The sequence below is a fragment of the Echiichthys vipera genome (assembly GCF_963691815.1).
Source record: "Echiichthys vipera genome assembly, chromosome: 8".
Lineage (NCBI taxonomy): Eukaryota > Metazoa > Chordata > Actinopteri > Perciformes > Trachinidae > Echiichthys > Echiichthys vipera.
In genome coordinates, this window is record NC_139833.1 from 4,643,499 (window position 1) to 4,931,856 (window position 288,358).

The 288,358-nt window shown below is 41.6% G+C and overlaps 7 protein-coding genes across 10 annotated transcripts; 4 read left to right on the plus strand and 3 right to left on the minus strand.

Moving 5' to 3' along the window:
- Nucleotides 1–6,148: 6,148 nt before the first annotated feature.
- LOC310950096 (neurexophilin-1) lies at nucleotides 6,149–16,388 on the minus strand (the record flags this gene model as incomplete). Its single annotated transcript, XM_083917759.1, has 2 exons — nucleotides 6,149–6,952; nucleotides 16,293–16,388. The coding sequence occupies 2 exons, from the start codon at nucleotides 16,386–16,388 to the stop codon at nucleotides 6,149–6,151; spliced, it is 900 nt and encodes a 299-aa protein (XP_083773885.1).
- A 5,212-nt stretch (nucleotides 16,389–21,600) lies between these two features.
- Nucleotides 21,601–179,316, minus strand: thsd7ab (thrombospondin, type I, domain containing 7Ab; the record flags this gene model as incomplete). The annotated part of the gene is made up of 28 exons (XM_083918758.1): nucleotides 21,601–21,691; nucleotides 32,871–32,958; nucleotides 36,094–36,307; nucleotides 37,262–37,344; nucleotides 39,268–39,366; nucleotides 41,895–42,068; nucleotides 51,775–51,949; nucleotides 53,153–53,298; nucleotides 57,696–57,813; nucleotides 58,386–58,501; nucleotides 63,584–63,725; nucleotides 65,184–65,337; nucleotides 66,593–66,726; nucleotides 69,533–69,711; nucleotides 79,207–79,473; nucleotides 81,132–81,326; nucleotides 84,105–84,208; nucleotides 86,738–86,873; nucleotides 88,563–88,678; nucleotides 97,968–98,214; nucleotides 101,514–101,708; nucleotides 108,400–108,603; nucleotides 110,665–110,820; nucleotides 115,330–115,398; nucleotides 119,803–119,987; nucleotides 121,218–121,466; nucleotides 126,158–126,992; nucleotides 179,166–179,316. 28 exons carry the CDS (start codon nucleotides 179,314–179,316, stop codon nucleotides 21,601–21,603), a joined length of 5,022 nt encoding a protein of 1,673 aa, XP_083774884.1.
- A 31,505-nt stretch (nucleotides 179,317–210,821) lies between these two features.
- tmem106ba (transmembrane protein 106Ba) lies at nucleotides 210,822–218,229 on the plus strand. The gene is made up of 8 exons (XM_083917665.1): nucleotides 210,822–210,922; nucleotides 212,319–212,519; nucleotides 212,909–212,972; nucleotides 213,114–213,273; nucleotides 214,449–214,589; nucleotides 215,007–215,056; nucleotides 215,141–215,194; nucleotides 216,831–218,229. The coding sequence occupies exons 2-8, from the start codon at nucleotides 212,327–212,329 to the stop codon at nucleotides 216,949–216,951; spliced, it is 783 nt and encodes a 260-aa protein (XP_083773791.1). The 5' UTR covers nucleotides 210,822–210,922; nucleotides 212,319–212,326; the 3' UTR covers nucleotides 216,952–218,229.
- Nucleotides 218,230–222,816: 4,587 nt separating this feature from the next.
- On the plus strand, nucleotides 222,817–227,892 carry seraf (Schwann cell-specific EGF-like repeat autocrine factor). The gene is made up of 5 exons (XM_083919229.1): nucleotides 222,817–223,169; nucleotides 223,784–223,879; nucleotides 225,488–225,592; nucleotides 226,891–226,986; nucleotides 227,567–227,892. Exons 1-5 carry the CDS (start codon nucleotides 222,956–222,958, stop codon nucleotides 227,677–227,679), a joined length of 624 nt encoding a protein of 207 aa, XP_083775355.1. The 5' UTR covers nucleotides 222,817–222,955; the 3' UTR covers nucleotides 227,680–227,892.
- A 52-nt stretch (nucleotides 227,893–227,944) lies between these two features.
- vwde (von Willebrand factor D and EGF domains) lies at nucleotides 227,945–251,622 on the minus strand. 2 transcript variants are annotated; one of them, XM_083919016.1, is made up of 31 exons: nucleotides 251,527–251,622; nucleotides 248,057–248,247; nucleotides 246,621–246,852; nucleotides 245,325–245,399; nucleotides 244,241–244,470; nucleotides 243,914–244,003; nucleotides 242,961–243,102; nucleotides 242,643–242,857; nucleotides 242,249–242,322; nucleotides 241,748–242,021; nucleotides 241,429–241,625; nucleotides 240,387–241,273; nucleotides 239,899–240,035; nucleotides 239,469–239,633; nucleotides 238,699–238,803; nucleotides 237,574–237,688; nucleotides 236,727–236,977; nucleotides 235,132–235,351; nucleotides 234,815–234,952; nucleotides 234,342–234,554; nucleotides 233,742–234,143; nucleotides 232,550–232,645; nucleotides 232,307–232,402; nucleotides 232,113–232,208; nucleotides 230,905–231,000; nucleotides 230,518–230,613; nucleotides 229,606–229,701; nucleotides 229,420–229,515; nucleotides 228,949–229,044; nucleotides 228,677–228,774; nucleotides 228,487–228,602 (listed from the first exon to the last, which is right to left on the minus strand). In XM_083919016.1, exons 1-31 carry the CDS (start codon nucleotides 251,600–251,602, stop codon nucleotides 228,588–228,590), a joined length of 5,310 nt encoding a protein of 1,769 aa, XP_083775142.1. In that variant the 5' UTR covers nucleotides 251,603–251,622; the 3' UTR covers nucleotides 228,487–228,587. The 2 variants fall into 2 exon arrangements, with proteins under 2 accessions (XP_083775141.1, XP_083775142.1); XM_083919015.1 differs by having other exon boundaries at nucleotides 227,945–228,774.
- Nucleotides 251,623–260,690: 9,068 nt separating this feature from the next.
- On the plus strand, nucleotides 260,691–263,107 carry cUnh7orf78 (chromosome Un C7orf78 homolog; the record flags this gene model as incomplete). Its single annotated transcript, XM_083917760.1, has 4 exons — nucleotides 260,691–261,125; nucleotides 261,370–261,454; nucleotides 261,737–261,879; nucleotides 263,027–263,107. The coding sequence occupies 4 exons, from the start codon at nucleotides 260,691–260,693 to the stop codon at nucleotides 263,105–263,107; spliced, it is 744 nt and encodes a 247-aa protein (XP_083773886.1).
- Nucleotides 263,108–264,811: 1,704 nt separating this feature from the next.
- Nucleotides 264,812–268,711, plus strand: arl4aa (ADP-ribosylation factor-like 4aa). Of its 3 annotated transcripts, none has more exons than XM_083918890.1 (3): nucleotides 264,823–264,863; nucleotides 265,322–265,681; nucleotides 267,263–268,711. In XM_083918890.1, exon 3 carries the CDS (start codon nucleotides 267,365–267,367, stop codon nucleotides 267,965–267,967), a length of 603 nt encoding a protein of 200 aa, XP_083775016.1. In that variant the 5' UTR covers nucleotides 264,823–264,863; nucleotides 265,322–265,681; nucleotides 267,263–267,364; the 3' UTR covers nucleotides 267,968–268,711. The 3 variants fall into 3 exon arrangements, with proteins under 3 accessions (XP_083775018.1, XP_083775016.1, XP_083775017.1); XM_083918891.1 differs by having other exon boundaries at nucleotides 265,322–265,565; XM_083918892.1 differs by lacking the exon at nucleotides 265,322–265,681 and having other exon boundaries at nucleotides 264,812–264,863.
- Nucleotides 268,712–288,358: the final 19,647 nt, after the last annotated feature.

Sequence of the window (288,358 nt, forward strand, 5' to 3'; positions counted from 1 at the left end):
TGCCTGTTGTGGGGCATGCCCATTCATAACAGGCTGAGTGCTTGGTTCCTGCTGTTGCTGCTAGCTGCGTTGTCGTGAGCGTGCCCTGTTCGGAGTTATATCAAAAGGAAATGACACAAACACTTAGAGCAGCAAACTTTGATCGATTAGTTGTCAAATATTAAATTAATCGGCAACTATTTTGATATCCATTCCTTCTCTGATTGCACTGCAGCTTCTAAAATGTGAATATCTTCTGCTTTCTTTCCTCCCCTCTGACAATAAACTAATTATAATTGAGCTGTGCTTACTCCAGGTAGGGAATGAGTCCTTACCCCAAGTGAAGGAGTTCAAGTACCTCGGGATCATGTTCACGAGTGAGGGGACGATAAAGCGTGAGTTTGGCCGGAGAATCGGAGCAGCGGGGGCGGTGTTGCAGTCGCTCTACCGCACCGTTGTGACGAAAAGAGAGCTGAGGAAGGCAAAGCTCTCGATCTACCGGTCAATCTTGGTTCCTACCCTCACCTGTGGTCATGAAAGCTGGGTCAGGACCCAAAGAACGAGGTCGCGAGTACAAGCGGCCAAAATGTGGGGGGCACGAGTCTCCCTTAGAGAGAGGGGGAGAAGTTCAGCATCCGTGAGGAACTCGGAGTAGAGCCGCTGCTCCTTTGCGTTGACAGGAGCCAGTTGAGGTGGTTCAGGATCATCTAGTAAGGATGAACCCTGGGCGCCTCCCTAGGGAGGTGTTCCAGGCACGTCCAGCTGGGAGGAGGCCTCGGGGAAGACCCAGGACCAGGTGGAGAGATTATATCTCCACACTGGCCTGGGAACGCCTCAGGATCCCCCAGTTAGAGCTGGTTAATGTGGCCCGGGAAAGGGAAGTTTGGGGTCCCCTGCTAAAGCTGCTGCTCCCGCGCCCGACCTCGGATAAGAGGCTGAAGATGAGATGAGATGAGATGATGAACAAAACAAGACGTCATTTTGAGCTTTGGGAAACACTGATTGACATTTTTCACCACTAATCGATTCTTCAAGAAAATAATCAACAGACTAATCGACAATGAAAATGATCATTAGTCTCAGTGCTTCTACAGTTACACTGGATCAAAACAAATCAATGTCTTGGGTTTAATTGGTGGTTTTCTACGCATGAGTGCTGCTGGGTAAAGTTAGCCCAACACTGTGTCTCTGCAATAGTGACCCAACACTGATTATTTTTACTGCGTGAACGCACGAGACGGATTTAACAGAATGCTGCAGCTCAAACTTGTGTAGCCTTTACAGTTTCTTGCAGTGTTGGGATTCTGTGACATAAGCTGAGAATTTAAGCTTATTTTTCCGGTTACATACATTGTAATTTGCGTTTTCCTGATACTCCACATGCACGAGTGTCAAAAATCCTGGCGGCCCGTTGAAAAAGGGGTTTATCACCCGTATAAAAGATGTCTCTTGTCTTCATATAATGTGGCGAGGGCTGGAGATTTGTGCGTGTGGTTCTGAAAGCAGAAGAGACATCCAGCTGACAGATATTTGAAAGCGGCCTAATTTCTTCCAGATTCATGATGAGCCGAGCAGCGTTAGATCCTAGATGTGCAAACGGCAAAATGGGAGAATTAGACAGTCGCTGCTGTCAGCCATTATCCAGTGTGGTAAGAATTGACAGTGTTACGATGCTAACATCCATTAGAGTAATTAGCTGTGCCTCGCAGGTGCCCTGGATTTCAGTCTGAAACACCTTTTCATGAAGAAGCATCGAAATATTCTTAATTATCAAAGAGAAATCTGTATACCTAATGTAATGTAAGCAGCGGGACAGAATTAAATAGAGCGTAAACTTAATTTCATGTCACCACAATTCATTCCATTCATACGGGCTTAATAGTATTGTTCATTTTCCTGCATATTTAGGGGTGACGTGTTGGTACCTGGTTATGTCTGGGGGGCATTAAGTCTGACTAATGAAATGACTCTATCCTCTGTGGCGTTTTAATCTATTCACTGGGAAAGTAATTGACAAGCCCACAGTCTGTGCATTAGGATCGCTCCGCCACCAAAGGACAGCTGTCACTAAAGCAATTAAAATGACAAAGGTTAATTAATTCTCTCCCGTTTTTACCTGATATGAGACATTCACAATGAGTGAGTTTTTCATTTCCGGAGGAGTAATGGTGTTTTGAGGAGAGTAATTTATTTGTGATTTAAAAAGTGAAAAAGAAGGAAGTAAAACACCAGCCGTCGTCTGATAGAGCCTTTAATACGTCAATACCTCACACACAACTGTGCCCCAGGACAGCTTCAGCCCCAGATGTGAAATGAATTCTGCGGCAGGACATGTTCGGAAATGCTTGTTGTCTTTTTTTAAAGTGAGATCCGTATTATTTCCTCTGTCGCGGCGTGATTTGTTTACGAATGAGGCTCGTCAGGACGTTTTACATTTGAAACATTTCATTTGAACAAACATCTGCAAGTGGGGGGAAAAAACCCCAGCAAAGCTCTTATATTTAAAGCGCGGTTGGGGGTCAAGTGGAAGAAAACCAAGACGCAAATAATTACTATGCCAACCACCTCTGACAGCACGAGAGCAGAACCCAAGAACTTTCTAATCCACCTAAATGTCAAAGCAACGTTCGCAGCCCTCCCTGCGTGTGAATCTCCACAGGCTGCCAAAAGGCCAGTGGTTAGTCATCTGTTTACTCCTGCAGCTGCTGGGTGTCATTGGGACTCTGAAGGAGAAATCCCATGATTCTCTCTGCCATTTCTGACAGCTCCCGCCCAGACCACATTAATCAGGGATTGTGGGCGAGCTAGGGGATAGACGGCAGGCATGAATGGCTCCGGCCCAGGACAACTGAACCGAGGGAGAAGATCTGGGTCCAAAGATAACTTAGATGTCCAAACACTGCCGCGCTGTAATGCTTTCCGTTTCATTCATACGCACAGAGCTCGTTAAACGGACGGTTTTCTTTGAGAAAAACTGCTGGTTTTTCTTGTTGCCGGGTAAACTGGCGCTTTGAATTTAACATCATTCAAGAAATAGGAGTTAAATGAACCCAATCTCTCCAGCCCACTTGTGCAAATTGGTCCCCAAGAAAGATCGCTTTGAGTTGAATTCCCTGTGATTTAATCATACAACTCTACTTTCTACATCCCCTCTGTTTAATCATTTGATTGAGCTGTGCTGAAGGTACAATCTGTGATCTGAGAGTTAACAAAAGATTAGCCCATAGCGCTAAAAAGCCAGCACATAAAATTGGTACCTGCAGTCACTCCCGAAATGATTGGCAGATGTTTTAATAAAGGGACTTATACTCGACTCAACAACTAAATCTAAGCTATTTATAAGTCCAGATGCTAAAGATTGTTTAAAATCAGTGATGCAATTAAATACAGGAGTGAAACAGCTTGATGTCTGCAATGAACATCAGATTTGAAACGCACTAAACTCTTAAACCGACATTATTTGATTATTTTTGGCAACTTGGGGGCAGTGCAACAAGCCGTAAACACAGATTATCACCTCATAAACTTGATATAACGGGTAAGCTTCTCCTTTATTTACACTTCCAGCCAACATGGATAATCATTAGTATTCATCCGGTTGTGTTTCTGGCCACCTGGTGAATGGAAGTCAAACATTCATGCTCCTCTGCGCTCCACCGGCTCCTGAGGGAAATAATCTGCCTCTTTAGCTGCTAAATGCTCCGTAATGTTCAACAGCTAGTAGCTAACTTTGTCTGTCTGCTGTTTGGTGCCGGGCAGGTAGCGTCCAGTGAGTTTATCAAAGCTGCCTCCTGCCGCTGCTGGAAACGACGCTGATAAGAGCGGCGGGAATGAAAACAGGGAAGTCGTGTGCACTGAAAACCAAAACAATGAGCTGAAAGATGTTGAAACGCTCCGCACACTCATGCGGTGCTGATGTAAGGGCTCTTAACATCTTTCACAGTGGACAGGCGTCTGATTCATTGTAAGTTATATACACTAATACATCTGTGCGTTATTAACAGGGCCTTAAATGGAACAAAACATAGTATTTACGTTGCATTTGCCCTCAGACGACCTCCGTCAGGGAACAGATCCATCTCTCAGTGGCTCTCACACCCCAAACATTTCCTCGCGCCAGGCTGTTTACACTCGTAAGATTACGTGCATAATGAGGCTGCATTGTCTCGGCAGAGCGCTGCTTTAATTCTATGAAGCTGAACAAACTGTCCCTGGCACATTTGGGTAGGGGTGGAGTGATATCAAAGTCACTTTGCTGAGATGAAAGAACTGGCCTAAACAGCAATCGGAGACATTAGTCATTCCTTCTTCTCGGTGACAGAAACATGCTCTCAATTTACGAGTCAGGTGCTTCCAGTGATTTCTGCCAGCCTTGTTCCTCCACATCATAAATTCCTCTTTATGCTCACTCATCCCACAGGCAGACCCCTATTCTTTGGCCTGCCTTGTCAGAAAATACACCCCATGTTGGCTTATTGGATGTCGTCCAGGCTGCCATTAGCAGTTACTGTGTTGCGTATACCATCGCGTACACTGTGAAAGAGCACTGAATTTAAATAGACAGCCGCGATGACGCCCCTAGGTGCACATTTGTGCTTTTTTAACAGGTTTTCCATCGACATTTTAATTCATTCTTTCTGTGGTGTTGACTCCGCAGAGCTCCCACTTACACCGTGTTCATTTCCTCTAAATGCTTCACGTGGAGCCGCTCGCTCCCAATTTATATAATGAAGGTTTAATAGCCAATTGGAACATCCAATATCATTAACAGCCAGTGTTAGTCTCATCCAGATTTTTTTTTTCCGATAACCAGAGGTGCAAACGTTTGTTAGGTGCAGTGTGAGATTAGCACCTGCTGTGTAATATATGTCCCGTCTCCTCAGAAGCAACAAACCACATTTCACCACATCAGCTTTTAAACACACCATTTGTTCAGTTTCAGCCTTTGTTGGACAAACGTCCGCGTCTTCCGCTTGTTCTCAAATCTATTTTTTAAACACTTTGAAACACTTTTGACCTTGTTTTTTGTTATTTTTCTTATCATCCAGCACTTTTTATATATAAATAATTACTCCAGTGTGTACAGGTAGTTATTTTTGGGTACTGTGGCTCTGACACGTCTTACTACCGGCTGCTTGTCATGTCATGTTAGTGATGCAGGAGTTGAAATTCATTAAACAGGACTTGTTGTAAGAAACAAGAGCAACGTCTAAATGTCTAAATTGTAGATGCAGGACTGAGAAAACAGGAGCACAGTTTTGTTTTGATTTTACGGAGCAGTGAAATGATCGTCTGTATCTCCGTTGTCTTGTGTGTTTTCTGCAAGTTTTATTTCTTTATTGCAACATTTACTTGTTTGCACGTCTGAGCCGATTGGAGCCCTCCATTGTCGTCATGTACCGTGGCTTTAAAACTGCTTACACACAACACAGAATTGTACTTTTTCTTTTCTTTTTTTTTGTCTCCCATGACTTGATGAAGATTACTTCTGACAGCTGCAATAACATGAAAAATATTGATGGACGTTAGTCAGTTGTTTACCACATTCGGTTCATGCATGGACGTGGACGAGATTTCCAATAACAATATCAGAGGTATAGTCACTCTAACAATCACAGTGCAGAAAACAACACCACTCAAAATATGTTTGCTTTTCCCATTATTCCCTGTAATGCACACTGACAGATTCTTCTTATTTGCACTGACATTTACGTGTTTGCAATGATTACCAGAGACTGATTGGAAAAGACGGGAAGCATGATTGAGACGGAAACACACTATCGACATAAACAACTAAATTAGCGGGAGAAAACATTAATAAAATTGTTTTCTGGTCCTTGTGTGGAACCCACAATATTTACATAAATACAATCAGCATATTTTTACGGTTGGCTTGAGAGTTTCCTTTCAATATAAGCAGCTATGCATATAATATGAGTATTGCAAACCTATAAATGCTTCCCTAAATGCTCCCATAATGACCTCGGGGTGGGTCTGTTCATTGGAGCAATATCAGTCTTGCGTCAAGGATATGTTAGCCGTAATAACTCCTGTCAACATCTCAAGTTTGAAGTGTCTTGGCTCCATTTTCATTCGAATAATGTGACATCGCTCAGGACCCCGACTGCCTGTCTCTGCATCTTTTTTTTCCTCTCCTCTTTTGATGTGATCACCCCGTTGGGAGGTACGGGGTGTCGCTGTGGTAGTTGTAATCTGGACACACCTTCTGCACCAGCTTGTAGTCGGTGCTGTAGAAGGTGATGAAGATGCAGATGACCTTAAAGGGCTTCGAGCACAGCCAGGAAACGTGGCTCTGCGTCTGCTCCTGCGGACAGCTCTGCGAGGGGTCGTGGGCACACAGTGAGTTCCTGGTGCCCTTCTCCACCTTCTCGTACTCCACCCTACAGTTGAACAGCTTGTTGTCCTTGGTCTCCAGGGCCGTCTGCTGCTGCTGCTGCTGTTGCTGCTGCTGGTGGTGATGGTGGTGGTACGGCTGGTGGACCTGGAACTCCACGGCTTTGGTCGGTGGAACAAGTCCCACAGACACGTTGCCCTGACCTGTTGAGTTGTGACGGAAGTAGACGCTGAATGTCCCGTTACCGTGATCCACGATTTTACCGGTGATGAGAAGGTTGAGCTTCACCGTCTTGATGTTGGAGTGGAAGTCGCCCCAACCGAACATCTTCTTGAACTTGCCGGTTTTCACGATGGGCCTCCTTTTTGTCCTGGACCGGGGTTCGCGGGGGTTGGAGGTGTTGTAAAGCCAGTTCCACTGCTCCTGTTTAGAGAACGAGTCCGCCTCGTCATAGCTCAGATCCAGTGAGGTGAAGTTCTCTTTGCCATAGAGGGTCTGGGACAGCAGGCGGCTGATGGAGACGGCCTTGCTGCTTTCGGTCCAATAGGTCTTCACTTTGGTTTTTGAGCTTCCTCTCAAGTCTGAATTTCCTGAACTGGGTGAATCGGCACTGGACACCTGGAAGAACAAACAAACAAAATCACCATTTCTGAAACATTTCAACTGGTAACCATTCAAGAGAGCATATGAAACTGCGTCAAAATACATGTAGGGACCAACATTGGGCACAATATAAGACCGCCTCCCTAAGAAAACTACAGCGTCAGTCTTTCAGAAAATGCCCCAAAACAACTTACATTTATGTTCAAGTGTCAAAAAGCCTTTAGGAATCATGCCTTTTGATTGTTGGGAAGTTATTTAATGTTATTAACCAAGAGGTTATTAATTTAACCACAATGACAAAGCTGCCCTGATCTTAACAATAGTCATTTTAACTCAAATTAAAAGGTTTTCCAACCATATTCAAGTCATTTTTGTCCCTAAACCAAACTAAACCTTAACCATTGCATCATCAGATATAAAACGGCACATATTAATTTTAACCCAAACCACAATTTTCACACTTTTCCTAAATCTAAGCATCGTTTTGAGTCAGTTTTTAAGTAGAAAATGTCCAAATTCTCAGATTCTTTCTGCTTCTAAATGTGAATATTTTTCTACTTTCTTTCCTCCTCTGACGGTAAACTGAAAATCTTTGACTTTTAGACAAAACAAGACCTGTGAGGGCGTCATCTTGTTCTTTGGCAAACGCTGATCAACATTTTTCACCGTTTTCTGACAATTTCTAGACCCAAAAAGTAATCGATTAATCCAAAAAATGATACATATGAGACATATTAATCTATCATGAAAATAATCGTTAGGTGTAGCCCTACTAACCATGTAGTTTTCATGCCCGAACCTTAGTAATTATATTATATATTGATTACTCTAAAAATCACCCGTAGGTGTGAATGGTTGTCTGTCTCTGTTTGTCTCTATGTGTCCTGTGATAGACTGGCGTCCTGTCCAGGGTGGACCCTCGCCTCACGCCCAATGTCAGCTGGGATCAGCTCCAGCCCCCCCGCGACCCCGACCCCGGGATAAGCGGTTGAAGACAAATGAATGAATAAATGATATAAATATATATTATATATATAACTATGTGTTTAAAACTACGACCGTCGACCGTCCAAAAGTGTCGGTATGTGAGGAGTTGGGAAGGAGAACGGTTTACGGCGATTCAGGAACATTAAAAGTATCGGTGGTGGAACAATGTCAACATGTTTTTACGTAACATTATTCAAGATTCAAGAAGCTTTATTTATTTATCCCGAGGGAAATGATTGTGCAACAGTTTCAATACAAAGATGGGAAAGGATCAAAGTAACAATAAGCATGAAAACATAAATCAAATCAAAATAAAGCTAACGTAAAATAAATCAACAATAACTAAATGTGACAGAGTGAAACAGACATTGTGGTTAAACGTAGGTATATACGATATACAACAATACACAGTGTGCAGTTTAGCAGCATACTGGATTAAATAAGTACAAACTTAATAAGTGATAATGTAATTTAATCCAGGTTTTTGCAGCATTGTCGACGTGTGTGGCACTGACATTGGATGGACGCGTGCTGAGGGCTTTGTAGTTCAAATCTTTTGACACCTTTGTGGGAAATCATTCTAACAAACAGACGAATGGAAATCCAAATCCATTTGCAGCAGTAAGAAATACAAACCACCACCTCTCAAAAACAGTGTTAATGCTGTGACCAACTCCTACAGTGTGTGAAACGTCCTGCGTGTGTGTTTAATCAAGATAAAGGGTTTTCCTGCCATACATCGAGATGAATGAAGCGCTTCTCGGGTGCAGACGTGATGCAACGGCGGACTATTACCTGCTGAACGTGGCCTGCATGGATGATTGATGATTCATTCTGTATCTCTCCTCTAAAAAATCCCACAGAAGAGAGAGCGAAGACTCCCCGTGCACCCCGCTGACGCCCGTGACAGTGATGTCCAAACCCCAGTCGAGGAACGTGACAGCAGATCTATCTGGTCGAAGCGTTTACATTTTGTACCTTCAACCCGCGATCGATACTCTGAAAATAAGGTGTCCTCTCATTGAGAAAGTTCACCGCGTGACATTGTCGTTGTGTTGTAGGCCAGGGAGACTTTGTGCAGCTTTGTAAACTACCGCAGGAGTGGTGGTGTTTCTCTGAAGTACACCTTCATTTTATGCACTTGGCTTCAGAGTGGCAGAGTTTGAAAAGATGGCCTCCAGTTGTTTTTGAAGAGGCCTCAGTGATGGATGACCCGATGTGAACGAACCGTTAGTGGCATTGCGGAGACTTTGGCTTAGAAGCTGTAACCTCTCTCTCGCTCCCTCTTTGAAGAGAGCGGCACAACCTGAGCATTTTAAAACAAATAAATAAAAAGCAACATGGTACACAGCGCCAAATTGAAGACTTCCAAACGCAGAAAACGTTTTTGCCGAATCTTTGCAACTGGTTGGTTTGATAAAAAAAAAGCGAAAAGCTGCAGGACCTTCAGTGCAGAGTGATTGTCATGATGAGGTGGAGAGAAATATGAATTTCAGCACTTTCCCTGTGCAGTGGGGCAGTTAAACTGTATTAATGGACACCTCCTTTTGTCTTCCACTGCTGGAAACAAAAGTCTGTCATGTCGGCCTCACCGGTGATGTATGGCAAAAAGATAAAGTGAGTGTGAGGATGAGGGAGGCTTCCCGTTCAGGATTTATTGGCACCATTACAGTCAAACATAAAGCTCCTCCTTAGGATGTAAAAGTTCAGTGAAACAGTATCTTATAGACTATCAGCAGAGCTATAAACGCGGTTATGACATTATAGTCTTTACACTCCGCTTTAATATTCTATCAGTGTTATGGACACGATAGATTTCAGCTTGTATCAGCTGTTAATGTTCATTTTGGAAGAGAAAACGGCGCAAATAAAAGCATTTTTATGGGATTATACGGCTACTTTGAGATAACGGTCACTGACACCACATTGTGTGTTGAAGGTCAAACATTATTTGAGGTATAAACTAGAGACTTCTTCCCAAACACAAGTGCATGTGTTGGTTAAATGGATTTCTAACACTTGATCCCTTCTGAGTTTCAACGTGAATTCAGTTTCAGATGTTTGCAATTATTGTCTAAGTGACCTTTGATCCCTAATCCAAACGGTTTTATTCTTCCTGATTATTTCTATTGAGTCGTGAAAGGACTGTAGTCTCTAATGATCAAATGAAATATCATTTTGCTAGTGCAGTAATTACTGATGATTCTCCGTAACTGGGTCTCAGTCTCTATGGAGTCCTGAAACCAGATCAAGGGATATTAGGAAACTGCTCCGAGCTGGTTTAAGTGACTGTCAGGCTAATTAGTGAGTGTGTGTGAGTGTCTGTGTGAGTGTGTGTGTGTGTATACAACGTCTTTAAGTGGAGATGTTAAGAATATTCCCATACAATTCAAATCCGAGCAGGTTTGGGACTCAGACACTTCAAGTTTGATCATTTTGTCAACCAGGAAATTAGATTGCCTGTAAGGGTGTGTTTTGAAAAAAGCACCATCATCTTCTGTGACTTCACCTTATGAATAATTTTGTAAGGCGAGGAAGGAGGTGTCACTGGGAATGTTTTCGGAGGGGATTTCGTCACTATTTTTCTCCCGAGATTATCCGAAGTACGTGCCCGGTCCTCATCAGACCCCGAGTTCCTGTTGTTGTGATGAACTCGCTCTGTTGTCACTGCCGTTACGTATATGGTCCCCAAACTATGACATGCAATTAGCTTTCATCTAAAGCACCTGACAGTCTCTGGATTAGAGCACTCAGAGGCACATTCACAGAGACCCCACTTCACGGATTAGAGCCCAACCTGTAATCCAGCCCGGGGAGATTAGGCAGATCAGAGGCAGTCCTGACTAAAGCAACGTTTATATCCAGAACACCCTCGACTGACTGCACCAACACTCGGAGGGCCAAGATTTACCTCTCGCTGGCTTCAAATACATGCAAGCCTGCACAAAGAGAGAGAGAGACAGTGTGTGTGTGTGTGTGTGTGTGTGTGTGTGTCTTAGATCCATGAATGTGCCTGAAGGAGATGCCGCAGAGAGAGAAAAGAGGGAAAGTGCTGTTGGATAAAGGACAGGAGAAAAACAAGGCTGGCAGCGTAAAGGTCAACAGTCACACTTTGATAACTTTGGGTTTAACAGATATTAGTTTGTCAATATTGGGTTTTCATTAAATATCACATAAAGGACAAACTTTATCGTCCACGGCTGAAAGTGAGATTTATTTTGTATTTAATTGGTTTTGTTAAAGCGTGATGTAAGGCGTGAGGGGACGCTGCCTTTTTTCTCTGTGATAACAACTTAAATATTGATGGTTTTGAACTGTGGGTCGGACCAAACAAGTGGTTTTAGGACGTCGACTTGGACTTTCAGAGATGATTTTTGGCCGTTTTTTAGCACAAACCCCGGATTAGCGGATGAAGATGAGATGAGATAGCACAAACATCTGTTAATCTAGGGGATAATATGCAGATTAATCAATAATGAAAGTGATCTGTAGTGTCGACGTAAACACACCCTTCACTCAGGTGATCGACTCCCTCAGTCGACCAACCGCGGCGTCAAAACACTGGATCACTCTGTCTGAGACTCCACAGTGGTCGTTGCCTGGCAACATTTACAATAAAAGGACAGAACAGATAAAAGACGTTTGTAATCATCGTTTCAGGACCATAAACATAAACTTTATTATTATTATTATTATGAAGATGTAGAAAAAGTAAAGTTTTTAATCTGCTTCATCACAAAATATCTGTAAAATGTCATAAATTATCCCAAAAATTAAACTGCTGCATAGAAACAATACCAACAGATGTTTACATGAACCACTGTTTTCATATTCTGTACAATAGGAAAGTCCATCATCAGACTCTTAAAGGATCATTCTGGTGATATTTTGTGTTTTGCCACGAAAAGACTCCAACCAACAATGAATTGATCCACGAACTTATCTGTGTTTCCAAAGGCTGTGGCTTATTTTGGCCTAATCACACAAACGCCGTCCTGCCGCTGTAGACACTAGAGCACTAAATGTGTATTTATCCTCCACTGAAAGGAACGGAAGTCCTCAACAAATGCTCCGTTTCCTCCTGTTTGAGTAACGTTTTCGTCAGGCGCGGACAGGGAAGGGAATCTGGTCAAATAAAAACACATCGCGGATCCCTGAACATCTAAAACTGTGTCACCTGCTTTTGAAAATTGTCCGCAAAAATATAAAGTCTACACTTGGCTTAGTGTAAGGGGGCACTCACACTGTCTACCCGTACCGTGCCCCAGGCTTTAGGGTACTTGTCCCCCCCTCCCTCTCCCCCCGCTGGCCAGGCCCGTTTGTACTCACACTGCCTGGGCCTCGGCGAATGCTTCTTGCCTGTCTATACGTCATCTCTACAAAAGCCCACCTCTCTCAAACGGGCCTTGGATGCGGTGCGGTTGCACTCACACTGGTCAAACGAACTAGGCTTTACCCGTAAAACCTGTTTCGGCACGGTACGGAAGGACAGTGTGAGTGCGCCCTAAGAGTGGGTCATCCTCCTTTCGAGAGATTGGCAGTTCGATCCCCACCTCCCCCGGTCCACATGTCGAAGTGTCCTTGAGCACAGAACCCCGAATTGCTCCCCGTGCTGCGCATGGGGGTGTAAATGTGGTGTGAATTAATAGATTAGATGGTCTGTAGATGTCCACTGCCATCACTGTGAATGTGACAAACACTGTGAAAGTGCCTTGAGTAGTCAGAAGACTAGAAAGGCGCTTTATAAGTACAAGTCCATTTACCATTTACACAATTTGTGCACGTAGACGAAGAACATGTTGAAGCTAGAACGCTGGTGTGAAGGCCAGCCGATAGGATGATGTTAGGCTTCATACTGTAGCAAAGTGATGCAGTGCTACACGAACAAACACAGTTTTGGTTCCTTCACAGGAGGCTTTCCGTATTTGTTGTGACTCTTCTAACAGGATCATAACGAGCACGGCTCCGTTGGAAAACATGGCGGTTTTCACTCATGTTGCCTGTAAATCAAAATCTGATCAAAGCGCGGTAACACAGCCCTGGGGGAGCGGATCAGTGCACGTCGGGCTATAATATTAAATTAAGTTTAGTTTTGCACGTCCGTACAGTTATAGACATACAGGGGGAATCATGTGACACCAAGGGGACGAGATATGTAGGTTTTGTTTTGTCCGCAGTATCTTTTAAGCTCCTGTATTTCCCATAATTCAAACTAAAGTATCTTTAGACTCCTCCTGCCTCGTGAACGTCCTTTAAACTTCTGTCATACAGCTTGTAACACAGGCTTAAAATCAGTTGAGAGCAAAAAAAAATACACCAAGTTAAAGTCATATCGGTCGAATGCAGCACTGCAAAAAAAAAAAATCAATTTGCGATATATACAGTACAGTGTTTGCGTTTAAAGATATTCAATCCAATCTTATTTAGACGCTTTTCATTTCATGGCTCAGACTTATTCCGACTTCACACACACACACACACACACACACACACACACACACACACACACACACACACACACACACACACACACACACACACACACACACACACAAAGACACACAGACACACACACACACACACACAAATACAACACATTTGACTGTTGTCTGTTAATATTATTCCAAGGTTCGGTGTATGAGGCAGAATCCCTCACCCAGATAACACAAACAGCGCGGCTATGCAGCGGTCCTTTAGGAGGCGACTCTACAGATTGCCAGATGCAGCACATAGGCCGGCTGTTGGACAAACCTAAATGCTATCTACTCTTGGCGAGGCTGTGATAAGGCGCAGGCGTCCACTCTTTGAAACAGGAAGATAAACAACCCCGGCTTCCCTCGGGAGCTCGGAGGAGATTCTATGGGCTGGACCCCCCGAGCAGCCAGCAAATTCCACCTTTAATAGAACCGTCGCAGGGGCCGGGTGACTCTGCGGTGGGCTGTACACAAAACCTCGCAAGGAAGAATGAAAGTGTGTGTCAGTTTTCATTTACCTGAATGCTCGGGCGGCTGCCACTGCTGCGTGTGGAGGATTTGTGAGTGCGACAGTTTCTAGTTTAACGGAGGAGCGGGCTGATCGCAGATTGGGTGCTGCTACTTTACAATCTTGATTTGACGGTGTGTGTTCAGCTGCAATATTCAGAAATTTATAGTTGGTGTCCTTTTTAATGTTTTTTTGGTGCATGAATTACATGCTGCAAAAAGTTTTGGGGGGATTTATTTACTTCTTTTAAATGAAACGGTATTAAAGTGTTATGCAGAGAGGCTTAAAGCGTGAGGGGCTGTTCGGGGGGTGAGAGTTTGGCTCAAGGTTGTGCGGCTGTTGTGGGATCAAACCTGTGACCTTTCAGGGTATGAGATAGTCAGTCTAACGTCTCGCTCCGCCTCCCAGCAAAGGCATATTTTAATCTAATTTATGACCTTCAGATGCCATGAATCACAAGCGCTTCTCCAGTATTGGTTTAGGGAACATCAGCTGCGAGCTCCTCTGGACAGGGAGAGTGTTTTCCAGCTGTGCGCTCGGGATAAGATTGGCGTCATGGTCATTTCCAGTGAATTTATCCTGTCCTGCCCTGTGAGGTCCCCCTGTAGTTGAGCTGATGGATCAACTAAGGCCATTTGACACCCACTAAGAGTTTAGGTCTATACTCTTCCAGAGCTATCAAAGTGTTACCTGAGGGGGGTCAAGAGATGATGACAAATCACAGAGTGTGTCAAGACATCACAGGCAGCTGTGGATGCAGTCGAGTCCTATCACCGCAGCACCGCTTTGAGAGGCCAGGGCACAATTATTACCGTGACTTCTGAGGAGGATAAATATTATATACGGACAGACTGCGGGATATTAGAGCAGGGCAGCTTCAAGACGAAGACGAAGAAGACGAAGGAGAAGGAGGAGGAGGAGGTATGGAGGGGGGGTGGTGGGGGGGAGAAAAAAAACCTAGCCACCAGTTTCTGAACTTACCCAGAGGAGGAATGCATAATCATATTATTTCACACACGACTTGGTTCAAAGGCGGCCAAAATAAGTTTGTGAGGTTCCCATGGGTCTGTCAATCTGTTGAAGGAGCTGCGGGCGAAAGCTTAGGATGCACCAAGTACGAAACAATTATGATCATCCCATTAAAGCATAGCGAAGCAATTTGGCAGCCCAGGCTGGGCGACAGAAAAAAAAACAACCAACCCACTCCCATCAAGTGATGCTCGGAGATCAGCCCGCACTACCATGACGCCATCGAACCCATGATCACACGCTTAATGATTAACGTTTGTCTTTACATCGTGACGACAAGGGGAATCCATGTTAGTTAATGTTATTGCCCCGGAAATCGAAGAATATGTGTTTTTCCCTTCAAAGCAGGAAAAGGCTCCGTAAAGTCAAAAGGAAAGGGGGGAGAGGGGGAGGGGGAGGGGGAGGGGGGGAGGAAATGATTAGTGCGCTTAGTCAGCTGTGAAATTGAGTTTATGGTTTTCAAGACGGTGAATTCAATTCGATAATGGGTATTAAGTTGTAGAGAATAATTAATAGTAATTGACTTCTTTCCATCACTATGCAAATTAAACACAGATAACACCGCAGGAGCTTTTTAAGGCCAGTCAAGTTTGCGGGGATTAAGTTTATGGAGTGGCTCCTGTTCGCCTTTGATTGCTTTGTTGACAGATTTATCGGCGGGTGAGGGGTTACTGTCTTTCTGAGGATTAAAGGAATTGGGTTGTCACAAAGTGTCAGGGCATCGAGTTAGGAGCATTCTGGTGCGTTCGTCATAATGGGCTCGGGCTGTTCTCCGCCACGCTGTCAGACGCATTCTTAGTGAAGTGTGTCTGTAAATGGGAAGAGAGGAGGAGGAGAAGATGCAAAGGAGGGATTGAATGGATACTGCTGAGAGAGAAATATCCAGCGGGATTGTGCGTGCGGGGCGGATTTGTCAAGATGCAGATTTGGATTTTGGGGAGAAGCTTGTGTTCACACTGACGTTTGTTAATTCTGAACGGAGCGGGTTTAAAAAAAAAGCTGGTTTGTGGAGGTGAGATGTGTCAAAACAGGAGTCAAACGGAAGGAAAACAATTTAAAAACACGCCTTTAATCCACGACAACACAAGTTTAACACAGTCTGACATGAACACAACAGCATTTTGCTTTAAGTTTTGTAGATTTTTGCACATTATCAACCTGCATCTGACGTCTACAGCAGTAAATTCAGACTAAAATGTGTGTTTATGCACTGTGGTTGTCCTCGCACTGACCTAGAACTCACTCATCGAAACGTCTGTTCCTCGATGTTCTTGTCTGAACATGAATCAGAGAAATTTCAGAGATATAAAAGAAGAAAATCAAAAAGTGTCAAATCAAAAAAAGACATGAAACTCACCAGACAGACGCCTGACAGCAGCAGCAGCAGCAGCAGCAGAGCGGCAGCCCACAGACATGAGGTCTTCGCGCCTCTTCGTGGAGCGTCCCCCCTCATGTCAAACTGTCCTTGATCTTCTCAGCCGCGAGAAAACCTCCCTCTGACTGAGCCGGGATCAGCTGCACAACTTGTAGGAGAAACACAGAGTGAGGGTGAGGGAAAGGCGGTCCTGAGGCGAGAGAGCAGAGATGATGATGATCTCCTCAGGCTCATTCAGCGGGGTCACACGTCTGCCGTGAGAGACGCTTCCCGTGTCCACTTGTCGTGGTTCTTGTGATGCAGGGGGTTGGAGCCGTTGTGGCGAGAAGGGAGGTGTTTGTACATCTGAGTGTCAGCGTGAAGGGATGTTTTATAGAGAGCGCTTTGAGGTTCAGAGAGAGAGAGAGAGAGAGGGAGAGAGAGAGAGTGGGGGGAGGGATGGAGACACAGAGAGAGGAGAAAGGGGGGAGCAGAGAAGGAGGTTCACATTGTAGACTTTTCAGGAGCAACTTTTCTTCTAACGTCGTCGGGCGCTGACATCTAGTGGACGCCGGCTGCACTGGTTTCCTTTTTTCCCTGCGACGCTGTGAACATCAACACTGAACAGGAAGCTGCCGTGTGGATCTCATGTGGAGTCTTTCAGCAGCAGCTCGTTCTCCTGAGAGGAGGCAATATTTAGTCCTGTTTGTGTCAGACAGGTGTTTAAAAAGCACCGTTAGTATTTGTTTATTTAGTGGTCATGTTGCAGCTTCTTCTTCTCCTCTTTTATGGATTAAATATCGCTCAGAACGTGGAGAAGTTATTAACATTTTTATGCAAAATCACTTATAAAAGCTTATATATTCTGCTTTTATGTCAGACTTCATAAGTTCACACTGTTGCTGTTACAACGTCGTCATAAAATTGCGCCTGCAGCTTTAACCCTGTGGCTCAAATGTGCCGTGCAAAGGATTGTGGGTCAGAAAAGCATTCTGCAAAACCCCTCCATGTGAAGGACACTCTGGTATTTTCTGTTTACTGCAGACGATAAACTTTGTGTTAGGACATGTTAAATCTTTTTAGGGTTATGTTTATTAGGTTAATTATGGAAATCAGTATTTGTTTTTGTCACTCAAAAAGAAAATAAACAACTAAAACTAACTACTAAGAAATATGAAATAAACAGTTAAGTAAAATAAAGGCGAATAATTGTTATTAATAATTAACCGTGTCTATTACTTTGATGCATTTTGGATATTGTATAAACAAAGGATATATTTCAATTTAACTATTTAATACATCCTTGAAAAGTGCAGATTCATCTCATCTCATCTTCAGCCTCTTATCCGGGGTCGGGTCGCGGGGGCAGCAGCTTTAGCAGGGGACCCCAAACTTCCCTTTCCCGGGCCACATTAACCAGCTCTAACTGGGGGATCCTGAGGCGTTCCCAGGCCAGTGTGGAGATCTAATCTCTCCACCTGGTCCTGGGTCTTCCCTGATCATATCTAAATACATTTTTAAGTTGAAACTAAACTAAAATCTTTCCATGTACTCCCGGTAAATGCAAACTGATGAGCAAAGGGACAGAAGTGACTGAATGCTGATTACTGACAACGAGAGATTTGTGTCACATAGAAAATAAAGGTTTTTAGTTTAAATTCACACGATCAGCAAGTGCCCCCTCATTAGGAATCACTGCACTAGAGCACCAAATGTGTGTTAATCCGCAGTGAAAAATAGTCCCTAACAAATTTAGTCCTGTGAGTAAAAACGCCGAGCTGTTATAGTCAAACAAATCTAATCAAATTTGTATATTAAAATAATGATTATTAGCGTTATAATGTTATCCGATTTAAAGAAAAAATAAAAACTCTTTATCACTGTTCAAAACTATAATTAATATGAACTATCAAATTGTTGTTGTTCTGTTCATGGGTTGTTTTTAAACCTTTATTTAACCAGGAAAAAGTCTCATTTACAAGAGTGTCCTGGATGGTACCAGTGAAACGATTGATTGGTTGATAGGCAACTTATTAACAAAATTCAGTTTTTATATCCTTTTAAACAACATTTAAAATTAGCTCCCAACAGACGCCAAATGTGAGTAAAAAGCCATGTTGGCGAATGAAAGTGAATAACGTCAGTGGATGTAAAAGTCATAATTCTCTGATTCCAGCTCTTTAAATGTACTTTCCTGGTTCCTCTCTTCCTTTATGACGTAAACTGAATATTTGTCTTAACCAAACAGCTAATTGATTAAGATCAGCAAAACAATGAGCTGCAGTGTTTTTAATAACATTGTATCTGACGCAGTTTTATGAGCGGGTGAAAAATATTTTGGGATGTACATTTTTTCAGTTTAGCAGCCATTGGCAGGTAGACGATAAAGTTAATTTTGGACAGTGGTTTTAAAGTGAATATCATTGCACTGTTGGTCCAACAGAACAAGGGCATTCGAGGACCACACAAAGACAAATTGGCTCCATAGTGATTATCGAGTATCAAAGTTACCGTATTTTCCGCACTATAAGTTGCACCTAAGAACCTTCAAATTTCTCAAAAGCCGACAGTGCGCCTTATAATCCGGTGCTCCTTATATATGGACCAATATTGAGCCACAACAGGTCTCCAACTACGGTGAGCAGCCGCCGACTCTATTTTCCCCCGTAGAAGAAGTAACGCGCGGTACATGTTGAGATATACGACTGCGTGAATCATGCCGTTTCATTTCCATGTGTGTGTTTGTGTAAAGAGCCCAAAATGGCTCCTATTAAGAGACACGCTTACGACGCAGAGTTTACACTCAAGGCCATTAGTCACGCAGTAGAACACGGGAATAGAGCAGCAGCCAGAGAGTTGAACATGAACCAATCAATGGTGCGGAAGTGGAGCAACAAGACGACCTGCGCCAAGTAAAGAAGACTAAACAGAGTTTAGAGGGAACAGAGCGAGACGGCTGCAGCTGGAGGACAAAGTCGAACAGTGGGTTGTTGAACAGAGAGCAGCAAGTAGAAGAGTCCGTACAATCACTATTCAACTGAAGGCAACAGCGCTAGCACGCCAACTTAACATCAATGAATTTAGAGGCGGTCCTTAACGTAACCCCAGCCTCGACTGTAGCGTCTATTCTATGCGCCTTATAATGCGGTGCGCCTTATAAATGAAAAAAGTTTCAAAATAAGACATTCATTGAAGGTGCGCCTTATAATGTGGTGAGCCTTATAGTGCGGAAAATACAGTAATTTTGGTTTTAAAGTGAATATCATTGGACTGTCGGTCCAACAGAACAAGGCATTCGAGGAGCACACCGAGACAAATTGCCTCCTTAGTGATTCTCGAGTATCTGAAGATGAACTAAACATGTAAGCAAACACCAGCGTTATCCTTTAACGCCAGTTTAGAGCGTTTTTATCAGGAGGTTCTGCGCTCGTAAAGAAAATAACAAAAAAAAGACACGTCTCCAGAACGTCCTCAGTGCGTTTCCAGCTGTGTCCTGCTTTATTTTCAGTAATTCTTCCCACACATATAAACAACCTGTACAAAACGGCTGAGCCTCTCCTCTTTTTTCTCCCCGTAGTTTTTTTTCTTATTACACACAACTTGCATCATGACAACGACACTCAGCAATATCACACACCCACTTTGCAATATTCAAACTAAACATTTTCTGTGCCATACAAAATAAATGTACACATACTTTGATCTCGTTTTTTTTTTCTCCAAAAAAATAAAAAAATCGCTGTTATTTACAAATCCCACAACAAAGAAAGTAAACATTCTCCACACCGGTTTGCTCGTACGTTGAACTCAGCAGAAGCGTGTTCTCTTATTATTATTATTATTATTATTATTAACATGTTGTATAACTACTTTGTACAGATAGTTTTTTTAATATTTAACCTCATGTAGTGTGACCGATAGAGCACCGATGATACGAATCACTACATGAAAGACTTTTCCAAACTTTGCTCGGTGACCTCCAAAGAAAGCTAAGTCCTGTGTGGACGTGTTGTGTGTAATGAGCCCCGTTCACGCGTTACACCTGCTGCAGGACTGTTAGCGTGTCGCTACTGTCGGTAAGGCAGAAATGACATTTGCATGACATGACGTGGTTTAAATCGATTGTTTTCTTCTTCTTTAATCGCTCCGAAGTTTCAGCTTTGCCACAATTATCGCACTGTGGGTAAACAAAAGATGTGATAATTTGATTTTTTCATGATTAAAAAATAACTTTAAAGCCGGCGCCTCGCTAAAGGAAGTCGCCGGCTGATATCGTGGTTAATTGAATTGCATCTGGGCAGAACTAAAAGTGATAACACCAGACGAAAACCTACACACCACAAAAGGTACTTGACTACAACCAAAAATATCTGCGGTGAGAAATAAAACCTATACATATATTTACTGGAGAGTCACATCTGTTTGGTAGAATGTGACACATCTGAACGTCTTTTTCCTGTCGCCGTTATTTCCCGTTTGTAGCTGTTCCTCTGCGTTCTGGTTCTGTCTGTGGAAGAGGCAGTGTTTTATGGCAATAGAAGGTAGAAGTCACGTGTGCATATCATGCTGCACTAATATAGTGCAATGTAGAGCCTGAAACAGAGGAAAGGGTGGAGGCAGGCAGGCAGTAGTTTCCATGAACAACTGATTGCAGGCGACTCCTCCATCAGCATCGTGCGGATCTGTTTATCCCACAAACGCAGGCCTGTGTGCCTCTAAATCAAGCAAAGAAGAAGAAATGCCTCCCCTTTTGTTCAAGACTGTAAAAGAGATTTGAGTCCAAACCCAGCGGAGGATTGAGGAGAAAGGGATCCAAACCTTTTTATGGAGATTTGCCGCTCCCTCCTCCTCTCCCCCGCGGTGACTTTTGGCAACGTATGAACCGTCGGAGCATACTAAGCCTCCAGCTACTCAGCATTTTTAGGGACAAGCGGAAAAAAGCGCGGGGGAAGAGTTGGAGCTTGTGCTGCCGTGTTCAGAGACGCACTGAGAGCTGGGTCTGTCTCCTGCACCCAGACTCTCCTGCATCTGAAACCTTTCTGAAGAGTGTAATGTGTAGGGGGGCAAAATAAAAAAGGCATTTCATTGAACACGGTGGAGGTCACGATGGCTCTTACAAAAGAAAATACTTAAAGTGGGGAGTGAATGGTGCCAAACCCCACCAGTGTCTCTGCTAAGAGGATTTTCTGTAATGTCTCCGCTCTGTGACGTGTCCATTCACGCTGCAAACATCCGTGTCCCTCGCTGTGATGGCGTGATGAAGTGGGTCTCTATGACAGGTGGGGTGCTCTGTGAGGCGTCTCCCGGAGGACTACATGTCCGTGTCCCCGTCGTAGGCGAGCGTCAGAGGTTTTAGTCGGTTGTTTTGTTGCCTCTGTCTCTGAGGTCTCTTTGGCTTTTTGCTGTGTGGAAAGATCAAAACAGAGTCAGAGCGGCACTCGATACGATTCACAGAGAGCCAACCGCAGCATAAACTACCTCACTCTCAGCACCATGTAGCTTCAGCACCGGCACTAGTACGGTTCATATACACATCAGTCTAGAAAGTCGTCTATTTCTTCCATACGCACGTTTTTTAATGGTTCACCACAATAAATCGAGAGACTGACATTTTCTGACGAGTGTAGAATAGTTTTGAGCTTTGATGCAGTCGACACACGTTGGCTGTTGGAAATGAAATGCCTCAGATGAAATGCAGTACTTCTAAAGGGTGACGCCTTCTTTTTTACTCACAGCACCTGGGAGTGTGTGTTTCAGGTCAACGTGGTTGTAATGTAAGAGAATAAAGTCGTATAAGATGGTTTGAAATGTCATTTTTACTACACTCATCAGAAAATGTCTAGTTTTTCTATTAACTATGGTGAATAACTTTAGGTTATTAACATAACCCCGGTTCTCTGAGTGATATGAGTGAGACGTCTCACTATGGGATGGACGCCTCGCTGCAGCCCTCAGAAGCATTTATCTCATTACGCCAATCCTGATGAAAGGTGTCCTTCCACCACAGGTAGTCCCAGCTACCTTAAATAGCTCATGTGGACGGCACCACCTCATTAAAAATAATCACCTCTTCTCACTCGGAGCATATCTCGCGTCCAGGGCTAGCTAGCTTAACTGTCCACAGACAGTTCTTATTTAGCTTCTGTCGCCGGGCGCGGCTAGTTTTGGATATTTTTTATGTGCTTCGTCGGTCACACCAGATCTAACTCGGTGCTTTCCTGCCCCTCCACGCCTCATCACTACACTACTACACTAGAGTGAGGGTTTGGGAGATAAGAGGTTTAAACTGATCTTTATTAAGAGTTCACAGGTTGACACTTATGATTAGATGTAAAAGCATTAAGAAGGTATTAGTGAGTTAATTTGCATGCGACTCATGCTACTATGCTTCAGAGGGGGTCGGGGCATCATTTCTACCTTTGTACTGCTCAGAGCCGTCAGCACCGCCTTAAACACAAGATCGTTTCTCCCTTCAAAATAAAAGTTTGTTTAATGTAAGACTGTAAAAGTTCTCGTACGTTTATTGTTTGTTTCTAGAGCATAGTTTCTCGTAGTGCAGCCGGCGGAAAAGTATGATTGAAAAGTAATACTGTATGAGTAGTGTTTTAAAAAAGGTAAAAAAAGTCATAGTATATGTTGAAAAAAGGTAAAAAAGTCATAGTATATGTTGAAAAAAGGTAAAAAAGTCATAGTATATGTTGAAAAAAAGGTGAAAAAAGTCATAGTATATGTTGAAAAAAGGGTAAAAAAGTCATCGTATATGTTGAAAAAATGTAAAAAAGTCATCGTATATGTTGAAAAAAGGTAAAAAAGTCATAGTAAATGTTGAAAAAAGGTAAAAAAGTCATAGTATATGTTGAAAAAAGGTAAAAAAAAGTCATAGTAAATGTTGAAAAAAGGTAAAAAAGTCATAGTATATGTTGAAAAAAGGTAAAAAAGTCATAGTATATGTTGAAAAAAGGTAAAAAAGTCATAGAATATGTTGAAAAAAGGTAAAAAAGTCATAGTAAATGTTGAAAAAAGGTAAAAAAGTCATAGTATATGTTGAAAAAGGTAAAAAAGTCATAGTATATGTTGAAAAAAGGTGAAAAAAGTCATAGTATATGTTGAAAAAAAGGTGAAAAAAGTCATAGTATATGTTGAAAAAAGGGTAAAAAAGTCATCGTATATGTTGAAAAAAGGTAAAAAAGTCATAGTATATGTTGAAAAAAGGTAAAAAAGTCATAGTATATGTTGAAAAAAGGTTAAAAAAAGTCAAAGTATATGTTAAAAAAAGGTAAAAAAGTCATAGCATATGTTGAAAAAAGGTAAAAAAAGTCATAGTTTATGTTGAAAAAAGGTAAAAAGTCATAGTAAATGTTGAAAAAAGGTAAAAAAGTCATAGTATATGTTGAAAAAAGGGTAAAAAAGTCATAGTATATGTTGAAAAAAGGTAAAAAAGTCATAGTATATGTTGAAAAAAGGTAAAAAAGTCAAAGTATATGTTAAAAAAAGGTAAAAAAGTCATAGCATATGTTGAAAAAAGGTAAAAAAAGTCATAGTTTATGTTGAAAAAAGGTAAAAAGTCATAGTAAATGTTGAAAAAAGGTAAAAAAGTCATAGTATATGTTGAAAAAAGGGTAAAAAAGTCATAGTATATGTTGAAAAAAGGTAAAAAAGTCATAGTATATGTTGAAAAAAGGTAAAAAAAGTCATAGTATATGTTGAAAAAAGGTAAAAAAAAGTCCAAGTATATGTTAAAAAAAGGTAAAAAAGTCATAGCATATGTTGAAAAAAGGTAAAAAAAGTCATAGTTTATGTTGAAAAAAGGTAAAAAGTCATAGTAAATGTTGAAAAAAGGTAAAAAAGTCATAGTATATGTTGAAAAAAGGGTAAAAAAGTCATAGTATATGTTGAAAAAAGGTAAAAAAGTCATAGTTTATGTTGAAAAAAGGTAAAAAAAGTCATAGTTTATGTTGAAAAAAGGTAAAAAGTCATAGTAAATGTTGAAAAAAGGTAAAAAAGTCATAGTATATGTTGAAAAAAGGTAAAAAAGTCATAGCATATGTTGAAAAAAGGTAAAAAAGTCATAGTATATGTTGAAAAAAGGTTTAAAAAAAGTCATAGTAAATGTTGAAAAAAGGTAAAAAAGTCATAGAATATGTTGAAAAAAGGTAAAAAAGTCATAGTATATGTTGAAAAAAGGTAAAAAAGTCATAGTAAATGTTGAAAAAAGGTAAAAAAAGTCATAGTATATGTTGAAAAAAGGTAAAAAAAAGTCATAGTAAATGTTGAAAAAAGGTTAAAAAGTCATAGTAAATGTTGAAAAAGGTAAAAAAATCATAGTAAATGTTGAAAAAAGGTCAAAAAAGTCATAGTATATGTTGAAAAAAAGGTGAAAAAAGTCATAGTATATGTTGAAAAAAGGTAAAAAAGTCATAGTAAATGTTGAAAAAAGGTAAAAAAAGTCATAGTATATGTTGAAAAAAGGTAAAAAAGTCACAGTATATGTTGAAAAAAGGTAAAAAAGTCATAGTAAATGTTGAAAAAAGGTAAAAAAAGTCATAGTATATGTTGAAAAAAGGTAAAAAAGTCACAGTATATGTTGAAAAAAGGTAAAAAAGTCATAGTAAATGTTGAAAAAAGGTAAAAAATGTCATAGTATATGATGAAAAAGGGTAAAAAAGTCATAGTATATGTTGAAAAAAGGTGAAAAAAGTCATAGTAAATGTTGAAAAAAGGTAAAAAAAGTCATAGTATATGTTGAAAAAAGGTAAAAAAGTCATAGAATATGTTGAAAAAAGGTAAAAAAGTCATAGTAAGTGTTGAAAAAAGGTAAAAAAAGTCATAGTATATGTTGAAAAAAGGTAAAAAAGTCATAGTATATGTTGAAAAAAGGTAAAAAAAGTCATAGTATATGTTGAAAAAAGGGTAAAAAAGTCATAGTATATGTTGAAAAAAGGTAAAAAAGTCATAGTAAATGTTGAGAAAAGGTAAAAAAGTCATAGTAAATGTTGAAAAAAGGTAAAAAAAGTCATAATAAATGTTGAAAAAAGGTAAAAAAGTCATAGTATATGTTGAAAAAAGGTAAAAAAGTCATAGTTTATGTTGAAAAATGGTAAAAAAGTCATAGTATATGTTGAAAAAAGGTAAAAAAAAAGTCATAGTAAATGTTGAAAAAAGGTAAAAAAAAGTCATAGTTTATGTTGAAAAAAGGTGAAAAAAGTCATAGAATATGTTGAAAAAAGGTAAAAAAGTCATAGTTTATGTTGAAAAAAGGTAAAAAAAGTCATAGTTTATGTTGAAAAAAGGTGAAAAAAGTCATAGTATATGTTGAAAAAAGGGTAAAAAAGTCATAGTAAATGTTGAAAAAAGGTAAAAAAAGTCATAGTATATGTTGAAAAAAGGTAAAAAAAGTCATAGTATATGTTGAAAAAAGGTAAAAAAGTCATAGTATATGTTGAAAAAAGGTTAAAAAAAGTCATAGTAAATGTTGAAAAAAGGTAAAAAAGTCATAGTATATGTTGAAAAAAGGTAAAAAAGTCATAGTATACGTTGAAAAAAGGTAAAAAAAGTCATAGTATATGTTGAAAAAAGGTGAAAAAAGTCATAGTATATGTTGAAAAAAGGTAAAAAAGTCACAGTATATGTTGAAAAAGGTAAAAAAGTCATAGTATATGTTGAAAAAAGGTGAAAAAAGTCATAGTAAATGTTGAAAAAAGGTAAAAAAAGTCATAGTAAATGTTGAAAAAAGGTAAAAAAAAGTCATAGTATATGTTGAAAAAAGGTAAAAAAAAGTCATAGTATATGTTGAAAAAAGGTAAAAAAAAGTCATAGTATATGTTGAAAAAAAGGTAAAAAAGTCATAGTAAATGTTGAAAAAAGGTAAAAAAGTCATAGTAAATGTTGAAAAAAGGTAAAAAAATCATAGTAAATGTTGAAAAAAGGTAAAAAAAGTCATAGTAAATGTTGAAAAAAGGTAAAAAAAGTCATAGTATATGTTGAAAAAAGGTAAAAAAGTCACAGTATATGTTGAAAAAAGGTGAAAAAAGTCATAGTAAATGTTGAAAAAAGGTAAAAAAAAGTCATAGTATGTGTTGAAAAAAGGTAAAAAAGTCATAGAATATGTTGAAAAAATGTAAAAAAAGTCATAGTATATGTTGAAAAAATGTAAAAAAGTCATAGTATATGTTGAAAAAAGGTAAAAAAGTCATAGTAAATGTTGAAAAAAGGTAAAAAAGTCATAGAATATGTTGAAAAAAGGTAAAAAAAAGTCATAGTAAATGTTGAAAAAAGGTAAAAAAGTCATAGAATATGTTGAAAAAAGGTAAAAAAAAGTCATAGTAAATGTTGAAAAAAGGTGAAAAAAGTCATAGTAAATGTTGAAAAAAGGTAAAAAAGTCATAGTATATGTTGAAAAAAGGGTAAAAAAGTCATAGTATATGTTGAAAAAAGGTAAAAAAGTCATAGTATATGTTGAAAAAAGGTAAAAAAGTCATAGTATATGTTGAAAAAAGTCATAGTATATGTTGAAAAAAGGTAAAAAGTCATAGTATATGTTGAAAAAAGGTAAAAAGTCATAGTATATGTTGAAAAAAGGTAAAAAAGTCATAGTATATGTTGAAAAAAGGTAAAAAAAGTCATAGTATATGTTGAAAAAAGGTAAAAAAGTCATAGTATATGTTGAAAAAAGGTTAAAAAAAGTCATAGTAAATGTTGAAAAAAGGTAAAAAAGTCATAGAATATGTTGAAAAAAGGTAAAAAAGTCATAGAATATGTTGAAAAAAGGTAAAAAAGTCATAGTATATGTTGAAAAAGGTAAAAAAGTCATAGTATATGTTGAAAAAAGGTGAAAAAAGTCATAGTAAATGTTGAAAAAAGGTAAAAAAAAGTCATAGTAAATGTTGAAAAAAGGTAAAAAAAGTCATAGTATATGTTGAAAAAAGGTAAAAAAAAGTCATAGTATATGTTGAAAAAAAGGTAAAAAAGTCATAGTAAATGTTGAAAAAAGGTAAAAAAAATCATAGTAAATGTTGAAAAAAGGTTAAAAAAGTCATAGTAAATGTTGAAAAAAGGTAAAAAAAGTCATAGTATATGTTGAAAAAAGGTAAAAAAAGTCATAGTAAATGTTGAAAAAAGGTAAAAAAAAGTCATAGTATATGTTGAAAAAAGGTAAAAAAAAGTCATAGTATATGTTGAAAAAAAGGTAAAAAAGTCATAGAATATGTTGAAAAAAGGTAAAAAAAAGTCATAGTAAATGTTGAAAAAAGGTAAAAAAAAGTCATAGTAAATGTTGAAAAAAGGTAAAAAAGTCATAGTAAATGTTGAAAAAAGGTAAAAAAATCATAGTAAATGTTGAAAAAAGGTTAAAAAAGTCTTAGTATATGTTGAAAAAAGGTAAAAAAAGTCATAGTAAATGTTGAAAAAAGGTAAAAAAAGTCATAGTATATGTTGAAAAAAGGTAAAAAAGTCACAGTATATGTTGAAAAAAGGTGAAAAAAGTCATAGTAAATGTTGAAAAAAGGTAAAAAAAAAGTCATAGTATATGTTGAAAAAAGGTAAAAAAGTCATAGAATATGTTGAAAAAAGGTAAAAAAGTCATAGTATATGTTGAAAAAATGTAAAAAAGTCATAGTATATGTTGAAAAAAGGTAAAAAAGTCATAGTAAATGTTGAAAAAAGGTAAAAAAGTCATAGAATATGTTGAAAAAAGGTAAAAAAAAGTCATAGTAAATGTTGAAAAAAGGTGAAAAAAGTCATAGTAAATGTTGAAAAAAGGTAAAAAAGTCATAGTATATGTTGAAAAAAGGGTAAAAAAGTCATAGTATATGTTGAAAAAAGGTAAAAAAGTCATAGTATATGTTGAAAAAAGGTAAAAAAGTCATAGTATATGTTGAAAAAAGATAAAAAAGTCATAGTATATGTTGAAAAAAGGTAAAAAGTCATAGTATATGTTGAAAAAAGGTAAAAAGTCATAGTATATGTTGAAAAAAGGTAAAAAAGTCATAGTATATGTTGAAAAAAAGGTGAAAAAAGTCATAGTATATGTTGAAAAAAGGGTAAAAAAGTCATCGTATATGTTGAAAAAATGTAAAAAAGTCATAGTATATGTTGAAAAAAGGTAAAAAAAATCATAGTAAATGTTGAAAAAAGGTAAAAAAAGTCATAGTATATGTTGAAAAAAGGTGAAAAAAGTCATAGTATATGTTGAAAAAAGTTAAAAAAGTCATAATAAATGTTGAAAAAAGTTAAAAAAAGTCATAGTATATGTTGAAAAAAGGGTAAAAAAGTCATAGTATATGTTGAAAAAAGGTAAAAAAAATCATAGTAAATGTTGAAAAAAGGTAAAAAAAGTCATAGTATATGTTGAAAAAAGGTGAAAAAAGTCATAGTATATGTTGAAAAAAGTTAAAAAAGTCATAATAAATGTTGAAAAAAGTTAAAAAAAGTCATAGTATATGTTGAAAAAAGGGTAAAAAAGTCATAGTATATGTTGAAAAAAGGTAAAAAAGTCATAGTATATGTTGAAAAAAGGTAAAAAAGTCTTAGTATATGTTGAAAAAAAGGGTAAAAAAGTCATAGTATATGTTGAAAAAAGGTAAAAAAGTCATAGTAAATGTTGAAAAAAGGTAAAAAAAGTCATAGTATATGTTGAAAAAAGGTGAAAAAAGTCATAGTATATGTTGAAAAAAGTTAAAAAAGTCATAATAAATGTTGAAAAAAGTTAAAAAAAGTCATAGTATATGTTGAAAAAAGGGTAAAAAAGTCATAGTATATGTTGAAAAAAGGTAAAAAAGTCATAGTATATGTTGAAAAAAGGTAAAAAAGTCTTAGTATATGTTGAAAAAAGGTAAAAAAGTCATAGTAAATGTTAAAAAAAGGTAAAAAAAAGTCATAGTATATGTTGAAAAAAGGTAAAAAAAGTCATAGTATATGTTGAAAAAAGGTAAAAAAAAGTCATAGTAAATGTTGAAAAAAGGTAAAAAAGTCATAGTATATGTTGAAAAAAGGTAAAAAAGTCATAGTAAATGTTGAAAAAAGGTAAAAAAGTCATAGTAAATGTTGAAAAAAGGTAAAAAAGTCATAGTAAATGTTAAAAAAAGGTAAAAAAGTCATAGTAAATGTATATTTTCAGTTATTCCAACAGTTGTATCGGAGGTTTTCGTTGATTATCGGTGATAAAAACTTCTAAACATGGAAACTTTCCCCAGACTCGAGGAGAAGCTGTGCTGTAATCGTCTCCGGAGGATTGAGAAGCTTCAAAAGAGAATCTTCTGGAAAGCTGGTAAAGGCAAACGCAAAAGCACCCGCGGGACATTTCTCTGAATAGTTTCAGTGATCAAGAGCTGACAAACATCTTCAGAGTAAACAGAGTGTCAGCGATCATTCAGACAAACGACAACAACAACAGCAGCACCGCGGCTCCTTCCTCACGTCCACAGACACTGGAGCACCTCTGGGGCTGCAGCAAAGTAGTTCCTCGACTACACACACTACGCTTGTTTTCTCTGACCCAACACTCAAAACCCTAAAATACTCTCACATCATCACAGAAGGAACGAGAATCCTCACATTTGAGCATTTAGAGACAACGAGTGAAATGATTAAATGGTTGACTGATGTCGATCTTCCTACAGAGAAAAGCCAAAAGCTCCAAGTCCAGTTTCACACACTGTTCAAAACTGAATGCAGAGAAATAACGACAATATGTTGAATCTGTACAAAGGATAATGAGCTCACTATTTGGCAGGAAATGAAATGGAGGGGATATAAACAGGGATGTGTTGCCCTACTTCCTCTTTCGGCCACAAGAGGGCAGCAAGACATCATGCGTATGAGAGAGAGAGAGAGAGAGAGAGAGAGAGAGAAGAGAGAGAGAGAGAGAGAGAGAGAGGAGAGAGAGGAGAGAGAGGAGAGAGAGAGAGAGAGAGAGGAGAGAGAGAGAGAGAGAGAGAGAGAGAGAGAGAGAGAGAGAGAGAGAGAGAGAGAGAGAGAGAGAGAGAGAGAGAGAGAGGAGAGAGAGAGAAGAGATGAGAGAGAGAGAGGAGAGAGAGAGAGATGAGAGAGAGAGAGAGAGAGAGAGAGAGAGAGAGAGAGAGAGAGAGACTTCAGTGTCTACAGACTGAAATGTGATGAGTGCACAAATGAGTCGCTGCAGTAGTATCCACGTCTCTTTTACCTTCATTCATCACTGTGAAGCTGCTGCTGTAGATTAAGACGCTACAGCTTTAACAAATCCATATTACATTCATATTCACCGATGTTTAACTACTGAGCTACACACACTGACACACTGTACCCACTGTACCCACGGGACGTAACAACACAATGACTGTTCGGACCGATGCTGCGTCATTACATCCAATGTGATGTGTCTGATGCTCCTGACGACTTAATGTTACCCAAGGAACTAAGTTCATCTAAGTACATGTATGACTATGTACACCTAGCGGCCACTTTATTAGGCACACCTGGTTCTTAATAAAGTGTCAGTGTGGTCTTCTGCTGCTGTTCCCTCTCTGTAGAAAGTAGGTGATGTTGTGTGTTCACAGATGATCTCCTGCATTCCTCTGTTGGAACCAGTGGATGTTAGAGTTCCTGTTGCCTTTCTATGAGCTCCAACCAGTCTGCCCGTTCTCCTCTGACCTCTGGATCTTTTCTCTTTTTGGGACCATTCTCTGTAAAAACCCTAGAGATGGTTGTGTGTGAAAATCCCAGTAGATCAGCAGTTTCTGAAATACTCAGACACCAACAACCACGCCACGTTCAAAGCCACTTAAATCACCTTTCTTGCCCGTTCTGATGCTCGCTTTGAACTGCAGCACATCCTCTTTACCATGTCTTCATGCCTGAATGCATGTGGTTGCTGCTTTGTGATTGGCTGATTAGGATTTGCATTAACAGTTGGACAGGTGCACCTAATAAAGTGGCCGGTGAGAAACGGCATTCAAACACACGCCCAAATGGCTGCGTTTCTCCTTTATCGGTGAGCTAACTTTCATGTTTACTTAGCTGTTACGCTAACGCTAACTCTCAGTCAAACTCCTCTGCAATACCTGTTTTTATGGTGTGATTATCCAGAGGGGACGGGTTCAGACAGGCTCAAACAGACTCTGGTCTCCTGTGGAGTTATTTTTTGTTGTTGCGACTCCGATCTTGAGACACTGGATGACGCTGTTCTTTAAGTGAAGATCTGAATATTTCTACCTCCACTGGTGTTACTAAGGTGCACTATGCTTTGCTAATGTGCAGATATCTTCTGTTTACACCTTCTATGTAAAGGGACCAGATACTGATCGTTTTGCTCCTGAGACAGATTTCATAATGTTTGAAGGGAAATGTGACATACTCCAGGTCACAACCATCACTTTCACATGAAGATACAAACAAGATATAAATGACTGATTTGACAGTTGGACTTTTTCATCTTTAACACATTGAGAGTAGTTTTAATATGATTTATTTAATATAAACTAAGCTTGCCTATGTTGAATAAAGTCTAAAATTATGATCAGCTGTTAGTCTTGATGCTAAGCTAACTGTGTTGTTATAGACCTGTAAATATACTGCAGAAAATAATTGTTATTCCTGGTTTACCTCCAATTATGATGAATATTATGATGAATATAATATGATGGAGAAAGTGTGATCTGTGTGGGCTTACTTCATGAGTTATTGTTGACGTGTGTGTAAAGAGTTTATTTATCAGATATGGGACCACCGCATTAAAACAGTTCTAAATATATGAAACTATTTGTGTTTTATTCTTCTCTTATCTTTACCCATTCATTATTAAGTGTATGTATTTTTGACACTTTGTTATTATGTTATGTAACTCAAATCACAGAGTCTGCATGATGAATGGTATTATAATTATTATGATATTTCATCCGTGTTTGGTTTGTTTCGTGCAAGTTCTGCACGTAACCCTGTCGTTATTTGCTTGTCCTTGTGTATTTCCTCCCTGTTTCCATCAATGTTGTATTTGTTTTTGCACCAATAATAAAATCAAACAAATCAGATACGGGTCACTTTACAAAGCAGGTGTGAACAGAAGGTGAATAATCAACAACTACGTGGTCTACACAACTCCACACGGACTAAGATAAACACCCCTGGATGGTTTGTTCTCACCTGATCCAGCAGCTTCACTTAGTGAGTCAGGCAGGACCTGTGACACTTCAGAAGGAGGTCACGGGGAAAGGTCAAGGACAGCAGGTACTTATACTGGAGGATGTGTTGAGGGGGCTGAACCCTGCACATCCTCATTAGCTGCTGCTGCTGCTTTGAGCCAGCTCTTGGCAATCGGGACAGGTATAAATCATCTCATGTGCATTTTGGCCCATCCAGACCGCCGTCCCGTTGGCGTCAGACTCTTGGGCGTTAAGAGAGCGACGCACCTTGGCACAGTAGCTGCTGCTCTCACACGAGAGGACGACATGAAGGATGAAGAAGGGAAATAAAAAAGACAAACGTAAACGGTGATGTGAGGGGGGACTGGACGACAGGGAGCGAGGGCTCTAACTCAAAGCGAGTGGAGGGAAAAATGGGTTTGGTTTCATGAATCATGATAAAGAGGGGAAATTAAACTGGTCAACTCACCAAGCTAGGTATATCATAGACACTATGAATATGAGGAGCACAAAGGCTCCGGCTGCTACACCATACACCCACATCTTCAGCTTCCCATCTGTGGAGAAGGAGGCGCATCAGTTCGTCTCTGTGTTCACACTCACAGCCGTTAAAAGCTGCAACAATTCATTCTGTGAAAGCTTCATAAACACTTCGGACACATCGCTGCTTCTTTTTTCCAAGCACCACTGTGTGATATTGATATTACAGCCCGCAATTCCCAGTGTCACTGTATGAATCAAGTAGTAATAGTTAATACCAGGGGTGCACAGATTAATCTGCAACACATCAGTGTCGGCTCTTAGCCTTAGACCTAGACTTTCTCTTTATTGGTCCCCTTATTTGCCTTGTTTAGCGCGATACTGATGCTTTAATGTAAGTACCGCGGAGTAACAACTGGGCATTTTAGAGGAAAGACTAAGTATTTATTTGTGAAAACACTCGGTACCAGTGGGGCGATGTAGCTAAGCACAGGTTTATTTTACATTATACTTCTACTCCACCACGATTTGGATGCAAATATTGTACGTTTGACATCCTTAGTTACTAAATACTTTGCAGTCAGGTTATTAATACAAAATATAAATAAACTGATACATTATGATGCTAAAGAATTGTCCATGACCTCTAGAAAAATGACGTACGTTATTAAAGGTAAATAACTGCTCTTTGAAAACATGTGGGGTCCTTTTAAACAATATTTAAAGAATTTCAGTGTAATTAATGTGATGAATGTGGAGGTGGAGGTGTAACTGTGAGTGGTATTCTAAAGTTGCCTATTTGAACTCCTTATATAATAAATAATAGTAATAATTCTGCTCGCTGCGAACTGTCTTTGAACGTATCATAATGTACAAATAATGAAAGCATGACATATTATTACATCACATCCTTAGTGATTTACAACTCATTATGATGATTTATTATTGTTGTTCACATTTTAGTCTTCCTTTGTTATTGAAAGTAAATTGAAAAATACTAATTGATGAGAAAAACTATTTGATTATGGTGCATTATAATGAATTAAGCCACAGGCTAAAGTATATAAAGTGGGTGAAATTAGCTCCACCTTTACCAGCTGCGATGCTTTCACATTAATGAACCAGTAATTGTTAGTAACAGGACTTTTACTTAGAGTATTTCTAGACTGTGGTACTTACTTTGTGTACCAGTGCGAGGTACCATCAGTTCTGCTCAGGGTCCTCATCTATAACAACTAATATTTTCCCCAGACTTCAGTTCTGTTTCTAAGAACTGTATCTCAGTAGCAGTATATTTATCACTAGCACAATTGATTTCATGTTTCCTTTTAAATGCCCAGTTGTTACTACAGTTGTCTTTTCTTCCACTGTTTTTACATTTAGGGCGCAATCACACTGTCCATCCGTACCGTGCCCAAACAGGTTTTACGGGTAAAGTCTAGTTCCTTTGACCAGTGTGAGTGCAACTGTACCGCGCCTACTTGCAGCACGCTTGCCGACCACCGCCCGTTTGGGAGAGGTGGGCTTTTGTAAAGCACGTTTGCACATGTATGAGCCTGAGTGTGCGCATGTGTACGAGCACGAGCATGAGCACGAGGCCTACGGCGGTTCTGACGTCATTTCCTGTGCGCCTATTGGGACATAGAAAAAGAAGGAGGGACTATGCGTGGACATTTAAAACAATGGCGGTGAAAGGTTCACGTTGGTGTGATGCGGAGGTGGAGTGTTTACTGCAAATTTGGTCGATGAAAAGATTCAAAAACAGTCGACAAGACGCACAAAAACTCCGAGGTCTATGGAAAGATTTGGAAACAAAGCCACGCATCGCCATGACGTCAACAATGCGTGTGACGTGTTACGGCGTGATGACGTATAGGCAGCAAGAAGCAATCGCCGAGGCCCAGGTAGTGTGAGTACAAACGGGCCTGGAGGGGGGACAAGTACCCTAAAGCACGGGGCACGGTACGGATGGACAGCGTGACTGGGAAGTATTGTATTGCTTCCTGATTCATACAATGAACTGACACTTTAAAGTTATACGTCTTACCTTTAAAAAAAAAATCTCTCTCAAAGGTCAAAAACATGTTTTAGATATTCGTGTACAGCTGCAAAAACAGGCAAACATTTGAAAGATAAATGGTACAAGGGTGACTGTATCTGATGGCGTGTGAATGTGGCACTTCCTGTTCCTGACAGACGTTAACTCAATCTGTTCTGCGCTCTGCACTCCTAAATGTTTCTGTTGCTGCCACGCACCATCAGTCACACCGCGGCGTGCAGATGCAGTTCTCAAATGTTAATGTACCGGCAGTTCAGAGTAGGTAGCAGGGTTCATACATGCGTCAGAGCAGACTGGCACAGACTGAAAACACATCTGATGCATCTTTTCTCTTAATGTGTCAGTTTTATTTCATGCACGTACAAATATGTTAAAGCAGATGTTAATTAGATCCCTGTCAACACTGAGTCTGCCAAACAAACTAAAAATAAAGTACATTCTGCTGTTGTCATGTGAAAACCTCTCAGCTTGAGGCCTTAACTTCACTGTGGGGATTAAGTGGAGCTCTGCGGGGTGAGAAAATCTGCCAAAAGCTGGGTTCTCTAAGACCTTTTCCCTTCAGATAAAAAATAAAGACATACTGCGCCCTTGTTTCTCTTATCCAGCAGTGCAAGTGGAAATATTCTCCACTCCAGTTCCTGACTTAAAACTTGCACATACATGAACACACCTGCAGGTTGTTGTTAAGAGTGTAAGTTTTGGAAAAGATGTGTGATTATTTACTGATCTGTATCTTGGCACGATTGCACATTTGTAGCCAATAAAAGGCAAATTTAAAGTCATCATTAGCTGTTTGTGTTTTAGCTCTACTTTTTCCGCAGTGGTAAAAATTGAATTATACTGTCAACTATCATTTTCTAAGATATAACTTAACCGCCACAAGTGAAACATCTTTTATGTGCTGGTTTGTGTAATTAAAACTTGACAACTGGAAAAAAAAAGAGCATCTGAAGAGCGCATTAAAGCAGCAGCAGCAGAGTTAGTTCCTCAAAACATGACAGTTAAGAGATTAAAGGTTTTCACTTGACAGCAATAAAACACATTTCTTTACGACTGCATGCGTGTCTTGTATTTTTCATTCTAATTGTAAGTTTTGTGTGCACTATGAGGAGAAAACTAGTGTGCATGTGGACTAATTAACAAGTGGTCTGACCTGGTCCGTAGGGCTGCAGGTACCAGGTTCGCCCAGTGCGTCCAGGCTGGATGGTGGAGGGCATGGTGGGGTTAATGGCACGACTGGTCTTCACATCCCCTTTCTTGTCCCCCGCTGTGGGGATCTCCAGGATAGGGATGGGGGCACACTGGTCCAGCTGCCCAGTGGGCGACAGCACCTCTGTGAAGCCCTGCTCGCACATGCAGATACCAACCTGCAGGGGGCAGCGCAGAATCATGTTTGGTGTGATGGGCCATGTCAGCATGGGAGTGAATGGATCTAATGAAGAGGTCACCCACCTGTTACTGTTTAGTTTAAGATAAAAGCATCAACTTCCAGAAAACAACAAAACCATTTCAGAGCGTTTGTGAAATGTGTTCATTATAGGGAGAGGTGTTTCTGTCGATTCAGCCTGATATAAAATATTAGAAACACCTGTAGGTAAATATAATTCCACAGCACCACAACTACATCCTAAAGTAAGAAGCAACACCTCTGTGAAACAGGTCGAAAACACTGAACATGATAGCCTTCATTAGGGTTCACCGCAGGACTGTTTCATCAGACTGCATTAGCTTGAGCTCGGTGTAGCTGTAAAGAGTGTGTGTTCATCATCTGGTCCGGAGACTGAACCACTGACCTAAGAAGTCCTAAAGCAGCGTCTCATCAGATGAATCTAACCTGCTTATTCTGTGGTTATTAAGTCTGTCTGCTCCACCAACCACTGCAGCTGATAACAAGACTTTATTGCCAGGTCCAAATTAGTTTTTAAACATTTAAAGGCTATTAAACTGGTTACCCTTTGAGATTTACCAGCTGCTCTTTCTGCTGGACATGAAACTTGCTTTTCCTGATTTCGATGCCGCACAGTTGAGTGACACTACGGGATTTTGGGTTTATGGGTTTTACATCTTCACCCTGCCATCGTTTCATTCCCTGCTGCATTCAGATTCGATTGTGGCAGCAGTGTGACACAGTGAGTAGAGAGACTGCCATTCATCCAGAGGATCTGTGCTTTCAGGTTTACATCTTTTTATTGTTTTTATTCTGCTCACGCTGTTTTTTTATTGTCCATCTTTGTAAAACTAGATTTTACTCTACAGGATTTTCCTTTCATTCTTTTTGTTTACTGTTAAAACCGGTGATATGAGAAAAGGGCGCTGCTCACCTCGTTGCAGAAAGACTTTGGCATGAGACAGGGAGGGTCACAGGAGCTGTTGTCCACTGGAGGGTTCATAGGAGGACAACCTCCTGCAAGAGGAAGACGATAGACTCAAACAAAGAACATCAACATCATCTGTGTGTCCTGGTAGATAGACTGGAGCAAGGGTCTGCAACCTTTACTATCAAAAGAGCCATTTTACCCCCTCTTCCACCAGATACAATGCCGAAAAACATATTTGATGTCACAGCTTATAAAGGTTTATATATAGTTAATTCAATTCAATTTTATTTATAGTGCCAAATCATGACAAAAGTTATCTCAGGACACTTTACAGAGTAGGTAAAGACCCAACAATTCCCCCGTACAATACGGTGGCAACGAAAACCTTCACTATAACAGACAGGAACGTCAGACAGACCCAGCTCTGTGGAGGACGCACATCTGTCTGCACCAGAGGGAGGAAGAGAAGGAGAGAGAGAGAGAAACACAAAGACAGACAAAAGACAGAGAGACTGACACACTTCCAGAGATGCAAGCAGCCAGCAGTTTGTTACCTGGCATTGTTACCTGTCCTAAAATTGTTGTTGTTGGCTAATTTCTCACCACATATCAAGCATACAGGTAAGCCACGTTCATGTGAAAGCAAATTAATATGTCCACCAAACACCAGCAGTGATTAGATCAGCCACCTGCAGGGAAAGGCTCTGGGCCCGAGACCAAGGATGTGACGCATATTTTAGTTTCACGAAATATTATTTTAAACTCCAAAATAAAATGTTTTCCCTTGTCCACTGTGCAAAAAAACACGTTATTTACCCATAGTTTATATAATTTTTTGGCAAAGCTACAGGGAGCCACTGAAAATGGGGCTGAAGAGGCGCATGCGGCCCAAGAGCCGCGGGTTGCAGACCCCTGTCCTTGAGTCACCTCATATAAGACAACTCACACTTTCATATTCAAGTTTTTGTTTCTTATCTACATTCATCAGTTTTCTAAATGTGAAATACAGCATCTATAAGTCAAGTGTCAAATATAACTGTGTTGTTTTGCTGTTGTATGTTTATCAGGTCTCTCTTGAAGGTTAAATAAATAAATTAAAACAAAACAAAGCTGATGTCGGCACATTTATCTCTGAAACTGTGTTAAGGGAGCAATCAGTCATGTGTTATGCAGAGGTGAGTAGTCGTACAGGCTGTCATCGCCCACCACCTTCACCTCTTAGAGAAATACATTTAAGTCTTTTCTCTTTTTTTTGGAACGGTTTGTTATATTTCTAACATGTTTTCTCGTACATAAATCTGCCTCTCACTGACGCTGTCTGACTGTTGAGCTGCTGTAACACCTCAGGTTCCCACTTTTCCACATAAATTCAGCAACAACGCTCATCATTAAAAAAAAAACACTGTGGAGAAATATTTCCCCAATTAATTTGACCCTAAAAGAAACAAAAGTCAACGTACAACCACACTACACCTGTTATGTCTATACAATGTACCCAATTATTTATACACATTTTATGCTTTTTAGAGCTGGAACAATTACACGGTTCGATGGTGAACAGAAAACAAAGTATTTGGGTATTTTTAAATAAAGAAATGATGAAAAAGCTTTGGTTCCAGCCTAAACTGAATATCTTGGGTTTTTGTTTCGTTGCTCAGACAAAACACATTAAATGTCATATTGGGCTTTACGAAGCATTTTTCAATATTAGAGGAAATATTCATAAATGTCACCTGAAAAGGTAAAATCACTAAATCACAAGAATGAAATATTACAAAAGGCAAACATCACAGTGAAGTCTATTTAAATGTAAACTTGTTTTGTTTCTTATCTTGTCGACCATCTTCAGATGCTCCAGATTTTTTTTTGTGACCCCTCGTGGGGGTCCTGACCTCAGGTTGGGAACCACTGGTGTGATTTTATTCTTATCATACTGTACACTTAACAAGAAGGCGGATCAAAGACGTGTTGATGTAAAATAATGTAGGCTCAACTGTGAGACTCCTCACCGGTAACATTGAGTCCGTCTGAGCGCTGACACCAGGCCGAAGGGCGGGAGGAGTTCAGACGGCCGTTCCCGAACCATTTGTAGTCGTAGCATTCTCCCCCTGAGAGCAAAATAAATAACAAAACAATCAGCATCTATAGAGACTGTAGTGTGGGAGTCTGCAGTGAAGACCATTAATCATAGGAGTGACAGATTAATAAAGCAGCTGCTAAGTTATGGCTGTATAATAGGCTGCTGTCATATAATATCACTATCAGTGTGTCTTCACAGAGGGGTCCAGTTCAATGTTTTAATCTCCAGTAAGAGCTTTTGCTTAATGACTTTCTATCAATGCTATTATGACTTTATCAATATCTCCATCAGTGCAGTAAATGACCATATTTCCCCACGGAGCCCTGTGTAACCAATCATCAGTCCATTTGGCTGGCGTGAATGAACAATTTAACCTTGAACAAAGGAAAGATCTATTCTGCGCCGGCCTGGGTACAGTGTCACTGCTCCAGCCGATGGCACGACTCGATCTGCAGCGTTCACAGGACGATTTGTCTGCGGCTGCTACATCTCCACCCTTTGTGTTCTGCTCTTTTCTCATTTCTTCCCCCTTTCTTGCTTTGGTACAGCCGAGGACGTTTCTGATATGTGTTCATTTATCATTGAATCACTCACTTCAGCCAACACTTCCCACCGTCTTTTATGGGCACACTGGAGTTTTACTGCTATTGAAACATTTCTCAGAGGAAGCAGAAATAATGTCAACCCCAATATCACAGGTTTTAGAGGCTGAGAGCTGATGTAGGAGAATGGCGGTTTTAGTTATTTTAACTTACAAAAAGATTAATTTTATCTGCGTGGTTACAAATGGACAATAAATGGTTATATAGCCCTTTTATTCCACACTTTACAGTGTGCCCATTACACATGAATCCATGATCACTAATGGGTAAAAATAGTATTTGCTATTCATGTTTGCTGGTTAAGAGCTGCACAACAATCACATTTTAGCACCACCAGCTGGAAAACAGATTTCTTATTAAATACAGTTTCCCTTCCCCTCATCTCGCCCTTAATTAAACCCATGTCCCCTCTGTCTAACAAGGTAAATACACTCTTAATTATACTAATTAATGGTTATTTTTCAGTGACAGTTATAACTTTATTTTAAACAAACTAGGTTAGCACACCCACAGTCTAACTGCACCTATACAATCATGTTAATTTAGGCTACATCGTTTATATGGTGCACATATAGTAACTATATATAGTAAATAAACGTCTGCCCTGTTTACCTGCCTTGTCTGCAACGGCCTTAATATTGTTTGCATGTGTCTGGGAGGAAGGACAGGAATCTGGCTACGCTGGTACAGAGACCAAAGTGACCACATGATTGATCGTGGAATGTTGTTTATGTTTTTATGATTTTACTGGCAGACATAGTTGTTCAGTCACTAATATCCTCACAGCCGTTTAATGTGAAAGTGTGACAAATAAAGCCCTGATACAGATCACAGGACTGTTGCCGTCAGCATGTGGCAAAACAAACCTTTATTACCAGTAGAGCAGAAAAAATAAAATAGAGAGGGACAGGAGACATGTGGAGAGAGGAGGTTTGATATGCAACTACGATACTCCAGCCGGGAATCAAAGCACGTTATGTGGTATGCACCATCACCATTAGGCTACTGGGGCGCCCCCACAAAATTCATTTTTAATGTAACTATTTCATCTCCCTCCCTCCGTCCCTAGCCTCCCTTTCTCTGTAACCGCCCTCCTTCTACTCTCTCTTCTTCCTCCGCCTTTACTGATCTTGCTAGGCCACTCCTCCCCTGTGCCTTGAGTGATGCTGTGAAACCAGGTCAGGTTAGTGAAGACTGCTGTGGGGCTGTGTACAGTAGCCAGGGAGGGAGGGGAGGAAGAGTGGGAGGTGAGGGAGGAGGAGGGTGGCTGCTCTGCAGAATGAGCCGATGGCGACTGTATATGCTGAGCTTTGGTGGTGGTGGTGATTTACAGCCCACGCTGCACCTAATGGGTGATTAACGCGCCTGGGGAGCCGCAGACATCACAACAGTAAATGAGCACAAGGTTTTCCTCCGTTTGGAGATCTGACTCAAGAAACCCCATCCGGCAGAGCGCCAATTGATCCAATGTACAGAGGGAAAAACAAAGTGATAGTAGCAGTTAGTGCTTTAGTTTTTTCAGTCATGTTTGGGTACCAAGGTGGCTCAGTGGCTAGCGCTGTCTCCAGGCAGGAAAAACATCAGGTTCTAGCTCCTAATCCCTTTTTCACTAACTCAACATGAACTCTCTGGGGGTGTCTCCTGGTGTTCCAGTTTTCTTTCACAGTCCAAACATGCAGGTTCAGATGGAGTGAAGACTAAACAGCCTGCAGGTATGACCCTGAATCTAAGTGTCTTTCTGTGTTAGCCCCCTGATGCACTGACAAGCTCTCCATCGTGTGTCCCTGCCTGCCAGCCCATTCTGAGGCTGCCTTCACTTCTTCACAATCATGCTTTTTAGGAATATGTAGGTAAAGTAAAATAATTTAAATCATCAAAGTTTGGTGGTGCTGGTTTGCTGCAAGTTAATTTGCATGCACAGAAATAAGCTTCAGACTATAAAAAGTGCGCTCACCGGTGCAGGACTGAGACTCCCACGCCTGGTCCGGGCAGAGCAGCAGGTTTTCCGGCTCCTGGGCTAACACGGCTCGTGAGCGAACCTGAACCGAACCAAAGTCCACGCCGGCCCCCTTGACGCAGATGCTCACGCATGAGCTCCAGTCGGACCACTCCATCAGGTAGCATTCACCTGCAGAGCAAAGAGACAAAGTACTTCATTGGCACTCTAAATGTTAGGTAGAGCCCTTTTACAGATGACAAAACCTCTTTAATGTCACAGCTTACTGTTTTCCTCTATTTAGTATCATAGCAAACGGAATATTTTGCGGTTTCCGACTGTTGATTAGACAAAACAAGACATTTGAAGATGGTACCTTGGACTCCTAGATGTTTTAAGGGCTAAACGCTTCACCAATGAAGCAAAAAGGGAATTGGCAGAGTAATCGACGACAAAAATAATCACTATTTACATCCTTATTCAACGAGACTCTCAAATGGATCACTTAGTAATTTATAAAACAACAAAAAGCTCAATTTAATTCTGAATTTATGAATTAAAAATGAATAGATGGTGCAGAAATAGAAAAGAAACAGAATCTGTTGCTGTAATTGATAAAAAGATTAACACTCACTTAAAGTTAGATCTGAAGCCTTTATCCCCGCACTACAGTCAAGTGTGTTTCTCAGAAGAAAATCAATTAGTCGTTCAACAACCAAACTTATATATTCAGCTTGGTATAAATAAGGCAGGGATAGTAATTCATCTCTACACATGAATCTACATCCCTCTGGTGTCTTGTCACCTGTTCGGTGTGGAACTTTGCCTGTAAAATTGCTCAGTCTGGCTTTGAGCCACATCACAAATCGTTTAATTCCCTGTAAGTCAGTGTGCAGCCTCAGATCCTCAGGGTTGCCCTTCCGGCTCCTCTAGAGTTTAAGACTAAACTGTGACCAGGTTTTTGCCATCAGGGCCCAATTATTTGGAAAGACTTGCCCAAGGAGCTGCAGCTGACACAATCGGCCTTATCTCAGAATCTACATCTAGATTGAATAGATTTGGTTCATTTTATTTCTTTTTAGTTTACTTGTATCTGCAATCTCTCGCTGTATCTCTTTCAGATTTGATCCGCCTTCTACTGAACTGTTTAAGCCGTGCAAAAATGTCTGCATTGCAGTTTTAGAGTGTGAGTCCTGGTGGAAATCAGATCTTCAACTTTGGCAGCACTGAAGCAATATTTTACACACTCATTAGTGGATGAGAATTGTTTAATCTGGGTGAGATGTTAAAGGAGCTGCACTCAACGTTCAGAGCATTATTATAGCAGCAAACACATGTAAAGAGAGTGGTGCACAGAATGAAGTCACTCTCTCTCTCTCTCTCTCTCTGTGTGTTGTGATTGTGTTGTTTGTTTTGAAAGCCGGTCTGGCTGCACTTGCATGTTTTTTCTATTTGGCCGTGAAAAAACATTGGTATTTCACGTATTGGGTCTGTGAGAGCCGCGTGGAGGCAATCCCAAATCCCTTTTTCATCCTGTATTTCAAGTACAGTTCCTTTAAGGTATGCGGCAGAGATACTGTACATATTTACATATTCTTACATATTAACATGATGTCTGAGATCATTTGAAGAGTTTGAGGAGGACAAACATGTAAGAGATGTAAGGCGGGTTGGTTTTGATCACAGCTGACAACTGCATCTCATCAAACAGCAGGGGAAACATGGGTCAAGGGTGGCAATGTGGAGTATTAAAGTTGCGTGTGTGCGTGTGTGGGTGGGTACATGATGCAACCTGTCAGAATTCCCGAGCTGTCCTCGGTGATGCACAAACAGCCCTTGAACTTCCTCCTGCATCATACTACAATACATCCCTACACAGAAAGCCGTCTGTGCTTTTGATTGCTGTTTGATACGTCTGCGCTGCTGCAGTTTGGCAAAAGGGGTTGGACTGACTTGTTATCTAGGGCAGCGTTTCTCAATGTTTTCCATCTCAGGGACGAGCTGAGATCTGATGCTGAAGCTTTTTTCCCTCTGAAACCAGTGGAAATACATGCCACACACACACATACGTACTTGGGAAATATAAAATGAATTCACACCGTGGCACTTTTAAACGAGCTGTGGGCTGAAAACACAACATCACTTTTTTTTTCTCTTCTATATTTTAGAGAGATTTAATGATAAACGATCATTGATGAACTAAAATAGACACATTGCACTTTGGAAATGAACTCCAGATTTGTATTTTGTCTTTTGGCTGAAGCAAGTAACAATAATTCTCCCTTCAGGGACCCCCGACACGGAAAATAACAGATTCATATTCAAGCTGCACTGTTTGAAAACACACCCTTGTTAACAGGCTGAATCATAAATTGGATGTTCAGTTTTTATTTTTTTGTATTGAAATGTTGTAGATTTGCCCTATTTACCCGAGGAAATACTGATGTTCACTTCTCTATGTGTAGCACATTATCACGGGTGCATCTTGAGAATATATATGACACTGCTGTGGCGGTGGGAGGGGCGGTAAAGCCTTGGAGCTGCAGACTTGATGGAAAGAGTCCAGCAGGTGTGATCTCACCTGTCCGTCTGCTCTGCGCTGCAAAGCTACAGAACGACCGGGCAGCTGACGAGCCTCCTTCTCCAAACCTGACAAGTCTTCAGATCCAACCTTTGGAGTGATAATCCCATCCGTGAGATTCTCTCTTAGTTTTCAGAGGGGGGTTAAAGTCCTTCGTGCTAAGCTGATGTTCTGCTGATTTTGCACTGCAGAGCTGAGACATCACCTGTCAGTCAAAGTGGGGTCAAATAGGCTGCTGTGATGCCATTTGCCTTTATTTGGTATTGATTAAGGCTTCAGTAGACACAATGATTACCACTGCAATTGCCTTTCTTTTACTTTTTCTGAAGGAAAACGCTTTTACTGCTCCTGAGTAAGATTTGTCACTGTTAAAGCAGGGAGACTCCAAGCTGGCGGCAAGCGACGGTCACCCTAGCTATTGTGGTGTGTCCTGCACCGTTGGCTCATCGGCTTTTTTTGTCCGATTGAGCATGTTGAAAGAAAGAAATGAGAGAAATCACTCTAATTGGTAATTGTTTGTATTATTGATCTCTCGCCCAGAGTAAACATTTTGTTTTTTCGGGTTAAGTTGTTAATGTGCTTACTGGCTAACTAGTGTCTTGAGTCGTCATCCTGCAGTTTCCCTTTTCGAATGACGAAGAGACTCCCACTGCATGCTTGTATGGTGAGCTATGTCCTCTAACACAGGCGCAGAACGGACATGCTAGTCTGTCATTTTAGTCTTTGCATTGTGTATAAGACACAGGCGACGAGACACAGGCGACGTGTATCGACGGAACAGTCAGTCTTCGTCGCCACCGGTTCTTATAAGTCTGCTTGGTGCGTCTCTGCCTTTAAAGGCTGCAATACCAGAAACTGGCTTTCAAAAAAACTCTAAAAAACAACTTGGTACTTTCATTGTTGTCCAGGAATACAATCTCTCGTAGCATTACTCAAACACAAAGACTTTTAGATAAAAGAAACAACTGTAGTCTTTTTTTGGTTCGATCTGTCCCTCTAGAAGAGAAACAACCTCGCCAGTGGCCCCGAGGTAATTTGAGTTTGACACTCCTGCCCTACATTCTCAAATAAAAGCTCTGATTCAAACAATGTCTGAGTTTTGTGGCCAGCAAGTTTCTTCTTTCAACACATATTCTGTTCTTGGTGACTTATTTAATCCAATTGCTTCTACGTTGCTGTGTTTTGTTTTGCGTTAAGCTGCAGTCAGTGAAACATCCTACAGATACTTCACAGTAACAGCCCTTCAGGAAAGGAAAGTGACCTGTGGAGGTGTTTAATTGCAGGAAGTGAACTAAAAAAAACTACGTGTAAAGATGAGAAGGCTGAGTTTATATTAACACCAAACATCAGATTAAAAGGGAGATGTCTTACTATGATAAAAGATATACTTAGAAATGCAGGGAAAGCCTGATCACCGCTGCTGTTGAGCTAAATGAAGAATTTACAGTAAGCTGAATCACTGTCACGTTATATTAGTCACTGACAGAACAGAAAAAGTCTGGCAGGCAACTGAAGGGAAAAACTGTAAGTTTAACATTTCTACTCTGCAGAGAAAGTTACATCACAATCAGACTGGCAGACGGTCTGGTTACTTTGCTAACCAAGAGGCAATAAACCACTCGAGCACTTCCAATAATTAAATGAAACTATGCATCTGTGTACTGTATAATACTCGACAGCTTTTGCTTTGCATGGTCGTATATCATGCAAATCACAACAGATGTCCAGCTCAGCGTAAAGACAGTGCCGAGACCTAATCACTCACCTGAATAAAAACAGTCATCCTGAGCAGGTCGACGGTGCACTAACTCTGCCAGGTTTGAAGGGTTGTCACCTGCTGGGGTTATCAATGCTGAAAATATGTGCACACATGGCACACTAACAAGCTTTGGGTGGAGGCATCAACCACAAAACATCAGTTTCATTTTAGGTTTTTGTTCTACACTTCACATGGAGTCTGTTCACAACTATATGCATGTATAGTTTAGATGGCACGCATCACATACGGCTTTAAGAAGCATGTGTGTGATACACTAAACTGAGAACAACCTGGAAACGCAGTCGACTGACAGTGAACTTTTGCATTTCTACACGTGTTGAAGCGAGGTACATGCAGCGATACTTAAGGTGTTTAGAGGCTGGTGTTTTTTTTAATCGCCTTTCCAAAACCAAACACGGTGTAGTACTTATGTATGGAGGCAGGTCCTAGACAGCTCAAGGTAACGTTAGCAGCTCTGTCGGGCTCCTAATTGGATTTGAGGATGTTTACACTGCAGTAGTCTCACATTGCCACAACATACCACAGCCCTGGAGTATGTATTACAAAACTTGTCATTGCAAAATAGACAGCGGAGGGCCTGACATCTGTCCTAAGGCTTTAGTGCAGCGCTGTACATCTGGTAAGCCAGACTGACTCTACAGCAACCCCCAGTCAATGTTAAACAAATCAGCGTTACATTTCCCAGAGTTCTCGATTATTCCTCATCCTAAAAGCTTTTCGTCTTTTAACGTTTAAAATGAACATACGATGAATATATTTTTAAGTATGTAAGCTAAGCAGCCAAGCAAGGTTACGTTAGAACAACATATAAGTTACTCTACTTAATGTTTTTCTTTATTAACTTGTAGCTCTACACTGCAGCACTAAAACAATGCTGCTTCTTTATTTCCCTGGCTCCAACATGGATCATCAACTGGTGAGAGTTCTCCCAGGACGCGCAGCTTTAGCCTCACTCTGTTAGCATGATATCATGTATAGTTCTCAACCAACTCATGGAGTTAATGTTATTTAGCTAGCTACCTATGGCTGATAATATGCTCATTACAGCTGTCATTTATTCTGCAATATAGACTATCAATGGCTAAAAATAAGGAGCCTGCGTTTGTCTATTAATCAGTAGTCTCACATTGCCAGACCTATCTCAGAGTTCTGGGAAAGGTGAAAAAAATGTTCTGGCTTGTTTGTATTTCCTTGAACCCAATCACATTTGTCTTGGGCGGAGCTAACCCCTGTGCAGATGGTGGAGACTGCAGGCTGAAATAGGCAGCCAATGGGAGTCTACATCCTGTGAATGAGACTAATCACAGGCTCACCATTTTAAAATTGCGTTAGTTCGATACATATGTTAATATTGTCACTGTAGATTGCATTTGTGTTGAGCAAGAATGAAAAAAGGTGCAGAAACAACCACTAAGGAGGGCAGTGCTTACTGTATGAAACATTGCCCCTTAATCTTGAACTTTATTCGATTTTTTAAACGCTCTGGTTTTTTAAAATATACTGAGCAGTATTTCTTATTTAATGCCTTTCATGCAATATGTAAATCCCTATGAATTGCTTTCATGTATGATCTATGTGCCATATGAACTGCCTTATAATGAGTATACAGAGTATGGAGCTGTACCTCATTTTACGAGAGCCATGGTGATAATCAACGTTGAAAATACTTCTTCCACCTGTTCTCCTCTCAATCAGCATCTCCATTCAGATGTGAGATGAATACATTCATAAAATCTACACTTTATCGTCATTTACACCCTCGCAGATTGTTATTCGGAAGGTTATCGCTCAGATTGCCATCTTGTCTTTTATACAAGCCCTTAGGGTTTTTGTTATCTCACCCACAGATTATTGATTGAACCCATTTTTCCTGTGTTATTTTATCAGTGTGTGTTAAGCCTGTGAATGTTCTCATTTGTCCAGGTCATCGTTATCCTCAATGCAATTGACCAGGCTGGGACTGGACCAGGACCAGGACCAGGCTGGAACTGGTCCAACTAGCTGGTGTGGAGATCCAGGTATTTAACCTCTCACAAGGCCGGTGATGTCACTGAGACCCTTTGTGCTCCAAGTGCCGCTAGTTGGACCAGTCCCAGCCTGGTCCTGGTCCTGGTCCAGTCCCAGCCTGGTCAGATGTGTACATGAACTGATGAAGCCTCTTGGATGAGAGGTGAAACGTCTTCCTAGACAAATAACCAAGTCCAGTTGCTTTTGGCTGAAATTGCTTTGAGGATATCAGTGTGTGTGTGTTTTAATCACCTTGTTTCTATGTTTCTAAACTGCACAAATGGAATACATATTAATTGAAAGGGTCACAGCTTTTATCTGGATTCGCCTCTGAGTCTATTTCACCGAAAGAGCAGGTGGTCCCAATAGTTTGTGCCTCCCACATAAAACATAAAATAGCTTCTGACAGCAGTGCCTCAGGCTGGGCAAGGAGCTTCAACAAACTCTACGCGCAGCATTCGCTGGTGGGAAGGCTGCGGGGGGACCATCTTCTGACCACTGCACTGGTTTTTTACATCCTTCTAACTGAGATGAAAAGATGTAGCTGTTGATTCATACCTCAGATCCTTCACGGTAAGAACTGGGGACGGACATCATGTCACTGGGAGGGTAAAACTGAAAGTAGATATGAGACCCAAACCCGCACGTAGAGTACAATAAAGACTTACGAGCTTGGCAGAAGAGAGTCTGACTTACAACAGGCAATGAAATTCAGTACCCACCAGCAAACTTAACTTGCATAAAACAGCACCGTTACAAAATAACTGCTCTAATGCAGTCCACTTATCCTGCCTCTAGGTAAGCATCTTCCATTTCCCTTTAGAGGTCATGAAAATATACTGAGTGCTATTGGTTCGAGGTGATTAAATCTGCCATGTAACAGAAGTATTTTTAGAGTCTGCTTTGTGATATAAGTCAAACTGCTAACAAGTGATGACTGTGCTGTGCATCTCAATGTGACTTCAGTGTTCTGCTGGTTAAAGTTGCAATGGATTAATTCAGTTAAACTTTAATTTAGAGCTCTAAACTACTGCTTTAATAGTTAAGATTTGACTTTTTAATAATATGTCTGATGTTCAGAAGTTCATTGCTCTACTGAACTCTGTTGGAAAATTGTGTTCAGTGTGTGTTGATGTATCTGAAGACCAGGGGTGCAAAGACTAAAGGGATAGCTTGGCTTTTTTGAAGTGGGGTTGTATGAAATACCCATCCATAGTCAGTGTGTTGCCTACAGTAGATGACGGTGAGCACAGCACCTGTTTGGAGAAGCAGGAGTCCCAACACAGAAGACAACCAATGTACTGCTGCACGGCTGCTGTACTGAGACAGCAGCTAAATGTATTTTAGACATCTAAAAAAATCCACTTCAGTTTAAAAGTACTCTATATTTAGAATATGTTCATTGCTTCCTTCAGTTTCCTCAGAAGTTTCCTCTCTCTCTCTTTAGGTTGCTCAGTCTCCCTCTGCAGAGGTTCTTCTGTATACTCTGCCTCATAAAGGGATCCTCCACAGTCTCCAATGTTTACAGCATTTCATCCCGCCTGTCATAATTAGTCACTTTTGTTGCCTTGTGCTTGTTTAATGATGGTCTGACCCAAACAGCCTAACTGGCAAAGTTGTGAAGGAAAAGGGCTAGTAGATAATATTCTAAATATAGTTTACACGTAAACTGTGTTACATTGTAAAAATACATTGTGTTGCAGCCTCTGCCCCCGTTCACAGCAGCTTCCAAGTTGGTTTCCCTGCCTACTACTCCAAACTATGGGCGTGCTAACCGTCATCCACTGTATATAACACACTGAGTATCACTAAGTACATCATACAAGCCTGACAGTCGTGACAGGCCCCTAACCCCTTAATGATACTGAGGCTGTGTGTTTTATTTACAAGGACATGAAGTGTTACTGAAAATACCTTCAATATTTTCAGAAGGCTGACAATGAACAAGGGACTGATGTAAACAACACCCAATCGGCAGCACTTCAGTGAAAGAATCCTTCTTTGTAAGAACTGCTGTAAAAAGATATGCTGTGTGAATCACTGCCAGTATTTAAGACTGTGTTTGGGGATATTTCTGATTACGTATTTGGATTAAAAAGGCATGTTTCCATTAGGGTAAAATGTGCCACGCCCTCTCAAATCGCCGCTCACTCGCCGTGTTTCCATTACAAAAAAAGCCCGAGAGGGATTTACGAGACTCCAGAGGTGACGTATCACTCTGAATGGGTTTCGTTTGCCGTTGATCAGCTGATCAGTGATACAACCGTGCGCCGCTCTTCTAACCTGACTAACGCCAGATGTCTTTCGCTCCACCTTGACTCCGCCTAGCTCCACTCAACCGTCTGGGATCGATCCATTGCAGAGGGATTTCAGGGTCCGCAAAAAATGGTCAAGCCAGTCAGGACCGCCGGGCCGGGGTTTTATAGATGTGACGTAGCGACTGTTGTGATTCAGACAAAAATGCCGTCTCACATCGGGGAAGCAGGCGTCAACATTGATGCTGCTATTTCATCCGCGCTGTCCAATCTTTCAAATATTTCTTCTTTAAAAAGAACACCAGAGAACGGCTCTGAAGGCTTTTGTTGGTGGAAACCATGTCGGCTGTTGTTTGGCTTTTCCCTGCGTCGCTCTCATCAGCGTCATGGGTTGGTTTCAATGTGAGTGGTTGAAGAAGCACGTCAATAAAGATGACGGACAAGTGGTTTATCCAATCACATGCAAGGATTTTTGATAAGGCCCAGCCTCCTGAAATCACTTTCCCAGAGATCCCAGATGGATGAGTGAAGCAGGAGGAACGAAATTCATCTGGCAAGAGTCAGGTTACCGCTCTTCCTCAAAGTGAGAAATAGAAAATACAGTTGTAGTTTGATTTAAGGTGGCTAACTTATGGTGGCCAAGTACATCAACTGATGTACAAGTAACAAGAAAGAAAACACTCCACCTTACAGATTCAAGGCGCTGTAAAATTGTGTGTTGACAGACAGGCTTTCAACCCACTGCAGTACTACGGTGTGTGTGTGTGTGTGCGAGAGGACCAGGTTAGACTCCAACCCGGCCACTGCACCACTCATTTTAACAAGCCTGTGCAAGGATGTGCGTGCACAGATCATTTTCTGTGCTGCGTTCTATTACACCACTGGATAAAAGTGTCTACTCTACTTCGCCTTATCTGTATTACCACACGCAACATCCCACTGAGAGCTACATCCGATCAGCAACTAGGCTTCTCTCAGGGGTTTGAGCGGCCACTCGAGCGACTCACATGCAAAACGTTTCGGCGAAATGGACCTGCCTCATTCAGGGTATTCGACCATAGAGGAAATGCACCTAAAGGCTGAGGAACTAATTCATTTATTTCAGTCACCCTTTCATTATTAAAAAAAAAAAAAAAAGACAAAAAAACCATCTAGGTACAAATCGGAGGGGGAGAGATAGATACCCCGGGTGTAGACATGTAAGCAGGATTTGGTAAAGGTTGCTCATGCAGCGCAGGAAGCTCAAAATGACCATAATCGGAGCAGCCTTATTACCTGGACAGGGCAGGTTACAGGCCTCTTTCAGGCTGATCTGCTTGTCTCCGTCGATTGCCATCTCCAGGCTGCTGCACAGCTCCTCATCCACCAGGCCTCCTTCGCCGTCGCTGGAGCCATCAGACACGAAGCAGGACAGGTTTCTGTAGCGTACACCGTGTCCACACACCACACTCTGACAGGTCAGGAGGAAGAAGGAGGAGGAGGATGAATTAACACGAGTCAGAGAGGGGGAATGTATGAATGTACAGCTACTTGGTGACAGTTCAATACCGGTTAATTAAAGTCATAGTTAGGTGACTAGTAATAAAACTACACTAAAAAGAGTGATCATAAACAATGACGTAGTATTAAACTGATGTTATAAATGTGTCTTGCCTTTTATAAAGTGCATATAAAAACAAACTGTATACAATCTTAATGATGCTTTAAAGTTCTTTAAAGCTGCAATCTGTGACTCATGTGCGCTCCCACTCTTAATGAGGGTAAAAGGCACCATCTCTTATTGATTTCCATTACCAAATCAATACCAATCACCCTGGATGAGATGTAGATGGAGAGAGTTATAGCTTAACCAGAAGAATCTTGCTGATATTCTGTAAATTAAGTGTAATTTAAACATGAATGCGCTGATGGAGAGTAAGATTTCTGAACAAGCAGAACTTTTATATTTTAACTCCTGAAATTAAAAGGAAAAAAAATCTGCACAAAGATGCTAACCATTCAAACTCTCGTCCTAGCATATTTTAATTTAGTTCATCCACAAAACAGAAGATCCTGCCCCCTCTGTGGTTGACATACCTGTAAATCAATGCTGAAGAGGGTTTGTGTTGACTGTACAGACTGCTGCTTTCCTACTGCTCAACATTAAACACATTTTATAGATTTTTGGATCCTTGATGGACTTAATTGAGAGAAACAAGAGGTGATATCTCTTCCTGTCGTCCTATTAGAACACACCCATGCTTGCAAAGTTTTGTTTAATGTCACGAAGCGATGCAGTGGACTGCTTTAATAATCTGACCTGCTGGCACACAATTCCAAATGAAATGTAACGGCTGCCAACTTTCTTGGCAAAGGTATTGGTTTACGTTAATGCATCAGCATTAAAAGTGCATTTGATTGATTTTCACTATCAATCTCACACAATAACTGTATGCGCATGGATTGGATGGGGTTGTGCATCAATACTAAAGACTCCATTATTTTTCCGTCTTTTCCCTTTTTTGGCTCAAACTCGTGTGCATTGATCTCAGGTGAGCCGGGACCCGTCAGTGTTGCAGTTCTTGTAGCTGACGGTCAATACAAACCTTAATATCTAATGCCCCAGGGTTATTATTCTTTCATTATGGTATAATGTTATGATTTATTGACATACCTCCACCCGACACTCGGACCAGGCACTGTACTGCCAGCGGTAGCAGGGTTGGACAGGGCAGGGCTTCCACTGCTCCATCTGAGAAGAGCAGGGCCGGCCATCGCCCTGAGAGGCCTGGACCACTGACCGCCGCCGCCACATCTTGCCTGGAGAAAACACATAAGGAGTGACATCACCAGTGCATAATTATTAATTTTCCCTTTCATATTTGTGTATTTTCCTCTGTAAAGAGTTTTGTTTAAAGATTTGTGTCGTTCTAAGACAATATACCAATCATTTGTATTGCTCTTAATGCCTAATTGTTTCCAAATGACATTGTCGGTTAGCATTGATATAGAAGAGAGCAAACAAAAGAGAAGACCTTGGTGTTCTATAGTTGCTAATACGAAAACCAGGAGTGAGTACTAAATTTATACAAATAAATGTGATTACATTTAAGGAATTACAAGTAACATTCACATATGTATTGATAGAATGATGGGAGAAAGATGACAGTGAGTGTGTGTAACAGAGAGAAAGACAGAACATCTTCACCCTCATTTAACCTGAGGTAAACAAAGCCTTGGCTGTTTGTTTAGTTTCACAGAGCTAAACTAAAACGACAGTATATTAACCTTAGGGAAAGGGATCGTTGTCATAGGCCTACATTACCTGGTGATTCAGTGAGGTAGGAACATAAATGTGTGGGGATGTCACACCTTTACCTACTTCTCCTCCGGTAAACTGTACGGACAAACATTCCCTAACTCTTGGATTTTTTCCATATAACGCCGATCATCGCTCGGCAACGACGTAATATAGCTGCCTGCCTGACTAACGTTAGCCATTGAAGGAGGTTTCCGGGCCGGTTAACGTAAAATATGCAAGATCAGGACAGATTAAGGCAGGATTTGTATTTACTGCCAGTCAAAGCCGGCAGTTTGTTTTCACCAGAATGGGGGCATTGCCTCATGTGATACTCTCATCTAAAGATAACTCAGATTAACTCCTGGGCACTGCTGCGGTGCCCCCAACTGCTCAGGGCGCCTTTCCATGGGCAGCCCCTTTGCTCTGACATCTCCCCATTTAATGCATGTGTACGGGTCCTGATTGCATGTGTATTTCGGGTCAGTGTATAACAGCATGAAAAAAACACATTTTCTCCGCAGGGATTAATATCTTTTTATCTGGTGAGCAGTTTGGATCTGTTTCTAAAATAATACAATTATGCAGCCTGTCAAGTGGGAGATTTCTGCACCGTATAGCAAATGCAAACAGATTCTTTGCACATAAAGTGACCATTGTGGTTCACAGCAGAGCAGTCATCCATTTCCTCTGTAAACAGCTCACTTTAAATGCACGTGTATGTGTTTGTTTTGAATCCACTGAAAGAGCACTTCACTTTGCAGAGCAGGCTTTTCTAAATGGTTTGAAATACGGCACTTTCTGCAGCTCTCTGCCGTCTTGATTGGCTCTTGGACCACTTGAGTAAAATGGCTTTTCTTCCACATCACTCAGTAAACTCTCTTTAAATAAATCCAAAACATTACAGCAGCACCTCAGGGACCTTTTGATTCAAGTGCAGAACTGAGGCTATGAATTAGCTGGAAACCACGGAAACCTTGCACACGCAGATTGCTTTGCTGTTTAAGTGCAGGAAGTTTTAGAGGTTGCATCTGAAATTTCTCAAGTTTGCATTAAAAGATAAAATGTCAAATTGTTATCACATGATATATGGGAAGCTTGGAAATTATCCACTATATATCAGTATTAAAACAAGGGTTATTGGAATTTGTTAAAAGGGAAGGAAACAAAGCACAGCCGGACACTGTCTAACTGTTTATGTAACCTGCATATTGTTGGAAGATACTGTATGTATCACCAGTGGATGGATTGCAGTGGTCCAGCAAATGTGGCTTATGGCCACAAATTTGGTTGGAGCAGAGGTGTGATAACATCAAATGGCGGAAGCTAGCAGTTGAGCAGAGGTTAAAAGAAAAACCTCCTGCAGAAGTGACACTCCAGAGCATGGGTGTCAAAGTGATCCAGTAAAGGGCCGCTGTGGCTGCAGGTTTTCATTCCAACCAAGCAAAAACACACCTGGTCCAACACATCAACTGTGTGAAGACTGTTCTGATTGAGTAAGTCGAGTCAGATGTGTTCTTGCTTGGTTGGAATGAAAATCTGCAGCCACAGCGGCCCTTTACTGGATCAGTTTGACACCCCTGCTCCAGAGTATGTCTTCATGTGACGTTACCTTGAGTTTGAAGAGGTAATAAGTATCTACTCTGTGAGACAAAGAGGTACGTCCATCTGTAAACGTTGAGTTTCTGATAACAGAATTCCTAAGATAACAGGAAGTTACAAAGATCTTGAAAGGAACCAAATATTTTGATATCTATTTAATAACAACTGCCTGTGCGATAAATATCATGTCTTATTTGAATAAAATAGAATTGCGTAGAGCAGAGAGACATATCTGACAACATATTCTGTAAGACACCTGTCTGTGTTAAAGATTGTGCTGTTGTCACAGACAGACTAATGATAATAGCAGGATTTGGTGCCTTTCTGAGCAATATTATGTCCCTCTTTAAATAGTAGACTTTAAATGATTTTGTTTGTATTAAAGATTATTATTTATTATTTGCCTTTGTACCACTGCTTTTGTTTTATCTTGTGTTTTGTGCTCCATACCTCAAATGTGGTCCACAGTAAATAAAGAAATCTGAAATCCTGTTTTATGCAATGCAACCTCCCTCTCTTCCTATTTAAAACCGCCCACGACACAATCTCAGAACCCTTCATTCGTTGCATATCCCACTCTTGTTTTTACGCTGCCTAGCCAAAAATCTGCTCACCTCAGAATACACCTTTGCCAACTTACGACACCTTTCAGAACAAAAAACTCATATCAGCCTTCCCACAGGTTCACACAAACTGTACAACCTCATATCCTGTTCCAACGGGAGAACGTCCCACACACACACACACACACACACACACACACACACACACACATCAAATAAGGTCCCCTTTTGCTCCTTCAGCCTTTCTTAAACTTTTATCTTATCTTCAGGATTTAGCAACTATTGCTGTAGCGGCTTTTCTTCAAAGCCCTCCCCGCAGCCCCGAGGAGCAGGAAGATGTAATGAGACAGAATCAATTGTGTGAAGCGCCAGGAACAACAACCAGGCAACAGGAGGTCATTTGGGGGAAGACTCTTAAGTAAACACTTCCTTTATTTTGCTTTTGTGAGTTTTTTTCAGGCGAATGCCTCTAGTGGGAGGAGGAAGTGTCTGAGATGGGACTTTTTAAGTTATTCAAGCAAGTACATTTTGCTGAGCATGTATGTTTTTACTTACACACACACTTAAGAGTATGGTGCGGATTCACGTATGTGCACAGACAAATGTTGATGCTATAGGCTCTTTACAATTGAGGGACAAACAGTACTGTATGTGAACAGGCTTTATATATGCAGGCTCCTTGAGACCTATATGTTTCCTGCTTCTCATTTGTGCATGTAAACACTTACAGCTGCTGTCTTCTGGTCCTCCTTAGTGTCATTACGTCGACTCTAATGCATTTTCTGTATTTGATTTTTTAATGTTACAAGCAGCAGAGGTACTTTCGACAAAAAGTCCCACCTGTTTCTAACATTTTAGTTCTGTGCAAAAGCATGAAATACTGTGTAATTACGTGTTTAAAGATGCAGTCACCAAACTAAGTGTTTAAGGCCTTTTGGGCAAAATCGGCTCTCACACCAAGAATAATAAGATGAGAATATCAGCTGGATCATAATGAGAGCCATGATAATTAACCTCAGGTCCATCCCTTCACATTATCACACTACATTAACGATGTTATTATCACCTACTTGATGACACTGTCAGGTTTATTTCACCGGGGGTAGATGTGACCCTTGCTGTTGGACATGTTCACTAATTAACTGGTTTCTTTTTCTTGAGTGTTTAATGAAGGTGAGATCATACCAGCAAATTGCAGATGTAATTTGATTTTCCTTTATACAGCTTTGAAAGTAACCTGTAGTAGATAGAGCTGTTATTTATGAGGGGGTCCGTCTTTTTTTGTCTCATGCACGTGTGTGATGTGATACACAACAACACCACCATTTGTTTCACACTATTTTAATTTTAATGCACCTTCCCATGTGCAAATGTTCCACCAAAACAAGTTCCCTCCTGGAGCTAATATGCAGGGGCGCAGACACTGCACCCGGGGCTTAGTGGTGCCCACCAAGAGTGTGCGTTTAAAGAAAAACAATGTTTTTTCCCCTTGCGGATATGATGGGTTCAGCCAGACCTTTCTCTAGCTCCGGCGCAGCGCTAAGAGAAAGTGTGGAGGTACGTCTAGCTATGTGAGACAAATGAAAAGGTGACCTAATGTTTAGAGAAGGTGTCTTGTTAGTGAAAGGTTACAGGTTTTTATTCTTACTGTCATTGAGATCTGTCAGGTCTTTCATCACACTGGAAATTGCTCGAGAGGAAAATGTCAGCTAAATGCCAACAACAGGTTGTACAATTTGAGTCGATCTCCTTACCTTCTAGTCCGCACGTCTGTGAACAGTCTGACCAGGCCGACCACTCCGACAGCTGACAGTTGACGGGACACTCGACCACACAGGAGATGTTCATCTGCCACTTCTTTTCCAAATTCAACTGCAGCACATGTAGGAGTTGAAGAGGTTAATTCATGAGTGACACATCATCAAACCATTTTCAGCACAGACGAATAGTCGCCGCACATCCAGCTCAATCTGTTACTGCCAGACAGCAGCTTGACCTCTCGCCACTACAATTCCCAGAAGCCTTTGTTCTGGCAGGGGACAGACTGTGCTGGGCAGGATCAGGCCAGCAGAGTTGGAGTACTGAGGCGGATGTGAAAGCCTTTTTGACATAATGTGTTTTTGTGAATGAGCCAAATGATGAAGTGGGCCAAGGGTTAAATAGCTGTGGGGACGGCTCTTCCACAGCCCGCCGGCTACAATTACAGGGAACCGAGACACTACATGAATGAATAAAACGCTCAGCCCGAAGGAAAGACAACAATCTCTGCATGGGAATACTTCTGAATATTTCATGTTGCTGTGGGCCTAACACTACTAGAAGGGTACAATAATATATCGTAATGAGTGATGTGATTAAGTCATTAAGAAAAATGAGACGTGTCGGGGAAAAAGGAAAAAAAAGGGAAAGTAAAAAGACACTTGAGGAAACTCTGCACGTCTCACCTCCTCACAGAATTTTATATCCACTGATTTGCCGTCGCTGCGGACACAGTCGAGCATACGGGTCTTAATGCCGCTTCCACACACAGCGTTCGGACTCAGCTGACATGTGCTCCAGTCTGAGGAGAAAAACAACAAATTCACACTTACAGTTATGTCTATTATTGTTCATAAAACTGCAATATAACTGCGTCTGAGTGCTTATTAAATAACACTGCAGAGGCCCGTAGGTGCCAGGCAAAAATAGCACCAGCACAGACAATCTCCTACAACTTAGTATGGATAATGTTCTTTATCAAGTAATACTACATAAGGGTGACCAGTACAACCACAGTTTGCTAGCTGTGCGTCACAAAGTTGACTTTGTTGCATTTTCTGTATGTTTCTTTCACGCTAAAAGCAGCCCAGGCACTTTCAACAGAACCTGGGTCTGACCCTAATGCTGCAAAGTGTCTCATTGCTGGCACATTAAATACTAAAACCAGGTGGTCGGGGCTTTCTGAGCTACACCAGCTCTCACCAAGACAATGATGAGTAATGTAATATAATGATAGGTTGATAAAAACTCCCTGCAAGCTTTTATTTGCACCTGTAAGAAAAGCTAATTTTCTAACAATGCTACTATCAAAGCTTTTACTTTTGTGAGGCAAGTAAAGTCATTTGAGACACGTCTCGGGTCGAGTCCAAGTGAAGTTACAAGACTGCATCAACAAATTCCATACCAGCATGTCTCTCAGGTCTGACTGCTCACCGTTTCAGTGACAAAGCATTTACACATTTTTCTGCCAAAGCTGTGTTTATATTGTTTCATATTATATCGTTTACCCCATTGAGATCATGCTCTTTCAAATGTGTCTGTATAAAAGAGTTACCTTTAACTAATTACAACAACTTGAAGCTGAACGTTGATAGGAAATGGGGGAGAGAGGGGGGCGAAAAGGGCTGGAGGTCAGAGTCGAACCCGGGCCGCTACAGCGAGGACATGTTGAGCGTCTGTATAACTATACCAGGTGAGCAACTTGAATGTTTGTTAGGGAATCAAGCGTCAGTGCGCTTAAATCTGCATTAACTGAATTTTTTTGCAATGTAAACCAGCTGTAAAAGCACAGTTTAGACATATCACTGCTTTTTAAGTTGATTTTGAAAACAGTAGCTAATTAACACATCCACATGAAGCAACTGAAGCATTCATTTGAAAGGCTACCAAAGAGTCCAATACTCCTTTTAAAAGAGGAGTATTTAAAAAGTTTTGCTCTCCACCAAATCCTGAGGGGAAATATCTGGCGTTTAAGATGCTAAATGCTCCTCTATGTTCACCAGCTAGTCTCTAAATTTGTCCATCTGCCATTTTGTATGGTTCAGGCCCTGTACAGTGGGATTTTAGAGCTTTTTCACTGGGGAAAAAACACTTTGCTGATGAGAATGGTGAGAGAGAACAGTAAAAATTGTAAAGTTGCAGGCTGGAAAACAAAAAAAACATTGTTGAAAGCTGCTGAAAAGCTCCTTAGGGCCCAGAGGAGCTGTGGGTTCATCACTACCTGCTACCCCTATAACACACATATAGTCTTTTAATCCATCATGGATGGACACATACTGATTATGTCAGTTTTAAAAAAGATTCAGTCCAAAGTACCTGACCGACTTTATCTGCAAAAATAAACAACATTATTCATATTATTCAGACTTAATAGAGACATGTAGGCACACTAATACATTGAGACATTTAAAATTAGTTTTTGTGTTTGATGAGCTGCAATGATGGTTGAAATATTTTTTAATCCAACTGTAACGTAACTGTTAAAACCCAGAATTCACTTATCGCACCTTCAGTTTTTTTTCATATTACAGTAGAATGAATCACGTGCTGACTGTTACTTGTCAGTTGAGCACACAACCACACATCTAATATTTACCAGTGTTTGACTGCTGTTGATTTTACCACCTTGGGTGCAAGCAGAGTAGGAAGGAAGGTGAGAGAGCAAGATTCAAAGAGAGAGGTGAATTTATCATACTATATATACACTGTATGTATATATATATTATACTAGTGTTCTGCTTCTTTGGTTGGATGTTTTTTTCATTTGAAGGGAGACGAAACTGTACAAAAGTGTTCAAATGCACAGTATCTACTTTACACTTGAGAGTGAACAAACCGCAGTGTGAAACAACCGTGGTGTGTCTTAGCTATTTAAGGCTGAACACACAAATGCCACCGTGTCGTCTCAAGTTAGTTTGAAAGTTGTTTAACTCAAGGTTTTATATGCTGATAAAAGTGGGTTCCAGGAAGAAAAAGTTATTTTTAGTTCTATAGAAAATATAATATATGATGTATCGACACAGCACAGCAATATTTAATATTACCAGCCACATTGCTGACATGAACTAAAAATATCATGCCTTCACTGCACTATTGATAGATCTTTTAGGATCGGCGCGACATGCATATAAATTAACCACTATGCGCTCCCAGATGACTCAGCAGAATGGCGTGCATGCCTTCTGCTCTCCTTACTGTAACTTTGACTTCAGCTCATTGCCTTTGTTATACAGTCAGGGTGGGAGGATATGACCTAAGATTTATATCACAGCATTTTCTTTTTATGTGTGTGGTGATGGTATTATAGCACCGTGTTACACAACTGAAGGGGATACTTCATGCAAAACATGATTCCACCTCACTCATGATTGGCAATGTAAGGGAACACATCTCGGAAAGAAACACATGCACGCACGCACCCACGCACACGCACACGCACACACACACACACAGACAAGTAACGCTAACAGAAAAAACCAAAACACAACAGAAATTGGTCTGAAACCTCACAAAACAGGCACAAAAAACAGCATTATCTTGATAGTATTTTGGTATTTTTTTCAAAGGGTAATAAAAATGAGGTACTGTAGCCTGAGTAGCCTGGCCCATAATGTTTTCTCAGAGTTAAAGTTTAGAGTACTAAAAGCCATGGTGTTGCTTTCAGCTGTGAGCGAGTTGTTGTCAATTCAAGTTGCCTCATTGTTCTCTCTGCCTTCCTTTACACCAAAATGCCTTTAAATAATGTGTGTGTGTGTGTGTGTGTGTGTTTGTGTGTGTGTGTGTGTGTGTGTGTGTGTGTGTGTGTGTGTGTGTCTGTGTGTGTGTGTGTTTTGTTGTGTTTTAAGTCAGACTCTAAATAGCTTCTGGCTGGCGAAGATCACCATAGATAACAGATGATGACTTTGTCACCAAAGAGGTCATTGAAGGTTTATGAGAGCTCACTTAAATCCAATAAATCTGGCTGCCATCAGTATCCTTTCATGCCAGCATTATAAGCGAGCTGTTTGCCAGACGGTCAGATTTGAGTTGAATAACCAGCTAAAACAACATCAATTCACGTTTTCCCCAAAATAAACGTCCACAGAAAAATCCAGACTGAACCTTGGCCTTCAAAAAGATTTCTGTGAAGTGGAAAAGACGACATTTTTTCCCAGACAATGTGTGCAAGTGCTTTTAAAATGCCAGCGTGCATGCTGTTGTTAAAAAACACTGCGACAACAGGGAGGCTGAGGTCTCACTCATGAAGTGTGCCATACGCTGACAAAGATGAGTGGCTGTTTTTAGCTGCAGTGAGCTCGTTTGCAAGCTCGACTCAGGGAATCGTGTCTCCTTCCGAGGAGCTTTGTGGCACTCTGGGGACTGAAAATAGGGAGATTGCAACAAGAAGGAGTGACAGTAAGAGACTGTGAGAGACGGCAAGAAAAGGAGAAAAACTGAAGGAAGGAGCAGCTTGGATGGTCTCATCAACAGAGATAAAAAAGAACGATTTACTCAATAATAATCTCTGCTTGTATGTTAGGTACATATACCCTGGGATGCCTGTATGCCCCTGTGAACCCAGCAGTAAGGATTATATGTCACGTCTCCCAGTGTAACAGCACAAAGGGAAGACAGAGGAGGAGGGTTGGCTGGTTGAGAATGTGGGCCAGCAGCAATGAAGGCAACACAACAAATCCAAATGAAATGAGGGAAAGCTGCCAAACTCGCTCTTTCCATTTCTACTGAAATAGTTTGTTCCAGTTTCCAGCATGAAATATAAAAGAGTAGCCTCTGTGACATGTGATATGGAGGTGTGATATCCTGCAGATCAAAAAGGAGAGCTCTGGAGAGCTGCAAGCTCCAATCTGTGAGTAGTTTTGGAAATCATTCTATTGAAAACAGCTACAATTACACGCGTATGTATGAAATGACAAAAACAGTGTGAAAGTTGTCACTTGTAGTGATGAACTCATAATCAGCAGCTCTCATTAGCTTTACAGAGCATATTTTGTAAGTTTCAGCTAATTTTTTAGCTATCCGGAGAGCAACGTTACTGTTTTGGTCCACTCTCACCGTTCTCATAGCATCTTTTTTGGCCGCAGCGGGCAGCTGTTACTGTACAATAGCTCCTCAGCAGCAAACTGCAGACAGACACAGTTAGCTAACTGGTGACCACTTCCCTCAGGAGCTAACAGCGCTAAACAGAGCTAAAGGAGAGTGAATATTGGACTGCTGGATGTGTTAGACGCAGCCATATAAAAATGTATAAGGTGATATGTCAATGTTCACAACTTGCTTCTGTTTCTTTCTGTTCTTAGTTATTTCCAAAGACGAGAAATGGAGCAAGGCACTAAACCCACAGCGTCTAAGAGTCAAACGTTGTACTTGCACATGGCATTTTCAAGGCTTTGATGATTGTAACTCCAGGGCTTTGCAACAAAACACATGTGTAACCATTCAACGTTCCCTTAACAAGTGGAGCTACACTGAAACAAAACCAACAAACACAAAGATAGCCTGGGATCAGTGAAATGTTATGCAAAGAGATGCTGTGAGCAAGACTCAAAAGAGCTCCTTTGATGTTACATCATCATTATATAACACCAGGCTTGATAAAACCTTGCAAGGATCACAATCATCTCATACCAAGAAACAAAGAGATCATAAACAATATATGAGTAATTTATCAATCGCTCCTCTTGCTGTTAAACAGAAGAGAAGCTCACCCTCAAATAGAGGCTGTTCAGATGTTGTGAGGTGTTAAGGCCTGTTTTCATAATGTTGATTTGAAAAATCAAAATGACAAACTCATGGCAGCTGCCCGAAAAGCCTGCTTCATTGAAATAACAAGGGACCTACAGTACTGTACTTTATGAAACGGTAAATCCTTCTACATTTCCTTTACCTGTGATGTTATAGAAGTAGTTGAAACAGTTGAGGTTCAGGCTGCAGGGCTCTTTGTCAGTCGTGTCTGGACACTCTCTGCCCACACTGGGCGACCGGAGGGTGTACGCCGTCCGCACGCGACTGTTGGATCTGGTGCATGGCTGAAACAAAAACTGCCATTAAAAACTGGACATTTTTTTCAAAAAATGTGTAAATGACTAAGCAGTCCATATTGCAGGGAATGATAAGAACTGAATACGGACATATCCCTGAATTGGAGCTAATCCACAGAGCTCCCTCCTCACTGATGTCTGTATCTACTGGACATTAAAGGAGATAACTGTGTGAATTTGCCAACTTCTGGATTATTCCCCAGCTTATTGGGCAACAATTCATTAAGGTTTCTTACATCAAAACATCCTCCCAGAGTCTGCTGAGGAGGCCTTGTCCCTGCAGGGATGTTTGATCATTGTATTTCTAAAAATAAAGAACAATCCTTTCCCTCCTCTCTCTCCTGGCATTCCAAGGATGTGGGATTTTATTTATTTTTTCCTACAGGAAGTGACAGGAGAGCTGAAACGTATGGTAAACCTCCAGATTCTACACGGTCATTGCATGGGAAGAACAGAGTTGTGGGAGAAAATGACGGCCTTTTGAACAACTCCATCACTGGCACGATGAATAAAACATGTGAGAGGCCCCGACGGTGCCACTGCCACAAGATTGGAATTGTGGGAAGTGAGTGTGTCGAGCACTATGGGACAGAATGGGAAGTGATTAACAATGGCCAGAATGCTGCAGCAGGTGAAACCAGAGCAGTAAAAATGGCTCCTTTTTTTGCCACGAATTGGAGGCATCGAGGAGAGAGGAGCTTAACAGGATGTTCTGACACCTTACGTGTTTTTGCAAAAGCAAGAATAAAGATTGCGTATGAGCTGTAACCTGTAGGTGTGATCTTTGCTGCAGTGATTAAATCAGAAGTTGGCGTCTCTTTACAAAACTTCATTTGCAAGTGTTCATTTTTAATAGGGAGTTGGAGAAGGTCTCTCAGGTCATGGTTTAGAGGGAGATAAAAACGTTCCTGCTGACATGAAGCATCTTACTCAATAATCTTATAATGAATCAACGTTTTTTTCTCAAAATATAACTAATTACTGTTTGTGGTCGTCTGCCAGATGATGATCACAACCTAGGGGGGTAATTTTAGCCAGCTTTATGTTTGCCGCTACATCGCTGCTGATGTAGAGGGTTATGTGCCAAAATATGTAAGTTTGGGAACCTGCTCGGGAGTTTTGAGACTTTATCATAAATCATCTTCCTTTCCTGCTGAATGCACAGTGAGTACAGTATAATATAGCAATTTTCTCCTGCTTCCCACTCCATATATCTCTTTTATTCCTCCTTGGTGGACGAGAAATAACCTGTTGACAAAGACGAACACACTGCTCACAATGATCCAGTGCAGCTACGCTTTAAAATTCCTTGAGCCTCAGAGAAAATCTTTCTGACGAGGAAAAGATATCAAGATAAATCTCAGTGGGCTTCACAGAGGACTGACGTTCCCATATCTGTGCCAGATGGACTTAGCTGCTGCTCTCTGATCTGGGTTCAGCTCTCACCAGGCTGCAGCGGCTCCAGGGGCCCCAGTCATTGAGGACGCAGTCCTCGGGGCAGGGCAGCCTGCTCTCCCTGGCCCCCAGGGGCATCTCCTCCGGGTCGCACAGGTAGTCCTCCACAGACTCTGACGGCCCGTCTATAGTGTTGAGCATGCACCTGTGGGGTCGGTGGGAAAACAGTGAATTTGACCTTATTTTAGCTGCTGTTTTGCTCCAGAGAACAGAAGAGTCAGACATTTGTTTTAACTGGGCATGGAGTTGGCAAGTGCATGAAGTACTTAATGTTTCCCCAGCAGCAGCCGCTCCCTCAGGGGGAGTGAGGTCAAATTTATGAAAAACAGAACAAAGAAATCAGTTTTACCTGGTCTCAGGGGAGGGTGATATATTGAATAGACTTGATGCATCACAGCTTGTTCTACGTGGGATGTATTAAATGATATATATATTGTCATGTACACCTGAAAGTGAGTTGCACCCTTCTTTCTACTTTCATTTTCAGTCCTCCTTTAGTCTTAGGAGAGTACATTCACCTAAAATATTTCAACACAAAGTACAAAAACTATTTTGCTGCATGTGTTGGTTTTATTTTAAACTGAATCCTGGCTTTCCTAAAATGCTGCAGCCACATTTTTAGAATCGTCTCCTCCAAATTACAGCTTTTTCTCCTCCAGCAGACAAGATGAAAAGGAGATGAGGATGCCGCTATTCTCCACTTATAATGTCACCTGCTCTAAAGAGCAGAGACTTAACTGAGGTCATTAGAGTTATTTCTCACTGTGATTGTGCAGCAGCCGCCTAAACACCAAACCACCAACAATCATGAAAAGCCATTACACTTGATCATGACACGGGAATGGACATTGATATCTTGTGATGTGCCTGTGTCATATACTTTGTTAAGTGTTTATTTTTAATCCAATGTTCTAAAGTCTTTGTGTGCCTCACAAACCATCTAATCAGTCTGATGCGTCTAAAATAGCCTATTTACAGTGTATGTCGGGGCATGTGCAGAACGTAAATCCAATAGTTTGATTTTTTTATAATGTTGTAAAACAAAATGCAACAAATATGTACAAATTTACATTTTTGTTTATCATTACAATAATAAATAATAACAATAATAAACAGCCAGTATAGATAGATCACCCCTATTATCGTTGCATCATTTTAATTAATAATAAATATAGTAATTAAACTAAACTAAACTAAAAAGTGCCAATTGAATTAAAAATTAATTGGTTGTTTTTGACATTTTTCTTGGAAAATTAATTTAAAAAGCAATTAATTATCAGCACTTTCTGCTGATTGACTCATCAACTAATTGGCTAATCACTGCAGCACTTATATAAACTACATTTGATAATTACAACTAAACAATATAAACAGAGGAAGAACGACCGCTTGATAGGTACCTGACTTTTCTGGTCTGGACGCCCTCGCCACAGTTCTCCTTTAAATCCACGTTGCTGACTTTCCACACGCTCCAAGGCTCGGCCAACCACACATACTGATTACAGTCGCTCTGACACGGCACCACCTCATACACCTGAGGAAAGAATAACCATATTAATGTGCTTAACATGGTCTTGAAATGACTTGAAGTACCTTCATGCGTTAGCTCAACAATAATCATCATACTAATGGGAAAATAGAAAAAAACTGTCTCAACAATCTGTATTTCTATGAATATTTCATGTTAGCCCTGTAAGTTTGTCAGTTAACTTTTGCCTAATACACAGTGATTCTTTGGTTTAGCTCTCCGAGGTTTAACTCAGCCAACAAGATTATTCCTGCCCCGGGAGCCGCTCTGCCTCTGAGAAATGTCTGTATAAATTAAACTTCAATCTGATAGTACCCTGTTTACTTGCAGTGACGATATTGAGACTGTTTACATCAATCTGTCAGTGGCCGACTGACATCAGTGACACTTAACATCTGCGACTACATTTTACAAATAGCTGAAGAAAGCAGCTCTTACCTGGGCCTGTAGCAATGAGTCATATCCAGCGAGCGTTGGGATGGATTAGAAGTAGACAGACAGATTAATGAGCACATGCCAACTTTTCATATAGTGCAGAACCTATGATTAATGCAACATTCGAGAGGACATAATCAGAAAAGCCTCTGGCATAAATACCTGTGTGAACTTAGCAGATACACACACACACACACACTATCACACACACACACACTGCTGGGCGTAGATCAACACAACCTTAATCTGCATCTGCTGATACTCACCGACTTGGAAATCATTTCATTTTTGCAAATCATGGAAACCTTAGGGAATCAACTGGCACATGTTGGGGCATTAATATGGTGGATGGGATCCATTTATAGCACCATTTGCCTTTTGCACTGTCGCTGCTCAGCAAAAAAAATGAGTGCCGCAATAATGAGGGGAAGGTAAAGGAAAGCTCTGCCGACTCAGGCTTATTATTCATTAATAATTAATCTCTTTCTCCCTCTCTCCAGTGCTGGATATGTATAATGTGCATCACACTTGTGGTGAGTATAAATATTCTGTAGAACAGTTCATAAATATTAAAGAATCAACAGTGAGCAGAAAAACAGCTTCTTTTTAGGTTTTTAGCTCAATCTCCTGCCGGGGGTTGGGAAAAGGTCAATTATGCATCGTGATACTCTCTTGATGAAGGGTTGAACCTAGTTCTCGACATTATGATCGCATGTCACAAAGAGCGCTGCACATTCCTTACGGCTGAAGCAACTGGATGGTGAAATGTAACAGATGTTCTCAGCTAAGCTACTTTTTGAGTTTTGGTGAGGACGGCTGAGTGTGAGCAAATAAAGATAGATACAATCCAACCGGCACCTGCTGGCCTAAAAGCCTTTTGGCTTCTATGACGTAGAAGGAAATTGGGATCTGGGCAAGAGTCACAGTGTACGCAGGTTGTGTCAAACTAAAATAAAATACCATGACAACACAACAAACATGGGAAACAGACTAGGATTGAGCCACACACTAACAAGTTCCTCTCTGTGGAAGTCTAAAGATGAGCAGTCTTTGGCTTCAACTTCTACAGTTACGAGCCAGCAGTGACCAATATTTACATTTGAAGGATGATGTTACTAACATTTTTAAGCTGTAATGTCATCCAACCTGCATGGGCTACCATGTGAAGTGATTTAGGGATGTGTTCACAGCGTTTCTGCAACATAACTGAGAGCAGTCTGTCGAGTCCATAAACTACCATTTGGACATTATTAAAAAAACAGAACATGATTTTTCTTTTTCACCCTTTCAAATGTCGTGTTATCCATTTAGGGGCGCTCTGATAGCTAGCATAGTAGTTAATTCCAGTCAAAAGAAAAATAGGACAATGTTCAAATAATTTTCCAGGACATTTTACTTTAATTCGTCAACTGTTTTCCCAGATTTTCCAGGACATGCGGGAACCGTGTAGCGTGGAAATCAAGACCCACATCTCACCAGAGGTAGCGTCTGGCAGCGAGCAATAGACCTCCCTAACTCAAGGGGCGGCACCAACGCATTCATTTCAAAATACCACTGCATGCAATTAGATAGCACTACGACCGACTACAAGAAGAAGAAGAAGAAGAATTACTTTATTTTTATCCCACACGGGGAAATTCAATTTTCACTCTTATTATCATACATGTTACACACACAGGCCCGAAATACACACATGCACAACCAGGACCTATACATGCAATTGAGGAGAGATGTTAGAGTGAGGGGGCTGCCAGTGACCAGCGTCCTGAGCAGTTGGGGGTTCGGTGCCTTGCTCAACAGCACCTCGGCAGTGCCCAGGAGATGAACTGGCATCTCTCCAGCCACCAGTCCACACTCCATACTTGGTCCACACAGGGACTTGAACCAGTGACCCTACGGTTCCCAGCCAAGTCACCTATGGACTGAGCTACTGCCGCCCTACAACCAGCTAGAGCAATGAACAGGGTGACGTGTCTAGCCGATTTTCGATGATCGGTTTTCGATTTCGAATTTCGATGAAGCACTGTCGTCATTGGTTACGCCCGCCCATGAAAGTGCGATTTGATGGGCGAGATGGGATTTTCTGACATAGTTAATGAGCTCAGGCAGCGGCAGAGCAAATTGCTGCTAGTGCATCTCGATTTCTATGGTAGGAACATTGGAGGTAAATTAATTTGCTTATTTTCATCATAATTTTTCATCAACAAATACACTATGATTTAAAAGTAGCAAGAAGTCTCAGTGAGAAACACAAATCATGTATTGAAATCCTAATTTCAAAGCATCAAGATGATCATGGTTCCCACCCCGAATACCCAGTTCAGCCACCAAGTCAGATTTCAAAACTGAGCTTGAGTTTGAGTTAAAGAGTCTGTACCTGGTTGATGTGGTCCAGCTTGGGACACGGCCGGCCCCCGTTGTAAGGTTTCTCTCGAAGCCACTTGGAGCGAACTTTCACTCCACTGCCACAGGACTTGCTGCAGCGTGACCAGTTAGACCACTCGCTGAGTTTACAGTCTGAGGGACAGGGGATGATGCACGCCTCCTCAATATAACCTGAAAATTATGACAAATTGGATTCAAGTAAATGCGTTTTTGGCTTATGGCTTGTAATGTGAAAAGGATGATTACTTGTGGATACACATACCAGTAGAAAAGACAAAATGATGATTTCCTACTTTTCAGTCTGTTTTAATCAAATCAATGACTAGACAGCATACTCTTAACCATTACACAGAGGACATGCATTCACCAGGAAACTGATTCATAAGAAAGTATCTTTGAAATAAAATATTCGGTCTCTCTGTGTCCCACCAGAAGGATCTCACCCGTTCAGCCTCAAGGTCAAGAATGACAGCGAGTGACACAAACAGCCCTGGACGGTTTTTGAATCCCTTAGAAGAATTTAGTTTTTCATTATCTTGAATGAAACTATGTGTTGTAATCCCCAAGGTTAAATTTTCTGTTCGATCTAAGAAATGAGCATTAAAGTGCGAGAACTCAAGAAGTGTAATTGCTGGATGGGGAAAATACCCAGTTGTAGGAGCAGACTACTAAACGATACTTCACAAACTAATCTTAATGCACTTATTGATTCTTAGCCCAGTGAAATGAAAAGAGGGTCCACATTTAAAGGCATGAGTACAAAAGTCTACCAAAGGAGTGGTTGGGCTTGGCAGTCAGCTTCATTATTTCAATCTGTTTTTCCTCGGCTCATGGGGTCATAACGCAGTCAACGCGTCTGGTTTTTAAGAATCTCACTTTGCTTGTTATTCGTGTTTTTCTGACTCTTTCAGCGTCTCTGGGCTTTGATTTCCTCCTCTTTGCAGAGCGCACAGGCTAAGGTCCAGTCAAATATATTGAAAAGATCACACTATGAACTTTTTGTTGTGTCCATAACAACATTTCTTCTCTAAAGATTTTTTCACTTGCTCTGCGAAACTCTGTTTAAAAGACGGAACTTTTTTTTAAGGCTGTAAATCAGTTTAGCCTTTGATTAAGAAAATCAATAAGGTGAATGAGCCGGGAAAGTGGTGTCTCTCACTAAGTACCTATTCACTTCCTCTCCCTGATGTGGGCTCGCTCAGACGGTTTTGCTCTTTAGTGAGAGACATGTGGGATCGTGATCTTAGATAATCATTTTCAGAAGAATCCCATAGTCTTTTAAACTGGGAAACGTCTTGGTGAGCACATATGTTCTTCCGTATCATCATCATCATCAACAACTACATACATCCGCTGCTGGCCACTGAGCTCTGCAGGATAAAAGGGATTATACTGTAACTGGAAGTGAGAGATGTACTTTATTCATATTCTTTGTTCAGAACGTTTAACGCACAACCTCTTTGAACAAGTGATGTTCCATTCTCAAATACTGACCATGTAAGACCATGTTCAGACCAAAATAGCACTGCATTAAATAAAGAAACACAGAAATAAATAACACATTTGACTGTGTTGGTGTGGGAGTGTTGCTAAATGTTCTGTTGAGAAGATGAAATACAATTCAGAAGGTCCAGTTTGAAAAATACACCCACACATGTTCATTAGATGCCAAGAAACTGCACAGCAGCTAACACAGAAATACAGAGACAGGGTCTGACAGCGCTGGAAAGTTACTGCATCACGGTGGCCATCTCTTTATCCTTTATGACTGCAAGGTACTGTATACAGTAGAATTGCCCCTATGTAATCTATTGGGAATATGCAGTTTCGCGGCAGGAGTTGAGCTAGTTTCAATGTTTTTCTGACAGATTCCTCTGCAGTTGTCTGGCTATATTATGTATTTATTATTATTATTATCAGTGCAAATGTTGTTCTGAACGCAGCATCGCTTAGTATATGGGTGAAGATCAAAGTCGGCATGAGACTGAACCACAGCAACCAAACTCTTAACAAACCTGAGTCCTCTTTAGGGATGGGAATTGAGAGCGGGTTTATTTCTTCAACATAGAAAACAATAAATTAATCTTTATTAACCCATTTTGCTCTTTGGGGAGCATAGGTCCAAAATAAAAAAGAGAGCTGTACAAATATCCTCTAATTCCATCCACACTGTGTTCAGACAGTAGTTGCTCAGACTCTGAAAACCTGTGTAAGCCTACTATTGTTTCCCCCCCCAACACAGAAAAATGGATCAGGAATCAGAAAGAGAATGGAGAAAGAATCGGACCAATAAGCAGAATCAATACCGGTATTGGTATCAATAAAATCCCATCCCTAGTTACTCTCGTTCAACAAAGCTGCAGACCACTGCTGCCAAAGGTGGGAGCCCCCGCTCTGAAACACTTTAGGAAGATGGATGATGGTCTTAAACCTGGCTCAGCTTAAGAGGACAGTTGGAGGGTGATCTTGACAGTAAAAGTCTGGTTAATGCAGCACTTTAACGCCAACTACATGTGCAGTAACATAATGATCAGCTTATCTGCATCAACATCTTGCTGACTTTAGCATGGCCTCTGAAATAAGCCTTGTCACCTTTGAACTCCTGAGTCAAGTCATTCTAAATCACCGACACCGTCACTTTAAGTCCACTCACGGTGCAAATGTTGCAGTCTGTGGTTCACTAATAGTTCAGCTGATAAACACTTGTTAGGTGTTGTGCCAAGCTCTGGGAGGTTTTGGGTTGAGTCCAGGTAGGAGATCACTCTTTTTTCCCTTTAGAAGTCAACTTGTAACCTGGCAGAAGCTCCTGCTGTAATCCCCAAAACACTTCTGACTGCTGACTGCTCTCTTCACCTCAAATGTTAACAATTTCACTGTCCAGCCAGCTCTTAAAGCTCCCAGTGATAATTGGGACATTTATTGAAATGCCTCTGGATGTAGACCAGTGTTCTAACAAAAGCCAAAATGAACATTTTGCTCTCAACATTAGCAAACATAAACCGTTAGCTTAATCTGTACTTTACCATTAAACACAATATTGGTAATGCTCTGTTATTTTGTCTTTGCACACGCGGGAACCCACTGGCATTCCTGTAATTTTGGCCCAATGCTGAGATTTAAAAAAAGAAAAGAAAAGAAAATTGAAGTTATAAATTGATGCAGAAATAAAAGACAACCACATAATATGACACACATCGAAAGTGCACAAGACTGATGGTCTGCACAATGATCCATTTGCTAAATTCCCTGAAGCTCATTACTTCTTGGAATCTCTGGCATTCCTCCCAGAAACTTTCTAACTCAATCATAGTTCAGAGTTTTCAGTTTGGTAGTCGCTGTTTAGACGAATAATAAAGTAAATGTGTGTTTTTCTTTCTAACAAGGACAATGAAAATAGTCCCTATGGATTGTGCACTGATTTTACAATGATGTGACTCTGCGAAGGTGCTCACACGCTGGTTTCTAAAACACATAACTTTATTCAATCCTATTCAACATAATCGATTATTCAATATTTATAAAATGTATTATATTGTTAACCAATTCTAAATACTATTCATCTTCTACCGCTTGTCCCTGTCGGGGTCGCGGGGGGGCTGGAGCCGATCCCAGCTGACATCGTGAGGCGGGGTCCACCCTGGACAGGACGCCAGTCTATCACAGGACACATAGAGACGAACAGAGACAGACAACCATTCACACCTACGGGCAATTTAGAGTCATCAATGAACCGAACACCTGCACGTCTTTGGACTGTGGGAGGAAACCGGAGAACCCAGAGAAAACCCACGCAGACACGGGGAGAACATGCGAACTCCACACAGCGAGAGGGTTCCTGGTTCGAATCCCGGTTAGGGCCCTTCTGTGTGGAGTTTGCATGTTCTAAATACTTTATTATACTCAAACATTTTCTAATTCTCTATATGAAACTCCAACCATTGTTTTCTGCATTATACAATATGTTCTGTAAAAATGGTTATATAATATACGCAGAGCGATATATCGGTCCGGCTCTAAATTAAACCAGTCCCAAGAGGAAATTATCTTTTTAAAAAGAGAACCACATGTTCTCTGCTGGATTGGTATTTGTAACAACAGCAGATAATAATGGCCTTTCCCAAAAATATTTTTTAATCTCTTTTTGCTCTTGCAGGGATCCACGAGCATGCTGGGCCTCTAGGTGCCCACTGAAGACACCCCGACGGTAGATCCAGTCACCATTTATATCTGGCCATCCAACCAGGAATAAAGTCTCGTTGTGTCACCACAGTGTCGCCCTCTGAGACCAAATCCCATCTACTCTGTGGGTGGGGTGGCCCGAGGAGATTTACACGAACCTTTTGACTCCAGGAATCATCCACGATATTGTGATTTCTGACCTGTTACATCCCGTGCACCACAATCATCTCCAAGGTAACGGGGACAGCCTAATCCCTCGGAGCTCTAAAGATAACTATATGGGCTCTGTGCTCAGGATGGTTCACAGAGGAGCAAGAAAGCCTCCTGAAGGAACCCGGTCTTTGATGTACATTAGTGACCTTAACAGACACTGAGCTTAATCCGCAAACCTTCACAGCACACTGCCTACATGTTGCAACGCTCAGAACAGTATAAGCTTAATTATACAGCACAGGCTCCCACTGTGTTTCTCTTGTTATTACAAATACGGGTCGTCATGCACCGGCAAATCTGTTCCCTGCAGTCTTTCTTAAGTTCACAGGTCCTCAGCAAGATGCTTGCCCTTAGGCTTTACCCTCTATAGCTCCCCAGTGAGACTGCATTCCCTCCTCCTTTACCACATCCTGCTCAGACAAGGCCGTGCCCCCCCTGAGCCGTCCTGTAAAATTAAGTCATGGTAAAGGTCGAAGCATCACGGGTGACTTATAGTCATACATACAATGATGATATGAGTAATGTCACATATATAAGACATAGCGGGAGACCTGTTACAAGATGTTCCCTGACTTCCCCATGACCTTGCACAGTGTTGATGGTAGCAGTTAGATTCTATGTTAAATAATTCATTTATTTCTTGGTGTTTCCGAAATGGGATTGAGAACTCTCCTGGGCGTATATTGTGTCAATCTAGGCCATCATTATAAACAAGTTGCAGTTGAGAACAGGTTCCAATTTGTCTGATCCATCAGAGTCGTATGCCTCAGAGCTTATCGAGTCCTTTTACCAATGCCGACATATTTTCACGCATGAGTTTTACTGCTTCCCAACCGAGCAGCACGTCTGTTACAGATAACATGAGTACTACCAAGGCTTAGCAGATACGATATTTTCTTTGAATAAGACAACCTGAGGGGAAAATAATGCTGTAATAATATTCTCTCATTTCATCTACATACTCAGATAATATAACTGTTGACGCTGAAAATCTGTGTAGGCCTAGATTTTTTCCACACATAAAGCTGATCAGGAATCAGTAACGATGGCAAGTCTATGGCATGGCCCTGAGTCTCCATCCCCTCTGTTTCCTCTTGGCCTTGATTATATTGAACATGACAACACACTAATTAGATCTTCTTGTGGTTGAATGGAAACGATTGCTGTGAACTAATAGAATGAGGAATTTCTCATTTTGCTGTTTTGCTCACCAGCTTCTTGTGCTGATGATTAGTCTCCCAGCGGTGAAGTTTGACTTTGATCATATGTACATGATGCTGTAGTTTAAAGCTTCTTCGTTCATGTACATAATGCTGTACCGAGTAGTTTAAAGCTTCTTTGTTCATAAAAAAGACCTTTGAATACTTAATCAAGCAACAACATCAGTTTAACTGTATTATTTTCTATTGGAGGGGCGAACTGGCTGCAGTGCGTTGTTTTGAGATTAACTTTCATCAGACCCCTGGTCTATTTATTCTTGTTGCTTGTTTTGAAAGTGCTCCATGGATGAGGAACGGGGTTGAAATAAGAAATGATCTACCCTAATTTCAATACAAAAACCTATGTAAGGTAAAAGTGGCTAGAGGGAGATTGTCAGGGAGAATCTCTGGTAATCAAGGTATATGAGCAACAACCTTCCTGCTGCTGGAGACAGTGTGGGTCATTTCCAGTAAATGTCATGACGTAAAATGTGTGTTTTCTGTTTAAAAAGTACAAACATAGGAAGAGATCAAGTGCTAACCAATCTTTTAAGTGGTTAAGTGTGATCTCAAGCGCACAGTTGATAGGTCAGCCTTGTAATTTGTTTAAATTTGATGATGACGACAGACATCCAATGCTTAATTTGAAAAATTCTCAATGGAAACTTTGAAAGTAGAAAAAAAGGCATTTAGTAAAGTGCAATTAAATGGTTAAAAAAATATCATGTACACAGTTCATATACAATACATTATTCTCTGCAGTTAATGTCCAAGCAACAGTGGAAATTTAGAATCAGAATAAAACTAATTTAGTGAGAACTGCTCAAAACAGCCCACAGAGTTTGGTCCTCCCTTCACTCCCTCTCACAGAGAACTGAGGCATTCAAAAGTGAACAATACCACAAAGCTTGGATCAGCGTGCACTTTTAATGATAACCCCCTTTTTCTGTTGATGTCTGTGGAAGACAGAGATAACGGTTGCAGTTTTTCAATCGACATCATAGCTGAGGGCATTGTGGGATGGAAGGACCATGTCTCCTCCTCTAGCAAGATTCAAAGTGATGATGGCTGAGATGCAGAGAACGGTACAGAAATTGAGGGAGGGAGGGGCAGAGAGAACCGAGGGGGGGGGGGGTAGAAGAGAGATTAATGATATCTTGGAGATTCACATATACCAAGCCAAGCCTCATGAATGTGTTTTTTTCTGTGTGCACCTCAAGGAACATTTCTTTTGTCTATGGTTAGTAATGCTTGAAGATAAATGCATGGATACACACACACACACACACACTAACACACACACACATAAAAACACACACAAACTCACAAACATTCACATAGGTGTAAAAATACACAGAAGCTGACAGAAAAGAAACACACACAAACACAACCCCATCCTTAAGATGTGCCCTTGTCACACCCACACCCGGATTAACTGATTCATATCTGAATGTGTGACTCACACAGGGAGACTAAAACCATGTTTATATATGCACAACACTGATGTATTCATTTGAACATCTCCCGCATTCTATTTCACAGCAATTTCACAACGAGTTTCTCAGCCCGGATTCTTTGCTTGAAGTATTTTGGATCTAAGATAAGACCTTACAACGAGGAGACAAATGATTCTGACAGGAGCGTGCCGGAAAAAGGCCTCCTTGTGTGAAATCCTGTATTTGAAATTGAGTCGCGAGCCTCCATAGGAGGGGCTTTCATATGTGCACAAACAAAATCCTTCACATGAACTTCAGATGAATATTTAAAAGAACATAAAGTTATTCTTGCATCTGCAGCATTGCAGCGTGCTACAGTATTTATTTTTTTTACCTGAGATCATGAGTTAAGGCTGGAGAGAGGAAAAATAACGTGTTCCACCTCAAGATTTGTACCTCTGCGCTTCAATGCAGATTTCTGTCAGAGCAGCTTTCATCATCCGGGGTCAAAGGCCAAACTTAAAAAGGTTAGTTGACCAACACTGTGACATTTTCTCGCTGAACTCTAGTGTTATGTTGGCGGGCGAATAGTCCAAATAAGAGATGATCAATAGTTTTCATTGGGAATCTTCCTCTAGTGAAAATTACCGTATTTTCCGCACTATAAGTTGCACCTAAAAACCTTCAAATGTCTCAACAGTGCGCCTTATAATCCGGTGCGTCTTATATATGGACCAATATTGAGCCACAACAGGTCTCGCAACTACGGTGAGCAGCCGCCGACTCTATTTTCCCCCGTAGAAGAAGTAACGCGCGGTGCATGTTGAGATATACGACTGCGTGAAGCGTGCCGTTTCATTTCCATGTGTGTGTTTGTGTAAAGAGCCCAAAATGGCTCCTGTTAAGAGACACGCTTACGACGCAGAGTTTACACTCAAGGCCATTAGTCACGCAGCAGAACACGGGAATAGAGCAGCAGCCAGAGAGTTTAACATGAACCAATCAATGGTGCCGAAGTGGAGGAAGCAACAAGACGCAAGATGACCTGTGGCAGGTAAAGAAGACTAAACAGAGTTTCCGAGGGAACAGAGCGAGACGGCTGCAGCTGGAGGACAAACTCGAACTCGAACTCGTAACCCCAGCCTCGACTGTAGCGTCTGTTCTATGCGCCTTATAATGTGGTGCGCCTTATAGTGAGGAAAATACGGTAATTATAAACATAATTATGGTTTTCAATAATAAAACCTAATCACAGTAAATAGATCATGTGTTATTCAACACCATATTTCAGGCTGCCACCGCGTCCTGCACTCAAATCAACTCCAAAATCAACAAAAGTGGAGTGGCTGAGTGCAGAGGTGTCAGGGCGCTCTGTGGGGCTCTGTGTGACGCAAGTTAAGTAGAAAGGCTGACACTATGGAGAGTGACACAGTGTTGAACTCAGCTTTCCCGAGTGGACGATTATTTTGACTTTCTAAATGACCTGTTTCTATAACATTGTTATATATACACAATAAATGAATGCCTTCATAAAGGCTGACACTTTCCTTTTGAAAATACAACCACAAATGTGTGTGGGTTGGTTTCAAACAGGTCCCCAAGAACTAAACAGAGTTGAGGAGGTGTGAAACATGAAAATTTCATTAGATTTTCTCCCTCAGTGGGAAAGAAAAGCTGAATTTGTCAAATAAGATTAGTCAATTATAATCTATGATTTTCTGTTTATTGTTCTCTCCAAAATAATCCATAAGAGGCTCACTGTGAAGATCTGGGAGATGTGTCTTATGCACAGGTTAATTTAATAAAATATTGTTTACCTCCTTACTGAGGTAAATAGGACAATTAATGGAGATATTGATTTTAGCTAATTTCTCTCAGGACTCTCAGTCTTCAGTATAATGTCATCAAACTATACAGAGTAACTTCTGGAGCAGTGGTTTAATCCCCAAACCAAGGGACAAAGAGGCAAACTCCAACAATATACACCATTTACACTAGTGATGAGATAATCCGGATACAGTGTGACTGTGAATATATTAACAGCTCAAAAACTATATGGGGTTTAATTTTACAATGCTGTGTGCACCACAAACAATAATCACTACAGCATATATTCTTATTTATTTAATTTATCTATCTTTTACATTTACTATTGTTTTGTTTTTCAATTCAATGATAAAGTTCAAGAAAACCCCCAGTTAAAAAAACAATATTTTCCCAAGTCGATGAGAAATTGTGAAAATTAAACGTGATCTCAATATTGAATACAACAGTAGTGATTATCATTATTGCCATAATCGAGCAGCCGTAGTAGATGGTGCTAATTCTTGGCCCTGCTTGTGGCCTTCATAAGGTTCATTCCAGGCCACAAGCTGAAACTTGATAATAATAATAAAGTTCTTCTGTGTACTAACAAGTGTTTTTTCCTTCTTCTTGCTTATTGGAAGCGGGTAAAGTTGTGCCCGGAGTCCCTACACTGCTTCTACAACACCTGAACAAATGAAACCAAAGCTATCCGCATGACAAGAAAATCCCTTTGTTATTATTTTTTTGCAATTTGGGTGAACCAACTTTAACAATGCAACAAACCAACATAAACAAAGTGATTAAAGTGCTGTGACACATGCACATGTACTCACCGTGACTGTTGCAGCGTGAGGTCTCCACCAGCCTGTTGTCCTGGTCGTAGCACACCATGGCTTGGTAGCGGTAGCCCTGTCCACACTCTTTGATGTCTCCCTGGACCTTCATCCCCAGGATGCTCTCCACTCTGCCTCCCTCGGGTAGGATGCAGTCTGACCAGTTCCCCACTGGCTGGGCATTGTACTTGTCACAGGGGCAGTACTGGGTCTCACTCAAAGGGTACATTTGTGTGTTCTTGCACTTGTCTTTCTTCTTGCTCCTCCCTAGGGCGAGCAGAGGGACAGAGATGAGCAGAATAGCTTTGGGAGAGGTGACTCCACATGGTGTTGGTGGATTTCTGTCTCCGTTAGGCTAAAGTTGCTTTGAGCCTCATCATATTCAAGGCTACTTTCAAGGCCTTAGGGAAAGTTCTGGAAAGTGCATTTACTGAAAAAAAGGGTGGGTGACACAGGAATTGCTGCCCCCCCATTCCTGTGGGATACATGCATAGGGGGGGAAAGCAACTCCTTATGATAGATTACATAAATAGTTTCAAGCAGAGTGCTCTTTTACTGAAACAGCGTGATGATGGTTTATCCTCAGGCATGTCTAACATCGTTAATCATAGATCAACGTGCAATTTTTTTTTGGCATCAGGAGTCGTGTCCTTTGCAGATAAGAATACATGACTTTGATGACTTTCTATCTAACTGACCACAGCATCTTTACCTGCAAGTGCCACTGTCTCCAGTAAACTGTAGCACTGGCTGTGAAACCTTTTTTTTTTTTGCATTACAATCATTTTAGCTCAAGTTCATCCTGCATTAGGATCACAGCTGGTTGTTGCTAATTCCATCTAAGCAGCAAACTGCAGTGTAGCCCGCTGTAATCTGTAAAGGTCATAGAGACCAACAGGCAGAGGGAATTCATATATTTAGCTCAACATTATGGTCCACCCTTACTACCCACTTCAAGGAAACTGGATTTGTATGGTCTTAGTGTGGAGCTAGCCAACATCTACCATTATGCTGATAACTTTTCCCAAATATAGCGGCATTATTCTAGATTAAACTACAAAATACACGACCCCTCACACTGTTCCCTCAGTCCACAGGTGCAGAAGTGTCAAATGAAGGACTACCAGACTAAAGAAGTCTTTCTTTCCCTCTGCCATCAGGCTCCTAAACAGCTGACAGGGGTTTAATAATAGACTACATGATATTGTACAACTGCACAGTTTTTTCACATGCATTATTGCACTGTTTACATTGAAACGTTCACTGTTTTTATGTTTTTTTTTATTAATTTGCCAAATAAGGTGCCTTGGTTTTTGTATTTTTTATGTTTCCCTTTTTAATACCTAGATTTCTACATTTTTTGGCGTTCTGTGGACAGCAAAAGAAGACTTCCTGTGACTGCACAGGGAACCTTGTTTCTTTACTGTGCACATGAAAATAAAGACTGAAACTTGAATCTTCAATCTCTCCTTCCTGATTCAAAGTGAGGAACAATGACACCACTTATTCTAAGAGTGTTAATATGGGTTAAACTACCTCTCTGCTCTTTACACTGGGCGAATGAGTCAAAAGATTTCACATCAGGGGAAAATAAAAAAGCTTTTTAAATCCACTTTCTTGCACTTTAGCGAAAATGGATGCAATGCACCACTCTTGTCATTTTTGCTTCTATGACTGTGATGTACAGGGAAACTGTCGGGGGATTCCCTGAGCATTTAGCAGCATCTGAATATCATAGATTTATAACCTTGTGTTCAACTTTACTGCCCCTCTCTTGGAGTGGGGCAGTAATGTGAGTCATGAACATTACCTCTCTAAACTGCCTGGTACCTCACCAATACTTTAACTACAGTGCAAATAAGCTTGGTCTGAAAAGGGTTCAAACAACAGCCCATTGTTTTTGCTGTGTCGCTCTCTGTTCTCACCTATCAATGCCCTCTTTCTGGTGCGAACCCCCACACAGTCAGCTGTGCAGGACGAGAACTTGGACCAGTTGGTGAGCTGGCAGTCGTCCTGGCAGGGGAGCTGACAGTGCTGAGTAATGGCAGGCATGGACTTGGCGAATTTCAGGCACTCGCTGATGTCGGCCTGCGTCCCATCCAGCTGGCGACAGGACACAGCTGGAATAATTAGAGCAAGACAGGTCAGAAAGGCTTCATTAGAACGTGTGGGAGGCCATTGAGTGGTTTATCGCTTATTGTTCCAACAGACTGATTGGTTGTCAGAGTGGGTATTGAAAAATGCAAGACAATGATTTATGATTATAAAAGAGGAACTAAGGGCGCACTCACACTGTCCTTCCGCACCGTGCCCCGGGCTTTAGGGTACTTGATGCGCTCTGATGCGTCTCTTTGTTTACAAATCTTTCCATAGACCTCAGAGTTTTTGTGCGTCTTGTCGACTGTTTTTGAATCTTTTCATCGACCAAATCTGCAGTAAACACTCCACCTCCGCATCACATCAACGTGAACCTTTTGCCATTGTTGTTGTTGTTAAATGTCCGCGCGTGGTCCTTCCTTCTATTTTCTATGTCCGAACAGGCGCACATAAATGACGTCAGAACTGCCATGCGCACGCTCGTGCTCGTACACGTGCGCACGCTCGTGCTCGTACATGTGCAAACGCGCTCTACAAAAGCCCACCTCTCTCAGACGGGCCGTGGACGGCCAGCTGGCCGCAGTTATGCTCGGAGCGGTTGCACTCACACTGGTCAAACGCACTAGGCTTCACCCGAAAAACCTGTTTTGGCGCGGTGCGGAAGGACAGTGTGAGTGCACCCTAAGTGAACTACAGAAGTAGTGGCCATAGTGTTAATACAACTTTGAGGTACTTTACTTCTCTATACTTCCAATTTATGCTACTTTATACTTTTTCTCCCAAACAATTCAGATATTAAACTAGTCACTCAAATACAACTCTTTTGCCGCTTCAGTCACTAAGAAGGTTGCTGATTTTATAGAGAGCTTATAAAATATGGTGCACCAAGATGTAACATGTCAATTGAGGTGTTTGTAGCTTTTGAAAGAGCCAAGCTAGCTGTGCTATCTTCATAACATATTTAATGTACAGATATGGGAGTATCACCAATCATCTAACGTGCGCGAACAAAGCAAATAAGAGCTTTTCACAAAATGTCAAGCTGTTTCTTTCATAATTCAAATAAATAATTCAAAGAAAAGCTGAATGCCGGTCTGTTTAATTTCTACATTGTGGTAATTCCTTGTTCAAAGGGGCCCTCCAGTGATTCTGTATTGCACTTCCATGCATTAAAGTGATGTAACTCTGACTAGATAAAGCTCTTTCAGGCAGCACAACACATCACAGCTGTTTTCAAAGGCGGTATAGCGCTTCCTCTTACTAGTAAACTTTTTGATGTGTGAAATCGCTGTAATGCTCCTTTAAGACATAACATCAAATAGAGATGTAAAGAGGGCAACTGAAGAGTCAATGAAAAACAAATACGAACTGTATGATTCAGATTACACCTCATGGGGAGCTAAATAACAATTATAAGCACAGCAAACACAAATCCATCTCTACCTCAATTGGTTTGAAGCGCACAAGTCAATTTATGTTGGCTTGCATCATCCCATTCTTTGTTCTTTCAATAAAGGGTATTACTCGTGTTGCTGCAATATTTCATTTTCATGTGATGCAGACGTTCTGCAGGGCTGTACCTTCATAGAGAAATCAATCTCTAAGCACATTTTTGCTAAACCCCCCGTGGGGCACTGCTATTGGTTTGGAAAGCCTACGTCTGGTGGTGTGTTAGGTCAGGTATTATCTGTGTGTGCGTGTGTGTGTGTGTGTGTGTGTGTGTGTGTGCGTGCATGTGTGTGTGCGTGCATGCGTGCAAGAGAGAGAAGCACATGCTCTCAGTGTTCTAGTGTGTGTTAAATAGTGCTTCTACAGTGTTTTTCGCTCTAAGGAAAGTCCTTGTAAAGGTATACGACACAAAATACTGTCTAAAAGAAACCCAGACAGTGTGTCTCCTTTGGTTTAAGTCAACGACAAAATGGTTTCTGCCATTTGAAAGTGTCAGAGGGTTGAAAACATGCACAGAAGGGTCTGAACGTCAGGTGTCAGATGCTATTAAATCAGTGAAAAGCTGGTGGGAATCTGAAATAGTGTGGTGACTGAGTGTGACTAAAGTGGACCTTAAAGCATTTTCATGAATGATTCTCCCATCCATTAATAGCAAAGACGAAACAGAAATATAAGCACTAATAATGGCCTTCTATAGGAGCTGGAACATAATGAAATTGATCATTCTGCGTGACCCCATGAAATTGAATTTTTATGAAAGCCTCCAAGGACTACATGGTACATCCATCCTCAGTGAAAAGGCAAGGGGGAATATGCTTATAAAGTGGTAGAGCCACAACTCCTTTATAGTGCTTATGCATGAGGCCCATATAAAGAGGAGCTGGAGTTGTTGTAAGCTATAGGCAAGGTGCAGCATCCTCTCCTACATTTCCACAAAAGACATTTGATTAAAATTGCATGACAAGAGTCTGAGGTGAAAAAAAAGCCAGTAGTGAAATAACCCACACTCTTATACGAGTCTCATGAGAACATGATGATATGAACATATTTCTTTCCCAAAATAAGGAGGATTACAGAAAATAATACTAAAATAATACCCAGAAAAGACAAAAAGTCTCTAGCTGATGTTTTTAGGAGTGTCAGCCTCAGTTCGTGTTGCATTTTTAAGTGGGAGGATTTGATGTGTGCACTAAGTAAATTGGCCTTTTCTCTAAACCTTGGCACATCCATCTGCTGCCTCATGGCCAGGCTCCAGATGCACCGCAATGAGCCCAAATTTAATTTAAGGTGATTAGGAACGGTTCAGTGAAGATGCGGAGGGAAAAGGGAGATGAAGAGATCACTTTTCTTACCTCTTGTTTGGAGTCCTGGTCCACAGGTCTCCTGCGCACCGGGGCGGTCCTGTCGCAGAAACCATGGGACCAGCTGGCACTTCCTCCATTTGTGGGTTTTCCACCTGGAATAATCAGGACAGTATTTCAATGCAACCGTATTGTCCACTTGCTATCACACAAACATTGAACCACGAAAGAGCATTAATATATAATAAAGTTCTGCACATAGAGCTGACCTATCTGAGGTAAATATCTACTTTTTCAAACAAATATTACAATTTATATTAAAATGATTTTCTATAGATTGAACTACAAGCCTGAATGTGTACTGTGCATAGTATTGACATGTTATGCCAAACATTATTACAAACATATCTTGTTATTACATTTTTTGACCGAGATAAAGATTATTTTTGAGGATCTTCTTCAATGTGGCTCTTGTTTATTTGTTATTTTTGTTTTACCAGTGGGTAATAACAAACTTAAGTCACATATGTATGTATGAGCACTTGGTGCAAGAAGTATTCAAATAATTTACTAAAGGTAGTGATACTACACTACAGCAATACTCAAATACAAGTCAAAATGCTGCATTCAAAATTCAAACTTGAGTAACGACTTGAGTAACGTAACTTGTGTCCCAGTTTGATTCCTGTTGCAGTGGATGTGAATGGCACTAGCTGACACAGGCTTCGTACACCTGTACTGAGGTGAAATTAAAGCACTTTTCAAGGACTTCTAAGGTCCATTTTCAAGCTTTTCCAGAACCTTAAAACTGTGGTAAATTACATATTTCTCAGAATACATATAGATATTGTAAATGATTTTTTCGCCATTAGAATTGCGTTAAATGAGATATTATTACGCTATAAACACAAAAAAAGTTTTTTTAACACCAGGATGAGATAATAAAATATTTTTCTATTGTATTCTATTTGTTGTGAAATAAATGTGGAAACAATTTAAAGCACTTTTCAAACCTTGAACACATAACATTAAAATTCAAGCATTTTCAAGGATTTTATTCCACCTGTAAGAACCCTCGTGACAGGAAGTTAACAAGGACCAAGGCTGTTGCCTAGCAATGGAATTCTATTAAAAAGGTCTTAGTACAAAACCATTTTTTAATGTCATAATAGGTCTTGTAAGTGTTATATCATTAGATTACTGGACCACTATTATCGCATCATTAACACGTAAACAGCACTTGAATGATATTTGAATCATAGATTTCTGGTGTCCCAGCCTTCTTCCATTAGCCTTGACTGTAACGTTAGCTAGCGTTAGCTTACGACAATTTCAAAGCCCCAAACTGAAATAACGCAAATTAATAGTTTTTTTATTTTATTGTTTGATAAAAAAGGCCATAAAGAGTTACCTGCGACATTTACAACAACTTTGTTCATAAACTGTCTTTCATTTTCCTTCAAAAACCAGCTAACCGACGAGCTAACGCTAACCTAGCAACCGTCACCTGTCTCAACCGTTACCGTTAATGACGTTACGGAAGCCCAACACCAAGATCGTTTATATCACAGAAGATCACCATGTTGGTGTTTTTCTGACAGACCACTGAAACTACACAGAGTCAGAAGAAGTAGCAGCAGAAGGCTATATTGTGATAACTAAATTATAGTATTATTATTGTAAGATTAACTCTTTGCGCACAAACAGTTTAGAATAAAGGAATTTACCTTTTCGATGGAACTCCATTGCTAGGCAACAGCCATATATCGACACTGCCACAGGAAATAAACCGGGACACATTAATTTTTGTATTTATATTGCTGAAATTATCTATAAAATTGGATTACTGACTTTGTTGAAATGATTTCAATCCATAAAATCACCATTAAATAGTTAATCAATTGTTTCACTATAGTTCCACAATGATTGTCATTTTGGGTCAGCAGTAGCTCAGTCCATAGGTGACTTGGCTAAAAACCTGAGGGTCGCTGGTTTGAGTCCCTGTGTGGACCGTGAATGGAGTGTGGACTGGTATATAGTATTTGCTGCTTGTATTATGTATGTGTGTATCCTGTATTGTTTATCATTCTGGTCAACAGCAAGTAAAAAAAAATGAGCATCTATTAATAAACATATTTTGAGAGGTGTGTGTGTACAGTATGCAAGTGTGCATGAGCCTGAGGTATATGCAGACATCCTGAAGTTAAATTAGTACTTTTAAGACCTTTTTTTTAAGGATCCCTTACAGAGACCCTCGTCATTTTGAGTCTAAACCGTTTTGCAGCAACACACATTAACTCAGATATATAGCATGACTGATTGCAAGATAGCACAACTGAACAGTCTTAGTTTGTCACAAGTTTGTCGTATAAATAAACTACACAGACTACGCACCTATGCAATAATTACATTCATGTAAACTTTGGTGTATAACCTCTTTGGACACATATACGTATTGAAGATGCAAAATTTTAAATTTAAACCTAAATGAGCACTGTAACAGAGTGAGAACCAGGATAAGAAAGACAATCGTAAGTCTATACTATCTCCGTATATATAACTGTATTTAGGCTCAAAACAGCTACGCTATAATGTCTTTAACATCAATCCAATTCCTGTTTCAATTCAAGCAGTAAAAACAACAAACATGAAATTTGAAACCAGCAACCCCGTGGTGCTTTTACCTGAATCCTGGACAGGTTTTGGGGGCCACACAGTCCCTCTCCTCCTCCAGCACCTCTGGACACTCCTGTCCCCCGTTAGATGGCGACTGGATGATAAGACGCTTCCTTGATTGCTTCCTCTTTACAGCGTTACCAGCTGAACAGACGCAGACAATTATTGAATCAAAATGAGAAATGTCTGCATTGGAAAGTGATGAGGAACATGTCAAAAAAGATAAGCTTGGCTGCTCCGTTAATAGTCCTTGAAGAATGGACTTGGAGACTACTATTGCCAAATCTAATTGGACAGCTATCGTAGACAACATGCACGTCTGATTACTCGGGGTATCAAGCCAACACGATGATGTAGAAAAATCCCATTAGACCTTGGAATTGACTAAGATTAGATTTATGGTGTTTACATGTGTGGAGATGCCCTCGGGTAGTTAACTAAGATGAAACGAGCCTCTGGATAGCCCTGAACCCTGCTTTAAACCTTTGCATGTGGGTGGTGTGAAATTCTCCGCACAAGGTGAAGATATCAACGCCATCAAATTAAAATGCACAGCCACCGGTGGGGCCTGCTCAGAGTGAAGAGATTTATGCCCCCGTGTCACACGGAGAGGTCATCAAAGTACGGACGGTAATGATTTTCAGATGTAAATCAATTTCATGTCTTTTGTAACAACTTGGACAATGGCTGCCTGACGGAGGTGACCTCATCTGAACAGTGTTTTTCCTGCACGGCACAAAAACAACAACAACTCCACGCACTTGCTGACACTTGTAGCAGCCACGGGCGAATCAGCTCGCCAGGCGCACTCAAAGGTCAGCACAAAGGTCGTCTCACATGCCAATCTGTCAAATTAATTACGTGTAACGAGACGTGAGGGTAAGTATTTATGTGGTTGTTAATGTGTCTGGCCCTGTGCAGAGTGTGAGTCCCACATAGTCAATTTAAACTTTCTTCTCTATACCCCCAGGCTGAGACATTGATGATTGATGATTGATGATTCTTGTTTGTTAATTATTATTATTAGAGCTGCAACAATTAGTTGTCGATGAGTGAGTCATTTTTTAAGAAAAAGAGTCAAACTCTTCTGATTCCAGCTTCTTAAATGTGAATATTTTCTGGTTTATTTACTCCTTCTATGACAGGGAACTGGATATCTTTGAGTTGTGGGGAAAATAAGACAATTGAGGACGTTATCTTGGACTTTGGGAAACATATTCGTCACTTTTTTCTGACATTTTATGGACGGAAAAACTAATAATTGAAAATAATCACCAGATTAATCCCCAATGAAAGAAATCGTCAGCTGCAGCCCTATCATGGTACAGTTCTCTGTCGTAGCCTGATGCCAAATATTCTGTTCACACCAAACGTGAAGCGAATTTGCGCCGTGCGTTTCTTGTACGAGTTTAATCGTGGAATCAATGCTTCTTTCCATCATCAACCACGGCTGAAATAACCACCACTGCTGCTTTGTACTTTTTGTGGAAGTCCGAGATACGTCAGACACCCTCATGTGTTCATACTGACATGATAACATCCGCTGGAGGGTCGCACAGCTTTGGTAAATTTCACTGCCTTCCCCACTGACTGCATTTGGATGACTGGCGCTTCCAGCACGGCTTGAGGTTCTGATTTAGCTGTGATTTCATTGCATAAAATGGATGAAAAGGAGGTGAAATAACTACACTATAACGCCTATTTGTAAAATGTCTGAATCCCTGCCTTGTCAGGTCTGTCCGCAAGATGACAAACAGGTTGGATTAATCAGGGGTATACTAACATCCGTGTGGTCCTCTCTCCTTTCGTGTGATTATTGTTTTTTCACTGTACCTGCATCACAACTAACAGGGCACGATGTCCAGTCGCTGAAAGGGGTCATGATACAGTCTTTCTTGCAGGGCAGCTGACAGGGTCGCACTGTGCTGGGGCGAGGGCCGTCTGGACACCTAGGGCAACAAAAACACACAAACACACACACACAGCGGGACTGTTTAGTAACACTAAAGACCCAAACACGACAGAAAGTGGTCTGAAACCTCACAGAACAGGCACAAAAAACAGCATTATGTTGCTACACAGTAGCTGCTTGTTGGAGACACTCACCCCTCAGACAGAACAGTTATTATGACCCATGGTAAAAACATGTTCAGGGAAACTATCAGACTAGAATAAAAGTGCTCTTTTTAAATCACCAGGTGCTGAACAAAACTGATTATATCTCCGCGACCCTTTGGCCTCAAAACTGCCAAAGGACCAGATAAAACCTGAACACGCGGATTGGATTTTTAGTCATTTTAAAGCTGCACTTATTCTTCTTTTTCTGGTTTCATCATCATTAAAATCCCAACCTAATGTAGCAGGGAGATCCTGTGATGTCGTTCATTATGCGCAGATTAAATTCTAGTGTTGGTTACAGGAACTTAACCACCTACAGGAAACAATCATTTAAGCACGTCGTGTACTGTGGAGCGAGAAGTGCTGGCAACCCCGTGATGAAAATGTAGTCGGAGAAAATAAACATAAGTGTTTGCGTAAGCCACCACACACTGAGACCATAAAATTTATGATCAAGGACCTTTTATTACTTGAATTTCATTATGTTGTACACACAACATCAACTGCATGTCTGTCAGTGCTGAGAGAGAGGTCCCTCCTCTGCTGCTCTTTCTCAGGTGTCTTCTATTTGTCTCCTTATCTGGATCGAGGGTCTGCGGACAGAGGGTGTTGTTTGCTGAACAGATTGTAGAGGCCCTTGAGGCAAATTTGTGATTTGCGATATTGAGCTCTATGAATAAAATTGACTTCACACAGATAAGAGCAACACATTCCAGTCAGCGCTCACTGATACCTTTTCATTGCACATATATTCTTATGTGCTGAGTGTGTGGTCATTATGCAAACACACACTCTTTCTGGCCACAGTCTTTAACTGTACCCAGGGCGAGTGAACACTTGTTAAACTAAGTAACTTGTAGATCTCGGAAAAGTCTGCAGAGCTCGTGTTTCATTTGCTCTGATGGATAAGTCTGCCCCCCCCCCCCACACACACACACATTCAGACAAATATCTGAATAAAATGTTTAGCTGCAACTTGAGCCTGTGAATGTTCTCATTTGTCCAGGTCGTCGTTATCCCCGAAGCAATTTCAGTCAAAAGCAACTGGACTTGGTTATTTGTCTAGGAAGACATTTCACCTCTCATCCAAGAGGCTTCATCAGTTCATGTACGCATCTGACCAGGCTGGGACTGGACCAGGACCAGGACCAGGACCAGGCTGGGACTGGACCAGGACCAGGACCAGGACCAGGCTGGGACTGGACCAGGACCAGGACCAGGACCAGGCTGGGACTGGTCCCAGTAACTTGAGAAAATAAAATGTCATTTGGACGATGCTTTATGTGCACATTAGGTTAATTTTGCACCAGAACTCTTAATAAAATAGAGAATACTGCTTTTAATATGTCAGGTATTTAATTCATACCAAGTTCTTTATGATGTGGTTCATTCATAAAAACCATGAGCTATCATTATCCAAATGTAACATCATACTGTGACACAAGATTTGGGCCATACGCCCAGGCCTATGTGCTCTCTACAATACTCATGCTGTGCTCACTGAGATGTCTGGTTACTGGACAGGTTCAGGAGACTCTTTGGAGCTTTAACTGAAGTACGACCGGTTCACCCAAACTGTAAAACATCAACCAGGCCCCAGTGACTTTCATATATGTGAAGACAGTCTGGATTCAAATTTCACACAGTGACTTCTAGAGACATAAAGCATGTTTTAAAGCTTTAATAAAGATCACCATAGGGGTTTGGCACACCAACCATCTGGGTATTGCTTGAATACAGAATGTAATTATTCTAGGCACAATCTAGGGCAATAAAAACTGATGAAAACCTTCGTAATCACATCCAGTTTACGACTGATGTATGCCATCTGGCTCACAGAGCTTGAAAGATATAGAGAGGAGCTGGTCATATCCCCCAACAGAACAATATAGGCTTCACAGGAAATGTTAATAAGTAAGTCTATATTAGGATGTGTTACATTTATTTCTCTCTGCTCAGGAAGCTGTAACACACAGAGCTGCTTAAGGGTAAATCCAGCAGACGAGCAGACCAGCCTCAGGACAGAAACACACTTGTTTTAACTGGGTTCTGCTATCAGGGAGTAATAATCCTTTTGATGGCACAGAATAGAGGGTCAAGTCCAGGTTTTTCGAACAAGGGTTACGGTTAATCTTCCGTCATTTAAGCACCTACCGTCCCCTGTGCATACCACCAGGCATAGATAAATGGGTCGTAATAGACCTGCTGTAATATGATCTCTGCAACACTGCGCGCCTGGGCTCACAGCGGGATCTTGCCGCTCTGTTTCCTCATCCATCGGTTGACACACCGATCATCTGGGTCAGGTTTAATGTTGCTGAGAATGAGCGCTCTCCTTTGGGCGTTCCACACTCGTTAGCATGGTTTTATCAGGGAAGCGATAGGGAGCCTCACAGGGAAAATGTAATAATGTAACAGCATCACAAGGAGAGATTTATTTTTAATACCAATAGACAGAGCTAAATCCCTCTCGAGCGGAACAAATCCTCTGGTGTCTTCATACAAGTGAATGGTCCCCAGGAAAAAAAAAAACAGCTGTCGGATATAGCAGGGGGGAGGATGCATTTACATTTTCAGCCTCCAGCTGATACTCACGTCCGTAAAGCAGTGAATGAACAGGTGTCTGGCTCGAGGACACTTCAACAGAACGTGAGGCTGTTAAGATCCATGAACCTGGGAGTGCGGAACAATCCCTATGCTAACACCCCAGCGCTAACAAGGTTTTATTAATTTGTACATAAATATATTTCAACTCTGCAGTGTCTACAGTCTGTTGGGATCATGAGGCTCTTTATCAAGGGGGAACCTGGCAGAGGACGCAGCGCAAAGACAATAATAAACCTGCGAGATCGAAATACAATCAAAGATTACTGTGTGTAACAGACGGAAAAGCAATTTATTATACAAGCAAGCCAATAAGCAGAAGGCCGGTATCAGATGCATGAACGAGATTATTTTAAGTTTCAGCAAAACAAAATAAACACAAAGTTTCATTTTGTTTTTTTCAGTTCATCCTTTAACAGATTAGACACCCGGCCGCAGGCTCCACTCCGACCTGTGGCCCTTTGCTGCATGCCCCCCCTCTCCCTCTCTCTCTCACCCCATTTCCTCTCCGTCCCATCTAATAAAAAGCTTGAAAACTGCCCAAAAAATTATCTTAAAAATAAATAAATCAGCCACAATGAGCATTTTGTTTCCTCGCATCTCGACTCTTTTAATGCACTAGATTCTTGTTTGAGCTAAGAAGCCGTTGCAAATCTACAATTGGGTCAAAATTCTAATTGAATTTCCCAATTTGCAACAATGCTGGCTTTGTTACACTGGCGTCCTGTGATTTCATTTAAAATCCCTCTAATAAGCCTGTTTGTCTTTGATTTAAATATATTTATGACTGAGCTTGTTTCTGTTGTTTTGTGATCATTTGATATGAAACTTTTGTCGCTGGTGTTCTGCCCTGGTCTTTTTTGAGGGGTTAGGCTGTAGGTGTCGTCTCTTTCTCTCTTCGTCTGTGTCAGTTTCCTTTAAACTGTGAGGTGGGGCTATTTATGTGTTAGCCTGCGTGCTGACTGGTAGTAGCTGCATGCTGGGTTTGGCACAAAGCCCAGGTGAGACTCAAAAAGATCAGTGGTGCAAACAAAACATTGGGTGAATAGTAACTTGTGGCTGTTAAAGTCTTCACACCTGACGCCTAAATGTGGATGTGCATGGATAGGTCGATCAGGGATGGATGCTTTTCCTGTTCTTTTAATGTAAATCTATTTCTTAGTGCAGCTCTCACTTTTGATTTTGTTTCCCAGCATGTCCTTTATAGTCAACATGTGAGTCTAGGGTGCTTTACATACAGGGAAAGGAGCTGACTCAGGTTTCTCTCTACAGAGAACAACTCCTCTCTGTTCCCCTTTTAGTCTAATTTTACAGTAGGCCCACTGATGATGGGTATTATCCAAATTTAGATGATTAAAACGAAATAATATTCCAGTTTTCTGAAGAAAAAAAAACCCACTACATGTTTGTTGGTGGAACAAATAACACAATGCTTGGCTGGAAGACTATTTGCGGGGGTGTGAAAGCTAATATGTTATTTTTATGCATTTTTTATGGTTGTTCTCCTCCTGTATTCTTCCTTTCTGTTGTCATTTTGTCTCTAATATTGTCTTTCCTTGTCAGATTTTGTTGTTTGTTTGCAGGGGAAAAAAATGTACAAAACGCTTCGGATATCTTACTCTAACTGCCCGATTTTCCATCACATGATTTCCTCTTTCAACAGTTCACTTGTGTGTTTATCACCACGAAAATGCACCGCGCTGAAACGAATAAAGCCATCCAGTTATGGCTTCTGGTTTTTACCGACTTGCTTGTTCCAGTCAGTGTCACAATCTCATAATGATCTTTAAATATCATGATTTGTAGCGAGGCGAGCACACACACACAACACGGCACTGGGAGCCTGTCCCAGAGCGCAACATTAAGAAGAGCAGCCAGGCTAATGCTTATGTTTTGCTTGCTGCTATTAGCGCATTGAGTAATCTGTTCAGCAAGAGGCTGTTTTTTAAAAAAAATGAGCAGATGGTTGAGCGGGATGAAGAGAGGAGATTCAAAGCAAAGAACTGTCAGTAGTTTTAAGAGAGTGTACACACACAAAAACAAGGTCTGCTGGGAAAAGATAAGGCCTAATTAATTTCATTATCAAAATTACGGACTACAAAACAAGAACATCATTTGTTTAATTCAGCATAAAACAGTTGTAGTTCTTCAAGGACCCTTTCAGGGGTGTCTTTGGCCTCCTCCTCGAGTGGTTTTAAGCTCTCTATCACAGCCCAAAACAGGAAGTACACAGCCTCCATTAGAAACACGACAGGGGGATGATTGACTGAGCCTAATACAGCTTCTGTTGAACATCATAACCATGAATCATTCAGTTTCCCTTTTCACAAATTCTACAGCATCAATGTGATTACACAAACACACATTTGGTAGCATACAGCACACAGACTGTCAGAATCAATAAGCAGACGTTGTTGTTTTTCCCCCCCTCACACCACAACAGCTTTCTCGATAGAATGATAGCAGCCCGAGCCTGAGGCACTGACATATTTGTCTCTGTTGTGTCTTCTGTTTCTATTGGACTTTGACAGTTAGTGTTTATGTGTGTGTGTGTGTGTGTGTGTGTGTGTGTGTGTGTGTGTGTGTGTGACATACACTCGGAGAGGTTCACCGCCTCAGGCTAAGGGAGGAAGACAGCTCAGATCCATCGATGAATCAGACAGGGCACATCTGCATATGCAGGGTGCAGGTGGCCATGTTTGTTTGTTCTGCTGGGATCCCATGGGTGCACTGATCAAGACTACCTGTCAGATTGTGCCGGATAAAGAGACACCAAGTGCAGGATGAAATACGCATCAAGTCACTACTGTGTGCAGGCTAGGAAACGCTGCCTCTGAGCAACAGACGGCAGGGAAACCAGAGCTGTCACACCTTTATACTTTGCTTTGGTCAAGAAGTACGCAAATCAACGGCTTTAAGTTTATCTTTAACCCTGTAGACACACCTGATTGTCTGTCAAATCTATGGGGGTGATCAAAAGCTTCCATGAAAGGAAGACTCATCTACAGACAAGGGAAAGCGAGCAACATAATGAACGTGATGCTTCCTTACAGGGCTCACTGAATAGACTGAAACAATTTGGTTTACACAGTCAACAGACCAGATCTCACACCAGTCAACACCTATGGTCTATCCAGTCTTAAGTATGATAGTAACACCCTTTCAAAATACTACTGAACAAACAACAATGGTGAATCTTTTTACGATCACTTATCTCATCATCGTACGTTCTCAAAACTGTTCCCCTCGACATTTTAAATAAGTTTTGTTTTGCAGAGCAATGCTCATGCATGTTAAGTACAGATGATTTGGCTCTGTTAATTGTCTCATGCTGCTTGGAAAACTTGCTTATTAAAGTACTGATTGCCAGACCTCTTTTATAGCTGACAAATGTGACTAATTGGCAATCAACCTAATAGGACCCATCTTGGTGGCAGTGTTTGTCATTGTGAGCTAAAGAGTCAAAGTAATTTCCCCCACGAGATGTTTGAATTATTTTATTTTCTCTATTTATGGGTGTGTGTGTGTGTGTGTGTGTGTGTGTGTGAGTGTGTGAGTGTGATAGTTCTGGGCAGCAACTGAAACTTTTATGTGCTCATAGATAAAATAAACAAGAAGTGTTGTACGCACGGAGCTTATTTCCATTACAGTACAAAGTCCACATGCTGGCTTACAGCCTGTTACTGGACCCCTGCCAGTGACAATAGCCTGAGGGAAAATCCACCTAAAGACTTTGAACATCTTTGAAGGTTTACAACAGTCAGAGACACACTGTACAAAGGGATGCAACATAATGGATGCTGAGTCATAGCTGAGGTTGTACGCAGGCAGAGTCAGAGTGAGGGAAGCTCCTCTAGCACCGTGGACAGCAGCACTGATCCGTGAAGGCAGGTGATAAGAAGCCTCACAGTCTGAGGACCCTGCTTGACAACACTCGCGGTATCTGTCTTTCTATCCTACTGAAGCGAACTCAGGTTGTTTTTCTGCTGTCAAAATCATAGTGGACAGTTTTCTCAACACTGCAACAAGTCAGATCATAATCAGCGGCCCAGACTCTCGTACCCGCCTGACCCAGGGTTTCACACTGACCGCTGATGGCTTCATCGTCGCCATTTGCACTCAAAACCGCAACCTTGGAGTCATCTTTGACCGCACTCTCTCGTCCCTGCCCCACTTCAACCACGTCAACAAAACAGCCTTCTACCATCTCTGAAGCATTACATTCACATTTATTTAAACTGGTAACGCTGAGAGATTATGCTGCAAAGCAGAGGAGGAGATCACCTCAAAGATAAGAAGATGAATAACAATTGTTGTTCCACTCAAATATTACCATATAAACTAACAAGTATGAAAGAATAACAAGGCATTTTTCTGATGTTCCACTCGACTCTACAGAGCGTCTTTAAGCTCATGTTTTGGTTTTATGCTCTGCTCAGCTGCAGTTTTCAAGTGAGGATTTGTTTAAAACCTGTCTGAACGTCTCACTCTGTGCATTGTTTGGTCTCATGGATTCTAAAATGAAGTCTCCTGCCTCATTGATCTCTTTCTAAATTGATAAATCGAGCAGAAAATGAAATAGCAACGACACAGAAGACGTTAAAGATGTGCTGTGTTAATCGCATTTAAGTCAGCCTTAAATGGCACACAGGTTGGAAGTGTCAAACAACTCCAACAAACAAGCGTGTCATCTTCAAGGCCCAAAACCTCAAACCGACTCCGCTGAAGTGAAGGGCGCCTGGCGGGAGTCCACTTTGGTAAAATATCTTCGTTATTAGTGATGCTGTCACATGTTTGTTCTTTTACTTTCATACAAATGATACTTGATTATATAAAGTTATTGACACGTGAAAAACAAAAGATAATGGAGGCAAATCGACTGAAACCTCTTTTTGTCAGTTACTCAATGCCCATTACCCTGGAACTTCTACACTGCTACACTCCAACCCCCGGTGGGCTTTTGATTGTCTCCCGCTTGAGCTTTCCCCGGTGTGGATTTTAAAAATCAAACCCATGCGATAAAAGACATCTCGGACCTCGACCTCTCTTCTGCAGCCTGATAAAAAGCATCTGCGGCGTCCGGGTCAGCTGCTCAAACAGCCACCGCTGAAACTGGACATTAATCTTCATTTTATCATGTGGTGCTCTCTATGAATTACATTTGCCTTGTACACATCCCACTCCCACCCTTTAAATAATTGATGTTCCTATCCCCGCTGATAACCACGCTTGGGAGGGGTGAGACCGGAGGAGGAAAAATCTGGTCTTGAGTTAGAGCGAGAGACGAAACGACTTTTTTTTTTTTAGCGAGTACTAAATCAATCTTCTTTGGATTTCTTTTCCACACATTTCCACAAGCAGATCTGCTCCTTTATCTTCTGCTGTCGAGTGAATCAGTCGAGCATAAGTGACACCGGGCTAGAGCGATCTGTCTGGCAGACGTTAACGCGACAGTGTATTTTGAATCCGCCTCATGTCGTGTGGTCTACGGAGCTAACCGCAAACATCTTGTCTCTCATCCGCCCCGTGATTAAATTGCCTTAAAGTATCAATCCCATTTAATTACTGTCATTATCATCAATGAGAAATTACCAGCGCCCAAAACGGCAGGGTTAATTAGGCTTTCAGGGACGGAGAGATTATTTATTTATCCGTGGTCGCCTGCGAAGGGGAGATATAAATTGGGAGTTAACTTCACGTAGAGTCTGCTCTACTTACTAAACCAGCTCTGTCAGCGTCTCCTTGTTTGTTCTCTCTGAATCACTTCACACTCCGGTCGTCACTTTCCCTCCCAACACGGCTGCTTCTCTCATCTGTCTCTCACGCCCTGACTTTTCTTTTGTTTTTCTTTTTTTAATCTTGCTTGTTTTCAATGTCACACATATCTTCATGTACCATTCTATCTTACCGTGGACTGTTTGCCACTGATGTGCCTTCAAATCAGCCAAAAATCATTTAATGTCTTGTCTTGTCTAGCTCACAGATCACTTCCTGACCTTGCATTGTAAGGCTTTTCCAGTTTTTGCTTGAAGAACGATTCTAACCTTCTGTGTTCATTGAGCAGCTCCCCAAAACAAAAGAGGTTCTTTAACAAATGATTTCACACATCAAAAGACAATAGACGCTCTTCCTCTATTCTCAAAATGGCAGCTCTAGATTAAACTGATTACTTTCTCCTTTTTGGATAAAGGTGTTCATCTGTTAAATCGGCTGTTGAAGAGATTTGTTTGAAATGAGAACGTGCCTGCACTTGGATCTTGCAGGGGCATGCTTGAGAATTACTGCTCAGAGCCAGTGGATGTAGCTCTTAGAAGGGAGCAATTTTCATTTCAACACAATTCTCCGGGAGCTGATTTCACATTTACAAAAACCTACAAACCAGCGAGCAAAGAAATAACCAGTAATTCTAAATAATGGAAGAATGCTGCAGCAGTGTGTAATCGGAAAAACCAGACCGGACACCCCTGGTTTAAAAAAGCTGACGTAAAGTGCTCTAAGGAAGCAGAAAAATCTTACTTCTTAGGTGGCACCTGTCCCACATTGACTCGGACGCAGATGACCTTACGAGTCTGCATTCCCAAGGAGCAGGGACCCTGGCTGCCTCCGCTGGCTCGGACACCCAGGGAGGTGTTGAGGGTGGAGGCGGAGGGGTCTTCGGTACAAGCGCCCCAAGGTCCCGTCTGCCAGTGGTAAACAGTACAGGCGTGTTCGTTACAGTTCCGCACCTCCTGGAGGGAACTGCTGTTGGGGCACAGGGCTCCACCTGAGAAATACCAAAACACAGTAAGTACACAGTAGTCTGTTTGTCTGTCCATCAGTCCGTCCATCCATCCATCTATCCATCCATCCAGCCTAGGGGCCCCACATGTACAAGGAGCTCAGATTGGCCAGGCTATTTTTAATATTTCAACGCCCTTCAAATAATTCATTCCCTGCTCGCACCAATTCATCAGACCCTGAGATGGCTCCCAGTCAAACACCTGCAGGGACAACCCTTCCCCCTAGTTTGAACTCCACAGGTATTACGTCATGAAGCTGCTGACCCAAAGGCCACATCATGGAGCCAGGTTCATAAGGTCATAATGCCGGTGCCCCCTTAAGTGTGTGGTATTCGCACGCAAGAGGGGGCCCCACACAAAGAGTAGGCTAAGGGGCCATGACAACCATAATCCGCCCCTGACCATGGGTGAGGGTGTGAACGTAGATGGACTGGTAAATTGAGCTGCAACAATCAATATTTTTAATTTTTAAAAAGGATTAAATGACTATGGGTAATGGGAAAAGGAGTAGGAGTACTGATGAACCCACAAAAGGTATCACCAGACTGTGCAGTTCCACTCAACTCTACAGAGCCTTTTAGCCTCTTTCATTTCATTGTTTTGGTTTTATGGTCCACAGCTTCACTGCTGTGGCTCTGACAAACCCACTGTACGTTACCTGCCCAGCACCACACAGCAGACAGACGCAGTTAGAGCGTGATCACACTATCCTTTTGGCCGCGGCCAAAACCGGTTTTTCAGCTAAAGTCTAGTACCTTTAAGTAGTGTGAGCGCACCCGCTCCGCGCTCAACTGGGGCCAGCTGGCCGTCCACGGCCCGCTTGAAATAGGTGGGCTTTAGCGGAGCCGTTTGCACATGTACGAGCACGAGCGTGCGCACGTGTACGCGCACGAGCACGAGCCCTACGGCAGTAGCGTTATGTCCGCCTGTTCGGACATGTAAATAGAAGGACGGACCATGCGCGGACATTTAACAACAACAACAATGGTGGTGAAAGGTTCACGTTGTGTTTACTGCAGATTTGGTCGGATGAAAAAATTCAAAAACAGTCGACAAGACGCACAAAAACTCTGAGGTCTGTGGAAAGATTTGTAAACAAAGCCACACACACGCGATCAATGCGTGTGACGTGTTACGGCGTGATGACATATGGACAGCAAGAAGCATTGGCCGAGGCCCAGGTAGTGTGAGTACAAACGGGGCTGGGGCGCGGGGGGGAGAGGGAGGGGGGACAAGTACCCTAAAGTCCGGGTCTCGGTCCGGGAGGACAGTGTGAACTAGAGACTAGCTGGTGAACATAGTGGAGAATTCAGCAGAGAGCCAGATATTGGTAACACTACAGAGATATAAGTGTGTTCACACACTGCATGACAGGGCTCTCTGGTTTTCTGGTGACTATTTATGAGTTGTTGGCTGCAACAGTAAGTCACAGGTCAGACTTTACAGTGTGTACAACCTCCATCTATAGTTTTTCCCATTCTCTCTATTTGTGCTTGGCTCTCATTTTTCTTGTGAGCCGGCAGTCAGTCAGTCAGTTGTTGGGTCGATGGAGACATCTCGGGTATAGAGTAACTGCAGACACTTAGGGATTTCAGCAAAGATTGAGAGGCAATGAGAGACTGTGAGTGCTCCACACCTGTATTCGGAGTTGACAGAGAGCCTGCTCCATAACAAGTACACAGTTGGCCCTGAATCACAGTCTGCCAACTCAGACAAATCTCAACCTAATAGTAACTGAGCATGACTACCGTTCTGCTGACTGTGCCATGCCAGCTTAGTTGACTAACAACGATGGTGACGCTAGTCCCAACACCGCTGACATGGGGCCTCAAATGAGTATGAGCTGAAAAGCTGTACGATGTTGGACAATTGGGGAAATGTGAAGCAGCTTACAGGAAACATAAGCCATGTAATGGGGTAACAAACAAAGCCAGCACATGAGCAGGATCAATTATAGTTTGCTGGCTCAGTCACAGAGTGAGGGAAAGCCTCACTTAACATGCATCTTGGCTATCATTCAACTGAAACCAGAAGAGGCACTTGGGCTTAATACCGTCCCATAATAACCACTGTGAATTAAATGTAAGCAGTTATGCTAAATAGGTCATTAATTAGGCATGTTGATGTATTAATTAGCACATAGTTCTATGCCAACATATTGGTGGTTACTTACTAATATGAGCCCTGCAACTTAAAGCTTTGAATAGATCCTGTAGTTTCAATAATTTTTGTTCTTCATTAATATGCAACACAGGAGCTGCAAAATGCGCTTAGGAGCTCCAAATCTAATCAGATAATCTACTCTGCAGGGGAAACCAGCGTGGAGAGACGGAGCGTCTTTCAGGTATTGTTCTTGAGTACGTGTGTGAGTATGTGATGACAGCAGGATATAGTTTCACATGATCTCCTTTGTATCTCTCAACCATTCTAGCGCTTCTACGAGCACAGCTACTACAATTCTAGCCTAACATCAAATAATTACCAAAGAGTTCTGGAAACTTTGGCACCCGAGAAAGACCTTTGATAAATACAAATGTTAAATATGTTAATGCGACAGAAGAGAAATGCAGTGCATGAAGTAATACAACTGCAGAGCAACAGAAAACAACACATTCGAGCTATTTCACACATGGCCGACAAGCCCTGACTGTTCTACAACTGGCTGAATAAAATCTCAATCAATTATAAACCGCCCTAAGGCTGTTATGATAATGCCGTTTTTAAAACTCAAAAACAAGCTAACAATTTCCATTTGGCTACATGTAGACACACAGCTAGAGGTCTAAAACAGCTACCAGCAAACTCTAATTACAACTGTTACCCTCCATCACCGTGATCCACGCCACAACCATCGCAGTGACTGTGAGACAGACACACATACACACACACACACACACACGCACACACACGCACACACACGCAGACAGATAAGACACAGGAAAATGTTTGGTGAAATGACAAAAAGAAAGATAGAAAGACAAGCAGACGCACACAGAGATTTAACGCAGAGAGAACGAGCATATGCAAAGAAATGATCTCAGGAACAGATAAAAAGTTAAGTGTCAGGCGCAGAGACAGACCAACAGAAATAATCAGCAGGACTGATAAGCAGGCGGTTTGAGATAAGGACAAATGCACATGCAGACAAGTGTGAAATCCAGACATACAGTGAGTGACAGCAAAGGACGACTTGAAAGGCCATGACTAAGCCAATATCCAGGCCTCATCTGCATATATTTCCATACATGCGGGTGCAGAAGACTTGTCTGCAGGTGGAACTCACCTTCCCCGGCGTTGTAGGCCAGAATGGAGCGTGTCCTCATCTGCTTCCCCTCGATGGTCTTACTGGAGCAGGTCTGAGAGCAAGTAGACCAGACTGTCCAATCACTGAGCACGCAGTCCCGTGAGCAAGGCACCTCACAAGGCGCGGGCTCTGGAGGCGGGGAAGACGCGCAGAGGTTCTTCTCCACCTCCTCTCCTGGAGAAAGTAGTGACAGAAAATAACACAATCACGTTTGGGAGGAAGGTAAGACAGACGTAAAAATACATCGATATTGTCAGTTTACATTACAATGTGCTAATAGCAAGGTAACCCCTTAATGAGAGAGGGGAGGTAAAGATTTCTTATTGCATAAACTGGGTCTGACTGTAAAGCTGAGACTCTTGTGGATCCAATAAGGCCAGTTGTCTTCATGTGTGATGATGTTAGTCTCCAAAGTAGCCATTTTATTGTAGTGAGATCATTTTTTACAAACTTGAGCTCACTGTAGAAATGAGCTGTTGTGACCTCTAGCATAATTACGGCCTCATGAAACTTTACAACCACAGACTAGAGACTTCGGGCATTCAGAGGATGGATGACGTTCCAATGAATATTGACATTAAGGGGGTTTCTGAGCGTATTACAGAACAGAAGTGCTCTCCATCCAATCGCCGAAAAATACAATTCTTAAAGAAATCTCCATCTGTCATAAGTTTTTCTCACCAAATCAAAGCATGGGCTTTTTTATGGTGTTCCTCAAGGTCTGACTGTCTTAATGTAGTATTATGGAGAGATTCTTTTGTTGTTTTTTTCAATTTGTATCAATTCAAAAGTGGATGCAACAAATTATGAGACATAAATGAGCAATTAATCATTGATAAAACATTTTTATTATAGATTTATGACTAGAAGAACTTGACACAGTGCTGAGCTGCATCTCAAATTAATCCTCAGGTTCCCAGCCTTCAGATGAAGTGTACCATAGTCTATGTGACATCGACTGTTGAGCTGCTATCTCCCCCTGAACGCCCCCTGTCCGTCACCCTCACCCCTCTAAGAAAGAGGGAGGATGATCTTAGCAAATATACAATGTAATGAAGAGACTAGAGTGCTATGCTAATGATAGGATAACCATAGTTATGTTTAATACTAATGTGGTTTCAATAGGAAATCGGTGGATTGCTTACTCCGGGTAGGGAATGAGTCCTTACCCCAAGTGAAGGAGTTCAAGTACCTCCGGATCATGTTCACGAGTGAGGGGACGATGGAGTGTGAGTTTTGCCGGAGAAAAGAGAGCTGAGGAAGGCAAAGCTCTGGATCTACCGGTAAATCTTGGTTCCTACCCTCACGTATGGTCATGAGAGTGGGGCCATGACCGAAAGAACGAGGTCGCGGGTACAAGCGGCCGAAATAGGTTTTCTCAGGAGGGGGGCTGGAGTCTCCCTTAGAGAGAGGGGGAGAAGTTCAGCATCCGTGAGGAACTCGGAGTAGAGCCGCTGCTCCTTTGCGTTGAAAGGAGCCAGTTGAGGTGGTTCAGGATCATCTGGTAAGGATGAACCCTGGGCGCCTCCCTAGGGAGGTGTTCCAGGCACGTCCAGCTGGGAGGAGGCCTCGGGGAAGACCCAGGACCAGGTGGAGAGATTAGATCTCCACACTGGCCTGGGAACGCCTCGGGATCCCCCAGTTAGAGCTGGTTAATGTGGCCCGGGAAAGGGAAGTTTGGGGTCCCCTGCTAAAGCTGCTGCCCCAGCGACCCGACCCCGGATAAGAGGCTGAAGATGAGATGAGATGAGATGGTTTCAATAAAACAGATGCTGAAAACAGCGTGTAATAGAAAGGAGAAATCCAGCCTCTCTTCATGGTGATCATATATTAACTAACATCTGTGTTTCCAGGTAATGACACGTTGGTTTGGGATTTCTGGGCCTAAAGTCTTGTGTTAAAAGTCAAAACAGATGGTTTTGCATTTCCATACTTGGTTTGTTTGTGTTTTATTTGAAAATTACAGATGTGTTTCCAGGTAATGGCTGCAGCCCAAATATGTAAAAAGTTTTATGTTGAAAGCCAAAACAGGCGGCCTTGTTTGTGTATTTGATTAATGGATATTACTTCCCTCTATGTGTTCAGGGGTAAACATTGTACCTCAAATAGAGCCATCTGTCTTTCATCAGGTATTAAATCACAGCATTTTCAGGAGGATTTTCATGGGATTGTATAAAAGAATAGAAGAAATATTTAGCAAATGAAGAAAGAGGAACTTTACTTTCAGGCAATAAGGTTCTGTGCTGATATTAGCCCATTATATAACTGCATTTTAATAAAACAACCAACCCTACAGAATATTATAAACTCCCTTAAAACAAATAGACAAAATAAACTAAACTCAACTGTAATTACAGACACAGGATTTTCCATTTAACACCCTGTTTGTGTTCCCAAACTGCTCTTATCAACATAAAAACGCCTTTAGCCTTTTATTATATAAGTTTATTTATCCAAATTAAAGTCTGGGGTATTTTACAGAGTGTCTGTGACCACATTAGAGACTGAGGAATAAATCCCAAACCAAACACGTAGGAGAGCATATTGATGGCGGCAGTAAAGAGAAAATATTTGCCTCTTGGTAAATGGACTTGTACTTGTATAGCGCCTTTCTAATCTTCTGACTACTCAAGGTGCTTTCACGGTGTTTGTCACATTCACCCGTTCACACAGACATTCACACTGATGGCAGTGGACATCTACAGACCATCTAATCTGACCATTCACACCACATTCACACACCCATGCGCAACACGAGGAGCAATTCTGGGTTCAGTGTCTTGCCCAAGGACACTTCGACATGGGGACCGGGGGAGCTGGGGATCAAACCACCAATCTATCTTGAATGTAGGACAACTCACTCTACCACTGAGCCACAGCCGCCCTGAAGTGCCGGGTAAAACTCTTTTTCTTGCCAGTTGAGGACACGCTGGGTGGTAACGTGGGCGATAAGAATAAACTTGAGGACTCATTGAAGAACTAGATTATAACTCAAACTACACTTCAGCACAGAGACGTTTGGAGCAGCTGGGAAAACGAACAGCTGTGTTTCTTAATTGATGGCATGATGTCAAGTACACAGCTAGTTTCAAATTGTAGAGATGTGCTTGTTTTCTTAAGAAGTCTGTTCTCCCGGAGAGAACTTGGGATGGGTTTCTCCAACTTGGCGTTCTTCGATCGACTCATGTTGACGTTTTTTTGAAACTAGAGGTCAAACTGCCGACGTGAAGTGAAGATTTCAAACGTACATCAAAAGAAAAATACAAACTGTTTCCTGAACAGCATCAAGAGAGTGTTCGGCCCAGAGAAAGATAGATTTATGGAGCCAGTGATTCGACTCTCTGTCCTTTTGGCAGTTTGATATAAATCAATGTCGGTCCAGGCCAAGTTTATAAAACACGAGGATGGACTGTGAAGTTTTTAACGTCAAGGATTCAGAGATTTATAGGAAACATTAACATAACTTAATAAGTTATAAAGTCAGACAGTTATTTCTTGCTGTTTCCTTGGGGCGAGCTCGTTCTTTCAGAGCCTCCATCTCGTCACATTCACAGTCACTGTGTGTGTTGACGTGTTGTTTTTTGCTCTTTTGAAACACATTCACCTCTCTACTTCCAGTCCGTCCCCTATATGTTCCCCACTTAAATACCTACACATGTTCCTATTAAACTTCTGCCCTTACTACAAGCCTGACTCAGAAGTTGGAATTTCCGATTACAAGTGAATGCAGCATAACCGTTAGTGACGATCTGGGTCGACAGACTAAGTGCTGTTAGCAGCGTCACCAACATGGCTGCTTATTCATACATATTCACATCTAGTGAGGGAATGTCACCCCCACAGACACACAGATTGAAATACAACAAGGCAACAAGTGCTTTAATTGGTGGGTCATATGATCAATCACTCTTTGATAGATAATAACTTAAAAGACAATTATATAGATGGGAGTCAACTTTAATGTACAACTTTAATCACAGACAGCATCAGTGAAGCTGTAAAGAATAAAACATCGTAACTAAGCTCCACTGACTTGTCTAATATCCCTGGATTTACATAAATTGTGCTTCACCACAGAAATAACTCAAAGCATTTCACTTGTGTTTTCCATTTTGACACGGCAGTCGATTATGACCCTTTTTATGGTTTATCTGTATATTATATATTCATGCTGATGGACTCTTGACTCTCTCCAATCTCCATACTAAAGTGACATTGAACACGGAAGAAGCAAACTCACATGGGATTCCCACATTTTTACACCATTGTTCATGTTTTATTAATGAGCTCCTAGCATCAGCCATAAGTGGATTATATTAACCCACATACTGTACTTCTCTGTGTTGCTTCATTCGCTGCCATGCACCAAGCAGAGAATATTTCATCCTGTGAGCGATGCATACACACTGGAAAATGTAAACCTTTCAGGGGCTGAATTGAAATTTCAAGCAGGGGAGAATCGCTTGAGCTTCAAAAGTCTGAGCGGGGCCTGACTTTACATTAAGATGTCACTTTGTCAGATATGCACTGAACCAATCATGACTGAATGGAGAGAGCATGAAAATAGGAAGTGACAAGGGACCACAGCAGTTTTCAGACTCACACAGAGAAAACATGAATGGGCCGAACACCCACTATGAGAGGAGAGGAAGACCTCCGTGCTCAGTGTGCAGAGAAGAAACGGCTCCCTGCCTAAGCGGGCAGGCAGTCAACACGGGGAATATCAATAGCCAGTTTCAATAACATTTGTATCGACCTCCCCCTGTTGTCTCGGGCCCGGCTGTGTGGCATTTTCTTTTATGACTGGGACACACCATCGGAGAAAATATACAGCTGACACTGCAGTGAAAACTCTCTGAGGCGAAAAGCGCACGGAAAATCTAAACAGAGCAAATCAATTTTCATCAGTTGAGGGAGTGAAGGTGGGGGGGGGGATCAATCAACCGAAGTCAGGGGAGAAATAACAGTGCAGAGTCTCTGTTAGTCCTGCAGCACAGGTGGACAAACTTCACCGAATACCTACAGTTGATGTATGAACTGTGATTTGTGGCTACGTTAGAAGGGCAAAATTAAGTTATCTAGTTGGAAAAAACATCATAAAATTAAGATTTAAGAAGCACATTTGGGACTTAATATGATTCCTGCAGGACGTTCCAACTTTACATGCTGAATAAATAAAAATGGTACTGTGACCGCAGCTTGCCGGATAATCTAATCAATTATGTATTGGATCATATTTCTCCTTACGTTTGGCCACAACCTGAAGGCAAAAAGGAAGTCTGGAAAGCTTCTCCGTACCACTGCCCCCTACATGAAAGATTTACAGTCACAAAGAGTAGCAGTAAAAATCAGGAGCAGCAAAGGGCATAAGATACTCCAAACCCCCCTGGCCAGGGAGGCTTGATTTGATTTAGCGAGAGTAAGGTTTAATTGTGCGTGCAGAGAGGAAGAGTTTAATGAGAGAGACAGCATGAGAGAGGTGGCAATGCTGAATCAAGCGAGCATTAAAGTAGGAGAGGTTTAACCAGGGGGGAGAAGGGAAGAGGACCCGGGGGGAGTGGAGTCTTGAGAGTGCTCCTCACAAAGCTGATGAATGGAGTCCAATCACGGAGAGCTCCTCACGTAAAGAGTGTACGGCGAGAGTTGCAGGTTCAGTGCAGAGGTGATCTTGAAAAATATGGGATTTTTCAAACAAGGTCAGACCTGCACTTACTGCAAATGGAGGTGGGTCAAAACACAACGCACTCTCAGAATGAGCAAGCAGCAAGCGGGAATTTGCTCGATAAACGCCAATCAAGAGTACAGAAACAATGCGTTTAAAGCTGCAGGAGACGGGATGGAAAACAAAATATTTGAAGTAGAGTGAGACCAGTTCGTGCAGCTCCTCCTCTCCCCTCTCTGCACTGAGCCCCTCCCACCACAGGAGGCTTAACACAGAATGAGAAGTCAGTCATTCGTTATAAAGCGCATTTGCCGTCCCACTGTCTTTGCAAACTTGAGGGCCTGTAAAGTTGTGAACATAAAGGCTGAACTATTAGGAACATTTTACACTGATCTCTGAGATGCTTCGCCGATATTGTCACTTGTTATATTCTATTTTAAACTGATGGCGGTTTTACTGTCAGACTCGGTTTTAGGATCTGACAATAAAAGCGTTGATATCGGCAAAGCGTTTCAGAAGCTTCAGGAGCGTTGGAAAGAAAATGTTTCTAATAGTTTAGCCTGCTACCCGTTGGCCTACGGACACTCCGGGTCCAATAAAAAGGTGCTAAATGTTCAACTTCCACAATTAACGGCTCCTCTACCTCAAGCCGTGGCTTTGGCTTCTGGTCTTAAGAGCAGAGCAGAGAGAGGCACAGAGACAAGCGGGCTGCATCACCAAAGGCAAACCCCTGTAGCTGGCCAGCACAGCAAATGTGCTCTCCCCGGACAATTAACTGGACTACATTTTCACAGTTTGGTCCCAATATGTGGGTACTGAACTGCGATGTAGATGGATAACAATATAGTCTCTTATCTTAAAGTGTCTTAAATAAGCTGCAGCTGTGAGCCTTCGCCAACAGTCAGCAGCAGAACTTCTTAACTGAAGGACTCAGCACGTGCATCTGCGTTTGTAGAACAGCCAATAGGAACGGCTCTCTCTGAAATAGCCTATGATTGGCCAAAGTGTCCCGTCACGAGCTTAGATTTCCTAAAGACTGAAAACAGAGCAGAGGGGGTGCGGCATTCTACTGTCCTCTCAGAACACTTGAATTACAATATTATGAGAGATTATTATGGATTTTTTTTGCCCCAACATGCCAAAGATAAAGTGCTGACCCCTTCTTAAATTATAACAAATGAGTCTGTTTCCCCCCATTCTCACCGTTGCTGTTGACACACTGGACCTGTGGCAGCTGGGTGCCGGGCCCACACGTCTTTCCATCACCGGGAACACACTGATCCAGGCCGACCAGTTCCCAGTCGTAACAACTGGGCTCGTCACATGGCACCGCCTCCACCAGGTGGGGGCAGTTCCCAGGCCCTCCCGTTGGCTCGTTGGTGATCTGTCGTTTTCTCAGTTTGAAACCTGCAGAGAGTAGAAACACCATCATCACAAGTGACAAACTGTTCTGCCTTTACTGTACGATTATATCAAACCTATCAACAATATGTTTACAGAATATTTTCACAATGAGGAACGTATTAATCTAATAATGGCATGTACAATAATTTCTCAGTTATCACTTCTCTGCAGAAAGAGTATGTCTACTTTTCAGTACATTCTGCTGATAACACTCCTGTACTTTTACTAACAGGGACAGATTGGATTTTTAAAGTGGCGCTGTGTGAGGTCAATACCCGTGTATAACACAGTACATGACGTAAGCTCGTCCCCAGCTCGGAGTGAGCAGACAGGGGCACCGACATGGAAGATCCTGTACTGCTGTGGACGAGGGCAGCAGCTAAATGTGTTTCAGCCACCTTAAAAAGTGTAGCTACTGTATCCTGCTTTACCTTGCTGTCAGATGGCTGTGTTTAACTTTGAACACAGGGGATTTCAAGCCCTTATCTATGCTTTAAAATGTTCTAAATATAGTATACACTTAGAGTGATATTGATTTTTTTGGGGGGGAAAAAAGAAGTCAGCTGCCGCGTCCATCCACAGCAGTGAATGTCTAAGCTTCTTTGTCTGTCCTCCTGTCTGCAGGGAGTGTGCAGACCGCCGACTTCAGTAGGTTACACAACTAGATAAATACCTTATACAAACTCCACTTGGCGGTTTTCTTTAAGTAAGCATCTGAGTACCTCCTCCACCACTGATGATAGATGCTGATGATTAGCTTGGTTTGGTTTGATGGCTGACTTGTTGAGACAGCTCATTAATATTAACGAGAACATATATTGAAAAATATTGAAGATTTCCTCACATGGCTCGAGCTCGAGGCTGCCACGGATCTCACCCTGCACTTCTTGTGTTCGTATGAAGCGAGTGTTTTTTTTAAATTCCAGTAATGTCACAGACGAACAGTTATAATGCACATGTGACCGCTGAACCACGTCACGCACAAGTCTTCCTGTGACATTTTTTACAAGCTTCAGGGAACACAATCACTTAATTGCTTTCCATGCTACAAACTGTTGCAGAAAAGGTGCATTTCATATTGAAAATGCATAATGTGATCGGGGTACCTCCTGAAGCACTCGCAGATAGCTTCCCTATGTATGTCTGCTACTAAAACATACATTTATTAATTATTCAGTGTTATTCACTGAAGTTATACGGTATGACTTGTATAAAAACGATAATATTGTGTAGTAAAAGGATGATGAAGATTGCAGGTTCATGTATTTTATCAGACTTGACAATAATGTTTATAGAGTTCTCTTAAAAAACAGCTCATAGTAAAGTGCTGGATGGAGCACGGGCAGCATTTACTGCACTATAAATACAAAGCACCAAAACTTTAACAACCACAGCCTTTTCTGTTACTGCAGCAGTGAACATCTCGATACAGATAATAAAAGTGCTTAATAATATATTATTTACACATTAATTATAATACATATGTAAAGTTATAAGTGTGTATCTCAGTGCCAGATGGGGGGGACTGACAGATGATGCACTTGTATATTTATAACATGTTTATTATCTTTACTGGAGCCAAACAAGGAATTAAACACACAGCAGAAGGGTATGGGCTTATCAGGAAAACATCATTCATTCATCTTCATAAGCTGATCCCGGGGGCTGGAGCCGATCCCAGCTGACATCGGGCGTGAGGCCGGGTGAACCTGGACAGGACGCCAGTCTATCGCAGGACACATAGAGACGAACAGAGACAGACAACCATTCACACCTACGGGCAAGTTTTTTTTTTTGAGTCATCAATGAACCGAACACCTGCATGTTTTTGTGGGAGGAAACCGGAGAACCCGGAGAAAACCCACGCAGACACGGGGAGAACATGCAAGCTCCACACAGAAGGGCTGGCATGCGAACCTGGAACCTTCTCGCTGTGAGGCGACAGCGCTAACCACTACACCACCGTGTAGCCCATCAGGAAACAATTAACATGTAATTGGCTTTTATAGTTTAAAACAAATCATAATAACCACAATTTTAGCTATTGAGACCAGGTCTTTGTACCTTTCTTTCCGGCCTGGTCATCACAGTTCTCGACGGTGCAAGGCCCCCAGGCGCCCCACTGCGACACCTCACAGTCGATGGGACAGGGGATTTGGCACAGCTGGGACCTGTTGGGGATCGGACCCTCGCACAGCCTGTTTTCCACCGGGCGGGAGGCTGTGCAGGTGATAGAGAAAGGAAACACAAAATCAGCAGCAGATAAAATGAACCTGCTCTACTTTGATTCTATTTTAATTTTTCAGATTTTTCTGTTTTTTTTTAACCAGCATTGCAATCAAAAGGAACATGGGACGAGAAAATGCTTGTTTACTTTTATTCCTGGCAATCGAGTCCCTATAGAGAGCAGATGGAACCACGGTAGACACTGTTATTCCTTTGTTTTGGTTATCGCTTCCCTGTTAGCATGTCAGAATGATAAATTAGCAATGATTATCTCATGCAGCGCCTTGCGAGCGACATAAAACACTGTGGAGCCTTGCCCAGTGACTCTCACCGGAGACAGGAGAGAGGACGCAACAATACAACACTGAAGGTGTAAGAGAGCAGTGACAATGTCTTGGCTCATGTTTGTTCCATGAGGAGTAATTTGGCACCTTATTTCCCTTGTTGTGCTACGTTTTAAAAAACCCTTTCTATGATGAAAGTGATGAGTGCATGTCTGGCTGAACTCCCACGGAGGAACTTTGCCGAAATAAAAAGGAGAGGTGCTGTCGTCATCGCGAGGCGCAGCTCTGTGACAACTGTGCAGAATGCGTTTCTGCATGTCTGCTGAACCGTGCCGCGATAAATAAATTTGATGCGTGGATGTTCCTGGAGATACAGAGTTTATGCATTTATGCATGCGTGCACATAAAATATGTATGTTGGTGTCAGTGTCATTTCAGTAGTTATGTTATTGAAGTAGTGCTACAGTACAGTATCTTCCAGAGCGGTGCCTTTATGCGATACTAGAAGGTAGAAATATGAGGACGGAGAACGAGGAAGGGGACTTTTGAACTCCAGAAAGTGGCAGTTATGTGGTATGGGCCTAACATAAATAATAGGACATTTTGGAGGTTAGAGCAGGTCCTCCTTTTATTACAAGGTTGTACTGAACCCCAGGCCCGTGCCTCGGATGAAAGCTCCGATATCGCCAGTGTATGTGACTGTGAATGTGTTTGTCAATGGGTGAATGAGGCCGATTGTAATTCTCTTTGTCCGACACGCGCTTCATAAATGCAGTCCATTTACCATTTCATTCTGTCAGGGAATGAGCGTTTTGTCTATGTGCCCAAAAAAAGTGACTGCGCCGACTGATCGCATACCGATACAAGTCTGTGGATTGCAGATGTGAAAGTTTAACACAGAGTATAATCCTTGCTTTAGGTGTGAATATTGATCCCACTCTTGTCTGTATGTTTAATCTACTGTACCAGCCAGCAGCAGGTTACCTCATGTTAGCATAAAGACTGGACACAGGGAAACAGCTAGCCTAGCTCCATCAAAACCTAACAAAATCCAGTCACCAGCATCTTTAAAGCTCGCCAAATAACACGTTATCTCTTGTTTGTTGAATATGTGTCAAATATAATTTTATATATGGAAAAACCCTCTAAAACAGGTGTCCCAAACTGATCCAGTAAAGGGCCGCTGTGGCTGCAGGTTTCCATTCCAACCAAGCAAGAACACATCGGCCCTTTAATTCAATTAATTTCAATTCAATTCAATTTTATTTATAGTGCCAAATCATAACAAAAGTGATCTTAGGACACTTTACAGAGTAGGTAAAGAGCACACTCTATGACTTATTTATGATTTACAGAGACCCAACAATTCCCCCGTAGAGTACGGTGGAGACGAAAACCTTCACTATAACAGACAGGAACGTCAGACAGACCCAGCTCTGTGGAGGACGCACATCTGTCTGCACCGGAGAGAGGGAGAGAAGGAGAGAGAAAGAGAGAAAAGACGGACAGATGGACAGAGAGAGACGGACACACTTCCAGTATTGGATCAGTTTGAGACACCTGCTCTAAAACCACAAAATTGCAATTTTTTAGACTTCAGTTTTTGTGTGGATTAAAAAAAAAAACAAGATATAATGTTGATTAGTGAGTGTAAGAGGTGCTGGTCTGTGGACTTTGTTACCTTTAGAAAAGAAAATCCAACTATTTCCCCGTACTTCCAGTCTGTGTGCTAAGCTAAGCTAAATGGCTGCTGTTTCATATTTCAGCTGGTGATATAAAAATCTATCAATCTTCCCATATAACCTGTCAAGAAAGCGAACATGCTCATTTTCACCAAAATGTCCACCTATTGCTTTAAATCACCAGGCCAACGGGACATCACCTCCATGCTTCCAGGTCGTCCTTTATGATAAGAGTGAGTCCTGCTCACTCAGCAGACAGGTTCAGCCCCCTGCCTGGAGCTCCGTACTCTGTCTGACACTTCTAAACCATTTTCCCTTTTTCCAGCTGCACACACACAGAGCAAACACGTGCAGCTGCGCATGTGAATCACATTTCACTCTGAAATGCACTTTGAGTACTAATGGAAAGCCTGTTGTAAAACTGCATTCAAACGTGAAAATATCAAACCTTTTCATTTTAGCGATACAGACTTAAAGGAAGCTGATACCTAAAACTCCAAAATGGATTTTTTATGACAGTTCGAAAGGAGATATTTCCCACAAGAATGATTTATTAATAATAACTCCAACACTGAAATAATATTGGAATGAAAGTATCAAAAATAGAGGAGATGGTTTGAGTCCTATTTTACAAAATATCGTAATATATCAGCTACCCTAAAGTGAGTCTAGTGTCGGGTTCATATCATGGAGTCAACTCGTGACACTGCAGTTCAACACCTGTGAGTGAGAATACACGTCCATTTTTAATTTGATGGTCCTGGGGAATAGTGAAAAATTAATAAATTGGCACCATCTGTTGTGATATCTGTTTGGGAGAGTACAAAGTAAGTGGTGGCATGAAAAGATTAATGCAAAACCTTTCTGTGCAAAGTGTTAGGCCGGGTTGATGTCCACTTTTCAAGCATTGACTGATACATTTCAGATCTTTTTTTTATGGCGGGTATTTAGCGATTCACACGTAAATGCCCTTCTCATGTTCAACCCTAGGCCCTCTATTTCCTGTATTCCAACAAGACATCTAAGGGCTTAAAGTTTCACAGTCAGGAGAGCTGAATCATAATTCCCTTAGAACTGTGCAGGGGGAAGGAGGCAAATGAGGCTTTTGAAATGCAAAATGACTAATGCCTCTTACAAATACACTGAAAGTCAAATAGTGAGATTGCTGAGCCACTGTTAATCCACGTCTTATTGGAGAACTACACTGACTTCAATATTTTAACATCAATCCATTTGGGAGTACAACATTGAGGACCAACAGAGTAGAGAGAGAAAAATAACCTTCTCTACATCCTGATTCTCTATTAGTCTATTTTATAGTGGGCTCTCCAGCGGGGTTCATTTTTCTATTGTGCTGAAGTGACAACAGAGGGGGGAAAAATCCCTCCTGCGAGTGTGGCTTACTGTCTGAAGCGCTGCGAAACCTCTCACTATCCAGAATCTGTTTGTGAGGGAACAAGTTTTCTCCTTTGCCTGGATTTGTATGGGAGGATGACTTTGTTGTAATACTACTTCTCTCTTTGTTAGATTTGAGGGATAAAAAGCAGCGATCTGGGGCTTGGTTGAAATGTGGAAGTCGTGTTCATTCAATCATCACGACTCTGAAGCATCACAGTGTTAGGGAGAATCGTCACAGTGTTGTTAAAATCAATGTTTTTATTATTACTGCATGTTTTCTTTCCCCCTATTCAGAGAGGAGGAGAGATAACAAGGACATAAAGAGGCAAGGAGAGGAAACAGGAATGGTGGAGAGGAGACGAGGAAGGAGGCAAGGAGAGGTGAGAAGAAATGAGAAGAGGAGAGGAGCGATAACAAGGACATAAAGAGGCAAGGGGAGGAAACAGGAATGGTGGAGAGGAGACAAGGAAGGAGGCAAGGAGAGGTGAGATAAAAGAGAAGAGGGGAGGAGCGATTAGGAAAGGAGAAGAAACAAGGAGAATGGAGGAGAGAAAACAAGGAGAGAGGAGGAACAGATAGAGTAAAGGAAACAAGGATAGAGGAGAGGAAAGGAAACAAGGGTAGAGGGGAATAGAAAAAGAGAGGATACAGGAAAGGAAGGAGGAGAAGGAGACAGGTCAGGAGAGGAAAAGAAGGAGAGTGAAGGAGGAGGAAGCGAGGAAAAGAGAATACAGGGAAGGTGAGGAGAAATGAGAAAACGAGTAAAAGGGGAGGATAAATTAGTAGAAGAGAGGGAACAAGGATAGAGAAAAAAGAGAGGAAGAGGGGAAGGAGACAGGAGAGGAAACAACAATACGTTATAGGTGAGGGAAAAACGAGGAGAAGACAGGAGAGAAAAGGAGGAGGAGAAAAGAGAATATGATAGGAGAGGAGAGAAGCGGAAGAAAGGGAGGATAGAGGTGAAGAAACAAGAATACGTGATAGGTGAGGAGAAATGCGGAGGAGAGAAGAGGATTTATAGGTAGAGGAAGCAAAGATAGAGCAGACTGACAGTGAGTGAATGCAAAGGAAGGGGAAAGGGGAGGTAACGCAGAGGGAGAGGCTGGAGCTTCATCACCAGCGTGACTCAAAACACCTACCTGTAATCTGGAAGGTGATGGAGAGGAGAGGGGGGACACTAGGCTTCTGCTGTCTCTGAGTCTGACCTGCTGCAATTACAGGGGAGATAGCGCTATTAGCTACGCGCACACAGGGGAGACGGAGGCACTATCAAACAAACACAGACAGTGAGGTGAGACAGCACACAAGAGACAGGCAGAGACTAATGCGGCAGCTACAGCGGGACAACCGAGCCTCGTATCCTACAAGCACAAGCTCTGAGAACACGATTCTAGTATATTTGGTCCGAGGATGCGTTTCTTCGTGGTTCATGGTTTAAGGTCAGAATCCACATGGATGTTTGGCGATCATGTAATCTCATCAGGTTGGAGATGTTGTTGTCAAGGGATCAAAATTAATCTGATAAGTGTCTTTTTAGTGAATTAGTTCAGCGTGACAGGCTTAAATGGAGTCTTTCCAGGCATTTAAATAAACATCTCTTTCCCTTCATAGATTAATATTAAAGATTGATATCACTCTCGTGTCTCTGCGTGTAAAGTGGCAGAAGCAGGGCGTCTTTAGCTCAACTTAGCATGAAAAAATGGATGCTGGCAGGAGAAACAGCTAGCCTTGCTTTGATCAAAACACACCCATCGACTCCTCTGCAGTTGACTAATTCAAATGTTTGCTTAGCATGTACAAAAAAACAGAAATGGCCACACCAGCCAGGCTTAAAGGACGTGTGCAGCATCCCCAAAGTTCTGCTGTGGCTGTGCAGACATGAAAACCAAAACCTGTCGGTCCACCCCACCTGTAGCTGGAGACTACAGGTGTAAAAACAAACTTCATGGGTCATAAAATAGCTCTGCAAGTTGTTAGAATTTTTAGTTTTTTACATTTTTGTCCATGCAAAGATTTCACAACTAAAACAATATGTAAATAAAACAGCCTGAAAGATGTAGGTGTGATTAATTTTGAACTTCTGACAGAGCCAGGCTAGTTGTTTCCCCTTGCTGCCAGTCTTTATGCTAAGCTACGCTACCAGTGACTCCACCTCTTAATTTAGACACGATTTTCTTATGAATTTCTCGTCTAACTCTCATGAGGAAAGTGTACTATATATATATGTTTATATTCCTTTTATATCTTCTATCACTGCACCGTCCCGCACTGTAATTCAGAAGACAGTTCTAACCTGCAATGACAGTCTGAACTTGAGAATATGAATAAACCCCTCCTGATACACTCGGTGTTAATCTCTTTGTCAAATACTCGGAAAGGTGACCCTGATGTCAGCTCCCACAGAGTTGGGAGAAGTGATTTAGGGACACATCAGATATTCTTTATATCAAAGATAGTGTGTTTAAAGCTGCGCCAGGGGACTGAAATGCACACACGTCCAGTCTCGTAAGTGAGGGTGGCCTTGTTTGGAACTGTAATGAACGTGGGTGACAAGTTATAAGCATGATGTATTCATGTTTTCTTTTGCTAACATTAGATATTTACAGAGCTAATATTTAGCATTACAAAAATTAGTTATCTGAGGTGTTAGCTTTGCCGTGTTCCCAGATTTCGTGAGTGTGTTGCTGAGACAGATACAGGTGTAAGAAACGTTAATTTTTCACAAATTTGTCCGTCTGAAAAATATTGTTTTAGTGTCAGAATTGTCTGGAGATATGTAGCTTGTAAAAAAGGGGGTCCAATATTTCACTTTAGTGACTGTGGGCCGAATGGATCACTCATAATCTGTGTTCACGTTCACTTCTCCTATTGGAATCAATTCACTCAGGACCTGCCGCTAGTCTCCTGAGCAGGCGGGGCAGTGGAGAAACACATGTGACACAGATACAGGAAATTATTATGAGCTGCGCCGTCTCGCTTCTAAGATCTGGATCCATATGCTCCATCGGCTGAGCAGAAACCAAAGCCCAGACTTACACAGCCTTAGCTGAGGAAGTGCCGGATGGCTGATCCAGGGTCAGATTGGAGTTACTCCCCTGTAAAGATTAAGGTTAAGGTTAAGGAGGTGGTAAGCTGATTCCAGATCTCGGCTTGAGGGTATCTTCCGTCCCTTTTCTCACATGCTGATATTTATGCATGAGAGAGGAGAGAAAGAGAGCTCCGGTTTGCAACAAACTTCACTGAGATACTCTGCGGCTCTGTCTCAGTGGTGTGCTGGAAGATTACCCCTCAACAGAATGGAAAAAGGAATCCTGCGCCAAGAAGATAAGAACTTTGTGCATCAGTGTGTGTGTGTGTGTGTGTTTGTGCAAACACTCTCGCACTCAAGTCACGCACGTTTCTGCACAGCTGGCCCTGACAACATTGCTCTCAATATGCTTGTATGTATGAATCTTTTACCGTATCTTAACTGAGGTTACAGGCGCCTCCATGTGTGTAATCGCTCCAGTTCCATTGCACATACATGTGCTGTGTGATCTCACTCGCCCTATTGCCCCTACAGCACTTAGGAAGGACATACCGTGCAATCCGTTAAAGTAAACATGAAATAGTCTTTCCTACTGCAAACTACTACAATATGCTTTGTCTGAACAGAGTCTGACGATGGATTTAATCTTGTCTGCCAGACTCATTACTCTTTGATTAGGGCTGATACACGGGGAATCAAAGGACCGCGGATCAATTCAAAGTCTGAGAAACAATGCTTCATCATAGCAAATGCACTGCCAGCGTTCCCTTCACAAGTCATTCATCAATAACTTATTCAACATCGAGATAGTTTTAGATGAATATTAAAGGGGTTTAATACAATGTAATAATACGTAATGTGAATAAATGTCTATTGATGTAACACAACAGTGATTTAGCTCAAAGGCAGTCAATCAAAGCGTTCCAGCTGCAGATTTAAACGACTGGGTTGTGTCAACTATCAAATAAATAGCGTTGTTGGCCTTTCGTCCACACGCAAACTGCAGTTTAGGTTGCTTAAAACAGATCTTTTGGAAAACTCAGGCCAGGGTGAAGATTTTCAGAAACTTAATTTTCAGTGTTGACGTAGTGTCACATCAGAGTGTGCGCCATTATTACCTTTTGGAGGCACCATTTTGTGCAATGGCAGGAAAAATAATGCTTTGCCAACTGGACTTTTTACGTGTTTACACATAAATGTACAGTTACCCTTCAGCTATATTGAGATTCAGAGGCGTCAGAATGAGCTATGGCGCGATCACAGCACCATTGCAGCCTGGTAACCTTCTGGTAATCGCTATTCTCCACGCTTCTGATTGGCTAAAATGTTCAAAATGTGGATTGGACTGAAAAGACACATAGATCAATGATCTATGAAATCATTCTAATTATCATATTATCATGATTTTTTAATTACTTGTTATCCTGTAAAAGCACAGACTGAATAATTCTGTGAAAACAAAATTAAATATCAGTCTCATTATCAGGCAGCTGATCCCTACATACATCCAAAACTTACACTAATGGATAGACTGACCTTTGAGCTCTTAGTCTGCATGAGAGGAGCATCTCCACGTTTGGAACAAGTGGCAAAGGGGCATCTCACCTCCTCTTAGACTTTGTCACTCTCTCTCACGCGATCGGCACCGTTGGCCTCCATAAGCCTCGCCTCAACTAATGTCTTTAATACCCTCTTTAAGAGGGCAGCTTTGACTCTAAGCTGGCTTGACAAGTGTCAGAAATGGATGCCTTTGCACTTGTAACCAGTGACAAGTCACAGCAGGACACGAGCCGACAAATCCTTGTTCTAAATGACTCCTGCTCGGGTTTAAAAGCAGAGAATGGCAGCGAGCAGAAGGCTGTTGAAATGCTTCAACAGAAATCTTGAAGCTGACAATGCAGCAACAGTGGGCTATTACAGTGACTAATAATGCAAATGCTATACTGTATGTCATTGTTTATTTGGACATGAGTCAACAAGTAGGCTTTTGATATGCAATTAACTGCTACAAACCCACAGAGAGACTGCAGCTCTCATGCACTGTGCGGGGGGGGGGGTTGGGGGATGTAAGTTGTCATGTAACAGCGCTTGATCAAATTTATTTGAGTTACACTTGAGACTTCAACTGATTTATTTCAGGCAGTGCCGCGTGGTGCTGTAAGATCATTTGACGTATGCAACGGTGGTGTTGAGTTTGGCTGCAGTATCGACTGAAGACAGTTGACAACCTCAAAGATCAGCACAACTAAAAAGTGTGATTGACAAAAAGGTATTTCCTGAACAAACTAATGATAAAGAGATCACAGTGATGATATACTGTAGGAGAGAGCAGCAGACACAAACAAAAGACTGAAATGAAAACACAGACACTGGCAGTTACAGGTAAATAAGCACAGGCTGCAAAAATTCACTTCATGAAAAGTTATTGATGAGCATAAAGAATGACCTTTGGCCTCACAGAGTATGACTCACATCCGAGGGCTAAAAGTGGACTTAATTGAGGAGATGTTTACAGAAATATTATATTTAGATCATTAACAGCAACATCTTCAGGACATTAACGTTACATATGTATTTTTTTTACCTTTGTCTTTTTCTCTGAGGTCGTTGAGGTATTTTAGAAGCTCGGCGTTGGCTTGGACACAATAAACTTCCCGGGTCTGCAGGCCTCCCCCACAGAGACCTGTCAGGTTGCTACGCCGACGGTCCTGTTGGCTTAACAACGAGTCAACCCGGCAGTCGCTCCACTCTGTGCTCCTCCAGGTGTAGCTGCAGAGGAAGAGAACATGGATGCTCTGTGTGGGTGTAACATAGTGTCAAAGCACAATTACAATCCTGCAGACCGTACTCTGGCACTGGCACTTAATGATGTGTTGCATAGTTTCAACTGATTGAATCTGTGATTTAATACTGTGAACATGATAAACTGCAATTTTTACTTTACTCAAGGACAGTGTGCAACTACACTTTCAGGTATGAGGACAGTTAACTACCAGTTTAACCAAGTGATTTCAAACAGAGGAACATGTGTCTTTGAAAACTAGACGTTCACGTGACATACGATTTGTGTACATAATGATGGATATTTGTTACATAATTACAACCCAGAGGCTTGTTACCTCATCTGGTAATATTGTCAAACTATGGTGGGACAGTAGGAAGCATCAGTGGACAACAAAAACTGTGAAAGGAAACTTGAAATCAAACGTATCTCGCCCAAATAAATAAATGTATCTCACAGACAGGATGAGAATATGAGTAAGTGCTCTGACATTGGCTGTGTAAAGGTGATCTAGGATGATACAGAGGGAATAAAGGCCATCTGTGAGCCTACAGTGTGAGTCTTTGTGTGTGAGAGAGTTTGTGGGACTCAAATATTCTTGCAGTCTCCCTCCATTTGTCTTTACGGTGTGTCTGGCACCAGACCAAGCACTTATAGCAATCTATCTCCATATGCTGCCTCCTACACACGCACACGCACACGCACACACACGCGCACGCACACACACACACACACACACACACACACACACACACACACACACACACACACACACACACACACACACACACACACACACACACACACACACACACACACACACACACACACACACACACACACACACACACACACACACACACACACACACACACACACACGGGCCACCCAGGAGACTACATAAGCTTGGTTATATGAGTAAAGGGAAGAGGAAGTGTGTGCAGCTCAGTCAGGTTGTATTGTACTGTTACCTGAGCTTTATTGGAATACAGACTGAATCCCTGCGGAGTGATTGTGCCGTAGCAGGGTCTTAACAACGCAGTAACCAAGGAGGAGGGTATTATCACAACATTACATTCAACTGCATCCCCGTGAAAAGCTGTGAGCGCCTGTCGAGTGCTCGGCTATGAAAAACACACAACTACACATTAACTAGCCCCAGGTCACTCCCCGCTGTGCTCCCCGCCTCCCTTCCGCCATCATCAGGAGGAGCTTACTTGGCGCAGGGCGGCACGCCTTCACCCTGAGGTTCACACGACTCCGACTCCTCCAGCGGCGTGCACTCCGCCCCCTCGCCCACGGGGAACTGGACCACCTGTCTGCTCCGTGTGCGATTGCCCAAGGGAGACTCGGGGTCCACGCAGGTTTTGGAGCAGGGGCCCCACTCGGCCCAGCCGGTCACCTGGCAGTCCTTGGAGAGGACACAGGACTGGATGGTCAGTGGCAGGTCCCTCGGTGTGCACAGGCTGGGAAAGGATAAAGAGGAGGGGGGCAGGTGGGAGTGGAGGTTTGGTTTGTGAGATCAATCTGGACAGAATAAGAGGAGCAATAATGCTCCACAAGGAACGATTTTAATGGAAAAAACATGCAGTTTCCTGAACTTAGAACCCAGATAGGACTACAGGAAGAGAGGGGTTGTTTGACCGCAGCGTGTACATGAGATCTTTTTAAAATGTTAATTTAAAAAAGATCTGTTAAACATGATTCCCATAATAATCATAGAAAAAAAGTACAATAAAACTGCAAATGAAAAGAACCACATACTACATTATTATTATTATTGAATAGAATTATTATTTATATTCAATATTCCTATTTTGAATACACATGCCTGTGAAACCACAACTTGACCTTTTAACTTTGTATTTTTGTACAGAATAAACAAACAAGATAAAACATGTTAATTAGTGAGCTTCAGAGGAGCTGCTGGGCAGATTCTTTTATCTTTGAGCAGAGACAGGCTAGCTGTTTCCCCCTGCTTCAAGTCTTTATGCTAAGCTATGCTAAGCTAACCTATTGGCTATAGATTCATATTTCAGGGCGCTCCGTACTGTGAACCTGTCCGTCTGAAAAGCTCAACTGGTTCAAACAGGCGCCAAAAGGAAGCTGAACAACAGATATCTGACACTACAAGTGGTGTGCAAAGCCTCCCTTTAATCCCTCTGCCGTTCACTGATGCCACATGTTGCCATTAGCTACTCTCATTAGCATGCACACTGCATAATCACTTTCACATTAGGAGTAAAACAGGAGCGGTGTGGCGTGGTGTGTGTATCCTTAAGTATTAAGACAACCAAAACAACCCCTGATCAATCACTCACACACATCTTCTGATCATCTAAAAGGCATTTAGATGTAATGAATAACCCGTCGTCTCTTTGGACCCCTTTTCGAATCATTAGAAATTTGTTCTAACTAAAGCCGACTGCTTTCTCGGTCTGAACGCCTTTCCCCTTGAGGCGTTGCAGCTGACGAGCTATTACTGCTAATTACAGCTCTGCTTCATTTAGAAACTTCTCATTTAGACTTTGCCACCAAAATCCACCTCCAGCTACTCAGGCTTTGGGTGTAAATGAGGAAATGTAGGCGCAGAGTATGTTTTTTTCTTCTTCTTCTTCTTCTTATTTAACTCCTGTGTCTTTGCAGATTACAACACATCTGCAGTCTTTGAAGTAGTATTGGAGCGACACGGCGGAAAATCTTAGTTTTGTGTTGCTGCCAAACACACTCTGCGTGCCGGCTGATTTTACATAGGAGGAAAACAATGAGGAATTTAAACAGTGAATGCAATGCACCGAGGGTGATGGCTCTATTTCCTGTCTCAGATGGCATTTCTTGTGTTTTAAAAAGCCCCTAATGCAGCCGATGACCCATTTTCGCTGCAGCCGGATCCTTTGAGCCTTTCCCCGTTTGCTGCGTGCATGCCCGAGCATTTTTGTGGAGATTTCAAAGTTTCAAAAAGAAGTCATTATTTCTTCATCTCCGTCATTCAGACAGAATGAGGACACAATCGTTCTCTTTTTTAAATAAGTGAGATGATGTCGTAAAAAATGCTCATTTTTAAGTATGTACACTTTTAAAAGTACACTTTTACAAAACAATGGACAAAAAAGAAAAGTAGCTGGAAAGTTTCCATAATTCAACACTGCTACGCTCATTTCTTGAACTGCATTCATTAAAAACAGCACCTAATGAATAAAATAATGTAATGGTCTAAAAACACAATTCTATTTGGGTCAAGTGATTAAAGAGGGCTTTTTTTTTTACAACTTTAGAAGCCAGAAAAATATGAGAAACAAAACTACAGCACCACGTGGGACCGTCAGCATTAAATGCAATGATGTAATGCGAAACAGTTCAAAAGGTCATGACGCGAGCTTGATTAACAGGACGGAGGCAGAAGGCTGAGTCACGTGTGGCCTGTTTGGGACAAGTCGAGGACTACGGAGTAAGTAAGTGAAGGCCCGGGACAGATGTTCATCAAACGAAATTGGAAATGAAGCGAGCAAGATGTTCAGAGAGCGTCTGGCTAGGAGATGATTGGGTTATTGCTTCACTGGGAAGTTTGTACCAGTTTTTCCAAAAGTGGCAAAAACAACTATGAATATTTCAGTCCAAGAAATAAACAAGTCAAGGATTAATATTGATGCTCCTAAGGGCATGTGAGTTGTTTTCGCGGTTCCTTTGAAATATTTGATCCCAGTCACTACTGAGGGGTCTGTGCCAACAAAGCATTAATGAATAGATTTAGTCCATAATTGATCAGATCTTGGCGTACGGTGGCATGTGACGGATATGTCCTGCTCTACTGACATCGCCACCGATTCGTCTTTGGAGATCAGAGACCCCGTGAAAGCCTCAAGTCCAAGTGTCTGGGGAGCAGCGATGACATTTTAAGTTAGTCAGTCGAGGAACAAAAAAATCAGATGATAGATCCAAAGAAATCGCTCTTTAGAAGAATCGCTGATTAACTAACCGTCGTCTAATTTAGACACCAGATGGTTATTGAAAAAATCTAAGCGATAAACGTTGAATTAATTGATTATCACTGGATGTGTTTTTGTTTAACACAGTCATCAAAAACCTCATCATCAAGGTGATATTAACCTATCAATAGGTTAATAGTGACAATAGACAATAGACATGGCGAATGTCATTGCGTCTGCCTCAAGTCCTACTGCAGGTGAAGCTGTTTGGTAACTGCCAAAAACAGCAGAAGAAGAACCTCACTTGAGCAGTTCAGGCACAGCACTAAGGGCTTAGCTAGCTGCAGTCGAAAGCTATCCACAGTTTAACACAAACACATGGATGACTTCCACGGATGGATTCACAGGCTCTCACTTTCGCCGCTTCACACCCTGCACAGATCACTGCTCTCCCAACCACAACAGTCAGATAGACCCAAGAACAGCTTGAGACATCTTCTGGCACGACCATGTGTGGAAATAGCTTCAGCTGCTTCTGTCTTGTCTCTCACATGACAACAGGAGGATACCAGCTAATTTCAGTCCGATTTCAGTGTCACAACAGCGAGCTGATGTAATTAAATCTAGGAGGAGAATGATTACGGATGTGTCTTGCAGAGATGGATGCATGTAAATCTTTTCATAATGTGTCTCAAACCAGTGGGAAAATCATTTTAACGACCAGATTCAAAGCACTTTGCCTTTTTTATATTGCTGTCCAATCCTTCCAAGACCAATGATGTGATTAATGAGTGATAGCACCAGTTAACCAGTCAGTGCACATATATCTTGTCTGACTTTTGTGTTGTTTTTGTAAACCTTTTATGTTAATGGTGCCCTCCTTATCAGATGTGGTGTTCTCTGCTGATTGTGGCAGATTCATTTCATGGAAGTCAAATGTTTGATGTGCGTTTTAGGCAGACTTCTGCAGAGAAATAAGTGAGACTGAGAGGCATTTGATGTCTCATTTTCAGTCAGAGGGTGTGACTTTGAAGCTCACAGCAATAATAATGTCAGGGCCAGAGGTGAGATCCCACACGGGTTTACCAACGACACTGTAAATGGAGGTACCCATAGTTAGAGCATGTATTTTGGATAATAGAGCCCACTAAAAGCATAATTCAACAACCTATTCAAGTAAAGATCTTTTACAGGATGGTGTTTAAAATCACTGAGTTGTTTTATCTCTCTTTCATCTCCAGCTGCTTCTTCCAAGCTATTTTCTCACTATGTCTGTGCAGCTTTACCTTAAGAAATGACAGACTATTAAATCATAAATAATACATTTTCCTTTATCTAACATCTTGCACTGTCTACGCAGAACGTTTAAGTTTTGAAAACTCTCTAAACATCTCAAAACTTCGGCACATTAAACCATTTTGTGTGTGTGTGATGTGAATTAAACCTGATCCTTTAACATAGAAGTTATAAAAGTATCATAAAGAAATCCCATCTTCCTATTACAATTTACTTTAGGAGATTTTCTGTAGCAATTTGACTCCTTTGCTTAGCAAGTAATACATTTTCCATGTGTCATTTTGAGTGACAGTGTTCTTATAGTATATCATCACACATTCATTTATTCAAAACCAGAGGACAAAACTCAGCAAATTGCCTCATTTTGAAAAGTAGCAAACAAAGCCGAGACTATGATTGATCTTGTGTCGTAAAATGAGTTGCTTTGCCACTTCCACCCACGGAAGTTGACATGAAATTCACTGTGGTAAGTTGCGCTTCATTGCTCCGACAGCACAGCGGTGACACACTCAGCTGATAAACCACCTCCGCTACCTGCCGCCTCCTGACAGGAAGAATAAAAACTTTCAGGGGGACAAATTTGACACTATGTTCGAAAGTCACACCTAAAAACTTTCGTTCACGATGATGCAATATGGTACAAAACACTGGACCTCCATCTGACACACAGGAGCCACCCGTTGGGCCCAATATGAGAAGCAGTTCACTCGCTGATAAAATAAATAGATGGATAGAAATACTGACAATCACTGCTGCGTGTAATATGGTATGAATTTGCATAATTTTAAAATAAGGCTGAAAAAATGTTTATAATTGAGCTAAAATTCTCTTTCACTGTCGCCTAAACAACAACATTGAAGGGGTATATGAAACATGCTGAGGGTTAAAAAAGATCAACTTTACTGTCACATTAACATAAAAATGTTGTCACTCACTTGCGTCCCACAGTGCTTCCATTCCTGTGTATGCAGGTCACATCCCGAGTCTGGTAGCCCACCTGGATGTCCCAGAACGGACTCTCTTGCCGGTTAAGGCGATTCCTGGTTCGTTTCTTCTGGATAAGCTCCCTGGTCTCTGGATCTTTGACTCCGGTTCTCTCCCTGAGCCCCTGGCCTTTACCTTTCCTGCGCTTGACTTGGCGTGCTGTCCGAGTCTGTGGGAGGGCGCAAGGGCTCCACGGTCCAACCCTCAAACTATACATGCCCTCTGGACCTGTGCAACGCCCCGGTTTACAAGACTGGAACTCAGTTAGGTTGGGACAAAACGCACCTCCGAAAAGCGGGGGAACCAGGACACTACGGACCCTGTTCCTGAGGCCTGTTCCACACGTTTTGGAGCAAGACGTCCAAGGCGAATACTCGGAAACCACACAATCCTGAGGGCAAGGGATCAAACATGCCTGCTCCAGGCGAGGCTTGGGCTCAAAGTACTCACAGATGGCATCCTCTGCTGGAGACCCGTCTGATTTGAGTATGCAGCCCACCTCCCGGGTCTGAATGCCCTCTTCGCCCCCACTGCATGTGAATGGCCGTGAGGCCCATAAGGTCCTTGCTGAAACTGGCACGCACACATTCCAGGCACCCAGTTTCCAGTCATAAAGGTCCTTATGCCAGTCACACACACGGAAACAGTTTCTCTGGTTGGAAGGACGCTGGCCCTGGTCACAGTTGGTGTGAAGCGTCGTCCAGCCTTCCACATGGGCACACCAGACTGCCCGGCTTTGGCTGCCACCTGGGCCACAGTCGCTGCCCATGCATCTTCCCCATGGACCTGGGAAACAAATGAACAAATCAAATAATCACATTAAAATATGAAACACACGAAACAATAAACCTTCTAGCTTCAGAGGCGACTCCAAGAAGGACGGTCTGGTGGACGGTAAGAAACCTAAAGAGTGAATCGCAACACAATCGAGGTACTGTGCAGAGAAAGTGTAAAAATATTAGATCTTATTTTAGTTCTACTTTACAGTTGGAAATTGGAAAAATGACGAATGGATCAAGGAGTGCTGTCTCTTTGGTTATGCATCATTTAAAAATAAAACAAGATGCCACTGCACACAGAGAAATGATTTGAATTAACACACACCCTGTTGTTACATCAGAGACACACAATGATGCCATTTGGAATCGCCTTTAAAACAAAAATCCACATTATGCAAACAAAAAACAACCAACACTTCAAACTTCCGATGCTAAAGACACTGAGACAGTTTACCTGCTTGCTTGTCAACTGAGGAAAAGCAGACAGTAAATTCACAGACTCCTCTAATGTAAAGTAGAATTTGTTGAGAAGCTGTTGGCAGCCCACAGCAGAGCGTGTGTGAGTGCAGAGAATATGACATATTCAATAAAAAATAATATATCACTTTGTTTTGCACTACAATTGGGTCAACTCTTGGTGCCTGGTAGAAACAGAGTGCTACAGGGTGGGGAGGGGCGATCGGACAATGTAAATACAACAGTGCAGATCATGGGTGATCAAACTAGAGTGTCTGAAAGTCAATTTGAAAAGGTCCATGAGTAATATGTGGCATTAATCAAACTGTATTGGCAACCGGCAAGAATTGCCACAAACATCAATACAACTTTGTACGTACACAAGTCTCTGGCAAAGTCTCCCTTTACCCTCTTTGACTAATTACTGTAGAGATCCAGCCAACAGTGGTAGAACAGGACTGGGGTAGTGTAGAGGTAGTCATACACATATACATCATCACACACGACAATTACATTTGATTGAATCAGAAAGAACAGGGCTTTCTGACGGTAGCCTTAAAGGATAAGATTAGTGATATTCTACGTTCTTTTTGCAGTCAACAAAATCTGTGAAAAGAACAAAACCAACAACGAATTGTTCCAACTATTATATTGTGTGTGTATCCAATGCCTAATGTAGCTGCATTGTTGTTCAATATTAAATTAAAGCACATCAGTGCCACACTGTTGCACTGGGTGACATGTTCCATCACCCCGATGAACATGAACATCGTAATTTATTGTTAATAAATCCCACAAATACCGAGCTGCTGCTGTAAACTTGTATGACTTCTCCAAATGTGTATTAATCTGCTGCTGAAATTAGTCCCCAATAAAAACACAATTACTTCTATTTGAATAATACTCAGCTTTTTAATGAAATTAGAGGGCAGTTTTAAACGTTGAAGCTAATTTGTTGTAAGAGAATTGGGCTTCTAATGACGTCAGAAAGTATATAAGAAGGACTCAAATGTTGTTGGACTTCATCCATTAATCCATCCATCTTCGACCTCCTGTCCCTATCGGGGTCACATGGGGGCTGGAGCTGATCCCAGCTGACATCGGGCGTAAGGCGGGGTACACCCTGGACAGGACGCCAGTCTATCACAATTGGGCTTTTCAATGGATTTGAAATGGATTGAATATTAAACAATAAAATCGGCACTATCCCTCAAGAGCAACAGTGTTTTTTGATACTGGTTGCTTGTTTATAGCATCATTTATTGCTATTTCAGCCACAGCCCTATGAGCCTGGAAACCAGACAAATCTGACAAACTCATGTTTCATTTGTACTGGCAGATAGGTCTGGCCCCTCTCCCATTCAGACAGATTTCCAACCATCCTGACCCTGTGCTGACCAATCACAACCGTTTATCACGTGTGCGAGTTTAAGGTGATGACTGACAGTGTCACTGTCTGTGGGTCAGTTTTTTAGACCCACCAAACTCAGATCAAAGCATTGATCAAATATGACTCGATATTTTGTTACTATTTCTTGCATAAAATGTTTTCATAAATGCATCTCACTGTTGACGGACAAAGCGATAGTTTGAAAAGGGTTCCTGGCCACCATTGTTTTTGACTGAGAAACCACTGCTGCTTCATTGTTGTGGTTAATTGTAGGTCAGGTTTGGTTGCTGTGTTTGGTTGTTGGTATATCTAATTGACATTGACACACTTTGCTCTACACCGTTGATAACGCCACTTGGAAATCAAAAATGACCGAGAAGGCCAAAACCATTTGCAATTAGTCTGGTGGTGCTAGGCTAATCAACCCCCATTGTGTTTATTTATTACCCCTTCAGGTAAAAACCAGTCTGGTATGAAAAATATTCAAAAACATATACTCTCTGCTCACTTGGCTAAAAGACTTTGCTAGGTGATATACAGTACATATATTACTTCACACAGAAAGAAAGAAGAGCTTACACACACTAAGATCTGCACACACTATTTAATCACATTTAAGCTTGTGCAGAGTCAAGTAGAGAGTGGAGTGCCCAATTTAGTATTTCTCCATGAAGGAATCTAGGTTGACACCGTGAAAACTGTCTTAACCCAGTGATCTCAACTCAGCTGGTACTCCCCAAAAAATATTCTGTAAAGCAGGGCGCCTGTGCTCTCACTGCGTTATCCAAAGGCTATTGATAGGAGCAGGGAGAAGCAATGAAACTAATTGGGCAGCTTCTGTTTTCACCTCACATTAACCTCTTAAGTAATTGATTATATTAGTATGTGGCCTGGGGCTGATTGGACCTTTGTGACAGACAGTGTGAGGGCAGCTCATGTTGACCCACTTCCACAGAGAGTTAAAAATCATGTCTGGCAGAAAATCAGGGGCTGATTTCCGACAATGATTGCCTCTGATGAGGCCGCTCGTTGCCTTTTCTCTGATCTCAGCTGCTGATACAGCTGACAGGCTCTTTCTTCAGTTCAGTCAACATGACGGTGCATTCACAGGAGCCACGAAGCATATTCTAAATAGTTGTTTATTCCTCATTGTATTAACACACTGGATCAATGTCCGATCATCAAGTTATTTCTAAGTTTGCTGGGCCTCTATAGCTCCAGATCACATCATGTTAATACTTTTTAGACACTCTGGTATTAAGAACAAGCCTCAGAAGGTAAAATACATTAGTATTCTTCAGACGAGTCATCTCTGGTGTTTGTCTGAGTCCATAAAATCTATTTGACGTTTTTTAAAATCCAATAATAAAGAAGGCGACCTGGAAGTTCTGCCTTCACAATACAAACTGATAAAGACAGTGAATGTTATCTTTAGAGCTGATATAGAGTTTAGAGGCAGAGAAAGAAAATGCAGTGGAGAAAACGCTGATCCAAAATCTAAAATGCAGCAGAACCGACGGGTTCTCAGGTACCAAAATAAAACACCTCTCACCCAAATCTGATCCATCCCAGATGAGACTATTCTGGGGCCCAGCCCTCACACTCTACACTTGAATAAAGATCACAAAGCTCAGCCGTATTCGACCTGCCTGGTCTAAGAATGTACAAGTCTGGTTTGTTCTGTGTCTTATTCTGTTTCTAAAATTTAATATGATATGTTTTGTTTTGTCAGATCTTTGCAGCTGTTTCCACGTTTTGCCACGCATTGAAACTTGTTCTTTCTTCTCCAAATGTAAATAAATGCGTAGCCCTGGTAGCCTGCAGCTAACTTTTCAATATTGCATGCAGTCTGACAGCATCGTTTCACATCCTGAAAACAGAGAAACTATTTCAACTCCATTTATCACATCTTCAGCAGAAGATATTCACCGAATTATCAATTACTGTCACTCGACTGTACGTCAGGTCTCTTGAACAAATTCTTGAATAATCTCTGACATGGAAAGTTAAGCAACTGTTACAGGATAACACCATCATTTAAACCTGACTTGATTTTGACGATCCACTCTACTGTTTGCATCATGTTATTCTGTATAATCAAATCTAAAAAGACAAATGAACACACATTTGAGTATCCAAATTTCAATCTGAGTGAAAAAAGACATTTGCAAGCATGTGCACATTCTCGTGGAAGCTTGCATTGACTGCATGCATAAAGCTCATACCTGTGCAATCTAAATGTAAATGTATTTTTATCATTCAGCAACAAAAATATCCCTTCGGTGTCTGTTCATTATTTTAGCAGATAGTAAATGAATTTTTACTGTTTCCTCTGACCATCAGTTCGTTTTGCATCAATGCAAAGGTGAGCGCGCTGAGTAAACACGACTTGGCCAAATAAACGGTTGCTAGAGAAACCAATAAAACAAAAAATAGCACACTAATGTAATCTTTCACAAAATATGTCATTCCTTTGTAAGTGGCGACATGTCCACAATGTACTCTGTGGTATGCTTCATTTACCTTTTTATCTAAACATGTAGGTCAAATTAAAAGCAAGCCAGACTTGATTTCCTAGTCTTTAAAACACACTGCATCATCCATGTGATACTGTGGGTAATAGGGCTGTACGATATAGCCCAAAACTTGTACCACGATATAAATAAGGCAAAGGCTATTTACACCCAGGCACCAATATCAATGTATACTATTTTCACCCAGGTGTTGGTAGCCAACAATGCTTTTTTCTCGATAATGATATATATCACAATATATCAGGGTTTCTGGTAGTTCATAAAATGAAAAGTCCACATGGTAAAACCTATTTTTGTTGGGCAAAGGCTATTTACACCCAGGTACAAGTTCAATCAGGAAGAGCACCTTTCTAATTCAGTGGTTGAATCTCAGTCTCCACACACAGACTCACAGACTTTGAGGCGAGTTAAGTCCCGGAGTGCTTAGGGCTGTCTGACGGTCGAACCTTCAAGTGCTTGAGTGCTCTCTAGTAGAAATTTGGAGCCCTTTATGAACACTTTCCGTAAGTCTGCATATATGCAGACTTTGCCTGAGGGAATTACCCACAATTCATAGCGGTGATATTAAACACAGGGTAACTCGGGAAAGGTTGAAAAAAGGCACTTGGTTGGTTCAATCTGGAATGTCAAAGTTACACAGAAACATTGACATAAAGGATTTAAGATGGTTCAAAACTAACATGAATGTTTAATTCATCAACAGTTTCTTTTCATTTTGCTTAGTGATGCTGTTTTAACAAAAGTGAGTACACTGATCATTTGATTTGTCCGCTCTGCAAAGAGCCTAAGATGTTCAAATCTTCCCAAATCCACAATTGTACACCGAACGTTTTGGTGTCATCAATGTAAAGTGATATATTCGCAAAGTGCTGTCCAGTTCCTGTTTAACATTTTGAGCCCTTCATAATTGGTAAAAGGACATCTAGCTTCTTTCTAGTCTTTCACACACATCCTCAGGCGCACATTCACTCACTGAATGAACAGCCTTTTTTCTTCAGTTTGGGGTTGCCCAAGGACACTTCGACATACAGACTGGAGGAGCCTGGAGGAGCCGGGGCTCGAACCACTGATCTTCCTGCTCCTTCCATCTCTTGAGCCACATCCACATCCTTTGCAGCCTCTAGCACTCAAGCACTTTCCCGGTGACGTCAGTGAAGTCTGTGAGGGTTCAGGATTGAGATTGAGATTGAGATCGGGCCATTCATTCACAATTCTATGTCTCACTCCTCTCGCTTCTTGTTAATCAGCTGGTCATGGGCGTTCACTCTTTAAGTTAAACCAGACAGATCTTGCCACAAAACTAACTAAAAGTTGTCAAACGTTTTAAATAAAATGTGCTCCTACAATGCAAATGTATGGTTCAAGCTCATGAAAAAAGATAAGAGGATAGTGGCCAGTGCATGAGATAAAGGGGGGAGCCAGGTCACCTGCTCTGACTGAGGAGGAAAATGTGCTGACTTAATGGTGAATTCAAGATTGTATAGAGGTGCTAAATAAATGTGCTGACAAGTACGGTATACTTTAAAGTCCCCCTCTTCTAAAAGAAACAGTTTTACTTCTGTGTCTGTCCTCTAAAATGTCTGACACTCAGTGTAGTGACTTGTATCCGAGCAAGGTGTTTTCACATTCCTCACTTCACTGATGTATAAACTAATCACAGTCTGATATATGAAAGTCTACTAGACAGGGGAATGACTTCAACACAACACCGGCAAAGAAACGTGAAACCTCCGCTGCAGAGTGGACTGTCAGTCAACATGCACACAGTGACCGTGAACCTGACAAGATGGAGGCTCTGAAGGAACAGGCTCACCTGCAGTTACACCTTCATCTGCCAAAGAGGCTGCACGAAACAAGGTCTCTCAAATCTGACACATTATGACTTTTAACAAAACAGTCATCATTTCTAAGTAGGTTTAAATACTTTTACACGTATCTGGAGTAGGACTTTAAGCTAATTAATCGTTAATGCATCATGAGAGCTGGGTCTGTCTGACGTTCCTGTCTGTTATAGTGAAGGTTTTCGTTGCCACCGTACTCTACGGGGGAATTGTTGGGTCTACGTTAATCATAAATAAGTCATAGAGTGTGGTCTTTACCTACTCTGTAAAGTTTCCTGAGATAATTTTTTATGATTTGGCACTATAAATAGAATTGAATTGAATGAGCAAATGAGCAAACCTGTAAATTATATAATTAATTGCATTTTTAAAAATAAATATAAACATTATCCTCTCATTATAGAGCCCAATGGCCAAGCAACAATGTGCTCTATATTCCTGATCGTAAAGACTATGTATAAGTGATATTCTTACTTGTACTTCTAGTTTGACTTCCTTAATGAGCGAACTTAACTGAAGTCACAGTAGAAACTTTCTTTCTTCTAAGAGTGCTCAGTCACTTTCTCTTTCAGTAAAACCAGGAAACCATGAAGATTAAAAAACCTTGGAAAGTCACCAAGGAGAAAAGGATACTTCTGCATGCCCTTTTATCTAACTTAATGGTAAAATGATCTATTCTTTGTTTTACTTTGGGCCCCCACGGAGCCCTCAACAGGTCTCCTGGGAGTCCCCGGGCCTCACACTGGAAACCTTTGCTTTGAACAATAAATGTGGAGTGCGGTACCCTCACTGTCGGGGCGAGAGCCTGATCTCTGACTTGGCCTCGAGTGTCTATTTAATGAACAGCCTCTTCGTCCCTGCAGGGTCAGCTTCACTAATGAATGGGTCACTGTGTCACTGTGTTTCTCCGTGCTGCTGTTTGTGTATTGTTTCTCAGATCCACAGCATCTCCTACTCAAAGATAGGACCTTTCTCTTGGCGGGGTCAGGGTTTGTCGCAGGATCATCTCAGCTCTCTCGCTGGCACTTCGCCGCAATTCTCTAACTAGTGTACCGTGTGTGTCTCGACTTCAGATAAGTCACTTGTGAAAAAGGTCGAATAAAACGCCATCTGTTTTGCCTCAATCAGGAAATTAAGTTTTTGGAAAGCACTGCAGGGTCGGTACACTATAAAATCATTTCAGCCTGAGTGGAACCTTAGCTGAACGCTATCAAAAGTCCCACAGTTTATTGTTTTTCTGGAGTAATAAAGAAGTCTGAAGGGTAAAAGCGAGCTAATGTATATATTGTGTAAGCCGCTGGTCTCTAAGGAATCCTTCTCCCACACACTTCGAATGAACGAGAATGAGTTCAGTCAACTTGTCAGATTAAATAAAGCTTAGAAGAGCGAGGTTTGATTTCAAGGATGATTATATTTAATTTATAGATGTGGCTACACACAAACCTCCTTTTAGTGTTGTGACGTGTCATTTTCCTGATTAAAAGAACGTGAATGGTGCTTTAAATGTCATGCAAGCAGGCCTGGAAATTGTCAGTTCCACAGCAACACTGCAAGCGGTCAGTTTTATTATGTGACCTTTGTTCGTTTCCAAACACAGCCGCGGCGTCTTCTCTGTTCCTGCTGTTCGAGGCGCTAAAGAAAGCGACTTCAAATAGAGTTCCTTATTGTTCAACTCTCTATGCAGCTTCACAGTTTTGACAGAATTAAACATAAGAACTACCATGTCATAATTGCATGTTTGCGTAGCCGTTGGGGGAAGTAAGTATTGCCACATTGAACTTGCCATGTTGACTCATGTTATGCTCAGTAGAGATTTTTCGTTTGCCGTGAGCTACTAAACTAATCTGGTGTGCATGAGGTAAGGGCCAACAGTGCTGTGTTTTTGTGTTGAAAGAGCACAGCCAGCTTTAAATACAGTTTGCATAAAGAATTTACATCATGCTATTCCTTATGGGACACGGTCAAGTGCTCACTATTTAGCAGCAGATGGACATTAGCCTTTTGGTCCTAATGGGCCGCAGTATGCATGAAGGGTTAGCGTGGAAAAGTGCAAAGGAGAAAGGAAAAAGACCAGAGGCTCATTCTTAACATCTGAAGAAACACTTTGAGCAGCTTAGCATTCACGGATGATTGTTAACCCCGGCCTGCATTCAGTATGTTCGGTGCCCAGGGCTGCACGGCACTAAGCCACATTGACTAAAGCTCTCCGCTCACACTTGATCTAAATTTCATTAGCTGTAATACCGGGATTGTGCTCGCATGGCTTGAAGGAGCTTCTTTGATGACTCTTTATTCATGACGTCCAGCACGAGGCAGACATTTCAACAAGTCGCAGTGTTAAATCATCCCCTCCATTTTTATCTTTGATCTTCTCAGTTTACCCCATGTTACAAAAACAGTGTGCGACAATTGATGTAGCAAGTTCGTCTTTGTTAAAGTGCATGGATCTTTTGAATGAAATATTGAATACTTTGAATATGGACCAAATTTAATACAACTGGCTACTCAATGATCATAGCAATCTTGATCGTCCCCAAATTCGAGAGTAGGAGGTTCCACTTTGAAAGGCATTCCAGTGCTCTTAGCCTGGTTGGAGGTCCGACACTTCGGACTTCCTATTGCACTGCAATGCAGAATTTCTCTCTCACTGCATGTGTCACGGGAGGAGGAGGGAGTGTCAGCGGTCAGGCAGGGGAAGAGGATGGGACTTTTGAGGGAAGCGCTGCGAGACATGCAAGAAAGGTAAGAATAGTTTTAAGGGTGGGCTGCTGTGAGTGACAGGTGGGTGCTATCCCAATAGGCTAACATAAACTGTAGGCTTCTTATGCCTCAACTCCATCCACGCTCCACCACTTTGTCTATTTTTGGATTAGCCAGGAGCAGGCGTTGAGCTCCGCAATGGCTTTTCAGAAACTTAAAGGTGAGAGATTATGCCCTTATTTTATACAGTCTGTGGGAGCACCAGACAGAAATGGGCCATTTTGTTTTTGCTTTAAAGGGCAGGTTCACATTGTTTCATGTTTGCCTTATAACTACTCTCAGATGTTACGTGTACATTAATAGAACTATTGGTTGCTTTAATTAGTCTCTAATGCCGTTCCATTGTAAGGGCTGGAAGATAAAGTCCCTATCCACAGTATAAGGCTTCAGCAGTCACATTAAATGAGAATATTCAGCAGTTGGAGACTTAGTACTTAGTAGAAATTCACATTAAAGTGAAGATAAGCAGCAACATCACATTTCTAAGTACGTGGAATTGAACCACGAAGACATGACAAGCAGGTAGAAGGAGCCAAAAGTGAGCAACAGAAACTGGAAACCTTGTTGTTGTGTTGTTTATAGATAGGCTGTGTGTTTTTCTTTCTGTTCGCTCATAAACACCCCCAGAGGATGGAGGAGTGACAAGATAAGTTAGAGAGAACGTGCTCCAATCCTAATAACACCCACATGCTCGGCAGCGACAATATCACTGTTGACAACATCAAAGGAATACTCCAAAGTCTTTGAGTGAAAAGGTCGGTCACCAAGCCAGAGTGAAAGACCTGCAGCTTGTGCTGTAACCCTGCTTCTCCGTTTGTCACCACGGCAATGGTGAGAAAGAGAAAATGCAATTTCCAATGATGCTTCACCATCAAACTGTCCAACACACACAGATTCCCACAAGTCAAAAGCAGTCGTCTGTCTGGAAGTGTCTGTCATGAAAAATGTCAAGACTGTCAGATACTCAGCACCAGATCAATAAACCATCACAGCTCGACAGTAATAATTGCCAGGTTGCCATTGGAAGCCATTTTGAGAAACTTGCAACACATTTTTGGCCTTTGGTTTCCATCAGAGGCAAATACTTTAAAAAAAAAATGGGGACAGCAAACAGCAAAATGAAAAAACAAAACATCCTATTCACACACTTTTAGCCTGGGCCTGAATACGCTTTAAATCAAAAACAAAACACATCACACTTACCCATCAAACAGCTGCACACCACACTTTGACAGTGATGTCAGGAGCTGCATGCATGCCGGCATCTTTATCAGAGTTTAGAGTCTCTGCCGGATCCCAAGCCCGAACTTGCTGACATTTCCCACCACTATCCTCTGGCACGGTCAGGCCGGGCTCTTAATCATGTGTGTTGATTACTTATAACTGGGTGTGGAGAAAGCTATGTGGTAACCAGAAATGTTATATATGTTATAGCAAAGTAAGTAACAAATGTGTACAATGTTGCACAAGTTATAATGTTATAAAACGCATCACTGTCGACAGCACAGGACGTGTCTCCTCCACTCACGCGCATCACACAGGGACTGCTCTGCTGTGTGTGCACTGCTTAGCTTAAGCGTGCAAAATGCAGCTAGAAGATGTAAAGACAAAAATAAGAACAGGAGAATTAACTTTGAGCAAGTTCGGACTTTTTGACTACCCAGAGTTACGAGAGAAGCTGGAGACAGAAAAGCCATCGCGAAAAAAAAAACCCAGCATACTGTCAATATTTTAGAGACGCCCCCAAAAATTTTTCCAATCATGTTTTCAGAGTGCAAGACAATGGCAAAGCAAATTAAGTTATTTTAGTGTGGGGTGAAAATTAGTTCAACTGAAAGGGAACCTGAACAAAAAGAAATAAGGAATCTTTTTTGTTTTTGTGATGTCACATTTACTCCACATTACTCAAAATATAATATGAATAAAAGTGGCAACCATTTTTCCAGTTTTGGCAACCAAATCTGATGTGTGTTGAGCCTGGACCATACATAATTTCCCGTTATACACTTTCATGACAATAAATGCAAACAGGCATCAAGTGCAAAAGTTACAAGAGCACCATAACAAAGAAAATACAACGCATAACTGCACATACAGTATGCTTCAGTAAAGATGCAAGATTTCCCTCCTTTCTCCCTCCTGGAGAGACCAGTGTTCAAACGTATGTGTGTGTCCTCTATGCTTTTGTTCTACTTCACTGAAAGATGCAGATGAGTGCCACCAGAGCCATAAGTGCTGCACATCCACACTGTCCCAGTACCAGTGTTCGGTAACAGGCTGCCATGACTCTAAGTCGAGTTAACATTTGCACCACCGTGTTAGTCTTCATGAGGAATATATTTCCAGGCCCTTTGAAACACAGAAGCTAAACACATACTGTACAAGACTAAAACAGGATGTGGCTCGGTGCAAATTCTCGGGTAAAATGTGTTTCCAGCTGCTAATTATCCAACCTTCAGCCTGGTGTTTGAACCTCACACATCCACCTGAATGTGACGGAGGTGCCTCCTGTCTCTACTGTTTTCTAGTTTTTCTATTTTCCCTAGCTGAGCTGTTCGGGTTAATTACTGTGAAGGAAACATACACGGGGATGCATCGATCAATCATTATCGCCCGCTGAGCAGAAGCAGACAGATGATGACGAATCTCGTTATTAATTACCTCACTGAAGACGTTCTTTACTGTGGCTAAAAATAACTTCCTCTGCGAAAGGCTGAGCAGAAAAACAGTTTGGCAAACGTAACCATGCACATTCATCTCAGGTAAACATTGCTTTATTCTCCAAGACCCCAAAACAACACTGTAAAAGACAGTTATTCACGTACATACAGTACAGTAACCCCTGCAGAGTGGGAAAAGAGAAAATAATACCGCTATTATCTTTAAGGAAACAAATGAAGATGCATTAAACGCAGGGCGATATGACTAATAATACTTAGTTCTTCTCAATGATTTCAATCTTAAATATATGTATACTCATATCTGTGTATAACATATCATTGTACTGATAGATCACAATATGGCAAATGTGTGAATAATCAAATGGACGTTTAGTGCAATGAAGTGTCTTTCATATCAGGAGAAACCTCATACTTCAAAATGTAACACAAACACTTCAGTAACTCACATTTTAATTACTATTTGCTTAGTTTTCAGAGCTGCAACAACTAGTTGATTAAGCCATAAGTCGATCAAAAAGGAATTCATTTATTCATTAAATTTTGTTAATTGATGGGGTTTTTGGTCAACCTGTACTCTAGGACCGAGTTTACACGCGTTCACACGTGTCTATCACGCGTCTCCAGGTGACCACTTCAGATTTCGCAACTGTCTACGTCCCTTACGCTAGAGATAAAAGGGCCCCCGCATGATTTTTTACTTCCACACTCTTGTTACTCACAACCCATCTCTGTGCATCGGGCAAAACGACAGATAGTCACACATCATTCAATCCAACGGACAAAACAGACGGGCAAGTTATTGAGGGTTTGCACGTTGTCTACAACATTACAACCACGCCCTGAAATGATGAGGTATTTTCCGACCGCCCTAGACACATTTTGAAACCATGTGTAAACAGGGTCTGTGATATTGTGTTGGGCATCTTTTATCTATTTCTGATGCTTTTACAAATCATATTATTGGAAAATTGGCAGTGGATATAATTCCATTGGAACTGTAATTTTGTAAAATCATAACAAATGGATCATGTCATGTTCTACAGTATCTGTACATGGCAACGGCAGGATGGTTAGTACTGGTGGTAATGGTTAATTAAAAGGCAATTTAAGTGCAGGACTGTGACAGGGAGTCACATGTACTACACACCCATCCACCACATCGACCTCCACACCCTTACTTTCCACCTCTCTACTTAAAGGATACACACATATACTGTACATCTCCTACATTGACGGGGTGTGATGGGGTGTGGAATCATCCGAGGATACTGAGCTGCATGATACGATAACATTAGCAAGAAGATCAGCAGTGGACACTCATGGGGATGCAGATAAACGAAACACTGGTGTAGTGAATAAACAGGCAGCTTCTCCTGCTGTGCTGCTGTACTCAACATGCAAAGTTTGTTAAAAGAAAATTATGTCTAAGCCCCCTCAACAGCAACAGCGCTGCTGTTTGATTGCCGGTCTGACTAATGAGTCGTTTTTTTCTTCTAAAAACGCCTGGTGATACGCGAGAAATTATTGATGATATTATGACAGGGAGCGGGACTAGTAAGAGCTCTATTTGGAGTAAATGTTTGCATACTGGGCTGAAAACAAATTGCTCGCAATTCATACTTTTGATGCTTAAAACGGCATAACGTTCAGAAAGCTGTTCTTGGTTAGATACATTATTATGGTATGCTGATTCCTTTAAATCCTTTTAATGTGTGATAAAACAGAAACTGAACGTCACAATAAAAGAAAAACCAAGTCCCTAAAAATGCTCTTAAAGACTGTGGGAGGTAAAGACGCCCTCTGAGAAAACAGAAAAACTAACAGCGGCCAAACCCATCACTGTCAAAGTAAAAATAAATATGTGCACTGCAGCCAACTGTTTTATCTTTATTGACTGAGAAATGAAAGCTCTTGCTCTGCAGTGAGGTGATCCAAACATTGAAAACACATTTACACCAGAGAGCTGTCCAGTACAATTTCAGTCCTCCAACACTGTCCACTGAGCGGCTTCACGTTTCTGTTGACTTGTTGACTCAAATCGGAGCTGACAGGCTCATGGAAGTCTACCCTAAAGGGGTGTGATAGTTTGGCAAAGGGTATGGGGTCAGGGGGGGATGGGGTTGAAGGGAATTTCAATGCCAGGGCTCTGTGGATGAGAGCCTCGGGTCTATGAGACGCCGTACTGGCAGGTTTTACAAGAGCAGCGGTGACGCCGACTGTTCAAGGCGTTTTACTGTGAGCAAGTAAACAGGAGAAAGAATGAGAAGTACACACAGCAGGGATGCTTGTTTTCCCAGAGTATGGTAGTCTTCTCGTCAGGGTGCGGCTTTTCATCTCCATCTTGCAAACATGCAATATGTATAAGACTGGTTGCAGGGATCCGAGGACAGACACAACAAGGCGTGATAACATGTTGTAGCTCCGAGCAGGCAGCCTCCCTTAACCACACTTCCAATCTAACATCCATTTTTCTGCTGTTTGTGACATGCTGTCCACCCCTGTTGTGCAGAGGGTGGACACTACCATGAACACCTGTACCGTGTAGTGGAATCCAAAACAACAGCAAAGGCACTGACTGAATATATGGCCAATTTTGAGGTATTTGTTTGTGATGTGGGAATTTCCACAGGACTGCAAAGGGATATTTCACTTCTCCTGATTGCCCACTTTTATACACTATCATTTAAAGGTTTGCAATCGTTTGACACAAAAGCTTGATTGGATACAATCACGCTGACATGTCCACTTTTGAATGGTCTCACATGCTTTTAGGTTGTGGAAAGTTCTTTAGAAATAGACGTTATTTTGTATAAATGTTTGTTTTGAACATGGATAACACAATTCTGCACAATAAAGGGCAGAAAGACACAAAGATCTAAGCAACAGTTTATTAAGAAGTCAGAAGTCATTGGTAGAATTAACCGAAAGCTTAGCATCAAAGTGCAGATTTGAATAGGAACAGGTTCCTGTTTTAATGTCTAGTGCACAATAATTCCCATAGAGTAACAAGCTGGACCTAGACGGGCACTCTAGAGTGCAAACCTCTGCAAAGGCACGCCCTATCTCACAGTTAACGTCCAACTGGAGGGGGTGTTATTTTTTCCAATTAGTCCAGCATCACGTGAACGCAGCACAAATGCCCCGTCTACTCTTGCAATGTTAACAAAGTTGGAAAATAGTTTGTGTATCCACTCTGTGATTCTGGTTTGCTCTAAAACGTAATGCAGTTCTTCCTTGACCCATGCTTCACCCTTCCAACAAGTTTCATGAAAACTGGCCCAGTAGTTTTTGTAACCCGGACGGACAAACAGACAAACCCAAGTGCAAACATGACCTCCTTGGCCTTCAAACTTCACAACAAAAACAGAAGGTTACTTTAGGGTTAGTACCACTGGAGTTGGTTCAGGGAGTATCAGACTGTACTATGGGCTGACAAATCAGAGTTTAAACATATTCAATATTATCACTGAGCAGACTGCAGAGGGCCCGGAGAACAGCTTCCCAAAATATTTAGAGCTCCAACATCCGCGCTGTCCAATAATTATCAAGAGTCATTTAAGCTTTTCTGGACTGGAAAACAATTCTAACGAAGGGGATTTGAGGGGGAAATGGTTCTAACACTATTCTCCTGTCATGCAGGTGTAGACCTAAATATTGTATAGAGAGAGAGACTTTGTGCACATGTATACTGTTTTGAAGGCTTTAATTGGGCATTTTGGCCATTGTAATCTTGTATTTTGGAGCCATATTTGGACGAGAGGGTGGAGCTTGGGAGGAGTAACCGTCATAATCCGTTACCTGTCACTTTGTTTTTTTAATGATAAAATGACATTTTTAATTTTCATTTATTCATCAACTGAGGACACAAAAATTTCCAAAAATGTTGCTGATGTTATCACTAGTACTTTTCCTCCGTCCTCCATTACCCCCTCTTTTCTCACCTCGTTTATCAAGTGCATCACAATTATCAGGCTTTTTGAAGAAACTTCGGACACTCAGCTGCCATGGAATTTTAAAATGGTGTGTGACTGCTGCTAAAACTCACATGATCATTAATATATTCTGTTCCTGTGTTTAACAAAATGATTACAAGACCAGCCTATTTGTATGTACATAGAGCAGAACTCCTTGGAGAAAACGCACCACGCATCACTCAGCTCCTACACCTGGTGTAGTCAGCCGTTCTGCAAACGCTCCATGTATGTGTTCACTGACCTGCCTTTCCAAATAACCGCACAAAACTGTACTTAAGTAGAGTAAAAGTTCTTATTTCCTCGCCCCCACTGGTTTTTAATCTTGCAGATACAAGACAAGACAAAGCAGTGGCTGTTACTGTGGTTTTATACGACCATGGCAAACTATTGGTGATGTTTTGAACAAACATAGTTTCTCACTTACCTCTGGTGGTATCTAGCCATACAAATATTTTCAGTGTATCTGTCTCTGTGTTTTGTTTTTGTTGCTTGCGTCCAAATACAGTGGAGGCAGAAGTTTCTCAAAGATTTGAAAAGTTTCATTTGAAAAATTCAACAGAAAAGTGTCTTTCCAGACACAATGCTCCTGTTTACTCTGGATGATCCACAGACCTCACTGTCAATGGATGTCATTGGAAATACTTTCAGAGTCCCCACAGAAACAAGGGCACTCTTTCTGCAAAGAGACGTTGTTGTTGAATATTTAAAATGTAACACTGTCTACAACCCCACGCGCCTTTAGTCTCTATTGGAATGAGATACCTTGAAACGCGGATCAATAAAACCAAACGCATCTGCATGAATGGATGCCACTCGAGGTAAATCGCTATAATCTGGGGGATCTGATATTGAACAGAATTCACACTGGTGGTGTTCTGCAGGGTTAGTGAATGATACTCTGCAGCTGTTGATTTAAGACTTCCTATATCTACATTTTCTCATCTGCTGTTTCCAATCCTCTTCTGACAGTAACATCCAGTAATGTGCATGTAGTAGTTGGATAATCGTTTGTATTTTGTGGATTAAGATCACGCTGTGTGGATTTTCATGACGGGGGATGCAAAAGAAGTGACATCAGTGAATGAATTTACACGATGGGGAAAGTGTTAGCAGCATTAAATCGGCTGGTGTGGGATGCACATGTCTGTTACAGGTGTGTTTTCCTGTGTTTCTGCGCCACAGTGTGTTGCTCTGTGCAGGTGTTGCTCTGGAGGGGGGAGGGGGCAGCTTGATGATGTAGCTGTCACTATATTAAGATAAATTTTCCAATCACATGGCGAGATCTCCCGCCCTCAGGAAAGCTAGCATCGGGGATTAGATTACCACCTCCCACAATGCATCACGCTTTACATCACAATCCAATAGGAAAGTAATACTAGAGGGGGGGACTCTGCAGCCTCGCCTCCTTAAAACGAGAGGTTTAAAATGAGCTCTGGGGATATGCAGTAAATCACAACAACAATGAGAATCATTGTGATAACACTGTTAGGCATCAGCTCATTTAAAAATAGGATGTGCTTCAACAATATATCACAGTGAAATGAGTGTTCACAAGCATAAATGCCAGTAAACAGGCAACTGTGCAAATAAAGACATTATAGGCAAGTGTTGTTTGCTTCATGCTTTGAATTGTTTTGCTCTTTTGTCTCAGTTCCCTGTTAATAACAGATAAAAACTGGTCAGGTGGCAGAAAATAATTAAATTTGGCAATCAGAAAAAGCTCACATGGCACAGGCAGTGGAACATGACACCGATGCTAATTATCACTGTGCACTCAAGACTGCGATTGTCAGGGAAAAGCTTACGCGGGCTGCTTTTAAGAAAGTCTACCAGCAATTTCATTATTCATTTTAAACCGCGTTGACGCTCAACTACAATGAGATTCAAGCACTCTATTCCCAGACAGCCAGTTCCTATCAAGCCGTGTGTCAGGAGTGGAACGTTTTCATTTTTCTGCTTGGATGCAGCTTGGAATTAGAGAACAATACAATTACAGTCATCTCATAATCCCGTAACAATCACCTACAGTACCACGAAAGACAATTTGAGTAAATGGGAGTGATGCCAGAAGAGTATTCCACTAAAGTCCAAACTGACAGGTGCCCTTAACGAAATGCTTTAACCGTAGTCCAGACATGAGGAGAGAACAGAAAAACCAGTTCTGTCTGCAGATACTGAAACCAAGTTACAGCTGAGATCATGCTGTGCATCAAATACGACGAAGCCTCCACTGCTGCATTTTTTTGATGTCCCACGTTGTTTTTGTGCATAAAAGGATTTGTAGCCAGCTGAATGGAAATGTCATCTAACAACCTGCCAAAGTAATTGATAATACACTTAAGTATTCGGGGTCTAAATCCCAAACATACATTTGTCAAAGGAAGTGATGAATCCACCCCATTAGCAGTACGGCAAACTGTTCAGTGAAAGACTACCAATTCTTTAACTAACTGCCTGCTGTCACTTTTTTATTCTTTTTAATTCTAAAGCACCACGGTCCAGAAACATTGGTAAATATGAAGGCTATTATGTGAGTGTCCAAATCTATTGTTTTTCCAAATCATGGCGGAGTAGGAGTGGGAAGTAGCAATCACATGTTCACGACTTGGTTGATTGACTCGCTCTGTATTTACATACATTTACAGAATTGTCCGCAACAATAAGGCTTTGGAAGTGTGTAATTTATTAAAATTAAAGAAATAAATTCTGCGACATTCTTTTGTTTCAGTTAATTAAAACCCCTGTTATGCAACACTGATGGAAAATTACTGCCTGTCAGGTTGTTTATGCAAGTAACGGCCTGGTTTCATGTTTTACCAATCAGTTCAACGTTCTAGGCCAGTGGCTGCTAAACTTATGGAGGCGCAGGCCCACTTTTCAGGGCCTACGGGAGTTCCTTCTTGGATTCTGGTTCGGCAGCAGTAGGAAGGTGGGAGGTGTTGGACGGAGAACATGGATATGGGAGCCAAGCTTGAATCACATGCACACACACTCAAACACTCAAACTGACACATGCACGCGCACGCATACACATGCACACAGCAGGCCAAAGCAGAGCAGACTGTGATCATACCACCACATCGACCCACAGCCTTCTGTTAGCTCTTTTCATGCTCGCCTTCATTTCATGTTACACCGAAGTGCATGATGAAAACAGAGAATGAGAAGGTGAAATCAGGGTGAAACCTCGGAATTTCATAAGCGCGCCTCCAAATTACAATCAGAAACATCCCGTTTTGTTTCATCTCTGTTGCTTTTTGATTTACTTTGCAAAAATCTGAACACGTTTTTATACTTTACTCGCATTGCTCACAAGCAAAATAGGTCGTATGTATTCGAATGGATGCTCCATTTGAACTAATGCAATACTAAAATCTAAAAGATGTCTCTGGAACGGCTCGTAACCCTCACATCTGTTTTTGTTAAACTTGATGCCTTTGCGTTCAGAAAGGGTGTTCAACTACAAGAACCTCCTCATCTGTTCCTTCTGCGAAAAACACACAGTGTAATTTATTCATCCTGGAGTGCGGTCAGGTAGAGGTATATGCTGATCCCTTGGGTTATTCCTTTATAATGACTTTTTTGGGGGGCAGGACAGTTCACAGTTGAGAGGAGTTTCTGCTGCTTGTGCTCAGCAGAGTAATGAGACATTTCCAGCCATCTCAGCTCCCAAATTGACAGCGTCACTGACTGGTGGTCCACTGGGAGGTCGTGTTAGGATGTTGAGCTATAATTGCACGACATGTTGGGTAGGGTGGGGGTGGGGGGAACATAAAGAGAAAGGGCAAAAAAGATACATTTTCACATCTCGAAGCTGAGCTGCCAATATTTCTAGTTTCTGGTGTAAATGGTTAAACATGTCATTATTGATATGTTGTCATGCTTGAGATGTAGTCCTTTGAACACAACTCTTGCCTTTGATAGCTCCCAATAATAGGTTCCTCTTATTTCTCTTTGTCATCGCACATATCAAATTGTGAAGCAGCCGAGGGACAAATGATTGATTACTATAAAACCTGTCAGGCTCACTCACTCCTCCAGTTGTGTGAAGACTCTCAGAGCCAAGAATAGATCTAAAGACTGACAGATGCCCGTCCCATAGGACACCAGCCTCTTGCTTGTGCTAATTTGTGCCCATGCCTACACATGTGGAGGTGTGAGCACATTATACCACAGAGGTTTGGGCACACTTGTCAGAATCAGTCAGCTGGCCTTGATTGAGTAAAGAGAATAAGTGTCTGGTGCAGCTGCTGTACATATGGTTCCATGGTTAACTATGCAGCATGTGTACGTCTCTGTATGTATATTGTGTTTAATGTAGCGCACATTATATAAGCCTTTGTTCTGATGCTCAGTTTTTGCATACAGAAGTTTTAAATGCTGTCCCTCTACCTTCACAGACAACAGTAATGCATCCTCCATGGGGGTTCCCATAGATAAAGAAATGACACACCGCCAGCTCAATGTCAACTCTGTAACTAAGAAGAAAAGCTTTGAATAATTCATAGGAGCTGCTGCATGCATCCTATATGCCAAGGAACAGGATACTCTGAGTATGGCATCCCTGCGAGATAAAAGAAGCACGGGGTGCAGAGCATTGGCGTTATTGTCTGCCTTGAACAGAAGTGGTGAATAACTGTCAAAGTGTGGAGGCAGATGAAGGCTTTCTCCAAGATGGGGTGAATTTTAAACTGAACGGTTCTGCCAGATGAAGGCGGATCCAACAATCCTTCTGTGAACATTTGCCTTTAGCAGGAACCTTTCTCTCAGTCGATTGAATTTATGCATTTTGGAAACTCGAGCTGTGTCCTTTCCTATGTCATAAACATATGTAGGGGTTAACCTTGCTAGCGAGGCTGTTTCTGCTTTTATATCAATGCACAGCCGATAAGACTGAAACAGCTTAACGGCGGGGCAGGTGGACAGGGCTAAGTGGCCATCCTTTTCCACAAGACTTTGGTCAGACAAGTGGCGTTCCACCTAATTAAATCAAGAGGTAGAAATGAACATCGAGAGAAAGATGCCACCTGGGCGCCACAGAAATAACCGGGGTGACGAGTGGAAGTGATAAAGCTGTGAACCGAGTCACAAGCCTTTCCATCCGGATGTATGAAGCCCCAGATCTCAGTCTCTGCTCCTCTGACCCCCCTCTCACACCTCCATACTTGTTAATTGGCAAGATGGGGATGATTATAGAGCCCCTGAGAGACAGTTGCTAGGATATTGACGGCCGTGACAGGACACGACAGGTCATTCATTGCCTCTCTTTGGTGTAAAGGTCTCCCCCTTCCATTTACTGAAGGACATTGACGGTTTCTTCATTTGTTTCCTGTAAACAGCTCTGAATTTGTGAAAACATTATTACATATCATGTCAAAGTCGACTCACATAAATTATTAGCATACAATTTCAGTTTGCAGAACATCATTACTGAAGTGTGAAGAATCCTCCCGTGACTCGCAGTGCACAGAGAATTATCATATTCCTTTAAAGAGGAGATCTTCTAAAAAAGCTCCCCGAAGACATAATTTACTCGAGGTAACGGATTGACCAGAGGGCAAATCAATAACAGCAAGCAACTGTTTGTACACTTCAGCAGAAGCATAAATCTCTGTCCAACAACACAAAGTGCCAATGCGTAGTTACACAGCAGCAGGTTTAGTGTGCCTTCGGAGTTAGTCAACTGTATGAGTGGCGGGGAAGCTGCCATCCTTTCCATATGGCAGCTACAACTGTGGGCTTGGACACATATGTTTACTGTAAGCTAGTGCAGAATGGGATAGCTGTGATACGTTCTATCATTAATGTTTACTGTAAGCGTGGAAAGTTGCCAGTGTGTCAAAGTTCAACCAAACAATGAAGTTATTTGAAGCATTTAAATTAGTGAGAAAACAAGCAGTGAAGGCCAACTGTTTATACAGTCCATGCAAATACATGCAACGTCCTTTAAGGGTTAAAGCTGGTTCTCAGGCGTTATTCTAGTCCCTCATTAGAAGAACTCGACAGTAACAGTTGCCAAATGGCCATTGGAAACCATTTTGAGAAACTGGCAACCAATGGCCTGTAGTTGCCATCAAGGGCTTCCGCTTTGACAAATAAAAATAGGGGAAGCAGAACAGCCCAAACTAAGTATTTTATTAAATACTTGTTGCAGTAGTGACATTTATACATTTCTGTTACAGCCAGAGCTGGAAAAAACGCAACTACACGTGACAACGCTACACGTGACAACACTACACGTGACAACGCTACACGTGACAACGCTACACGTGACAACGCTACACGTGCTTTGCTGTGTTTACTCGCATGCACACAGGCATTTGTTTTAGAGTCAGTGATGAAGCAAATTAAGCCATATGACTGTGAAAAGTTCCACTAATCCATCAATGTCACAATCAAATGTGTAAATTGATTCGACCAGATGTGCTTGAATGAAAAGCTAGTACTGAAATATACTTTATTTTTCATTTTTGAGGCTGACTAACCGCAAAGTATTATCGTTATTACTCAAAATATAAGGTGAATAAAAATGGTAAAAAATAAAAATTTTAGTTTATGCACCCAAAACGCCGACTACTTTAAAGTGTTTAGTGTTGAGCTCTGGTCTATTAATGGGTTTAATTTGTGCAGTTATATGCAGATTCATGTTTTATTAACATTTCTGATAACATCTCTGCAGTGGATACAAGCTTTTATAGGTGTGATATTGTGATTTTGTTGTCTCATACAACAAACATATACCTATATGATATACTGTGATATACAGTATATATTGGGGCTGCTGCCTGACATCTATGTCACCGGTTGCTGAGTTTCCTGGCTTCCAAAACTCACCTTCCAGCCTGTGTTCGGCTTCAGAGCAAAAACTTTTCATAAAAATTGGAGCTTCGAGTCACTTTCAAACCCTTTTTCCTGCTCACGCTGTCAACAGTGGAGTGCTGGAAGACGGTGCCAGGAACAAGCTTCCATTTCTTCCTCAGCCGACAGAGGAGATGGCTATTTTTGCTCCTGTGTTTTGCATGGCAATATTTTTATGCTTTTCTGTTTCTCCTCACTTCTTAAAATTGTCAAATATTTATTTTTATCAATTACAGGCGACCAATAAAAGGTCAGGAGATCTTTAGATTGTAATGATGTGACGATGCTGTCGAGAATTTGACTGAATAAAAATAACGAAGGATGAGACTTCCTCATTAAATTTATTGCAAGGGAAAACTCAATACATATTAATACATACGCAGCAATCCAGGTGATAAGACGAGCTGTTGAAAAAAAGAAACACCCACTGTATAGATTACAGGCTCTCTTTGGGAATTGCTATACCTGTACAGTGCACGCACAGCATCATGGAGCTCTCATCTGATCTTCCTTCTCCTGACAGTGAGATAACAAGAAGTGACATCACAAGGAATATCATTATGTATAAATGAACCACCCACTGCCTCGGTTTCCTCCATAAATTATCAGGCGAGAAAAGAACAAAGCTTTCAAGGAAGACGATATTAAAAATCTTTCCTGATCACTGCAGTGTGAGATGAGCTAACAGAGTGCTCACAGTGAGCTGCTCTGTCATTGGATAGGGCAGGTAAAGCAGGAGGCGCAAGGTGAGGGAAAACACACACACACACACACAGACATGTTGAGTGTTATGATCGCAACAGGGAGTGTGAGCTGTAAAAAACCTCCACCCTCCATCTGAAGGTGGTGAGATAAATGAGCACACAACTCTCTGTTTCTGCCCTTTGATTTCACTTCCGCTGCTCGTCAGGTAAACATGAGAGGAGAGGGAGAGGAGATGGGGCCACACACACACACACACGCATACACACACACACACACAAACAGAAGGGAGATGGGAGCTTAAGGGCCAATCTACACAGAGACACGTTTTCCTGTAACCGCACAACTTTAGTATCATTTTGGCCGAGCATCCACATGCAGCCACGTTATCTGATCCTGAAAACGGTATCTTGTGAAACCTGGTCCCAGAGTGGGAAGATTTGAAAGTTGCCCCCCCCCCCCCCCCCCCATGGCTTGGTCGTCTGGACAGCGAAACCTCATACTTTGTTAAACTGCGCCGTCATCGCCCCACCTCCGACCTCTAACCCCCGCGGTGTCACATAAGAAAAACAGTGCTGCTGCGTGAGAGGAGAGAGACGGACCCACTCTCACTTTCACTTTCTTTTTTTTTTCTATTATACAACACACACACACACACACACACAGACACACACACACACACACACACACACACACACACACACACACACACACACACACACACACACACACACACACACACACACACACACACTAACACACCCAACATCCGTCTAAAGCCTCTGATATTTTTTGCTTCCTCACATGAAACAAATCTTAACAAAAACTCAAGCAGGACACTCGAGCCTGTTCTGTATTTGCAGCTCGACACACCATCATAGTGAATAACCACTTAAATCTCTTTCCCTCCTCCCTGTTTCTTGTCAGTCCTCAGTTGGCGACAGCAGAGCGATCAAACAGATTTTCTTCAGAGTCCGTGTTAGTGGAGACAACACAATCGGATTAAACACATATGAGATAATAGCTTCTCTGTAACTGTGATTGAACAAGCGGCACGGGGGCCAATCAATTCCCTAACCTCCAACCAGAAAGGTCCGTGCTTTGACTTACACTCTTTTCTGCATTCTTGATCCGGTCCCAACATTCGGATCATAACAAAGTAGAGGTTTAATCAGGGGCAGGTATCGGAACAGGAGACAAGAGTGCAGAATCCATTAAATATGGATTAGAGTTGTAATCGCTTGAGATTGGGACGTGAGGGCAAAGGGGTGTGGGACTACATCCCAGTGGACAAGCTAGTGTGACAAGAAACACAACAGAGGTAGAGTCAGAAAGGGGGTGGCAACAGTGCCCTTAACCTGCAGACTCAGTGTTAGCATGTAGAGGCCTACATGCTAGCTGGCGGCTCCATCTGTTCAAGAGCAAACGAGGGAGCCAAGGAGCAAATGTGAATGAATGCAGCATCCGGGCGCTGACTGTAGTGGGTGAGTGGGTGCTCGGGATTTGTTTGTTTGTGTCTGTGTACATGTAGCCCATGGAGGGCTACGCTGTGACAACACTGTGTAATCTGGGCACAAATGTGGGTTAATGATGCTGCAGACCAGATGTGTCTCACTCACATGTTGGACGTTATGCAGATGCTACAGGAAAGTGAATGTCTACACCACGGCTGTATATTTTTACACTGACTGCTAAATGTGTCACTTCCTCTGTGATATCACAGGACTGAAGGTGGCTCAGCAATTTCAGATCAGTCCACTGATGATGACTTAAAAACGGTGCATTAAATGTGTCTTTTACATTAAAAAAAGCATCTAATGATGCATTAAAAGAGCAGCACATAGCAATGGCCTTGGATGTAGATTTAAATGAAATGTTCACAGATTTGTAATTTACCTTCTATCTTTAAACAGATTTACATTAAGTTACCAGAAAATATTTATTTTTAAGCATAGTACCATAGGATTTTCACTGTCAAGGGGCCACATTGTTGTGTGCATAGGGCCACATGTTAGCCTGGCATCACCAGACTAATTCGCAAATGCCTATTAGTGTGGAACCTCTCATTAATTTCTGATTTCCATGGGGCGTTGGGGAGGTGCAGCTTTAAACAGGCTTTGTAAAAAATGGCTGAGAGGCCAATCTTAGGTCCCTCTCCCCAGAATTCAGATTAATGCCTTCAGGTCGACGCTTTGTAGCAGCAAAGCAAACCGCTACTCGAAGTCCTTTATTCCGTCTGCTGTCAGGCTTTTAAACCTGGACAGTAGTCTTTGGAAATGAACACTCAATAAGAGTTCATTATATATGACTTTGTACTGCTTGTGTACCATTGCAGCCATACTTATTTATTTAGACCTTTTCTCATTTTGAACTGTACACTCGATGCCAGGTCTATTGTTTTTCTCTCTGACATACTCCTGTGTCCAGTCTGTATATATATATCTACTGTCTATGTACACTTTGTCTAGGCTGCGGACTGCTGCACTGAATTGCCCTTTGGGATCAATAAAGTTGTTTGAACTTTGAACTTTATATTTATGATGTTTATGTGTGATTTGTATGTAAATATCTAAATTACTTTAATGCCTGACAGAGTGCTGTTTCATATTTGATATCGTTAATGGTGGAATAAAATCAATCAGTCAATCAATCAACCGAAATAACTCTTGGACGCAATTAGACAGACCCCCAACCAATCACAGCAATGAAACAGCGCACCACTGAGCGACACATATAAGTTGAGGTGGTGCTCTGTCCATTTTTGAAGCAGGTAATAATATGGAATCTGTCAAATTACAACTAAACAGTACACTTAAATGTGTTTCTGAAAGCATTTTACTCATTGTCTTAAACCTGCCCCACATGAGATAAACAGCTGCCAGATCTCAAGCTTATGGAAATCTGTGGCCCACCTGCCAGAGCGAATGAAATATGAGCTTGACAGAGTCATCTGGTTCCCAGTTTGGCAACAGGTCGTAGTTAGAAAAATGATACGTGATCCAGAAAGGTCGGTTTAACTTAGAGCTGAATGATTACTTGATCAGCAAAAACGACTCTAATTATCAATAGATCGTTAAAGTGAGTTGTTAGGCAAAGATGGCCAACATGCGCTGGTTCTAGTTTCCCAAACGTGAGGATCTGTGGGACCAAGGAATATGAAGATGCCTCCTTGAATTCTGACCAACTTAAAGACAAAACGATTCATTGCTTAATCATGAAATAACTGACAAAATAATTATGAAAACAGTTTTATAGTCTTTAGTTGGAGCCGTGTTTTAAATAATACATCCCTAACTCTGAAGATTCATCACACACCAAAACGCTGCACATCGGACAAAGACTTTGTTGAAAGCTATCGTAGCAGTAGCAGAATCCTTTTATGGTGCATCAAAGCTACACACCAAGAATTTGTGCTCGCATGTACCGCACTCTGGTACAGAGACTTGGTTCACAGTTACGAAGTATGTTTGTGGAATCAAGAAGCATATTTCATTTGAAATTTGGATGTAAAAAAGCTTTTCTGGAGAAATCCTCCCTATCTGAGAGAGTACAAACTAAATATCTTATGAAAGGGAGTTTTTGTGGGATTTGGCAAAGACACTGTGTGCTGGTTTGGCCACCAGTCTGTTACGCCTCGAGCAGACTCCTTGGCAGAGTTGTATTTTGTAGATGAGACCATCGACAGAGCAGTCGTCACTCCAGCAGAGTCACTTTCAAAGGCACCCCAGTAGGTGGAGGATCAAAGCAACTCAATAGCTGACCTCCATCCACCGTCTTAAACATTGTATTCTTTGGCACATCAAATGCTGCTGTGCAACTCTTCCCCCATACTGTACTCAGCAATGAGAATGAGCAATGAAATTTGAAGGTATGATTGAGCTACTTTGATATAGGGTTGGGAGTGAACATAAAGCAAAGCCATTTTCTTCTTAAGATAAGACGAAAGCTGCGCCTTGAACTACCCTTCCTCATATTCTTCAGCTGATGTCGCTGAATTTACTCAGCTTGATATCTATAGTGGAGATAAAATTCCAGATTTGATATCCCAGACTGGACTGACAGAGAGACGATCACACTTGACTAGTATGAAACAGTATTGCCTCAAAGGCCAACGTGCCGTCTTTGAAAGATGTTTGATGGTGGCAGCTTAAAAGTCAGCCGTGTCTTTTGACAAGCAGACTTTGACAGACATATCAGGGTGTAAAGGCAATATTGTGGATAAATCGAAGCTGACAGATGGAAATACATTTCAGATGAAATTGAAGAGTGCTCTTCCTCCTTGTCATTAAGCTGTGTAGGAAAACCCTCCTGCTGGCAATATATGATCACGGTTAATAAAGAGAGGAGCTCTGACTTGATCAATCATAGCATTTGGCAGCAGACTAGACCGAGGGAAGTCTTATTATTTCCCTCCCTTGAGTATGCTGCTCCATCCTGAGAGGCTGCATTCATTTTCACAGTGTGTCCCTGCTGCTCTCTTCCTCTTTCACACCCATTCCATCATCTCTATTCTCTTAGGCCTTTTCTCTCTCTCTCATATTCCTTCCACTTTGCCTCTATACACAACAGTATCCCAGTGGGATCAACCCATACGTGAGAGGCATCGGTATCTACTCTTACAAGAGAGCATTATAGTGTCAAGCACCACTAAAGGTTAATACTGTCATTTTTCACGCTAAAGACTTTGATGATAGCCTATTCTCCTTTTAAGAGGCGATCGTGCTGTTGAGAGGAACAGACGGTACCAGGAAAATCTTGTCTCGTCTGAATCCTCCTCTCTGTTATTGTCTCCTTCATCCTCATGCATTTTCAGTTGCCTTGTTTCAGTTTCCTCTGAAGAGTGATTAGCTGTGGTTGCATGCGCTCTAACTGATTTCCATGGGGGAGGGGGGTTTGTTTTCCTGTAACCAATCACGAGACACTTCCGGTCCAAGCCAACTAATTTAACCAATTAAGTGTTACGCTAACTTCGATGGGGGACTAGTGTTTCAATCGTGTGTCTCTTCTAAACTTTTCAAAATGTTATCAGACGGATTAGTGAAGCAAGTTGTGACACTCAGCTGCTACACTGAGTCCTATTACAGCTACTACTATACGTATACTACACTACAGCTGCAACAATAGACTCTCTATGCTAGCGACAGAGTCGACAACAGTGGAGGCTATGACACAAGCATGTCTAACTAACTTGTTTGTGATTGGTCAGTGAGTGCTGTCTTCGATTGGCTTGTCTGTGTTTTTGACAATGAAACCACAGTTTCGTGTCACGATGCCTGACGAATCAGTCCACTCTGCGGAGCGGGCAGATTTTAAGGTCTGGACCCACGCAGACGAAATGCTGGAGAACATTGTGAGGAAACCATAACAAAAAGGAAATATGGTGCAAAGGTGCAGGGAGTGTGAGTCAAGTTGTTTGAGGTGATAATGCTTTGGTCTTGCCCTTTTCGCGCTCTCTCTGCTTTATAACAGGACCTCACTTCAATAACCTTCAATTCAACTCACTTGTTGGTATATTTTTCTTCATATGTGATATTTTCCTATTTAGGTGAATAGTCTGCTGGGGCGTTATCTCTTGTGTGTTGTACTATGTTGGTCTATTCAGTACATACAGCAACTATTGCATGTCTGTTTTCCATTTCCCCCTAAAAGAAGAGTTTCTTTGGGAAGTTTTCCTCATCAAAACGAAGGACAGACTGTTGTATGCTGTAAAGATTGTAAAGTCCCTTGAGGCACATTTATGATTTGTGATATCGTGCCATATAAAAAATTGACTTGACCTGCCTTGACTCTTAATTTAATAGGCCAAAACCAGACCAGTGGTGACACAGACGGAAGAACGCTACAGGCAGAGCAAGAATACAAACAAGTCATACAGTAACACAATTCATCCTAAACTATTTAGGAAAATCAAACACAAAAACGTGTTTCTCTGGATATTGAGATGAATAAGATAATGAGGTCAAGGGTCTTCACACACCGGAGGCATGATGATGAGATGAATGGTGTCGACCTGCAAATGTCAGGTCATTTTGACAACTCTCTCTGAGTTACACGCTCCAAGTAATTGACTCCAACCACTATTGTTTGAAGACATTATAGCACAGATGGTACGTTTACTGTGGTTGTTTTATATGCTACTATTCAAGATAATATTAACTGTTTTTTTATCAGATAAAAAAGTGTGATTCACCTAGCAGTCATACATGAGCAAGCTAAATGCTAGCGTACTGGCCTCTCAGGGACATGCTAGTGCTAGTTCACCAGGCTTTTTGTTTGCTTGGCTGCTAACAGGAAATTAAGTTCACACAAAATAAATACTTTTATCATCAACTCCTGTCTCATAACTGTTTACAAACCAATCCTCTGTGGAGCAGTTTATATTCCAGCAGAGAGGGTTGAAAATCTTTGGAGGAACACATCTATTAAGCTACGATTGTGTTCTCCATTTTGGACTCCGACTCTGAGGCAGCTTTCTGATGGTCATAGATAAGCACCGTCAAGCAGGCTTGCTGTTGGTCAATGGTGCAAATTTGGCCACCAAAGATGAAAAATAGGCACAAATGCACTATCTCTACTCTATCTGTACTTATCATACAGTGGAGTGAATTGATTTTACCGCAAAATTCCATTGTGTAAAATGCTGTTGTGACTGAGCCTTAAATCCGACAATTCAGCTGTGAAGACGTGACGTAAAACCCTTTCAACATATGATTGCTGTGTTCCCCGTTGTTTGAACAGAACTGAGTTTTTAAACAACGTAATTGTCATTTTACTTCTTTCCCAATCGATGAAAAAGATGACGACTGTAACTGACGAAAGAGGTGATGGTAATTGTTCACATGTTCGGCTGTTGTTGTCTGTTTAGCTTCAACAGAGCGTTTGGACCCGGAAATGTTATTTTGAATGGGTGTTAGGTCAGACTTAACAGCCGTATAAGGTTATTGAACTGAAATTGAATATATGATATAGACGGGTACATGGAAAAAACAAGGATTTTTAGTTGGCGTAAACTGATGGTGTGCAGGTGCCGCCTTAGATATCATTGCGTCCTGGTTCACAGAGGCCTTTTTTTAAAGTGACTTAGAGAAGAATACATGGGAAAATAGGGTCCAGGTTGGAAAATATCAAAATTCCCATTTAGGTCACAAGCAAGCCCCAACCACAGAGATTTCCTGGTTGATCCAATGAGGAAGAGCCAGGGGGCAGGTTTCGTAAAGACCAATTTCTCGTTGACCTTCATGTTAAAAAGGCCGTTTTTCACAGCATCATTAAACCTGTTTAAGGCCTGGTACAAAAACATTCTAGTCTGATTGTTTAGGTCATATCTCCATGATGGCTAGTTTTTATTGTATTGGAGGTTAAAGTTTATGAATAATTGGGGGTGTGGCCTCTTGAGTGACAGCTAACCGCTGGCCCCTTCGCCTCGGAGGTAAACGTCAGCCAGATGGACGTGTCTGCCTTCTGCCAATGCCACATCAATGCCCTTTTTTGGTAAGAGGAAATGAGGCGGAGTCAAAGTCTGACAAAATGGCGACTCCCATTGGCAAGTACGATTTGATCAAGTTGAGGAAACAGACCTCGGCCTTATCACTTTCTTATCGCCCAGCCAATCATAAACAGTAGTAGTTTTAGTATACTGAGCCATGAATGTTGGCATCTACAGCACCCTGCATTACTGTTAACAGCACATTCAATACTGAATAACTCTGGCCATATCCTTCCTGTGTTAGTGCTGATTACAAGTCCCCCCTCAACAATATTCTGAGTAATAAAAAAGCAGTAACATCAAATTCTCGTGAAGTAGTAGGAGGCACTCTGGAAACAGTCCTCGCACAACCGTCAGTGTAGATGCAAGAGGCAGGGAGACATGATGATAGAGTGCAGCGAACCAGAAAGATGTGGAGGTCAGGATGGTGGATGGGAGTAGATGAGATTGTCTTCCACACGCCCAGTCTGGGTCCTCACTCATACTAGCAGTTTGCATAGATACTGTTATTAAAATGCACCAGGACCATGATGTCTAACCTTAAAGAATAGGTTGAGTACAATATTCACATGCTGAAAGAGTTACGGCTGCTTTAATCATTCCTCTTCTCCGTACTGGCTGTGAATGTGTACGAACAGATCCACAGGCGTATTTCTGTGTACATTCATTCTTAATTTCAGCCAAAGCTGCCAGTGGAAGACTGTTTCTGTATTGAGCTGCATGGAGGCATAGTAACATAATAGATATTTGAACAAATTTTAGACTGAAAGACTGTAACTCTGGAAAATCCCCACTTGATTTGGCTAAGTTCGACTGTTAAAGCCTCGTTAAATCTTTGGCTTTGGGACAGAAAAACGACTGTGGTTTGTGTATTTCATCTTTATAGTGTATTTACTCTAGAAAAGGATGATTTCATGGTCAGTTTGAACCAACTGAGGGGATTACAACTCTCCCAACAAACACTATATACTGTATATGGGAATGTGAGTATTACATATAAGAATACGTCTAATCATATCCCATGCTTTTCTTATTGTCAACAACTCTCGAGAAAAGACAAAAATGAACAATGAGCTGATCCTTCTAACAAGTATTGTCTTATATTATTATGTCTCTGTGCCGTAGAGCTCCATTATTGCACAACATCTATTAATAACACACAAATGAGTCACACTGTTGCATCGTGTTGAATGTTCTTCCCATTTGTATTATTTATTCTCATTAGTAAATACAGATTAGCTCACCAAATGTGTATTATTGTTGAAAAACAAAACTAAAAAAAACAAAAGTCCCATAAAAACTACAGTGAACAGATGTTTGAGGACATGATTTAGCCTTTAAAAATAGTTACACATTAGAGTATATTTGTGGCCAGTTTGAACGAGTTACAGCTTTAGTAAGAACCATGAGCCACAGACGGGGAAGGTGAAAAGTAAACTTTAACAGAGACACTGTGGGATTTTTTTAGACAATATCAAAAATATCCTTTTAAAATATTCTAATAAAATAATTTGAAATGATTCCTTCAACAAGCTTTTTCTTATTCTTGCTCTGCCTGTTTACAAACCAATCCTCTGTGGAGCAGTTTATATTCCAGCAGAGGAGGTTGACAATCTTTGGAGGAACACTTCTATTAAGCTACGATTGTGTCCTCCATTTTGGACTCCGACTCTGAGGCAGCTTTCTGATGGTCAAAGATAAGCACCGTCCAGCAGGCTCGCTATTGGTCAATGGTGCAAATTTGGCTTGGGTCATAGCTGCTTAAATTGAACCATTACTTGAGCTAACTTGAAATGCTGCAAGAAGATACCAGCTGGGACATTGTAGTGATTCATTCAGTATGAATGTCTGATACAGGAAAGGCATGTAATTCAGGTCCCTCAATCTGAATTCCTCTTGCAGCAACTTCCCATATATGCTGCATAATGATGTACAATTTGTAGAAGATCAGATTGCCCTGGTAGCACAGGAGAAGCTCTAGATGTAATTGGATTGCCGCTGCAGTTTACTGAGTAAACTAGTAACAGGAGATGAGCGTCGATGATGCTGCATATTTGATTTGTGTGGACAATGCGTGAAAAACTGAGGAACACAAGTAATCTTTGGCTAGGTCTCCATCTCCCTGTTGTATCTTCCTTGCATTCATACTGACGCACCACAGTGGTCACATAACCCTAAACAACTACGGTTACAGTCCCAGCGGTCAAGTCTTTATTACAAATCTTTTCTTTCTTCCACTGCTTCGCTCAATTTAATTCATCCGTGGATCACACCAACACTACCTCTCTCTCTCTCTCTGTGTCAGTGTCTCTGCTCATCCACTCCTCCTTCATTTCCTCCTTATCAGTCTCCCATCACGTAAACAGCAAAGTGCCGCAGGGTGTTCGGGCTACAGTTCTACTCACATGGGACCCGACAGTCAACGAGAAAGGCCACGAGCATGGCAGGCAGGCTTTAATGATATTAATCCTCTGTGAATTAACAGTGGACTGAGGGAAGATTTCATCAGAAATGAGCCTCTCTTAAATACTGTTCAAGAGGCGTGGAGAGCTGACCCGTCGCTGCCGGTGCTACTTACACCGCTCCCACGCTGGCTCTTCCTACTGTGATTAAGAGGTCTTTTTGGTGAGCTGCAGAACTTTTTTTTACGATGGTAATGATAGTGAAAATTTTCATAAAAAGCAGATGCCGAGGATCAGTGAAAGGGTAGGTCCATGCCAATACCACGTGTCTTTGTATGAGTGCACACATGCCAGTTTAGATTGTCCACAGTCTGACTGGAGGGTTCACCAGCGGGCTAAGACAGCAGGACTGACCTACATTTCAGACACACGCACAGAAGTGTACACACATCGGTCTTTCCGCCACCGTTTTACTCTTGTCTGAGTGGAAAAGCCTCGGAAATCACACCTGGTTCAACATGGGATGCTAAAAAATCCCCATCTGAAGCCCAAAGTGGAGAAATGTGTTCAGGGATGTCTGAAGATGTCTCTTCCAGGCAGACTGACCGACTTCACCTGTTTAATGGGGAACGCTGGGAAACACACTTTCACACAGGCACACACTTAAAGGCAGAGTGAAGACAGGTTCAGGGGCACGAGGCAGAGCGAATGGAGCACAATACAATACAGACAACAACCAAAAGGTTTACTCACGGATAGAAATGAAATACCAGTTTCAAGTACTGGTATTTTACTTTTTCATGACTATTTACTTCCACTAAATTGTTGAATAAGTTACCCACACATTTATCTGACATCTGCAGTTATTAGTTACTTAAAATAAACATGAGATAAGCTCACTGTAGTTGTTCATTTTTAATTTTGTATTGTGTAAGTCAGCGGAAAAAAATCATTTCAGATATTTTCCTTTGAGACGAAATATGGTGAAAGTATTTATATAAGGGCTGGAATTGTCTTAAAATGTTAAGGAGCATGTTGTCCTTCAAAACATCTGAATCACATCATGAAGATATGTGCTATGGGCTGGAGCTGATCCCAGCTGACATGGGGCGTGAGGCGGGGTCCACCCTGGACAGGACGCCAGTCTATCACAGGACACATAGAGACAAACAGAGACAGACAACCATTCACACCTACGGGTGATTTTAGAGTCATCAATTCATTATTATTATTATTTGTTACTGACAACATGACGCTACCAAACATAGGCACCACGACATTTGTCATGACGTACGGTAGCTATAGGTTTATAGTGATTACATCATTAAAACACTGCTCACAGGCTGATGCACCGACAACAGAAAGAATATTCACAAGGAGTATTTTGACTTTTATATCTGCAAACATTTATGGCTGATACTCACTCAAGCAATAGTTTAATATACTGTAAGTATTAATCTGTTACTCTATATTTATCTCATCCTGTCAACGCCAAGGCAACAAGTCAAAAATTATATTACAGAGATATAAAAGCTAGAAAGGGCCGTGATTATGGTTTAATTTAGTTTATTGGCACGGGGTGACATAAGTATGTACGTTTGTGCACAGGTTTGTTTGTGTAATGTGGATATACAGTATGTACTGTATGAATATGACAAAGTTGTAATTATAAATTCATTTATGAGAAGCGGAGAGGAGATAGAAATGAATAATGTATGCTGTCTCCTAGCCCTTCTCATACATGAAAGATTTAATATGTGCTATATGTTAGAAAGTAATGAATTGAGTTTGTGTATAGGTTCATCATCATAATGTTTAACGGGGACTCTAAATAAACTATCATAATATCAGGCAATTATTGTTGTAGAATGTGACTATATTTCCACTCGTACATTTACTTTGACTTAAGTAGACTATATGAGTTATTTATAACTTAATTTCTCTTCTGTTGTAACAATTGCAGCAAATTGCGGCAAAATCAGATTTCACTGACGATCCCTAATTATTCTCAAACAACATCCTACAGACGCTGAACAACCGCATAAACAACTGCACGACAGTTCGACATGTTCCCATTAAATAGATGACAGGTACAGTCACAGGTAGCGGGGCAGAGGCTTCGACATGTACACGCTCATCATATTATCTCTGTTGCCATGACTACAGTTGTCAGTAGCGGCTCACAGATGGGGTTGGAGGTGTGTGTGTGTGTGTGTGTGTGGGGGGGGGGGGGGTTGACTGACAGCTGTGACAGCTATATAATCCTGTTGGTTGTGCTTTCAGTGAAACACACACACACACACACACACACACACACACACACACTGAGGCAGGTGAGTCCGGCTCAGGGAGGGCTGGGTCAGCCTGTCTGCTGACAGCTGTCCAATTCTCCTAATGACGCACTGTACCAGGGAACTGAAGCTCCTCGTACATACACAGGGATGTAGGTTGTGTTATTTCTTTATTCTCATTGCACTCTTTGCCGGGGAGCAAGACAGAAGCCTGATAAATTCATGATGTGTGGTCCGATAAATAGTGAGCAAACTGCTGCTCACTGAATCCCAACTGGCTAAGTGTGGGAGAATGTGGATAATACGTCAGGGAGATAAGACACGAGCTCCAGCAATCCCACAGGGAATGTTTAGCCTTACTACTCTTTATTGCTCAATTACGGCGAGCTTCTTCTTCCTCCTTTGTGCAGGTTAAAGAAAAACGAATGTCTCGTCACTTTTAATAACAGATCTGAAGTGAAGGATCACTGGAGAGTTGACTCCACTGAAATACGTACTGGCCGGCAAAAGGGGCGTTTTTATAAAGCTCCTATTTTCCATCGACGTTCAGCCGCAGCATATTATCATCTAGTTTATACGGTATCTTGCAAAAAGTGATGCACAAAATATCATATGATTCATTCATTCATTCATCTTCAACCGCTTGTCCCTCTCGGGGTCGCGGGGGGCTGGAGCCGATCCCAGCTGACATCGGGCGTGAGGCGGGGTCCACCTTGGACAGGACAGGAGACAGACAACCATTCACACCTACGGGCAATTATAGAGTCATCAATTAACCTAACACGTGCATGTTTTTAGATGGTGGGAGGAAACCGGAGAACCCGGAGAAAACCCACGCAGACACGACGAGAACATGCAAACTCCACACAGAAGGGCCCCCAGTCAGGATGCGAACCTGGAACCTTCTCGCTGTGAGGCGACAGTGCTAACCACTACACCACTGTGTATATGATGTCTTATGAAATATATATATATATTCAATGCCATGAAACGGTGACCAGAAGTGGAACGCAACGGCTACAAGGAAACCAAAGGTGTCGGTTAGGTGTTATGTATCAAAATGACTCGGTTAGGATTAGAGTAAAGCTTGTGGTTTGGCTGAGTACTTCCAGGAATCGAACACCAGTCATATGTTTTGGGACCCATCCACCAACCCAAACGTGCATCCTTAAGCGGAGATTAGCGGTCAGAATACGCAGGAATTACAGTGCTTAGTTTTTGTTGTTATATGTAAAAACAGCAGCCATACAGAGAGAAGACCACCTAACAGACAGTGAAAGCTATTTATCAACAGTACAGACAGTAGCCTCTGCACATCACTAAACATCTTTCTCAAAGTTTGTGACTCTTTGTCTTTTGTCAACTATGAAAAAATATTGCTTTGTGTACATTTTTTGCTCTCTGCAGCGACTCAGGAAACCATTGTTCTCTGGGGACCGTTGAAAGTCATTCTGCCAAACAGGAAAAGCACAAACTGAAGCGGAAGAAAACCAGGCAGGTTGACGGGAAGCAGGTAACCAAGGAAAAAGGTAAATTACAACGCTCAATCACAGAAAGGAAAATAATAAAATAAACCCCCCCGCAGATTGATGATACCCAACAGCGTGAGATCATCAAAGGTTGAGTTTTTCATTTAAAGGAAAGGAAGTCTGGAGCGCACAGCGGCGTGCCCTCCAAGAACTTCTGGCGCAGCTGTAATTCCACAAAACTTCCCATCCTGAGCGCAGGAGTGCGCCAGAAAACGGGTGCACGTCTGTCGTAAACTGGCAATTTTTCACTGCTTCCAGGAGGGAGCGAGCCCACTCTTCCCCTTCCTCTGTGTGACCGCTGCGTTTTCAATAAGGGCCCTTTTTTTAGAAAAATGAGCGGGGAGAATGTAAACATGGAGGTGATGGATGACTTTTCCCAACGCTTTGTAATTAGTTCACGAGCCCCAGGACTCTTCAACAACTCTCAGACATTTTTTTTATATATATGATGACAAAGACTTCCTGCTGTGGAGTTTCCATATTATCTTTGTCTATTGCACACGGGCAAGAACAGAACACAACAAAGAGCGTCCCTTAATTATGTGTGTAGCTCCCGTTCTTCAAAAACACGTCTGTGTAAAGATCCTGCTGGGATCCTCATTTCATACACTGGAAATCCTCCCTCCTGTGAAGATGTGGATCACAGAACCCACTGACTCTACACATAGAGAGAATAAGGTTGATCTTGGATGATTAACTGAAGCTATTTTTATAAATATGCTCATCTTTCACTGATTTTCTTGAACAGTATGCTAATAGAGTTGGGTGAGTGGGTGAACGAGTAGGTTGACAATTACCTCCTTTTCATTTTCTTTCTTTTCTTCTCACATGCTCTCTCTAATTTAATGTGTTTTTCGAGGAAAAGTGTTAGAATCGAAGCTGTTCACTGAGCTGTAGCCCCCCCCCCCCCCACACACACACACACACACACACACACACACAAATAAAACAGTACTGAAAAATGAAGGCGGTACAGAAGGGACCATTGTACCACCACTGTACGCCCTCGGCCCGAATTGGCGTCACGGCTGCTGTGATCTCAGCACTCGATGGTCTCCAGTTTATTTAAGCTATGCATTTGTGGAATAAGCTTTGATTATGAATGGACTGCATTTATTCTCTACCTTCCTGAACAAAGCGCTTTTACAATTTGCCTCTCGTTCACCCATTCACGCGCACATTCACACGCTGACGGTGGCAGTGCTGGCCCGCCAGTCGGAAGCAACTTGGGGTTCAGTGTCAGGCTCAAGGATCCAACTCCAGGATCCAGCTGCCAACCTCGTGATCAAAGGGACCTCTCGCTCTACTTTTTAAGCCCCAGCCTCCCCTAAAATGTTTTTTGAGAAGTGAGCAAGAGGATTATGGTTTAAAGGGAAGTGATACTTCTGCTGAGCAAAAAGTTAAAGCAAACATGGCACGCAAACACTGCGGGACGCTCTTCAGGGATATACAGCATGTGCCTGCAGTAAAGGCAAGACACAAGTCTCTTTTGACGTGCAATGATGTCATCACTGCGATGACCTGCTTGCTTCTAGCCATGAGTCATGTGAGACGTATGAAAATAGCAGCAGAATGGATCCTTAGTGTTACACTGTATACAAGATGGGGAAGTGCTAAACTGTAAAATGAAGCCACCGATAAAAGCTGGGAGGCAGGCAGGGAGACAAAACAGCTCACACACACGAAATAAAAGGAAATGTAAGTCGCAATTGAACCTTTTCATCCTTGGATACTTTAATCCAGAATAAACGGAGCTGCAGGGTTTAAGTATCTAGCACATTCCTTTGCGTTTGCAGAGGATGAAGAAGGGCACAGTGAGAACAGCCAGTGGCAGCGAGGAGGGAGGTCACACGTGCCAGGATGAATTATAGTAGCCGCGGTTGTCTCGGCTGCCTGTTCATTAATGAGTCGTGTTAGGGGAGCGCGCTGAGACAACACAAAAGGACACATCATCAGGACATCAATTCTCATCAGCTCTTTACAGTATCCGCAGTATGCTGTCTGTTCTGGATCTAATTGTTTGCTCTCATAATCGAGAACAGCTCGGCTAATCTTTAAGTGACAGGAAGTTAATTAGCATAGTTTATGGTTGTACTCTATTTTGATCACAACTATTATAGGACGGGAAAACCACTGGCACACATTACAGGCATGTTCAAAGAGTACTTCAGTTTTATAACGACGAGATGACTCATATGTTCCAGACAGACTCAGAACATACATTACAATGCTATATTAGAGAATATCTCTCTTCAAATGTATGATTCAAGACTTATGGTTTAGCTATGTTATACTGGATGCATTCATTTTAATTTATGCAGAATAATCCAGCACTGCACAGACATCATCCACCCATCAACTTGACCGTGATAAATACTGTGGGAACCGCAAGTTCACTCGTTCCACAAACAACTGCTCGGCTATACTGTACCATAACACTATATATACAGTATGTGCACTTTATTATGAACACTTGGGGTAAGCAGTTAGAAGTTGTGATCACAGTATTGACACATCTTCATCTTTTATGTTGATATGGCAAACAGTTGGTTGTTCACACGGTCAGCAGTTACAGAGCAACATGAACACTACCTTGCAAACACAAGTCACACAATATTCACTCTTTTTTTAGCTCTGATTTTCTTTTTATAGTGTTTTTTGGCCTTTTCATGACTTTATAGTTCAGTTACTCTGGAGTTTGACAGGAGAGAGAGACAGTGACATGCAGCAAACAGACTTTAAGCTTCTGTATATGTGGCGCCTGTTTGCTTCTGAGCCACAGGGCAGCTGTTTTTGTTTCTACTAACCACGAAACCAGACAAATCATCCAAACTCATGTTTCATTTGTTAGGGCAGATAAGTCTGTTTCCTCTCTCATTCACACAGATTTCCAGTCGACCCGGCCCTGGGCAAACCAATCACAAGCGTTTATCTCATGTGGGGCGGGGTTAAGGCGCTGACCGTCCAGTCTGCAGGTCCATTCAGCTCAGTTTTTCAGGCTCACGAGTCGTGAGTCACGACACTCAGATAATACTGAACTAGGCAGCGCCGAAGCTTACGCATTCAGGTGATAATTGTCTGTAGGAACAAGCAAACACTGTCTCATTGTCATTACATACATTGTTGTTAAAGAAAATACCAACAATGTCCGATTTAAAAGATTGATTAATGAAAGTGCACTATGTTTAGATCATTGTTTCTTTACAAAGACTCTTCAATCGTTCAAAAGTTTGAAAGTCTCACACCTTCATGCTCACAAAGTCGCTGTGTGTATGTCTGAGTACAATCATTCTATTATAAAATACAGAAAATAAACTGCATAGTCATCACACACACTGTTTGAAATTTCATAAAATCCAACCTCAGAAGATATTCTATTCTATTCTATTTTAATCCAATTTTATTCATAGTGAACACTTTTTGAACACAATACACACACTTTCATATGTACCTGTGATGCTCTTCCACACTATATTGTAACAAAGAAACATAACAAATAATAATCAATTGATTAGAAGATAATTTTATTAGTCCTATGTCAAATCCAGTGGTTTTATCAGCCACCAAAACATTATTTCTGCAGCGTCTGAATCAGTAATGATGGGACACTAGTCACTGTTGTAGCCATTTTGTAGATCAGAAATGATTAAATATCTGGATCATCCTTACTTAAAAATAATCCATATACAACCAAATGGCAAAGAGATGACATGAGATAAGAACGGATGAGAAACACAATCTGTCACATACGAGCACTGCGCTGCATATAACTGGAGGTGTGACCACTGAAGATGCCTCTTCGCAGACTGAAATGGCTGAAACGCGTAAAAAGCTGCCTGGTTGTGGTCACTGTTGTAAAGGGAAATGCCAACTTTCTCTCTGTGGATCATAAGCGTGATCATACTGGGACTTACTGCGTGTGTGTGTGTGTTGGTGTTCAGTGTGTGCCAGCGACCTAGTGTGTGAAGTGACACCCATGAGTGCATGCCCACGCCATACACCCACAGCACAATGGGCAGTGTGAGAGGGGGAAAAAGAGCTAATGGACGAACAGATGAATAGACGTTTAAATCAATGGTTGGATGGATGAAGAGTTGGACGGTGTTCAAGATTGTCGTTTTAGTTACACAACCATTTAAAAGCAGCAGATATCAAAGGGCACAGCCAGACAACAGCAATCTCCTGGACCACAAGTTAACTGCCTGTATAAGTTAAATGTGGACGTTTTTAATTTGACCTTTGGGAGAAAATGAACTGGGAATTCCTCACAGCAAATAAAGGTTTAAATGGGTTGCTATTTATGTCCATAACACACCTCACTACATCATACATGACGATTTGGCTCCGACTCACCCTGACCTAGCGAGAAAGGTAAATGTCACCCGCTCTTTCCTGGAAATGGAAGAACACCGGTGGAGCTTTGACAGCAACTGGAAGCACATTTATGCCCCTTTGAGTGTCTTTAAACTTTCAGATCCGTGCTGGGTCTGAGCAGAAAAAAACAGTTTTTACATCTAATATGTGCGTTTAAAATAATCACCTATATTCACATCACATGGCAACAAGAATCTGCGTCATTATGGAAACACATGGAGTTTGGCGGGGGGTAATCATTAAGGCTCAATGTATAAATAACTGAATAAATGAATAAATAAACTCTCAGTATTTCCTCTCAGAGCTCGCAGTGATGAATCTGCACTATAAACGACTGCTCAAGGCCTTTTTGCTTCGCTCAGTGGTCAGTGTGTGTGATTTAAAAGCGACAAACTCCGGGGCTGAAAAATGAAGCCACTACTGACGCGCCAATACTGCAGTTTCTCAAATGACCACTTGAGGCTGGCTCCAAAAGAGGGTCAATCCTCGTAGACCTCCATGTTAAAATGCCCGACTTCACAGCAGAAATGAACATGTTTACAGCCTGGTACCTAAAAAGGTTTTGGTCTCTTTAGCTAATTTGCCTGTTCATGATACATTTGTATATAAGAGAACAGTTGTGTAACATCTGATAAGGCAATATAGTTGGCTACAGCAGCGGGCACACCTTGTTCAATGAGTTAGAGTCCAATAATCAATTAGTCAATCAGCAAAAAAGTAATTAGCAACAATTCTGATAATCAATTAACTCGTTTAAGTGAATTACCAAGCAACCGTCCTCTGTTCCAGCTTCGCAAATGTGAAGATTTGCTGCTTTTCTCTTTGTTAAATCCTTATGAATTCAAATATGTTTATTTTCAGACTGTTGATCTGAGGGAAATGTAGATGATTTATAGAACAAACAATTCATGGATGAATCAAAAAAACTTTCCTGCCTCATTTTACATAAGGTAAATAAATAAAATGAGCGGGAAGCGACCACCGAAACACTGACAAATATCGGACACACACCACGCCTGTCTGCTGTAGGCCTGAGGAGTGAGCTCAGTCAACCTACTGTTATATTCATATAGGGGCAGCTCTGCCCGGCCTGGGGACATCTACTGCCCTCCCTCTAATCCAGGGGCTTGTCACTGGTGATTAGACAGCCACTCTATCACTCTCTCTCTCTCTCTCTCTCCCTCTACCATTATATACAGTATTTCTGGTTTATTATGTTGATACTAGTGCTAAAGCATGGTGTGGTGTGTTCTCTCAGCCCACAAATCCTCTCTGCTTCCTCTCCTTATCTTTGTCTCTCTCTCCCTCCCTCCTTCTTTCTACATTTCAGGCCTATTATCCTGTTGTTAGGGCTTAAATGAAGAAGTGTGCACTCTCTTTTCTATGCATTTTTAAGTCCACAAATGAATCACCTTTCCAATTTCTGTTGCCATGTGCACCGTTAATCCAGTGAAGTATTTCTTGGCACAAAAAGACTGCGGGGAAAAAAATGCAGACAGATTTCAGCAGCAGTTTCATGGATAAAGCACCTACTGTATAAACACCCGAATGCAAATGAGGTCGATAACATCAATCAAAAGTATAATTGAAGGATTTACTACCAACTTGACTTCTAATATCTGTATGAATTTCTTTCTCTCTCCAACAGTGAGTAATAAGTGCTGTACTGCCTGTTAGTGGGAAGGTGAGCTCCTCAGAGAGCACTGGGAAACACATGGTAATAGATAGGGTTAATAAGTGAAAACAACAACTGTAGGAAACACTTTGATATCTCGCACTCAATGCACCTTGTGTCTACATGCACCAATCAGTATTTTGTTTTCTATGCATGTGGTCGGTCAGTCAGTCCATTATTTAGTCCAGGCTTAGACATAACAATTGGATTCATGCCATGATATTTTGTACGGAAATGAGTTGGGTCCAAAGGAACAATCATGATTACTTTTTCAACAATTATTAGTTTTAATTGTATACTATAGTTAGAACTTTTCCTTTTTTTTAGGCTGATACTTTGCTGCACTTTGTGTTTAGTGCTGATTATATATTATGTTTTAGCATGGGAACTGATTGATTGGTTGATATCGTAAGCATAATACCTGCTAGAGAGAAAAATGAAGCCACTACTGATGCGCCAATACTGCAGTTTCTCAAATGACCACTTGAGGCTGGCTCCAAAAGAGGGTCAATCCTCATAGACCTCCATGTTAAGATGCCCGACTTTACAGCAGATATTAACATGCCTGGTACCTGGTCTCCATAGCTAATCTGCCTGTTCATGATACATTTGTATTGTATTGTACATTTTCAACAATTATTAGTTTTAATTTTATACTATAGTTATAACTTTTCTTTTTTTAGTCTAATACTTTGCTGCACCTCGTGTTGAGTGCTGATTATATATAATGTTTTAGCATGGGAAGTGATTGATTGGTTGATATCGTAAGCATAATACCTGCTAGAGCTGCACGATATGCGCAAAAATATGTGATATGCTACAATGTTGTTGAATATCACCATAATGATCATGATCATGTTAATTATTGTTGTTTAATCACTTTACACCTGCAGTGTATCATCGTGCAGTGAAAGTAAACTGAAACAAAATAAAAGAAGACACAGGACACCATGTTATGTCCACGGACCAACCATCAAATCAGGGATTGGCAAATACTGTCACAAACAAGTACCTAAAGCCACAGCCCCCCTGTCCCTGTTGCTTAGAGCACTCTGAGGAATTACTGCACCATTTTAACTCAACCAACCAAGAACACACGGTCCAAAAACAACCGTAAAACCATAATACAAAAAATGGGGTCAAAACTGCAGCAGTACGACGCGTCTTTCAATGACAAAAGCCATGTGGTTATATAAGATTCAAATCAGCAGCCGCTCGATAGTCTAACGCAACATTCTCATGATATTCAGTGAGATTTAATAGCTTTGATATGTGATTCCTCAAGCACACACTAGATTATAGCAGTCTGTGTTTACAGTTCATCACATGATCCAATGATAAATTAATCTTCTTGCCACACAGCGATGAGTGCTGTCCCTAGCATCCCGTTCTACATCAGCTTATCCACAAGACAGCAAAACAACAACACAACTACTTTGAAACATGGAGCTTTTATGTTCAAAAGAGCCTGTGCAATATGCCCGTGTGTACCCCACAGCCGAGCAGAAACAAGTGATGGCCAGTGGGAGAAATGAAGGATTAATGATAGGGCTGCTGGATGGACAGGAGAATATTTACTCCTGAGCTTCCTCCATCTCTGCGGCTTTATTAAAGTAGCATCGGCGGAGGCAGCGCAGCCTTTTAAATGTCACTGCTTTCTTCAATGACGCCGCGATTCCTCTCAGCCCACTGAAGCTGCCTCGTTACCTCTCGTGGGAGTAAAGGGCCTGTTTTGAATACCAGTCCCTGACCACGAGAGCTCGGTTTCCTCAATATGGGCACAAGATTTGTTTGTGTTACGACTTAGTTTGTGGAGAGACACCACAGGGATGTGACCGCTGTGAAACAGAACAACACAGGCCCTTCATTGATTTCAGAGAAGACTGTAGAATAAAGGGGGGATTAAGGAAGTAAATGTTTTCCAAATGGAGATAATACAGGAGGGGACACAAATGAAAACACTAACTAACCTCAAGGAGCCCTTGCGCAAGGCACCTCATCTAGCCAATTGAATTAGATGAGTAGATATTCAAGGTTTTGCACAGGTGTAAGGGTGACTCTATCTGAACTATGATGCTGCTAAAATTGAGCAACACTTACTGGAAGTTGAAAAAAAGCCTTTTCAATCTCAAATCAAACTCAGCTTCTTCTACGTGACAGTAGAGTCCGTTCTCCTCTATGGCAGTGAATGCTGGACCCTTAAACCAACCCTAGAGAAGTCCCTGGACGGGTGCTACACCAGGATGTTGCGTGCAGTGCTTAACATCAGCAAGAATGCACGTGTAACCAACATGATCCTGTATGAGGGAATACCAAGGGTGAGTGAAAAGATCGCTGTAAGGAGAATGAGATTTGCTGGGCACTGCCAAAGACACCCAGAACTGTCAGCCAGCAAGCTGGTGCTGTGGGAACCGACACGCGGGCGCCGGTCAAGAGGACGTCCCACACTAACATACGTGGACATACTCAAGAGGGATGCAGGAGCCCAGAGTACCAGCAAACTGGAAAGATGTATGGCGAATCGGGACGACTGGAGACAACGATGGGCGGCTCGTCTGAGGACGACCTAGAGAGATCCTATAGTCATCTTTTTACAGCAGCACGTGTCACTTTGATATACTAGGCCAAGGCTGATAATCAGGGAAAAAACATCCCCACACAACATAAATCTATCACTGATCTGCTTACTCACAGCGTGACCATCTACAAAGTGCACTCGTAGCTGAATGACATAGTGCCCCATCTAAAATATTCCATGGGCCATTTGAATATGGTGGAATGAGGCAGCGCGAATCCTCTTATGTCACTCTAAATAAAGTTTTTTGGATGAAGTGTAATCCCTCCTATATCAGTAATAGCCAGGTTTTAGTGTAAGCTATGTCATTTAGATTAAACAAACTCTGGCATGTCTTTGGCATCTTTCTCCCTGGATGGATTGGCCATTTCAAAGGCACGGCAGTCTGCAATGGAGAGTGGTGGGGGTAATATCTCTAAAGCAACAAAACAAATCAATCTGGGTCAAATGTGACGTATTGTGCTGCAAATGCTTTTAAAATCAAGTGCGACGTCATGGTACGCTGTTGACTTGCACTGTATCATTCCTGCCGGGGTGATGCCGGACCGCGGACCGCTGGAGCTCGAGCCGCAGTCGTTGTTTTTCCACTGAGATGAAAAGGAACGTTGAAAAATAGCTTCCCCCTTCGTTTAGACAGAAAGAGGCTGAGGCCGCATGGCTACCGCTGTTGTTCCCAGAGAAAGACTCCACGGGCCGCTGAGCGCTCACTTTCCGATGGTTGTAGGGCCAGACACAAACAACAGACACAATTAGCCTCTATTTTCCACCTCAACCGAACCAGAAGTGGAAACAAAAACACAGGCTTACTGAATTAAAACAAAATCCCAATGGCATACTGTGCAATGAAAAATGAAAGTCCCAAGGAAATTGTCTTAATTTATATGCATGTCCTAAATTTTTTTGCCTGTTGCTAAGAAATTTAAACAGTGGTTGGCCAATTACCTACCAGACTCTTGTTTGTCCTCAGGTGCTATGCTAATTAGGGCCACAGAGGGTCACGTTGTAATGCACTCTCTAAAATGAGGCAGGAATCTCTGAGGGATAGTCTCATTTGGGATCACGGCAGTTGCATTCCTGCCGATATCAAAGCTTCTCAATCAGATGTGTTTGTTTCTGCCTCAATGCAAGACTTTTGTCGGTCATATCAGGAGTGAGGTATTAGCACACGGCTATTTAAGGAAAAGGATTTTCAGGTCGACAGAGAGAGATGATTCTAATTTAAACCTGGGACGCTGAGTGAGGCTGCTGGTCAGGTCAGTTGGGGACAAGATCAGGTATACAGGCAACTTGATTCTTCTGTAAAATGAGAGATTTTAAACGAGAAGACGAAGCGATGAACAGGCAAAACCAACCTCAGATTTCTCGTGTGGTTCTTTGACAGAATATAAAGCAAGAGAGGCAACTTTATGCTTAATTAGTCCGCAGCACCAGTAGCAGATCAATACTGTATTTTTGTTCCCCATCAATCTCAAGGCTCTACTTTTGAACAGTTACTCGAAATCAGTTTGCCTGAAGGTGTTTTGCCATATTAATGACCTGAGCTCGCTGTGCTGAACTTGTGAACCCGTCACACCCATTCTCTCTCAATCTCCTGGATGGCCTCTTCAGTGGGTCCGCCGTAATAGCAGGTGATTGTGGAAGAGCCACTAACAACACTCAGTGAGGTTGACATCCATCACTGCTAGTGCCTCTCTGAGGGGAGGAATTCGGCTAACGATGGCCTGTCAGAGCCAGTCGCCCTGTCACCCGTGCATTGAAAGGTGACATCGGCGGACTGTTGTGACACAGCAATGCGTTCAGAGTGCTGAAAGCTGTAGTGGTCCTCATTGTATAAGAGTGTGTAGGACTAAAACTATATACTTTAGAGATGCAGGGATAAATGTACAGATGTCAGACTGTTCGTATATACAGTATAAGTACGAAAAGTAATGCACTGTAATTTGTATGTAATCAAATATTTATTACTGTAGAAATTTTGTCCAGTGCAAAGAAGGAAATCAGGTGCCCTAGTATAAGAGCACTTAACTCCAAAAAAGGAGCAGGGTCGGGTCGTTGGATGTTGTTTAGATGTCTAGCCGTAACCATTACTGTTTGTTGCCTTATGTTAAAGTGTAAGTCAGGCAAAAATGGACCCCATTATCTTTTTTGGCATACAAATAAGCCATCGAGACAGTTATTTTTCATTGATCAAGTATGTATAGAGGATTCCCGCCAACAGCAATTTTTGAATAAACTTCGGGTGCGCTAGCGTTCAGTGCACCGCCCGAGATCATCAGTGTTACTGCTTCGGGGCTGTTGCCGTCTCTTTGGGCATTCTCTAAACATGGTTGATCAACGAAAACAACTGTGTTTAACTGCAACTGTAAGTATTTTCATGCTAAAAAAGACCATGGGGTCCATTTTTTGCTAGACTTACACTTTAACAGATCATTGTTGCCTGAACGTAACATAGCGGTCCACTTCCAGTCGCTGTTCCAAGGTGTTAATATGAACGTAATATTTTGCTATCATACGAGCCTGTTAATAAGAAGTACGTGCACAAACTCTCTCACATACAAAAACGCGTACTTTGGATTCACAACAGGATGATTATATTATCTGGAATATCATAAATCATCAGATGAAATGAATAAAAAGAATATCTGCCAAGAATATTTTTAGTTTTAATTTGAAAATCTTAATGTGAAAAATAAATACAATTGCTCGTGATTTGGTTGGTTAACCATCCAGGAAACATTCAATTACAGTTTGGATGTCACTGCTTTGTGTAGAGAATATAACTGGTGTCAAATCAGAGGCTGATAGAGTGTTTTTCATTTTATTTTATTATTATTTTATTTACTATTTTCTAATATTGTTCAAGTCTCAAACGGTTTCAACATGTTATGAGCTAGTGTGGTGGTTGAAAATTCTTGATGTATCCATTCAACACGCATTATACCAGCTATGTCCCTGTATAAACTTGGTAAATAAGTAAGTAAGTTAGCAGGCACTTAGTTGACAGCTTGTGCATGACTCAGGTAATTGAGTCTGCCTACGACAGAGAGGCACGTGCTGAGAAGTGTGACTTGACCCGATGAGGCGAGACACTGGATGAAATGGGATTGGCTTGATCAGGGGCCAGAGGCGACTCCTGCGTAATCTGAATGATAGATAATCCTGATCCCGGGAAAGATTACGGGGCCCGCATTCAGCAAGGGTGGGAACAGTGATCAGATCGGGATGTCAAACCAGATTGATAAATGATTTGGCACCTGTTGATTCAAGCCTTAGGATATCAAAAAGATGGTAACAATGTGGATTTTCTTTGAAAAAGCTGTCCTTTTGATGTATTTTAAGATCAGCTGAATTTGCATTAACATGAAAGTGCTCCAGGAACGCTTACAGTCAGGCGTGCAGAGAACGCCAAGCTCTGGAGATGTTACTGTATGTGTTTGCGTGAATACGCCATCACCTACTCTGCCACCTGTAATTGCTTTGTCCTCAGGCACCCATGTGAGGTCTTGACAGCTCAAACCTGGCAACCTTGTCGCTCCAACAACAGAGTTTAATGAAGCATGCACACTGTACCAGAATGGGAATGATGAACCTGCTGTGCGTGTATGAGTGTGTGTGTGTGTGTGTGTGTGTGTGTGTGTGTGTGTGTGTGTGTGTGTGTGTGTGTGTGTGTGTGTGAGTCTCTGTGTGTGTGGTACTTAACAATTTTCCATTACACATGAACATGCAACATTTGTTAGATCCATTGTCATCCTGGTGTGGAGACGTATGCCTCCTCACTAGCGGCAACAGATAAAGCTGCTGTGGAATTTCAGTATATCTAGAAGCTGCAACAGCGATTGTTTTCACCTGTGTGTGTGTGTGTGTTTGTGTATGTGTGTGTGTGTGTGTGTGTGTGTTCTGGAGACACCTACTGTAGCAGAAATTAACATAAGGGTGGTTTCTTAATTATTTTGCTAGGTGTTTATGTGTCTTCCTGCCTGTCCGTCCGTCTCATAGACTGTGTATAACGATGGACGACGCACCTCCACTTCCTCTCACTGTTTAAAAGTCAAGACAAACTTTCCAGGATACTGGCGCCACAATGTTGTAATTTCGAAACCAGAGCCTGTGCAGTAGGGATCGGGCTGTAGCCAGCCACAAGGGGGTGATCAAGAAGTTTTGGCTTCCCTTTCAAGCCATCCATCTTTATATTCAGTCTATCTGTCTGTCTGGCCAGATTTTGTCACTGTGAATCCCAAACATGCGAGACAGTCACGAAACGTAACAAGTGTGAAGTTGAGATGAAAATGGAGGTAGAGTATAAAGGGGTGTGGTCCGAGCAAGGGGCCAGTTGTATACCCTCACCCCTCATTGGACCCATGGCCCAATTTAACGTGGCGGCAGGTTTTGATCCCATCCCAAGATGGTCTCTAGTTTACTGTTGCATTGAATGGGAAAGCTTTGGATCCAGACAGGGAAGAGAGTGTTAGAGATGCAGAGGCAGAAGTACATAGGGAGAGCACAGTTGAGAAGAAACGACGATGTGAAAATAGTGTCTGAGGAGGAGAAAACTCCCTGCAATCTTTCAAAAGCCCCGGAAAATCTGTGACAAGCCATTATCAGCATCATCACCACCACCACCACGGCCGTCCTCATGGTGGCAATAATCATTCTCCTTTTTTCTCCAGTTATCCTCACTGCTACCTTCAGAGATATCACTTGCCGTGTCAGGTGGAGCCTGTTGTCTCCATCTGCCTCATTTGAATACAATTCTCAGAGCAAAAAAAAAACCACAGCACCAAACTGTCTCACCTTCCAAAACAGATACATCATATTTTCACAGAAGGCAATAAAAGCAATGCAGACCCAATTCCCCACAGTTTCCAAGACAGGAGCTATATTTCAGCTAGACTCATCAATATGCAAAACATCAGAGCATTGCTTGCCACAAGAATATTCCCTCTACTGCACACTCTGCAAATGTGCACAAACTAGCTTCGATTGGGAAGAAGTATGCAAATCATGTGCAAAGATAATCATATTTAGATGTAAAGCACTGGAATTCAAAGCCCTAAATTGATTTTAATACTCTGCGGGCAATTGTCAAACCAAAGAGGCACAGTCAAAAAGAAGACTCAAGGGCGGAAGTCAATGCATTACCTTTTATTTGGGAAGAAGTGAACAAACTCCGAGCACTGGATTACATTTCAAAGCACAGAGCCTAGAGCTTTCCAGTTGAGGAGCATGTATATATGTGGGAGAAAGGTGCTGTAGCGTGGGAGAGAGGCGTAATCACTATGACCTACAGTAGGGTAGATGTGGGTTAAGTTAGTCCCTCTCTCTGCTCGCAGTGCTCACTCTGCCTTTCTCTTTCTCAAGTCTGTTCCCTGGGCTGTCTTTCCTGGGTTGTTAAATCCCTGCTCCTTTAATCTCCTTACTCAGCTACATCCTCTTTAAAGATGCAGAACCACAGGAGAGACGTGGGATATGTCAACTGGGGAGTGGTGCTGGGCGAGGCGGGGCAGTTCAAGAGATGTGGGGCTGTTTGAGTTGGGGTTAGGGGAGAGAAGTCGTACTGGTATTGAGAAAATATAGATTTGGGTAGAATGTGTTTGTGTAAGGAAAGAGTATGCCTCAACCCCCTAAGCTCTCCTGTCTAATTGAGGATTAAATCAAGTGATTTCATTTATTCCTTAAAGGATTTCCCAATGTTTTTAGACTGCAGACGGTGATTTTCTCAGTGTCCATTAGAAATCACCGTGGTCATAATCACTGCAACATCTGTACTCTAGAAGCTTAAATCCACGCTTGGTGGTTCCCATGCATGTAGACAGTGATAATATTATTCACTGGATCCCACTGTGACTCAGTTGACTGCATATGATTCTTTATCTGACAGACAGTTTACCAGCTACATTCAGGGCAGAACACAACAATATACAAAGATAAGAAATACAGTGGCCGCCCTTCAATCTACACATCTACTACATGTATGCATTTCTAAACCCCTGCTGGTTCAATGCTGATGTTGTATCAATACCATCAAAAACCATTCCACTCTGCTTCCCTCACCAAGCACTATTGTGCGGCAATGCCTATCAATCATCTGTCTGCTGTAAGCAGCAACATTTCAGTAATGGTGCATCACCTGAGACTCAGGGAGATGAAAGTAATCTATTCCAAAATGGACCACGGTTGTCCTGCATGCCACATGTCATTCGGTATGAGGAGACAGCTCTACTGTAGATTTTCTGGGTCATCTTTACAGTGTATGTATCTTTGAACTTCAGCAGTGTAGAGTCGTATAACCAAAGTGTGTCATCTGGAAGCATTTCAGACCTGTTCAAGTTAATTAAGCATGAGAAAATGCCTGTTTCTATACTAGATCCAATAATATTTTATTTGCATGGCTGAAAGGTAGCACTGTCACTGCACTGCACTGATTTTAAATGCTCCCTAAAATCTAAAAGTTAGCAACATTATACAACATTTTTAACAAATAATGAGCTGAATGAATGAACACACACACATGATCAGATCCTCTGAGTGTGGGAGGTCGCATAACACAGCAGCAGCAACAGCACACACTAATTCACCACCTGCTTACATTGTTAACATGCCATATGTAAAAGAAGGGATCAAAAATAATCACTAATTAGTGGTTTAGCAGTACCTGTTTCCCAGAAGTAGACAGACTTCCCATCGTCTGTTTGTGCGTGAGCCTCCCAGAAACCACAGAGCAGCAGCAATGTCACCAAAAGGTACCAGCTCCCCTCTGTCCTTATTCGGAGGGTCCCTGCTGCTCCCCTCCACCCTAGCCCCATGGTCTGCCACAAGGTAAAAGTAAATCCACTCAGCTCAGGAGGTCAGCGAAGGTAGTGTAAGAAAAAACAAAAACTAAAAAAAACCACTAGTCCAAAAGGCAACAAGAAGTAAAGAGCGCTTCAGTTCAAGAGAGTGAGGGTGTGAGCAAATGTGAGTGTAGAAGAAGGGGAAAATAACAAGGTGTGTGTGTGGTGTGTGTTATCAGTCCTGCAGGAGTTGAGGTCTGGTACTTGGACGGAGAGAGTAGTTCCCTTCTTTTTTTTATTTGCTCCCAACTTGGCCGGATGGTCCCAGAGGAAGGCTGTCAGTGACGGGGGCTGAGCTGCAGATGGATGGTTCGGTCCTCCTCCTCCATCGTATCCGCTCCCACTGTTGCCGTTGCTGCCTCTGTCCTCTGGCTGTGGAGCAGTGACAGTGGGCGAGTGTCTGCAGTGTTGTTCGCCTCCCTCCCTCTCGCTTGCTCTCGCTCACTCTCTCTCTCCGTCTCCTATTCGCTCACTAATTTGCTCTTCTCCCTGTGCCACCCTGCTCTCACTTTCTTTTTCTACTCCTGGCTTTTTGTTATATTTTTCTCTTCTGCCTTCACCTTCTCTCGTCTCTCTCTCTCATTGTCCCTTTATTGTCAGACTCTCTACATCTCTAACATTCTCACTTTCTGTCCTTCTATTCTACCCTTTTCTCTCCCGTTTTCCTTTCTCCCGCCTAGGGCATGATGACGGATACTCCCCCCTCCTCCTCCTCCTCCTCCTCTACTTGTCCTCCACTTGCAGTGCTGGGAAGGCGACTGGAGACAAGCAGTGCTCACACTGGTCTCGGGAGCTCCCATAAGCACTGCTTCCAGGATAAGAGACAAGCAGGGCTTAATGCAGAGGGGAGGGGAGGTTGATGGGGGAAGCAAGGAGGAGCAAAAGACTAAAGCAGAGCGGGAGAGAGCACGAGAGAGCCATGAGGGAGAGGGGGTGTTTGTGCTTGTGAGAAAGGGGTGTGAAAGTGAAATGATGGAACGGAATGAGTGACAATGAGGATGTACAGTAACGGCTTAATGCTTAATACATATTGGAAATATATAAACATTGTTTTATTATCTATTGCAGAAAATCATAAGCCGACCTGTGGCAGGTAAGTTACAGAAAATCATTTACAGAATTAGACATACCAACATGTTAGATGCTCACCTATTTGAGGAGAATTTAAAGAGAACTTTAAGGTGAGAAACTGACATGTCCCTTATTTATGCAACCAATCTTTGACCTACAGGGATGCATGTATTTTAAAATCTGTGGTGGGCACAATGTGAGGCATTTCAAAGTGAAAACATATAAGGAAAAAAAAATAGAAAGTGCATGTAGCATGGGCAGTGATACGCAGACTTACACAAACAGACAGTGCCACCACTAGGAACTACGTCAATTACATGTGGACAAGATTGTATTTACATTTCAAGCATGACCAGCACAGCACACATCCTTCAATCACAGAGACAGCTAGATTATAGGGTGGGGTGGGGTGGGGGGGTGCACTCCTGATAGAGTAGCCAGGCTAAGGTCGTGTCGGGACGTCTGACTGGCAGGCTTTGAGTTTGGCCGTCAGCCTTTCATACCTGTTTTTTTTACTTGGACAAGGCAGTGGAGAGGATGCAAAAGCCTGATGAGTGCCAGACTTACAAAAGACTGAAGGAAGCCAACTTATTTATTATAATTTGCTTTAGGCAGTATACGGAGGAGGTGTACAGCACTTAATTGGAATAGACAAAAAGAAGCAAGTGGCTTCAATCAAGCAAGACTTCATTCAAGAGCCAGTGTCCTTTCAGGTACAGTCCCTCTAATGGAAGGTCAATGTTGGTTTTAAAAAAACAAAAAACAACTCGCGTGCATTAAAGGGACGGGATAAAATCCAAACTCAAAACACACAGAAAAACTGGGACGTGTGGGTAATTTCACTTCTTTATATGTGCATCTTGGAAGCAATGTTGAAGATTTGAATTTAGATATGAAGGCAGGAAAAAAAGAGGCATGCTTGGGGTCATGTTTACTCGAGACTCAAGATGGTGGTCGCTGCTTCAAATTCAGCTACAGATAGCAGCAAACCCACATCAAGAGTTTAAAATTGCCCTTTGGAAAATGAACATCACTAATATTGTTGTGTAACAGAAGGCAGCTGTGCTCACTGTTAAATCATTATTGGGTAAGAGCACACCACAGAAAGACTGTAATGCTTCATGTAACTGATTGTGTTTTCCACATAACAGTATTAGTTATTCATACTTTAACTGGCGTAAGCTTTTCTGGGAGAGCTTTGCTTTTTGCCAATTATGTTACTATGTCGCCTTCACTGAACTATACCCTCTTATCCCTCTGCTGGTAAATGGTGCTGTTTTCTTTTTTTTTTATTATAGTAGTGAGGAGTTCAAGTATCTTAGGGTCTTGTTTGCAAGTGAGTGTAAGAAGGAGCGTGATAATGACGGACTGATTGGTGCAGAATCCGCCATGAAGTGAAATGATGTAGGACTGTCAAGGCGAGGCTCTGACAAATGTCTATGTTCTTCCCCTTATCTGTGGCCATGAGCTCTGCAATGACCAAATGAATGAATAAGGAGCTGACATGAGTTCCCATCTCAGCATATCTGGGCTTAGGGAAGAGAGTGAGGTCCTTGAACATCCAGAAGAAGATGAAAAGGGCCACTCTCGCTGTATTACAGGTACACTCAACTTGGAACCAGAGCAGCCCTCCAACAAATTGGAGTAACACATCTAACCTTACCTGGCACTGCAGCTGGATTCGCGTGATATCACATATCACATGAAAATCAATCTTGACAGGCTTCATGTAATGTGTTGGTGTTTCAGAGCCACGGTGACCCGGCCAATCAGTGTCCTGGGAGGAGCTACTGGCATTTGAGGGGGGCAGACATCTAGGGGGGACTGTTTGTTCAAAACTACAATGGCAAAACAATAGCTTGAAGAGCTGCAATAGCATCTGTTATATCATAACTAGAGGGTGTTTCTTTATTGAAGAAAGAGCAAAGAACGGCACTGAAAAATGTTCACAAAGGAAAATATCTTTTTACTCTCCTCAAGACAGACTTCAACAACCCGTGAGAAACAGATGGTTCATCCAGTCAACTATATTCGGTATTTTGCCTGCCCTTTTGGAAACTGTTTCCAACGACGGCTTCTTAGATGGTTCTGTGTAACAAACCATCTGGCGAGTCAGGTTACATCTAACCGTGCTAATTGTAGGATCACCCAGGAAGAGCTGGATGATAGGGCGTCATCAATGCCACAATCCTGGAGTTGTGAATCTTTGTTGACCTCACCTAATGAGGCTTATACCTCGAAGCTTTCCAATCAAAGTAAGTTATTCTTTGCGGAAGTGGTAGAAATGATAAGAAACAGGCGTCCCTGTACGTGCTTGACTAGAGGATGTAAGTCATTGGGGACACATGGGGGGACATGAGGACAAAATATGGTAATATAAAAACTCTTTAGTCAACTTCTTTCAGTTTAAAGAATCAAAACTTTGATTCTACATACTGAATAAAGTGCAGTGACGTTCATTGTACTCAACCTTTTCTAAAGTGTCCTTCATTTTTCCGCCAGTCTATATGATTTGACAGCATAACAATCGTGGTTAGGTGTCAGCTAATGACGTAGCGTCTGGATGTTACTGCCTGTGCCATTAAATATCAACTGAGCAGCCCGTTGGATTTAGTCAGACAGACCGACAGAGAAAAGTAGATAAGACAGGGCAGATTTGGAACTGGCAGGATGAAAAGTCAACACCAGCCACCACCTGAATACTGGCAGGAAAGTCTTTATCTGTACATGACAAATGGACCTACTCTACAGATCAGCTTTGACATTTATCTAATTACCAATATCTGTCAGTCAAAAGAAAATCTAATTTGTAAAATTGTGAAAAGAGCGGCCACTCTCAAAGAGATTCTGGTTCTGATTCACTATCTCCAATGGACAAAATCCAAATCTGTAAGAAATCACAATGAACACTTAGCATCAATGAGCTGGCAAGAACGGATGTTGACTGATATTTGAACGGGACATTGGATCATTATCTGGCTGTCAACTTGAAGTGAAGCCTTCCTTTAAAAGGACCACAAAGCTCCTACATTCACCAACACTGGTTGTCATTCATTGTGTCCTTTCTTGTGTTCATTTTGGTGTGCTAGGCTTTGCCAATCATAAGTTACTTCCGGCAACTTAACATCAATATTTAATTGTGTGCTGTTGGGTAATTTCCTTTGTTGATGCCGCTGTTGCAAAAGACAACAAGGACAGGGATCTCTCTCTGTTTACCCCTGTGCTAGCGTTACAAACAAACTGCACAACACAGACGGTGATGACGGATTTTCTGTCTGTTGATTTTCCTCTCAACAAGTCGATCGAGCTCATCGGTTATGGTGCTCCGGTCACAGGATCGATCAGTTACTAGTTCCTATTGTAAGCAACATGGCTACTGTCCAAAGCCAAAGACACTGTACAGACAACTGTAAGAATCCCGTTTTGAACCAGCAACCCTGATCAGATATGATTTACTTTGTAGCAAAATAAGACAATGATGAAAAACAAAAACTTTTATGAAAGTTTATACAACATTACACCGCTGGCAGAGTGAAACATCTGGTAGTATTAATATGAGGCAGGTGTTGTTACTTACCGTATTTTCCGCACTATAAGGATGTAAAAACCTTCAAATTTCTCAAAAGCCGACAGTGCGCCTTATAATCCGGTGCTCCTTATATATGGACCAATATTGAGCCACGACAGGTCTCGCAACTACGTTAAGCAGCCGCCGACTCTATTTTCCCCCGTAGAAGAAGTAACGCGCGGTGCATGTTGAGATATATGACTGCGCGAAGCGTGCCGTTTCATTTCCATGTGTGTGTTTGTGTAAAGAGCCCAAAATGGCTCCTGTTAAGAGACACGCTTACGACGCAGAGTGAAGTGGAGGAAGCAACAAGACGACCTGCGCCAAGTAAAGAAGACTAAACAGAGTTTAGAGGGAACAGAGCGAGACGGCTGCAGTTGGAGGACAAACTACAACAGTGGGTTGTTGAACAGAGAGCAGCAAGTAGAAGTGTCTGTACAATCACTATTCAACTGAAGGCAACAGCGCTAGCACGCAAACTTAACAACAATGAATTTAGAGGCGGTCCTTAACGTAACCCCAGCCTCGACTGTAGCGTCTGTTCTATGCGCCTTATAATGCTGTGCGCCTTATATATGAAAAAAGGTTCAAAATAAGACATTCATTGAAGGTGCGCCTTATAATGTGGTGAGCCTTATAGTGCGGAAAATACGGTACTTGCTGTTGGGTAGAAATAACGTTTTTTTAAACCAGTCTTGTGACTGTTTTTCTTTTGCAGGTATCGTTATAGTTTGGTTATTCCACCATTCACCATTTATGCTACCTGATATTGTGTCAGTTGTAATCTGTTTCGCTGACTCGCCTCTTAGTGAAAAGCTCTCTGGTAAGCAGTGATGCGGCGTAACGTTCACATTGTATGTTTAGGGCTTTTACTGTGACAGGTATAAGGAAGAAGTGAAGCTGTGATGCTCTGCTGTCGACATAGGGAAGGCAACAAATAGTTTTCTGTGTTGTTTCAGACTGTGAAGCCTCTGTGTCATTATTGTATTATCTTGATACGTACAGGAAGACCTAAATTGCTTTCCTCTTCCTTTATGCTATAAAGCGAGTCGTCATTTGGGGAGTTAGTATCCGGTGGCAGACAGTGAAAGCGAGGCTCATAGAGGACCAATCTAAACACTGGTGGTGTCATTATGCTGCAGCCAAACCACAGTGCAATTATCACAATAAGTTAAAACAGAAAAGTTATCTGTTTGGACTTTAAGTTGAAACAGAGACGTTGATGGGTAGATAGTTTTATGCAGCTGCTTTAACAACTACATTGAAGATAATTATTATTTTTATCACACACCATAAGTGGCACCTTTGTAAACCTGTCCTTTGCTTAAAGATCCCGTCCACAGACATCCTGAAATTAAAGTTTAATTTAATTCAATGTAAGGATAATCTAAATTAACCAGAAGAACTGTGTCAGACACAAATGATTATTCTAAACAATGTATTTAAGGGCGCACTCACACTGTCCTTCCGCACCGCGCCAAAACAGGTTTTTCGGGTCAAGCCTAGTGCGTTTGACCAGTGTGAGTGCACCCGCTCCGCGCATAACTGTGGCCAGCTGGCCGTCCACGGCCCGTCTGACAGAGGTGGGCTTTTGGCCTACGACAGTTCTGACGTAATTTATGTGCGCCTGTTCGGACATAGAAAATAGAAGGAGGGACCATGCGCGGACATTTAACAACAACAACAATGGCGGCGAAAGGTTCACGTTGGTGTGATGCGGAGGTGGAGTGTTTACTGCAGATTTGGTCGATGAAAAGATTCAAAAACAGTCGACAAGACGCACAAAAACTCTGAGGTCTACGGAAAGATTTGTAAACAAAGAGACGCATCGCCATGACGTCATCAATGCGTGTGACGTGTTACGGCGTGATGACGTATGGACAGCAGGAAGCATTTGCGCGAGGCCCAGGTAGTGTGAGTACAAACGGGCCTGGAGGGGGGACAAGTACCCTAAAGCACGGGGCGCAGTGCGGAAGGACAGTGTGAGTGCGCCCTTTAAGGGTCCTGAATGATGTCTGGAAGGGATTTTTAATTTACCTCCAAATCTGTTGCAACAACTAGATTTGTTATTATATTTATGAATCCGTTTTTCTTTGGTCTTTTAGCTGTAAAATATATGCCATTATCGACTTGTATTTAGCTTTATTTTGGTAAAACAATGACTTACTGACAGACGGCCAAGAACATCATGCTGCAGGGTGAGCTGGTTTCTTTGGAGACGTTGACACTGTGAAAACATAAATGCAATGCAATTCAAACTGACCAGAACCTCAGTTGTCCATAAACGTTTTGCAGGCTGCTTATACTGTAAGGCCACGGGGATTTATGAAACTCAATAAAACAGTATCAGTGAGCAAAGGAGAGTCAATACCGCACCGTCGTGTTCTTCCAAACTAAAGAATTTCAGTTTCATAAAGAGATGAAGGTGAGGTAATAATGCTGTACTCAGAATAATTCACTTATCAATCAAATATGATGTTTTGTTCATTTCATCAATCATTCCCTACTCAGTAGTGCAGAGCTGTTTCTCTGATCCAAACTTATTTCTGTAAAATATGTTTATTATTCAGCACAGATAAAATGTTCACAAACAGTTCTTATGGGCAATAATTTGTGTTTTGTTTTGGTAACTTAGTCTTAGGGGATATTGAGTCTACATATATAACCACTTCAGCAGATTCTGTACATACACTGTGGCTGTGGATATGTTGACACGGTGTATTTTTGTGATGCACACCCACATGCCACTATGGCTTCTGTGCAAGTGTATGACCATCTGTTGGCTTGTTAATATCAACACGTTTTAACATCATGCATGCATCAGGTTCACATATCAGCTGCTCTCAAACATACAGCAAATACATACTGAAACTTTTTTAATGATGGTTCCAATAAGTCATGCTGTGTGTTATACATTCATGAGTTATCTATGGATCCAGCCCTGCATGCTACATGTATTCTGTAACTTAAGTTGTGTTTGTTTTTTTGTGTTTTTTAGCATGTCATGTAAAGTCCTGTTATTCTGGTGAAACTCCTTTTCCCCTGGTTATCATTCAAGCTTCCCTGTACGTTACCCTGAGTGTTATGAGTAACTGTTACCTAACTCATCATTAACTCGTAGTTTGCTTGGGTTCTGTTTAGTTATTCCAAAGTGTTGCCCTGTGTTGTTATGTTCCTCTGGGGTTTCCTGACTAATAATTAAAGAGAGAACAGAACAATCCACCAGGAGGCCTGAAGCACTGCGACCACATTATGTCTCCACCTCTCAGCGCTCGTGTTTGTGAGTGATTGTAAATACATTTAACTTAACCTCAGTTGCAAGGCCTTTCGCATGTTATATATCATTTTGTATTACACATAAGTTGTATTTAAATTGTATTGAAACACATTTCTTGATATTGTGTTAACAGTGTAAATATTTTATTATTTGAATGCAGCTATAATGATATAATTTATTCTATCAAGTCATTTTCTAAATATTTATAGAGCTGTGGATTCTGCTCTTCTGCGCGGCACAGCCAGCCGTCTGATTAACGGCCGACCAGGTAGACCTGAACAAAAGAGAAGATGACTGATTGAAAATCAAGCGCAATGAATCAACAACACCATTATTGTGCTCCTTGGAGTGAATTATAAATCAGCAGTCAAGGAGTCCCTGCAGCAGGTTATTTGGTAATCAGAGCAAAACAACATCAGGATGTATGACATGAAGCCTCCTGTCACCATTAAATCTGGCTTTTGTAACCGTTTTTCTTTTAATGACGGAGAGAAAGGGAGCCGTCAGTCAAGCAAAGCATTTCAAAATATGTTATCGTGCGATTACTTTGTTTCTAAAATGAGAAACCAGCCATTTGGTTAACCCAACAATTGTGGTTTTAAAATGCCGGAGGCGGCTATGTCAATCTGAATATCAGTCCAAAATACCCCAGAAGTATTAATTTTATCATCGTATATGTAAAAAGTAGAAAATCCTCTTAATTAAGAAGCTGAAACGAGTTTGATGGCATGAAAATGACAAGAACAATTATCAACATAGTGGGCGATTAACAAATAAAAGCCCACATTTGCAAAAATAAATGAAAACTTGAAAAATGGTTGATTAAAGGAAATGAAACATACTGTAACAGTTATTTTTTTTTAAATGACAGCAGATGAAAGGTATGCCCTCAGATGTCAAAATTGTAAGACTGTCTTAGAGATATTAGACATCAAAAATGTCATGAGTTGATATCAGAGATATTAATATCACCTTCTGACATTTTATTTCTATAATAAGAAAGCTTTTTGGATCTGATGATTGAAGCTTATTTTGGGGCTGGAGAGCTTGAAGGTTACTGGTTGTAATACAGATACTGTGCAGATGATTGACAGCAGAACATTAATATTGTGGACTTGGCTGTGTTTACATGCACAGACAGGATACAGTTGTTGGCGAACAAAATATGTATTCAGGTGAGAACAGTTTACAGAATTATCAAAAACGGTCAAAGTGCACAGTTTGTCTGTTTGTTGGTTGGTTGGTTGGTTGGTTGGTTGGTGGTTGGTTGGTTGGTTGGTTGGTTGGTGGTCTCTGTCTGCAGGATTAAGGAAAACTATTAACCTGGTTTTTGTGAAACGTGGTCAAGGGTGTAGAATGGACCAACAAAGAACCAATTAAATTTTGGAGCAGCCAAAATACATACATGGGGTGCGTACACAGCTGTTGAGGGATACTGCAGCCCTCCAACTGTTAAAAACTACACAGAACTTTGAAAAAAACAAGTACAATCTGTTTAAAACTATTAAGACACACACCTTATTGTACCAGAGGGCAATGTGAGCTTCCAAACTCTGCATAATCAACTGCATTATCAGTTAGAAAAAATCAATATGTACCCAGTGAGGCTGGCAGCCACCACGCTACTGACGGAGCAGGTAAGAAAACAACCTTGCTGCGTCCAGCCTATGAGTCTGTTCCCCATGTATTTTGGCTGTATGTATAAAACAAGGTCAGCAAAAACAAGCCACCGATGCTCATTTTATGCTGGTCAAAACAAAGTATCGTCATTGCTATAATAAAAAAATATACAGTATCTAACAACAAATAGGGACATTTATACTCACTGACCCAAGTTAAGTACCTGAGAGAGAACAGATTTCTCCATGCATGTAGGCATAGCCACTGATGACGACAGAATCGTGACTACAATAAATGTTGACATTTTGCAGGTGTGAAGGGCAGTCTCACATAAACTCATCATGCTCACCACTTTACACCACCACTATGAGACCTAAGCGCTGAGTCATTAAGGTAATTTATTTTCTGAATCAGTGCCACACATGTTTGGAGTCTATTGTATCACAGCGTTAGTGGGAAAAAACGAGGCCGACTGGCTGCCAGCCGTCTGCCAGGTGCGACCGCTGTATTCTGCTCTATTGATTAGAGCTGTGGAGGGGGACTGAAGAGCCACGTCATCGCAGTAATCTCACAGAGGGCCGAACACCATTTCAAGGTAAGCTGACCATAATCACTTTGTTGGAAAAAACAACAACATACATCTTGTTTTTCACACAACAAATAGAAGAACTGCACAGGCTTAAACGTCCTGTGACAAGACGACAAATAGCAAATAACATATCAGAAAAAAAGTACAATTAAAACCTTCTTGAATGGCATTATCATGAGTGTTATTATTCAACCCACTACATCAACCTTACTACTAAAATATCTGCCTTTTTTTTGGCTGCCTAGTGCTCCACCACCTTCACAAGGTTGATCTCTATAAAGAGATTCTTCATAGGAATGTAGAATCTGTATCTGTAGGCGATGGGACAAGATTTGGGAAGCGAAAGAGGTCTGGTTTCCCTTTGGAGTCCGAATAGTATCAATAAATCAATCCAGTTGGTTCAAGCTTTGATTGCATGCAGGTGAACAGCCCGTGTGGAGAGCGTTGGGAACATTGGCAAAAATACAATCCTAGAACCTGCTATTGTCCGATCCCAATTTAGCGTTTCATTATCTTTTTTATATTATTTATCTGCATTCATTCATGCTGATATCGATATAGAAATGTTGTCTCTCAACTCCATTCTTGCGCCTCGAGTTGCTAATTGCACGGTAAACAATGGCCACCGCTTAGAAGAGGAAGTATTGTCCCAGATATCCACTGGCTACACCAGAAAGCCCTAAATATCAGCTGTTGTCCCCAGAGGCTGAATTGTCATCAGACCGATGGGTTCAGAGATTGTCACAAGGTAGTCTCTAACTGTCTGGCTGTTATTTGCTGCTGGACAGGTGGTGTACAGTAGGACTTTAGAGCTTTTCCCTGAGCTGCCTGCTGTGGCCAAAATGAAACTATGAGTGAGCCAAAACACTAAAGTTCTGGTCTGGGCAGCCAAACAGTGAGCTGAAACTTTCTTCAAAGCTCTGTAAAGCTGAGGGGAACATCAGATCCAGGTGATAACTTTCTGTTGGTGCATCAGATCGACTCTTTTCACCTCATCTTCATGTTGTGATTTAGTACATTGTTATTATGAAAATATTGATTATAGCCGTCTTACGGCAAATTGTACCCCATTACCTGCTGTTTCATGGACGTGGACAAAAATACCGTCATTGTTATTCTTCTTTTCAGTATAATTATTTTGAATTCCTGTGGGAGACAGCGTGACTCACAAAGCAAAGGACAATGACAGTGACATCAACGCTGCGGGTCAAACAGACAGCGAACCCAGGATTCCCTTGAAGCTGGGTCTCAAGACAATGACTCATGTGGTGGAGAGGGGACACAATGCTACAACAGCACTTCTCTGTCAAAACACACACTAACACTGGTGCTTTGTGGAATTGGTGACCAAGCCCCAGTGTGTGAATGTAGCTCTTGTGACACAATGAGATCAGTTATGCTTCAGCCCAGTGCAACAGAGACTAGAGCTCTGGGACACGGACTATTCTTAACTTCATTTGAGTTGATTTACTTTGCACAGTGAGGTGAAGCGATACAAACACAGTGATGAAATACAATAACAAAAACTATATGAGAGTTTATTTCACATTCTCCCGCTGGCACTGTGCTGCACAACACCACTGTGTTCTCCTCCTTCATGAACAAATATGATTAACAGCGGAATGATCTTGTCTCTCCTGGCAAGTTTAAACTAATAATGAGTTTTATGGCAGATGCAATAAAAATGGTCTTTGCTTTGTTCAGTCAAGATTTAATAGGTTTGTGTATCTGCTTGTTTGAAGTAGATTAGTGCATATATTAAGTATTTATAAGATTTCATGATGTTCTCTTGATTATGCAAGTTTGATTGTGTTTATATACTGTAGGGGTGCAGATTTACAGTCACATCCCCAAGAGATAATCTGTTATCTTGACGTATAACTTGTGTTATTGTTGATCATTTGAGTTTCTTCTCATCAGATCTGAAGTCATATTCATTGGACTGGGGTGCAATATGGAGGTAACATGGATCAGATGGCAGGGCAGACTGCCAGAGCAATGTTGAAACCCTCAACATGTGGGGGGGTGTGTATTAGGAATACCACAAGACCCACTTTGATGCCTACGCATATCATTTGTAAGGGATTGGGTTGATTTGGAGCCTCTTGTGTGTTCAGAGAGACTGGGGTGTAGAGTTAAGACGGACGCTGTTCGAAAAAATCTCTGTGTAAGACGTGGCTATTTGGAGCTGAAACAACATTGTGCCTAATGTATGTCATAGTGGTAAAAACTCCCCATAAAGATGCACCACAATTGGGGAGTGAAAATAGACATTTCCCCCCAGGGCATTTTCATATGAGAGCCTCCAGGTGAAAGCTGTGATACAGATGGGCCATATAAAACACTCACTCACACACATGTGCACAGCAGCAGCAATGGCATCAATAGTATGAAGTGTTTGCAGCAGTTACAGCAGAGTTTTGCTTGAACGTGTGTATTGTACATCAGGAATTGTTCCAAGTTCCTGTTGGTTGCATGCCCTTTGTTTTCTTCTGCAGAATATATAGAACCACCTACCTGACCTTTTAAGTAAACTTTAACAGTTCCCAATGGAGTAAGCTTGGCGAGAAGAGTTCATATTATGAATTGCACAGAGAGCTGTCCAGCAAAGCTACCCGGTGCTGACTCTATTTGATGATGTGAAGCTTCACTGACCGCGATAAGAAATGTGCCTGCTACCAATATTATAAGACTACTCAGCCTATTTAACAGGGAAAGCATTCAGTCTTTGGAGAGAGCTGTGCTGTACTGAGAGGGGGGTATAATTCCATCCCATGGGTTTGTAGACAAAGGTTTGTGCTACTGCTCTAAATCTCAGACTCTAACCATGCAGGCTGACAAACAACAACTGAGCACAGTTGTGCAGCAAATCATTTCAGAAGCCATACAATAGTGACTTAATTCAAGGATTGTTGGAAAAGAGTGTTTCACAGCAACAGTACTTGTAAGTCATTGAGGCTGCCTGGTGCTCTGTTGGCAGCATGATCCTGACCCTGATAAGGAGCAGGAATATTAAGAGATGGTTGAGTAATTCTACTTTTCCTTCACAGACTTTAAATAATTTTTTTAAAAGCCCTCAAATACGGATGTTATGAGTTCGATATCACGATTATTGAAAGAGAAAATATCACGGTTTCCCAATTATTAATCAGGGACACATAATTGAAAATAGAGGATTCTACACGTACTCGTAGAGCTGGAGTTACATCCAAGTAACTACTACCCAGAAAATAAACAATAACACGCTGTGAACTACTCCTTTTGGTCCAAGTTAGTAATGTTACAGTAGTTAAGGTTGTTTATAGGGGTGGGGGGGGGGGGGGGGGGGTATCTTGAAGATGTTGGAACATATTCGAAGTGCTGACAGTCACTATTCAATGACACTTTTTCCAAATTGGATATCGGTCTTTTAAATCGACTCCCTGGTCGTTTTGTAGATATCCATAATGGTCCCACGCTGCTGATTTAAGGTGCTTTTGTTTCCACCTCTATACATTCAGCAGTATACATTTAAACATTGAGAGCAACAGTGCTTCCCACACATTTCGACTAACATTTCTCCAAATCAACAATTCGATTTCACTTTCAGTTTAAAAGCAACACCATGTAGTTTTTCAACCTTTATAATACATTTCCAAGACCGGTGTGATGGTACATCATACAAGTACATATCTTTAAAAAAAACTCCAAAAATATCAACTGCTTTACGGTTTACGTCACCGCAGGAAGATCTTCAACTTCTGTTGTTTCTCCATCATCTTGGACTCCAGTATTGGCCATGGTGTCTCGAAAAGTGCTCTGCAGGTTAGCGGTGGGCTAATGGTATCCTGTGTCTTTAGCTCCATACTACCAGCTGGTGAGCTACGCTGTACCATTGATGTGTGTAAGTGCGCACCCAGGCGGGGGTGGAGAAAAGAAAAGTAGATACTACCTTTGATTTTGCTGATTGCTTTTAAAAGCTTGTTTCGGTCATTTTTCAATTTCTAACCGAAATGGTGAAACACACATTTTGAAAGAACTTTTCTGTACTTTCTCACTTTACAGTTACAGTCAAGCCTCCTCCAGTATCACAAAAGATTTGCAAGTAACACACACCACTGGCTTACCAAATAGATTTAATACTGCAATGCTCCCTCTGAAACCAGAGGAGGGAGGGAAGCTATATTTGAATCGTTGACCACAATGTTATGGAATTGATTAAATGCGGCATCCTGTGAAATGGTCCCCATACATCTTTCCTTAGACAAAGTCACCGTAGTGATTGCCTGGGGTAAAAGTAAGCACCAAAGTCACTGGGGACAGTTTCACAGTGAAGTATCCCACATTAATATTAGCACAAACTAAAAATGAGCCGGAGATGATTCAGCAGAAGAGTTGGGCTGAGTTAAATTTGTAAATGCAGCATAATTTTGTGTGAAAGGGGGACTAAAGGTGTAGGATATTCCTCTGGATACAGCAATGAGTACCGGAAACTTCATAAAATAAAATGAAAGAGAAAGAGAGAAACAGAAGTCTGCCCTCTCCCCTCAGAAAGGTATTTAAGTCCCATCCATCTGACCTTGTTTTCTATCTGAACCATGTCTGGTATTCATTTCAAACCACCAAAAAAAGAATAGGCTCTAAACAAATAAATCTCGGTTTATAAACTTCTATCTTTGTATATCTATATTTCATTTACTCAACCTGAGATCTGATTAACAAACATCCGGGTGCAAAACTCTCTGCAAGCTTCATCAAAGTAATCCAATCTCTGAGTATGTGACCTGTAATCCATCCCAAAGAACCTTAAGCACAAGGTAGGTAATGGCTTTATGAGATCAACCGTGAGGTCAGAGTCTTTAGGAAAGTCTCCTGCACCGCACATCAGAGACCTTGGCATGCCAACAGGGAAAAGAACCGCAGACATTTCTAAACATCTGACTAAAAGCCATATGGCAAGATAAATATTTACTTTGAATTCAAACGGATACGCAGAAACCATCAGCATCTGTTGTGATAGAAATGCACAGTGAGCTAGATGATGTGAACACTAATTCTCCCTGGCTCTCTGATTGCACTATGTATGCATGCTGCGGCAGCTAATGTCTAACCATCGCTCTGTCACACTCAATGACTCAAAAAGACAAACACCAACTAGTCAGAGGGGAGTTTACGTGAGACCTTACTCAAGTGTTGTTTGCATGCACACCCACGCGCGCACGCACACATGCGTACACGCACGCACACACACGCACAGGTCTGAGTTCCTCCCTAAGTAGGATCAGAATGGTGTGTGTGTTTGTGTGTGTGTGTGTGACCTTTCTTCTCAAATGCAGCTCAGTGAAAAACACAGTAACAGGCGGCATTCTTATATCCTGAGAGCAGCTAAGGTGTTTATTGTAACTGTTTGTACCTATTTTATAGTACAAGGAAAGCACAGCTGTGGCTTCCACCCTGAAACGCCACGCTCTGTATTTTGAACCCACCACAGCTCCAGACTGTGGCATAAGCCACCGGCTGCTGCTTTCTACCTGCTCCGATTTCATCATACAGTTAAATAAAGTGGACTGTGGCCTAAAACAGAGGATTATTAGCCTACATATTATTATCACACAAGTAATATCAACAAGATTGAGCAAGTTGTGCTAATGGGTTCAAACTTTGAAGCTTATGTTTGTTCATAATTCAGTAAAACCAGCTCCTGTGTCATTTGCCTCGATGTCTGGTTGCCACAATCACATGCTGCGGAGCATGCTGGCGGAGGCAAGCTGCAAAAGTTAAACTATCATCAACTCAGTCAGCAGGCAAATTCATCTGCATTCAGCTGCTGCCGTCTTCACACTGGAAACAAGAGGCAACCAAAGCTCACAGTCAGACGGCACATTAAAGATATTTGCACATTTAGTCTGTATCCTTCATATGCGTTCTGTGACGGAAATTACAATTTACATGTTTTGGGTTTTAAAACACGCGACACAAACACATTATCTATTATCTTTATCTCCCTGTGGTGCAGAAGTTCCTCATCTGGCCATAAAATGTTCAGCTCTGTATATCGTGTGAAGAATGACAAAGTTTATGATATAAATGTGACTAAAGTTACGGACTTATCTTGTACGTCACCCAACGCAGACTATGTGTTCATGTTTTTATAGACAGTAAAGAGCGAGCGGCCCTCAGCTCTGGGTCTGTCTCTCTAGCAGCTTGTGTTTGTCTGCGCGGATTACAGTCCTTTTCCGCAGAAGATGCTCGGAGAATACAAACCACAGAGGAAAGACAAAACTTGTTTGGCGTCCATCTTTGTTGACCAACTTTTACCATAACAGTTTTTTTTCCATCATCTGAGAAAAAGCATTAAGCACAGAAGCCTTGCAAACTTAGTTCGATGTGTATTATTATGATATGCGTTCTGAAAATTCACGTTACGAGACAAAATGCTGTTGATGCAAATGCATTCGGCACCGCAGCTACTTGAAGGGGGTCTTCATCCACTGTCACTCTCCCTCTGTGTGTGTGTGCTCTGTCCTCATCATCCACCTGAATATTATTATCTGATCTGTTGAAGGTAGGCTATAATCTGAGTTATTATAGTTTAAATTCTGCAGCTCTTTGTCGTAAAGTGCTTTGCGCTGGGAGACAAAGTTAATCAATCAGTTTATCATGACCTTTGCATATCCTGTGGATCTGAGTGGTGAAGGGACTTTTGATGGATCTGAAAATGTAGAAAAATCAAACTGTTCGGAAAACTTTAATGAGTTTCAGAGTAGTGTGTAACCGTGATTAACACATGAGGTCGTATTCATTGCACAGAAAACCAGTCTGTACCTTAACCAAAGTATTTGAAAAATTACAATTTTGACCTGATGATGGTGTTAGAAGAAAGATCACAAAGACCATGGATGCCTGGGCCGAATGGCATCATGTGAAATGGTAACATTAGTTGAGAGATTTCAGTCTGGACCAAAGTGGTGAACCAACCAATCAACAGACCAACGTTGCTGTCCCCAGAGCAATGCTGCTGCTAGCATGCAACAATGGCCAAATATCAAAAAGCATAAAAGTTTGAGAAATCCTGATTTTCAGCCCCTGGTGTGGGTCAAGCTCCAAAAACACCAGGTCTCACGTTACACCAAAAACCAACCAATAGCATTCATTCATTCATCTTTAACTGCTTGTCCCTGTCGGGGTTGCGGGGGGCTGGAGCCGATCCCAGCTGACATCGGGCGTGAACCGACAGCATGTTTTAGTTAAATATTCCTGCACATATCTTCATCAGAGACTTTTGTTTCAGACTTAACAAAGTTCCCTCTAGAGCCCCAGAGTGCATCTAAAACAAGGCTGTGTGATACTCTCTGACCTTTATGTGTTAAATCGATGGAGTTCCCCTTTAACATTGGGGAGATGTAAAGGTCCAGTTTCACTAAATGTGAAAGAAAAGCTATGGAGCGATAACGCATAACTGACACCAACATCTCAAGAGTTGTAATGTAAACACAGTAGACCCAGGCAGCATCCCTGCTGTATATATTACATGTATGCATGATACTTTTTCAAACTCTGTTTTGACTGTGTGGAACATTTACACTGGGATAATGGGATGGGATAATACTTGCATAAATACAACCCACAGTGGGGAGGAAGGACCTACTTATGGAAACTAAATAGCACTGAAGGGAAAATAAGATAAAGATAAAGATTGAGAATAAGGAAAAGAAATAATAAATCCCTGGAAAAACACTTTTACTAGCTTTTAGTGACATTTTCAAATTGGCAGCAGACTTCCATTGGCTCACATTATATAATTTAATGTAATCTAAGTGCAAAGTTGTAAGAAGAGCACATCTGAACTGACTGGCAGGGTAATGTTAACATAAGCATAAAGGTTATACCAGTAATTTAAAGTCTAAGCACGTAGTATAGGCTAGTATGCAAGTGGGTCATGGAACCAGACCTTTAGGGGCAAGAGATCCATAAGATAAAGGGTTTACTCTCCGACTGACCTCTCCCAGCTGACCTCATCAAGCGGTCACCGGCCAAAGCCAATTAGGCTGATGACACGCCGCAACACCATCCATTAGCATCAGAGGGTTTTCGCAGGGAAAAAGGCTACCGCTTTATTTAGCTTACCATTGATTAATGATAGTCTTCGGCTTACACTTGACTTTGACCCTCCCCTTTGGAACACAGCAATTTAATCAGCTGATGAACTTCTTGATTAATATGTTAAAATGTGTATCAAAGCCTGTCTGGATATTAACGCAATCATTTATTTACTTAAAATATATATTTTTTGTAAACCATGCACATTCATTTGTATGGACTTGCTGAGATATAAACATGAGAAAGGCCGGATTAACGCTATTCCTTAAATATACTGTATACCTACACACCAGAGTATTTGTTTCTGCCAGGTGTGTGTGTTTGCACAGACTGGTGTCTTTAGGACGCCCTAAAGATACCAGTCTTTTCCACCACAACATCGACCCTTCAGGTGCTGCACAGGAGGATTTGATTTCTCGGTCAATGCAACAAATGCCACTGATACTATTTTGTGTTTAGATGGTTATAGACGGACGTGTCTACTGGTATTTTGGTGGGAAATAATCCTCCTTAGTAAACTTTTTGCATGTAGCTCACTAATATTAGGGCGCATAACTTATACTGTAAGGATCCACCCACATTTGACCTAGTTGATCGGTGCCATGCTTAAACCCTATTAGCAAAAACATGTGAGATCTGGTTTCAAAGTTCGGTAATGTTGGAGTTACACATAACCATTCTTTCAACAGTAATTCAGTGAATACTGTCAGTGCAGACAGATGTCCGTCCTCCACAGAGCTGGGTCTGTCTGACGTTCCTGTCTGTTATAGTGAAGGTTTTCAACGCCACCGTACTCTACGAGGGAATTGTTGGGTCTCTGTAAATCATAAATAAGTCATAGTGTGTGCACTATACCTAGTCTGTAAAGTGTCCTGGGATAACCTTTGTTGTGATTTGGCACAATAAATAAAATTGAATTGAATTGAATTTCAAAGTTAGTTACTGTACCTGCTGCAGATTTAAGTAAGGTCCTTTGAATGCTGTTGTACAATACTTATATCTAATAATGTAACATAGATTTATAAAAAAAATAGAACTTAAATAAAAAATACTTAAACCAACCCCTTTTTAAAATGGGAAATAAGTGTGACATAAAAGGTAGGATGTAAAAAAAAATGTAACAAGAAGAACATGAGCCAGTTAGAAAAGGATAATTAAAATAGGGGGAAAATACATGCAGCAATCAAGAGAAAATAATTGCTGTAAAATGCAGAATAAGCCGGGTGTTATTGATTATATGAGATATGTTTTTATGTATGTCTGAGTGCATGAGGGCACGCAATGTTATCTGTGCTGATATGCATGTGCACGTTAGGGGATATGGAAAGAAAACGTGGTCTTGTTTCATTCTCGATGTGCTTTAGCCTGCAGACTCAACACACGTGTGCTTTAGTGGTGTTACTCTTCACTGCTTGAAAGACACCTCAGTATTAAAAATACAGACTTCTCTCAAAGGGGCAAATTAACTGAATGCTTGTACATTACCCACAATTAATGTGATTACATTAAAAGATGTTTATTTGGGTGTTTCAACACAGAACGTTTGATTTGCAAACGAGATTTTGTGACTGCTTCACGTGGGTGTAGAGTAAACCTGCCATCGAGCACACTGCCGTCTCTGACAATCACAAAGCACATCTAATCAATTTAAACAGTTACCTGCACTCTGAAATAACAACCTGCAAGCTGCTAAGTTTTTCCCATTTCACCAGTCCAATGATTTGCAAAAGCTTGACATCAATTTCCTTGTTTTCATCTTCATTAGCCTAACAAGCCGCTCTAAGAGAACACGCTTTAGGTTATCAAGCAAACCTTTTTACTATAACGAGAGAAGAGGTTAGCGAGTTTCCACAGGAAATGATGTGGAAAAAGTGCTTATCCATATATATATATACATATATATATATATATATATATAGTTGTACAAGGTTCATAAACCTACAAAATGTTTGCATATCTTTTTGTAAGCAACAATTTTTTAATTAAGAAGTAATTCAAAGACAAAATGTTTGTAATGGTTGACGAATCCTAAAAATAAAAATGTCTCATCTCATCTTCAGCCTCTTATCCGGGGTCGGGTCGCGGGGACAGCAGCTTTAGCAGGTGACCCCAAACTTCCCTTTCCCGGGCCACATTAACCAGCTCTAACTGGGGGATCCTGAGGCGTTCCCAGGCAAGTGTGGAGATATAATCTCTCCACCTGGTCCTGGGTCTTCCCCGAGGCCTCCTCCCAGCTGGACGTGCCTGGAACACCTGCCTAGGGAGGCGCCCAGGGTTCATCCTTACTAGATGATCCTGAACCACCTCAACTGGCTCCTTTCAACACAAAGGAGCAGCGGCTCTACTCCGAGTTCCTCACGGATGCTGAACTTCTCCCCCTCTCTCTAAGGGAGACTCCAGCCCCCCTCCTGAGGAAACACATTTCGGCCGCTTGTACAGTAAAAATGTTTAAACACTAAATCATACTGATTAATTAGAATTAGCAGAATATTGCTACAGTTTTAATTCAAACTCAGGAGCCTATTTTGTGCGTGTGAATGGAGGCTGTTTTTTTCTTCAATCTCATTTGGTTTCCTCTGGACATATTTATATAAAACATTTCATTTGCAAACAAACAAACTTGTTTGTGTCCTAAACAAAACCGCCCGTGAATAATAACAGCAAATATGGGTCAGTGGCATCATCAGAAGCGCCCAAAAAGGGGCTGAAGCGGAACGAGGTCAGATAAGGCTGCCTTTTTTTTTTAAAGTGGCTACTCTGCCAAGCCCCTGCAAATACAGTACAGGAAATTAAAAAACAGACTTGACCCACAAGCCGCATGTCGATGTACGCCTCCGCGCCATGCCACCGTACTCAGCACCTGGCTGGCTGTTGAGAGAAAAGCTTTCACATCAGGGTCGAGATCACACCTATTTTGAATGAGATACAAATCAGAGTGACAACCGTGGAGGAGGGGTGTGAAAAGCTGGCACTAGAGCCACGCTGTACAGCTAACTAGGATCTGACACCACCTACAAGATCCTGCCAACAGGAAGTACATAATATGTGTTTATTGCACCTGATTAAAGGGACTCTGCCTGTGCTCACTTCGCTGTAAACAACTTGTGCTTCCAGTGTATAACCAAATGCACACTGCACACTGCAGCTCACCACAGCACGAGAATGATTTTGTCATGAACTTTATCTGCAAAATTTGTTATGTAATCTTAATTTTGACATCTGCTGAATAAAATTAGTGTAATTAGAGTTGATGATGGGAATATTTTAGATGGAATATTCAACACAAAACACTGATTTTGATTTGACTGGGGCCAAAAGTAAAGAAATGAACACACTACTACTGTTGTGCAAGCATGAATTATTACTACGTGTTTATCTCAGAGTTCAACTCAACTGGGAGAGCATGCTTCCTGTATTAATACTGGACAATATGGCCAAAATCTTCTATCCTGATATAAGTAATTTCATATCTGGATAGTGATTTGTATCACAATATAGCATGTTTACTGGTAATTTCATAAATCAATAATATATATGAGATAACCACACGGTAAAGCCTATACTCCTGAATTGAAGTATTTTCTCATTTAATGAACTTTAGTGTAAAATGAACATAACAGTTTAAAGTGAAATTACAGAGGAAAAATTAAAACATGTTCCAGCTACATAGGGTAGGTTTATATGCATTCACATGTATAGAAAGTAAACTGAATAAAATAATTGGAGTTATTGTGTGCTTGTTTATACCAATTGAGATGATAATTGTGTATCTTGATATCTCGGCATTTGATTTCATCACAATGTGATTCCATTAAAAGATGATAAACAATCATATTGAATCATCACCCAGCCCTACCCCATATACAAGAGTCTGCATGTCCCCTCTATCTCCCCCCCTTTCCTGTCAATCTTGATATTAATAATAATAATAATAATATTTTTAAAACATGTTAATCTCCTTTTTAATGAGAAAAATGTATCGATACAACACGGTCAGCTATAGGAAAAGGAAATGGAGTAGGATTTATGTGCTTTAACTCAAATCTGGTGCATAACGAGATCCCATGGAATCATCTCAGAGAGAAATAATAAAAGAAAAAAACTTTATTCTGGAGCTTTTTCAATACTCTTAATGGATAGATGTGGAGGCCTGAAAGGTTTTGACCCCTTTTTACGACGACAAATTGCAGCCATTTCATATATCAACAGCACTCCGGCACCTCATGCATTTTTGAGTCACGCTTTTATTACATTAAGTACGGCGGAGGGGAGCAATCTCTAATAGTTACACCAATCTTACTGCCACAGCCCCTGCACAGTGTTGGAGACGCCTGTTGGAACAGCCCGTACAGGCCGCCATTTTTCTCTCACTGCTGCCATAGCAACCAGCTCAAAAAGCAGCCTGACCTGATGTTAATGTGATTTGACAGGCAAGAATGTGCATGTGTGTGTGGGCGTGTGTTTTATTGAGAGTATATATACTTCCTTGTGCGTGCATGCTCTTGGCTACAGTCTGTGTGTTTCCCGTGTGCATGCGTGTCTGTGTTTGTACGTAAAGCTCATTAACTCCTCAGTGTGCCGTTGCCATGCTTCTTAGCTGAGACTTTAACAATGAGAGTGGAGACAGCCCTTAGTCCCCACACTCACCCACAAGGTTAGAAGGTTTGTGCATGTGTGACATTTGAATTAAGCTTCGCCTTCATGGAAAAAAAAACTCATCACTGCAATTTAGGACACTTTCATAATCTTAAATCATATAGAGGAATTCTATCCTATCACAAAGCACAAAATAGTGACCCCAATACATCAGTGGGGGGTTGATAAAGATATTGATCAATTATTTCCCCCAACCCACTTACCCCCTCATGCACTCTCTCTCTCTTTTCTTTTTTTGGATTAATGGAGGACACACCATTTAAATGAATCAGCCTATTTTTGGGTGATCTTAGATAAGCAGTTTAGAAATTATTATATATCACATATTAACTGTCATGCTAACCAAAATAGCCTCTCAGACCAGATAAAGAGCCTTGTATTAAGCAATGCTAGTTACCGTAGGAAACAACCATACCACAACCATACCACAACCCTACCTCTGGGGCTAAAAAATGAGCACCCATAGACCCCCCTACGTTAAAATGCCCAACTTTACACCACAAATGTTTACAGCCTGGTACTAACATGGGTTTGGGGTCTATAGCTAATTTATCCATTCATGACAGCTGTATCAGGGTTGAATTTTTAGCTAACTCAATGATTAGCCAGGAGCAGGCAGAGTCAGGCACTGCCAAAATGGCGACGGCCACACTGAGCTTCACAATGGCTCTGTAGAAACCTAAAGGTGATATCCTGGAGACTACGTCCATGTTTATACAGGCGATGTTCCTTTCTGACAAAAGGCAAAGTGAGAAAGGCACTCACTTCTGTTGTGGCCTCTTAATTCATTCTGTAACACCAGGCTATCAGGAGGTTGCGAGGCAAGTGCATATTTAACATGACCCACAGTTACAACATCCACAATTACAAGAACATGAGCCAGGCTGGAAAATACCATATAACATATACCATATTTCCCTTTAAGAAGCTATTTTAACCCCCTATTTATTATTATTATTATTATTCAAATATATTCAGAAGTTTGTTCTTGTAAAGAGATGATGATTAGCAGTGTATGCTACATCAACAGAAGAGCAGTGAATAAAGCTTGAGATCAAACATGAGCAGTAAAAAACGTATTTAAACATATACAGCAGCGGTTTTCATAGTGTGAAGCGAGCCTCCCCAGGGAGGTGTCAAACTGTTTCAGGGGAAGCTTAGTTATAACATAAAGTTTTTCCCACTTTTCAGGAGTCAGAAACTGATAAATGTCACAGGACAGAGCTTTTTTTTGATACATTTGGTGCAGTCTGAATTTATGTGAAACAGCAATATAAGGCTACCTTGACTGAATTATTGAGTGTCTATGGGATCAAATAACATACTCTTGATCCCATAAGCACCCAGGAAGGATATGGAGGTCCACTGTCTCAGACTTTGAAAACCCCTGATCGACAGTATTTCACTTTCAGTTTCTGTTAGACAGTGTTAGATATATTTTTTTTTACATACAAGCACCCATAGTTGCGAGTATTGATCTTAGTTCATCCCACCAAACTGCTGGCATAACAATACCTTCTCTGTCTGACTTTTACATTCAATCTTCTAAAAACAACCCTTTAGAAAAGAGGAGACATTCATTTCCATGAATTCATGCTTCTCCAGCTAAATCCCAGCCGTGTTATCATACAGTCCTGTATCCGGTTAAGGAAGCCAGGGATCTTCTTTACATGATGTTAAAAAAATCAGGCTACAGCAGAGAGATGACAGCAACAAGCAGACATGCAAATGAAATGTTTGTATGTTATGTATGTGGCCCCAATACGGCAAGAACCACGAATCTCTTTGGGTCAACATATGCCAGATGTGACCAACAATCTCCCAGCCAGCTCTGCGTCAGTCCTGCTCTGTCCCCGTCCTGACCCCTCTTGTTCCCTGATCAAGCTGCAATTTGGTAAAGTAAAAGGTGATCAAGGAGATTACTGTAACTGCAGACTGGCACATCACATTTGCCATGCTAACCAGAATAGCCTCTCAGAGAGGATAAAGAGCCTTTTATTGAGCATTACCAGTGACTGTAGGAAGGGTCCAAAACTATATTTTAGGATCAGAACCGCTGACTGCTCGTTTGTATATTCTGTGCGTCTCACATCGTGACACTGCACACAAATGTTAGCGTATTTTTTTTACGGACTATGATCAAATACTGTATGTGCAGGTCTATTTAGACCAAATGAGGTTATATTATATAACATGATATTTCATAAGGTTTTAACCTGCAAAAGACAACAGGTGGGGTGGGGGAGTTCAGTACAAACGAAGTGGAAAGAAAGAGCAAATGCCTCGATGAAGTAGCTTTAGCTTGAGCTATGATTTATCTATATCAACTAATGACAGAATAACAGTAGAAAACAAACATTAAGGATATTTTTTAAGTTGATCTATTGTACAAAATTTGCTGATGGCGAGCTTTGCGATCTAAAAGGTATCTGCCCCTAAAACATTGCCAACACTTGGGCCAACGACAGTACATGGCATCCTAACTTCCTCTTTTCCTACGGTTATTATTTCAGCGCGCAACTAACTTTCTTATGTGACAAATATTCAGCAAGTTTTATAACACAACTGAAACTTTGGGAGCTCCATAACCAAACTTTGTAGTGTAATAGAAAGATTGTAGTCGGAGCCGATCCCAGCTGACAGTGGGCAAGAGGCGGCGTGCACCCTGGACACATCGCAAGACTATCACAGGGCTGACATAGACAACCAAACACCTGCATGCCTTTCGACAGTCGGAGAAAGTGGCACTCCACACAGAAGGAACCATGGAAACAGGTTCGAACCCCACTCCAGCAATATGTAAATCAGAAATAGTTCTCAACCATGACATGCTTTATAAGCGGGGTGGAAAATAACCATCAGCCTTCAGACAAAATGCTGCCAATTTTTAACAAAATCTGGCACGTGCGTCAACCAGCCACTCAGGCCAGCACCCAACCATTGTGTGATACAGTGTTTTATTCCAAGTATTATGATTTACTGATCACAGTGTGGCTGTGAAGTGCCTAAAGTGGGTGTAAGAACAATGTATGCGTGATCTTTGCCAGAGTTGAACACCAGATAAGAGCATCACTGGCTGAGCTGACCAGAGTTGAATCAAAGGTCAGCTGCACGAAACAAAGGCAGCTAATGGATACTGTAAACCGCCCGAGCATGGTAGATCTCTTGAAATCATTTGGCAGACTCCCTGCTGGGGTCTATCCGGTCCCTAAAGTATCACAGCACTGTCAAAAGATGAGTGTTGGTCCAGTGCCTGGAAGCATACAGCCACCCAGCTGGATACCATTCCTCTTATCCGTTTCTGCTGCATCTACACACACTGTGTTTTCACGTTTTTTGACTCCTCACGATGAAGAAAATATGCAGGGAAATTAGGAAAGAGTGACTTCTTTTGTTTAAGTTTTAAAGAGAAAATAGCTTTTTTGTGTCTAAAGAAAGGGAGTTCTTCCATCTGATGATACACATTCGCAAAACGACAAAAGTAAAAGCATCAGTGCCCTGTTGGAGCAAATTTATGTAGTCTCATTAAAAAAAATGTACTTTAATATTTTTCAAATTGTCCCCATAACCATTTCTTCACGGGCACAAACAGTCGCTGTGCTTGGATTCGACGTTGTTGTGAAATGTAATGGAAATATAAGCTGTGAAATTCCTCGAAACTCAAAAACTGGAGGCACCCTTATCACCGTTTTTGCTAATTTCATTCACTTAACAGCAAACATCCCTCATTTGCAAATTGGGGATTCAATTTGTTCCGCGTGTTTAGCAGAATTAAATAGTATGTACAGTCGCACTGGCACAATCATTTTCAACTGTTGCTTCTTCTTTAAATGCTCCCAATCTGTCTGAGATAAGATTTTAAAAGGCGTGAAATGTCTGGTGAGTCCTGTGCAAAATAAATCCTCCTGCTGCTCGGTCACACCATGATGAATCCCTGTTGAATTTTTCCCAAAATGCTGATTTCCATGCTGCAGCTTTTATGATGTGGCCTCTATTGGGTTCCTACTGAGAATCCATTTCAAACCGGCAAGATTCTCTCGTTGGGTAATCCCACTTTATGCTAATTATTGAAATGATTTCACTGCGGCTGTGTGTTTGAACCCATAAAAACACCCACGATGAATGATACTTGTGCTCTCACTGACACGGTGAATCTTGTTTGTTTGTTTATTTATTTAAGATTGTTATTTTTCTCATGAGCCATGAAAAATAAATGTGGACTAGATTCACGAGTTGCTGCTCTGCATTGAGCATAAGTTAATTGCAATTCACTTAAAAGGTTGTTAAGTGAATAAAAGTTTAAGAGCTCAGTCATTGCTGTTTATTTGCCTTCCAACAGTTTATCAGCCTTCCAACAGCTTATGACTGATTCGGTGTACACCTCTCAGTGATGCCCAGTAATTTCCCATTAAAGGGAACAGCCCTGGTGTTCTGTGCTATCATATCTTTGATCATGCCTAATAACTCATGCGGCTGTACACTGCAATGCAGTAAATTGCTGTGATACATCACAAGAGGCCTGTCAATTAAAAATAATGCTTTCACTGAGCCACGCTATAGGAGGAACACGGTGGCAGAGAGCTTCACAGAGCAGAAATCCAGTGAGACACCACTCTTAGGATTCATTTTTCCCCTCTTTTCTTAAGGTGAAGAACAAGTTGACACCACCAGACACCACCGCATATTACAAACTCAGAATATCCTCCACTTCACCTCTGCAATATGGAGTTTTTACACATTCCCTCTGAAGCCCCAGCTTCTGGTTTGAAGTGCTGACACCTGAAGTAGGCTGACGTGTCCTCTCCGCTCGCTCCCTCTTATCGGGGACACACAGGCAGCTTCCTCACACAGCAGACTGGACCAGAGCTGCTGCTTTTAACCCGCCCGCTCAGACTGGTGCCCAGGTGTTTTCATTTGCCTCACAGTGATCCAAAGTGAATTAGTCCTCTCTGTGTACTACACACACAGCATTGGTGCTGTGAGTTGCAGTGACAGGAGAGAATTCTGAGATTAGGGAAGACAGACTATCTGCCACCCGCATTAAGTTTGTAACAAGCATGTTGACAGCTCATTTCCTTCTGAGGCTAGATTGGTCGGCAGATGATATCTCCTCACCGTGATGCCTCGGTTTGCTGTCAGTCAAACTGCAGTGTGGTTTGTTAGGGAGTAATAGAGTGATGCAAACCAACTGCAAGAAACAATTGCAACATGTTATGGCTTTAAGGTGAGGACTATTGGCATCTGAAAGCCATGAGTTAAATCAGAGTTTCAGATCAGAGGGAACAATCATGCTGTGATGGCCTCCTTTCAATGTAACTGGAGCTCTGAACAAGGGCTGGTTTCTTGCCAAAGTGCCTGGTGAGTTGACAAAGCCACCACCACCTACTGGTATATACAGTAGCTGGTGGTAATCCCCAACCCAGTTAATGAAAGGAGAGGAAGTACTGTGATCCTAAACTCTCAGCAGGTCTGCACTATAAATCTTTTCAAGCATGCATATTCTGGTCCTCCAGGTTCAACACCAGCTTATTGTTGTTTCTTGCTAAACATTCATCATTTATTTAATTATTGTGAAATTCACAGTATAGATGGCTCATAACACATAAAAAAATACTGTGAATGCACATTATTAAAGACGTTTTTCTGTTAAGTGGCAAATCCGTATTTGAGGGGATATACAGAGGCTCTGTTGATGCTGATTTCTGTCATCTAGCACTGGCATTATGACAAACGTGTGTGCGATGCCAAGTAGGTCGTTGTTAAAGCCAACCTGTGTCAAACAGCATTGGCTTTTTATTTTTAGCCCATTTTTAATGTTACGAGCATATAATTTCTGAACACGGCGCACGATGACTTAATTAAGTTTCACCGTGTTAAACAATTACAGGAAGCTGGACAAAAACTGTGATCTCTATTGTCCTAAATTGTTAAACAAGATGTATCTGGTACTCAAAACAAACACTAAATGATTTTTGCAAATGCTAACTTGACCCCGGTCATTTTCAAACAGTCGGTGCAAAAGCATTAGAGGTTATTATTTCTATTGGCCATTTTCAAAGTGTACTTTTGTCTCTGTGTACCAGGTTATGCATTATTCAAAGTGCTTCCTCTGAAATCATACAGAGATTAAAGGGATTCAAATAAATCTATTACCACTATAATTTGATGTTTGCTCACAGGCATTAATAACCATGTGGTTGTCAGGAGGACTCACCGCCTGAGTGCTGCTGAGTCATACATTCACTCGTGGCAGCACACTGCCATCATCTGGCTCATGGAGGGAACACCTCAACACTAAAACACTGTACTCTGGATATTAAGAGCTGCTTCATAGTCTGTTCTTTGAAGTCTACAGAAGTGACGTTTTTGTTTTTATAGTTTATGCTAAGCTTGTCACCCTGGAGGAGGTAGTGGAGCACAGGATGCTGGCAAAACTGCTGGTGATCATGGACGATGTCTCCCATCCCCTCCACAAAAACCCTGGACGAGCTTAAGAGCAGCTTCAGCAGCAGACTCCTTCGACCTCGCTGCTTTAAAAGAACGGCACAGGAAATCATTCCTACCTGCTGCCGTCAGACTCTACAACGCTTCACAGCAACGCTCAGAATAAACTCACATTAACCAAAGTGACCTATCACTGAAATGCACCTTTCTCTCTCTTGCATCTTAAAATCCACATTGTATATTGTAATATAGAGTTTATCTATGATACTGTAGTTTTATTGTAGTTCATATTTTGTACTTCTGATTGTTTTGTAACGCTGCTACGATGACCTCATTTCCCCTCGGGGGTAAATAAAGTTATCCATCTATCTAACATACAATGATTCAAGATTTCAAGAGGCGTACAACGAGAACTTTTGGATAGTTTTCAGTGTTTCTCGTGCTTCTGTGATGCCGGCTCCACTGGGAAACTTATATTTAAGTAACTTAATGGAATAATGTGGTAAATTCTAGCTGGTGGAGAGTAACAATGCAGGCGACTGTGGGAAAACTTGCTCACACCAAGAACTTGCTTTGACATGTTTCCCTCAGCTGACTGGCTAACACTTTCCAGGAACTGCAGCCGTCCTACATCCAGAAGGCTGCGGTTCAACTTATATGGGACTTAAGTAGAACAGTATACTGAATTTCTTGGCCTGCAGTACATAACATGTTTTCTAGTTTATGGTTATTATTGCTTTAAAGTTGGATTCGTTGGCTAATTTAATGGTTCATTCTGGAAGTAAAGCTGCAGTTTCTGTTTTTTTTTTAACTAATTGATGATGGACTTTGTCACTGGTGCTGATGCAAAAGTGTATAAAAATATACCTACAGTACCTACAGTCCACCTTCTGTATGTAAAAACTGGTTGAGCACATGATTTTCTGTGCCAATGAGCATGTGATACATAATAGTGCAGTGACATTATTGCATTTAATGGTTATATTAGTATAACCATATCTCTCCCATGATACGTCTACAGTGTGTATGTGGAAAACAAAGTGATTCTACAGTGACCTTACCATACAACTTTTAAAATAGGGTGCTTATTTAACTACTAAACAATATATAAACCCCCACTGTGACCAGCTACAATAGCAAAATGTGAATTACATGATACTGCATCACTAATTATAATCCAATAACACAATACAAGTATACAGTAGTATACAGTAGTATAATCAGCGGTGAAATGTATTTGGTAAAGTGCAGTTACACAAATACTCCTCCACAAATATGAGGTATAATAATTATTAGCCTTATAATGAGCATCTACAATATTAAATAATAATGCAACAATAATCAAATAATATGATAAAAGACTATTGTATATTAATATAAAAATCTATGGCAGGACATTTTGGGGTTTTTGATACTTTAAGTAACTCCTTTAAAGCCACCCCCCCCCCCCACACACACACACACACAGACAGACCCCTTTTTCCCCCACCAGCCCTTACTTTGCTTACATGCATATGTAAAGTATTCAGATTTATACACAAATATACACACATATACAGCAGAGTACATAGACAAAAGGAGAACTAGTCTGAAGTAGAATGAATCCTAGAGAGAAAAGGTGAAATAGATCAGAAACAAGAGCAGGATGTTTAAAATTATATAATTAAAGATGATTTGAAGATTTGGAAATAAGTGAATAATGAATAATAGACCTAAGTGAGGAAGGTAGATTGTTCTGATATGATCTGAACGCACAATGACCAATTTCTTTCCTGATTGTGTAAATTTAAAAAAGATGATCAATATATCGTAGGCTGCATCGTGAACTGAAAATAATTCAAAGTTGTTTCAAATAACAAGGAAAACTGAAATGGTAACACTTAAAAATAAGGTTTTTTGTACTATTTTTGATACAGGACTTTGACTTATAGGCCTAATAGCGTATACCTATTTTACAGTGTTACAGTGTGGTATTAGTATTTATATTCATGTAAATAAGAGTGACATTTCAATGCAGGACGTGTAGTTGTATCTTTTATATACAGTGTGGTGCTGATGTAAAGAATATGAGGTAAACGTCAGTAAAAGTGTGTGTTGTGGTTGTGGTGGTCGGGTCCGCACGGCTCATCACATATCCCCCAACATGAGCGTGTCCAATGGGAGGAGGAGGGAGGCGTTCCCGTCGGCTTCATCCTCCATTGGTGTGTTGAACCGAACCACAACAAGCAGCGACGGTACACAACGAATGTCAAACAAGTGAAAAACACAAAAACAGGTAAGAGTGTCCGCGGTTCTACGGTTCAAAGTGAAACACGTTAGCTTGTAGCTTTTTTCAACACTAAGGGTTATTGTGGCGTTTCTATGTAGCGGTGCGGGCTGTGCTACGGAGCAGCCGTTAACTAGGACATTGTGTTATTTTTCTGTGAGAATAACGCGACGACCTGAAATACAATGATGATTTAAAAGCTTAAATGTTGCTTTTGGTCGTAATAATAAACGCGTTTGGACCGTTCTCCTCCGGCCGGTACGTTGTGTCCCTGGCTGAGGCTCAGCAGCTCGGCAGCTCGGCAGCATGGCGGCCTGTGTTGAACATGTCTGCTGACACTAAACACGCAACACACGGAGCCCTGGACGGTGTCTGTGGACGGTGTGTGCGGGCAGCAGCCTGCGGTCCGTCGGTGGCATCTCTTAATGCAGTGCACGGTGTTCTCCTGGTTGTCTGTGCTTACCGTGTAATAAAGCGTGTGTAAGCGTTACACAATGCTACCGTGGCCTCCCCAACATTAGTGCTGGGGTTTAACCAATAGTGTTTAAAATGCCAAACTGCAGCTTCATTTAGAATATAACACAATTGTTGAACATTAAATATGTCCACTAAAAGCTTACAGTCACATTTCGACTTAGCAATTAGATGATTTACATTTTAAAAGTTGTATCTTATCCAATATTGTTGTCCCCATATAACATAAGATAGAGCTTATTGTTCTAGATGGCTCCAAAATTGTGTAACAACTACAAAAACAATAACAAACATAATGTAACAATATAAGATAAAATAGGTGCAGCATATATAAGATAAGTACAAATGACATAACGTGATGTAATAGAGATATATTGCACTTGATAATGAACATTATATAGAGCCTGTGGTATTGATATTGAAAAATATTGAACATGATGATGAAAGGTAATACTGAACTTGTCAATATTGATTTATTCATTCTCAGTCCAATGTCTCAGCTTTCCTTGCTGCAGAAAGGGGAGGAGTGGAACAGTGTGATGGCCACAGGTAGAAAATACCTCCTGTGGTGCTCTTTGGAATAAAAGATGAACATATGAATAAAGGCATATAAGGGTCTAAAGGGACTGAAATGCTAAACACTAGTATTAAGACCAAGTGATAGTACTGTGTAGAGAATGAACATGAGTTGAGTGAGTATTGAGCAGCACACTCCAGGTCCCAACAGAGTCATTTGTGAAGTATTACAAGAGATTTCTCTTCATGGTCAATGCACCTGTTGAAGAGAAAATGTGTTCTGGACTCCATCCAGGTCCAGTTTCACATTCAAACAGCTGCGTGGCATGTGGTTCGTCAGCACATTCTGCCGTACCTTCATGTCAGTTCCTCTCTGCTCATGCTGTCTCTTGTCTTTTGTGTCGTGTGCACTCAGCTGCAGCTATGGGCAAGCTCCACTCTCACATGGCCAACCCCAAAGACGAGAGTCAAGACGCGCTGACGGCTTCCGGAGAGTACAGGGACGGCGAGGAGGATGGAAAGAACGGAGATGTGTCTCAGTTCCCCTATGTGGAGTTCACTGGACGGGACAGCGTCACGTGTCCGACGTGTCAGGGCACCGGCAGAATACCACGGGGTAAAACTATCTAGATAGAGATGATCTTTACTAAATGAGCATTATCGGTATAGATGTTAAGCCTGTATGACCAGTGCCTGTAAAGCCCCTGAAAAAAAAACACATACAAGAGAAAGTCTAAATAAATGTGCCATATTGCCTTGTTTTCTCAGCTTTGGAGACAAAGTAAGTTCACTACAACTCTTGATTATATCTACAGTATTTCAGGGTTTGGTCGAGACGTTTCATGATAGATTCACGCTCATATTCTTGCAGTTTGTATAATTTATCCGCAAGACATGGCTGAGATTCTTCTCAGGTGTTGTACAATAGTGTTGCGACACGCTCTTTACTCGATCAAACAGTGAAATGACGCACCTTTTATTTCCTTTCTTTGAACTATTCACCAGGTCAAGAGAATCAGCTGGTGGCTCTGATCCCATACAGTGACCAAAGGCTCAGGCCGAGCAGGACGTGAGTCTGCACTGATTGTTTCTTTTCAAACATGAGCTGTGCTCGCTGTCTGCATGATGAAACCTATGAACGCACAGTAGCATGCTAGACTTTGATGTCCTCAGTCGGTTCGGGGTCTCACTTCCTTTTTCTCTCATGTAGAAAGCTGTATGTCACAATATCAGTGTCACTCTGCCTGCTGCTGTCTGGACTGGCTGTTTTTTTCCTCTTCCCGCGCTCTATCGATGTCTCCTATGTGGGAGTGAAGTCGGCCTACGTCTCCTATGACCTGGACAAACGGATCGTCTATCTCAACATCACAGTAAGATTGTGAAGTCATACTCCTTACCAACCAAACTCAATTCAGTATTTTCGCTTGTGTTGAAGTTGAACTTTCTGACCGAGCCTTAAGGCGACTACACTCAATATTTTTTACATGAACAATGACGTATGTGAAAGAAGTCTCTCGTGTTGATGAATACAGAGAGAATTCATCTTGTTATGTTCATGCTATGGCCCTCAGTTTAACTAGTTTGGTTCACCCTCACTGCTCAGAAGCTTCCCTCAGGGGGTCGGTGGAGATGACAAACGGACCTAAAAGGAAAGTGAACGTTGGACTTTATATTGTATATAAAGTATACAGTAAGGATGCCCCCTGGGCGCCTCCCTTGGGAGGTGTTCCAGGCACGTCCAGCTGGGAGGAGGCCTCGGGGAAGACCCAGGACCAGGTGGAGAGATTAGATCTCCACACTGGCTTGGGAACGCCTCAGGATGCCCCAGTTAGAGCTGGTTAATGTGGCCCGGGAAAGGGAAGTTTGGGGTCCCCTGCTAAAGCTGCTGCCCCCACGACCCGACCCCGGATAAGCGGTTGAAGATGAGATGAGATGAGATGTACACATCCACCAGGAGGCCAGAAGTGCCAAAAATAAGGACAGTTTTGCTCTGTGTCTACAAGACGTGTTAAATAGACAACTGTTTTTTAATAAGTTTACCATATCAACATAAAATGTGATATACGTATGTCAGTGTTGTGTAAGGATGGGAATGGAGAACCGGCTCCAGTTGAAAACCGCTAACAAACAGGAGTCAGAATCGTTTTCCCCTGAGCTGATCAATTTCTTTTATCAATGCCAGGACATTTAAATTTATAACAAGAGGGAGTCATGGTGGAGAAGAAGAAACGTCCATGGCATTATAATAACATTATCACCACGCAGGAAGGCTTAGCAGAGATCAGGAATCGATGAAGAGTCAGACCAATACGCTGAATCAATACTGACATTTGCATCTATAATAACGTATTAATTCCTGTCTCTATTTTAGTGGCATTAAAGCTGGTTTTCACTGCGTCCAGGTGGCCAGAGAATCACTTCCTGCAGTTTACCTTAAAATACTTTAAGTTAACACCGGCTATACAAGACTACTGAAAGGTTTGGGTCTTTTTCCATCAAGCACTTTATTGCCACACTCACACAAATGTTATCTTCTTCCATTCAGAGCACTCTGAACATCACCAACAATAACTACTACACCGTGTCTGTGACCAACATCACGGCTCAAGTGCAGTTCTCCAAGACGGTGATAGGCAAGGCCAAGTTTAACAACAGCTCAATGATCATACCACTGGATGAACGGCAGGTAGGTTGGATTATAATTTACTGTTCACACACACTACAAGAAAAAAAAAAATCAGGAATCTTTTCATAGTCATAGGTTGCAGAAAAGGATCTGAGATTCTGATGCACAGCAGCCCATTGTTAAAATCATAGTCACAGGAAGTTCATACCTCTTGACTCAGACTTGTCACATGATTAAAAAATATTGTTCCTGCAAAAATCCAGACTTCAAACAAATGTTTTAAGCACAATTAAAGCCTCGCACAAGTCTCAGACATCACAAATCTGCTTACTATTGGACCATTGTCCACTGATTAAAAAGGAAACCATACCAAATTATAGTATTTTGATGTACTTGGTATTAAAGTGTATTATGTTTATGTGTAATATTGTTTTTCTCCTCAAATGCCTTAAATGAAATAAACTGTGCTTGCTGCAGATTGACTACACAGTTCCCACCACCCTCGCTGATGAGATGAGTTATATGTTGTAAGTATCTTTTTCTAAAAGTCATAAAAATGTACCTTTTACACTTGGATGGTTTCAAATCACAGACCACTTGTTTTCTTTCAGTGACTACTGCACCTTGCCAACCATTAAAGTTCACAACATAGTGGTCATGATGCAGTAAGTATGGCTTAATGTACAGTATTTTAAATGTATTAGTTAGGTAATTAGTTCACATTTTATCCTATTGTATGTGATATACTGTCACTATTTGTTGTGGTTTTTATCCTTTCATACATTAACATCAATCTCAACAACTCCACACTCGCATAGTTTCACCCACACATACTGAAGAGCTGCCCAGACACAACACAGTTCAACGGGAGATACATGGGCATGACATTCAAACAGATTGTAAATGTAGCCAAGCAAACATTCCTCCAAGGCAGAAACAGTCTGTATTAGTCGAATAATAATCCTCTGCGGTCAAAGCCAAATAACAGCTTTGTAGCCAAGTAACATGAGACTGAATCTATTGAATACAGGTTAAAAAAGAAGCAGCTGATGCCATAACGCATACTCTTAAAATCCAGTGGTTTAATATCCAGACCATGATGCCATTAAACCACTTTAGAGGCTTCAGTTGAATGCATAACAATAGAAGATGTGTTTATCCCTCCCCTCTTTTGTCCGTGTCTGAAATCTTGGGAGACAGGTGCAACAGCAACAGAAAGCAACACAACTATAATGATCAGAGTTGTCAATTATTTTTCTTTTGAATGACTCATCATTTCAGAACTGCTTAGCAACGACTTTACTAGTTAGCAGAGAAGACTTTCCAAGTTCAAACTAGACATGTTGAGCTCACGTATTCTGATTGTGTCACCATTCAGACACTTTTTTAGCTTTGTCTTAAAGTTGTACTCTGTAAGATTTCCATCTCTTTAATTGCCTTTTAAGTTAATATCTATCAAAGATTGAGTTAAAACACTGCTGACTGATCATATGAACCACTAATGAAAACACTTCTACTTGCCTTTTTTGCCAAGTATTCCAATATCCGTGTCTGTGGCCACATTCCCGGGCTAGATGTAAATAAGTCGCCATGTTAGTCTGTCGGCCCAGATTGTCACCAAGGGTTATGCTGCGTTCACTTGTAATCGGAAATTGGGAGCTTCCAATATCTTTGTCAGGCTTGTAGTAAGGGCAGAAGTTAAATAGGAACATGTGTGTGTGTATGGATTTAAGATATAACAAATAGGTAATGGACTGGAAGTAGAGGTGGATGTGTTTCAATAAAATTTACAAAAGAGCAACAAAAAAAAAAAGATAGTGACCATGAACGTGACAAGATGGAGGCTCTGAAAGAACAGGCTCGTCTGCAGTTACATCTTACCATCAAAGAGGCCGCTAGAAACAACGTATCTGAAATCTTATGGAGTACAACTTTAACTATAGTTGGAAAACGATGGTTAATATCAGCGAATTAGCTGAGTGCTGCCCGTGGCCCTACTCAGACACTCCTCCTTGTAAACATGGGCTGCTGGTTTTTCGGGAGTATTAAGTCACCAAATTAGCTCATCTGATATTAAAGGTGTCTTGTGCAGTATGTATTGAGGTACATTTGTGATATTTGGCTAAATAAAATTGACTTGATCTGTGGTTCTAGGGAACTACCCAGAGAAAAATAATAATCTACTGAAGCTCAGATCTTAACCCTTTGAACTCCACCACTGCAGGATTATGAAGTGACGGCCTGGCCTTGGCTCACCTGGTCATCTGATGTACAGGAGTTGATTCTGTGGTTACTTTTCAGGGTGACGGTGACAACGTCGTACTTCGGCCACGCGGAGCAGGTCTCCCAGGAGATGTACCAGTATGTGGACTGTGGCGGAAACACCACCTCCCTGCATGGGCATGTGGAGGTGTACCAATAAAGGAAGCAGAAGAGCCCAGGCATCAAATACTGCCGTGACTGAGGGTCTCACCGAGAGAAGTGGGCTGACTTCTATGTAGGAAATCTTTGCTCAGTGACAATGGAATAATGGACAGGGACATAACTCTTCTTAATCTAGTCAGTGGCTCATCCATTCTTACATTTCCAACCACTTTCCTATTTTCACACATCAAACATGATGACTAAAAGGGCCAGCTTTGGTTACTTGTCAAACAGGCAGGTAAAAGCAGACAAACTTACCTGCCACAGCCAGAGTTTAGCAGGATCTGCCTCGAGGTTTGTTGTCATTTTTCACCCTGGTGCCAACAAAAAAAGTATGAATAGAATTTAATATTCACATTAATGGAAGTCATCATGTTTACACTCTCACTCCTTGATAAATAAATGACCGGAAACTGGTAGTTTCACAGATGATGCACTTTAACCCAAATGTTATCTACAGATATTAATAAGAGTGTTGTGAGTGGACCCCTTTACTCTAAACCACTTTTAATGAGAAAACAAGAGTAAAAAAATACCCTGAGCTGTTCCTAATCACCTCTTTCTGAATTCTTTCCTTTACCTTTTTTTTGTTTCATAAAAATATGATTCTTAATATTGTGTTGTGCAATATAGACAATGTTTTTTCTGTTCCTGGCTCAGAGTTTTTTATGTTTAGCTTGAGTAGATGCAGTTTTTTCTTGTGTTTAGCGATCATTCACTTGAGTGATTTGAAAGCAAATGTGACTACTATGAAGACTGCGACACAATGAGGTTACAAAGTGTGTAAAAGGGATAACATTTTTTATTTCATAGCAAAACTAAAATACTAAAATGCGTAAATGTAGAATGTGTGCTTTCTGGCTTGCTTTAAAAATGTTATAACAAGACTTGTTTCTGGTGTGGGAGCAGCTGTATTCCCTTTTAATGAGGTTGTTCTGGTGTCATTCTCAATAATGTGTTTGCTATTTTAACCCACTCTGCATCTACACCCTGTATCATCATTGACTGGTTTTCTTGCGCTTTAAAATAATTATGATTTCTGTTCATCACATCGTATTATTTAGGCTTTTTTAAACAGACCGTGTAAAGTTCTGAACATCTTTTATCAGAAAGAAAACATCCACAATACCTACATACATAATTAAATGAAGTTATGTGATTGCACAGGCGCGATAAAATGCCATTGTGGACGTTTTTCTGACTGTCATCATAAGAAAACTGTTACCCTTGTTGATATTTGATGACAGTGCAGGTGTGAATACCTCTGTTTCTGTGACCTCCCCTCGGTGGTTTTCATGCATGAAGCTGCAAATAAAATCATGCCTCATTCTGAAAATGCTCTCAGTTTCTTTGGTGTGCTTGTAATATTCTCTGTACACACTGGGTGGTGCCGAGGTGTCTGCTGAACACAGTGTCACTGTTGTAACTGTTATTTAATATCTGTAACATATTAATGAGTTGATTAAAGTGACCCACCACCACCTCAGTGACAAAGATCAACAAATGAAGTGTCAGAACTCTATCCGGCTGTTAAGTCAGGATGTAACACCCTTTCAAAATATGATTTACGGGTCCAAGCCTAATATTTCTATAATGCAATGTCATGTTCCCTGTTGTCTGAACTGATCTGAGTTTTTAAAAAAAACATAATTGTCATTTTACCTCTATCCTATAAATGAAAGTGACGTTAGAGGTGATCATAACTGTTCACATGTTTTGCCCTTGTGTCTGTTTTGTTTGAATGGAGCGTTTGGACCCGGAAATCGTATTTTGAAAGGGTGTGAGGTCAGACTGAACAGCCGGATTAACGCATTGAGTTTTATTGTGAATGTAAAGGGTTAATATTCATCAGGTGTGTCACCCACAATAAGAACAAAATCATCTAGAAAGACCATCCCAATCAAAATGTTGTTTACAGTATTATTTAATTAATAATAACTATTAATTTAGGGGAGCACAAATGTAATCACCAATTCTGATATTTGCATGTGTACTGTAGGGTTGCAAATAACAAGTATGTTCATTAATCACGTCAATTAATCAAGTCTCCCAATGATTTTCTCAGTTAATCGTTTAATCATTACAAAAATGGATATGAAATTTAATTTATAAAATGTCAGAAAACAGCTGTCAAAAACAGTTATTCAGTTTATGATAATAGAACTAAAAGAAAAGAAAAATACTCAGATTTGAGAAGCCAAAACATATTTTTCACAATTAAAAGCCATAAAAGACCAAAATCTATTTAAATGTAAACATAATTAGCATATTGCATACCAATCTGATCTCATATCAATTAGATGTTGAACTTTATTAAGTACAGATTTTAATTTTTCAATCATTTTAATCTTACTGGGAAAGTGTAATCACCTTGAATGCTGGGGGGACATTTTCCCCAGACAGCAGTAAAGGATTAAATGTGAGGAGGGAAACACTGACAGTTCAGTCAGTTATTATATTGAATGAATGGACAGACCAGCTGAACGACCAACAACTACTGTATAACCACCGTCCTCACCGCTAGAGGGCAAAAAAACGTTTTAAATATCAACAATCCACTTGTGAGATGGAAGAGACTCCACTGTTAGCGTACCCAGGGCCAGGTAAGTACCCAGAAGTAATTTATTTTTACATGTATGCAATCTATGACTTTAACGTTTAAATGTTCAAATCATCTTCGTTTTTCCCAGTGCGTTCACTCCATCTTCCTGGTTGTATTTTATGCCACTGTGTTATTTAGTACAGGCTCTCCCATACTTTGGAGCTCGAAGCGCACCATTCCTCCAGTGTATGACGGTATGTTCACATCTGTTGTGCTCATTTAAACACCAGTTCACTTCCTCTCTGAGATCCAGGTCAGTGGTTTGGACCGGAGCTTCGCTGGGATACATGTGTGTTTGGACTAAGCCATATTATGATGGACTAGTTTTGAGATGCCTGTGCTCACAAGGCCCATTAACTAAAAAAGCACGTCTGCAGACAAGTAAAACATGGGTCAGATGTGTCATTTGGGATGGTTGTGGGATGGTAAGCAGGTGTTACTCTGAAGCCTTTTAGCGGCTGTCCACACCACAACGGCAACTTAGTGCATCTTTTATTATCATCAAATCGATGTGTTTTATTGGATGCATAAACATGACATTGGCATTATTGGCTATAGGACGCCCTGCTCTCAATGTCGGTATCGGCCATTGAAGAACACATATCGGTCGGCCTCTAGACTAGTGTGTGTTCCCTGTCTTCCTCATTTAGCCAGCCTACCCTTGAGCATTATAATAAGTGGGTCCAGTACTGTATAATGTGTTATATCACTGCAGTTAAACTACACATGGGACAGTCAAATAATTATGTGATTTAGTGCTGTACTAATTCAGTTTGTTTGGAATTAAACAAAGTCAGACTTTCTCATGCGAAGCTGTCTGGAAAATGAAAATTGTGATGTTTAAAAGCTTTGTCTCTCTGCGAATACTGTCAGCACATCAGTGTTTGCTGTGTAGGTCAGTCCACATATGGTTGTCTTATTTGTGGACTCTTTGAAATTTAATCTGTGACTTTAAAATTATACAAGTTTATCCGCTTAGTCAAACTGGTAGCCAGCATCCAGAACTTCGTAACAGCTACCACTGAAGATTATGACATTGAAGGAGTTGAGGGCTACTGGCTTTTTATGGGAAAATGGCGAAAGTTAATGTCTGAGCAGAAAGAAAGTGAATCATATGGAAAGTTACTTTACAGCTAGCTCCCTGTGAGTAGGTTTCACCGCACAGAGGCCCAGCACAGAGGACAGCCACATCCGCTATTGATTCGGTTGTGTTATTGCCATTACAGCAGACCTTCCCCTCACCCCATACTTCATATAGACCCGGCACTTCCTCTCACCAGGTAAAAATGTCTTTTCCACATGGAGGTCCCGTCTTAAAACAGGTCTTGCGCTCTGAAAATAATGAGCTAATAAGCAAGTTGACTCCGCACTGAACCTTTTATTCTTAATGTGGTTTCCTTCACAGGAATGAGAACTACTGGAGTTTGTCCTCTGGAGGTGAACAACATTATGAATGTTCATGTTCACATAATCAACGAGTAAAACCTATTTCTCACTTTTCTCCTGTGACATATAGCCATGTAGGTTTGGTTTAACTTGTACAGAACTACCTCTGAGAAATCGGTCATCATCCCACTATACAAGTGAATTCAACTTAGTTCATAGTGAGCACTATTGCAAAAAGTTACATTTAAAACATGCAATAGAAATGTGACTTTATGTGACAAAACATGCTATCAAGAGTTATAGGAATAAGCAGTTCCAAATAAAACTAAGGGCACTATTACCATTTATTTGTTTCACCTCTGTTGTATGCAGATGACGACCGAAATCTGTAACAATATCTAAAAACAAACAAACAAACAAAACCATAAATATCTGCAAGGCTTGATACCACTAGAAGTACAGTAAATGGAAAAAAGTTGTGTTTTGTTTGTTTTAGAATTTGTAACCAAATACTGTTTTAACGGCCTTATTTATCTTTGTGTTTACAAGAGTCAGCAAAAGGAGTAAACACCGGTAAAGTAGCCACGCCCCTGTGATACTCTACGCCCTACTCGCTGTAAACACTGGAAGCTGATGCTCGTCCACAACAATATCCCTGCTGTCAACACATCCAGGACCGTACCTGAGACCTTCACAATAAAATTACATTCTTCAACAAATCCAAAACATACCGGTTGAACATGGAGAAAGAGCAGAACACGTCATCTAGCGTCTCAAGATCATAGTCACAACAACAAAAAAGAACTCCGGCAGTCGGGTTGCTAGGTTCATTGAAAAGTGTGTCAAGCGATCAGCCTGCTCCATGTCAGGTGATGAATAACACAGGGTAACGACTAATTTGGAGGAATTAATCGATTTTACAACAGTATTTAACGCTAGCTAGCATTCAACTGGAGGTCTTTCTTTGAGTGGTGTGTAAAACCTGGGGACAGACCCGGCCCAGTAGCCTACAGGAGACCGGAGCCAGTTTGAACCCATCCCCTCAAGCAAAATACACCATAAAAACAAGTATTGCAGAGGAGTTTGGCTGACAGTTATCGTTAGCTGTTAGCGTTAGCCATTAAAGTTAAGTAAACATGAAAGTTAGCTTACTGATCAAGGAGAAACGTACACAGTAGCTGCGCCAAACAACAGACAGCCCTGGCAACCTGCAATGACTGCCGCTATTGGTACAGTTTAAACAGAACGTGACAGAAATTCATTGTCAAACCAGTCAAATTTGTTTTTAATTAATTCAGACACAACATATTTGTTATGGAAAATAAATAAATACTAAGATTCTACATATTTAACCATTAATTCTTCTTAATTTCGTTGGGTTGAGACTTCAACCATGAGTCAAACTCCATGTTCACAGGCTTTATTGTTCAAAAAAGCTGATTCATGTTTGTAAACATGTTGTATTAAGAAGAACTCGTTAAAATTAACTACAAAAAATAATAATAATTACCTTTTAACACACATTGGACAACCGTCGTTTGGTTTTTCAGACGCCCTTTGCCTAAAAAGCCAGTTAGAAAGTTAACGGACAACCGTTAATGACCGTTAACTGGTTAGTAGCATAGCCTTTGCTAACGTAGCTAACGTTAGCTCAAAAGCTAAAGTTGCCGTTGGTACTTTTGAGTTTCGAAAAAAGATATTAATATTATATGTGTCATTTTTTGTTTACTTCCAGTAAATGTAAATGTGTGTCTGCGGCCACTTTCACAGCGTACTACTACACAGCCAAACTTTTCAAATCACCCAGCCCACACACCAGTCTCTCGCCCCGCCCCGGGCTGCTCCCCTCCCGGCCGGCTCTGACCTGCTTGTAGTGTCCCTGTGTGCAACAGCAGCGGGGGCGACGTGGGGAGGGTCTCTCGGTACTTTCTTCTCCATCTCCGTCCACCGTCTCCCTGCTCCTTCCTCTCTCTCTCTCTCTCTCTCCCCCAGTTGAGAGACAAAACCACCAAACATGGCTTCTGTGGGTCTCGGTTCCACGGTGCTCTTCTTTGCCGCCTTGGTCGCTCTCTGCTCGGCGGCTTCGGACGCGCCCCGGGGTGTCGCGGTCGGGTTCGTGTTCGACACCAAAGCGAAGTGCGAACCGCCGTGCGAACACGGAGGAATCTGCATCCGCAACGACACATGCTTCTGCTCCAAGGGCTACGAAGGAGAGACCTGCCAGTATGGTGATGTTACAAACCTTTTATCTGTTTATACTTATAAGTGCATTTAAGGTGTTAAAGTTCAACTCTTAGAAAAGTATCTAGTTCAATCTACAGAGCAGCATTTTGAATATTTTCCCCAGAAAAACAATGGTTATAGAGAAACAATGATAATACATTAAAGACCTCGAGTCCTAATTAAGTGTCTAGCACTTCAATTCACTAACTAAAAAATAATGAATGAATAAAACATTATATAAAGCATGTTTTAATGTAACACACATCAGTATAATTCAGATTCTGTCTGTTATAGTGAAGGTTTTCGTTGCCACCGTACTCTACAGGGGAATTGTTGGGTCTATGTAAATCATAAATAAGTCATAGAGTGTGGTCTTTACCTACTCTGTAAAGTGTCCTGAGATAACTTTTGTCATAATTTGGCACTATAAATAAAATTGAATTAAATTGAGTTGATTATTTTACAACATGCATAAGTCAAACAGCCCCACGTTGGGTTTAAGACATATAAATCCTTATTATATTACAGTAATAATCTAATTCCTACGGTATAAATAGTAATAGTTCCTCCTAACTTGAACATTAATAGTAAAACCTTGTGCATCCTTGTGTGAACGCAGCCAACTGTTATCCCAAATGTAAGAACGGAGGGACGTGTCTTCGCCCGGGAAAATGCAGATGTCCTCCAGGATTTGGAGGAAGATACTGTCACAAAGGTGAGCGGGGTTGATTTCAGTCTTTATGCGGATGTGGAAATCCGTCTTTATGCGTGTAATCTGAATCCTGTAGTAACCGTATGTATCCTGTGTTTTCCTTCTTCCATGCCATACAATATATCATTACAATCCAACACACAGCTGTCTCTCTGTTAACAGACACACACCAAATTCCTTCAAAAGTACAGTGGGACAGAAGAGCAGCTGCATGGTTCCCAGGAACAAAATTGCAGCAGTGGAACAATAAGCATGCAGTAAATATTTTATTTATGTGCATTAGCCTAAATGAAGGATTATCAGTATTATAGCTGCACTTAAGCTGCTATCAAGGAACCTGCGGAGGAGTTTACGTCCTACGATTAGATGTGAAGGGTTTGATGGTTGTTTTATGATGATTTTTAGTAGAAAATAGATTTAAGTGTCTAGTTTTTCGGCAGAAACATTAAGTGAAGTCAAAATAAGTTCCTCGTCGGTGTGGAGAATTCTTTGAAACAACATTCAGACCGGTGTTTCCCAACCCTGGGGTGGAGACCCCCGAAAGGGTTCACAAGGTAAATAAAAGCACAGGAATCGGAATAACACACAAATTATGTTTACTTTCTTTAATCCTCTTTTTTTTTTAAGAGAGAGCATTATTACTGGATCGTTTTACCTCCATAAGGATTCTAAAAATTATATTAAAACCTAGAAACCTCTGGTACACACAAGAAACTAGGAACTCTGGGTCCCAAGTACACATAAATATTTGAAGTGGTCTCGAGCACAGAAAGGTTTGGCAGCACGGATTTAGACAAAAGTGTATGGGGGCGCTATTATTTGAATTTCCCCATTGCTGGACAAATAAAGGAATTCTTCTTCTTCTTCTATTAACAGAAAGTATAATTTAAGAGCTGAATTAATAAATAAAAAGTGAGTTGTGGGCCTAGGGGGATTACGAATCAAAGAAGGGCATATTAGAATCACTGTGGGTAAAAAAATAAAAATAATACAGAGTCAGGGAGGATTGGTAACAGTACATTTATGACTTTAATCTCAGAGAATTTCAGAATTTCTTCTCACAAATTTATAACTTTAAAATCTCATCTCATCTCATCTTCAACCGCTTATCCGGGGTCGGGTCTCGGGGGCAGCAGCTTTAGCAGGGAACCCCAAACTTCCCTTTCCCGGGCCACATTAACCAGCTCTAACTGGGGGATCCTGAGGCGTTCCCAGCCCAGTGTGGAGATCTAATCTCTCCACCTGGTCCTGGGTCTTCCCCGAGGCCTCCTCCCAGCTGGACGTGCCTGGAACACCTCCCTAGGGAGGCGCCCAGGGTTCATCCTTACCAGATGATCCTGAACCACCTCAACTGGCTCCTTTCAACGCAAAGGAGCAGCGGCTCTACTCCGAGTTCCTCACGGATGCTGAACTTCTCCCCCTATGACTTTAAAATCTCAGAGAATATTCAAATATTTTTCCAAGAAATGTTGTTTTTTTAAATTGCAGATGTACAGCAGACTCCATATTTTATTTATTATTTCCACCTAGAATGGCTCTAATACGTCGTCGTAGAGCCGAACAGAACACCTCAACACTGCTGACAGGTGTAATCTCTGTGTCTTTTGGCAGTGACGTGTGATGCGGGATGTTGGAACGGAGGGGAATGCATCGCTGTCAACGGGGTGGCCAAGTGTATCTGCCCCTCAAGCTGGACCGGCTCGAGATGCCAGGAGGGTTGGTGTTTATGGCCGTATCTAATTACCCTATTAACACCAAAGGTCAAAGTCACCAAATGGAGCCGGCCGCTCAGCTGGAGCAATTCGTCAACAGCAGCCCACTAAAACATTTAAAATGCTTTTCCAGATCTGAGTTGCTTTCAGGACGGGAAGCATTTACTCTGCTCCTGCAGCAATTCATCTGCCGTAGTGGTTATGAATGACATCTAAATATACCGTTGTGAATGAAGATTGAGACGTTCTTTGCAGTAAATTGTAGCATAAATTGGGAGTAACCTTATAGAAGTATATAGATTTTCTGTGGTCTAGATTAGCAATGTAGCCTTGCTGATCTTCTAAATTCAAAGTATCTATATTAGTGCGGGTTAGCTGTCCGGTTGGTTCCCTCCGAAGATCATGAAAACCGCTGTGATAAATGACTGAAGGTAGAAATTTGTCTTTTTAAAATGTACTCTTGGACCGCAGTCTCAAAGAGTTCAACGTTTTGGGGAAAAGGCTTGTTCGCTTCCTTATGCATAGTTGATTCATAAGATTTATACCACTCTCATGTTTATATGCTTAATACAATGCCACAGCTGTTCAGCTTAGCTTAGCATTAAAAACTGGAAGCGGGTAAAAAAGCTAACCTGACACAGAATTAGCCCGGCACATAACGCCTTGTCAAACCACAACTTGTCGGTTTTATGCTTTTGGACGGATTACACAAATTTCTTTGGGGTTTTTTTTGGCGGGAAGGCGTGTTCATGGGTTTTGGGGCGGGAAGAAATCCCTTGTAACATAAGTCAGAATGCCTCAGGATTCTGTTTACTGATTGGCTGCGAGTGTTCTCTCTTCACGAAGTCAACATTCAGTTCGGCCGCACTTCACTGCAGAACGGCTGCAGTGAAGCGAGTGGCTGCCGCAGATTTCCATAGACATCGCATGGCAGCTCTCCGCAGACCAGGCTACGCCGCCGCTTGCTGTGTTTTCAGCGTTAGAGCTGTTGGTAGGCGGGTTTTGTTACTTCAGACAGAACCAGGCGAGCTGTGACCCTGATTTTCCAGTCTCTATGCTAAGCTTAGCTGGCTGTAGCTTCACATTTAGCATGCAAATAGGAGATGGGTATTGGTTTTCTCACCTACCAACAATTAAAGAGAGCCTTTTCCAAAATATCAGCTTTTCCATTAACTCATCCAAATGTTGTAATGTCTGCCTCTCGAGCGTTCATATGCATCCAGTAAATATGTATCAGGTAAAGCTAAAGTGCAGGTTTCTGGCATGCTGAGAATGTCTTTCTATGGTTTGTTCCCCGTGCAGCGATCTGTCCCCAAGGCTGCAGGAACGGGGGAATCTGCGTGGCTCCAGGAATCTGCAGCTGTCCGGAGGGTTGGCTGGGTGGTGCCTGCCATACTGGTGAGTCCAACCTGGTCCCAGCAGACCGAACACTTCCATTAGGCATCAAAACACTTTTGGATTTTGAATAAATACCTTGAAACAGCTTCAAATTTAGGTTATATCTATTTGAAAGATAAAACTTTGTGTCGGTCACCCTTCTGTAGAATGCTGTAACCATAATTCCGGATGTTTATAGCACAATAATATATAACTTAATGGGACCAAAAAGTGTAATAATCCGTATATGGATAACTGACTGTGGAAAAGCTCTCATGCACAATTTCGTCTCTCTTTTCCTCTCCTGGTCGTTCAAAGTTTTATTCAGTGTTGGCTGTGCTTTCCCAGGATCCCTATAAACTGTCTGCATCTTCCTGAGGAGACAGACGTTGCAGGTATCAGTCTGCCAAACAGCAGAGAACGATCTGAATGGAATATACTGTTGTGTGTCTGCTCAGGGAGCGTTTTCAGATCAGTGTTTTTCCAGATGTGACCAAACCCGGCCATGGAAACAGTTCTCACCTCAGCATTTACACGCTCTTCACAGTCACGTCTTTGTATCTCAGGTTTAAAATGGTTGCTTCTTTTGTCTCTGCTGTAGCTCTGTGCACTCAGTCCTGCCTGAATGGAGGGAAGTGCATTTCTCCCGACAAATGCCGCTGCCGCCCCCCTTTCTCCGGCCCTCGCTGCGAGGACAGGAAGAAGTTCCACTAGTGTGACCCTGCCGGGGTCAAAGGTCAATGAGGCCCATTCGGGGCTTTATGCTGATGAGGACACTCATTTTTGTTTAGCAGTAGATTTACATTTTTTTAAATCATGTATGTCGTTCTTTTTTAAGACACCTTGAAATGGATTGGCGTTCTCATCTGACTGTATAAACATGTCCTGTACTGTATTTTGTATTTTGTGTCATTAAATAATTAAAAGAGTGAATTGCATCAATTATTAAAGCTCATTTAACCAAAAACAAATGCGCAGAAACGGTACATTTTCTTTATTTTGTCACATGTACCACAGTGTAATCTGGTGGTTTTTTTATATATAAAACAAAACCCAATATAGAACTCCAACAGGTGGTCATTACTTTACCCAATCAAATAATATATTAATAAAAACAATAAACAAACATATAAATGTCTAAAACAAGTTACTGATGTGTACCATTTAAATTCAGCATAATTAATAAAGCAGCCTTGCATTTTAGTTCATATCAGTTTGGTAAAAGGCTCTAATTTGGCTAAATTGTAAAAAAAAAACCACCTGAAACTAAAAGCTTGCTGGTAATATACTACATCTTATGAATGAATCATCATTATCATCAAACTATTTCATCTAATATTTATATTTATATCCGTACTGTGCAGTAACACACATCTGAGTAAAGCCTCTGCTGATGCGTTTAACAGATGTGTGTTACTGTGAGCCATGAGGTAGTGATATACAGGGACGAACAGACAAGTGCAATACATCAAGTCCCCCCTGTTAGCCTTCAAAACACACACACTGACACACACACACACAGTCATACACACGTACATACACACACTCACTCATTTATGGTGCTCTCTTCTTGCTTTGTGCATTTTGTAGTTTCTTCCATCCCATTTCTCTGTTCCTCTCCATCATGCTTGTGACGCCTGTGAAGGTGCAAACATAAATGATTTAAAATTAAATTTGTGTACGTGACATAAAGTGTGACTCCGTTGCTGACCTTTACTGCGCAGGTGAGGCCCTTGTAGCCTCTCCGACAGTGACAGTAGTCAGGGAGGACACACCTCCCTCCGTTCAGGCACCGCTGCTTACAGACCGCTGAGGAGGGAATCCACATTACAGGAGTTTAAACTCGTGTTTAGAAAAGAATAGTGTGATAAATATATATTTGTTTGTTGTAAAAGATAAAGTTGCAGTTCACTCGTGTTCTCTACTGTATGTCCAGGCCAGTGTATCTACATCACTGCATTGTTTTATCAAGAATAAACTCACGTGTTTGACACTGAAGACCTTCCCAGCCGCTGACACAGTGGCATGTGTTTGGTCCCAAACACTCACCGCCATTTTTACACTTTTGCAGACAGACAGCTACGGGGATAAAACAGAGAGGGGTGCATGAACACAGCGGCCTACAGCAGCCTGATAAATGATTGTTTGAGAGAAAAACGGTAAAAAATGTCATGTTGTTTAGAAAGTATATAACCTGTGGGGGGGGGGGCATAAAATACTGTATTTTTTTCCTTTTTATCTTTATATATTGTTCTGAATCAGTGGGGGACATGCTGCTGTGTATGTTTTATACATAAAGTCACATTTAAACAGCATCACAGACTCGGAAGAGGAATGAGTTTTGCCCTGAGCTGAGCCTCCCAGGCTGAGATTCCCTATTTTAAGATTTTAAAGCGTGTTAATGCAAACCTTTCCAACCTCTGATGTATTTGAATAAAATACGGAGTCACTCACGTATGCTACACCTCTTCCCTCTCCATCCTGATGCGCATGAGCACGTGTTGGGTCCCACACACTTGCCTTTGTTCATGCACATCGGATCACATACACCTGGAACACATTGGTTTACACATTAGATTAACATTGAGTCGTGTCGAACTAAAAACATCACTTTAAATAAGACCGTGATTTTTTACTCACTCTTCTGACACCTTTTTCCTGTGTAGCCTTCAGGACAGGAGCACACGTTGTTCCTCATACACTGACCTCCATTCTTACAGGGAGGACTGCAAACAGCTGAAAAACATATCAGGAGGTTTCACACTTGTGTCACTGAAAATAAATCATTTATATCATCTCAAACCTCTTGTGCATAAGTATGCCACACTTCTGAAAGTCAAGCAAGTAAAACCGTTTTTTTCAGAACCAAAGGGTGAAAAGCACAACATCTCCCCTCTCTGCCGTCCTCTCCTACGTGTTTCAATAATCTCCCTCAGGATAAATAAAGCTTCTTGAATCTTGAATCTTAAACGGATGGATTAAATAGTTAAATAGTAATTAAAGAAAAGGTCTTTAGCGTGGTCTGTGTAACTCTGACCTGTTAGTGTAGAGAGGTGAATGCCTGCAGGGATCAGTGAATAATCACCATATTATTAAAGAAAATGAACCCGCAGCACTTCAGACAATCCTCAAATCTTAAGTTAGTATGTTGGAGCTTATATTTCTGTCTGTCTTCATTCTTAAAATCTGCCATTTTCGTGGGAAAAACAGCAGTGAAACAGCCGTTAGACCATTAAAGAACACTCTCCATAAAACTCTTAATCGAAACACAGACTAATGAAAATCCATACGGTTTTGCAGCTTGATGGCCCAGATTTAATAAATAATAACATGATGCTATTTAATGGATAATTAATTCACCATTGAGAAAGAAAAAAAAGATAAAAGATGGAGCTGAAGGAGACCTCCATGAGCCTCATGGTGTAAGCGAACACCTCAAAGATCCTCTCCCAGGAGCTGAAATTGAAACATTTTCTGCACATTTCGTCTCTTGAGGAAGAACAGCAGAGCAGTAAAATGCGTCCGCGTGATAAATATTCATCAGAGTTTTACCGATTTGACACTGAGAGCCGTAGAAGCCGGCGGGACAGGCACAGATATTGGGCTTAATGCATGTTCCTCCATTCAGACACACAGGGTTGCAGAGAGCTGTGGAAGACACAAGGAGACACATTTAGATACAGCACGTTTAATATTTGTATTTCAAGCTTTCATTTGGATCAACACAGTGTCTGAGAGAGAAAATCTTGTTCCCTGTGATGTAGGAAGTATTGTATTGTCATGGCAACAGTTTCAATATGAAGGATCAAAAGCGAGTCATATTAAGATTGAGTTATTTGCCACATAGAAATGCGGTCCAGAAAATAATAACCACTTGAATAGAAACACTGTGTAGCTGCATAGTGAAGGCACACTTGGTCACAGGTGTTGTGTTTGTACCTGAGTTACACGTTGGTCCGTACCAGCCAGGTTTACATTTGCAGACATCGGGAGAAACACATTCGCCTCCATTTTCACAGTGCCGGTTACACACCACTGAAACACATCAATTATTATTAATACGCACATGTCAAAAGGGATCAAATTTTTGTTTACTTAACGTGAAAGATGGGCGGCAGACATTAGCAGTGAGAAGAGAACAGCACCGTATTATTTTTATTAACAATTCTTTGCAGACCACCTGGGCATCTTACATGTCTTTTTAGCTATAGATCAATTTCACACTGCACCAGGTCTCAAGACTATTTTAAAATCCTTTTATAATTACAATAAAGCCTCTGAACACCCACACAGGTGTTTTTGGTTAATCTAGTTGATTAGACCTCTTCTTAGGACTGTGTGCGTGTGTCTACTGTGACTGATTGACATCTTTCTGGGTCTCCTGTTAGATTTGTTGCACCTGTTAAGGGTACAACAAATTACACCTTTATAATTCTTACGTGGGTTTTCTCCGGGTTCTCCGGTTTCCTCCCACAATCCAAAGACCTGCACGTGTTAGGTTAATTGATGAGTCTAAAGTTGCCCTTAGGTGTGAATGGTTTTCTGTCTCTGTTTTTCTCTATGTGCCCTGCGATGGACTGGCGTCCTGTCCAGGGTGGACCCCGCCTCGCGCCCGATGTCAGCTGGGATCGGCTCCAGCACCCCCCGCGACCCTGACCCCGGGATAAGCGGTTGAAGATGAATGAATAATTCTTAGTAGCAGATGGACATTTATGACCCCCTATAGTCCCATCAAAGCTCCGCCCACTTTCAACCCAAGCAGAGGTCTAATCAGCCAGAACACGTAGAGGGGAGATTTTGCTGCTGCTGTCTTGGCCCAGGACATTCTTGTAAAGGTAATTTTTAATCTCAATGAGGTGTTTTTCTGGTTAAATAACTTCTAAATAAAAATATATAAATAAAATTGTATCAATTCCCACCCCGCATCAGCCCCACAGCTGATTTACAGGTGACAGAGAGCAGTTTCAATCTTCTCAGCCAACTCCTGGCAGCAAGTAAATAAGCCTATTACCCAAAATCTTTCATTCCAAGTCAGCACTTCAACCCCACAGTCATCGTTTCATTTCCATTCTGTAAATCTCACAGACTGCTACTTCAACACAACACAATCTGCTTCACTCAGTCAAAGTACTAAAGCAACATCTCACTGATTTCACATCTGGGTCCCACGAATCCGTAGGGGCAGGTACACAGGTTTCTGGCCAGACAGGTGCCTCCATGTTGACAAGGCGGCTCGCAGCTCGCTACACAACGACACGGGGTTGCAAACAACACAGGGATCCTCATCAGTATTCTGTGTGTGTCAGCATTTTAGACAGGAGCGCACATGAGCTCAGATTACCTTCCTCACAGGTGCGGCCACCGTAGCCCGCAGGACAATCACACACGTTAGGTTTCACACACTTGCCCTGGTTCTTGCAGTCCGGTCGACACACAGCTGAAAGGGGAGGAAAGTGGCAACAATCAGATGCAGAGAAAAATGTGATTTAACAGTAGTGTGTCTGTGTTGTGACAGCGTGCAGAGTACTCCAAGGTTTAATGTCTGAGAACTGATGCAGCCCTCTCAAAATGTTCCCCTCCTCACCAATATGACAGTTGTACCCGGTGTAGCCGTCCTTGCAGGCGCAGGTGTTGGGCAGAGTGCACTCCATGTTCCTCCCGCACTGATACCTGCACACAGCTGAAATGAAATCACACGTTTACTTGAAGAAATACACCCATGATAGGAAGATACTCCCCTCCAATCTATAAAGAAGTTGAGACTGAAACTATTTAATTTTTGTACCTCTTTAAGTCTTTTATCCTGCAAACATTTGGCTGCTGGTCAAATAAAAATAAGCAGATTGAGGGAACATTTCTGAGCCCATCTGGGAAACTTGCATTGTACTGTTTATGAATTCAGCTTCTTATTGATAACTTCTTATATTGTTGCTTAGATACCAAATGATAAGTTGATTTATTAAAAAAGAATAAATTATTTGATACAGAGGTAGAGCTGCCAACAATGTCTTTAAGAGAGCAGCATGCACAGTAATCAATGCACCTGGCACAATATCCCTTATATCCCTTTCTACTGACCTTAAAATGTACATTATTTTTCTGTAAATTAAGAGTTGTGTTCTATATTTTTTGCTTTGAAATTGGCAAAACATGCTACATTATATATATTATTTAAACATTTTCCCTCAGTGAAACCATATATATTTAATATCTCATTTCAAAGAGTTGGTGAATAGTGAAAAGTGTTATTGAGAACAATCGTGATAAAAATGTCCAAATAATATCATGCATTATTATTATAACGTAAAAGTGAATCACAGGCACAGAGATGTTTTGACTTTATGTCACACAAAAGAGCATCTTACCTGCCAATTTAAACAATGACGTAATGATTTAATAGAGTAGTCAAATCGAGTATGCGTGGTTAATTACTTTCACCAAGGAGGTTATGTTTTGGGTTCTTCTGTCAGCAGGACTGTAGAAAAACTCATGAAACTTGGTGGAGGGGAGCGGCATGGGCCAAGGAAGAACCTATTACATTTTGGAGCAGATTTGAGTCGCAGGGCTGATACACAAATTATATTATTATTACTTTTGATACCATTATGAGACAGGGCCTGGACTTGGCAGAGGATTTGCGCTCTCCAAGTGTCCTCCTTGATACATTCAGTGTGGTTTGCCTTTTTGTATATTGAATGTCTGTCAGTCAACATCTCTAAATCCCATATCCTTCCTACGCAGGAAGCTGCTTGCGGACTACGCTGACACTTAAGTACCTTTACATGTGACTCCATCTCCGGTGTAGCCGTAGGGGCAGCGTCCACACCTGAAGGACCCGGTGACGGTGGGCTCACAGGGAACACCAGGGAAACAGGGAGAGTCTGCACAGGTGACATGATGAGATGGTGACGGCCATTTGACCCCGGTGGTAAGGTCGGGGCTCGTCCCACCGGGCTGACCTCTGTGGACGGTGGGGTCCTGTGGCGTTGCTGTGGTCTTTCTGTCATTGGAGGAAACTCTGGTGATGGTGGCTTCTGGTCTCCTCCTGTCAGGGGCTCGTCTGGGTGAGGTGGGAGACGATGAAGAGGAGGAAGAGGAGGTGGGAGTCATTTCCTTGCTGGAATTTGATATAATGATATGAATGTGATCGTCTGCTCCGCTGGCGACTGTCCCCTGACCTGTAAAATACTGGAAGTTAGAGGATATGACTTAAAAAAACAAAATTTAACCACAAAATTTTATTGTTTAAAATAACTATTCTCACATAATGATAGGTAAAAACATAAACTTGCTATCACATTCAATTTACAAATCAAAACCACAACGTCCTTTTACCAGCTTCAGTTTTGAGTAGAAATAACTGGCTTCACTCTCACCTGCTGCTGTGCACGTTCGTCCGTTTCCATGGAGACCGGGAGGACAGGGTCCACAGACGAAGCCCGTGGAGATGTGGGTGCTCTCGAAACACTGGACTCCCGGGTAACATGGCCGTCTGGAGCACGGCGACGGGCCCGGAGGTTTGGGCTTCACTGAAACCTGCGGTATTCTTGCTGGTGTGGTCACAGCTTTGACCAGAGAGTCTTGGTTACCTTGGAAACAAAAACGATGAAAACAACTTTCGACGGGTAGACAAAAAAATGTACTTTCTTATGTAAGAGTGCATGAATCAAGAATAAGAACTAAGATAAACATCTTTAGAAAATGAGAAACTATGGCCGGGAAATTAGCCTATTAATCAGCTTCTGATGCGTCTAATAGCAAATTAGCATTAAATAATATAGATGATTTCCAACCTTATCCTTTTGAAACAAATGAAACTTTAAAAGAACATTTGAGGGAGAAGAGTTACGTGTGCAGATTTTCCCGTCGCCGCTGTATCCTTGGGGGCAGACTCCACAGATGAAGGAGCCCAGAGAGTTGTTGCAGTCAACTCCGGGGAAACAAGGCTGAGAGACGCACTCATCTATATCTTCTCTACATGTGCGGCCTGAAAGCACATAAAACACAAACCGATATAACATAAGAACACTGGACCACTCCAGACACAGCACTTGAACACCCGTAGGTAGGTTCTTATAATTCCTCTGCCCATAAATAAAGGTCAATAAGGTCACAGATCACTAATCGACACTTCAAAGTACAGAGAGGGAGGGAAACAGCTTCTACCTGTCATCCCGGACGGGCAGATACAGGAGAAGGAGTTGGGGCCGTCAATACAGTGGCCCAGTCTGCAGGGGTTAGGTTTACAGTCATCGACGTCCACCTCGCACCTTTCACCTTTAAATCCATCGGGACACACACACAGGTATTCCCCACTGCCGGCAGGCGTGTTGGCGTTGGTCACACAGGAAGCTCCATTCAGACATTCACAGGAGCGCACAGACACCTGGAGGATAGGGGAAAAGAAACAGGTGCGTAATCTGAAAATAATGTTTTGGCAGGTGGTGTATTTCATTTAACTGGCTTTAGACTTTATTTATTCCACAATGAGCCCTCGAGGAGGAACAGTATATGGATGTAGTTACTGTATATATAGAACGAGTCAAACTCTGGATGAATACAATACAATAAAGAGGAAAACAAATATAGAGACAGGCAAACAAGCTCATTCCGGTAAATATTCAAAAGCTACTTTAAAGTAGCCGTTATTGTTTTTATATTAAGACACATGGTCTTGAAACAAAGCAGATTTGTTCTGTGCACAGGACAAAACCAAAACTAAATACAAAATAATAGGAAGGATATGTCAAACTATGTCAGCTTACCTCACACGTATCAATGAATATAGCTTAAATAGAAAAACTCAAAAATACAGATAGTAATAAACATATCAAAGTCATTTACCACTTTATACCAACAGGAAATGCACAATGATGCATGAGCAGAGAACTACATGTCACATCTATATCGCCCTCCAGTGGGAGGAAGCAGCAAATAATGATCTGTTAGGAGGCAACGGCTGTGGTGGGCCCTTGATCACCATTTTGCCTGTTTTGGACCCTTTAACTGTTTTGGACCCTTTAACCCTTTAAACCTTTAAATACAACAATCAATTAAAAGACATAAAACATAAGAAAAATAATACCCATACGATCAAAGCAGTTAAAAATAAGAAAAATTTAAAATCAAGTAAATAAATAATGTCGACATCTAACTGGGTATCAAAGGCCACGGAGCAGAGATGGGTTTTAAATAGTGATTTAAAAACAGACGGAGAAGAGGCCTGTTTAACGTGCAGAGGCAGATCGTTCCATAATTTGGGAGCCGACACAGCAAAGGCACGGCCCCCTCTGAGCTTCAGCTTAGTTTTAGGCAGAATCAGGAGCAGCTGATTATCTGACCTGAGAGAGCGGGCGGATATATAAGTCAGTAGAAGCTCAGATAGGTGGTGCGGGGCAAGATCATTCAGGGATTAAAGGCAAATGAAATTATTTTAAAATGGATCCTAAACTAAATAGGCAACCAGTGGAGTGAAGCTAAAAGGGGGGAAATGTGCTCATGTTAAAAGACGTACAGTTGCATTCTGAACCATCTGGTAATGGAGCGATGGAGGACCCACTAACCCCCCCATACAGCGCATAGCTGTAATCCAGCCGATGGATAAAATGACTGACACTCAACTCTGCCTGAATATACACTGTTAAATTGCTGTTGAACACCTAATGAATGTAAGGCCTACTGCTGCAGTGTGAGATTAAAGTGTGGTTAAAGTACCAATGTTCAGGTCCCAAAATGACCCACAAAAGAACAACAAACCTTACCTGAACGGAGGCTCTGGTCACAGCATGACAGTCGTCCGTCACAGTGAACTGTACGGTGTGTGAGTCTGCAGTTTCAGTCTTCCACATCAACAGGCCGGCCGGAGACAGAGACGCACCTTCAGGACCAGATTCCAGGGTGAAGAGCACCGCCGAGCCCTCGGGGTCCCGAGCTTGTAGTTGGTACAAGAAGTTCTCCCCCTGGAAGGACCGGAGACGAAACGGCAACGACTGGAGCACCGGAGGCTCGTTCTCTGATGGGACACGCAAAGGAGGGAATAAGTAAGAGAGTGAATAAACAGATTACATTAAAGTGGGACTAATCAATAAGCGTGCCCTGTGATAGACTGGCGTCCTGTCCAGGGTGTACCCCGCCTCACGCCTGATGTCAGCCGGGATCGGCTCCAGCCCCCTCACTACCCCGACGGGGATAAGCAGTTGAAGATGAATGAATGAATGAATAATCAATAATTCACACCGTGTCCTGTTATCGCCATGATATAGATCAGTGATTTAACTTCAGTAAGGTCAATGCACCGTTTGAGCTACTTTAAGCTGAAGGAGCACAGTTGGTCAGAAAGTGTAAGAATGAGGTAAACTCTCCTCATATCAGCGCCGGGGAACTGAAGCAACTTCAATGACTCCAATCTGCACAGAGCTGCTGACAAATTATCACAACATCCTCCAGTGACTACCAGCTAAAAAAACCCAGTGATGGCTATTCAGCCTCAGCTCTATTGAGAAGTGACACATTCAAACTTTTTCCAATCTTACAGTGCACAATATACTCCAGACTTCCTGAGCTGTGAGACAAACCAGATGAGAAACGATGAAGTTTCAGTGTACATACTCTTTGCTATGGACCATGTGTGTTTGGACGAGTCCGGGCGGCATGTGAGGCAAGGGCTGCTGGGATTGGACTCCCCCTCACTGTAACAGAGGCCGTCAATGTTGCAGGTTTTCTCCTGGGAAGGAGAGGCAATAAATGACAAAACAATTATGTTCAGCGTTTATTTCTCTGCCTTTCATGACCTAAAACACGCTGCTCAACCCTGACCTGCCTCAGTGAGCTACATAGGTTAATGTAAAACATGTCACGCAGGAGAACAGGGGCAGTTTTGTTCAAACACCCACAGAACTAAATTAACCTGTACATGTGGTCTGAGGAAAACAACTCTAATCGCTTCCCGTGTTTAAGGATACCTCACACATCAGTGGTTGTGCTGCTATTATTTATAGTTGCATGATGAATGAAAACCTAGTTTGAATTACAAGAAAAGGTTGTTCAAAAACTAAGTAAAAACAACACTTTATTAGAGAAAATAATAAAAACTTAAATAACCAAATTATAAACAAGCAGTACATACAATGAGCTGACTTTATAAATATTCAACACTTACCATTAAAGCTAGTTTTTGATCCATGTAAAACAGAAATATGACTGTAGGAGCTTTTTATTTAGTATTTAGTTGTTGTTTAAGTAATAATAAGTATGACTGATTGATTGATTGATTGATGGATCATCCTAGATGTTTCTTTAATTAGATTGGATCTTGATAGTATTTTTTTTGGTAGTTTATGTTTGGTTTAATTATTTTCTTCTAAAGCATATTTAATTTTTTAGTATTTGTATTTTCTGGGGACTGGGTAACACTGTGGGCACCTGTGGTTATATAGGCAGGTACTGTAGGTGTAGGACCAGTATGCACCTGGGTGGGCCTATGTTTTTTTTTTACCAGAGCAAGAGAGGCAGTGGGAGCAATAATATCTAATAGCTTTTTTCTTTTGATTTCTTGTTTAACTTACTATGTGTTTTTCATTGTTTAGGCTAGGACTAGTTAAGGGTAAACTGGAGAAATAACAGACTTTGAGTCTTTGCACTGAAAATGGACAGTTTCCCTTAGATCCTGTTTGATTTAAGTCTGATTTTACTGACAAATGGACACTGCAATCACTACCAAGACAACATTCTTACCCTCAGGGTACAGAGGACTTCAGTGTTGAGGCTGCAGATCTGGCAGGCTCCGTCATACAGAGTCAATATCTTGGCGTTACTGTAGCTGTAGCCATCATTGGATACCTGCCATCAGCAGAAGCTTGATTACTGTGGATCACTGGGAAGAGGCATTAAACAAATAAACTGAACTGTAGTGAGCTGAACTGTAGTCGCTCACATTGGTATAATCTGAGAATAATATCTTAACTATGGAAACAGTATAAACTGCAGATACTGTGACGCTGGAGAGGGCCCTCCGCACTGATAAATGTTAACCAGATCTAACTGCTGTGAATAAGTATCCCCACACTTTGATTCATGCAGTTGGCAGTGGAAAAAAACAATCAGTTCCCACTGTTTCACACAGCTGAGTTCGTTCTCCTTCTAAAGCACTTCAAAGTTGGAGCAAACCTCCAGCTGCACTCTGTGGACTTTTTTCACAACTGCAGCCGGCAAATAAAAAGGAGCAAACCTTCACATATTTCTGCTTGACATTACTTCATTGCAGATTTACTGTTTAATCTCATATTGGGAGATTTTCAGGTAGTGAAAAATGTTCATGCTAATCCCTAGTTTTGAGAACGGCTCAGGCTGGGGACGGAGAAAAAAAATGGGAGAGAGGGAAGTAATAAAAAGCTGAAAGAGAGAAGCCTGAGAGAGGGAGACCAGTACCAACAAGACAGCACTGATCTTTTTTGCAGCCGTTTCACCAGTGTGCATCGCAGAAAATAGTTGGAGATGTGACTAACTTTAATCTGCCAGAGGGCCAGTGGTCTGTTTGTCACCGTCTCCAGGTCCAGGCCTGCAGCAGCACGGGTGTCCCCCAGGGGGAGCTGACACTCCAGAGCCGTCACATCCAGAAAGGTTGCCAGGACAAACTGGGGCTCGTCCAAGACCCACTGCCCACCCTCAAACTTGACAGAGGGAGAGAGGGTGGGATGCATGAGGTGTAGGTTGAAGGTGTAAAAGAGGGAGAGACATTAGTGAAGGACAGAGAGTAAAGAAGGAGATGAAAACAGATGAAGATACAGATTTTTAGAGCATTAATCAGAATCAGAATATTACTGACTCTGACTCTCTACATTAAATACAATATCACAGTTGTTCCATGGCCCAAAAAAAGAAGAAAGTGACAACTTAAGATAAAGGACAAAGAAACAAAACAAACAAAAAAAGTACCTTTTCTCTAACAAACTCACACTTGAGCTCGTAGGAGTTCTTGAAGCCTTGACCGTAGACCTGGACGGTGGAGCAGTCGCCCTGTCGGACGTCACACAGGCCCTCCTTCTCCAGCTCAGTGATCTCTGGGATCTGGTCTTCAAAACATCAACAACACGGACTGTTAGACCTGAGATCTATTGCACATTTAACCGTAGAGTATGTCTCGCTACGTTAAGTCTGTCATCATAGTTTTTAATGTACTATGGGCTGTAGCTTTTCTTTTCTTCTGTTATTGTTTTTATTAAAGAATACAGGACATTTTACAGTCGAAAAGGAAACTTGTCAGTGCTGACTGGCGATTAAACTCTGTAATGGAAACTAAACTCTAAATTACTTCAAACATATGTTTCTATCGATATGAGCAATAAAGAGTATTGGATGATATATCAGATATATTAAAGACCTCTCTAGGATGTCTGTGTCTGTGTATGTTTAGTTTATGTTACCAGACAGCACACTGCAGTCATACGACCCAAATCCCGGGAAGCAGACACAACCCCACTCTGAGCACTGGCCGTTCCCGTTGCACAGATTGGGGCACTTGAGGACAGCCAGAACATCCTGGTAATCTTCTTCTCTCTTCCTCTCCTCTATTAGCCTCCTCTCACACTCATTTTCCAGCAGCGGTAAAGTTGCATTCAGCCACGACTGCTCATCCTTCAGCTGCAGGTCGGTAACGCACATAGCCTCCGCACGGCTAATTATTGACTCATCCAATAGGCGCGCACAACCTAACGCTATGCTGGAGCCGGCCACAGCCTGCTCACACTGACTCCTGGCCTGCTGCTCACTCCGGCCAGAGGGTGTTGGCCACGTTAGGGAAGAGTCTGGTTGAACTGCCGCTTCATGGTCCTCTGGGAAAAAGTAGGTGAAGCCCTCCAGATCAGACTGGCTGAGGCTTTGGTGAGGAGAGTTAGAAATGTAATGGTGGGTCTGTCGCCTGCTTCTGCGCCGCTGGTGGTGAGCTGAGGTTGAAGCTTCATCCCTGGAGGCTCTCAAGGAGAAGTTTCTGACAAGTGGCTGAGTGTCACTTCCTCGATCCTGGGTGTTTTGGCTGGAGCGACCTGGAGGCAGCGGCTGTCTGTCGTTTCCTTCAGCTTTGAGTAGTTCCACCGAGCCGATGTACTCGGCAGTGACGTCCAGGGTGGGGATGACACTGGGGAGGTGAACGTTACCGTGATGAGAGCAGGTGGAGTCGGAGGAGGTGACTTGTTGAGATCGGGCTCTGGGAGATGTGAGGCGGGGCTCTGCCTGACAGTTACAGTACTTGCGGGGGCTCAGTGTACTCAGATGGGATGGCACGGTGTCAAACAGGCTGCTGCCTGGAGGGAGTCTGACAGAGGAAAGAAGATGTCAGTGAAGAGGGTCTTTGCACGGCCTCATAGTGTGATATAGTGTGATACAGGCAGGATTACATGTCCTATTCCTACATTGCTAGCAACAACAAAAATGGTGACAAGCGTGGATGTGATTGACACAAACACTGACCTCCATTCAGAGATAAAAGCGTGCAGATGCTCCAGTGTGGCGCCCCCTGCTGAGTGGAAGTCATTGTCAGCTTGTCCGTCATAGGTCCCACACAGGCCCTCAGTGTGTCTCTGGTCTGAACTAGGAGCTCTCAGCGTCAGACTCATTCCCCAGTCAGACACGTCTGCACGAACAAACGCTCCAAACGAGAAGGTCATCTGCAAACAGTCAAAGATTATATATAATATAGAGTATATCTACATTTATTCAGCTGTACTGTATATTGTTTTGGTCATCTGTAGACAGATTTCTGAAATGCGTCCGACTCATCCTGCCTCACCGTGACTTTGCGTCCCTGGTAGGACTCTGTGATGCGGATGCCGCTCTTACTCAGGTCTCTGTTCTTCACTGACAGGTGAGGTTTGGTTTCACCCATCTCTCCGTTGCACATGTCAAATGCGATGACATCGCCGCCGTCCCTCGCCACGAAGCCACAGACACACGAGGCGGCATGCACCACGCTGCCGCACTCCCACTGACGAACATGGACCTCAAATGGCCTCAAACTGCTTTTATAGAGAACAAAGGTGCCGACTTGGTAGTTCTCATAGTGCCTGTAAATAAACAGACACATATTCACAGATTGTCTCCCCTCCAGCACTTCTTTTATGGCCATTAGATATTATATATTACAGTGCAAACACAGACAGCAACACAATCTATCAACAATTCCAAATGTCCACATATATATTTAAATCTGTTCATTTTCAATCAATGATGCTAAAGTTTATGATAAATATAAAGAATGTCTCTGGATTAACCGAATAAGAGACTGAAGTACCTGCCATCAAATGTGATAATGTGAGGATCAGTGAAGGAGTAGCAGTAGGCTGAGGGGACGTCCTTCACTGTTATCTGAAAGGACAATTTAATTCCTGTTAAAAATAAAATACTGAGGATAGAGCATTACAGTACAGGGCTGTACCGTTCTTCACTACATATTTAAAAACCAACAAATGCGACAAAATCAGTGTCACATCAAAAAAGCAGTTTGAAACAAACAAAAATCATGAGGAAAAAGGATTCAAATGAGGGTTAAATAGAATTACTAAATATATTGAGAGATTAAAAACGATTTGATATATAAAATTAAAAACGTCATGAGTTAAATAAACCAAACAAAGTCTCTCAAAATAACTTTTTCAGATTCCCCTGGGATAGTTTCATCTGTTTACCTCAACCGGGTCTGGTGAATATCCGTTCCACAGAAAATCCTGTGTGTTGATGGATCTAACGGAGATCTGAGTCGTCCTGTTGCCATCTCTGACAAAGTCAGTGACGGGGCTGAAGTGGATCAGAGCTCGGCTACAAACCCCGTCCCTACAGGGGCCCCGTGACAGATCCACCGCACAGGAGGACAGAGATAGATCTGCACCCAATAATCCCTCACCTGTAACACGAGGGATGAGGTGTGGTTTATTTGCATGATGATCCAACAAAAATAAAAATATTGTGGCTAGATTATTTTTAAATACTTTGCTGTAAGAGCTCACCTTTACTGCTCGTGCTGAGCTGCAGAGACAGCGTGCACCGCTCCGTAGAGGACTCTTCCAGACACGGGACAGGAACTGTGCTCTCAACCATCAGCTCATACAGCCTCCCGTCCTCAAAAACACTGCTCACCTCTGGTCTTAGCTGGATAAAACATTTGTAAAACTGGTGAGCCCTTCTACAAAGAGAACCTTCATCACAAACGCAGGACATTCAGAGGGACAAGTCTTAGGGAAAGAGTTATTTCTAGCAGGAACCAGTTATTTCTAGATATACTGTATAGTTTAAGTAGGATTTATATCCTGATATTCTTGATAATATATCTTTGGAGAGTATGTTATTTTTTTTCACTTCGGACAGAGCCAGGCTAGCTTTTCCTCCTGCTCTCAGTCTTTATGGCAATGCTAAGCTGACTCACTCCTGGCTCTAGCTCCATACACACAAACATGAGATTGGTACTAGTGCTGCACAATAAATCTTTTTTTTATATCGTCACTGTGATATCAATGCAACACATCACACTTTTTTTTTAGTCACATTTTAAACTGCAGTTCTCTATTGACGCTCACTTTCAATTCACTTTTTTAAGGTGCTGTTGTGTTCAATTCAATCTTTAATTTGTCCTATAAAAATGTTGGAAATAATTTACTTTCAGTTTTTGTTTTCATTCAACAAGCAGTTTGTTGTATTTTATCGTTATAATGAAAGCAGCAGAGAGGCAGAACTGAGACTTAAATAGCTGTCTCATTTATCGCATCTCGTTATAGCACATTGCATGTTGTCCTTATACGGTGCAGCCCTGATTGGTAAAAAACGTTCTGACAGATCCTCACTGACATGCATGCAAAAACATATAACTGCACAGACAAATGATCTCTCTGCTAGCCGTGGTCACAGTACTTTTCATAAAGAGACACCACACACACTTATAGAACTTCAGATTAGTGTAATATACCATAACCCCAGCAAAGAACTCTGGGCTTTCCACTGGAGTTCCACGGACATTGGGTGAGTCCAAGAAGAAACTGGAGCTGGAGCAGTAAATCTGAGGCAGGGAGAGAGAGAGATTTGTTGTCTGAATTGGTATGCCTGCATTAAAAAGAGAGAGACAGGGGGACAAGGAACAGGAAGACCTACACAGCAAATAAAAGGGAAAAAAATCCTGGATGTATAAAAGGTTTTATAGCTAAGGCCAGGTCACACACACAGTAAAACAGAACGACATGTTGACAGGTTTCAATTATAGCTCCGGTCACAGAATCGTTGATTTATACAGTAAGACCTTGTCCCCCAGACGGAGATTGAAGCCGTCCAGCTCGATGAAGGCGTAGGTCTGGATGGTGGTCTCCTGTTTGAGCTCCTCCTTCTTGCCCTCGGGTGAGAGGCGGGACCAGGCCACCACGTAACCCAGGGAGCTGTTGGAGCTGCTCCCAAAGCTGCACTTCAGGTAGACGGACTTTCCTGTCACCTCTGCGACAATCACTGGTGCCGATGGAGTGGGAGGCTGCTTTGCTGACAGGAGAGAAGCAGGACGAGTGGGTAGATTAGTGGAGTCTAACATGTTTGGGATTAGATGATGCTTCTGAACCATCTGAAAAAGCTGGCTCCCTTTTAGACCTTGTTACTGGTTTAATGTCCAGATGTAGTATATGGACATCATAAACCCTGGACTTTCTATGTGTTTTTCATGGTTTAGGCTAGGACTCTTGCTTCCAGTTAAGGGAAATTTTAAGGTTACTGCATATATTGATTAGTGTTACAGGTGGGCAGGACCATTTCCCTAGATTTGTTAATTGCTACGATTAAATTAACAACCATAAACACCTCATTTGCTGGAAACTTTTGATAGTTTCCATTCCAGTTGTGACTTTATGACGAAGCAAGCACCACCCTCAAAGAAAAGTGTCATGCAAAGGAAGGTAGCTTAAGCTGAGGGACATTAATTCAAGTACGGAAACGGTTCTAGCCACAAAATATTGAAATATTTAGCAAGACGTACTCTCTGAATTTAAAAGTAGAAAGGAGAAGTTGGGCATCACAGCAGCCTGGATTCTATTATTTAAGTTAATGAACATGTTCAGTGATTTCTCATCTTCCTCTAATCAAACCTCCCTCCTCTTTCCCACCTCTGCCAGCTTCCTAAAAACCTGCCTTGGCGTAATTCACGACCTGGCTGAGGGCCGTCGCCATGGAGACAAGGCCCAGCGGACGCCAGGACACATGCTCAGCTCATTAAGAGGAGCGGTGAGGGGGCCAGCGGTGCATTCCTGGCCGCATGGCAACTCCCTGACCTCCTGATTGTTTTGGTGTTTGACCTAACATGAAGAGACAAGCGTAAGCCATAAACAGAGCAGCAGGATTCTCACTTTTACATGTTCCATCGACGTTCACCTCATCAGGACCGCAGCTCAGCGACATTGTGGGTGAAGTCTCAGATATCTCTGTTAAGACAGATAGGAGAGCAATAGTGGCAATCAATCATAAGTCAGTGTTAATTGACATAATAGATTATACTGCATTGTAGAGAAGAGACTCAGGAGACAGAGGACTGTGAGTTTGTTTTGAAGATATTTTCAAGGAGGCAGTTTAGTTTGTGTCTTATGTTGAAAGGTGTTGGAATCATGTGTATCCTGTACACTCGTTACTCTGTTGTAGCTTTGTATTAAAGACCAACATTTTTCCATACTGCTTTCTTTGGGATAATGTCGTATCCTGCTTCTGTTCGGACACTATGGTATGTTCACATCGTAGTTACACAACCTTTATGTACCACCCAAAACACACCATCCCTACAGTGAAGCATGGTGGGGGCAGCATTATGTTGTGGGCTTGTTTCTCTTCAGCGGGGACTTGGCAGTTAGTCAGGATTAAAGGGAAATGGATGCTGCCAAATCCACCCACATTCTTGAGGAAAACCTGTGGCCCTCTGCTACACACTTGAAAATGGGCAGGTGGTTTATCTTCCAGCCTGACAATGACAACACACCTCCATAAAAAAAAAACAGTGTCTAAAGGACAGGAAGGTGAATGTCCTAGATTAGCCCAGTCAGAGCCCTGACCTGAATCCTACAGAACATCTGTGGATGGACTTGAAGAGTGCAGTCCATCGCCGCTCACCACAGAATTTGACTCAAACAGTTCTGCAGGAAGACTGGGGAAATATTTCCCAGTCTAGGTGCACAAAGCAAAAGGTGCTTCCACAAAGTATTACATCTGGCGATTCATCCATTTTCAAACCTTGCTATTCTACTTTTTAAATTTTTTTTAATTCATTTTCAGAAGTTTTGAAAAAAAAAAAATTCTTGAATGTTGTAAGGTAGAATGTATAAATCAAACTTGAAAAATATATTTTTTATGTATTATCATTTCAGGCTGTAAAACATAAAAGTGACTATTTCAAAAGGGTATCATAACTTTACTGTACACTGTAGGCACTGGGGCACTGTAACTATAGCAACAATTCTTCTGTGTTGTAAAGCCATTTAACTGTCAGAGGAGAAACAAACTCTGGACTAAACTAGCAACAAACAAACTCAAAAATAATGGATGACAGTGTGAATACAGAGAATTTATTTCTGTGGTAATCGGTCATGCTATAAGCTCGATATTGCACTCTGAGGAGCCCTAATATCGGAAATCATGGACTTTCTGTTCTGACATACCCTGAGCGCAGTATCCCATGCATCCCTGTGTAGGCTGGAGCAGGTAAACGTGGAAGTCTCCACAGTTGCGGACGGTGACAGGGATTCGGAACATGCAGCAGTCTTTGCTAATGGTGGGGTAGAGCTGCCAGGCAGCGCAGGCCGTCAGCTGCTTCACCTCCAGGGGCCCCGGCAGGGACTCACCATCACCCAGGGACAGCCACACAGGAGCCTGAGTCCCACAGTGGTTCACCTGGATGATGAGAAGGAGATATTACGGAGAACATTAGGGCACAGAGGGTTAAATTAATATTACATGAATGAAAGCTTTTATATTTGCTATTGTCAGCACCTGATGAAAATGTTTGGAATATTAAAAAGAAATATAAACAGGTCGTATTTGCAGCTTTGCCCCTAAGTCGTCACCAAAATCACTTTTAGCTAATACAGCATAAATCTGAAAACGCTACATTGCAACACTTATCGTTATAGTTTGTTCCCCTTAAAAAAGGTCCTTAGCCTGATAAATGTAGCCATTTATCCGACCGCCATCATCATAAAGTCATCATATTATTATGTAACACATGTTCACAGCGATCGTCTCATCCTTCCTCCGCCCACTCCTGTGGAAATCTATCACCCGGGGAGACCAGCGATGCCCTGGGAAGGCAGAGGGAGGCTGACACTTCAGATGGATCCTGCAGGCTCCTCACAGCAGGACACACGCAGGAAATGAGACACATTCCAGCTCTCCTTGCGCTCTCCTTCATAAATATGTACTCACGCACACACACTGATAACTGTGTGTATCCACAAGCGTGTATGTATTCATGCTCGCACACATGCACTTCTTATTTTAATATACAAAGTCTCAGGTGAGAACAGAGAGGCCACCTCAGAGTTTCTCCACATGGGATGACAGATGGAGTCTTGAGAGATTTAAAAGTGATGTATTGATGTTTGTAATGAAAGAAAAACTTTTGGAATATATCACCATTTTCTCACCACATGCGTCTGCACGAAGAGAATGCAGTGATTGACATGATAAGATGAAAATAAAGCGTGGTGGTCATGAGGATTGTACAAGCTTCAACTGAGGTCACGGTTGGTTAAAAAACACTGGGATATAAAGTCTGACTCTGACTTTCTGTGCCAACATATGAACTGTAAATTAAATTAGTCCGTTATAGAATCTACGGTCTGTTATTCCTGGACGCAGTTTTGATCATGGACCGTTTTAAGTTAAATTTTAAACTTAATTTGACACAAATTATTATCATAAGTGGGATAATGTAGAGTGAGCAGGTCATAATCGTATATTAACTCCTGCTCACTCTATATCATCTCTCACAGATCGGCAAAATACTTGGCTAGGACGTAAGGTTGACATGATAAAGCATTTTTAGTTAGCTGTATATACTAGAGACAGAGATACACTACACATGTGGATCACTTACCTCCACACACTGGGTGGGCATACTGGCCGGCTTGTCAAAGATCTGAAACTGGTACCACCCCGGAGTGAGGGAGTGGTCGCAGATAAAGTCCTGCAGAGCCGACTGCTGCAGCCAGCTGGAGCTAAAAGTGGTGCTGCGGTAGGGGTCCTGGAGGATGGAGTGGCCGCCCGGTGAACACTCTGGAGGGGGCACTGCAAGTCCAGCCAAAGAGACAACATAAGCACTGGATGAACACCAAAACTGTCAGTACTAATGATAAAACATATGGAAGGCTTTCTGCAGGGACAAACCGTCTATACTCAGAATTTAATTTCAAAAATGGTTTAAAACATCTGGGGCTTATACCAATACATTTACTTAATAAGACAAGGACAAAAATAAAGTTTAGAGAAACTCCAGGACCACTTGAAGTATAAACAACACCTTTATATTGGCTACTTCCACCCTGCAGTTACAAGTGACCTGAATCTGATATGCGAACAGCACAAGTCGCATTAAATCTGACATTTTGGAGTCCGAATTAGGTCACTTTTTAAACGTGGTACTGAATTGGATACGTATCGGATTTTTTTTATGTGACTGTCATCTGAACTACCATATGTCATTCTGACCCACGCTGCATTATTCTGTAAATGAATCACAAATAAAGTTGATTGGAAAAAAAGTGAGCCACATGCGGGAGCAAGGAACAGAATCAAAACAAACATGGAGGACAGCAGTAAAGCAGGCGGCCAGTGGAGGGACAGTGAAGTTTTAGGCCTCATTAGTATTTGCCACAAACTGTTTTTAGCCTTAAGCCATAAAGTCCTACAATACCAGTTGTCGTTGCCATGTTTGCTTCAGTAAACACTGTTGTGGCGTGATGTCATCAATGATCAGCTGCATATGCGGGTCACTTCAGGAGCCTGAGCTGTTCACACAGCATTCTGGAGACAGGCCACGTTTAAAGACGTATAGTGAAAAGCCAAACAAAAAAATCGTATTCAAGCAATAAGACCTTCAGTGTGAACCTAGCCTTAGAGGACAACACGTTTCGGTTTGTGGCTTTCATCAGTCATCCCTGGTGTTCATCAGGCGGGTTTGGACCTCTTCAAAGTACATTTGGCCAACCAGAAGACTTCTCTCACTACCTCTGGAGAACCCTCATCGCATGTGTAGTTCAAGAAAGTTGTGATGATGTTTCTCCACTAAAATAACATCATCTCCTGCCATGAGCATCCTTTGGACTCAACTGGAAGAAGGTTCAATACAACAGGGTCTTTAAGAAATGATAGTTTACATTAGGGAGAAACCTGGAGCAGGGCCAGAAAAGGTCAGTCTGGGTTTCAATACTGAGGATGGATGTCAACAGGTCCTTTTATAGAGCCAGGAACAGGAAAGAGTGACAACTGTGAAGACAAAGTCATGACGGCACAAAATCCAACCGAAGTAGGCTGACTGAAGTGAAATGAAAATAGCACTATAATAACATAATAATAATAACACTAGCCTATGAGGCTCGTGGCTCACTTATGGTGACCGGGATTGGGAAATAAGAGTGATTCCGAGAAGTGAACACAGGGGACTAAAGCGACCAAAAAAATGAGAGATGCTTGTGGTAGTGTGTTAAAACTAGGGATGCATTGATAGAGGACTTTTTCAGTCCTGATACTGATAAGACACGGGCTTCGGGTCTCTTCCGATACTAAGTACCAATCCGATACCAGTGTTTAATTAATAAACTGTATGCGTCACTGTGTGGAAGTGACTAAGATAACTGTTTTATGTGTAAGGAAGTATCAGGCTGGGCTTATCCAGCTACTGATGATTGATTGTATTCACCCCCTAATTAAAACATGAACATAAAAGCATATGGCCACAAAAGTGAGAGCAGAGAGTAAAGAAAAAGATCGTACGCTGCAGCACAAGTTTTCTGGCCCTGACCTGAAAGGTCAAGTGAAAGGTGATAGGAAGACAGACAGGAGACGACAGGAGCTGTCACAGCTGCCAACAGACCATCCCTCATTCTCGACACCTGGTCGCTTCAGTCCTGATCTTGATCTAAATTAATTGGTAATTGCATTACATTAGTAATGAATTACTTATAAACCTCTAACACAAATCTACTACATGGTTGTGGACATCGTAGAGTTTACAGGGTTTAACTATAACAAATGAATCACCTCCTGTGTTAAACAAACAGCCATGAGAATCAGACTCTTGCTAAGACCTTCAAACACCAGCACCAGGATCCAAAATCAGTTTCAGAAAATAAGCTCTGTAATAACGGGGTAGATCTGAGCTGGAGCCAGACCCAACAGCGTTATCATTAATGGGTTTTCCCAGCAGGATGTGACTGCTGATGTTTAAGATATGGCGGCACATGAGTCGAACCATAAAGGGAGGAAGTACTTGGTATTCATCATGTTGGGGCAAAGAGCTGCTGGAAACACCATTCCTTTGCTTATGATTAGCATGTTAAGAAAACGATGTGACTTTAAAGCAGGAGGACAACTATTTCTTGAGTGATCCTGAGTGTGTTTCACATAAATCCAAATCCAAATGAAAGACATCCTCTTTAAACATTTGCTTGAGTGGAAGCAAGTCCTAAAGCTGCAAAGGGAAAGGAAAGGTTAAAAGGTCAGCAGGTTAAAGGTTAAAGGAGGACTCTTAAACACAGTTTGAGTCATTTGGGATCATTAGAACAGCCAATAAAATAAAAGCAGCACATCTTTCATTCAGGGCTTGTCAAGAGTTGGTAGCGGACACAGGAAGTGACCACAGGTAACTGAGGAGGTCGAGAGAGAGAGGCTAAAGGTTTATAGTGCGACCATAGAAGTTAATATATGACCACAAAAGTGAGAGTAAAGATCCAAGCAGGAGCCAATAAGTTCTGTGAACTGAAACAAAGTTTTCTGGCCCTGACCCGAGAGGTCAAGTGAAGATGATAGCCTGACCGAGTCTGACACGGAGGTGACAGGCAGACGAGCCGCTGAAGGGGACGACGGGAGCTGTCAAAGCTGCCGATAGACAACCCTTCATTCTCGACACCTGGTCACTTCAGTCCTGATCAGCTGGACAGGAACTGTGAGAGGCCACATCCTGTCTGCCTGTCAGAGCGAAAGACGCTTTGTCTCCATTTTCCATGACAGAGCAATACATTACACTGTGACCATGAGACTTGGAGGTATGTGGCCTTGGATAACAGTTACATGATGGATGAGAAGGTGTCAGCTCCTTTTTGGCAGAGGAACAAAAGACAACCAGAGGAATCCGAGGACTCTTTATATCCAGAGATTCAATTTGATTCGTTTTAATCCAACTTTGGTTTTTAAATTGTTGTGTTTCTTACAGAGGAAAACGGCAGAGAAGAGTTTAACAAGATGTTCGTCCATTACATCTGTGCAAACAGTGCGTGCGCAACTCCTGTAGCACAATTAAAGAGTCACACTCAAGAGTCGAAGGTGAATTAGTGAGAGGGTCGCGCTTACCTGTTTGAGCGTGCATGACGTGAGGAAGTAGAAACACAACGCACGGAAGAAGTTTAAACACGCTTTCAAGTCTCATCGTCCTGCAGCGTCCAGCGCGCGACTGTGCAACCAAACAGCGCGAGCACTGAGCGCGAGCACTGGCGCTGTTTTACCCAAAGTCCCTCTGAGCAGCAGGAGCGCAGCCGTCGTTTCCGTTATCCGACCCAAAGCAAGTGAAGCAGGAGGAACTCCGCTGGTTCCTGAGGTTTGTTGAAGCCGTCTGTGGTCGGAGTGAGCGGAGATGCTGTCGGACTGCAGTGGCTGCCCACAGACTGCAGGACCCGCAGGCTGCAGCAGCATCAGGAGGGGCATCAGCGGTACACCTTCCTCAAACCTCCACACCTCTGCACACATCTGCTGCCACTGAGTCTCCCCACTGCACAAGCTCCAGCTCTTATTCTGAAATATGCAAACAGTTAACAACAAAGTATTTTATTAATCGATCAGTTATTTGATCTCTAAAACATCATTAATGTTGATTAAAATAGTAAATATAAGTAAATTTACTCAAATACTGCACTTGAGTACAATATTTAACATACTTTATTGGAGTATTTCTATTTTATGCCACTTCTACTCCATTACATACCTCAGAATAATGTTGTAAAATATGACACTAACTTTTTTGTACATATAAAAACATGATGGGCCTTTATGGTGTGGTGCAGTGCCACCCAGTAGTGTACAGAGTATGTAAAGATGGCTACCACTTTTAAAGGCTCTTATTTTCATTTGTAAGTGATAAAACTGAATAATATAATAATTCTATGATAATATTACATTTTGAAAGGTAAGTAAGAATGGAGAACGCAGCAAATGTCCACACTCAGAGCTGGAACCATCACATCTTTGTTTAAAAACTGACTGATTATGGTAATTGGTAAATGGACTTGTACTGATATAGCGCCTTTCTAGTCTTCTGACTACTCAAGGGGCTTTCACAGTGTTTGTCACATTCACCCATTCACACTGACATTCACACTGACGGCAGTGGACATCTACAGACCATCTAATCTAACCATTCACACCACATTTACACACCCATGCGCAATTCAGGGTTCAGTGTCTTGCCCAAAGACACTTCGACGTGTGGCTACCAGATGACTAATCGTTTAATCAACTACATTGTTTCCACTCCTTAGCTAAATATTAATATAATCATTCTGGGTAACTACGCATTACGCATTGATTTTGTTTTGCTTTTACATGTAAAACACGCAAAAGCTTTATGCATAGGGCTGCAGCTAATGATTAAGATGAATCCACTCATCACTTATTTTTTAATCAAACCCAAAGATATTTAGTTCACTATCACACAAGACAAAGATCAGGGGAATGTTCTGTAATTATCAGTGCTCTAAGTATTATTAGACCACTACGTGATTATCAAATTAGCTGCCGAATAGTTTTGTGACCGTTTCAGTTTGAACAATAGGCTACTAGACAACAACAAAGCAGGACCTACCATAATACCACAAGAAATGTCAAAGGTCAAACTGCTTCCACAGTAAAACTACTAAACTGCCAAGCTGAAATGATACATTTATTATATTCTATATGCAGAAAGATGAACCAGGTTCATAAACCCAACCGTACTCTATTGTAGGCTTCAGTTTTCTGTGTCACCTTTGATTTCCAAACATTAAAGAACTGACACAACTTCATTAATCATGTCATTTTGGGAACTCTGTTGTTCAGAGAGAGAGATTAAAAATCAATGATCTCAAACCTGAAAAAACGATCTGCATGTTGCAATGTTTTCTCCATAACTAAGGCAGACTGATGGTCTAATGATGGAAGTTCACGACTGGCCAGTTATATTTTATAAGTCCACCCTCCAAATCACTTAAACAGATGACCCGCATGCTACATTTTTCAGAGAAACGGCCTCATCCAGAGAGTGGAACTTTGGGTACGCCAGATATCTCAGTCAGGTCCTTTTCCAAACTGCTCGTTTCCATTCTCACGCTTTAACAGCAGCCGTGCTACTCGGATATAAAGTTTCACTGGCAGGAGCTGAGGACCTGAGGCTGATTGTTCTGTCAAAGACATGAAACTGATCCCTTTAGAAGAGGAAAGGTAGAAAAAGAACGAGGGTAGAACGGTTATTAAACTACAGTGCTGCAGGGTTGACGTATTTTAGTAGGCCCACCCAGGAGGTAGCTTCGCCAACAGAGTTTTTCCTTTAGATTTTTAATTATTGCAGGAAATAAGCTCCGTGGTGAACAAACGTTTATGAAACTAACAGGTTTTGTTCAACGAGATGATCTTCACAAATGAACACGACTTAAATGATTTGAAGCGTAAATGCAATCTCCACAGGTAAAAGCTAACGTTAGGCTATGAAGGAACTACACCACTCACTAGCTTCCAATTTGATTAAGCTTGTACGGCGTGATGATGTTTGTGTCATTTTCAAGACATGTAAAAGCTTCGAAATGGAGATAGTGAGATACAGTATTTACTGACATATGTGTTAACATGTGTTAACCACAGACCTTATTTCATCTAAGCAAACACAAAACTGACTGAGACGATGGAACCAGAAGTGCAAAAATGCTAACTCACTTCCAGATTCGATCCCAGCTGACATCGGGCGTGAGGCGCAGTACACCCTGGACAGGACGCCAGTCTATCGCAGGGCACATAGAGACGAACAGAGACAGACAACCATTCACACCTACGGGCGATTTAGAGTCATTACTGAACCTAACACGTGCACGTCTTTGGACTGTGGGAGGAAACCGGAGAACCCGGAGAAAACCCACGCAGACACGGGGAGAACATGCAAACTCCACACAGAAGGGCCCCAGCCCAACTGGACTTGGTTATTTGTGAGACAAATAACCAAGTCCAGTTGCTCTGACTGAAATTGCTTTGGGGGTAACGCTGAATAAACCTTTGGACAATCCTTTCTGCGTATCTAGAAAGAACCAATGGGAGGCTGACAGCTGTGCAGGTCGTAGACTGTTCTCCCTGTGCAACATGGAGGTGCCTGACTGTCTTGGTGAGACGCTCGTCTGTTCGACTCCCAGGCGGAGGAGGGATATAACCCCTCCCTCATAAATCTCCTGGACCATCAACCTGCTCAGAGGCTGGAATAGCCATCAGGTAAAAAAAACACTTTCTTCCAGTCTGCTCATGCCTCCTCTCACACAACCAGCAATTAAATCTCAATTGGCCTCCTGGATGGAAAACATCCATGTCAAGTGACCGTATAAACAGTACATGACATGTATGGGTTTGTAGCATTCAAGTTACATCCAGGGAGAGAAAAAAAGTTGTAAATAAATGGGGATAATTGCCTTGTTTAATCTACACACTTGAGCTCATTTTGTGCAATTTTCTCTCATTATAATCAGTTATGCAGACGTGGGAGATATGGCAGCTCTGTAGTGTCCCCTGGGAGATGTTATATCAGTTAAATGATGCAGGAAATGCAAACTGTACTGTAGCTTTTTAATGACTTTAACCTCCACTACTGAGACTGTACACACTTCAAAGACGTTGAGTGCATATATATATATATATATATATATATATATACACGGAGCTAAAAAAAATATCAAGGAAAAGATTCAAGGAGAGATTAATCAGCCCTCAACCCCGGTCCAACAACCACAGTCTAAGCATCCAAACACCCTTTCTGAGTTTTACCTTTTTGTCTTTGGCTGTTGTTTCTCGCTCCATCACCTGCATGAAAATAAAAAAAAACATCAGTTAAAATGAATAATTCAACACAGGCGTAGTCATCACTCTGATTTACAGCCCACCTGGGGTTGTTTGTGTTCAGTAAAGGGTGAAAGTGCTTCTTTTCTTTAGGTCCTAAGCTCTTTGGGGCGATGGGCTTCCCTGCGGTCTTTGTTAAGCCCCTGTGGAGAAGATTTGGACGACAATATTTAATCATTCCTCAGCTTGAATACTGGCTAACGCATGCACGGTGTTTTGGCAGCAACAGTGGTGGAAGAAGTGTTAAAAGTGCCATAAAAGGTTTAATGTAAATCATTCAGGTGGTACGATCAGGAAAAGCTGGACCCGGGTTCAACTTCCTTTACACAAGTACGTAAATTCCAGACTTAAGTAAAAGTGGCAATTCCACCGGGGGGGAAAAAGTGAACGGATATTAGTAAATTGAATCTGAGTTTCAGAGGTAAAAGTACTCACTGGAAAGAACAGAGTATGATTTGTTGAGTCTCCAGTTTGGCTTGGTTTTGCATTTTCAGATTTCAGATCAGCTCACAGAAGAAATAAATCATGAAACAGGAGTGAGAGGAAAGAAAAAAGACTTGAAGCAGAGAAGGAAAAAAGGGATACAATTTTAAATGAAGCAAAGCTGGAAAGACTAACACAAAGTAGCTTGTTACTTGAGTTGTCCACTTTGAGATGTAGTGATTAATAAGTATAAAGTAAAGTATTATATAGATAATGCCCAATACCCAAGTGAAGTAACAGTAACTCAGAATAGTGCAGTATTTTAGTAGTGATAAATACTTGTACTTTCCATCTGTGGAGTACAAATAACACATGGAAACTGCTGAGTGCGGGTTGTGGTCCATGCTGCAGTTTGGTTACTGTAGAGGACAAATGTGACCTTAGAGCAGCTGGGTCATGACACAAGCTATTCCTGCTTTCACCCCCGACATCCAGCCTCCCATCACATACCCCCAACACACACACACACAATGCCTGTGCAGTTTGTGATACAGTACAAACTAAATCCCCAATCAAAAGAGAGAAACACAACTTACCGTTGACTAAAACACCTTTCTGGAAACACATTATTCTAGAAATATGCAAATACAAGAACAGAATATTAGTTCATATTTGATCAGCGTTGCTTGGTTTCAGTTTGATGCAGTCGGTTTTCTTTGGGTGCGGTAGAAACTAGCAGATGCCATTAGGAGCACACAGAAAGGACTCTGGGAGCAGACAGGAACACAAGATGGAGGTAGAGATACATGACTTGTCACAGACCCCTTTTTTATTGAAAGTTACCAACTTCTGCCCCTGAAAAGTATTTCTTTGTAACAATAGATATTCATACATTCATAAGTAATAAAATAAGCAACACTCACATTAAAGTTCACGAAAAAAGTCCTTTGATATTATTTATGAAGAACTCAACAGTAAATAGCCTGTCTAATCTGCTTCATCAGGACTAGCCTGCAAAGCTGTGCGTCTTTATCTTGATATTAAGGAACATATTTTATTTTTGAAGCACATTTTCTTTTTTGCTGTTTGCCTGCTGAAAATGTTTTCCTTGAAATAACTAAGGTCATAAGAAAATATTGCTTTATTCATTTAATGTACAGGACACAGATGTGTTTTCTCTTTGAAGGAAGTTTGTTTTTGTCTGTTTGCCTGTTGAAAAATTCCTGACAGAGCCGTACAAAAATATTGGAGTATTCATTTAATTATTAAATATAATACGGTACACTGTGTTAGGTCTTGGTTCGATAGGTTATATGCAATAATTTTAATATGTTTTAATAAACATTGAAGCAGTCCGGCCCTTGGCTTGTAGCAAATTTGTTTTTTTGGCCCTCTGATGTATTTGACTTTGACATCCCTGGTTTAGATAAATGCTTTTCTAGTTTGGGGACTATTTTCCTGTTCTGGGGGCTGGGATTTCCTACTCTCTGGATTAAAGTGGATTTGGATGTTAAGGGAAAAAGTCCACTGTCAAAAAGGAAAGAAAAGAAAAAGGCCCAGATCAAAATAACAAATGTAAGCTTGTGTGATGTATGCACATTTATGATGTTTCCTGATGTATCACATAACATTGATTTACAGTATACGCTCTGCTCCGTCTGAGACAAAATGCAAGCAAAGAAGAAAGGGAAGGAAGAAGCTTCTAATCTGATGGGATGGGCCGTGATCGCAGGAAACAAAAATCCGCTCTACAACAATAAAAACAGATGGAGGTCCTGACACAGCCGGACTTTGGGAAGGAGGAAGACCGGTAGTTTCCTCCGCTCAATCCTGGATAATCTGTTTCAGCTTGTTTCTACATAGTCATAATTTACGAGCATCTGTGTGTAACAGCCTGATTTATCTGTGGTACTTTTTCTCTTAGTGTTCAAACACCAACGCAATTAGGCTTCATCAAGTTGTCAGAGTGAGGACTGTGACGTCTGACAAAAGGCTCCTGTAATTGTCTCAGCTGAGCCACAGACTGCACAGCGGCTGTAAATGTCACCGGAGACAATGGCAGGAGGCTTCAGACACAGAGCTGAGGGGCCAGAGGGCGAGAGGAGCCTCTGAAGGTGGCAGCTCCTGGTTTAACAGGGGCGGCGAGGTCAGCTCCTTCACAGGGGCTGTTTGGTCTCAGCTCGGGTTTCCTGTTGCCTTTACCCCCTCGTGTCAGCTGTCCGAGTCGGCACAAACAAAGTGGCCGCTGAAACAACCGTCTGGAAAAACTGCTTCTGACAGATCAGTGTTGACATTAGCGGGGGTCCCCTGCTCACTGTTCTGGCTCCTGTAAATCAACTATGACCTCTGGTGTAACTGGTCTTCTGCTGTTATGACCTCTCATAACACATTTGGCCCACAGTGACTTTCTGCTCCGTATAACATTGTTTTAGTGATTCTGAAGTCCAAACGTATCCACGTGTAACTGATGGTGCTGCAATATCTTTTTATTTGACTGTACTTTACTTTATAGCCTGCTAATCTGTTTTTCTGCAACCTTTATTTAAAGCAGTATTCATTGATGTCGGGGAGAGTGTAAGTAGCAGTAGTATTAGCAGTACTTCATCAATGTATGAGCTGTTCTCTGACTGCCACCACCTGAAGGATGTGCTGCCATCTAGCGGATTTATCCTGGTATTACGAATTCATACACAATTGTTTCTGTTACACACTGGTGGAGAAACGCCTACATATCAGAGCTGCGTGGTAATTCAATCGTATTTCAATGTACTTGACACCATGAGAATATCATATTGAGGTTTTGTGATACATAAATATGTTAAATTAATAATAACAGGCACATCCACTCAATTCAATTCATTTCAATTCAATTTTATTTATAGTGCCAAATCATAACAAAAGTTATCTCAGGACACTTTACAGAGTAGGTAAAGACCACACTCTATGACTTATTCATGATTTACACAGACCCAACAATTCCCCCGTAGAGTACGGTGGCGTTGAAAACCTTCACTATAACAGACAGGGACGTCAGACAGACCCAGCTCTGTGGAGGACGCACATCTGTCTGCACCGGAGAGAGGAAGAAAAGGAGAGAGAGAGAGAGAAAAGACGGACAGATGGACAGAGAGACAAAGACAGAGACAAACACACTTCCAGTAACTATAATAATATCTATATTAATGTGAATATGACTTATATGTTATGGCGGTTAATACAGCAGAATAGTAGGAACAAGCACAGCTAAGGTGATAGATTATAATAGCAGCAGGAAGCGTCAACACTCAACACTCAAACGTCATAGAAAATGTTATCTGTAACACTTAGACTTCTCTTTATTGATCACTTTGGGATGAACTCCCGCAATGAATTTGAATTTCCAGCAGCTTACAAAAACACAAAGGAGGTATAAAAAATACAGTATAGGATAACCAATAAACTCTTAGCTAAATAAATACAGAAAGTATAAGAAACAATAAACAGTAAACAATAAACCCTTAGTCAAATATATATGAGGTAGATAAGAATACAGGTAAAATTAAATTAATAGAAAATGAAATCAGAGAAGTTAAATGTAGAGGAAATGTACAAGATAAAATATGTGTGACTGTATATATGTGTATATGACAGAAATGAGCAGTAAGATTAAATTATTGCACTTAAGTGGTGGATAAAGTTATTGCACAAAGAAAGAAGAAGATAAGTGTCCACGTATGTAAGAGGTGTCAGGGAATGTCATTTGAAAAACTGCAGTTTTGGTTTTATAATCCGACTTTACATTAGCGCGTGGTTCAATTCAATGAGATTACCATCAACTGGATTACATAACCCATGACTTCACATACTTGAGCAGATATTATGGCATATTGAGATAAAGTCCGGCTAACATCCAAACTGCGTTATGGCGATGTTTACGCCATTTGAACGTCACTTTACATCCTGGTACTTGCATGACGTGCATTCTCATTTTGCACTAAGGTACTTTTCATTTGTCAAGTACTAAATTCACACAGGAGTATTTATTTATTTATTGAGTTACCATCAAATGAAATGACCTTTATCAGAATAGAAGATTTTGGCCGTATCTTCCGACCCAAGTACTGCACTTGAGTACATTTTTGAGGTACTTCTACTTTACTTGAGTATTTCCATTTGATGCTACTTTACCCTTCTACATTCCCAATGTCAGAGGGAGATATTGTACTTATTACTCCACTATATTTAGTAGACAGCTATAATTACTAGTTTCATGGATTACAGTTTTACATAAAGTAACATTATGAGATTAAAAAAAAAAAACATAATTCATAAACCAGTACTTTACAATCAAGTCAGCAGTGTCTAGCTCGGGCCTCTTGTCATGTGCTAAGTACTTTCTATTGACCATTTTTAAAACCTATTTATACATCTTTTTATATTGTCCCATGTTTTTTTTCTTCATGCCTTTTATGACTTATGTAAAACACTCTAACTTGTCTACTATTTCCTTGTTGCTGAGAGGTGTACAAATAAACTTGCTGTGCTGGCACACCAAGGTTTTACTGATATAAGAGTCTCCAAACTGCCAGATTTGTAAATGTGAAGAAACTAAATGCTAGGACTTCTTCAAGACAGAAAGAAATATTATTTATTCACATAATTTACTGTATCTCTAAGTGAACACTCTACATGCAGTACCTCTGTGGATGGGACTGGTACAGTATGAAGATTTTCGAGATGGGTCGAGGGCACTTTGTTTGCACCGTTGCTAAGTTCCTGTTTTTGTTGAATGTCCTACTGAGCTCAGCCCACTTAACTTAATTCTTTTTGTTAAGGAGACTAAAGGCGCTCGTTACTAAGCAGCACTTTATGTGTGTTGTGTCTGCTACTTTCTCCTGTGGCTACCGCTGTGCTCCTGACACACGAACAAACTCGTAAGGAGACATCTCCAGCAAACTCCAGGTAAGGAGATATTTGTCCATCAGCAATTCAAAATGGCTCCCTACAGTGTGTTGCACCCACTGTCCTCGGTCTGCTTCGAAGAGAAAATCAAATTCTCTGCAAGTCAGCATCTCTCTTTAGCAAGAAGCAAATGGTTCACGCTCCCGGAGACTGAGAGTGGCAGCGACGTGTGGAGCATCGAGCCACCGGATTTCTCTCTGAAACTGTACAGGTCTCTGTCAGTTCCTCAGAAGAAAGAAAAAAAGATACGTTCAAGCCTAGCTGTACCTCAACCAAGTGCAACGAAGAGGAGAAGTGGAATATCTCTACCAAACGTTTTACATGAGAGCTTCCAGAGAGAAGAGACTCCAAAGTTCGTCACGTCACACAGGCCTCCTGATGCTCTGGAGTCCGAGCTGATGTTTGTTAAGACTGGGAAGTACCTGTCTGGGCCTTATAAGAACCCCAAACCACATAACTTCAGACCGGTGAGTGTCTGCAAACACAAAATACGCTTTAAACCTTCTTCTGAACGTTTATCATACGTATGTATGTATGTATGTGTGTACGAATGGTGATGAACACACAGCCTGAACGCAAGAAAGGCAAGCAGGGTCACGCTCATCCCCTTGGAGTGTAGCACACGTCTCCGTAGTTTGTAATGTTTGCTTTGACCACATGATGGCGATAAACAGTTAATAAAAATAAATGTATTTGTATTACTGATTTCAGCTCGACGAGGACCTTCCAGGCATAATTACTTCATATGAGAGAGATCCCGGTAACCTGAATTTAAAAGTGAAACACTTGGACATTAGTAAGTGGATCAACTTCACTCTTTACATGCTCAAGTTAATTTGGGCTTAAAGTGTCTTAGAATTAAGTGTTCTGAATGTTTCCATTTGTGAGACTAGCAGTTATCAAAACAAATGTATATTTTATAAATGTATCTACTGAAAATAATAATTATTGCATTTAAAGAAGACTTGTTTAAGGAGGGTGGAACATGTCTTTTTCAGTCAAGGGCCTTTTTATCTACAGTTTCACGTACCTGTAAGCACAGATGACAGACTAAATAAATATATATTTTCTTTTCCAGTTCGGTCGACTAGATCCGAGTCAGACTGGAGTTCGAGGGCCACCATGACGAGGATGGACACATATAAACCTGAAGAGCCTAGATGGGATGCAAAGCTCATACTGCCTCAGCTGCCCTGGCCTCCAAAATCTGCCTCCTATACTGTCAGTGGTGTTTTGGCATCATATCTACCTAGAGCAGGGGTGTCCAACTCAGGCTCGTGGGCAAAATCTGGCCCGTGGTGTAATTATATTTGGCCCGCAAGATCATATCAAGGTTCTATGAGAGCTTGCCCGCGAGTATAAAGCACATATACTTCTCTGTTGACAAACATGAGCATCCATGCTACCAGTGTCTTCAGACAAACTTAATCCACCCCTCCCTAAAAACGGCCAAAAGAAAGATGGAGAACAGGATCTTTCAGTAGCGGTGGGAGGCAGATGATCTGTTTTTGAAGGTAAAGAGCTGTTGGTCTTGTATGAAGAGCCACCGTGGCTGTAACCAAAGAATAAAACAGAAGAAACACCACGACAAGAACAAGGACCTGCACTGAATAGGTTCAACATTACACATCTGGAGAGAATCTTTTTTTGTAAATATTGAGTTTGGCCCGCAACTTTGTCCCAGTTTTTAAATTTGTCCCACTGTGAATTTGAGTTTGACACCGCTGACCTAAAGAATCACTTCCATGTTACATGTTGTCCGTCCCAAAGGAGCTGGGCTCGAACTACAGTCATGTGATCATCATGCAGACTGTGTTTCTGCTGGAATGAATGAATGAATCTTTAAAAAGATTGTTTACCATAGTTTTCATAAGGAGCTTAGTTTTTACTCCACCGCATTCATCTGACAGATATAGTTACTTTAAGATTTACATACAAAGCAAATGAGTTTATCAAATATGATGCATTCTTATAGATTAAACTCCCCGTCTGCATATGAGGTAGTTAAGATCACTACCACAGTAAAATAACACTTACATACTGCATTGATGCCTCAATAATCATGATCCAATAACAATACTTTGAGTACTTTGACTTTTTAAACTTTAACTACATAGTGTTGTTAATACTTTATTTTTTCAATGCAGTCGTAAAGAAACAAAGATCAGCTAAATTATGACTCCAACAAACAAACAGTGTGGTTTCAGGTGCTTTATGAAAAACCTGTTTAATTTACATTGCCTGACTAAAGCTACCTGGTGTATTTTAGATTACTTAGCCTTAGGGTAATATTTATAATTTACAGCAGTTTAGACAGTTCTGGAGTCAGAAATATGTTAATAATGACATTTGAATGTTTGTTTCACAGAGACACCGACGAAGACGAGGAACGTACAGCGCCTTCTTAGACCGCGTGGAGGAGAAACTTTCAAGATCGTGGGGAAAGTAGATCAGGACTTATATACATTTTAACATGTGCATATACTTAAATCATTGAAATAACCACATCACAATGACCACATCAGTGATAATGCAATGTTTTATTCAAGTTAATACAATGTATGTTTTATTTAGAGCCATTTCCCAACACATATTGCTGTTTATTTTTAAATGTTTTTAGATAAGAAGTGAAACGACATATTAGCACTGACATATTCAGAGCATCTTTGAGCTTATGGCAGAAGACATGCAGTTACTGCGGTGTCATGAAGGTCATCACACCGCATGATGAAGCCCACTGGGCCACAGACAGCTGCTCATTTGGTACCCCAAGAATTATAAACATGCAAAGCCTGCACATGTTCGAAGCATACCTGAAATAGCTGCACATATGCGTTCAGCGAGTCATCTGTGACTAAGTGCATAACTCACAAACTAAATATAAAATGAAAAGAATATCAGTGACTGCATTAACCACGCGGCCCACAGGCTGCCATGTGTTTGTCTTATTCTTATCCCGTTATTCTTTGCAATAATGAGCGAGGTAATGAAATCTTCCAGCTCATGCATGGCTATTAAATACTTTACTTACTATTGTCTTTTTCTTTACAGGACTGTGCAGAAGTCTGATGGCAGCAGAGAAAAATCTGTACAGGGAAAAACATAAAAAGTAACATCAGTTGTAAAGTTATGGTACACAGTAAAGAGTCCGTCCAATAAATCCTCTATTTTCTTCTATTGTATATGAATTTTGCACAGGACTACTTAAACGGACAAACATACCAACAAATAAAATCTAAAAATACTGAAAGATTTTTAATCTTTTTGGTGACTTTGCATTATACCATTTTTATTAGCTAGATAGCAATAAAACAACTTATGCTACACACTACACAGTACTTGTAATCCACTACATTTCAGAGGAAAGTATTGTACTTTTTACTTTTTATGATCAATTTATAAAATATGATGCTGTATAATAGATTTAGCCAATTTGACAATGAAACTGCAACAACTGGGTCCTTCATATGATGCCATGGGACAAGCTTCAATTAAAAAAAAAAAAAAAAACATTTATTAAACTTAAAAAAGGTGTCTCCAGCAACACGGAGCTGCCTGTGGACGCCTGTCTGTAAATAATGCAGGGAAACACAGCAGCGCACATCTGCAGATATGTATACACCTGAAAAACGCAAATATGGGCAGATAATATCGGCCGGCCGATGTATCGGTCTATCACTAATATAAGTTTCTTGAAGACTATTAAGTCTTGAGATATATTCATTTATTTCAGGTGATTTTCTATAAACAGTGGTTAATAAAGTCAAATAATATGGCAGCATGGCAAAACCTCAAGTAAAATCCTCTCTTTCCCATTGGGTCAGTTTGTATTGTACTGTACTCTATTGTTACTGTGGATGTTATATTGTTACTGTGTATGTTTTGTGTTTTATTGCCTGTCTCACAAAATCAAACCATGTATATATAATATGTATATGACTGTGTGTGCAGTCTATGAATCAAACAAACGCATGTAACCTACAAGAAAAGCTAAGAAACAGGTCATGGAAGCTGTTTTGTGTGTTATCCTCCATGCACGGTGGGCTGCTGCGTAGTGAACGTGCTGCTTTTCCGGCCTCTCGGACCAATCATTTCAAACAAAAACATGCGGATGAATGGGGCGGCGCTACACACACACACACACACACACACACACACGGGGACAGAAAAGAGAAAACACGCCAATTCACCGAGCTGAATCCACGGTACGTTTACATTTTTACCTTTAACGGTTACTAACGTTTAACGAGTTTGGCTAGTAACCGTTACTAAGCTAACGTTAGCTTACCCACTAGCATTCCGGGGTGTTTCTATGGTAACTGAATGTGCTTGTATGGTTTAATAAATAAAAATAAAGCCCCAAGATTGTCGACTAACGTTAGCTTACATTTTTAAAAAACAAAGTGTATAAAGGGCACGACACTTTCAGTCAAAACTCCAATATCTGCAACTTGAAACGTCAAACGTACATTTTTCTGGTTAGTTTAAAACAAACATACACGACGTTTGAATGAAATGTACCTTTGCTGCCTCTCCACACGGCTTTTTACAAATCAAAGTCATTTCAAAACACACCGGCGTACTGTTAGAAATATACTAGCGGATCAAAAACAGTTAATTATTGATGACAAAAGTATAAACTATAAATGGTGTGACGGACAAGACGGAGCAACAGGTGATCCTGGTTCCCGGGCAAGACGCGTGATTGACAGCCGCGTCAGCCAATCAGCTGTCAGAGAACGGAGTCCGCGCACCAATCGCATGCACCCGCAGTGTTCGAGTGGGCGTTGATCCAGACTGACAGCGGTGCCATCAGCGGTAGAGACACACAGGGACACACCGAGGACAGACAGGCGGGGTGTCTCCGCTTCTGAGAGAGGATTTTCGGTCGTCGTTGTTGTTACGAGGTGGGAAATACACCGTGAGCTGAATTTTTTAGGTTGTTTTAGACGCTGGAAATGACCGCGGTTGTGCTCAGAGAGAGGGTTGGGTCTACTGTTTTCTCTACAGATGGCTCAGACTGGTAGGTAGCCAAATTTGGACTGCACATGAAAATGCATTTGCCCACCTGCTCGTGTAAATACTTGTCATTCATGTGTAAATCTAGGACAATCTCACATTTAGATAAAAATACAGGCAGCATTGTCATTGGAAACTACACTGTATTTCTTTTAATTTTGTAGTAAAATGACAGTAAACCTAGCAAACAGGCCCCAGTAGGAATGTTACAGTGATACCATATGAGCTGAATTCATACATGTAGAATAATGTGGTGGCTATAAAGAAATGATCTTTGCTGTTTACTGCACAGCCTTTTGTGTGACTTTATGCAGCCTATGAAATGTAAGTAATCCCCTGTCATGGCACATTGGATAGTGATTGTTGATTTGTCTTACAGCTGGGTAATATGTCAATATAACGACATTGTGATATCATATCAGACTAGATATAGTATATTGCTAAAAGGTCTGCTCCTGGTCACAAAGGATCTTTTACAGCATGTGACACATTACTGTGTACTTTGACTGCGAGATAAGACAGATGAATACGCCCATATGTATTCATCATACACATGAATACCCATTTCTCAGAAACTACAAACTGTTGCATGTGAGAATCGTCTGTAGCGGCAGAAAAAAACCCCGCTACATTTTCAGTATAAACATATTCAGTGAAAAATACATGTTTTAATTATTTTTGCATACTGATGAAATGCTCACTTGGTATTGCAGAGTACGTGATAGAGACACCTATCACGTTACACACAGTGATTTGATCCATTGTTATTGTAAAAACACTTGACACAGATTTACAGATTGACTGTGCACCTTTTTAAAAAGAAGAACAACGCAATCGTCCTTCCTGGAAAGTTGGAGGCAGTAAAATACACCCTTGCTCAATCCAGTACACTTTTGTTGCTACAGCCTTTCTTGGTCTGGTATGACGAGTAGCTTATGGTGGCTTGTGTTAGCAAACTTCAGATAGATGTTGTTGTGTAACTTGCATTTCTCAGTTTGTTGACTTTGTGACTCTTATCTACTGTTCGGGAATTGATCATGTTCTTAAAGCAACAGACTCGAGAGAATGTAGGGAAATGAACTGTGCCATTATCCTGTAACTTCCACCTGCGGCCACAGCGATTGTTCACTCAAAGTTACATATAGTGAATAGTCTCACTTTAAGTGGCACTGCTTCTGTAAGCCGCTGTTATAACCACAATAACATTTGACTGAAAAGGATTTGCACTAATAACTTATAATATACTGTACCCTTTTGTAAATATACATTTTAAACACTTTTACACTGGCCTGGGAACGCCTCAGGATCCCCCAGTTAGAGCTGGTTAATGTGCCCCGGGAAAGGGAAGTTTGCTAAAGCTGCTGCCCCCGCGACCCGACCCCGGATAAGAGGCTGAAGATGAGATGAGATAAAAGCGTTTGGTTTTCACGTTATTTGCCAGCTGCTGCTTACTGACTCTGCCTTTGTGTTTCTGTTTCTATTTTGATTTTAATTGTTTTAATATGTGTACGGGAGAAAACCATACAAAATGTCATTGTATTAAGGATGATGACAATAAAGAGGATTCTGATTTGTCTGCTTCCAGGTAATTGCTGCAGTGGTTTTGGAATATCAGCTCTGAGGATTATTGCCGGACTGTAACTGGATCAGATCTCCCATACCACCAATCCTTCCTCCATGAGGAAAGATGGGGAATGGATTGTCAGAACAACCTAGCTTCCTCTCAAACGTCCCGTTCTTCCAGTCGTTTCACATCGCCATCCTCGGCCTGGACTCTGCGGGGAAGACCACCGTTCTGTACAGACTGCAGTTCAATGAGTTTGTGAACACGGTGCCCACCAAAGGTTTCAATGCGGAGAAGGTGAAAGTATCTCTGGGCGGCCACAGGACCGTGACGTTCCACTTCTGGGACGTCGGTGGGCAGGAGAAGCTGCGCCCTCTGTGGAAGTCCTACACGCGCTGCACGGACGGCATCATATTTGTGGTGGACTCTGTGGATGCAGAGCGCATGGAGGAGGCCAAGACAGAGCTCCATAAAATCGCCAAGACCTCTGAAAACCAGGGGGTGCCCCTGCTGGTGGTAGCCAACAAACAGGACTTGAGACACTCTTTGGGACTCGCTGAAATTGAGAAATTGCTGGCGTTGAAAGAACTGGGCCCTGCGACTCCCTGGCACCTGCAACCAACCTGCGCTATCATAGGCGATGGACTCAAGGAGGGTCTGGAGAGACTCCATGACATGATCCTTAAAAGGAGAAAGGCGCTGCGGCAGCAGAGGAAAAAGAGATAAACTTGTCATGAGAAAGACTTGTCTACTGTTATATGTGAAGGAATATTTTCCCCTGGGTGGATACAGACATCCACCGCAGGGTCCGATTCAAAATGCTGAGTTTTATCAGTCCAAAATTGTGATTTTAAGATTCCCGATCTTGGTCTTTTGAAGATGCTGTTGATCAGGAAGTGACACTTAGAGGAATACAGTATGAAGATGAGAAAGTTTCAGACACGTGTGGATATGATATAAAGAGTTTATGTGGATTAAAAAACACTGAGGGTTCGGGGTCTGGAAGGGTGATAGAAGTTAAAGGATGCTGTATGTTTCATGAATGGCTGTTCCAAACGATTACCAAAAATAATTTAAGAAAAGGCTTTGACTCGTTGAAGGAATATTTGGTAAATGATTGAACATTGTTACACCAGAGGGGGTAAATGAAATGTACATCGGTTTTATTTTACTGTTATTATACCGTGTTAATTTTTTACACTGGACTTTCTTTGTGAAAGAAAAGTATTATCATGCATTATCGCATTATTATCCATTTGCTTGCTGTCTTATATCTCGTTTCTTTTTTTAAAAAAAGCACTTTAGAGTATCACTTCATATGAAGTTTACTGTTTTTAAAATAGAGCATATTGTGTTGGATTTGACAGAAATGTTTTGGCAAAATGCAACTGATGCTACTGTAGGTTGTCCACATTGGCTACATTGTCATTAGACAGGTTATGCATTATGTTTTGCTTAATAAAACATATTTAGAGCTATTTTGACAGTGGTATGGAGGCTGTTATTTCCACTTTGTTATTCAGGAGCTCATATAAGCAGGTACTCGAAGATGTTTATGATTGTAACCTTCAGTCTGTTTAGGTGGTAGCCAGCTTGAGCTTTGAAAAGCTTGTTTGAATCTGTGGAATATGGTCGAAACAAGCAACATGTGAGAACATCTGCCAGTGCGTCCTTTAACAAGGCCCCAAAACACCAGTTTCCCAGTGGAGCTGCTGTAGCGCTGACGTTAGAGGACGAGTCGTCTTGACACATGTAAATGTTATGCACAAGAAAAACAAAAAAACATGTTCAGTCAACCCGTGCTCTAATTATCACTTGGAAAAAATGTCTTCGGTTTCATTTTAAGCAACTTGCACAATGATTGTGTTGACACAGGAACACATACCCAAAACCTGAAGGTCCAATCACGTTGAGGCGTGGAGTGCTGTGTTGTCTGCAATGAAAACTTTGACATGCCCTTTATTATAGCTTTTGTTTCTCGCTCTCTTGACTTCTGCAGTTTAAAAGGGTTAAGAGGTGCACTTAGGCAGCATTGGCAGGTAATGTTGTCAGGGCAGTCTGGAGGCCGGACCCAGTACAACAGGCTGGGGCAGGAGACTGCAGCCAGGGGCATTACAGAGTATTTTGGGACTGAGCTGGGCCGATAGCAGCCCTGTGTATTAACGCCATTTGCTCTCCCATTCCTTTGAAACAATTAATGACTGTGAAGCCTGACGGGCCAGTGCACCAGCTGGCTTTCTAAAATAACTGTGATGCAGATTTGCACCACTCACAGGCTGAATTGCCAAACATCCTCACCACATAAATATCTGTTCCACTTAAATGTGATAATTGTGACCTTGATGTGGGCTTTTGGTGCTGGTTCTCAGGGGGTCCGTTGGATTTATAAATAAAAGATACAAGTCCTTAGCAGCACTTATTTTCACACATTGGAATTACTTTATAGGGCTACAACAGCCCATTTCAGTCAAGGGGATACTTTCTGATTAATATACATCTGTTTTCTGTCTTTTAAAGAAATTAGATCGATAAAAGCAGAAGGGAACATGGCAGGAGAGAGAGAGGAGTAGCGATTTGAACCCAGTGTTTTGTTTCTCTGAAGTTGATGAATCATGTTTTTGTGTTGGGAGGCTGAGGTGCCTCTTCCCAACTTGTTTGCCAAGGAAGGAAACTCAAAGGTCAAAGGCAAATAACACTTTTCCTGATCCTATTTCCTGTTCTCTGAAAGCCACGTCAGCTCTCTCTCTCTCTCTCTCTGTGTGTGTGTGTGCGTGTGCATGTGTGTGTGTAAATCAATTAATATGTCCTGTCCTGCTTTTCCTTGTATGCACTCCAGGCCATTTCTTTTGATCTGCTGAAGCACTCACCGGGGGTGTACTGTTTGTTATTGGCTCTGTAAATCAAAAATCTTGTTACCTGTCTTTTGCTGACTCAGTTTAATACGTCTAAAACCACATGGCCAGACAAATAACCACTATTACTTTTCTTGCATGAAGAAAGGGCTCCATCCGTCCAATCCTTTCTCCCAGTCTTTATCCTGGTTCTCGTGAAGTCTCCAGTGAAAGGTGGATTAGGGTGAATAAATCTCGTGTCCAGGGGCCACGCATTAACCCATTAACCTCGGATAGTGTGCTTTGCACGAAAACTCTCCAACCAACATGAAGTAAAAGCACACTGCAGGGCCCTCACGAGCATGTCTTATTGGGAGGAGCTCAACCGTGCAAGAATTCCCTCCCATTATTGCTTTTATACTTTACGGGAGACACGCCTAAGGCATGATTGAGTTTGGCAGTTATTTTCCAGGTTGGGCGGCACGCAGCTGAATACAGTACAAAATGTTCTACCGTGTGTTTGATGTGTAGAGCAATTACATTCTTCTGCAACATATGATGGAGCTGGGAGGAGCTGCTGGTTCCAGAAAGATTTACCCGCACCGTAAATTCCCCACGTCAAAGTTTCTCTTTTCATGAAATCCTGTGTTACTTCACATAGACACGCCCCTGAAACACTGTCATGTAGGAAGACAAGTCATCAAAGGGTCATTTAACCGTACTATAGATTTGTGTTGTCTTCATCTGTCCTGATTAATCCAACCTACATTTTAATAAATGATGTTTTCCATACAACAGATGACTGTAAATACCACAATACCCATGAGCCTCAGCCACTGTTGCCATGGAAGCCAGTTACTAGTGTCCAAGATGTAGCAGATTCAGAAAGTGCAAATAAGGACAAAAAAAACAACCATTTGTATTACCAAATATCCCGCTCTATGTAACGCTGTGAAATGATCACGATGTTTACTTTAAGGCAACAAAAGGTGATGGTTAGAAGAATTCCCCGCAACGGGGAAAATTCGATTTTTTCACTCTATTATTATTATTCATGTTACACACACACACACACAGGCCCGAAATACACACACACACGCACAGACAGGACCTATATACATGCAATTAATGGAGAGATGTCAGAGAGCAGGGGCTGCCAGTGACCAGGAAAAGTTGGGGGGTTCGGTGCTTTGCTCAACGGCACCTCGGCAGTGCCCAGGAGATGAACTGGCACCTCTCCAGCCGTCAGTCCACGCTCCATTCATGGTCCACACAGGGACTCAAACCGGCGACCCTACGGTTCCCAGCCAAGTCACCTATGGACTGAGCTACTGAACACCACAGTTACCATTAAATGACTTAAGCAACAAAATAACTGGTTAGGATCAGAAGAAAGGTTTGGCTCAGTAGCCTACTTTAAGGACCCGTTCACCATCCCGACTCTCCTCCCTGTGCAGATTTTAGCGCTCTTATACAACATCACCTGATTTCTACAGGAATAAATATGTGGAATGCACATACACATGCACATTTCCGTAGTGAAAGTGAATAAGGACGGCCTAAAAAACACACTATAATTGCTGAATTCAACTAACATGGACCCAACCCTGACCTTAAACTTCCAGTAGCTTAAGTCATTTGATTGGATGTTTCTCTCTGATATGCTTCTTGTGAGTCATGACCGACACGTTATCAAAGAACCCAGATTTTTTTCGAACATGTTGTTTTGGTGATTCAACGAGGGGAGCTTCAGGTTCACACAAGCCCTGGAACTGCCGCTTACATAACACTGTCTCTGCAAGAGAGAGAAACTTAGTTCATGAACTCTGGATGCCCAAAATAACTACTCCTGCTTCACTGGTTTTCAAGCTCTTTCAAACCAAAGGCACCCCTACAATACGGACATGCACCTTTTTCAGATGAGACAACACCGTGTGCTGTAGTGGGAAGTATGCTAAAGGTTAAATAGCTTTCACGTAAGGCCTTTTATCCTTAAAACAGCAACAAGCAAATCCTGTCTTCATGTGAGCTGCGGACATTTTGTGGGTGTGGAGGCAGTAGCTCTGACTTTGTGGTTTTCTCATATGAACACTGAACAGGTGCAGACATTGTCCGAAGTTGCCTTTTCACTCGCTGGAAAGGAAGAAAGTGCTGCAAAGACTGCAACACGACAACTATTCTTAATGTGCTGTGTTGCGGTATTTGCAGCGCGTTGTCTAAATGCTGCGCATGTTGTCAAATTGATGGAGATGTTTTCTTAATTCGCTTGTGTTTTGTCTATTTGCATGTGTTTTCTTAAGTTCCAGTGCCGTGAGCTCTCAGGGCAACAGTACGAGCCGCATGATAGACACATAGGCTCAATCTACCATTACACAGACTTTGCGCTAGAGTCATTAAGACATTGGCGTTTATTCGTGTGACATTTTAAGGCGCTGTACTCCAAGATATAGTGGAGTTATGGCGTCCTGAGCAGAGAATGAAGTTACTGTGTGTGTGCGTGTGTGTGTGTGTGTGTGTGTGTGTGTGTGTGTGTGTGTGTGTGTGTGTGTGTGTGTGTGTGTGTGTGTGTGTGTGTGTGTGTGTGTGTGTGTGTGTGTGTGTGTGTGTGTGTGTGGTGTGTGTGTGTGGGTGTGTGCCGGAGGGGGAAGATACAGTCAATGAATCTATTGAACGACAGCAGACTTTATACAATTAATGCTTGGGGGTTGTATTCTGTCGTTGTCGTATGTTGAGCAGCCATCGATGAGTGTGAGTTTCTCCGTTGTTTGTTTTCGCACGTGCAAAATGCTCGTGCGTGGCCGTGAAAAAAAACGTTTTTACATTTCACATATCGGAGAACGGTGTGTGAGAGCTGTGCGGATTGATTTTGAGCTCATCTCCTTTCAATGATTCCCACTGGAGCATGAGGTTAAAATAAGTAGGACATAAAAGGGAAACTGAACATGCATGCAGCATGCATATGGGTGTGTGTGTGTGATCTGTAAAAGCCTTTATCGACCTTGAACCAGAGGCTTCACTGTTAACACTCAGCCTCCACAACACGTGCATGCGCAGATGCACACAAAGAATTCTTTGAAACCCAAGGTGTCCTTTGGATATGAAAGTAAGGATGTGCATGTTTTGGTGTAATGCTGTTTAGGGAGGCACCACAAAGCTCTTTTTTTTAGCATGGCCGTGACACAGTAATATTTGTGTCAAACTGCACAACTTCACTTTCCCATAAATCTACCCCCACAGGGTTCTCCTGTTCTGCTGAGTTTGGAGATTTACCCCATTATGTACTTAAAAAAGGGGACATTGCAATATGCATACTCCTAGCCTGCTTATTATGCGAGGTTATCATGACAGGATTCATTTTTCTTCCCCCAGTCTATTGAGAGCGAGTGGCCTATTTACATGTGAATTCCTCCCGTAGCCCTGCAGCCTCGCTCAAAGTAGCGAACGGGGCCACCTGCAAGGGGAGAGGGGAGGAGGAGGAGGAGGAAGGAGGAGGGAGACGCTGTTTGAGGAGCTAGAGAAGTGCACTCCTGTTTTCTTTGGTGCAGAGAAGAGAAGCTGGGTTTCTTTAATCCCTGGGATCCATGGAGACTGAGAGGGAGCTGTGGCAACACGAACACAGGCAAAAACAGAATACTCACCTGAATACTGATCCTCCATCAGAGGGAAGCGCGTTGATAAGACTTTTTTCTATTGCTGCTGGTGATTTTACATCCTGGCCTGAATATAATACATTTGCAAATAGCAGATGTGTGTTAAAATTAACATTATCTCCTTAAAAATATGTTTTGATGCTGCCAACAAAATCTGCTTTTCCAAATGCAGGAAACAGAAATTTCTCGTAAAAGTGCTTTGACGTACTCGTACTTTTCCTGAGTATTCCCATTTTATGCTACTTTATACTTCTGCTTCACTACATTTCCGGGGGAAATATTCTACTTTTTGTAGCAATACATTTATTTGACAGCTATAGTTGTTGTGTGTTTTTACATATAAAAACATATGATATACTTTTATGACATGATGAATTATATTAGGGACTTATTCTCAAAATCAAAAATACTGAAACTCACCGATCTGGTTTCCAAACAGCACAAATCATGTTTAGAGCAACAAACAACTTTGTAAACTTTGTTTAGAGCAACAAACAACTCGTTACCAGTAAATATTCAAGCAGAGAAGGGGGGGGGGGGGGGGGTTATAATCTGAGGGGGGAGGGGGGGGGGGATCTAAAACATCTGTATGCACGCTCAACTTTAAAAACCTTTTGCATTTCAACATGTGGAGTGAAACTGTGGAACAGACGAGCAGAGGAGCTCAGACGACGTCCAACCATGAGCGAATTCAAACAACAGTACAAACGGACGGTGTTCACAAGGTACAGGGAAGAAGAGGGGTCTGACAAACACTAGGGTTCTCACTTTTTGCCATACTTGTCATTTATTTATTTTTACACAAAAATTGTGTTGTTTGTTGTTTATTGTTTGTTTTGTTGAGAGTATAAAAAAAACAGGAAGCTATATAATAGATACTAAGTGGAGAAGGGGTAGGAATTAATCAGCTGATGCTTCTTCCTGCTCCTTTTCAAACATACAAAGGGTTTTTAATGACTCGTGCTTTAAGTGTCATTTATTTTTTTCATATGTTTGAAATAAAGCATTCATTCATTCATTCATTCTACCCAGTGGTATACAAAGTGCTCATTACATTACAGTTTTCTAACGTGTATTTATTGGTGGTAAAAACTGAATAGGAGCCAGTCTGCAAAATAAGCACTTTCGCTTTTGATACTTAAAGTACATTCAGCTGATAATACTTATTGTAACTTATCCATGACGGTTGTAGAAGTTTCTCTTCACACAGTTTGAGATTTGAGAAGCAGAAGTCAGCACTAAAACTTTCACTTTTAAAGATTGCGTTGTACTGGCATTTTGATAATGCGGAAAAAAATGTCACAGTGCAAGTTTGTGTCAAAGACAGGGTAAGGTGGCGTCATTACACAAAATCTAATCTGCTTAAAATGTGCGACACTGTCCGTCGGACTATTGTGATGTGAATAATACAAATTGTAACCACAATACATGCACCATATTACTGATAAACTGCCCCCTTTGTCCCTTTAGCAAAACCTGCGAAGTTAAATGTTGTTTCATTAAAACACAACTATACGCGGCCACGTGGGCACTGCAACAGGGTCTTTCACCACGGATGGGTGACATTGTTCATGCAGTGACAGACATTCCTTGGCTCAGCCTGTGTGAAAGCCTCTTTGTCGAGGTGATGATTGCTCTTTCACCTCTCCCTCTTCGTCTGAGCGAGCATTGACTAGCTGCAGCTGGAACGAGGACAAGGACAAAATCTGTGTGTGCGTGGGTACGATGGGCAAATTACTTTTTTTTCATTCTCTCTACCGTTTTGACCTTGAACCTTGGGCTGCACAGTAAAACCCACTCCACATCCACAAACGCACCCATGTCCAGACACAAATTGAGTCCACAAAGAGCCGTGTCCCCTCCAGACCGGGTATTGTGAGGCACAAGCCTGTGAAATCTGTCTTTGGTCTTGTTTGGGCGTGAGGGATTACGGTGGGTTTAGGCTGCGGTCTCCAAAGCTTTATGTTCGCACACTGACTGATGGGGAAATTCATGGCAGAGCAGTGGGCTCAGTGGAGTTTCATCATTCAGCAGATGAGAGGCCCCAAAATAGTCCCTCGAGTCAGTGCTTTGTGCAACCAGCAAGTTATGTTACATGGTTAGCTGAGCTTGACATCACAAACTCAACAAAAAAGGAATAAAATCGCACAATTTGCAGATCAGATCTTTGGTTGAAACGTGGGAGCGAAGCCTCAATGCTGTGTGTCTTTGCATGTAATTACACTTTTGAATAAACTGCAGTGCAATATTTTAAGTTAAAATGTCACTATAGTCTGTTGTTCTGCCTCCTAAATTATCCAGTGCATCTGTCGTAGGTTGATACACTTGTCAGAAGCCTTTTAGTGAATAAAGATGCAGGCCGGTTGTTTTGTCTAGACGCTCTGCCCTCCGTGTGATTACAATTGAAATTCAAATCAGATACTGTCTGTGATTCACCTAAACACCTCTGAGCAGTGTCAGCGCTGAAACTAATTCCCAAACCAAAGTAAAAAGATGTTGCAAGGGTTCACACACAGAGGTCCTACACATGTCTTCTCTCCTCGGATATTTTAATTGCATGATGTTTGCCTCATGAGATAGAGTACAGTGGAGAGAAGAGACACATGCAGCATGCAGGTCATACGTGGGATTCCAGATATTTTGTAAGCAAATAACACAAGTCATGTCCATCACTAGGTTTTGTGTACTTGCTAGTTTCAAAATTGTGATTTACTAAATCTGGTTGCACCATTAACATTTAAAAATATTTTATCAGGGAAAGACTTCGTACATAATTTAACAGGCCAAAGAATAAACGTTACACTTTTTAAAAGAAGGTAAAACCCTTTTTTGTTTGTATATGTGGGGAAGCATTGAGTTAGTAGTAATCATGCAGATTGGAACAAGAAGGAAATAAATTGATAATGTCATGAAATATTTGTGTTGTGAGTTAGGGGTATGGTTGCAGTTCAGAATGACTGGAAGATATCCAGTTATTGTAACCTAAACATAAAGTTTTATAACAGCTGCACCTGACAGAGGGTGTAACTAATTAATGTCAACTAATTTGAGTGGTAGCTGGGATCGGCTCCAGCCACCCCGAACCCCGATGGGGACAACGGTTAAAGATGGATGGATGGATAATGTGTGTGGTGCAAGCGGTTATAATTTAATGATGTGTAGATCTCCAAAAAAAGGGTAAGTTTGCCATTATGCGTAGCTCCAGGTTCAACTCAGTTGCCAGAATAAAATGTTAGTTCCCATTCCCTTTTCATCACATACCGACACTTCCTTCAGGACCCTTGGCGTCACTTTTCGACACAAGGTTCAAAAGGCGATCACCATCTATTCACATGGTAACGGTTCTCTGTTAGGACCCCTCTAGGAGTCCTGCTGTAAAAAAAACGAACTAAAGGCGCACTCACACTGTCCATCTGTACCGTGCCCCAGGACATGTCACAGCTAAAGTCTAGTTTGTTTGACCAGTTTGAGTGCAAGCGGTTTGCACATGTACGAGCACGAGCGTGCGCACGTGTACGAGCACGAGGCCTACGGCGGTTCTGACGTCATTTTAAGTGCGCCTGTTGGGACATAGAAAAAAGAAGGAGGGACCATGCATGGACATTTAAAACAATGACGGCGAAAGGTTCATGATATTATACAAAATATTCAGAAACAATCGGACAAGACGCACAAAAACTCTGAGGTCTACGGAAAGATTTGTAAACAAAGCGACGCATCGCGATGACGTCAATCAATGCGTGTGACGTGTTACGGCGTGATGACGTATAGGCAGCAACAAGCATTCACCGAGGCCCAGGTAGTGTGAGTACAAACAGGCCTGGAGGGGGGACAAGGACCCTAAAGCACGGGGCACGGGACGGATGGACAGTGTGAGTGCGCCCTAAATGAACGTCACTTGTTTAGGTCTAGGTCACGTGGTTAGGTTTAGGAAAAGATAATGATTTGTGTTAACACAACTAAAAATAGTTAAGTTCTTGGTCTCAGCATCTAATATAGATGCAAATGGTTTTTCATTGGAGTTGAAAGCCCAGTGCGGCTTATTCAGACCCGCAGGGCGACTGAAGCATTTAGTGGAATGTGTTTGACTCGATTCTGTCCTCTCTTCTTGAACCTTTATGGACACCAACTGCTCACAATGACTCACTCCACATTACCTCAAAATCCAATTGTTTTTATTGGAATCACATTGGAGCATAATCTAATCTGCAGTGAAACCTACACACCACCATTTTGTTCCACCTCTAAATGAGAGGCGTTGACGTCTCAACTGTTGTGTTGTTTTCCTCTCTCCTGGTGTAATGAAGCCGATGCTCTTGGTATTAACAGGACGTCTCCTCGGATATTGGCAATAACACTGATGGAGGTATTTAAAGAGCCACAACATGAGGAGTCTCCACTTGGAGTTCATTAACTGCAAAGAAAGGGGTGGCTGAATAATGAACTGGGTCCTTTTTAGCTGGGACGAGGAAGGGGCGGGGTTTTTTATATTGATGTTCCCCAATGATTAACATTACTGCCTCGCCGGTCAGAGCTTCCCAATCTGCCTGGATTTCCATGGCAATCGGAGCTGCCCCTTCACTGCAGGAGCCTGGAGCTTCACGAAGCTGAAGTTTTCTGCCTGGTTACACTGATGTGAGATATGTTGAAGGGTGGTGCGGTTGAGGACCATCTGACTCACAGCGTAGCAGAAGTTGCAGATAAGAGAGGATTGATTGGGTTTTTATGGAGTCTGGGTTTGTGTGCAGACATGCCCTTATCTGCAACACAGTCTGGGGTGCCTGGGGATACCCGTCTTACCCCTGTAGGTGGAGAAGCTGCACTTTGTCTTGTCAGCCACAGAGTCAGAACTTGATGCCTTGGTTAGGCCTTTATCTTTAGAAAAAGCCCCAAAAAGTCAACATCTGAGTCCATCGGAAATCTTATCAACTGTCCCCCTGCTGCGGCATCAGAGGCGGGTGTGGAGTGGAACAATCAGGCTGCAGGTTTTCTATGAGAACCAGACTCCCAACTCCTACACGGTGTAAAACCTCCGGGGGATGGGCAGGGGGGTGGGGGGTGCAGGGGTGGGCTGGGTTACGTCCCGTGGCCCCTGGAGCCATAAATCAAAATAAATTAAAGTCAGACTCCCCAGCACATATGGTGCCCTCAGTAACAGGACCTTTCTGAAGCAGGGCCGGGTTTCACAAGCCACTGCAGCTACTTAAAAACTTGAAGATGTCAAGTAAACTTTAAGTAAAGACTTTCCTAATGTCTAAATTGGACACATGTTTAGCAAGAGCCAATCAATGACCTGTATGAACACGAAATCCCTGCAGCATCAAGAGCTGTAACATAACTTTGAAAAACAACCCGATATATTTAACTTACCAATGCTTTAGATGAAGGTATGACTCATTTATAATTGCATACTTGGTGAAATCTGTTGCAGTCAGAAGTATTAATGCAGGTGAGTGCACTAGAGTGAGAGGGAGATAACCCCCTCATTTACTCTAGTTCAATGTTATTGTGTAATGTTTTGACCCGCATGGGTTTGCACGGCCTTCATGGCCCAATTCAATTTGATAAAAGGTACTGCGGTGCGCTGTTTATGGTACCTGTGGAGTTTGGCCGTAACAGTTGCACCTGGAAGTTACTAGGTGGAAATGTTTAGTAACAAATGATTTGAAAATGATTTGTGTGATGCAACCTGTGTCATTTAAACATGCTTTAGGACCTCATTTACAAAAATTAGCAGTCAGAGGACAGTGAGTAGAGATTGTTTTCTAATTCTGTGAGTATGTTAAGATAATGTGCAATATTAATATTAGGGCTACACGGTGGTGTAGTGGTTAGCACTGTCGCCTCACAGCGAGAAGGTTCGCATCTCTACTGGTCCTTGGTTCAAAATCCCAGCTGGGGCCCTTCTGTGTGGCGTTTGCATGTTCTCCCCGCGTCTGCGTGGGTTTTCTCCGGGTTCTCCGGTTTCCTCCCACAGTCCAAAGACGTGCAGGCGTTCGGTTAATTGAAGACTCTAAATCTCCTGTAGGTGTGAATGGTTGTCTGTCTCTGTGTGTCTCTATGTGTCCTGTGATAGACTGGTGTCCTGTCCAGGGTGGACCCCGCCTCACGCCTGTAGTCAGCTGGGATCGGCTCCAGCCCCCAGCGACCCCGACAGGGACAAGCGGTTGAAGATGAAGATGAGATGAAGAATATGCAATAAGCATCAAGTTACCCAAATTATAAACAGTGTATAGGCTTACCGTATTTAAAGTGCAGTTCTATGAAGGAGACACAGATCGTACGTGCAGCTAAACTTAACAGCTAATGCAAATGTAGCCACTTGTAAGATTTTACATTATTCTGAAAAGAATATACAATCATGTGAAGAAAATGAAGATGCATGTATGTATGCTACTTATTTTTCAATAGAAATCAGAACAGACTTGATTTTCTCAATAAAGAGTTGAAGTCCATTGAGTAGAAAACCGAGTTCCGGCACATTCTCGTTCTGGAAACATTCAACACAACTGATTGTTATCAGGTTAAAGTTCAGTGAGAACTCCCTGCACCACCTCCCCTTTCTTCTTCTACTTTGTCTCACGTTAGTAAATTCACTGTACATTAGCCAGCGTGGTCACTGAGCCAACGTTAAGCCTCTTATCACTTTCTCTCCCACAGTGCTCTTTTGTTCATGTTGTTCTCAGTCAAACCCTGCATGTCTGCTTGTGTGATTAATTTCCCAGCTTGAAGTGAATGCAGCGCTAACATGTTAAAGGTCAATCAGCCACATACAGAGCATGATAGATATTGTCAGACATTAAAGTCCCCTCACATTAGATTCTTTTAGTACCATGAGTTAATATGACTGATGATTGGAGTTTTCTTGCCGCAGTGAAGCGTTCAAATTCCTGCGTTCAAACTGTCCCATTAAACTGTGACCACTCAGTGAGTCTGTGGCTTAGCTGGAGGTTCTTCCTCATAGATTCATCTGATCTCCTTAGAAAAGAGACCGACAGTTCGGTTAAAGCAGAGTAATCTTCTATCCTTCACATGTAATTAGCTCTTCCCTTCATACAACCGAGTGACCCACATGCATATGTCACCACCTTCATATGGCATGGACTACCGTGATGAGTTCATTCTCAAATTCTTTGATCATAGCCTTACGGAGCCCACTCGTGAAACGAAAATACTTGTCTGGTGACAAATAGTTGAAATGGACTTGTACTTATAAAGCACCTTTCTAGTCTTCTGACTACTCAAGACGCTTTCACAGTGTTTGTCACATTCACCCGTTCACACTGACATTCACACTGATGGCAGTGGACATCTACATACCATCTAACCCAACCATTCACACCACATTTACACACCCATGCGCAGCACAGGGAGCAATTCGGGGTTCTGTGTCTTGCCCAAGGACACTTTGACATGTGGACCGGGGGAGGTAGGGATCAAACCGCTGATCTCTCGAATGGAGGACGACCCACTCTATCACTGAGCCACAGTCGCCCCCAAAAGATGGGCTTAGGTGTCAAGAACCAGCACTAGTGCAAAAGAGGACATTAAATTGGATGGAAAGGTTATTGAGCTGTTTGTCGTGGTCATTTGACTAGAGCACAACAAAATGGCGGTTGTTGTTATTGTTAGTTATCGTTGTGAAGAGCCAACGGCAGTGGGCGGTTAGACCCAGCATGAAAACATGGTGGAACCAGCAAACCAGCAGCCAACCGGCGGACAACTGGATAGTTAACTTGCTAGCATTACTCACTCGACTGGCGTTAGCGATTTGCTTTCCTACATGACATCAAGAGTGTGTGGATTGAGCATTTAGTGTTTAACTAGAGCGTCTGGCTCTTTATGCCTTGTAACCTTACAACTGCATTGCTCCTTACTGCAAAACCTCACCTCCGCCATTTGTGTTTATATGTTGCTATGTTGATCTGAGTGGGACTGTCCTTTCTATTGATTTTAGTACGATGATCACACTTACGTTGGTACATTTCCATGTATTAAAAACATGTACTTACTTGCATAGTGTGTGAATTAGAACCGGGTGGTGTTGTATGAAATCACACATGGCCGTTATGCACTTAATGAACAATGACAATCACAGCATCAGTGTTGTGTCTGCTCGCTTGTTTTCTTAATTCAAAGTGTGCAGCATTCCACATTCAGCCTTTTGACCGTTGAGTGCAGCGCCCCGGGTACATTTTGTCATACTTGTCAGCGTGGACGCACTGCACTCAAAAGTACGGAAATAAATTGACACAACAAGGGTTTTTTTGTTTCTACATCAACTCCTGAGATTTGCAGTTTTGTATCTTTGAGAATCTTTAGTGTTTAGAGTCAAACCAACACCTTAAACATTACAAAGCGAGTGTTGACTGCAGCGCTGTGTTTTACTGCAGCGCTGTGTTTTACTGCTCAGGTATTCACATCATTATGTTCAGCTCCTGTAATGTGCACTGACCATTGAAGAACTTCAAGCAACTTTACAAACCAGTTTATCACCTCTGTCCACATTTACAGACACATTTCCTCCAAGATTAAATCCTTTGTCTCGTTCTCAGTGTCTTTCCAGGTAAACAGGTTCCTTAAGTGATCTTTTTTGTTTTTGTTTCCGCATTTAAATTCATCCAGCAGACATACATTATATGAACCTACAACGCTAGATACATCATTATGATAGTTTACCGTAATACTAATCAATAGTAATACATATTTGTTTTGGAAAACAATGCTAAATGTGAAATGACACACCAGCCGCCAGCTTTAATAAATGAAAGTAATTAAAGTAATTAAATATTCAGCACCCAGATCTGACTCACAACAAAGAAATTAGCATTCCTTCTCTAAAATTACATTTAAATGAAAGTATTTAAAAGATTTATTTGAACTATTGTGGAATAACGTGCAAAATAAAAGCAACTGAATCCAAATTCAACACTGATGTATTCTGTCTCTTTAAGTATATTCTGAGAAAACCATAAACCACCCGAAAAGAGGGTTGAAAGATCCCTTTGAGCTGTTCTTGAGTTGCAGAAACAAGAGCAGACTGATAAAGTCTCTTTTTTTTTGCAATGTGAGCTGAAACCCGAGACAAGAGTCCCAAAGCCAGATCTGAGCCGAGAGACTGGAGCCTCATTAGCAATCTTTCTTTGCGGCCACATAAAAAAAACCCCCACAAAGTAGCTTTGTCTTTGGGCAGCGTTTGATATGCTGCAGCGGGGCCCCTGAGCTCAGAGACACAGGAGGACTGAAAGCAGAGACTTCAAAAGTAGCCAGTGTCCACCTTCACCTGCCTCTGAAGCCTCACAGAAGACAGATGGGGCCTTGTTCAGTACGAGGAGCAATCAGTGCATTTCAGCGGTGCCCCCTAAATCACCGCGGTGATTAGCCCGAGCATCCAAAGCCACAAAATGCATTATTTTGAACATCTCATTTTAAAATAACGACTGGCATGAGCCCAAAAGCTTTTCACTCACTTGTTAAACATGCTGCAGGAACATGAGTTTGGGGATTTCAGGGGGAAGTTTTTCTTTCTCCCAGCTGCATGTCAGGCACACTGGCACTGGAAAACCTTGAATGGAAGGAAAAGTGAATGACGCAGAAACAGGAAGTTGAGTTAGAAGAGGAAAAAAGAAGCCTGCCCAATGATAAAGATAGATTACAGATAAGTTTTTCAGAGCTTTTGCTAATTAATAGTTAGTGTTATTTTAACATAAACCCTGCTCGAGATATCCTGGCTCGATCATGATTCAAAAAGGTCCGTTGATGTGCCCTTTGCTGTTTCCTTAGGTGAAGAAACAGGTTCAGATTCAGGTTACTTTATTGATACTCAGGGGTAAACTAGTTTTGGAGTTGAGTCGAAACATCCGTCCCAATATGAATAAAAACAAGACATAACATGTTGATTCTGTGATTTGTTGGATATTCTGCATTTGATTGTCAATTTTGAGTGTTTGTCGATTTTTTATCATTATAATTTATATGTGCTAATAATTATGGATGTATGCCACCGGGTGGTTAAGGATAGGACGGTGTTTGAGACGGCCTCCTCTGCAGATGTATATCAGCTGTGCTCCTTTGAGGAACTGTATTTGCCCAGGTACGCAGTCACACTGTTTTAGACCGCGACAGATCAGCCGAGGGTAAGAAAGCTATAACTGTCTGTTAAACCAGAAATAAACAACCTTGTTAGCAAAGGAAAAGTTGTGATTATTGAGCACGTCTAGCATATCCGGGAAACCTAAAGGTAATTGTACAAAGTATTGCACTTTATAACATAAAACAAGTAACAGATCAGAATCAACAAAGTGCTGCAATCCATAAAATAAAAGCACAGAATAAAACCATAATTAAAAATATAAAAGCAATCAACCAATCAGAGCTTTGTAGGAGTAAATCAGAGTATTTAAATGATACAAAAATAGGACTGGTGTGCTCGCGTAAAATACTTTTTTCTAGTCACAATTTCCAGGATGTTGTTTTTGTTCTCTTTGGCGTAACCTGTGGCGATACGCAGTAATTGCAGGTGTGTGTTTTTGGGGGGAGTCTCACTTCACAGCGATCCAAGCGTTGTCTGTGTGTCTGTTGTGTTAGTGCCGCCCACCCTCTCTGGGAGGCTTACCACTGCTGGGTGAACATGTCACTAAATGTGCACCGCCTGGCAATGTCACCAGACACCCAGTTTGTAAAATTGTAAATACAAGGCCTTTTTTTTATCAGTGGGCCAGAGGCTCGATCACCAGGGACTTAATGACAATCTTCAAGAAAGATATGCTCTTGAAAAGTGCTTCAAAAGAAGTCGGATCCTGCAAATGGTGACAAACTTGGGTGAAGCTGATGCAGCTGTGGAAGTTGTTGTAAGTCAAAAATCAACATATTTCTATCAACCTTGCTTAATGTGGATAACATGTAGACAATGTTGGGCTGAATGGGTTCAGTGAAACGAGATGCTGCATGATTATGCTGGAGAAAGACTCCCAGAGCAGCGGGCTCTTGCTTTTTTCTAGCAGTTATGTAACAAATATAAATATCTTTTTGCAAATTCTGACCCAGTGGCACAGCACCAGAGCCTAATCCCCTCTGTGTCTGATACGTTTATGTTTGGATGATGCACTGTCTACCTGTGCTTTGTTTTTGGAGCTAAACAAAAAGCACAGAAAAAGCTCTGAACATTGTCTTTCTGTGAGTCTACAAATGAGAAAAGAAGCAACATGTTATAAGTTCAGTATCTTTGGTAGCAGTGATCTGAAGCTCAGGAACACAAGGAGGGAAGAACGAGCACTGAAACATAACAAAACAGCATGTGACAGAGCTTCTCGACAACTGGATAGTGTTCTACAAGTTCAGCAACTTTCCGCACAATAGGCTGCCGTCCGCAGGGAACGGCCGTGACGCACGTGCTCGTCTCGGCGAAGACCTGTTCAACAGAGCAGGTGTATCCTCGAGGCTGCAGGAAGTCTTTGCTGCAGGCCCCGCGCGCTCTCTAACAGACAAACACGTGGGCAGGAGCAGTTCTGGGAAGGAAAACCTTGTAGCAAACATTCCATCATCGTCTATTGTCAACATCTGCATTTCAGTGCCCCCCCCCCCCCCCCCCCCCAACCTTAACTCAGTGATGCTGCCAAAATCATTTCACGCGACATGTTGTGGCATGACACAGAATGTGACATTTTTAGGGCTTTCTCTGTATTCTCCGTCTTTAAAACCCAATCTGGGAATGCTGACAGGATATCTCCTCTGTTTGGATTCCCTTTTGTCTCGTAGCGCGTTGGCGTTTACCCGGAGTGGTGAGGCTGATAAGGCTATTTTAAATTCACACTGAAGCTTTATTTGACGTCTGCGTTTGAGAGCTGACGGCACGTTTTGCTGGAACGCCCCGAGGACAGCTTGTGAACTGACACGATAACCTGAAATACTCGTATGATAAGAGGAACTTTATGGAAGCCTAAGAGGAAATTCAGTCAATAGCAGCAGTGCAGAAGCGAGGGATAGGCTGTAAAACACACAGTTAAAGGTAATAAAGACTTTAAATGTCTCCAGGATATAAATCTATCATTTTCCTAATGGCAGATATAGTGATGAACACCTTTTAGCTAATTGTAAGGACTTTTTCCACCCACATATTTCCCCAATACCTCCATTATTATTCATGTACAGTATGAAGATGAGTTACTCTGACATGAAGGTTGGCATTACTTGAAAAGGGAGTAGGATTGCAGCATCTTGCCTGTTAGCATCAGTTGCTGCACATGCCTCCATGGCTGCTGCTGCTGCTGTTCTATTTCTGCAGTGAGAATATGTGCGTTTGTTTTGCTTCGACACAGTTGCCCTCAGCTGTCCCATCACTCAGCAGGGGAGGAGAGCATACCCCAATTCCTCCCTTTTTTCCTCCCCTCCCCTCTACTAACACTTTTCACTCTCTGACACAAACGCGGGCTAGACGAAGCAACTAGGTCAACCTCCAGCTATTAAACTCCTGTGTCTCTGTTGAGACAGCGGGACAAATGGGTCCCACTCCGACTCAGACGCAAACAAAAGGCCTTCACATCCATCGGAGACCTCAGCCCCACTTGCATCCTAATGAGGCGAGAGTGGAGGGAAATCCACTCCTGCCGCTCAGTTAGTATGCCCGCTGAAACACAATGGGGTTACACATAATGTTATATAATGGTGTTTAGGTTGTGATAAGGATGGGAAGATGTTTTAATCAGGGCTACTCTGTTTTTGTGGGTCGTGATCTCAGTAGGACTGGTAGCAAACATGCCATACGAGAAGCACACACACACACACACACACACACACACACACACACACACACACACTTGAATCTAAATGAAGAATTTGCATTTCCTTATAGGGACGTCCCTTCCCTCCCGCTACTGATTGATTGCAAGCGGTCTCCCCAAATGAAAGCCTGAATTATTCAAGCACAATGTGGCAGGTCGGACTGTATTCATTTCCTGTTCAATCAGACAGTTTGATGGGTATTTAGGAACCACTGACTATATCAGTTAAGAGTCATGGGAAACTAGCTTTGAGAAGTATCCCACTAAGAATAGACAGCTATCTTTAAGAGAAGAGGACGGCATTCGACTTCCAGTATTTTATTATTGAAATATTTCCAGTTCTACGGCCATGTGGCTCTGTGAGACTGTACTGTAAAGCTAAATATCAACATTACATCAGCATGCTAATGAGCTGATGTTTAACAGGCAATGTGTTTACCATCTTCACCTTATCACGTGGAATGAGTCTACCACCTGAAAGTTCAAACCAAGGTTCACATCTTGGTTCCATTGTCTACATTTGTTCCAGTTAGCTTTGTTTTTACATCGCAATTATGCTTTATTTTTTATTCTCTATGCTTTGAGCATGAGGCCCAAGAGCCGCGGGTTGCAGACCCCTGCACTAGAGGAAAAGTCAGGAGATCACCAGAGTTGGCATGGTTCATCCTCCGTGCACCATGGATGCCTGTACAAAATCTTGTGCCACTTAGTAGTTGTTGATATATGTCAGCGTGGAGCGAGCAGCCAGCCATAACGTCAGAGAAAGAAAGCTACAATACATGAAAGACAAACCCTTGTCTTTGCTGACGTGTTCGCTACACCCTCTCAACAAACAAACCTCCATTACTCACTTGATAACCTACCATGATGTCACTGAGCAAACACAGGAACAAAAGCCAGCGGGCTCATTATAAAGCACTTCCTGCACCGCCGTTTGTTGATGCTCTCTCCAGCAGGTGCTGTGAACTCACTCTGTGGGGACAAAAGTGTAACTCAAAACCCAAAATTATGGGCTGTCGAGTCAAGCAACAACAAGCATTAGGGGCTCTGTTTCTCTGCTGGCCCCTTGCAGGTAGTGGGGGTTTGCCAAAAAGAGGAGAAAAGCATTAAGCAACTTCACTGGATTTAAACTCTTGTGAAAGTGAAAGAGTAAAATCACAGAGAGATTATAAATGTCCAGACCAGCTGCTGTTAGAAATCTAATCATTTTCTTTAAAATATCTTTATTTTTTGTAACTTAACAGTAGCTTAACAGTTGAATATAATCTTTACCTTGTTGTAATAAACCTCTTTTCCTTGTAATATCACTCATTAACTTCATTATTTGTGTATTTGATTTGAATCACAGAGAGTAAACGGATGGGATTCAACAATCCAGAGGTCTGACACAAAGGCTGGTGTGTTTGTTTGATGATCAAACAAAAAACAAATCAAACAAAGAAGAAGTAAAAGTTTAAAAAGATATATAAAAATGTTCACGTACAGAAATGAGGAAGGGGAATGTAAAGCACGATGATGGTGATAGTGTTTTAATTGGTGTTTTTTCTGTTTTTCTTTTTTCTTCTTCACATTCTTGATCATGTATGAAGAGGAGGAATACAGTGGTTTAGTTTTAGGGATGGATTCCGTTGTACATTAAATGTCAGAAATATGGTTTACTGATGTTGATGTTTGTAAGACATATATTTACCTATACACAAATGACAGGTAGTTTAACAAGTTAATTCCCAATACTAATTGAATAAACTGTAACTTTACAGCCATGCAAGTGGCTCTGAGACTTTGAGCTATATGCTAAACATGCTAACATGTGTGTAGTAATTAGCCAATTATGGCCAATTTTGCATTAAACACAGA

Excerpts from the sequence above, each read along its gene's own strand:
- arl4aa (XM_083918892.1), top strand. The coding sequence starts at position 267,365 with ATGGGGAATGGATTGTCAGAACAACCTAGCTTCCTCTCAAACGTCCCG.
- vwde (XM_083919015.1), bottom strand. The coding sequence starts at position 251,602 with ATGAGACTTGAAAGCGTGTTTAAACTTCTTCCGTGCGTTGTGTTTCTA. Across the intron at positions 238,804-239,468 it reads TGGCCCTCTGGCAGATTAAA|GTATCCAATGATGGCTACAG; the intron begins GTTAGTCACATC and ends TGCTGATGGCAG. Across the intron at positions 232,646-233,741 it reads AGATGGAGTCACATGTAAAG|CTGTGTGCAGGTATCAGTGC; the intron begins GTACTTAAGTGT and ends ATTTCATTTCAG.
- tmem106ba (XM_083917665.1), top strand. The coding sequence starts at position 212,327 with ATGGGCAAGCTCCACTCTCACATGGCCAACCCCAAAGACGAGAGTCAA. Across the intron at positions 214,590-215,006 it reads TACCACTGGATGAACGGCAG|ATTGACTACACAGTTCCCAC; the intron begins GTAGGTTGGATT and ends TGCTTGCTGCAG. Across the intron at positions 215,195-216,830 it reads AACATAGTGGTCATGATGCA|GGTGACGGTGACAACGTCGT; the intron begins GTAAGTATGGCT and ends GTTACTTTTCAG.
- seraf (XM_083919229.1), top strand. The coding sequence starts at position 222,956 with ATGGCTTCTGTGGGTCTCGGTTCCACGGTGCTCTTCTTTGCCGCCTTG. Across the intron at positions 223,880-225,487 it reads AGGAAGATACTGTCACAAAG|TGACGTGTGATGCGGGATGT; the intron begins GTGAGCGGGGTT and ends GTCTTTTGGCAG. Across the intron at positions 225,593-226,890 it reads CGGCTCGAGATGCCAGGAGG|CGATCTGTCCCCAAGGCTGC; the intron begins GTTGGTGTTTAT and ends TTCCCCGTGCAG.